General features: G+C 37.3%; 25 protein-coding genes, 3 long non-coding RNA genes, 1 other non-coding gene and 1 pseudogene across 38 annotated transcripts in view; 15 read left to right on the top strand and 15 right to left on the bottom strand.

The window, feature by feature from the left end:
* Positions 1 to 4882: 4882 nt before the first annotated feature.
* LOC114742924 (uncharacterized) lies at positions 4883 to 6284 on the bottom strand. The gene is made up of 2 exons (XR_003739927.1): positions 5520 to 6284; positions 4883 to 5323 (listed from the first exon to the last, which is right to left on the bottom strand). It is a non-coding gene; the product is annotated as an uncharacterized LOC114742924 (long non-coding RNA).
* Positions 6285 to 9246: 2962 nt separating this feature from the next.
* Positions 9247 to 9789, top strand: LOC114742823 (dirigent protein 6). The gene has a single exon (XM_028931038.1). The coding sequence runs from the start codon at positions 9247 to 9249 to the stop codon at positions 9787 to 9789; it is 543 nt and encodes a 180-aa protein (XP_028786871.1).
* Positions 9790 to 10202: 413 nt separating this feature from the next.
* On the top strand, positions 10203 to 10354 carry LOC114742972 (U4 spliceosomal RNA). Its single transcript, XR_003739938.1, has one exon. It is a non-coding gene; the product is annotated as a U4 spliceosomal RNA (small nuclear RNA).
* A 4769-nt stretch (positions 10355 to 15123) lies between these two features.
* LOC114742921 (keratin-associated protein 5-4-like) lies at positions 15124 to 40944 on the bottom strand. 2 transcript variants are annotated; one of them, XM_028931149.1, is made up of 4 exons: positions 40863 to 40944; positions 30753 to 30831; positions 30385 to 30655; positions 15124 to 15798 (listed from the first exon to the last, which is right to left on the bottom strand). In XM_028931149.1, the coding sequence occupies exons 1-4, from the start codon at positions 40866 to 40868 to the stop codon at positions 15231 to 15233; spliced, it is 924 nt and encodes a 307-aa protein (XP_028786982.1). In that variant the 5' UTR covers positions 40869 to 40944; the 3' UTR covers positions 15124 to 15230. The 2 variants fall into 2 exon arrangements, with proteins under 2 accessions (XP_028786982.1, XP_028786981.1); XM_028931148.1 differs by lacking the exon at positions 40863 to 40944 and adding an exon at positions 30931 to 31078.
* LOC114742922 (keratin-associated protein 5-11-like) lies at positions 39792 to 40850 on the bottom strand. The gene is made up of 2 exons (XM_028931150.1): positions 40689 to 40850; positions 39792 to 40590 (listed from the first exon to the last, which is right to left on the bottom strand). Exons 1-2 carry the CDS (start codon positions 40741 to 40743, stop codon positions 40178 to 40180), a joined length of 468 nt encoding a protein of 155 aa, XP_028786983.1. The 5' UTR covers positions 40744 to 40850; the 3' UTR covers positions 39792 to 40177.
* An 11276-nt stretch (positions 40945 to 52220) lies between the features above and the next one.
* On the top strand, positions 52221 to 53880 carry LOC114742824 (uncharacterized). Its single transcript, XM_028931039.1, has 2 exons — positions 52221 to 53170; positions 53355 to 53880. The coding sequence occupies exons 1-2, from the start codon at positions 52221 to 52223 to the stop codon at positions 53878 to 53880; spliced, it is 1476 nt and encodes a 491-aa protein (XP_028786872.1).
* Positions 53881 to 55335: 1455 nt separating this feature from the next.
* On the top strand, positions 55336 to 58126 carry LOC114742825 (UDP-N-acetylglucosamine--N-acetylmuramyl-(pentapeptide) pyrophosphoryl-undecaprenol N-acetylglucosamine transferase). Its single transcript, XM_028931040.1, has 4 exons — positions 55336 to 56270; positions 56399 to 56507; positions 57240 to 57375; positions 57643 to 58126. Exons 1-4 carry the CDS (start codon positions 55336 to 55338, stop codon positions 57759 to 57761), a joined length of 1299 nt encoding a protein of 432 aa, XP_028786873.1. The 3' UTR covers positions 57762 to 58126.
* Positions 58127 to 58693: 567 nt separating this feature from the next.
* LOC114742803 (uncharacterized RING finger protein ECU07_0330) lies at positions 58694 to 61903 on the bottom strand. Of its 2 annotated transcripts, XM_028931015.1 has the most exons (5): positions 60881 to 61899; positions 60067 to 60150; positions 59555 to 59653; positions 59311 to 59457; positions 58694 to 59199 (listed from the first exon to the last, which is right to left on the bottom strand). In XM_028931015.1, exons 1-5 carry the CDS (start codon positions 61421 to 61423, stop codon positions 59050 to 59052), a joined length of 1023 nt encoding a protein of 340 aa, XP_028786848.1. In that variant the 5' UTR covers positions 61424 to 61899; the 3' UTR covers positions 58694 to 59049. The 2 variants fall into 2 exon arrangements, with proteins under 2 accessions (XP_028786848.1, XP_028786849.1); XM_028931016.1 differs by lacking the exon at positions 60067 to 60150 and having other exon boundaries at positions 60881 to 61903.
* Positions 61904 to 63043: 1140 nt separating this feature from the next.
* On the top strand, positions 63044 to 64396 carry LOC114742945 (uncharacterized). Its single transcript, XR_003739933.1, has 2 exons — positions 63044 to 63206; positions 63693 to 64396. It is a non-coding gene; the product is annotated as an uncharacterized LOC114742945 (long non-coding RNA).
* A 2080-nt stretch (positions 64397 to 66476) lies between these two features.
* On the bottom strand, positions 66477 to 67667 carry LOC114742966 (reticulon-like protein B9). Its single transcript, XM_028931196.1, has 5 exons — positions 67563 to 67667; positions 67290 to 67470; positions 67074 to 67215; positions 66915 to 66984; positions 66477 to 66802 (listed from the first exon to the last, which is right to left on the bottom strand). The coding sequence occupies exons 1-5, from the start codon at positions 67663 to 67665 to the stop codon at positions 66633 to 66635; spliced, it is 666 nt and encodes a 221-aa protein (XP_028787029.1). The 5' UTR covers positions 67666 to 67667; the 3' UTR covers positions 66477 to 66632.
* A 5545-nt stretch (positions 67668 to 73212) lies between these two features.
* Positions 73213 to 76656, bottom strand: LOC114742884 (LEAF RUST 10 DISEASE-RESISTANCE LOCUS RECEPTOR-LIKE PROTEIN KINASE-like 1.2). 2 transcript variants are annotated; one of them, XM_028931110.1, is made up of 3 exons: positions 76411 to 76656; positions 75875 to 76241; positions 73213 to 74568 (listed from the first exon to the last, which is right to left on the bottom strand). In XM_028931110.1, the coding sequence occupies exons 2-3, from the start codon at positions 76188 to 76190 to the stop codon at positions 73742 to 73744; spliced, it is 1143 nt and encodes a 380-aa protein (XP_028786943.1). In that variant the 5' UTR covers positions 76191 to 76241; positions 76411 to 76656; the 3' UTR covers positions 73213 to 73741. The 2 variants fall into 2 exon arrangements, with proteins under 2 accessions (XP_028786943.1, XP_028786944.1); XM_028931111.1 differs by having other exon boundaries at positions 75875 to 76257.
* Positions 76657 to 79533: 2877 nt separating this feature from the next.
* LOC114742881 (LEAF RUST 10 DISEASE-RESISTANCE LOCUS RECEPTOR-LIKE PROTEIN KINASE-like 1.2) lies at positions 79534 to 84812 on the top strand. Its single transcript, XM_028931108.1, has 4 exons — positions 79534 to 80519; positions 82869 to 82904; positions 83005 to 83268; positions 83492 to 84812. The coding sequence occupies exons 1-4, from the start codon at positions 79757 to 79759 to the stop codon at positions 84415 to 84417; spliced, it is 1989 nt and encodes a 662-aa protein (XP_028786941.1). The 5' UTR covers positions 79534 to 79756; the 3' UTR covers positions 84418 to 84812.
* An 866-nt stretch (positions 84813 to 85678) lies between these two features.
* LOC114742883 (protein SAR DEFICIENT 1-like) lies at positions 85679 to 88898 on the bottom strand. The gene is made up of 7 exons (XM_028931109.1): positions 88754 to 88898; positions 88576 to 88651; positions 87874 to 88432; positions 86681 to 86841; positions 86366 to 86560; positions 86156 to 86261; positions 85679 to 86053 (listed from the first exon to the last, which is right to left on the bottom strand). The coding sequence occupies exons 1-7, from the start codon at positions 88837 to 88839 to the stop codon at positions 85803 to 85805; spliced, it is 1434 nt and encodes a 477-aa protein (XP_028786942.1). The 5' UTR covers positions 88840 to 88898; the 3' UTR covers positions 85679 to 85802.
* A 2019-nt stretch (positions 88899 to 90917) lies between these two features.
* On the bottom strand, positions 90918 to 93184 carry LOC114742826 (glycosyltransferase BC10-like; annotated as a pseudogene).
* A 1549-nt stretch (positions 93185 to 94733) lies between these two features.
* Positions 94734 to 98159, bottom strand: LOC114742880 (AP-3 complex subunit delta-like). Its single transcript, XM_028931107.1, has one exon. The coding sequence runs from the start codon at positions 97983 to 97985 to the stop codon at positions 95052 to 95054; it is 2934 nt and encodes a 977-aa protein (XP_028786940.1). The 5' UTR covers positions 97986 to 98159; the 3' UTR covers positions 94734 to 95051.
* A 4718-nt stretch (positions 98160 to 102877) lies between these two features.
* Positions 102878 to 111495, top strand: LOC114742879 (zinc finger protein BRUTUS). 3 transcript variants are annotated; one of them, XM_028931106.1, is made up of 15 exons: positions 102880 to 103400; positions 104617 to 104826; positions 105341 to 105535; positions 105720 to 106075; positions 106375 to 106603; positions 106923 to 107091; positions 107189 to 107533; positions 107636 to 108415; positions 108505 to 108676; positions 108806 to 109027; positions 109099 to 109236; positions 109500 to 109734; positions 109871 to 109930; positions 110633 to 110704; positions 110904 to 111495. In XM_028931106.1, exons 1-15 carry the CDS (start codon positions 103086 to 103088, stop codon positions 111033 to 111035), a joined length of 3630 nt encoding a protein of 1209 aa, XP_028786939.1. In that variant the 5' UTR covers positions 102880 to 103085; the 3' UTR covers positions 111036 to 111495. The 3 variants fall into 3 exon arrangements, 2 of the variants coding, with proteins under 2 accessions (XP_028786939.1, XP_028786938.1); XM_028931105.1 differs by having other exon boundaries at positions 102881 to 103400; positions 107189 to 108415; XR_003739917.1 differs by lacking the exons at positions 109871 to 109930; positions 110633 to 110704; positions 110904 to 111495 and having other exon boundaries at positions 102878 to 103400; positions 107189 to 108415; positions 108806 to 109004; positions 109500 to 109635.
* A 2852-nt stretch (positions 111496 to 114347) lies between these two features.
* LOC114742841 (uncharacterized) lies at positions 114348 to 116259 on the top strand. Its single transcript, XM_028931054.1, has 3 exons — positions 114348 to 115297; positions 115606 to 115678; positions 115771 to 116259. Exons 1-2 carry the CDS (start codon positions 114668 to 114670, stop codon positions 115675 to 115677), a joined length of 702 nt encoding a protein of 233 aa, XP_028786887.1. The 5' UTR covers positions 114348 to 114667; the 3' UTR covers position 115678; positions 115771 to 116259.
* A 6007-nt stretch (positions 116260 to 122266) lies between these two features.
* LOC114742840 (putative receptor-like protein kinase At4g00960) lies at positions 122267 to 125609 on the top strand. Of its 2 annotated transcripts, none has more exons than XM_028931052.1 (5): positions 122267 to 122659; positions 123288 to 123498; positions 123607 to 123844; positions 123926 to 124076; positions 124907 to 125609. In XM_028931052.1, the coding sequence occupies exons 1-5, from the start codon at positions 122294 to 122296 to the stop codon at positions 125264 to 125266; spliced, it is 1326 nt and encodes a 441-aa protein (XP_028786885.1). In that variant the 5' UTR covers positions 122267 to 122293; the 3' UTR covers positions 125267 to 125609. The 2 variants fall into 2 exon arrangements, with proteins under 2 accessions (XP_028786885.1, XP_028786886.1); XM_028931053.1 differs by having other exon boundaries at positions 123661 to 123844.
* Positions 125610 to 126313: 704 nt separating this feature from the next.
* On the bottom strand, positions 126314 to 128847 carry LOC114742951 (40S ribosomal protein S7-like). 2 transcript variants are annotated; one of them, XM_028931180.1, is made up of 6 exons: positions 128647 to 128847; positions 128002 to 128086; positions 127838 to 127911; positions 127619 to 127742; positions 126985 to 127167; positions 126314 to 126712 (listed from the first exon to the last, which is right to left on the bottom strand). In XM_028931180.1, the coding sequence occupies exons 2-6, from the start codon at positions 128074 to 128076 to the stop codon at positions 126593 to 126595; spliced, it is 576 nt and encodes a 191-aa protein (XP_028787013.1). In that variant the 5' UTR covers positions 128077 to 128086; positions 128647 to 128847; the 3' UTR covers positions 126314 to 126592. The 2 variants fall into 2 exon arrangements, with proteins under 2 accessions (XP_028787013.1, XP_028787014.1); XM_028931181.1 differs by having other exon boundaries at positions 128737 to 128759.
* A 4030-nt stretch (positions 128848 to 132877) lies between these two features.
* LOC114742926 (transcription factor BEE 1-like) lies at positions 132878 to 135160 on the top strand. The gene is made up of 6 exons (XM_028931153.1): positions 132878 to 133276; positions 133401 to 133520; positions 133689 to 133754; positions 133847 to 133915; positions 134022 to 134099; positions 134884 to 135160. Exons 1-6 carry the CDS (start codon positions 132890 to 132892, stop codon positions 134974 to 134976), a joined length of 813 nt encoding a protein of 270 aa, XP_028786986.1. The 5' UTR covers positions 132878 to 132889; the 3' UTR covers positions 134977 to 135160.
* Positions 135161 to 137720: 2560 nt separating this feature from the next.
* On the top strand, positions 137721 to 143147 carry LOC114742925 (uncharacterized). Of its 2 annotated transcripts, XM_028931151.1 has the most exons (10): positions 137724 to 137998; positions 138068 to 138707; positions 139113 to 139347; positions 139933 to 140102; positions 140250 to 140392; positions 140532 to 140709; positions 140843 to 141422; positions 141586 to 141698; positions 142486 to 142729; positions 142825 to 143147. In XM_028931151.1, the coding sequence occupies exons 2-10, from the start codon at positions 138517 to 138519 to the stop codon at positions 143050 to 143052; spliced, it is 2082 nt and encodes a 693-aa protein (XP_028786984.1). In that variant the 5' UTR covers positions 137724 to 137998; positions 138068 to 138516; the 3' UTR covers positions 143053 to 143147. The 2 variants fall into 2 exon arrangements, with proteins under 2 accessions (XP_028786985.1, XP_028786984.1); XM_028931152.1 differs by lacking the exon at positions 142825 to 143147 and having other exon boundaries at positions 137721 to 138707; positions 142470 to 142643.
* Positions 143148 to 145385: 2238 nt separating this feature from the next.
* Positions 145386 to 151933, top strand: LOC114742827 (extended synaptotagmin-1-like). Its single transcript, XM_028931041.1, has 14 exons — positions 145386 to 145595; positions 145767 to 145841; positions 145922 to 146029; positions 146644 to 146676; positions 146777 to 146866; positions 147969 to 148094; positions 148280 to 148423; positions 148784 to 149191; positions 149374 to 149508; positions 149898 to 150116; positions 150251 to 150520; positions 150733 to 150870; positions 151227 to 151529; positions 151624 to 151933. The coding sequence occupies exons 1-14, from the start codon at positions 145386 to 145388 to the stop codon at positions 151852 to 151854; spliced, it is 2490 nt and encodes an 829-aa protein (XP_028786874.1). The 3' UTR covers positions 151855 to 151933.
* An 813-nt stretch (positions 151934 to 152746) lies between these two features.
* On the top strand, positions 152747 to 158873 carry LOC114742941 (CRM-domain containing factor CFM3, chloroplastic/mitochondrial). 2 transcript variants are annotated; one of them, XM_028931173.1, is made up of 10 exons: positions 152747 to 153698; positions 153897 to 154362; positions 154443 to 154573; positions 155033 to 155368; positions 155668 to 155824; positions 155901 to 156193; positions 156280 to 156339; positions 156813 to 156893; positions 157197 to 157384; positions 158494 to 158873. In XM_028931173.1, the coding sequence occupies exons 1-9, from the start codon at positions 152793 to 152795 to the stop codon at positions 157287 to 157289; spliced, it is 2523 nt and encodes an 840-aa protein (XP_028787006.1). In that variant the 5' UTR covers positions 152747 to 152792; the 3' UTR covers positions 157290 to 157384; positions 158494 to 158873. The 2 variants fall into 2 exon arrangements, with proteins under 2 accessions (XP_028787006.1, XP_028787005.1); XM_028931172.1 differs by having other exon boundaries at positions 152748 to 153698; positions 157197 to 157419.
* A 943-nt stretch (positions 158874 to 159816) lies between these two features.
* On the bottom strand, positions 159817 to 162252 carry LOC114742952 (NAC domain-containing protein 100). Its single transcript, XM_028931183.1, has 3 exons — positions 161942 to 162252; positions 161588 to 161853; positions 159817 to 160613 (listed from the first exon to the last, which is right to left on the bottom strand). Exons 1-3 carry the CDS (start codon positions 162093 to 162095, stop codon positions 160095 to 160097), a joined length of 939 nt encoding a protein of 312 aa, XP_028787016.1. The 5' UTR covers positions 162096 to 162252; the 3' UTR covers positions 159817 to 160094.
* Positions 162253 to 166953: 4701 nt separating this feature from the next.
* LOC114742802 (uncharacterized) lies at positions 166954 to 168240 on the top strand. The gene is made up of 2 exons (XR_003739901.1): positions 166954 to 167031; positions 167403 to 168240. It is a non-coding gene; the product is annotated as an uncharacterized LOC114742802 (long non-coding RNA).
* Positions 168241 to 180551: 12311 nt separating this feature from the next.
* On the top strand, positions 180552 to 184257 carry LOC114742890 (gibberellin 2-beta-dioxygenase 2). The gene is made up of 3 exons (XM_028931116.1): positions 180552 to 181068; positions 183031 to 183385; positions 183730 to 184257. Exons 1-3 carry the CDS (start codon positions 180689 to 180691, stop codon positions 183976 to 183978), a joined length of 984 nt encoding a protein of 327 aa, XP_028786949.1. The 5' UTR covers positions 180552 to 180688; the 3' UTR covers positions 183979 to 184257.
* Positions 184258 to 184474: 217 nt separating this feature from the next.
* Positions 184475 to 189342, bottom strand: LOC114742888 (alkaline/neutral invertase A, mitochondrial). Its single transcript, XM_028931115.1, has 6 exons — positions 188178 to 189342; positions 187337 to 187502; positions 186800 to 187011; positions 185617 to 186110; positions 185410 to 185458; positions 184475 to 185131 (listed from the first exon to the last, which is right to left on the bottom strand). Exons 1-6 carry the CDS (start codon positions 188952 to 188954, stop codon positions 184805 to 184807), a joined length of 2025 nt encoding a protein of 674 aa, XP_028786948.1. The 5' UTR covers positions 188955 to 189342; the 3' UTR covers positions 184475 to 184804.
* Positions 189343 to 198556: 9214 nt separating this feature from the next.
* On the bottom strand, positions 198557 to 200607 carry LOC114742944 (transcription factor MYB108-like). The gene is made up of 3 exons (XM_028931175.1): positions 200321 to 200607; positions 199634 to 199763; positions 198557 to 199473 (listed from the first exon to the last, which is right to left on the bottom strand). The coding sequence occupies exons 1-3, from the start codon at positions 200484 to 200486 to the stop codon at positions 198801 to 198803; spliced, it is 969 nt and encodes a 322-aa protein (XP_028787008.1). The 5' UTR covers positions 200487 to 200607; the 3' UTR covers positions 198557 to 198800.
* A 13622-nt stretch (positions 200608 to 214229) lies between these two features.
* LOC114742953 (E3 ubiquitin-protein ligase ORTHRUS 2-like) lies at positions 214230 to 218248 on the bottom strand. The gene is made up of 9 exons (XM_028931184.1): positions 217723 to 218248; positions 216572 to 217104; positions 216197 to 216322; positions 215765 to 215864; positions 215614 to 215675; positions 215433 to 215535; positions 215152 to 215296; positions 214792 to 215006; positions 214230 to 214676 (listed from the first exon to the last, which is right to left on the bottom strand). The coding sequence occupies exons 1-9, from the start codon at positions 218182 to 218184 to the stop codon at positions 214296 to 214298; spliced, it is 2127 nt and encodes a 708-aa protein (XP_028787017.1). The 5' UTR covers positions 218185 to 218248; the 3' UTR covers positions 214230 to 214295.
* A 2925-nt stretch (positions 218249 to 221173) lies between these two features.
* Positions 221174 to 227204, bottom strand: part of LOC114742846 (E3 ubiquitin-protein ligase UPL6) — a 14134-nt gene continuing 8103 nt past the window's right edge. The window contains exons 15-27 of the mRNA XM_028931059.1: positions 227048 to 227134; positions 226715 to 226855; positions 226468 to 226593; positions 225635 to 225733; positions 225393 to 225460; positions 224809 to 224875; positions 224095 to 224265; positions 223921 to 224010; positions 223166 to 223246; positions 222822 to 222895; positions 222665 to 222736; positions 222430 to 222519; positions 221174 to 221666 (exon numbers count right to left, since the gene is read on the bottom strand). Coding sequence (XP_028786892.1) covers positions 221600 to 221666; positions 222430 to 222519; positions 222665 to 222736; positions 222822 to 222895; positions 223166 to 223246; positions 223921 to 224010; positions 224095 to 224265; positions 224809 to 224875; positions 225393 to 225460; positions 225635 to 225733; positions 226468 to 226593; positions 226715 to 226855; positions 227048 to 227134 — 1233 coding nt within the window. The 3' untranslated portion in view covers positions 221174 to 221599. The remainder of the gene's footprint in view (positions 221667 to 222429; positions 222520 to 222664; positions 222737 to 222821; positions 222896 to 223165; positions 223247 to 223920; positions 224011 to 224094; positions 224266 to 224808; positions 224876 to 225392; positions 225461 to 225634; positions 225734 to 226467; positions 226594 to 226714; positions 226856 to 227047; positions 227135 to 227204) is intronic.

Genomic DNA, 227204 nt, shown 5'->3' on the forward strand with positions numbered 1-227204 from the left:
ATCAACAGTTTTGAGCATCATTAATAGAAAATAGTTTTGATTGCTTTTAAGTGTGATTTTGGCTTCTGGCACTCGCTGGGGATTCGGTTTTATGAGTTCTTCCACTCTTGATCTAACATACATGTTTCTTGTATTTTCTTGCTTTGTCCAAGGAAAAACGCTCATAGCTGCATTTAAGTCAGCGAGGATACTGGGAGTAGCCATAATGATTGGTAGCAAATTTGAATCACCTATTAGTATGTGTTCATGATCATAATTCATTATTTGGCAACCATCTTTGGAAATTTCTGTTTGTTTTGTAGCTTGGTATCATTGGCGAATCAGAAAGTACATATGGTATACATCAGTTCCTCTTTCAATTCTTTTTTTTTGGGAATAAAGTAGAAAGTATTTTCCCTTTCAATGATTATCTGATTGAATCAAGGGCATAATAATGTGCTCATGTAGGAAGCTCAGAAACATAGAAAACATTCAATGAGGTAGGGATACTACTAAGACTCAATTATAGTTACTTATCTTGGAAAAAATAAATTTACTGTTACCTAGGACTATATCCCAACTTATGATATGTTATTTTTATTATTATCTATAAACACCTATTTTCTTAAATTATAAATAGTGTCAGCGTAATTGCCATGCAGTATTTACTTGTTACAATCTGTATCTTCTTGGCATAGAATTGCTTTCGAACTTACATCAAGATCGTCTATCTCATAGGTTATAGTAAAAGAAGTGGATTGATGAGGTTTGTTCATTGCATTACGCGGTTCTTGTTAAATTTCAATAAATCGACTTTCTTTATGCCTCCTGCTAAAGGTTTACTGGTTCTTTGTACCTGCACGTGGGGACTTGAAAAGCCCCTCTACAACCACCCTCGGAGCTTGGGCTTCGAATGTATTAAGATGCCTGCAACAATCTGTTTAGTCATGACTGATGCTGAGGGCCTTGCACTTTTCTTGTTTAAAATGCACAAAAGCATGACTAGTTTTTTTCTGTTTGTCAAATGTATTATGTCGATTGATCTGCATGCTAACTTCCTGCCCAATGTTTCTCGCGTCGGTAAACACTCGAACAACTTTCACTTCCCTTGCTTAAATTTGCTTTTGTTCAATGATAGCATGCCTTGGAATCCGTCATTTCATAAATGTATTCAGTCAAGTATCTCTGTCAATGTCAGTATGCTATTCAAGGGGCAAAGCTAGGGCGTGTCAGAATTAGGTCAGTGTCTTACTGGGCTGCTGGTTGATGAAACCGTGTCTTTTTTTTTTGTTTTGTTTTGTTGTTAGGCAACTATGATTGAAGAAATGTTGTGCTAGCAAAACTATGCATGATGTTGGTTAAGTTGAAGAAGTGATTGTTAGGAGAATTGTCAATTCCAGCCCATATGATTTTAATATATTGCAGTGACCACCAAAGAGTCATTTCTCCGTACAATGGGGTGAGGCATATTTGACAGATTCAACGTTGCGGCCGATTGACAGTGTGAGTTATGTTCGTATGGAGCTTCATTTCTGAGGCCAGAGAATGATGGCTGAGCTTGCTTAATGCGCATATTTGAATAACTCTGTTGTTGGTCGTAATCTGGACGGAGGTTGCTGATGATTTAGATGTCATGTATTGAAGAGTCAATAATTAGGGGAACTGATAATTGAGCCTTGCCATCAGTGTGATGGGGCCATGCGAAGCAGAACCGGTGGAATCTGTGCTCCAGGCAAATTTCACGGCTATGAGAATTAGAATGATGAGGCACCGTTGATATTGGGAATTTTGAGCATAATGCTTGTTGTACCCATCAGCTGCCCTTATCCACTAAATCCAGTAGCGTCAAGCTGATCACCTCTGAGCCGGTGGCGGAGGGAAGGGGGACTGATGGTCGCCATGACTTTCAAGATTTTAACATTTTCTCAGCAGTAAGTATTACTCCTCCCGTCCTAAATATAAGACTCATTTTATAATGTAATTTACATTATAAAATGGTACTATATATATTTAAGATCAGAGGAGTATTATACTAACTTCCTCCTTATTTACTTTTCTCCATAATACCCTTAATAGAAGGAGGTATCAAATAGACAAGCAGAGGCAGTTAAAATTTAAAGTACCGTAACATTGAATGAAGAGCAAACTAAAAAGAAAAACAATAATTCTTACGTGATACGTTGATTTTTTTTTTTTGTAGTCGATGTATTTTTTCTTACAAGAATAAGTAAGTGGAAACGGAATAAAATTTATACAAACTTTATATTACCTTCATTTCTTAATATAAGAGTTAGTTGATTAATTTGAATAGATTAAAAAATTAGATGAGATGGTTATTTGCAATAAACATGTGTTGTCGTCTCTAAAATATTCTTGCTAATTATGTATAGTAGTTAAAACTATAATTAAAATTTAACATTTACAATAACCATAATGACTACTTTAAAAAAATAAATATAAAATAAATAAATTAGATTATTATATTTAGGATTAAATTAAATACTCCTCCGGTCCTTATTATAAGACCCCATTTGACTTTTTATTTGGTCCTAATTATAAGACCCCAATCCATTTTGTCTCTTATATTTATGCATTTTTTCCAAGATAATCCTTCTAATAATGATAGTTTTAGCCAATATACTCAATTAGCAAGGATATTTTAGAAATGATAACACTTATTTATTATAAATAACCAGCTTAACTTACTTCCTTAATCTCCTCAAATAAGTCAATTGGGTCTTATAATTAGGACCGGAGGAGTACCAAATTAGTTTTTATATTACTTAATATTACATATGCTTTTCAATTCTAGCTCTGCGATTGGTTAAACTGGTTTTCACGCACACACCGTGAAAACAGTCGCATGGCAAAACTGCAGCTCTATAAGTGTAATTATCTCGAAATTTTGTAGAAACCCCCCTCCCCAAAAAAAAAAAAATCCTCATAATTTGCTAAAGTGAAGCTTGGAGTGTGCAACCTTTGGAGAATAAGATCCAAGAAGAAAAACTGGGGAAAGAAAGCCTGCAAATGAACGTCAGAAGTCAGAGCTGTGCATAAGCAGAAATCAGCATGACAGCGGCATCATTGGAAACGAAGAAAACGATGTATTTTTATCAACTTGCCCTACACACAAGATAATGGCAGCCAACGAAACGAAAGGTACGAATTCCAGTAATCAGATGCGGCTTCGTCATTGATTTCTGGAACCGTAAATTTCGGCTATGTTTTAGTTCGACGGTGACTGTCTGACTGATATATGCTCTTATTCATTGCTTATCAGGCTCCAACATTTCGTTATTATATGGATATCATTAGAAAGACTCTCTCGCTCAACCCTCTCTCTCCCCCTCCCCCCTCCATCTATCTCTATCTCTGCCCGGAAGGTTGATGGTGAGGGTATTTCTGGAAAACGGTGGGTTCAAGCATGTGGGAGGCATCATTGCTCCCAGTCTTAGCTTGAAGGAACCAGCTCCCAGAAATCAAGGAATCCAACATTTCTATGGAATATTGTGGATGCGGTTGGATGAAAAACAAACTAAAACACGCACGCACAAAATGTTGGTATGAATTAAAGAGCTAATTAATTGTTCTTTTCTGGGTCTCCATGAATTGAACCGAACAAGTCCTTACTTTTTATTAACCATATCTCTCTCTCTCTCTCTCTCACACACACACACGTGTGCAAATATTTCTCAGAATATATTGGTTTGACATGAAATATATTCTTTGTTTCCGAATTGTGCGCTCGTCGCGTGGTTAGTTGAAATTAATCTCCAATATGCATGAAAAGTGGGAATGAATGGGTGGGGACTCCATTCCCTTAGATACGAAAGCACAAAGTACAGTCTCTCGCATTCACATCTTATCCCCCTCCAATCCAAACATACATGCATGTTCCCTGTGCCCCTCCCCTATTTCTTTACGTTACTTTTCTCTCTCTAGTCATGCTCTTGCTCTCTCCCCCTATCTATCTATATTTCTCTCTTTTATCTAGGTTTTTCACTTCTTCAAAAGTCTTTAATCCTCTGTAAACTATAACTATTTTGTCGCAACTATCCTTACATCTTGTTGCAAGATTTCAACTCGTGAAATCGGGGCTAAACTAGCCTAATTAGGTATATATCCCCCGCCCCTTCAATATATGGCTAAATTTGGCATTGGCAAGCAAAAAGAGAGAATAAGTGGGAAAAGAAAGAAATATTCTCGCTGAAGACCAAAATATTCTGCAGCAATCAATTGCATAGTGTTCTCTAATATGACAACAAAATGAAGCAAAGACATGGTGAATATATGGCCATTAAACAGTGAATATATCTGGGTCCGCTACTTAACCTCCCTCCCTCTCTCTCTCTGGGGTCATCCCCAAAAAATATTATATTCTTCATTATATTTTGATTTATAGATATATATACTGACTCATAATGTCGCTCTGCCATTTGATTCCTTCATTGAGTACGAATACACATGAATTGTAAACAAACCCAGATACTCAGTTTTATTTGATTCTCTACAATGCAAGCAAACTACGATACTATTGCCACGCTCAAGCGTTAGTTAATACTGAAGTAAGCAAGCCAAGTTATTTATAATTATTGCGAATTGAAGAGTACATATACGTATATCAAGTGCGCAGACATAGTTGTGCATGATCCTATCTCATGATTTCAACTGATTATTCGAACAATATGACTAGAAGAATGATTAAATTTCCCTTCAAACTCAACTCATTCGAAATAAGCGGGTTTTTTTTTAATAATCAGCAACGCATGTGCCTTGAGACTTTGACTAGATAATGCGACATCCAACTGCAACCTCCTGGGGTTCAGAATATTGAATATGTTGTCCTTTCTGAGATCTGGTTCACCTCTAAGTAGATGGATCTTGAAAATAATGAGAAGTGGAATGATGGGAACATTATACATAGTCAAACGGTTTAGTACGTAGTTCACATTTTCAGATTACAAAATAATTCCTTCATAATTGTCTGGTTGACATGTAGGGAGGCTCCAGCACTGTTTGGGGTTCGTGAAAAGAGAACAAAAAGACGAACGAGGTTGGTCTTGTTGATGAATAGTGGTGGTCGACTTTGGTTGAGAGGAGCGGATAGCATATTGACATCTAGTGTCCACTAAGAAATGTGGCCCTTTACAGACCGTACGCTGATTGACTGCAATAGAAATGAATGAACAATAGAGTGGGGTACTGACTTGGAAAAATTATATGCCCTGCCACTGCAATATGTCACCATCAGTACTTGCGCTTGGACACCCCATTTTTCTGCTTTCCTTCTATCTTCTGCTACACCGTCCTTCCATTCTTCACCACACCAAGTTCTGCTGCTTCCCTGCCAATCATATTTCCATCATCATACTCACCATCTTCCATAGCCCAATACAGATATGATGAAATTACTACTGCCGTTAAGTAACTCATATGCCAAATTCTTCGAATTTTAACTACATGATCATGATAAATTTGCATCAACGGCCTTGAGTAATTAGTAGATTTAGTAGTTCGTTCAACTGAATTTGGTCATATACCATACAAAGTTACAAACCCCTAGCCGACAGATTCGTCATCTCCAAGACTCCAACCAGTCACTGAATACAGGTGCACGCTAACTGCAAAACACACAAGTTAATGGCCACTATATATACATGCCGATCGGGTTGTAATCATCTGATATATTCTACAAGGAACGAAGAAGCTAATGACTAATAACATCCAAGTGGAGTAAAGTTGAATGAAACTGACAAGAGAGCAATAAGCAGGCTAACTAGTGATCATCTCATCATGCCAGTAGGGAATCATCAGAAAGTCTGATGAATATATATGATTGTTATATGAAGGAGAGTTGGAATTAGAAAGAGGGAGATAGCGATCGGAGGCTGAAGGTGATGACAGAAGCATAGAGAGCACAAAGGAGTGCGATGCAATTCCATATATGCATGTCATCATCTGTGCTCTCTATCTTCTGTCAACAACCTCCCACCCAACGCGCCTCCTATCTATCTATCTATCTCTTTCTTAATGTTATTTGCTACAACATCACTACAAGAATAATATAAGACAAGGCTCATGAGAAGAAGAAACAGAAGCAGAAGTGAGTTGGGCTCGGAGCACCGGTGGAGCTTGTGTTATATCTATGATGCAGGCCGAAAGCACCTATTTATAGGAAAAGAGAAAAGGGAAGCCAGCCTGCTCATTGAAAAGATCTATGGGTAAAAGGACCATTCACAAAACCCATCCTTGCACTTACTATCTGTCATGGCATGTTGTAACTGCTTCTTGCCAGATTAAATATTCATTAAAGGACATACACACTCCTTTGCAACTTTCTAACAACCCTTTCACGTACTACATGCATGCAAATTGCCTTGTCCACTTATTTTAATCTGCTCCCACAGGCCTACCCTCCCCTTTTATTTTTGAACCCGTTATAGTACTTAACAGCACACCTACGGAGGAACACTTATTTTTGTGATTTTTCGGACACTGCACTCACAGACAGTATCAACTGTTCAACAATCCAATAGGATCCGTCTTCAGTTGTTTGTGCTACGCATATATATTGTATGCTCCCATTTGCGATAGGATTTCTGCAAATCTTCTGTATCATCATATTTTCTAGTTATGACTTCTATTAGACCGAATGAATACAATGGTTGGCAAAAAAAAAAAAGAATGAATATAATGGTAAAAAAAATTGCTGTAATTCTTCATCTCCTTTTAATCTTTTGTGCGGCCCACAAGGCAATTGATCCACTGAAGCAGGACCTTGCATGGGTCTAGGCCGGTGAATTCGCTGTCAAGTTGGTTCAGAAATGCGGAATATGTTGGTTAATTAATATATGGAGGCAAGCCTCCATCTGTCTTTTTTCCTTTTCCTTTTATTCTAAACTTGGGGGTCTGTGGAGTAGTGAGTTGTGCGAATTGATTTTCCCGATTAAGAGGCATGACTTTTTGAAAGGAGCCGAACCCTTCAAAGCTGGAAGGTTGAAGATGATGCTCTACAAAGGCATGGTTGGAAGTCGCCATCAGCAAGCAGACAAGACCTTTTGAAGCAGAATATGAATACCATTAATTAGTGGGGACTCATGTTTGAATTTTCTTCTCATCTTCAATTAATTTTGATGGGTGTGGATTTGCCATGACTTTAACCATTAGGGGTGGATGACCATTAATGAAGTTTGAGTTTTGTATTGTCTTCTTCTTAAGAATCTTGTTTCATGTCATGATGATGGGTATATGAAGAAAGACTATAGCGTCAGGCTTCAAAAAATGGAAACAAATTAATGTAGTAATGCATTGTGGATAAGGATATTAATTTCCATTACCGTAGTCAAGTTTGCTTGTCCCTTAAAAGCGCTGTCCTTTGTAGATCACTAGGACGGATAAACTGTTTGTTGTTTATTGTGGCTTGAGTTAAAATATATGGGGAGATGTAAATGGGTTGTCAAGGTAAGATTTTTTTTTTTTTTTTCCCCGGCCAGAAGTTGTCGAGGTAAGATGAATGCTGTAAAAACCAAAGAAATCAGATCATGCATGGCATGTCCCCTTTGCCAAGTCATGTTCATGTAAGTTTATCCCCTGAAGTGAGGTGCAGAGGAATGGGATCCACAACTTTTAAACTTGGAGAGAGGATGATATTGGGCGGTCAAGGATGAGGACTTGTCAGAGCAAGTTGCAAGGAAGCATGGAGAAGAAAGAGCAACCTTCAACACACATTCCTTATCTTGTTTGGATTCACTTTTTCCTGTAACAGTTCATGAGAAAAGCAACATTGGGTGCCCCCCCCATACCTTCCTTCCTCATTTGGAATTCCATGTGGTTTTAATGGAATCTGGACTGTTCACACACAGTGGTCTGCCATGGCACCCTATATAACTTGGATTCCTTTGGGCTTTCCCTTTTTGGACTGAGGGGATCATTCTTCATGTGTTCACTCCTTATTGGTTCATGCATCCCTACTAGCATACCCCCCCCCCCCCAAAAATGCGATTCTCTCTGCAAAAAGCAGCTAAATGAATCAAATCCAGCCCAACAGCATCACCATAATGGCCCTGAAATATCCGCAGACCTTTTCATGGCTCTGTGAAAAAGCGGTTAGCATTTAACACCAACTCCTCTTTAAGAAGGCAATTTCAGAACTTTGAGATTTACGAGTTTCCGGCTGGGGCAGTAATAATAGTGGGATTAATTTAATTTGTCTAAAGTGACACAAACAAAATTCACATGAGTAGAAGAAAAGCATAAACATGCATAAACTGAAGGCCCCACAGGCCGAATCTAACCATGTGATGATCAATTCGGATGATTGGTGCACAGAGAGATTCATGGGAATATGGTTCTATTAGATACCGAAACGTATAAAGTATACCGCCGAGTGCCGACAAATGGTAATTCTTGCAAGCACAGGTGTCCATTGGTACAAGTAAATGAACTGTTTAACTTTTTCCGATAGTTCTAGGGAGGGTCCTTCTCTGTTTCAAATCAATCAAGAGTCAAGACATGCACGACCCGTCTGACTATATATTGTAGCACTTGCGTAGTTCATCTAAAAATTTAAGTGGGAGGCCCACCTGTCTCTGATGAAATGAATTAACTAGATACAGTCATGTCCCTTTAACAAGAAGACGCAACTTCAGTGATACGTGTTGAACGACCCAAAAGTAATTATCAGGAGTTGTACTTTCAATCTCTATTCTCTAATAAAGTTTTGACGTGATATAGCATCTCTGTCCTGTGTAGAGGAGAAGATGGTTTACACTCTTATTTCAGCAATTAATTAATATTAAATAAACAACATAAAGTTCTAAGCATCCTTTCCGCACAAGAATTCGTCACATGAAATTACGTTGACCAAACCCTGCAGGATAGCGGTTGGGAAATTGGTCAATACCTGCTCTGTATCGTTCCAATTTCGTCACATTAAATTGGTCATCAGCTGCTAGTTCCGAAAGTGTAGCAAATTAGGACCCATATGCAGATTATACTGGAGTTGGAGAACAATGATTGACTTGCTGACCCCAACAATATTGTAAACAAAACAGAGATTTGAACATGATAAAATGTGGAAAGTTAATGAGTAGGCAACAACAAGAAGACAAACTTGATGGAGTTGCAAAGTGGCTTAGGTATTGTATTAAGTAGCACAAATGGATTAGGTAGTGTAAAGGAACCATGCTGATAATTCGATATCGTCCAGAGGAACACAAATCTGGATTTCTAGGCGAAACTTATGAAAAGATCCATTGATACATGAGAATGCGGTCAAGGATCATATTTTGCACTGCATTTTCTCTAGCAACAATAGTAGTAATTCTATTGGCTTTGCTTTCGCCTGCATCCCACAAGAAGAGCCATCCAAGGCCATGGCTCGATCTTTCCTTGTACATCCAAAAACCTCACACATCAGCCTCAAACACACAACCTCCACTTGGGGACAATGCGGGTGCATTCATCTTCCACCGTGTGCTAACAGAGGGACCCGACAACAATTCCAGGGTAGTGGGCAAAGCACAAGGCTTTATAATTCCCACGCAACAATTTGTACAATCGGCATTCAAATTCATATACCTAACCTTTGAAACTCCAGAGCGTTCAGGTAGCCTGAGTGTGCAGGCCAGGGAGGCAGGCGACAAGGTCACTGAAGAATTTACAGTGGTTGGAGGGACGGGGTCGTTTGCATTTGCTCGTGGTGTTGCAGTTTTTACCCGCACCAATATGGGGTCAAGCGAAGTTGATGCGAGTTCTTTTGTCAAACTTCAGCTTGAATTTCCAAATCAGTCTCCCAAGACGCCAGCGTGATTCAGAATGCTAGTTCTGTTTTGCCGATTCATTCCAAGCAGTCACCCCCGCCAAGGTAGCATCTCGGTGGCCATTCATATGTAAGTAACATATTTTAATACTTAACTACCCTGAATATGGGTAGATGAGTATATAGTTTTGTATTAATTAGTTAGGTCTTTGAAAATACCGGTGAGTTTCTATTGATGAAGCTCAGGCTCATTAGGAAAACAATTTTGAGCGACTACGGCCATGCGTAAGAAAAGGGAAAGTACGATGTTTCTGCATTGATTTTAAATAGGAATTGTGCTCGTTGAAAGAGTGAAGATGTTCGTGTTTTGCTATGGGAGGCTTATATAGTACCACATCGATGAATATGAAAGGTGGAACTGAGCGAAGGGCTATAAAAACGGGGATGACTGAAAAAGCGTCTCATCTTTGCGCTTGGGGCAATGACGCAGCTAGTGAGGTTCTAACCGAGGCGCGTCTATTGCTGGTTGAAAACTATTTCCAAACCCCCTCTTAGGCCTGGGTTTGGCCCTGGCCTTTGAGAATTTCTGGAAGGGCTCCCCCCCGGGGTAAAGCCCTGCAATTCTAGTCCTACGTCTTTTTATTTGGGCTTCATCTGTCTCCTATGGTTGCCCCGATCGTTGGTAGCGGGCTGTTAGCCTCCTCACAACGTGTTCTCTTAAAAGCCTAGACAACTCTTGTACCGAGAATTTTAAAAAATTATATAAAAGAAATTTCTATCCCTTGTAAACAGAATTTTAAAAAAAGTTTCGCATTGGTTAAAAATAGAAAAAGTTGGTTAAATATGACCATATTTACTCAAAACTCTTAATATAAGATCTCCTATGATAATTAATATAAAAGTTAGTTGATTAATTTGAATAGATTAAAAAAATTAATTATATTAGTTATTTGTAATAAATAGGTGTTACTTTTGTGAAATATTATTATTAATCAAGTATATATGTTAGAACTATCATTATTATAAGAATTAAATCAGAAAAAAATATAAATATAAAAGATAAAGTGAATTACAATCTTATATTTAAGATCAAAATAAAAACCAAATAAACTCTTATATCAAGCATATGCAAACATAGATCCTTAGACGGTGAGGCGCCCAGTTCCCTCACATTGCCGGTTGCAATTCGCTCATAATCTTCCTCACATCGCCCGCTCTGTGCTCGTGTGCCAGCATACTTCTTCAATCTATTCGCCGCATAACGCCTCCTCTTCAGCAGGTCTCATCGCTTGCGTCCGCGTGAATATTACATTAAAATCACACCGGCCTGCAGAGAATAAAAAGAAAGTGTTGGCAGGCCTACCTAATTTACCTTTGTTTTCCCCACTTGAGCAAGTTGCCAAGGAAAGGGGGAGGGGAGTGGGGGCGCCTCTATCTGTGATACTGAGGGGACAAAAGTCCCCAAAACGTCTGAAACAAAAAAAAAAAGTACAATTTATTTAGTTCTATTACTTTTTCTTTTTTGGTTCATAATGACTTATGAACCATCTAAAACTTTTCTCCATCCGTTCATTGTGAATCTATTTCTATCCGAGAAGATAAAATTCTTTTTTTTGGGGCCTGAGAGAAGATAAAATTCTTTGATGTTTTAAAATATTCATAAAAGTTTGTTACTTTGTTTTCCACAACTGTCCGTCCAATATAGGATGCTAGTCCATTTAAACTTGTGTATTCTTGGACCTAAACAACCGCCATTCTTAAATACTACTTTCGGTTTTTAATATAAGATTTTGTTTAACTTGAATTTTGATCCTAAATATAAGACTCCTAATCTATTTTGTCTCCCATATTTATGTTTTTTTTTCAAGTTAGTCTTTCTAATAAGAGTAATTCTAGCCAATACACTTAATTAATAAGGATATTTTAAGAAAGAAAACACGTATATATTACAAATAACTAACTTAACTTAGTTCCTTAATCTTCTCAAATTAGTCAACCAGCTCTTATAATTAAGACCAAAGTAGTATCTGATTATTTTGTAGCCGAAAGAATTTTTTGGAAGTCCAACTATCATATTGTGGAGTGTAAAAATATGGAATAAAATGTTTAAATATACCGGAAGTATTCATAAAGGAGTAGCCAATGCTTGAATTTTTTTTTTTTGCTCTTATATACCTTAAAAATTTTATTCCTTAACACTTTTGTCCCAATCTATTATCTATTATTAAGTTAGATCATTAAAGATACTAATTAAACTACATAATTTAACAGTCAAATTTAATGACAGATAACGGTTAGAGTATTTTTACTACAAAAATAAAGTTTCAAAACATACAAGAGCCAAAAAAAATTTAGGTGCTGAATGCTCTTTTATAGATATTGCCGGAATATTTAAACACCTTATCCCGTAGAAATAATTATAAACCATGCTGTATCTCGTACTGCGTCTTAAGTATTTTCCCAGAAAAGATTGAAATCATTAAATTTTCTATATAAATTAATGAAAAAGATATGGCGAGATAAACGTGATAATATATTCTAATAAAAGAACACAACTTTAGTATCATGATAGTTGTCGGTGTGAACAGTCTTTTGTAATTATAAAATTAATATGTATAAAATTAAAAAAATTAATAATTATAAAAGGTATAAAACTTGTCATGTTTTAAGAACGCAATCTAGCTTATCATATAATCGGAAATACAATCATCTAAATGTATTTGTTTAATTAAAGAAATCTTTGGCAGCTTATCAAAAAAAGAAAGAAAAAAGAATATTTTTCACAGAATAACAAAGACAACTTACAGGAAAGTGCATGACTGTCGGGGCGGACAATTCTTTGTTACCGGGGTGATCAAATGTGTTAAAATTAAAACTTCTGATTTACAAAGGGCATTGAATTCAACAGCATTAAATTACTAATAGAAGAAGAGATTCTGCCCGATTTGATTTGGACGTGCACGTGAGATGTGCGCGGGTCATAAAGAAAGGGGGTAATGACTAATGACAGGCTGCTTAGAGGCTTATTAATTCACGTGTTTTTGGGAATAATTAAAGCCTGCACATGCATGTAGCACTACAAATAGGGACAGATTAGCAAACCAAAACCTGTTAAGTCCTTGTCGTCACTATACATCGGCCACCTCCACCGGACTTTGTTTGTTATATTGGTCCCCACTGAATTATTCATTCTTGCTTTTTAAAACAAGTTGAGACTGGTTGCTATGGACCTCGATTTTTTTTTCCTTTGGGAAAAAAACAAAGTTCAACGTCTTGGAGAGGACTCAGCAGTCATGATTAATTAATCATCCGTTGAAGTGAACGTCTCGATCGCTTGTCTCTTATTTTTGCTATTTGAGAGAAGAAATTTAGCACCATGTCCGTACACAAACGTAGTGGTGACAAAGTGACCGGTATTGTATTTGGTGATTAAAAAGAGTGGGCCGGCCGGGCAAGTTGCGTTGTAATAATAGACTGATGAGACTAAGATCTCACAATACACAACTCAGCATACAATAATTTAAAAATCAGTAACAGACTCATGCTGTGTTAGCCATTTATTTTGAGGAAATAAAACAGACACAGAGGGACAGGTAGTTGGTGTGTGGACAATCTTTCGTTGTCAAAACGAGACAATGAAAGCATTGGTTGGCTAATAATGCTGAAAAAACATAATTTTTTTAATTAAAAAAATTTTGACCATAAAACTCGACGGATGGGCTTTCATTTGATCGGATGAAATATGTCATCCCGGAGGCGCATTTACATTGTTGTCCCAAGAGACCCGCCCCTTGACGGATCATTCCAACCACTAACACCCACCCACGTATAAAATCTTATCCTGTTATCTCTTGACTTGACTCAAAAGGGGCCTCAGCCTTTACTTGTTTTCAAGGTTATAGGCCTTTAACTAACTAAGATCCCCCCGCCAACCGAAAAATTAAAACAAAAGTCAAAGGATTTACTTTTCATTTGTAACTCGATTTAAGAAGTTTGGAACCATCCCTATTAGACGAGCAATGATCATGCTCCACGCACCTAAACCTAATCATATATATATATACTCCTCCGATCCTTAATATAAGACCTATTCAACTAATTTAATTAGATTAAAAAAGTTAGGTAAGTTAGTTAATTATAAGAAATATGACATATTTTTTCTAAAACACCATAATTATTTTTCTTAATATCTTCCAATTGTCTTCTACTTGATTATAGTCGAAAGAGTATCCACAGGAGTAAGTTAAAGAAAATTGATAAATATAAGAAATAGGTCTTATAATTAGGACCAAAATCAACTCAATAATTAGGTCATATATCAAGGATAGGAGGAATATACACACACATATATATATATATGCTATTTTACTTTTTCAAACATGTCACATGTTGCTTCCCATTAAACGAATTAAATGCATCGATTTGTACCTATATTGATTATCACAGCTATAGGAAAAGGCTAATTGTTTCAATGTATTTCAATTAACGACGCATATATGATCCACAGAAATGACTTGATGTAAACACATCAAAGTGCGAGCAAGACTGTACATACGAGTCTGCCTTTTTCTATTATTCAACACACAATGTATATATATTTTAAAAAATATAATATGGTCATAAACATGAACACACACATATTTTCATGTGTAAAACATACATGAGAAAACGCATCTAATTTCTTCTGAGCGATCATGCTCCTAACTTTATATGCATGGATGTTTGTTTTTAGTTTACATGTCAATGCCAGGCAGATTAGTTTTGTTTTGCGCGTATTTTCACTTTAATTATCGATCATACCGTTCACGATGCTAAAAATACCCTTTTTATCCTCTGTGGTGATAATTAAACGTTATTTAGAATCGGTATCTTTTTTTCCCCCAGCCAAGAGAAGGAGTATCGATGGATAAGAACTAAATATATTGCAGCCTCAAAAACGAATATTCGAAAACAAATGTGCCTCAGATATTCAAATTAAAAAAACGATTCGAAGTTATCAGAAAGGTTTAAAACTAAGGTTTCAACCACACGCGAACTAAGATATTTTGTGGCTAGTTAATTATCCATATCCACTAGCTAGTGGACTAAGTAATTCCGCTAATATGTATTTTCATGATGATTATATATGTTCCATCTAATACTCCATACATACAAGCGATTCAAATTAACCTCTCCAAGCTCAGGTTCTGACAAGTTTATGAAGCATGAGATTTTGTTGCTGGATATATATGTCACACGCCTCACGAAAGAAGGGAAGATTATTGATTTTCGCTAGAGGCGATGGTGGATGCGGAAGCAGGCGAATACGCAAACTATACGAATAATGCTTTAATTTATTGAAGGAAGCAGAAATTAAAATGAGTAAAACGATCGACAACAATAGAGCCAGAAAGAAGCATACATGCAAGTACAGGAAAGTGAAAGGAACAGAAGTGGTTTCTGAATGTGTGGGAAGAGTGAGAATTGGAATGAAAAAAGATTAACGGTGGAGTCACTGGATGGAGCAAAAATCAGACGGTGGAGGATCATAAACGGCATTGTAACAATGGGAATAGAAAGGCTTAGCGCAGCAAGAGGGACATGAGACCCAAGGAGGGCAGTGACCGTAGCAGATCACCGCAAAGCACTGACCACCGCACCGGTAGCTGCGGCATCCCGGGCACGGCTTGCACTCACCCCCGCATTTGTGGCTCTCGCACTTGCAGCACGGCTTGCACTTACCGTCGCACCTGTGGCTGTTGCACTTGCAGCAAGGCTTGCACTTACCGTCGCACCTGGGGCTCTCGCACTTGCAGCACGGCTTGCACTTACCGTCGCACCTGTGGCTGTTGCACTTGCAGCAAGGCTTGCACTTACCGTCGCACCTGGGGCTCTCGCACTTGCAGCACGGCTTGCACTTACCGTCGCACCTGTGGCTGTTGCACTTGCAGCAAGGCTTGCACTTACCGTCGCACCTGGGGCTCTCGCACTTGCAGCACGGCTTGCACCCACCGTCGCACCTGGGGCTCTGGCACTTGCAGCACGGCTTGCACCCACCGTCGCACTTGGGGCTCTGGCACCTCACGCAGGGAGGAAGCGGCACCACACACACTGTACAACATTTGGGCTTGTCCTTGTCCTTGCCCTTGTCCTTGTCCTTGCCCTTGTCCTTGTCCTTGTCCTTGTCCTTGTCCTTGTCGTCCTCCTTTTTGGGCGGCTTCACCTCTTCCACCGTCAGCACCGTCACACACCGGAACTTCTTCCTCAGCATCCTGCCCAAGCAAATCGCGTCCACATCTTCCCCGGTCACCACCAGTTTGTCCCCTTCTATCGCCACCGAAGTCACACCTGCATATATTTATGTTCCGCTTCCAAGTATATATCTAAGTCTATTCATGCTAGTACGTATATTGATCCACGTGACCACACACACACACACACCCACCTTTTATCATCGAAGCTATTTTCAATGCCTTGTTCCTGCAACACTCGCACTGAATTGCCACCTTCACTGTTATTTTTAGCTGCACCCATCCCAGTTTCAACAATAATGAAGTCGCCTTCTTAATGAAATTGATTTCAAGAAACTGAGCAGCAAGTAGTTATAATTAAATAGACCTCACCTTCATGTTCGGACTCCTTCTTGGGGATACTGAATTGCCAATACCGAGTCGTACGTTCTTATTGTGTCGTGCCACGCTTTCGGAAGCGTCTGAAGTCCTCTATATATATATATAGGGGAATCAGTACTTCTTCCCTGATGCATCATGCACACTAAGAGACAGATGATATACATATACTACCTCCGGTCCTAATTATAAGAGCCAGTTGACTAATTTGAGGAGATTAAGAAAGTAAGTTGAGTTAATTATTTGTTCTAAATAAGTGTTATCTTTCCTAAAATATCCTTGCTAATCAAGTGTATTTACTAGAACTATAATTATTAGAAGGACTATTTTGGAAAAAAATTGACTAAATATGAGAGACAAAGTGGATTGGGGTCTTATATTTAAGACCAAAATAAAAATCAAACAGGATCTTATATTAAGGACCAGAGGTAGTATATTAGTTCAGCTAGGGATTAAACAAGTGACACTTAATCATACTGTCGGTTCTAGGTTATATGCTCTAAAAAATAATATCGTCCGTGAACTCATTTCATATAAATCATCAAAAGTAAAATCGTGCGCGGTGTGGATATTACATAATTGAGGGGTGTGTCGTATTTAGTGCTTTCAATCCTAGGTACTGTTAAATCTCCCAGCACGTTGGGCCGTTGACTCATCCAGCTCAGAGAGTGAGGCATTATCGTCAGCGGTTCATGCCAACCCCAATCACGAGCGTGCTCTTGTAATAGCAGCACTTTTGGAAGATTGGTGCACACGCGTCACTTTACTATTCTGCGATTCATTCTGCTGTTCTCTATCATTCATCACAAATGACTCCTACACGCTGTAAAACTCAAAATAAACAATCGAAAACGAAAATGACTGATATTGAAGGCCGGCATCGTTCCGTTTTGTTGAGAGATGCATGCATGGGCCTACTATGGCATTGACAGCCCTTTTGGATCGTCAACTCAAACAAATATTATTATTCCCTCACCAATTAGCTGTCATTTTGGACCGTGCTAAAATATGCTCATTACATATATAATCGTGCCCACCCCACCCCCCTAATTATTTCATCGGTCCCAACCGTTTTTTTTTCCAAAAGGACCCTATCATTTTAATTATTCATCAAATCAGCGCAAATTAAATTCATGTCACTTTTCTTTCAACTTTAAGTTATATATGGCATGCATATTCTGAGCAAGTATATATTTACCAAGTTTCCTGAGACTTTTTTACAGTATTTTATGTTCTATAAAATCTGAGTGTCATTTTCCCAATTATCAAACATCAGCTGGCTTTGAGTTGGTTTTTCGCAGCCTTATTCTTGTGATTTATTTGCCCTTTTACCCTGTACTTGCTATGAGGGAAATGGAGGGTTGAAAAAATTTTAATGAACTTAATTTCAAAGATGGAAGAAGTGGGATCTTAGAATTCCAATAAAAATAAGATATAAGGTAAAAGAGTAATAAAAATTAATTAAAAGCTTTTAACACTACTTTTTTTTAATTTTTTAAAATGAACCTAATAAAATTTTTCCTCCCCTCCCCTCTCCGATTTCCCTCGTACAAGACGGACTCTATTGCATTGTAATTAATCGAGTCACTGATAGGTTTTGTTTTCTAATTATAACCCCTTATACCAAAATTACCATAAATAAAATTTAGCGCATTCAATTATATTTTGTTAGAAAGTGACAGGAATCAAATGGAAAACGGAGCGCCAGGCGGCCGGAAATTTTTTTTTGGGGGGGGGGGGGTGTGAATTTCCAACTTCAACGATGGAACATGGGGGAGCTGGTCGTTGGGTTCAAAAGATCCACCACGGCAACGCGCATCTTTTTCTGTACGTAGTGATGTGTGAGTGTTGTGTACGGACGCGCGAAGCCACCTAGCCTGTGTCTATGTATAATTGGGAGGTGGGGAGGACGGATTGCCTTTTATTTCAGTGATCTTAATTAAGTAGGAACACCTAATTATGTCCACCGTATTCAATATTCTCCAAAAGAGTAGAGTATTGAGTTACATGTATTCTTATTTGTGGAGACTGGCGGCATAAATATTAAATTGTCATCAAGAATGAGGGCCAGGCCACCGGAGGAACTGTCATGCCGTCGTCGGTTGTCCATGTGATGAATATATACAAAATTTAGGCGTCGCCTCAAAGGCTCATTGATTAGACTGGCCAGGGGAGGAGTGCGTATGGTGACCCACGTACAAGACACCTGTATGTCGTTTCGCCCTCACAGGCATGCATTGATGCATATGTGCTGGACCACTCTTATCCTTCTACTGTGCGTCCTATATTAATCCGTCGCTTTTCGCCAAACGCCAGCATTAGTGGCCATTATGGATGCCACAATCATGACTCACCATACACATTATGCGTGCACATAAAGTAAAGATTACACACACACACACACACTCACACATATCAATAAGTGAATCATCTTGCCGGTTTGGTGTTGATCAATGAATAAAGCAGTGTCAAGTTCTGTTACGAGTGCCACATCCGATCCTCTGTTCGTTGGTGAGTTGGGTGAAGCGAGAACATGACAACACGTCGTCCACAGACTAACTGCCGGCAGGTACGCACGTGTTCGACGTTCACTTGCCCTCCGCCCAAGTAAGGGAGGATCGCCACAAAATGAAGGCAAATCAATTTATAATGGCTATATTACATTTGGGTTTAATTCGCCACAAAGCGTGCACATAAAGTCATGACTCGCCATACACATTATGCGTCCCATTCAAGTCCTAATCTGCCGCAGGTGGCAGATTAGGACTTCAATGGGACGTCACGTCTCGGGCCTCATGGCCACACATCAGTTCTCTTTTATTATTTTGGTGTTAAAACAAAAAAAAAGGGTTCTCTTTTGTGTCAAAAAAAGAAAAAACAGGTTCTCTTTTATTCTATTACGTATTGGCAGCTTCAACCTCACGCAGTCACGAAAGTAACAATCTCTCTCTCTCTCTCTACACGCGCGCACGCACAACCTATTTAATAAAATCGTTAGTACTGTTTTTTTTTTAATTTTCAAGAAAGCAAGCCAATCAGTTATCTTATCCTAACTTAATCCTCAAGTAAAAAAATTATATAAAAATAGGAAAATCTAATAAATAGAAGACAATCTAATAAATATAATTCTACTTCAAATTATTTATTTAAGAGATAATGTAAATCATAAATGAAATTAAGAAAAAAAAATCATACAATTCATCCTAGAAGAATTTCCTCATCTATGATAAATTCAAGATATCTGCTAAAAATATCATATTTCATCGTTGACCCTCAATTATTATCCGGTCATATTGTATCTGAAAACGCTGTGTGCGCTCATTTTATGCATTCAGAGAATAAATTTTGGCGACTATGTCCTCTCAGCTGCTAAAAATTGAAAAGAAAAGGATAAAATTAATGTTTCAATCCTTATATAATTTCTGTTCGTTTCCAAAGAATTCCTATGCCTTAAAAGCTTCTAAAGAAAGGTCCTTATAAAATTGTATTTTCTTAAAAACAAAATCATTATTCTTCCCCCCCCCCAAAGTACAATCATCTAGGTTCTGCGCAAAACATTGCGTTGCTAAATTTTATACGAGTCATTTGATCCAAAGGAAATTTAAAAGAGAGATGGTCAAATCCATAAATTAAAAGAGATGGTTATGAATATAAAATCAGAAACAAATCATTATCGTTGATTAGATTCTCTCTCGCGCCAATTAAGCTGCAACCGTATTTTTTACCATGAAATCAGTGCAATGTTGGATGAACTGAAATGTCGTTCATTAACTCGGGCAGATTATTTTAGGTAGGTATGGGATCTTAAACAAAAAATAGTAAGAAAATAACGGGCAGAATGAACCAAAATTTCAACAATAACTTTGTCTCAGTTTACGTGAAATAGATTTATGGGGAATTTTTATCATTCTGCCAAACGGGGCCCTGATCAACAACTCAAAATCAATTAAACTGTAGTGTACAAATAAACAGGCGGGTCTATTTAAATCCCACCGCTCTCTGTTCGGCCCGGCTACCATCACATTACCATGGGCACAAGGCTTATAATAAGGAGAAACCTGATTCTAACACATCAGTCCTATTATTATTAACTAAAAAATGGGGAGGAAAATCAGATGAAACTGATACTCGTATTTGTCATGGGGGAAGTCAATGTATATGATTGAGAGGCAATAGTAGGTACGATTCCAAATCAGCCTTGTTCAGTTATTCTCGTGATTTATTTACCCTTTTACCCTGTACTTGCCGTGAAATGCAGGGTTGAAGAAATTTTAACGGGTTTAATTTAAAAAACAGAAGAAGTGGGACTTTAGAGACTTCTAATAAAAATAAGAATTAAATAAACTTTGATACTTTAAATTTGTCCTCATTTTAATTATATTAACCTAAAAACATAAGATATAAGGTAAAAGAGTAATAAAAATTAATTAAAAGCTTTTAACTGCTGTTTGACTTTTGTTGGCTAGGAAAGCATCCCTTACACACACACAGAGATTGGGACATTAATCAAATTTATTGTGATTGTTAGAAAATGACCGGAATAAAATGGAAAATGGAGTGCCAGGCAAGGGGGGGAGGGGGATTCCAACTTCTTCAACCGTGGGACATGTGGGAGCTGGTCGTTGGATTCAAAAGATCCACCACGGCTATGCCCATCGTTTTCTGGCTAGGAACCCAGTATTACTATTTGTTGGAGTGTTTGCTTTTTTTTAAGAGTAGTTTTTAAAAGCTTAAGCGCTGACCCAAAATTAGTTTCCCTAAAATCAAATATTCTCGGATCCCCGTATTGATGAGAAATACATGCGTGTGAATATGAATTAATAAAATATAAAATATCTTTAATTTCAACCTTTTGCCCTTAAAAAGTTTAGGACTCAATTAATTCTGATTTAAAATTAAATTATATAATGTTGTCAGTATAAAAGTAAATAAGATCAATGAAAGCTATAGTCCAGTCGATAAGGATGTGTCTCGTTTCACAGGAATATAAAAGCCATGCGTTTCTAAATGCTTTTTTTTTTGGTTGTTGGCCAGATCTGAAAGTTCGAGCCAAACAAACCTAGGAAAGATCAAGAGAGGGGAAGGGAGAACGTACGGAGACTGGAAAGCCCAAAGATGATAGCAGCGGGTCATCTGGAGCTCCGAGAATGGAAGTGGGCAATGATAAGACTCGGTACTGCAAAGAGCTTTCTGACCTATTACTCATTACATGTAAAAGGAATACATACTCATTAAGTCAGAAGATGTGCATACTGTTTGTAATCTATGAGAAATGAAATAAGATATACATAATACCTAGGATACAACTTAATATTGAGTGGGTGTGGGTGAGTAGGAGAGAGCAAAGGAAATGCGGCGGAGCTAGTAGAAGGACGCCGGCGGCAAGAGTAAACAAAAGTACAAGCACTTATGTGAAGGGAGCTAGTAGGCATGGTGGTGGTGGGCGTCACACTCACAGAAGAAGGGAAGTTGAGCGGTGTTGAAATGCAGGAGACGTTGAGCAACGCGAAGCATGGCATCCACATACGCATCTCTGAGCGCTGCCAACAGATTCTTGGAATTCACCATTCCTGATCTCGCGTTGAGCCTCTCATATGCTGCTCTCCTTGCCCGCTTCTTCAATAAACTTCCACATACCACCATCGGAACCATCATCCCCCTTCCTTCCTCGCTTCTTGATCTCTACACCAAATTCAGTACGCACTGATCTGTGAGTGTTGTGTATGGATGCGTGAAGCAACCTAGCCTGTGCCTATATATATAACGATGACGGTGATATTAGCCAGGGCAAAGTTCAGGAGATGGATGGGGGATTGAATAAGAGTGCCAGCAGCTGTAAGGGGAAGGCAGCACGTGCAAGCGTCTCATCACGTCAACTTAATGGCAACACAAAAACAGATGATTGGTGTTTAAATGTCGTGCACACTATGCCAAGGGCTTCTCCCTATACATAACTGGGAGCTGGGGGAGGTTGGATTGCCTTTTATTTCAGTAATCTTAAGTAGGATCACCTAATTATGTCCTCCCTATTCAATATTCTCCAAAAGAGTACAGTATTGAGTTACATGTATTCTTGTTTCTGGAGACTGGCGGCATAAATTGTCATCAAGAATGAGGGCCATCGGAGAAACTCTCATGTCGGTTGTCCATATGATCAGTATATACAAAATTTAGGTGTCGCCTTAAAGGCTTATTAATTAAACTGGTCAGGGGAGGAGTGTGCATGGTAATGCATGCATAGATACACATATACAGGACCAATGTCATCCTTCTACCGTACGTCCAATATCAATCCATCCGTCAAGTTTTGTTACGAGTCCCATATCCAACCCTGTGTTCGTTGGTGAGTTGGGTGAAGCAAGAAGATGGCAACACGGAGCGTTTTGCATTTGGAGATGGAGGCAATGTACTAAAGTGTACTGGTTAAAACTATAATTATTAGAATGAGTATCTTAGAAAAAAAATTATGTAAATATGAGAGATAAAATATATAAAAGTCAAACAAAATTTTATACTCCCTCCGTTCCTTATTATAAGAGACAAATAACCAAATTACGTTCATAAAAAAAACAGTTAAAATTAGTTGAGGACAATTAATATGTAAAAAGTATAATATTTTTTCCAACAATGCCCCCATTAATAAGGAGAGAGAGTATGAGAGAGAACAATTAAATTATTAAAAGAAAGAGAAGTGGGAGGGAGGGAGAGTATGAGTTGGAGACAAAATAAATAAGGGTAAAATAGGAAATCAATATAAAAAAATAGAGATAACTTTTAAGTGTCTCTTATATATGAGAACATGCCATAAGTATCAAATGTCTCTTATAATAAGGAACGGAAGGAGTATTAAGGAGTGGAGGTAGTATAATGTATTAAAGCAAGACCCACGTCGCCCACAGACTGGCTGCCCGCAGGTACGCATGTGTTGGTTCAGTTGCCTTGCGGCCAGGTAAGAGAGGATCGCCACAAAATGAAAGCAAATCAATTTATGCTGGCTATATTACGTTTGGGTTTAATTAGTCGCTTTTCAACGTTTTTAATCAAATCAAAATAAATAAAGAAATTATGACTCTTGTAACTCGAGATCATATTTATTTGGTATAATGATCTATAAAATTTTTTTTTTTAAAAGATAAGGTACGAATCGGGAACATAAAATAGGGAAACTGTAAATGGTTGTGAACAAGGAAGAAGGTACTGGGATTTTGATCTGAGAGTGAGGGGAAGATGAAAAGAGAACATGAAATATGGGGGAACACCGTACGGGTCGGGGAAGAAGGTGCTTCCTTTGTTCGGGTACGATGACGTGGCGACAAAGAAGCCCAACCAACAATGCAAGCACTGGCATTGGGCCTTTCCATTATTGGGGGAAGGCCCATCACAGACAGTCTTCCTCCAAACCAACATGCGCATTCGAGTCTCCTGCTGCAGATTAGGACTTCAATGGGACGCCGCCTATTAGATAATCCAAACACCCCCCTTAATCCTCAAGTGAGAAAAATTATAAAAATAGGAAACTCTAATAAATATAATTCTACTTCAAGTTATTTATTCAAAAGATAATATAAATCATAAATGAAATTTAGGAAAAAAATAATCATACAATTCATTCTTGAATTTCCTAATCTATGATTAATTCAAGATATCCGCTAACAATATCACATTTCATCATTGACCCTCAATTATCATCTGGTCATATTGTATCTGAAAACGCTTTGTGTGCTCATTTTATGCATTCAGAGGATAAATTTTGGAGACTATGTCCTCTCAGCCGCTAAAAATTGAAAAGAAAAAGATAAAATTAATCTTTCAATCCTTATGTAATTTCTATTCGTTTCCAAAGAATTCCTATGCCTTAAATGCTTCTAAAAAAAAAGGTCCTTATATAATTGTATTTTCTTAAAAACAAAATCATGATTCTCTCTTTTTTTTTTTTTAAAGTACAATCATCCATGTTCCGCCTCTGCGCAAAACATTGCATTGGTAAATTTTATACGAGACACTTGATCCAAGGGAAATTTAAAAGAGAGATGGTCAATCCATAAATTAAAAGAGATGGATATGAATATCAAATCAGAAACGAATCATTACCTTAATTTCTCAATAGTCAAATCAATCCTCTAGCAAGAAAAAAAGAAAGGCACATTATCCTTTATCTCCAATAGAAGGATTAACAAATATGATTAGATTCTCTCTCGCACCAATTACTGCAACCGTATTTTTTACCATGAAATCAGTGCAATGTTGAATGAATTGAAATGTCGTTCATTAACATGGGCAGATTATTTTAGGTATATATATGGGATCTTAAACGAAAAAAAGTAAGAAAATAACGGGCAGAATGAACCAAAAATTTCAGCAATAAATTAACAAAGTGAACCTACTAGCATCTTTTTTTCTTTTAACCTGAAATATAAAATACGAGTATAAACTTGCATTATATTGTTTCTTTTTCAGTCTGCTGTCCGTCAATGGATTCACCAACCCCCTCGGTGCGGACTCCTCGTCGTCCCAGCGGTTCCTGGTCTCATTGTTCTCACCAATTACCCAGTCGGCCTCAAGACAAGCTCCGCCTTATGTGCAGTTACGGTGGACGAATCGTCCCCTGCCCACATGACAGGTCCCTCTGCTACGTCGGCGGTGACCCCCGCATCGCAGTGGTCCATCGCCATTCTTCCCTCACAGAAGTCTGTCTTCGGCTCTCTCGTACTCTCCTCCACGGCCGACCTTTCATCCTCAAGTATCTTCTTCCCGCTGAGGACTTTGACGGTCTTATTTCAATAATCCACGACGAAGACCTCCAGCTGATGATCCAAGAGTATGATCGTGTAACTGCGGCCTCGCCTCTCATCAAACCTTTGCGTCTGAGGCTGTTCTTGTTCCGCTTTGAGCCAGAGATCACTGCTATTTCAATCCATTACGCCGATCAAGAGTTCGTGGACGCTAGCCATGACTACTCTAGGATTCTCTCTCGGCTCGGGCCAGATGCTTCCGCCGTTGATTGCTCAGCGAAACCTGACGGGTTTCCCAAGAATGACTCCGGCACTGATTTGGAGGCTTTGGCTGTGAATTACAACAATAGACAGATGAAGAGTTTGGATGACGTTAATACAGTGTCTGACTTACTTGTGGCGGACACATCGCCTTCTGGGTCTCTTTCCTCGTCGCCTTCCATGTTTAGTCTTCCTCCACTTGGAGTCGATGATAGTGGCGGCCGACCGAAGCAAGAAAAGCCCGAGATGGAGGAGCTGTTTGCCCAATTGAACTTTGCTGCGACTGTCATGACGAGGCAAGAAGATGGGTGTGCTGCTTCCTCGGCTGCTTTGGCACCACCAGTGATGGTCCCGTCTCCGTTGCAGCTTGTGCATGCAAGAAACAGTGACGCTTTAAGTTTGCTTTCTCCTTATCCAATTGCGAGGTATATATCAATTTGGGTCTCTTTTATATTGATAGTGGGGCTACTTCTCTTTTTTTAAATCCTCCTTGCGCTTTCTATCACAGTATTTAGGATATTCTTACTTTTCTCTGTCGTATTACGGAAACTGGGGGATAATAACATGAAGGGGTGTATTTGTTTGCATCAACCTGCAGCAGTTATTTGTCAAAGCTGTTCACTTGCAAGAGCAAGTAAAAGCGGGCCATGCAAATATGAGGAGTGAAATATCTGATACTAGCCCTGCAATCCAAAGGGATCAAGTGGAAGAATGCGCATACAGGTTAGGCTCACAAGTGGATCAAAATCATCAAATTGAGCAATTTGTCCATTACGTAGCAATCCCATCCTACTACCCAGTCTATGCAATAACTGTGGCACCTACTCATCCAGATGGGGTATCCTCAGGGCAGCCACGGACAGTAACAGCCCAAAGCGGGCCTCCTTCAACGGTTTACATCAATCCCACTTCAAGTCTTTACACAGCATCAAGTCCTGCAATTCTTCAACCTGCCCAGTTCCGTTGCCCGCTGCGTACAGTCTAATACTGCTTTCGCTTTTGCCAGTCATGGCTTTGAATACGACGGTACTGCCACGTTCCAAAAACAAACTAATACTCATTTGCCCCCTCAACTAGCTCTTATAAGTAAGGTCAAAGGTAGTATCTGATTATTTTACAGCCGAAAGAATTTTTTGGAAGTCCAATTATCATATTGTGGAGTGTAAAAAAAATGAGATAAAATGTTTAAATATACCAGAAGTATTCATAAAGGAGTAACCAATACTTGAATTTTTTTCTTTGCTGTTATATACCTTAAAAATTTTATTCCGTAGCACTTTTGTCTCAATCTATTATCTGTTATTAAGTTACATCATTAAAGATACTAATTAAACTGCATAATTTAACAGTCAAATTTAATGACAGATAACAGTTAGAGTATTTTTACTACAAAAATAAAGTTCCAAAACATACAAGAGCCAAAAAAAATTTAGGTGCTGAATGCTCTTTTATAAATATTGCCGGAATATCTAAACACCTTATCCCGTAGAAATAATTATAAACCATGCTGTATCTCATACTGCGTCTTAAGTATTTTCCTAGAAAAGATTGAAATCATTAAATTTTATGTATAAATTAATGAAAAAAATATGGCGAGATAAACATGATAAAATATTCTAATAAAAGAACACAACTCTAGTATCATGATAGTTGTCGGTGTGAACACTCTTTCGTAATTATAAAATTAATATGTATAAAATTAAAAAATTAATAATTATAAAAGGTATAAAACTTGTCATGTTTTAAGAACGCAATCTAGCTTATCATATAATCGGAAATACAATCATCTAAATGTATTTGTTTAAAGAAATCGTTGGCAGCTTATCAAAAAAAAAAAAAAAAGAAATCTTTGGCAAAATAATCACAACAAAAATATTTTTCACAGAATAACAAAGACAACTTATAGGAAAGTGCATGACTGTCGTGGCGGACAATTCTTTGTTACCGGGGTGATCAAATGTGTTAGAATTAAAACTTTTGATTTACAAAGGGCCTTGAATTCAACAGCATTAAATTACTAATAGAAGAAGAGACTCTACCCGATTTGATTTGGACGTGCACGTGAGATGTGCGCGGGTCATAAAGAAAGGGGGTAATGACTAATGACAGGCTGCTTAGAGGCTTATTAAGAGCTTAATGGTATGAAAGCAAACTAATTAATTCACGTGTTTTTGGGAATAATTAAAGCCTGCACATGCATGTAGCACTACAAATAGGGACAGATTAGCAAACCAAAACTTGTTAAGCTTATCCCTCTCCTCTTTATCTATAAATTAAATCTGAGTCCATCCTCAGTCCTTGTCGTCACTATACATCCGCCACCTCCACCGGACTTTGTTTATTATATTGCTCCGGTCCCCACTGAATTATTCATTCTTGTTTTGCAGCAGCAAAGGTAGAGGACAGAAAAGATTAAAGGGAAGACAACAAGAAGGGGAAGAGAGACTGCAAATTAACGAATATGGTTATCATCCCTTGAAGTGAACGTCTCGATCGCTTGTCTCTTATTTTTGCTATTTGAGAGAAGAAATTTAGCACCATGTCCGTACACAAACGTAGTGGTGACAAAGTGACCGGTATTGTATTTGGTGATTAAAAAGAGTGGGCCGGCCGGGCAAGTTGCGTTGTAATAATACACTGATGAGACTAAGATCTCACAATACACAACTCAGCATACAATAATTTAAAAATCAGTAACAGACTCATACTGTGTTAGCCATTTATTTTGAGGAAATAAAACAGACACAAAGGGACAGGCACGGGAGAAATGATGACAGGTAGTTGGGGTGTGGACAATCTTTCGTTGTCAAAACGAGACAATGAAAGCATTGGTTGGCTAATAATGCTGAAAAAACATAATTTTTTTAATTTAAAAAAAATGATGGAGCTTGACTTTTGACCATAAAACTCGACGGATGGGCTTTCATTTGATTGGATGAAATATGTCATCCCGGAGGCGCATTTACATTGTTGTCCCAACAGACCCGCCCCTTGACGGATCATTCCAACCACTAACACCCACCCACGTATAAAATCTTATCCTGTTATTTCTTGACTTGACTCAAAAGGGGCCTCAGCCTTTATTTATTTTCAAGGTTATAGGCCTTTAACTAACTAAGATCCCCCCGCCGACCGAAAAAACAAAAGTCAAAGGATTTACTTTTCATTTGTAACTCAATTTAAGAAGTTTGGAACCATCCCTATTAGACGAGCAATGATCATTCTCCACGTACCTAAACCTAATCATATATATATATATATATACTCCTCCGGTCCTTAATATAAGACCTATTCAACTAATTTAATTAGATTAAGAAAGTTAGGTAAGTTAGTTAATTATAAGAAATATGACATATTTTTTCTAAAACACCATAATTATTTTTCTTAATATCTTCCATTTCTCTTCTACTTGATTATCGTTGAAAGAGCATCCATAAAAGTAATTTAGAAAAAATTAATAAATATGAGAAATAGATCTATAATTAGAACCAAAATCAACTCAATAATTAGGTTATATATTAAGAATTGGAGGAATATATATATATATATATATATGCAGATACATATATCTGCTATTTTACTTTTTCAAACGTGTCACATGTTGCCTCCCATTAAACGAAGTAAATGCATCGATTTGTACCTAAATTAATTATCACAGCTATAGGAAAAGGCTAATTGTTTCAATGTATTTCAATGGTGCACACACTGTCATGCAAACGACACATCTATGATCCACAGAAATGACTTGATGTAAACACGTCAAAGTGCGAGCAAGACTTTACATACGAGTCTGTCTTTTTCTATTCAACACACAATATATATATATATATATATATATATATTTATATTTAAAAAAATATAATATGGCCATAAACATGAACACACATATTTTCATGTGTAAAACATACATGAGAAAACGCATCTAATTTCTTCTGAGTGATCATGATCCTAACTTTATATGCATGGATGTTTGTTTTTAGTTTACATGTCAATGCCGGGCACATTAATTAGTTTTGTTTTGCGCGTATTTTCACTTTAATTATCGATCATACCGTTCACGATGCTAAAAATACCCTTTTTATCCTCTGTGGTGATAATTAAACGTTATTGAGAATCGGTATCTTTTTTTCCCCCAGCCAAGAGAGAGTATCGATGGATAGAACTAAATATATTGCAACTTCAAAAACGAATATTCGAAGACAGATGTGCCTCGGATATTCAAATTAAAGTAAAAAAACGATTCGAAGTTATCAGAAAGGTTTAAAACTAAGGTTTCAACCACACGTTAACTAAAATATTTTGTGGCTAGTTAATTATCCATATCCACTAGCTAGTGGACTAAGTAATTCCGCTAATATGTATTTTCATGATGATTATATAATGTTCCATCTAATACTCCATACATACAAGCGATTCAAATTAACCTCTCCAAGCTCAGGTTCTGACAAGTTTATGAAGCATGAGATTTTGTTGCTGGATATGTATGTCACACGCCTCACGAAAGAAGGGAAGATTATTGATTTTCGCTAGAGGCGATGGTGGATGCGGAAGCAGGCGAATACGCAAACTATACGAATAATGCTTTAATTTATTGAAGGAAGCAGAAATTAAAATGAGTAAAACGATCGACAACAGTAGAGCCAGAAAGAAGCATACATGCAAGTACAGGAAAGTGAAAGGAACAGAAGTGGTTTCTGAATGTGTGGGAAGAGTGAGAATTGGAATGAAAAAAGATTAACGGTGGAGTCACTGGATGGAGCAAGAATCAGACGGTGGAGGATCATAAACGACATTGTAACAATGGGAAGAGAAAGGCTTAGCGCAGCAAGAGGGACATGAGACCCAAGGAGGGCAGTGACCGTAGCAGATCACCGAAACGCACTGACCACCGCACCGGTAGCTGCGGCATCCCGGGCACGGCTTGCACTCACCCCCGCATTTGTGGCTCTCGCACTTGCAGCACGGCTTGCACTTACCGTCGCACCTGTGGCTGTTGCACTTGCAGCAGGGCTTGCACCCACCGTCGCACCTGGGGCTCTGGCACTTGCAGCACGGCTTGCACCCACCGTCGCACTTGGGGCTGCGGCACCTCACGCAGGGAGGAAGCGGCACCACACACACTGTACAACATTTGGGCTTGCCTTTGTCCTTGTCCTTGTCGTCCTCCTTTTTGGGCTTCACCTCTTCCACCGTCAGCACCGTCACACACCGGAACTTCTTCCTCAGCATCCTGCCCAAGCAAACCGCGTCCACATCTTCCCCGGTCACCACCACTTTATCTTTGCTGTCCCCTTCTATCGCCACCGAAGTCACACCTGCATATATTTATGTTCCGCTTCCAAGTATATATCTAAGTCTATTCATGCTAGTACGTATATTGATCCACGTGACCACACACACACACACACACACCTTTTATCATCGAAGCTATTTTCAAGGCCTTGTTCCTGCAACTCTCGCACTCCATTGCCACCTTCACTGTTATTTTTTGCTGCACCCATCCCAGTTTCAACAATAATGAAGTCGCCTTCTTAATGAAATTAATTTCAAGAAACTGAGCAGCAAGCAGTTATAATTAAATAGACCTCACCTTCATGTTCGGACTCCTTCTTGGGGATACTGAATTGCCAATACCGAGTCGTACGTTCTTATTGTGTCGTGCCACGCTTTCGGAAGCGTCTGAAGTCCTCTATATATATATATATAGGGGAATCAGTACTTCTTCCCTGATGCATCATGCACACAAAGAGACAGATGATATACATATATATTAGTTCAGCTAGGGATTAAACAAGTGACACTTAATCATACTGTCGGTTCTAGGTTATACGCTCTAAAAAATAATTTGGTCCGTGAACTCATTTCATATAAATCATCAAAAGTAAAATCGTGCACGGTATGGATATTACATAATTGAGGGGTGCGTCGTATTTAGTGCTTTCAATCCTAGGTACTGTTAAATCCCCCAGCACGTACAGCCGTTGACTCAGCCAGCTCAGAGTGTGAGGCATTATCGTCAGCGGTTCATGCCAACCCCAATCACCAACGTGCTCTTGTAACAGTGGTACTTTTGGAAGATTGGTGCACACGCGTCACTTTACTATTCTGCGATTCATTCTGCTGTTCTCTATCATTCATCACAAATTACTCCTACACGCTGTAAAACTTAAAATAAACAATCGAAAACGAAAATTACTGATATTGAAGGCCGGCATCGTTCCGCTTTGTTGAGATGCATGCATGGGCCTACTATGACATTGACAGCCCTTTTCGACCGTCAACTTCAACAAATATTATTCCCTATCCAATTAGCTGTCATTTTGGTCAGTGCTAAAATATACTCATTACATATATAAACGTACCTACCCTACGCCCCTAATTATTTCACCGCTCCCATCCGTTTTTTTTTTTTTTAATGGACCCTATCCATTTTAATTATTCATCAAATCAGAGCAAATTCATGTCACGTTTCTTTCAACTTCAAGTTATATGGCATGCATATTCTGAGTGCGTATATATTTACCGAGTTTTCTAGGATCTTTTTACAGTATGTTGTGTTTCATGGGCCTGAGTGTCATTTTCCTAATTATCAAACAGCAACCGGCTTTGAGTTGGTTTTTCGCAGCCTTATTTTCGTGATTTATTTACCCTTTTACCTTGTTCTTGCTATGAGGGAAATGGAGGGTTGAAAATTTTAATGAACTTAATTTCAAAGATCGAAGAAGTGGGATCTTAGAATTTTAATAAAAAAAGATATAAGATAAAAGTGTTGGGGAGGTTGGATTGCCTTTTATTTCAGTGATCTTAATTAAGCAGGATCACCTAATTATGTCCACCGCATTCAATATTCTCCAAAAGAGCACAGTATTGAGTTACATGCATGCATGTGTTCTTATTTCTGGAGACTGGCGGCATAAATTGTCATCAAGAATGAGGGCCACCGGAGAAACTCTCATGTCGGTTGTCCATGTGATGAATATATACAAAATTTAGGTGTCGCCTTAAAGGCTTATTAATTAGACTGGTGAGGAGAGGAGTGTGTACGGTAACCTACACGACACATAAAATAGGGATACTGTAAATGGTTGTGGATAAGGAAGACGGTACTAGGATGTTGATCTGAGAGTTAAGGGGAAGACGAAAAGAGAAAATGTAATGCGGGTCGGGGAGGAAGGTGCTTCCTGTTTTCGGGTACGATGACATGAAGCCGAAGAAGCCCAACCAACAATGCAAGCACTGGCGTTGGGCCTTTCCATTATTGGGGAAGGCCCATCACAGACACTCTTCCTCCAAAACACCATGCGCATTCGAGTCTCCTGCGGCAGACTAGGACTTCAATGGGGCGTCACGTCTCACGTCTCATGGCCGGCTAGCCGCACAACAGTTCTCTGTTGTGTAAATAAAAAAACTTCTGTTCACCAAAAAAAAAAAAAAGTTCTCTTTTATTCTGCAACCCCCGATTTTAATTATAAGATTTTGCTTGTATTATAAGACTTTTGTAGTTTGTAACTTTTTTGTCAAAAAAAAAAGTTCTCTTTTATTCTATTACGTATTGCCAGCTTCAACCTGAGGCATTCACAAGAGTAATACTCTCTCTCTGCACGTGCGCGCGCACGCGACATGTGTAAATAAAATCGTAAGTACTGTTATTTTATTAATTTTCAAGAAAGCAAACCAATCATTTATCCTACTTTACTCTAAACGCCTCGTATCCTAATTTTGGAGGGTTTCGATAAAAATAAAACTATGAATTTAAAAGTGTTTTTGCCTTATATGAAATAAATATACTCCTCTGGTCCTTAATATAAGACCCATTAAACTAATTTGATTAGATTAAGGAAGTTAGGTAAGTTAGTTAATTATAAGAAAAATGACACATTTTTCCTAAAACACCATAATCATCTTTCTTAATACCCTCTCTCTTTCTTCTACTTAATTATGGTTGAGGGAGTATCATAGAGATAATTTAGAGAAAATTGATAAATATGAGAAATTGTTCTTATATTTAGGACCAAAACTAACTCAAGAATTGGGTCTTATATTAAGGACCGGAGGAGTATAAAAAAATTTGTCTCGATTTGTGAAAAAATGTTTTTTTAAAAGCACTTCTTGAATAATTCAAACACCCCCTTAATCCTCAAGTGAAAAAAAATTACAAAAATAGGAAACTCTAATAAATAGAAGATAATCTAATAAATATAATTCTACTTAGAATTATTTATTTAAAAGATAATATAAATCATAAATGAAATTTAAAAAAAAAGATAATCATACAATTCAGTCTAGACTCTAGAATTTCTTAATCTATGATAAATTCAAGATATCTGCTAACAATATCACATTTCATCATTGACCCTCAATTATTATCTGGTCATATTGTATCTGAAAACGCTTTCTGTGCTCATTTTATGCATTCAGAGAATAAATTTTGGCGACTATGTCCTCTCGACCGCTAAAAATTGAAAACAAAAGGATAAAATTATTCTTTCAATCCTTATATAATTTCTATCCGTTTCCAAAGAATTCCTATGCCTTAAAAGCTTCGAAAAAAAGGTCCTCACATAATTGTATTTTCTTAAAAACAAAATAATATGTCTCATTATAATCATTTATGAAAATCTATATTTTCACATAAACGTTCATATATTCTATAGAAACATTATATTCTATGTGTTGGACTGCAGGCCCATTTTCACACATCGACATATATTTTCATCACATCTTTTCCCTTTTACTTTTCTTCTTAGCCAAATTTATGTCTACTTTATATGATAGATTTATGTGTAAGATCCTCTTTTTATCATGTGATCTTTCGATCAAAATCCTTATTGATAACATTTATCTTTTTAGTTTCATTTTTTCTCTGGTGATATAACTTATTGAGATCTTTTTCTTCTTCTTCGGGTACCTGAATCTCTTCTGGAATTTTACAATTAGTTATATCTTAACACTCTTTTAGAGTACAATCCCCCTCAATACAACTTCTAAGTTGTATGCTCCTCTTTACTCAATATAATTATATTAGAACCAATTAACCTCTCATTCTTCCAGCATGTCTCATTTTTATTTATACTAATTAGAGTATTTCAGTTGGAATAAGAGATTTAAAAATTTTCATTCAGGTTAGTAAAATATTTTGTAGCATTTCATGAATGCAATGTTTGATGAACTTCTGATCCATACTGATATACATGAGGATTTATATTTGATAGTAATAATACATTCCATGCGTTCTCTTTTCCCGCTACTCAACTTCTCACCCTCATATTCGGAAGAGTTTGTCAAATAACAGTCAACTAATTATATAATATAAGTCTCCAAAATCTATTTGTTTCTTCTAAGAATATTGTTTTGTTCCATTTAGAGACAAACAAAAGAAGGAAGTTCTTGTTCAGCATATGTCCCAACTTTCTTTAAATATCCATCTATGTGCATTGTGGTGGATTGGTAGGAATAAATATTGCACATTTCAATTTTTAGATGGAAAATATCTAGCTCCTGACCAAAAGCCAATTTTATTGGGAGAATTTTGTTGCCTTGATGTCTATAAGTATTGCAATACATTAAATCAAATATGCCAACACTAAAATAGAAAAATTTATTCTTATAAATGTTGATCAAGCTATTCACGAAGACATAAACAAATAATTTTACTAGATCAGTTTGTTAAACACGCTTTTCAACATTAAAAGCCTGATATATAAATTTGCTTCTAAAATCAAGTGTTTAGGATCACATAGTCCAAAAATATTTATCTAAACAATCTTGCAAACTTCAGATTGCAAACTAATATCAATCACACATGTTACTATTTTATATAGATGCATCTATCAAATGTTGAATACTTATACGGCTTATGTGCTTCTAAATGGACCCATATATATGAGTTTAATATATTTTCAGAAATATAGTGATCTATTTCAAAACAAAACATAATAGTGATATTCTATAATTAGTTTTCTTTGAGAACAAGCAGCACATACGAATTCTTAAAAATATTGGCTATTCGGAAGAATCTTCTGGTTCTTCAATGGATATCAATACGTAATCTTTAATAATTTGTTGCATTATATAGTTCAAGATGATCAAACAAGTCATGCCAATAATAAATCTAATTATATTAGTAAACTTCTGGTTTACTCTACCATGTTTTGTTACCAATAAACTTTTCAATATAATATATGATTGATGATATCCATTTATGAAATTGATATGAAAAATATATCCAATGTCAACTCATACTTTATTCCAACAGTCTTCCCTCAATTATGAGTTATTCAAACATGATTCCTTTATATATTTTATAAACAGTTAATAGCATATGAGAGGCTAAGGCCAATAATCTACTTTTTGTCTCATAGACCAAGTACTTCCTAATTCATATGTAATTATGGATTTTAATCCAATTTTACTATAGCATTTATACTATTTGAAGAACCAAGATTTTGATGTAGATCCATGGATTATATTTTTCACTATCAATACTTTGTCTGCTCATAAAAAAAGCAGCATCAGTTCTTCTGGAACTATAATAATATTATTACCTGTAGGTCTTCAAGAACTACATAATTTAAGAGGAATATGAAAAATAACTTTATTTCAATATATCATTAACATAATAACAAATAACTATAAGTATCATGGATTTAACTTACAATACACATAGAGACAACAAAAAAAAATATAGAAGAAACATTTAAAATGAACTTTTGAAAATAAAGTACAGATCAAAATTAACGTTCAAAACTTTTCAATATTGATCAAGGTACTATAGACATTCAAAATATTTAAAACTAATATTGAATCAGACCGTATTAATAAGATATAAATAAAATATAACTAATAACTTTTGAGTCTATTTGATCTATTTAATTTTATGTTACACACTTATTAATATCACAATATCAAATTCTTATGATAATTTGTTTCTCCCAAATCACAATAAATTGACAAACTGATAAAATTAAACATTATATATATAGCCTTCTAGGTATATGATTGTATCTCTTCTATTTTTATAAATACTTTAGATATCTTTCTTCATAACTTGCTGCCTTTAAACATTAAAATTACTTTTGATATTTTCATAATATCACATGGTCTTTTTGACTTCACAACCATTTTTTTTAACATTACTGTCAACGAATTGATACATATTTGTCTACATGACTTCTAATCATATTATAACATTTGTTCATAATTTTATCATATTAATCACAGAGCTATTACTGATTTTTTTGTTATGATTCAATAGTCAAGCCCAAAGATTATTGCCCTTATCAGTTCTACTGATACAATGTGATCATACTCTTTATCACTCTTATGGATATGTTCCTTACTTCAATAGCACACCATCAATTTTTTTAAATATTAGTCTTTCGGACCATAACAAAATTTTCAGAACTGCGAAGTTCTTTTGTGTCGTTTAATTTTTAAACCATCAATCTTCAGGATTTTGATGTAGATTATCAAATTGTGACAAATTTGCCATACCATCTGTTACAACCACAATATAGTCTTTTATCAAAAATCATTAAAAAGTGATGTAGTTTCTGACCATCTAATCACAAAATCAAAAGTATAATGGCTATTGGCCATTTATTTATGTGTTTAACATTTTACTTTATAAGACAATAATTAACTAATATCAGAGATAATAATCATATATAGTGATGTTATAGATGAAAATAAACCTCATAGTAAATCAAGAAGTATAAGGATAATAGAATCATAAAAATATAAAATATAAGAAAAGTAAGAAATAAAAATAAAATTTTTTATATCTCAATACGATGAAATAAATTGGAGAAATCTTACCAAACTATTCAGATCAAACTATCTTCATTCAACGAACAAAATATTAACATGTATCAACTAGAAGCCATGAACTCAGATGATAGAGCCTCGTGCTGACAACGTGTTATGAAATTAACCAATAAAAAAAGTAGATTAGAAAAGAGATGTAAATAAGAAAATGAGAGAATGATATTGTATTCCTTCACTTGCTTCACTTACATTACAATACAAAGACATGCCCTATTTATAGGCACAGTCTTACATATAAGTTATATTTGTACTTACATGATAGATAGTGGACAATAAACCACATGAATGTGAGTGGGGAGTGAGTTACAAGATTAAAGGCATAGGGGAGAAGTAATGGAGTAATAGAAGATTAATGCCTAGTAGAAGTAATGGAAGTTGATAAAATTGAAGAGAAAGAGGAGATGGACATCTATATTTTATAATATTTATAACGCTCCCCAATTAATTATTGATTCTTGTTTTTTAAAGCAAGTTGAGACTGGTCGCTATGAACCTCGAATTTTTTTTCTTTTTGTTTTTTTTTTAAAAGAAAGTTCAACGATTTCACTGCGCGTCTTGGAGAGGACTTAGCAGTCGTGATTAATACGTTTTGCAGCAGCAAAGGTAGAGGACAGAAAAGATCAAAGGGAAGACAACAAGAAGGTGAAGAGAGACTGCAAATTAATGAATATGGTTATAAGCTAGCCCCACCCTTGTTTCAATGTTATATACATCTATAGCTTCATTCTAATTTTATTATCCGTCGACGCGAACGTCTCGCTTGTCTCTTATTTTTGTTATTTGAGAGAAGAAATTAAGCATCACGTCCGTACACAAACTCATTAATGACAAAGTGACCGGTATTTGGTGATTAAAAACAGTGGGCCGGGTAAGTTGCGTTGTAATAATACCCTGATGAGACTAAGATCTCAATACACAACGCAGCATACAATAATTTTAAAGTCAGCAAGAGATTCATACTGTGTTAGTAATTTATTTTGAGCAAATAAAACAGACACAAAGAGACAAGCATGGGAGAAATGATGACAGTAGTTGGTGTGGACAATCTTTCGTTGTCGAATTTTTTTTTTCTTTTCTACGTTTTGCAGCAGCAAAGGTGGAGGACAGAAAAGAAGAAAAGGAAGACAACAAGAAGGGGAAGAGAGACTGCAAATTAATGAATATGGTTATAAGCGAGCCCCACCCGTGTTTCAATGTTATATACATCTGTCGCTTCATTCTAATTTTATCATCCGTTGAAGTGAACGTCTCGCTTGTCTTCCATTTGTGTTATTTGAGAGAAGAAATTAAGCATCACGTCCGTACACAAACTTATTGGTGACAAAGTGACCAGTGTTCTATTTGGTGATTAAAAACAGTGGGCCGGGTGAGTTGCGTTGTAATAATATACGGATGAGGCTAAGATCTCACAATACACAACTCAGCATACAATAATTTTAAAATCAGTAACCGATTCATACTGTGTTAGTCATTTATTTTGAGCAAATTAATAAAACAGACACGAAGAGACAGGCATGGGAGAAATGATTACGGTAGTTGGTGTGGACAGTCTTTCGTTGTCAAAACGAGACAATTGAAAGCATCGGTTGGCTAATAATGCTGAAAAAACATAATTTTTTTAATTAAAAAAATAATGGAGTTCGACTATTGACCATAAAAGTCGACGGATGGGCTTTCATTTGATTGGGTGAAATGTGTCATTCCGGATGTGCATTTACATTGTTGTCCCAAGAGAGCCGCCCCTTGACGGATCATTCCAACCACTAACCCCCACCCACGCATAAAATCTTATCCTGTTATTTCTTGAATTGACTCTAAATGGTCCTCAGCCTTTGTTTAATATGGTCATAAACATGAACACACGCACGCATATTTTCATGTGTAAAGCAAACATGAGAAAACGTATCTAATTTCTCCTGAGTGATCACACTTCTAACTTAATATACATGGATGTTTGTTTTTAGTTTACATGTCAATGCCAGGCAGATTAGTTTTGTTTTGAGCGTATTTTCACTTTAATTATCGATCATACCGTTCACGATGCTAAAAATACCTTTTTTATCCTATGTGGTGATAATTAAACGTTATTTAGAATGGGTATCTTTTTTTTCCTTCCCCCCAGCCCAGAGAATGCGTATCAATGGATAAGAACTAAATATATTGCAACTTCAGAACCTATACGAATATTCGAAAACAAATATGTCTCAGATATTCAAATTAAAAAAATGATTCGAACTTATCAGAAAGGTTTAAAATTAAGGTTTCAACCACACGTGAACTAAAATATTTTGTGGCTAGTTAATTATCCATATCCACTAGCTAGTGGACTAAGTAATTCCGCTAATATGTATTTTCATGATGATTATATATGTTCCATCTAATACTCCATACATACAAGCGATTCAAATTAACCTCTCCAAGCTCAGGTTCTGACAAGTTTATGAAGCATGAGATTTTGTTGCTGGATATATGTCACACGCCTCACGAAAGAAGGGAAGATTATTGATTTTCGCTAGAGGCGATGGTGGATGCGGAAGCAGGCGAATACGCAAACTATACGAATAATGCTTTAATTTATTGAAGGAAGCAGAAATTAAAATGAGTAAAACGATCGACAACAATAGAGCCAGAAAGAAGCATACATGCAAGTACAGGAAAGTGAAAGGAACAGAAGTGGTTTCTGAATGTGTGGGAAGAGTGAGAATTGGAATGAAAAAAGGTTAACGGTGGAGTCACTGGATGGAGCAAGAATCAGACGGGGGAGGATCATAAACGACGTTGTAACAATTGGAAGAGGGAGGCTTAGCGCAGCAAGTGGGACATGAGACCCAAGGAGGGTAGTGGCCGTAGCAGATCACCGAAACGCACTGACCAAGGCATCGGTAGCTGCGGCATCCCGGGCACGGCTTGCACTCACCGTCGCATTCGTGGCTCTCGCACTTGCAGCACGGCTTGCACTTACCGTCGCACTTGTGGCTGTCGCATTTGCAGCAGGGCTTGCACCCGCCGTCTCACCTGTGGCTCTGGCACTTGCAGCAGGGCTTGCACCCACCGTCGCACCTGTGGCTCTGGCACTTGCAGCAGGGCTTGCACCCACCGTCGCACCTGGGGCTCTGGCACTTGCAGCACGGCTTGCACCCACCGTCGCACCTGGGGCTCTGGCACTTGCAGCACGGCTTGCACCCACCGTCGCACTTGGGGCTGTGGCACCTCACGCAGGGATGAAGCGGCACCACACACAATGTACAACATTTGGGCTTGTCCTTGTCGTCCTCCTTTTTGGGCTTCACCTCTTCCACCGTCAGCACCGTCACACACCGGAACTTCTTCCTCAGCATCCTGCCCAAGCAAACCGTGTCCACATCTTCCCCGGTCACCACCACTTTATCTTTGCTGTCCCCTTCTATCGCCACCGAAGTCACACCTGCATATATTTATGTTCCGCTGCCAAGTATATATCTAAGTCTATTCATGCTGTTATGTATATTGATCCACTTGATGACCACACACACACACACACACCTTTTATCATAGAAGCTATTTTCAACGCCTTGTTCCTGGAACTCTCGCACTCCATTGCCACCTTTATTGTTACTTTTTGCTGCACCCATCCCAGTTTCAACAATAATGAAGTCGCCTTCTTAATGAAATTAATTTCAAGAAACTTATCAGCGAGTAGTTATAAATAGACCTCACCTTCATGTTCGGATTCCTTCTTGGGGATACTGAATTGCCAATACCGAGTCGTACGTTCTTATTATGTCGTGCCACGCTTTCGGAAGCGTATGGTGAAGTCCTATATATATATATAGGGGAATCAGTACTTCTTTCCTGATGCATCATGCACACTAAGAGACAGATGATATGCATATATGTTAGTTCAGCTAAGGATTAAACAAGTGACACTTAATCGTCCATGAACTCATTTCATATAAATCATCAAAAGCAAAATCGTGCTCGGTGTGGATATTACATAATTGAGGGCTGCGTTGTATTTAGTGCTTTCAATCCTAGGTACTGTTAAATCCCCCAGCACGTAGGGCCGTTGACTCAGCCAGCTCAGAGCGTGAGGCATTATCGTCAGCGGCTCATGCCAACCCCAATCACGAACGTGCTTTTGTAACAGTGGTACTTTTGGAAGATTGGTGCACACGCGTCACTTTACTATTCTGCGATTCATTCTGCTGTTCTCTATCATTCATCACAAATCACTCCTACACGCTGTAAAACTCAAAATAAACAATCGAAAACGAAAATTACTGATATTGAAGGCCGGCATCGTTCCGCTTTGTTGAGATGCATGCATGGGCCTACTATGACATTGACAGCCCTTTTGGATCGTCAACTTAAACAAATATTATTCCCTAACCAATTAGCTGTCCTTTTGGTCAGTGCTAAAATATACTCATTACATATATAAACGTACCTACCCCACGCCCCTCATTATTTCACCGCTCCCACCCGTTTTTTTTTTTAATGGACCCTATCCATTTTAATTATTCATCAAATCAGAGCAAATTCATGTCACTTTTCTTTCAACTTCAAGTTATATGGCATAGGACTGTGCAAAAACCCGGTGGTTCAGTATGGTCCGGTCCAACCCGAACAGACCCGGTCCAGAAAAAATTGGCCCGAAACAAGACTGGACCAGACTGGTCTCATCGGGCTGGACTGGACTAGGGACTGACCCCTTAGACCAGTTGGTCCAGTCCAGTCTAGCCCGATTTTTTAAATTATTATTAATATAATTTTAATTTGATTTAATTTTTCTATATAAATTTTTTATCTATTCAAATAATTAAGATTTATCTATTAACTTTCGAAGTAATGAGCATGCATATATATTTTCTACAATTTAAGATCTATATTGAAGAGGATTAATTAATAAAACATAACTTCATTGGGAAATTGAAAAGGAATGATCAAATTTGATAAATTTTGAATTAAAATATGTGCAAAATTTTATATAGTAAGTTACAATTTTGCCTCCTATTGAAGAAAATTTTTTTTTTAAAAAATTAAAATTAGGTCTGGACTGCCTGGACTGGTCCAAGCAGTCCAGAGGACCAAGTCCAGTCCAACCCGACCTCGGGTTGGCACTGGACTGGACCAGACCTCGGGCTGTTTTTTTCAGCCCGAGGTCTTTACTGGACCAGACTTCGGGTTGATAACAAACCCGGTTCAGTCTAGTCCATGCACACCCCTAATATGGCATGCATATTCTGAGTGCAAGTATATATTTACCAAGTTTTCTAGGATCTTTTTACAATATTTTGTGTTTCATGGGCCTGAGTGTCATTTTCCTAATTATCAAACAGCAACCGGCTTTGAGTTGGTTTTTCGCAGCCTTATTTTCGTGATTTATTTACCCTTTTACCCTGTACTTGCTATGAGGGAAATGGAGGGTTGAAAAAAATTTAATGAACTTAATTTCAAAGATCGAAGAAGTGGGATCTTAGAATTTTAATAAAAATAAGATATAAGATAAAAGAATAATAAAAATTAATTAAAAACTTTTAACACTACTTTTTTACTTTTTTAAAATGAACCTAATAAAATTCCCCCCCTTCCCCTCTCCCATTCCCATCGGACAAAACGGACTCTATGGCATTCTAATTAATCAAGTCATTGCTAGGTTTTGTTTTCTAATTATAACCTCTTATACCAAAATTATACCATAAATAAATTTTAGCGCGCATTCAATTATATTTTGTCAGAAAATGACAGGAATAAAATGGAAAATGGAGCGCCAGGGAAAAAAAAATCCCCCCCCCCCGGGAGGTCCACCACGGCAATGCGCATCGTTTTCTGTACGCAGCAGTGATGTGTGAGTGTTGTGTACGGATGCGTGACGCCACCTAGCCCTGTGCCTATGTATAATTGGGAGTTGGGGAGGATGGAATGCCTTTTATTTCAGCGATCTTAAGTAAGTAGGATCACCTAATTATGTCCACCGTCTTCAATATTCTCCAAAAGAGCACAGTATTGATCGGGTTACGTGCATGCATGCATGTATTCTCATTTCTGGAGACTGGCCGCATAAATTGTCAGCAAGAATGAGGGCCACCGGAGAAACTCTCATGTCGTCGTCGGTTGTCCATGTGATGAATATATACAAAATTTAGGTGTCGCCTTCAAGGCTCAATAATTTAGGAGTGTGTATGGTAACCGACGTACACGACACATATATGTCGTCTCGCCCTCACATGCATGCATATATGCTGGACCACTCTTATCCTTCTACTGTGCGTCCTATATTAATCCGTCGCTTTTCGCCAAAGGCGAGCATTAGTATCCATTATAGATGCCACAATCATGACTCACCATATACATTATGCACGCAAATAAAGTCATGTAGTTCTTCGGTCAATAAGGTTCATCAAGGGTTTAATATATCGATGCCAGGGGGTGCCAATTCACAATATAGCGAGAACATGACAACACGGAGCGTTTTGCATTTGGAGTTGGAGGCAGTGTTCAATGCATAATGTTAAAGCAAGGCCCACGTCGTCCACGCATGTGTTGGACGTTCACTTGCCTTGGGCGCAAGTAAGGGAGGATCGCCACAAAACGAAAGCAAATCAATTTATGCTGGCTATATTACGTTTGGGTTTAATTAGTGGATTTTGAACGTTTTTACTCAAATGAAAATAAATTAAGAAATCATGGCTTCTTGTAACTCGAGATCATATTTATTTGGTATAATTATCTGTAAAAAAATTTAAAAAAAAACGATAAGGAACGAATAGGGAAACTGTAAATGGTTGTGAATAAGGAAGACGGTACTAGGATGTTGTCTGAGAGTTGAGGGGGAAGACGAAAAGAGAAAATGTAATACGGGTCGGGGAGCAAGGTGCTTTTTTTTTTTTTTTTTTTTTTTTTTGGTTTTCGGGTACGATGACGTGACGCCGAAGAAGCCCAACCAACAATGCAAGCACTGGCATTGGGTCTTTCCATTATTGGGGAACGGCCCGTCACAGACAGTCTTCCTCCAAAACACCATGCGCATTCGAGTCCCCTGCGGCTGCGGCAGATTAGGACTTCAATGGGACGTCACGCCTCAGGCCTCATGGCCACGCATCAGTTCTCTTTTATTCTATTATGTATTGCCAGCTTCAACATGATGCATTCATGAAAGTAATACTCTCTCTCTCTCTCTCTCTCTACATGCACGCACGCACAAGTCACAACCTATATAAATAAAATCGTTAGTACTGTTATTTTATTAATTTTCAAGGAAGCAAACCAATCGTTTATCTTATCCTAACTCAATCCTCAAGTAAAAAAATTATATAAAAAATAGAATTTCCTAATCCATGATAAATTCAACATATCTGCTAAGAATATCATATTTCATCATTGACCCTCAATTATTATCCGGTCATATTGTATCGGAAAACGCTTTGTGTACTCATTTTATGCATTCAGAGAATAAATTTTGGCGACTATGTCCCCTCGGCCGCTAAAAATTGGAATGAAAAGGATAAAATTAATCTTTCAATCCTTATATAATTGCTATTCGTTTCCAAAGAATTCCTATGCCTTAAAAGCTTCTAAAGAAAGGTACTTATATAATTGTATTTTCTTGAAAACAAAATCATGATTCTTTTTTTTTTTCCTTCCCCAAGGTACAATCATCTAGGTTCTGCGCAAAACATTGCATTGCTAAATTTTATGAGTCATTTGATCCAAAAGAAATTTAAAAGAGAGATGCTCAAATCCATAAATTAAAAGAGATATAATGGATATGAATATAAAATCAGAAACAAATCATCATCGTTGATTAGATTCTCTGTCGCGCCAATTAAGCTGCAACCGTATTTTTGACCATGAAATCAGTGCAATGTTTTGAATGAACTGAAATGTCGTTCATTAACTTGGGCAGATTATTTTAGGTAGATGTGGGATCTTAAACAAAAAATAGTAAGAAAATAACGGGCAGAATGAACCAAAATTTCAACAATAAATTAACAAAGTGAACCTGCGCGTAAAACAAAGCAGCCTATAAATTACTAGTGTCTTTTTTTTTTTTCCGTCAATGGACTCACCATACCCCTCAGTGCGGACTCCTCGTCGTCCCAGCGTTTCCAGGTCTCATGGTTCTCACCAAATACCCCGTCGGCCTCAAGACAAGTTCCACCTTATGTGCAGTTATGGTGGACAAATGGTCCCCCGCCCACATGACAGGTCCCTCTGCTGCGTCGGCGTTAACACCCGCATCGCAGTGGTGCACTTCCCTCCCAGAACTCTCTCTTCGGCTCTCTCGTACTCTCCTCCACGGCCGACCTTTCATCCTCAAGTATCTTCTTCCCGGTGAGGACTTTGACGGTCTCATTCCAATAATCCACGACGAAGACCTCCAGCTGATGATCCAAGAGTATGATCGCGTAACTGCGGCGTCGCCTCTCATCAAACTTTTGCGTCTGAGGCTGTTCCTGTTCCGTTGTGAGCCAGAGATGGCTGCTATTTCAATCCACGACGCCGATCAAGAGACGAGGTTCGTGGACTCTAGCAATGACTACTTAAAGTGATATGGCATGCATATTCTGAGCAAGTACATATTTTCGTTACTTAAAATCAACAACTCAAAATCAATTAAACTGTACTGTACAAATAAACAGGCGGGTCTATTCAAATCCCACCGCTCTCGGTTCGGCCCGGCTACCATCACATTACTACGGGCACAAGGCTTATAATAAAGAGAAACCTGATTCTCACATATCAGTCCTATTATTATTAACTAAAAAATGGGGAGGAAATTCAGATGAAATTGGTACTCGTATTTGTTATGGGGGAAGTCAATGTATATGATTGAAGGGCAATGGTAGGCACGATTCCAAATCAACCTTGTCCTTTTATTTATATATAATAGGAATCCAAGTTAAGTGGTGGGGAAAGTGATGTACTTCAGAAAAGGACGCACCAGCCTCCTGTGCGCTGACTGCTGACTCAATAGCAGACGGTATCAAAATATGCGACTACGCTATGGCACAAATCAATGTCAGGTTATGAGTCCCGGAGGATGTCTGTGAATCAAAAACTGTTTTTTGAAAAACATTTTTTTTAAATTGAAATAAAACTTTTTCATATATTTATTTTATATATCATAAAAACATTTTTAAAATTATAATTTTATTTTTATCCAAACACAAGTTATCAAACATAAGCTGGTTTTGAGTGGGTTTTTCACAGCCTTATTCTCGTGATTTATTTACCCTTTTACCCTGTACTTGCTGTGAGGGAAATGAAGGGAAATGGACTGATGGAGGGTGGTAGAAATTTTAATGAGTTTAATTTAAAAAATAGAAAAAGTGGGATTTTAGAGTTTTAATAAAAATAAGGGTTAATATAAACTTTGGTCCCTTAAGTTTGTTCTTATTTTGATTTTGGTCCCTTAAGTTTCTCTTGATTTAAAATATCAGTCTCTATAATCTAATAAAATTTTTATTATTTTGTCCCTAAAAAGATCAAAACCTATGGTTTAAAACTTGAAAGACCAAAACTAAAATGAAAACAAATCTAAGGGACCAAAGATTATATTAACCCAAAAAATAAGATATAAGGTAAAAAAGCAATAAAAATTAATTAAAAGTTTTTAACCTCATTTCTTCAGTTTTTTAAAATGAACCTATTAAAATTTTTCCTCCCCACCCCTCTCCCATTTCCCTCATACAGAACGGACTCTCTCGCATTGTGATTAATCAAGTCATTGCTTGGTTTTGTTTTCTAACTATAACGTCTTACACCAAAATTATCTTAAAGTATTTTCTAATGCAATTATCTAATATCCTAAATTTTTTTTAAGGCAAGTTGAGCATCCAGAAATATTTTTTGATTCATCCATCGCCCCTGAAATATTTTGTCAAATGCGCTTAGTATCCTAAAATATTTTGTGATTTATCCAACATTTTAAAATATTTTTCAGATACATCTAGTATTTTTACTGAATACACATGAAAAAATATTTCAGAATATTGGATAAAAATTAATCCAAAAATAATTTTAATATATATTACTTTCAGTCTTTAATATAAGACTAGATTAAGAAAACTAGTTAAATTAATTATTTGTAATAAATAAGTGTTGTTTTTTTAAATATTCTTAGTAATTAAATGTATTGTCTAAAACTACCATTATTACAATGACTATTTTCAGAAAAAAAAGATAAATATGGGAGATAAAGTGAATTAGGATCTTATATTTAGGATCAAAATAAAAATCAAATAAATTTTTATATTAAGGACTGGAAATAATATATTTTTTGTGATGAACAAGAGAGAGAAAAAAAAAAAAAACTAACCTCCAACAGTGTGCTGAGCACGGAATGCGGCCCCCAGGGAAGATTTTTTTTTGTTGGGGAGGGGGGATTCCGAGTTTCCAGCTTCAACCGTGGACATGTGGGAGCTGGTCGTTGGATTCAAAAGATCCACCACGGCAATGCGCATCGTTTTCTGGCTAGGAACCCACTGGCCATTATTACTATCTGTTGGAGCGTTTGCGTTTTTTAAGAGTAGTTTTTAAAAGCTTAAGCGCTGAGCCAAAATTAGCTTCCCTAAAATCAAATATTATTGGATCCTCGTATTGATGAGAAATACATTCGTGTGAATATGAATTAATAAAATATAAATTATCTTTAATTTCATCCTTTTGCCCTTAAAAAGTTTGGGACTCAATTAATTCTGATTTAAAATTAAATTATATAATGTTATCAGTATAAAAGTAAATAAGATCAATGAAAGCTATTTTTTTTTTGTCTGTCACAATTCTACACTCACCATCTCTCCTTTGTAAGAACACAATATGAGGAAATGGATAATAGTTACAATATAAATGTGATAATTAGTAAATATGAGATTTAACAATTACAGCATGAACTTGGTAAAAAAAAAAAAAAACAATTACAGCATGAAGAGATGGAGAAGAAACCAAAAAAGCCGCAAACTGAACTTACTCATTGGTCTCATACATTCAAACCGTCGTGCGTGGTATTAACTTAGAGATAAAAAGAAAAACAAAACATGCTCATCCAGGAGGAAAAAATGGGCATTAGGAATTGTGGTAATAATAATAGTGTATGAATTTCCAATGGGTCTTTGGTGCCATTCAGATTCATTAATATCACTTGGGCACAGAGGGAGATACCTGTCAATGGTGCAAATAACAGACAACTACAGTGATAACTAATTGCAGAGCCATTAACGCAAAGAGAAAAAGCAAAAAACAGATCATACTCATCCAACTATGTAGAAACCATCCATTTATTCTTAAAAGTTATCACATTTCCAAAAAGCTTCATATATCTATACATACACAATTCTGGACCCATATCCAAAAATACAAATCATACTCATCCAACTACGTAGAAACCATCCATTCATATCACATTTCTCGGAAGTACTTTGATCCTAGATAGGCCTCCCTTCTCCTGACAACAAAGCTCTCTTCTCAGGCATGACCTCATAGTATATGGATGCGTGAAGCAACCTAGCCTGTGCCTATATATATAACGATGACGGTGATATGAGCCAGGGCAAAGTTAAGGAGATGGATGGGGGATTGAATAAGAGTGCCAGCAGCTGTAAGGGGAAGGCAGCACGTGCAAGCGTCTCATCACGTCAACTTAATGGCAACACAAAAACAGATGATCGGTGTTTAAATGTCGTGCACACTATGCCAAGGGCTTCTCCCTATACATAACTGGGAGCTGGGGGAGGTTGGATTGCCTTTTATTTCAGTAATCTTAAGTAGGATCACCTAATTATGTCCTCCCTATTCAATATTCTCCAAAAGAGTACAGTATTGAGTTACATGTATTCTTGTTTCTGGAGACTGGCGGCATAAATTGTCATCAAGAATGAGGGCCATCGGAGAAACTCTCATGTCGGTTGTCCACATGATGATTATATACAAAGTTTAGGCGTCGCCTTAAAGGCTTATTAATTAAACTGGTCAGGGGAGGAGTGTGCATGGTAATGCATGCATAGACACACATATACAGGACCAATCTCATCCTTCTACTGTACGTCCAATATCAATCCATCCGTCAAGTTTTGTTACGACTCCCATATCCGACCCTGTGTTCGTCGGTGAGTTGGGTGAAGCGAGAACATGACAACACGGAGCGTTTTGCATTTGGAGTTGGAGGCAATGTATAATGTATTCAAGCAAGGCCCACGTCGCCCACAGACTTGCTGCCGGCAGGTACGCATGTGTTGGTTCGGTTGCCTTGCGCCCAGGTAAGGGAGGATCGCCAAAAAATGAAAGCAAATCAATTTATGCTGGCTATATTACGTTTGGGTTTAATTAGTCTCTTTTCAACGTTTTTAATCAAATCAAAATAAATAAGGAAATTATGACTCTTGTAACTCGAGATCACATTTATTTGGTATAATTATCTATAAAAAAAAATTTAGAAAAAAGATAAGGTACGAATCGGGAACATAAACTAGGGAAACTGTAAATGGTTGTGAATTAGGAAGAAGGTACTAGGATTTTGATCTGAGAGTGAGGGGAAGATGAAAAGAGAATATGGAGCATGGGGGGACAACGTACGGGTCGGGGGGGAAGGTGCTTCCTTTGTTCGGGTACGATGACATGGCGCCGAAGAAGCCCAACGAACAATGCAAGCACTAGCATTGGGCCTTTCCATTATTGGGGGTAGGCCCATCACGGACAGCCTTCCTCCAAACCAACATGCGCATTCGAGTCTCCTGCTGCAGATTAGGACTTCAATGAGACGTCACGCTTCATGTCTCATAGCCACATATCAGTTCTCTTTTATTCTTTTCTGCTTGGATGGGAAGAAAAATTGGGAGGTAAAAAAAATAAGAGGAGAAAAAATGGAGAGAAGAAAAAACTAGAGGAAAATGTTATCATCTCTCTTGTTTTGATAGATGAGAAAAAATAGAGAGGAAAAAAAATTAATAAATATCCAAATAACTAAAATGTCCTTATCAAAATATATCATATTTAAAATTAAATTAAATTAAATATTGCAATAGAAAAATTATACTAACATTGGCATAATCAAATAATTAAAATCAGGTTATTTGGTTGATATATATTTTCAGATTATTATATTTTTAGCCAAATTATTTAATAAAAAATATTGTTTTAAGTTAAAAAATAAAAAATGAATAAATTTTTAAATATAATAAAAGAAAATAAATGTGGAGAGCAAGAGATAGTAGGGGTAGTCATGGAAATTAAATCATGTTTTTCTTCCTAAATCTCTCCATATATGGAGCAAAAATTTAGAGAGAAAATGAGACATTGAACTCATCTTATTTTCTCCCCCACTTTTCCTTCCTCCCACATTTTCTTTCCTACCCAAACAAGAGAAAAGTTGTTTCCCTTCATGTTTTCTTCTCTTGTTTTCTCTCTTCCCTAATTTTCTCTCAATTCAAGCAAGAGGTTATTCTACTATCTCTGATTTTAATTATAACACTTTGTTTGTATTATAAGACCTTCGTAGTTTACAACTTTTTTTGTCAAAACAAAAAGTTCTCTTTTATTCTATTACGTATTACCAGCTTCAACCTGAGGTATTCACGAAAGTAATACAAGCTCTCCCCACCCGCGTGCGCGCACAAAACATATATAAATAAAATCGTAAGTACTGTTATTTTATTAATTTTCAAGAAAGCAAAACCAATCATTTATCTTACTTTATTTATCACTAGAACTCTAAGCGCCCTGTATCCTCACTTAAAGGATGTTTGGATAGAAACAAAACCATGATGTTTAAAAGTGTTTTTACATTATATGAAATAAATATGTGAAAAAGTTTACCTCGATTTGTAAAAAAATATTTTTAAAAGCACTTCTTGGATAATCCAAACACCTCTTAATTTTCAAGTGAAAAAAATTATAAAAATAGGAAACTCTAATAAATATAATTCTACTTCAAATTATTTATCTAAGAGATAACATAAATCATAAATGAAATTTAAAAAAAGATAATCATACAATTCATTCTAGAATTTCCTAATCTATGATAAATTCAAGAAATCTGCTAACAATATCACATTTCATCATTGACCCTCAATTATTATCTGGTCATATTGTATCTGAAAACGCTTTGTGTGCTCATTTTATGCATTCAGAGAATAAATTTTGGCGACTATGTCCTCTTAGCCGTTAAAAATTGAAAAGAAAAGGATAAAATTAATCTTTCAATTCTTATATAATTTCTATTCGTTTCCGGAGAATTCCTATACCTTAAAAGCTTCTACAAAAAGGTCCTCATATAATTGTATTTTGGCTAAAGTATATATTTGGTTCTTTAACTTTATACAAGTTTCAATTTGGTCCCTTAATTTTAAAAAAGTATACTTTTAGTTCTTTAATCCTAAATTTTTTTAAAAAATGATGACATTAAGATATTAAATGTTGATAAAACATTTTCAAATGTTAACATATTAAATTTAATTTTCAAAAAATCAATGATTGTTACAAAAAATTATTATTAAAATCTAATGATTTTAGGGTTAAAGGTTCAAAATCATGATTTTTTTTTTTTTTAAGTACAATCATCTATGTTCCGCTTCTGCGCAAAACATTGCATTGCTAAATTTTATGCGAGACACTTGATCCAAGAGAAATTTAAAAGAGAGATGGTCAAATCCATAAATTAAAGAGATGGATATGAATATCAAATCAGAAACGAATCATTACCGTTAATTTCTCAGTAGTCAAATCAATCCTCTAGCAAGAAAAAAAAGCACATTGTCCTTTATCTCCAATAGGAGGATAAAAAAATATGATTAGATTCTCTCTCGCACCAATTACTGCAACCGTATTTTTTACCATGAAATCAGTGCAATGTTGAATGAATTGAAATTTCGTTCATGAACTTGGGCAGATTATTTTAGGTATGCATATGGGATCTTAAACGAAAAATAGTAAGAAAATAACCGGCAGAATGAACCAAAAATTTCAGCAATAAATTAACAAAGTGAACCTACCAGTATCTTTTTTTCTTTTAACCTGAAATATAAAATACGAGTATAAACTTGCATTATATTGTTTTCTTTTTCAGTCTGCTGTCCGTCAATGGATTCACCAACCCCCTCAGTGCGGACTCCCCGTCGTCCCAGCGGTTCCTGGTCTCATGGTTCTCACCAAATACCCAGTCGGCCTCAGGACAAGCTCCGCCTTATGTGCAGTTACGGTGGACGAATCGTCCCCCGCCCACATGACAGGTCCCTCTGCTACGTCGGCGGTGACACCCGTATCGCAGTGGTCCATCGCCATTCTTCCCTCACAGAAGTCTGTCTTCGGCTCTCTCGTACTCTCCTCCACGGCCGACCTTTCATCCTCAAGTATCTTCTTCCCGGTGAGGACTTTGACGGTCTCATTTCAATAATCCACGACGAAGACCTCCAGCTGATGATCCAAGAGTATGATCGTGTAACTGCGGCCTCGCCTCTCATCAAACCTTTGCGTCTGAGGCTGTTCTTGTTCCGTTTTGAGCCAGAGATCACTGCTATTTCAATCCACGACGCCGATCAAGAGTTCATGGACGCTAGCCATGACTACTCTGGGATTCTCTCTCGGCTCGGGTCAGATGCTTCCGCCGTTGATTGCTCAGCGAAACCTGACGGGTTTCCCAAGAATGACTCTGGCACTGATTTGGAGGCTTTGGCTGTGAATCACAACAATAAACAGATGAAGAGTTTGGACGACGTTAATACGGTATCGGACTTACTTGTGGCGGACACATCGCCTTCTGGGTCTCTTTCCTCGTCGCCTTCCATATTCAGTCTGCCTCCACTTGGAGTCGATGATAGTGGCGGCCGACCGAAGCAAGAAAAGCCCGAGATGGAGGAGCTGTTTGTCCAATTGAACTTTGCTACGAATGTCATGACGAAGCAAGAAGATGGGTGTGCTGCTGCTTCCTCGGCTGCGTTGGCACCACCAGTGATGGTCCCTTCTCCGTTGCAGCTTGTGCATGCAAGAACCAGTGACGCTTTAAGTTTGCTTTCTCCTTATCCAATTGCGAGGTGTGTATATATATCAATTTGCGTGTCTCTTTTATATTGATAGTGGGGCTACTTCTCTTTTTTTTAATCCTCCTCGTGCTTTCTATCACAGTGTTTATTAGGATATTCTAACTTTTCTCTGTCGTATTACGGAAACTGGGGGATAATAACATGAAGGGGTGTATTTGTTTGCATCAACCTGCAGTTATTTGTCAAAGGCTGTTCACTTGCAAGAGCAAGTAAAAGCGGGCCATGCAAATATGAGGAGTGAAATATCTGATACTAGCCCTGCAATCCAAATGGATCAAGTTGAAGAATGCGCATACAGGTTAGGCTCACAAGTGGATCGAAATCATCAAATTGAGCAATTTGTCCATTACGTAGCAATCCCATCCTACTACCCAGTCTATGCAATAACTGTGGCACCTACTCATCCAGATGGGGTATCCTCAGGGCAGCCACGGACAGTAACAGCCCAAAGCGGGCCTCCTTCAACGGTTTACATCAATCCCACTTCAAGTCTTTACACAGCATCAAGTCCTGCAATTCTTCAACCTGCCCAGTTCCGTTGCCCCGTACAGTCTAATATTGCTTTTGCTTCTACCAGTCCTGGCTTTGAATACGATGGTACTGCCACTTTCCAAAAACAAACTAACACTCATTTGCCCCCTCACTACCCATCCATGACCCCACCAAGATCGTCGGATGCTTTCAGGCATAACATTCGGTAGCCCGACTTCTTTAGGCAGTGCTATATGCAAATTTGTTTTACAAGAGGGAGATTCCATATTTATGGTCGGACTTGGCTTTCATTTTTAATGATGGATGGACCTGGTTTATTTATTTTAGGAACCCATCGTATCAGAAAGTACTCACTCAACAACTCGTGTTTATAAACTGGGCATTCCACTTGGCCTATTATTCGTTTGAAAATAAATTTGACGTCGTCATTCTTAAATTCAGATGTAGCTAACCCTGTTCTGGTAAAAAATAACGACAACAAATCGGGTATTTGATGATTATCATCTTTTTCTTTCACCAAAAATCTTTTGAATAAAAAAATAGTCCTCCGTTTTCCTAAACATAAGACCTGTATACAGTGTATGAAAGAGCCTTATATTTAAAATCAGAGGAGTATTATGCTGCAGCGCCGGGCCTTCCTTCCCTTGCCCACACGATATCATGTTTTCTTTAGCAATTTTCTCTTTCTTTTCCAAAGTAAATAGTCTTACCCTGAAATTAAATAATATCGGGTTTCAGAAAAACAGTACTTTGTCCTGTTTTGAGCGCAATCTGAAATAAACAAATTAAAGTATGCATGTTCGTTAATTATTTTGCACGCTATTAAAGAAACAAAAGTTTTTCAGGGCCAAAACACAGACTGAAATCTAGAATCTATGATACAATCTTCGCTGGGCCACCTGATGTTTTGCTTTCTTTTTCTTGTTTGAATCCACGAGGCAAGAGGTTCAATGTAAACAGTCTTCTCGGAACCCTAGACCTCCCTGGTGATGTGAACTTGGCAAAAGATAATGCGGCAAATTAGTTGAATACATAAGGAAAGGCTAGTCCTTGAAATCCATCACAACCCCACTGTATTATTATATGTGTGGCATAAAAAGGAATCTAGCAAAATGCATGTATGCATCGCGCCCAATAAGAAGTAGCTGCGATTTAAGATCTGACGATATAATATACGCACGTGCGCATACAATATTTTGTACGCTGGTTAAGTCGAGCTCGGGATAGGTAGCATTTGAGAGGGTTCGAGGGAATCGAGGCTGAGCCAGCTAATTTGCATTTTTCTGAACGACAAACAAGCAACGACTTAAATTGCATCTATAAGTCAAACTATCTTAAGAAATTCTGGTTGCAAGAGAAATGCTGATTCAAGGGACATTTGTACAGAGAGATAAGGGCGAGCGAGGCACCTGGAAAAATTACAAAAACGATAACGCGCATTCAAATTCAATGCACGCGCCACAATCCCCTGGTTTTCATGTGTAGTTCAGTTTGCTGTCAGCCTCAACCGTCTCCCTCACCAAATTCTTAAAAATCCAAATGGCTTTTTCCCCTTTCGTTCATGACACTATGATGGTTGTTGTCTTGAGCGCCTACCCAGTTCTGCAAGTTCGCAACTTTATCAGTCCACTCACATTTCTATGAGCAGTTCAATCTCTGCGTTAATGGCAACCATCATTTCCCACCCCTCACCCTTTCCCAAGTTCTCGACTTCATCACCATTATCTTCTCCGCCATCTACAGTGCTCGCTATGCATCACAGAAACCTTGCGACCTTCTGCTGCTTATCCTTAAAACAACCTCACAACCAAGCTGCAACCGCCCAGAATGACAATCTTCGTGTGGTCTTCGCTGCCGGCGGCACCGGCGGCCACATATATCCCGCAGTGGCCATTGCAGAGGAGCTCAAAATGACGAATCCCTCTTGCGAAATCCTCTTTATCGGTGCCCCTAATAGCATGGAAAGCATTGCAGTTCCATCTGCCGGGTACAGTTTCGCATCTGTTCCTTCCGTCAGATTTGCTCGCCCTTCGATTGGCCCCCAAAACGTCTTTCTCCCTTGTTACTTGGTCAAATCTTTGGTGGAATGCTCTCGAAAGTTGAGAGACTTTAAACCCCACGTAGTTGTTGGGACTGGCGGGTTTGTTTCTTTTCCAGTATGCCTTGCTGCCAAGCTTAAAGGCATAAAGCTTGTTATCCAAGAACAGAATTCGGTTCCGGTTATAGAGAATTCGATTCTTTCTTTACTTGCTGACGTGATATTTGTTGCCTTTAACTCCACAATTGATAGCTTCCCGAGAAACAAATGTGTGGTATGTGGAAACCCGGTGAGATTGTCGTTGAGGAAACATGGTTCCAAGGCAGCCGCGAGGTCACATTTTTTTCCAGGTTCTGAGAACATAGGAGATTCTAAAGCGAAGGTTTTATTAGTTCTCGGTGGGTCTTTTGGTGCCCATGCTATTAATATTGCAATGCTCAACTTGTGCTCTCAGATGCTGAGAGGAAACAATAGCTTGTACGTCATATGGCAAACGGGCATTGAAGCTTATGATGAAATGGACAGCCTAGTTAAAAGTCATCCACGTTTGTACCTCAAACCGTAAGTGATCTTTCTATTCTATGGATTTCTTTATGCTTATGTATCTGCAATTATCATGCCTTGGTTCCGGCGACGAATGGATATCATGTGAAAGACCTTTCTGAGGTATTCTGCCTTTCCTATTGAAGGTTCATGCATCGTATGGATTTGGCATATGCAGCTGCGGACCTTGTTGTTTCTAGAGCAGGTGCATTAACGTGCTATGAAATCTTGGCCACGGGAAAACCATCTATCCTGGTAGCTCTGATAACCTTTTTTTCCTTTTTGCATTTCTTTATTTTTTCCCGTTTATGCTTGCATTTCACAATGGATTATATAAATAGTTTCATTGGTGAATCAATATTTCAGTTAATTTAAGGTGATAGGTTTGATTCCTTAGGACACACCTAGTTCATCTAAAAGTCTCATAGATGGGTTCAGTTATTGTCATTTGCATCCCTGAGTGCAGGAGATTTGCTAGACTTAGATCCAATGCTGAACAAAAACAGTTTGACCAACAATACTTGAAATTGGCCTACTAGTACAAGATATCAGATAATTGTAATTGAATAAAAAAAGAACTCTACTCAATAGACGTGATATTAAATAATGGTACCAAACTATCCAGCTGTTGCCTTTTCCATATTACTTTTAGTTTCAGACATTAAGTTACAATCTATGTGGTGCTGAACTGAACAGGGCTTTTGTGCTCTTTTTCCTTTCTTATTTTTTTGGCCACTTGTTCCTATGCATTTCAATAATGGCATAAAATAATTATAGTGCAGGCACACAAATAACTTTTCGTTTCTTCAGTCCCCCTGTTTCTTTTTTTCTTTTTTTTTTTTTTTTATATATTTTTTTTGGCTGTTTTAGCTAGCCATTGTGCATCTATTTTGATTCTGTAGATGATCCCATTACTTTCTTTTTTGGTTGGATTTGATGTTTGGACAAAAGAAAATACGGACCTTATTTTCTATTATTGTTTTGTAGATACCATCCCCAAATGTTTCTGAGGGGCATCAGTTCAAAAATGCTTCCTTGATGGCAGAACTAGCTGGGGCATCATTTATAACAGAGGATGAACTCGATTCAAGTACACTCGCAATTGCGATTGAACAGATTTTAAGTATGCTGTCTTCACCGCCCAACTCTTATTTTATTATTTTTTTAATCCTTGGTTTTTAAGTCCTAAAAATATCTATGAAGATGCATTGTAATTGGAATGCTATCAGAGTCTGTTTATTATGGCTTTCACAATTTGAAGGAAGAGTGGAAATTGTTACATAGATAGCTGTATAAAAACTTGAGTCTTAAAGAAAGTAAAATGTTCCCCCTTTTCTACTCTTGTACATTATTTTCATGACTGGTGCGTAAATCTGCAATGCTTGGACAGGTGATGAGAGGAGGATGAAAGGAATGTCTGAAAGGGCTCTGAAGGCTGCAAATCCTAATGCCTCCACTGAGATCGCGAAGCACATTCTCTCTCTTGTAAATCTTCCGACAGAAGAATAAGACACGGCACCAAATTTGACTTTGGGCGTGATTTCCTGCCAAGCGATGAACGCAAGTCCCCAGTTTGTGCACGTGGGACAAGATAATCACTGAAACTACCCGCATAACGACAGCCCTGGTGCTGATCTAGAACTAGACGGCTTAAATTGTTTGGAGTGCTATGAGGCTGAAAAAGAAAGCCGTGCTGGCCTTTTATGGAGAAGACGGTGACACCCAGTTTGAATTACAGAGCTAGAAGGTTTACGCAGGCAGCATCTTTCTTTAGACAGGGATAGTAGTTTGAGGTTATGGTTTTCTGTTTACAGTATTCAGGTTTATTAATTTTGTTTAGGCATGAATATGGCATGACTCTTGCATGTTTTTGGCCCCAGCATGCGTATGTACTTGGAGTGATTCGTCTCCTCCCAAAAGAAAATACGGTTTAGTATGGCTTAAGTGAATATTGCTATGCCGTTCCTATTTGTAAAATCATTCATCACATCAGACATCAGATGATGAAGAACTTTTTTTTATACTCCTTCTGTCATAAATATAAAACCTTTATATACACTATATAAGGGTTTTCTATTTAGGACTGAAGGAGTATAATTAAACACATATGCAAGTGTGAAGGGTACCACTATAACGACTTGTGGTTGACACGAACAGCCAATTCACAAAGGAAATCGGAGACCCCTCTGATGCAGCGGTGCGTGCCATTATTGATTGATTTTACTCCTGAGGAAGTTACCTCACACACACGCAATATTAAATTATTAATTCATCGGTTTCGGTTTAAATCTACTTCTGATCCCCTTTTTTTTCTTTTATTGATGACATTCGAGTCCTTTATTACTTCCGAATCTTTCGTGTCTTTCATCCCTTTGCTTGAGTCGCTCACTCTTAGACAGACGATAATAATGTTATCGCACGGAATTGAGACTCTTCGGGAGTGGCCCGTAAAACCATTTATTATGCTTTCTATATGATAACAACCCCATAAGGCCCAACCCAAAACAAATATAGAGGAATACAGCAACCGCTCCCCTTCTAATTGAACGAACTAAGGAATAAGATAGTTCGATTACCAAACACACCACCAAATGAGCAATTCACAGCTCCCTGAACAAAAATCCTATCATCACCTTACAGGAGTGTCCAATTATGGAAAAGTGCGTTTTCCATGCAAAGGATGGAATGAAAATTGACGGGGAAAAAAAGTAATTCTAGCTTATACTGGAGATGAAATGCTATACAGAGGAAGCAGCCGTCCAAAAGCCCAAAAATTTATTTTAAAAACAAGAAAAATTCAGGACTTGGCCACGGAGTGACGACGAGCAACTTCTTGCTTACACACTGGGCAGCAATTCTTCTGTGCGAGCCATTGCTTTAAACACTGAAAGTGATAGTCGTGTTCACAACTTAGCCTTCCCACCTCATCATCGGCTTCGTATTCTTCCTGTGCACGGCAAGCAATATGGATGAAATATCAAGTCCTTGATGCATTCATAAAAGTAGAGCAATGCGACAAACCATTAAATCAGGAACTTAATTCTAATAATAAGCTCACCTGACAAATGCTGCACCTGTTGCCAAGTTGACGTTTTGATGTCTCATTGAACTTGGAAAGCTTATATTTCCTGATGTAACGTCCTACCTCATCTTCTTTAAGTCCAGTGTTTACATAACCAATTCTTTCACCAAGCTCCAGCAATTGCTGTCGCCCAAAAAAAAACAGATTTTGACATAAGTGGACGGCATATAAATTGCTCAGAGGAAATATCTGACAGATTTAACAGGAAAAGGAAATTCACCTCATAAGACATGTTATCAACATCAAGTCTCCAGTCTCTATAGTGGTCGCGAGAATTCAATCTTCCCCCCATTAGCAGATTTCCTTGTAGCAGCATCATCTTCATTGGCCAGCAGCAACCAAATAATCAAAGACACACAACTCAAGGTTTGATAAGTTATGAACTCAAAAGTATTATGAACAAAATATGACGCAACTATTTATATGTTTCTATCGTAATATCTAATTCATGAATTCCCCTAAACCACCCCTCTTTTCCGGTGCATATTGATCTGCAACGAGGACAGGAAAAGACGCAAAATAATAAGCCTAGACACTTAGTATTAGATCTCCTAATTGTTGGTATTGTTGTCTAAATTTACGAGAAATAGCCCTCAGTCATGGCACAATCTACCCCGCCCTTACGGAGAATCATATTGGATTAAAATCAAAAAACCATTATGTGATGGAAAAGCAGAGTGATCAATGTCCACAGCAATTAAAAAGGAAAAGAATGGAGGAGAGGGAACCAACCCCAGCAAAGTTATGGGAGGGAGGAAGTGGAACATGGCGATAGGATCCAGCAGTCCCAGAAGACCGAGGGCGACCCGTGAATGGCTGACAATATTATGATGACGAAGCTCCGTTAGGCTCCAATACAAGGCAAAATGATAGTATATCAAACAAAATGATTAGGTATATAATGACTGATACGAGAGTGGCTTTATCCACTCCAACTACTAGATTAATTGCACTAATAATCCAGAACCAGTTCTTCCGTATGCGCCTTGATTATGAAATGCGTGCACGCATTAGGTTTCAAGGAGAGGCATGTCTATATATGATCATACAGCCCCAGTAAAAATGAAAAGTCGGTTTTTTAATCATTAGGTGTCTTCTTATAACTAATCAGACGTTCGCACACTTCATAGAAGTTTTAATTAGTCAACTTAATTATAAAATTATGTATATATATATTTTTTAAAAAAAAAACTGACTTTGAAATTGAAAGATCAGGTGTGTGGCCCATACGGAATGATTTTCAATTTTGTCGTCTTTGGGCCTCGGGTGAAAAGCAAAATTAAATAAAAAAGATCAGTCCCTCTCTGTTAGCAAACATCCAAAATCAAGAAAGAGAATCATAGCCGAGTCGAGTGTGAGTGTGATGACTACGTGGGATGAAATTTACCGGTTACAAGCTCAAACAAACAAGATAAAGATAAAAATGAAATCTATACATGAGCAACATATTGAACGAAGGAGAATTACACAATCGGATCGAAAGGAGATTTACTGCTGACTTAATCAAAGATTAAAAAGGAGGAAGATAGGGGAATACGCAGAATACCTCCCTGTGGCTCCCTCTGGTAGGGCCATTCTTCCTGGCGACAACACAATCCGCAGGGGACGCAACATCCGCCGAAAACCCAATTCCAGGGCCACACCAAGCATCTTGAAGATCAGCACAACTAATGGAACCAGGATTTGAACCATCAAGAACGCCTTGACCGCTCATACTGTTGTTGGCACCATTCCTCTTGTGCTTCTTTTTTCTGGCTTTGGTTTGTTGCCAATCAGCCGATGTCCGAATGACCGCCGGCAGCGATACCTGCCGCGAGGCTCCCGCAGTGCATCCGAATCCTCTCAAGGCTGCCGCGGAGAAATTGGTCTTCTTCTTATTGGCGTTAAGGCTGGGTGGTGCGGTTTCACCGGAAGTGTCGTGGGAGGAGGCAGAGAGGATAGAGGAAATGGTGGGTTTGCAGCGAGTGGATTGGCGCAGGGAAGGGGTTTGTTGGTTGGGATCTGTCAGGGAAATGAGATGTGCGAATTGGGTCCTGGGCCTTGGGCATTTGATGTGCTGTGATTCTGAAGCCGCTGTTGCATCAGGCATGGCTTAGAGAATGGGGGTAGAGAGAGAAGTTGAAGACGAAAGGAGGGAACGAATGAGAGTGGTTTAAGTTTTGCAGATAACGCGGGAACACGAGAGATGCGGCATGAAAATACTACGAGTAGTGTGGAATAGGTTGAGTTTGAAATGAATGGGGATGTTGCTTTATCTTTTGGGGTTGTTAGGTGGGGCTCAGCCCTGGCTTGTTGCCGGAATGGTACTCCGTCTCTGTGCAGAAATTGTCAGCTGCACTGAGAGAGAAGTTGTCGAAGAAAAGAAAAGACGGAAATGTATTCGGATCGGACGTAGCAGCGTGAGGCCTGAATGGGGAACAAGAAGCAAACAAGGGCGTCATATTAAAGTAACAGTGAGCGATGTCAGATTTTGGGCCTGGGGGTCCCACCACCACAAAATCATACGGTCAAAGATCATAAGAGCATCGGGATCATACCATGCTTCCCCCAACGGACAGCATAATTTTGCCTCAGGAATGTCTTCCCATTTAATAAAAGCATACAAACACAAAAGCTCCACTCATTCCCGGACCCCTGCTTCCTCTCTTCTCTTGCAACCACCCTTCAGCTTTACCGTTGTGAGGATAAAGAGACGTAAAGACCATGAAAATACGGAAATTATAATATTGACGTTTAAAATGATTTGATTCTCATCAAAATTTTAAAAACTAATTTAGAAGTTACCTAGAGGATGCCAATAGGAGATGTGCGAGCCGTGACAGAGAAGATGCATAGATTTGCAGATACAGTTGCAAGCTTACTACACTCTCCTATGTTATCGCAGAATTAATTGAGATCGTGTAAGGTCTTAATTTTCATCCCAGTCGTTCCTAAATTATCAAAAGACGCCAAAGAGATAACACATCATAATCTAACTCTGGGCTGTGGGCGCCATGTAGTTAGATTTATATTGTATTTCCCCCCCTTTATTTTGATCGGTTAACCACCTTTCTCCTCAGCCGAGCCCTTTTCTCACCTCGTGATTAATCTTGGAGCCTCATTGTACTATTCCATTGCATGATGATTATTTTTGTTCCATGCGTTATCTATCACCCTAGTTGGCACGCGATATCTTATAAAGTGAATTTCCCATTGATTGTTTAAAGCCAAAGACCTTTAGGGGTTAATAACAATAATAATGAAAGCGACATAAGCAGTGGCTGAATGGTAGGAAAGAGGGCTAGCTGGCCAAGATTGTCTGCATACTCAAACATATTATCCGAGCTTTTATCTCGACGCTTAAAAATCTTGGGAGTCAGCAGTAGGGAATTACTAAGATTTGAGTTGATTAACATTATTATAGTGAATTCGGCATGGTTGGGCCACTCCTTCAATCCAGCATCCATCACATTTCACAGGTTCGGTCTATTAATTTCCGTCCACTGTCTTGCCTCAATCCCGGTAAAAAAAAGAAAAAGACGTAGACTTTGCCTCTTTCACCAGACAAAGCATTTTTTTTCCAATACCAATCATACCTCAACAATTAATTAATACTTTTAGGTGTTTCTTAAATACTGTGCAAAGCCAATCTACCAAGCGAACTAAGTAAATATTAAATTCTGGTCTTGTACTCGAATTAGTTTCGTTGCTCATCATCTTTGGGGAACGATTATGTTAAAAACAGCTCGACTCAGCGCGCTATATGATCTTATTATATGGGAATACTATGAATCAGCGCATAGATACGAAGCACGCCCAAGTCGCGGTCCTCAAGTAGTCTAATTTCGGCTCTTCACCGCAGAAACCAGAGAGGCCTTAACAAGAACAATACGGTGACAAAGCATTCCTAACCTGTTCCGGATTTGTTAATTTGGGTTCATAATTCTGTCACTCCAAAGTTTCCTCATAAAATCCTGCCTCCAGTCTCTGCTTTTGCTCTCTTGGTCGTGTGGGAGAAAGAGATACATGTGGAGCTTTGCTTCGCGTTCTGTCAATTCCCAACTTGATTTATCTTTTGCAAATTTTGGAACGCGGAAAGCATATTTGCCTTGTTATGCTGTTATAGATAAGATTCCTTTATGATAAAATAAAGGAAAAGAAGAAACCCCTTTTTTTTTCCCTTGGTAAGAAAAGAAGAAGCTTTAAACTATAATGTTCTTCGCTAAAATTTTGTTATCCAATGAACTGAAAGTAAACTTGCATAAAAAGCTCTCCTAGAAAGATTCCTTTGCAAACTTTCACAGCCACACCACAGAAGCAAAGGTTGCACGTTGTCGTCATCCTCAACAGATATTTCAAGTGCTTCATCCTGTCTGCAGGAATCAACTCCTTGGATGTATCCCATATTGAAAAATGGGAAGCAGACTGGTGCTTGGGGACAAAGAATGTGCAAAATCCTACAATAGAAGGCATGATTGCGGGAACGCAAGGGCCTACAATTTGCTCTCTCCTCAGCAGGAAGGACCCAAATGCAAAGAAAAAATGATTGAATTCCTGTGTAGTTGTTGTTTGCTGTGCGTATGCTGCCCTCTATCTGTTGTATGTTGCATCAAGCTTCCTTGCAAAATCTGTCATCAAGCGTTGCGGCGAGCGTGGTACTGGGTTTGCAGTGGATCAAGACATAGGAGTTCTGCAGACTACTCTTCGTTTTCTGACATTGATTCTGATGTTGCATATGGAAAGGTTAAGTCTGGTGTTTGCGGAGATTGAACAGGCATATCCATTTTCGTATTACTAGTGAGCTGCAGCTCGGTCAAGCTCGATCTGAACCCCGAACAACCCTATTCTTCATGTTTTTGTTTTTCTACATTATTTTGTTAGCAGTCAATTTTTTTTTTTTTTGGGGGGCCTGAATCAGCTGTAAATTCAGAACCACCTTTTTCACAAGGCATGTTAATTAATGCTATGGAATATCGGATATCATATCAGAAATATGCAACCTGCTCATGTAATATGAAAAAGTTCTGGTCTTGGCCTCGGATGATCGTTTGAAAGAAGGCATTTTATTTTTAAGTATAAAAAACTTTTAGACAAAGCCACCTATTGCTCGGTAATCAGATGCAGGTGCAAGTGAGAAATTGAGATTCTTGGCTTTTTAGATGGTTTGTTCGTTTTTCAATTGTAAACTGATTAAGCGCAGTGCTCAAAATTTTATTATATGGGGAAACATAGGCAATAGTTCCGTCACTCGGCATCTTCCTGAGCATGAGAAGCTTACAGCAGAAATATGACCGATCTCTTGCAGGATTTCCACCCAGTCATTTGAAGATGTTAAATCAAAAGGCACGAATATCTCTGCAATTCGTATAAAAAAGGATGCATTCAAGTAAATTTTGTTTTACAAACCCAAAAGAAGAAACGAGGATTTGCGTGTGAGATTTGTGGCAGAACGGAAGAAAGGTCACGGAATCTCATGCCGTGAACTGAACATTATTTTGGCTGTTCAAGCTTGGTTACCAAAAAACGGAAAAGAAGTCTTGCTGAATAATAAAGTCTACACGATAGGACAAGCCAGAGTGACGTGAAGGGGCGGCAAAAGGAAGCTTACTTGAGATCAGAATGTTCAATTACAAGTCTCCAACAATAATTGACTGCAAAACTACATGGTTACAGGGAGAAGAAGGAAAGTAGTCAGCTGTAAAGGGCGCCTTTTTTTTGGGGGGGGGGGGGAGATGTTCATGCACCACATGCAGCGCCGCAGCCGGCGGTACATCCGGCTGCATAAGTTTCTGAATCTGCTGCAGAAGTTTTCTCTTTGGAGGCACCATCTGCACAAGACCAGATTATAGCTGACAACGTGGACAAAGTGACCAAATCTATCAATAGTGTTTTAGTTGCATTGCCAAGAAAACCAAGATTTTTCGCATCCAAATCGGTCACCCCTCTCCATTCCCTAACCATCTCTCCCTCCTTTCTTCCTTTCTTTGTTTTTTCCCCCCTTTTCTGTAGAGATCTCTCCCTCCTTACTTCTTTTCCCTCTAGCCTCGCTCCTTCTGGGGTGAGCAGCCCACATCCCACAGCTATAACTTTATAGACCTCAAGTCAATATTTTTCAACAAAAACATTCTCTCTGCTGTTGAATACCTTTTGGCTTTGATTTTTACTTCTTAATTCCGAGAGAGTTCAGGCTCTTTGAATCATTTGAATTATAATATATTAAAAACGAGTACGTACAGATTATATAGAAATATTCAAGAGGTTAAATAGCAAAAATTCAATCTTTTAGAAGGTTAAACTCCATGTGTTATTATCTTTTCGCTAATGGTAAAAGGAAGAGTTTTGACAACCAAAATCATCGGAGAAAAGATGTGTATGATACTCATGTAAGTAGAGTCTTACTCCATATCTCTCTTCCTGGGCTCCTGTTCCAGAATTGGTGGGAGTATACGGATAATATCTATAAAAGCGCAAGCAATGACTATTGGGAGCTAACGTGACCTGCGGTGTGTCAATTTTTGGTGACAGTGGAATCTCTGGTTCCGTGGACGAATGTGGTGAGACCAGTGAACCATTCTATTGGCATTCATGTTTCAATTGAACCAAAGAAACTAACCCAATTTTGGCAGTTATGGGGAGCCTCCAAGGCTGCTTCTTCCCAACAAAAGATCAAAAGCAGAACAAAACACCGCTGCTGGGGCGGTTCCACTTGCTTTGCAGAAAGCTTGATCACTTGTCGGTCCTTTCTGAAAAATTCTTAAGAATTACTACTTTCGGTCTTAATTATAAGACCTTGTTTGTAAATTATAAATGAGTTTTATAATTAAGACCGGAAGTAGTATCATACTAGAAGACTCTTGTACTCTTGTCGTTCTTGATTAATAAAATGGATTATTTTGTTTTTACTCCATACATGACTTCGATTCCTTTCCTGTTCAGCATCACAGACACAAAGCACGCCTCTAGTTTCCATATCCATATGGATTTTCTTAGTGATCCCCCATTATTGGCTCAGACAGACATGAAGAGCTTTTCTTCTGATCTGAAATCAAATATCTTTCTCATGTCAGGCGTGACGTGTCCACGTCATTCGTCATCAATTACGTGTTATTTATAGTCAATGCAGGTTTACTCATCTTTTCCTCAAAGAAAATATCCAAATCAAATCTACACCTCAGAATTGCATTGGACATTAAAATTGATATTCTGAACATATGCGGGTATATACATAGCAGTGCAGTTGTAGTGTACATTGATCACCGTATTATTCATATTATAACTCCGACACACCGCGGAAGTGACTCAACATTGTGTAGCTAAGTTTATCTGTTTTTCTTCTCCTTCACTGGCCCTCTGGGAATTTTGCTGAGATATTTCTTCTCAAACTTTCTATATTTTCTCCTCAGGTCTAGCATGACATCGCCAACAAGATTGTCAATCTCTTGCTCATATCGTTCATACACAAAAGGCAGCGTTTGCACGCATAGACAACCTTGTATTCATCCAGCGCCAAAGAAAACGAAGAAAAGTTATCGCGTAGTACATTTACTTTTTCAGTATAAAATCATGCACACAGAGAAACCAAACAGGGGACAGGTTGGTACCGATGCAAAGCAGATTGACAAATTTGAAGTAGGTTCCAATCACCGACAAGATATAGAGGGAAACAATGATCTGAAAAATGAAAATTATATGACAAATAAAATCTGGGATTCACTTACTGGTGGAGTTTAAAGAAGGAAAATCGTAGGTAATGGTGATACCAGGAAAAAACGTGGTAGGTCTTTTCCATAAGAAATGTAAAGGAATGTTTGAATAAACTGATTTAATCTTCTGTGGCTGATGGAAGCGAGGTTCTGGAAGAAAGAATCCTGTAAAATAATATCTGGGATCTGGGGACCACTCCTGAAGATGAAATAAATATTAGGCAAAATGGGGCTATAGGAAGAGTTCATTTACATGTAAAGTAAAACAGGTACCATTTTAAGATATCTGCAAGTGTGGACCAAATAAAGAGCAGAAGCATCGTGGTTATGGAAATGTGACAGAGGAGGGTCACAAAATTGTATTCAACAGCCTCAAATAGAAACCATATTGCTGTCACCCCAAGCAAAAGAACACCCGACACATTTTTGTTCCTCCATAATAACACGTCAGCCACTGCAAGTGGAGCTGCCCTTTTATCAGAATACTCAAAACTCCAACGATGATTAATGTGAATGTTTCAAGACTTGTAAACATAAAAATGGTACCTTTTCCTCCTCCAAGAACTTCATGTATAGGCCTCTCATGTTGAAACAGTTTTGCCCGTAATGTGGTACTCTCATTGTCAGAATCATTTGCATTGTGCTCCATGATTTCTCTTGAACCGATGTTGTGGTCTTTTGGTTCTGTCCATATTTATACTATGTACTCTTTCGAAAGAAGAGCGGATTCTTATCCTCTGCTGAATACTAAAGTAAGGAATGACTTGGAGGTTAGCCTGAAGATCGCTTAGCACACCCGCCACCACTCGAGAGCATAATCTTTCTCTGGATTAGTCTTCATTCTTCTGCTATGTGCCAACCATGAAAGTGAACAAAGAACACATTTTTTTCACCCCACGTCCACTAGTGATGGAGCATTTCACTGGTTCTCACACTAGTGATTCTACAAATCCATACATTTGGATTTGGACAGATATTTACTTTATTCATTATTTAAGTACAACCAAACAATATTTTATGAATATATTTTAATTTTAATATCTTAGATAAAATATTTTTTTTTATTTTGTCCATCAAAGAATAAGAATTGACTTCTTCTTTAAGCATCAGCGTATATTTTTTTATTTAATTCTTTATAAATGTAAAAGTTATTAATAACTAGCTTGCTGTCTGTGCAAAACATTGCGTGGGTTTCAAAAATTAAAAATAATTACGTACTCATGAAACTAAATATTTCAAATCATAATACTACTAACAAGTCAAATTAATCAAATTGTCTTCTTACTAAAACTATTTAGCAGGAGAAATAGATGACCCTTCAAGTATAACTTTCAATTTGATAAAAGAAGGTGATTAATTATTGTTTTGCCGATGGAAGAGCTAAAGCAAAAAAAAAAAAAAAGGTGTTTTTTGGCGAGGGATTGAATTAAAAGCATGTAAGCTATTTAACTAGTGCTGGAGCTTTGGGCTTAATTTGAAAGCACAACGATTCCCATCCCGGGACAAGATTAACACAGAAACCCAACTTGACATATTCCCCACTTTGAGAACAGGCCCAGGGAGAATCATCAACCATTGCAACGCATCGTAGGCCTTTCATGACGGACTAATTTCCGTAATCATCTGTGGAAGCGTCGAAGGTTAGAATTTCAACTATTTCCATCAATTCTTGAGCCAAGAAAAGCATAAATGAGAATGAAAGTTGGGTGGAGAGATAACAGACTTAATGCCCTCAAGCAAGGTTTTGGATTTAAGCATCGTAGCTTTAAAATAATATGTCAGAAGAATTCTCTCTCAATTAAGGCCTAACTCAGCCAATACTATCGGATACTGAATGATTTTCCACCTTTAAGAAAGTGTAAAGTGTGAAGGGAATGGTTCATGAGCCCTCTATAGAAGAACTTTGCAGCAAATGAACGGATGGACAGATGCCCAAATAAGAAAGGTGTGCATTGTGCAGTTTTGAGGTTTTGTTGGACAGTCATAATTGCCAAAAGGAAAAAAGAAAGGACCAAAAGTCAACATTTCTCTGACGATTGCTGCAAATTGCAAGTACTTGTAGAATCTTCATTCTTCCCCATTTTTCTGAAAGACAAGAGAACCCTCTGTAGCATCAATTACTAACTATTTACATTAATTCACTTTTTGCAGACTGACTGAGAACTTAGAGCCATGCTCTCTTGATTATTACTTTGCTCTCTCTAGTCTCTGCACACCTTCTGCACATTTCATCAACATCAGAAACAAGATGCCATTACTATCTCCGAAACTAACAATAAAGAGAAAACTGGACAAATAAAAAATGAAAAGAGAAAAGAGATGAATGCTGTGAAAAAGAAAAGTTGAGGCGCTTGACTGGGCTAATGCAGATTGATATGTGAGCTGATGATTGTGCAGCACGGTCCAGGACAAAATGGACTAATGTGAGCAATGATAAGTCATCAATGATCAAGTGAGCATGAAGATTCAAAAGTAGGAGGTACCATTATATCAAGGTCCCACAGCTGCAGCTGCATGCATGATGACGACCACTTTAAATTTGACTCAGAATAAGACCAATTTAATGCAGTAAAAAAGAATGATGATGCATGTGAATTCACGCTGATTCTATCTCTCTTTTACTTTTATCAAATCAATTATTGTACAAGTGGATGATCGTCGTTGCTGTTTGACGGGCTTAAAGCATAGTACCCTCTGTTTTCAACTAAATTATGATATGTCCTAGCTACGCGTTTCTAGATATCAAAATTAAGAAAATTGAGAACTAAACAAAATTGGATTGCATACAGCATAGCTATGCTCAAGCATGTTCTTGCTTTTCCATCATCAGAGGAAGAAAGGAAAATAAAAGAAAAAAGGAAGAGAAAACTTTTCCTCTGTTAAGTGGTGTTGGATTTGCCTTGTCTTCCTCTGAGACAAGAGGTCAATTGATAAATGCTGCAAATCTGAACAAAAATTAAACTTTCAAAGATGAGGCGCCGCATTGGATGCGAGAAAGTCGCCACTTTTGTAGTTCTCCTTTAGATAAAAATTTCAGATTCGGAATTTCAAATCTATGCGTCCTTCTTTTTTCTGAAGGAATCTTGAAGTGATAAAATGAAAGCATTTTTACCACACTACTGTGTTGGAGCTCTGAAACATGCCTTGATACGAAAAATCGGTCTTAATTAGTTTTCTTCTTAGAAATAATTTGACATGGCTAATCACACAATGTTCTCCATTTACCTAAGCCTCAAATTTTATAGTGCTGCATCATGACGATTGATGATTATAAGATGGATCTCACAGATCACAAGTTTCTTAGTGCCTGTTGTCTTGATCATTAAGAGAGCATGTGGTGTTATAATAAGAACCATAATTGGAGGAAGTGAACATATATATCACATCAAAATCGCCGAAAGGCACCACCATAGTCCAAAGAGTGGTGGGTGGGTCATCATCCTTGGATGCACAGGAACAGAGAAAACAATAGGGAAAATAAATGGGAAAAGTTTTCTTTATCTCTTGTGCTTGATTATTCATGTCATCACGCTGTTGATAAAGATGGGAGAAACGGGCCCATTAGCAAGACCAGCAAATGATTTTTTTTTTTTCCTGTTTCAAATCATCTCTTTAGCTCCTTAATTCAGAATATACCTTAGTTCCAAGACCACAAGATTCAGAATCCTGTGCTAGAAATAAGTTCTGATGGTTAAATATGCCTTCAAACATTGCTAGCTGGAGAAGATCCAAACAAAGTCGGAGAAGAACGACTACATTATTATTTTGCGCTTCTTGCTACTGATATCTCGTTTTCTGATTCGGTTGGAAAGTTGATTTTCCTTTGTTTTCCCCGCCTTTTGAAAAAACTACGGGGAAAGAATTGAAATCATTGCAGCAAATGAGACATATTAGGCTTCGGCAATTCTAACTGATCTCTTACAATTGGTTTGACCTTCAGGCTCCACCGAAAGGTGAGATATCATGCACTTAGATACTGGCTTTTGAGGCACTAATACTTCTGAAAATCTCTAAAAATAAAAATTAGATCTCATAAAACTCAAGACTCAAGGCCACATTGCTCACAACTCTATCAACAGGGAGGTTTCTAGTAGATCTTACACACTTAAATATATTGGTCGTGACACCTTTTTAAATCCCTCACACCTCTAAACTTGAAACTGAGTTATAATCAATGTAGTAGAAGGACAAAGAAAAAACTCAGAACTTTTGGACATCACATCTAAACAATTTTCTGTTCATTGGTTCAATAAAATGTAGCTTTAAGCGCTAAACTTCTGGACTCAGGTAATTTCGCCCCTTTTTTAAGAAGTGGGCCAAATCTCTATTTGTTTCCCTTCTGATGCTTCCATCCCACGTTTTCAAATCATTTCTATATATTAATTTCCTTATAAATGACATCAGATAGAATTGCTTTACTTTCACCCCTTCTTCACCTTTATTTAATGTTGCGTGTGAAAAAACATTATTTTCACGCAAGTTGGCACTATAAATAGAGGAGGCTGAATCTAAAATACATCAGCAAAGAAGCAGCTCATCATCCCCCTCATTATCACGCTCAAATCTTAAAAGTCTTAGAGATCCTTGGCTGAAAATGAAAGCATCAAGCATTGCTCTGTGCACTTTGGTGCTGCTTCTTGTGGCTGAAGTCCAAGTGTCAATGGCAGTGACATGCAGCCCAGTACAGCTGAGCGCATGTGTGAGTGCAATAACATCTTCGACTCCTCCATCTCAACTATGCTGCTCCAAGATCAAGGAACAGAAACCTTGCCTCTGCCAATATGTCAAGAACCCTAACCTCAAGAAGTTTGTTGACTCTCCTAATGCAAGGAAAGTTGCTAGCACTTGTGGGACCCCCTTCCCAAGCTGCTAAAACTCATAAAGAGACGAGACTTTCTCTGCCTCCATACATTATACGTCTCGATGATGCATAGTGTTATGGCCAGAGATCTGAAGAAGAAGAAGATAATATCATGTTCTGTTTGGTCTGTCATATATACGTTTCGTTAGAAGTAAAACCACTAGTTGTAACCGATGTGATGCTGTGGTCCTGTGTCGTTGCATTTGGTTCCTTGGCGTGGTCTCATCTTACATTACTTGTTGCAAAGTGCTGTATTGTATTTATAATTTAAAGCAGTGTCACGCTATAACTATTTCCTATCATCCTGTCTCTATCTCTCACTTTTTAAGTTTAACCAGAAGCATTCAGAAGCGTTAAAGTTGAGTCACAGCTTTCCAATTCTCGAACTTACAGAAGCGGCCGTCAAGGTTCTGGATGAATACCTAAAACAGAGAACGAGAAATCTGATTTAGATTATCCCAGAATGCAAGTAGATATTGTCAGAATATACAAAGCCCAGGCCATGAAGTGAATAGTAGTCGTTAGAATAGACATGTTACTGGTAATGTTTAGTGTAGTCCACCATGTCAGTAAAAAACAGGCTGTCGTATGTTTTGTTCGAAACGATTATGCACACGACTTAGTTCTCAGCTGACTGATTGATCTTCGATTGCCAAAGTTTTATTTATTGCCCCCGTTCTTCTCTGCCCATCAATATGCTATCGGAGTCGGAGCATCTCTGTAGCGAGGTTGCTTCGATCCAGAGCCTTGTAAGCATGATTTCGCTGATCTGAAGATGGATCGTAACCGATCTTCAATAATGTCGCAACTCGCAAGCTTCATGAACAGGCCCTACGGATTACGGTTCGAGAAATATAGTCACGCCCTCCACGGTGAGCAATGCAGCGAGCTTCCCAAAGATCTTCTATAAAGTTGCAGACTTGTTATTATGTGAAAGTTTTTCAGCCTTGAGCGTGATTGATAAAAAAATGTGAATGCTGTTCTCCAGGAGCCTTTGCAAGAAAATCACAGTTTTTCATGCTGTCCTTTTATTGCCGCACCCGTATTGTCCTTGTCGATTAGCGTGCTCTGGCAGCTCTGCTGACTAAGAACAACCAAAGAAAAGCTCTATTTGATTCATTTTCAGAAAACGGTAAAAAAGTTGTGATACTTCTGCCCCTTTTTCCTCTTATATTTGAGGCTCATATGCATTCGACTTCTATTCGGCCTCTCTTACTGTACCCATTTTTTCCCTTTAAAGTGATCAAATATCAGATAGCCACGTAAATCGTTTAAGCCTGGAGCATTTGCATACGAGATTATTTGATTAGTACAATAAATACAACACATCGAAAATAATTAGACATCAATACTACACAATTAAAATAGTCTCGGGGATTGGCAGGAGCAAGATGGAACTCCATAAGAAAGAAGCTAATAAAGCGGACCGCATACCAATCCATCGACAACAAGACTGACCCCAAAAAAAAAAATGCTAATCACTAATGTTATGATCTCTCGAGTTCCATAATGTTCTCTCTAAATATCTTCATACTTTTTTATGTCAAATCAAAACATGCAAGAAGAAGACTCTGCAGTGAGAATATTGAGAGAACTAACGTGTAGAGCCCTAAGAGTTGGGCTCTGTAACTGAGATGGAAGGCCCAAATCGAGAGCAGACGCAAGCCCGAGTAAGGCGCAGCCAGCGCGTACGGAAACGAGCAGAGTATGTCATTATAACGAAAAACCAATAATATTCCCAGCAAGTAACGAAACGAGCATAGTATATCAATGTTCACTTTTTTGTGTCTTCACAAGAGAATCATCAGAGCACGTGTTCTGTTGACTTAAATTTTACAAACTATTTGGAACCCAGGACAGAGAACTAGCAGTTTCTCGTACTTTGAATGCCCTTGAGCCTCTCCAAAACTTTAGCCATGGAAGGTCTGCTGTCTCTGTGGCGTTGCAAACAGCTACATGCCAAGTCTGCCACTGCACTAATCGTTTGAGTTATCCAGCCGTCTGATTCAAATCCAAGAGCAGGATCTACAAGGCTCCCAAGTTGCCTACCCCGGATTTTATTGACGGCATAATCAGAAAGGCAGGGACGTTCATCCTCCTCACCAAATGCTGGCAGGGATGATATCAGCTCCATCAGCACAACTCCATAGCTATATACATCACTCTTATCAGAAAGATGGCAATGCTCATAATACTCCGGATCGATATAACCTGGAGTCCCATCAGGATCAGTTGTGATATGGGTAACACCTAGTGGGAAGAGGTGTGACAATCCATAGTCTGCCACCTTAGCATTGAAACTGTGGTCAAGCAGAATATTGCTGGTTTTCACATCACGATGTATTATATTACGAGAATGGAGATAAGCCAATGCACTTGCTGTTTGTATTGCAATATTTAATCGGGTATGCCATGGGAGTACACCGGGTTGCAGCAGGGAATCAAGAAGGCACTTGGTAAGATTTCCTTTCGGCACGTATTCTTGCACTAGAAGTAGTTCACTGCTTTGAGAAGAGACGCAGCCATGCAGTTGGACAAGGTTTTCATGGCTCACAGAAGTTAACAATGAGACTTCACTCATGAAATTTTCAACTTTCTCGCTGTGAAGCTGCTCATCATGTAACCTCAGGGCCTTTAACTTGTCTTCGTGTAACTGCTTTATTGCAACAGAATGCCCGTCTTTAAGAATTCCTGTAAAATTGAGGAAAGAAGATTGAGCTAAGTGTAACCTTGTACAATCCATTTCTCTATTTCGTTAAGTTGCCATAGAGAAGAAGCCAGACTATCAACAGCTTAGAACAGACAAATTGTCACATGACTTTCACAGCATGCATAATGTTTTACTAAAGAGGCATAATTAAGAATTGAAAATATCGAAATATTATCCCCACGATCAGCTCATGACAAAATACGATGTCTCAGGCTTCCTATTTGAAAGTTTTAATTGAATCACTTCTATTGGAACTCGTACACAACCAAACTCCGAAATTCTAGTAACCGAACCCTAAATCTTTCAGTTTTGATGTTTCGTACACTTCGTTAAGCCTGCATAGTCACGAAAAGTATTTCTATAGTATAAATCAAAATCTTTTTTCCCCTGTCATGCACAAAATCCCGTTTTGTGATGTACCGATTCATTTAACTGGACAATTTCTGAAATTATAGAAATCACGAATTAAACTTCCCCTCTATAGTTCGTCTTACCATCACTAAAAGAAACCTTGTCCCAATATAGCTGCTCTTTCATTATCCATTATCCAGACAGTATTTCATTTTATTTCCAGCAATCGGTCCTCCACTAATCTGGTCGCACTTTATAATTAGAGGCACATGGCCTTTCTAAATATCTGTTCTCTAAATTTAAGTTCAACATTTTTCTCATCACTTTACCAGCTCTACGCCCTACAACAAACCTCATGAAGAATTGATAACAATCCAATCTGTGCATTTCACCTAATTAAGGTACCAGAGCTTCATATTCTGCAATTATCCTCCAAATCCAAATCCAAATCCACAATCATTGAAGCTCTTAAGTTCACAAAAAGAAAAGAAGATATTAAAAGAAGGAGGTTTCATGCATTTACCGCAAATAGACTCAACACTGTGAGATGAAGAAAGAAACATGATCGATGATGCTAAAAGGTTAAGAGTATTATTAGGCTGTCCAAGTGTGGGTGATGTTCAATTTCACGTGGAAAATCCCGTATTCCATAAAATTAAGTTTAATAATTAATATATAATGAAGTGAAAGTACTTCGCCTTAAAAACTATGGTGGCACGCTCTCTTCATTGCTCATTTGTAACCTCCCCTGTTTTCGAGGCTCACTCCCACTTTCTCAACAAGTACAATTTTAATTAAACCAGATTTCAATCATTACATCATTCACGAATATATGACTCCAGTCCCAACCCTAGCATGCATGAATATGTGAATCAAGTCCAAACCCTGCGTAAATATCAGAAATATTGAAAATTCAGATCCAGGTGATTTTCTTACCAAGGTATACTGTCCCATGTTTTCCTCTCCCAAGCTCTCTGTCGGAGTCAAAATTGTTGGCTGCTATTTTAAGTTCAGAATACTTTAATATTTTACTTCTGTTGCCGTGCCTGCTCAGTACCTCAGATCGAACATGTCTGATCGGTGCTCCAGAAACCACGGGCACCGATTGGACGGGGCTGCAACGGTCGCTTGTTACCTCGACATTCACACTCACTATTTGACTACCCTCTACATCACTTTTCTTAGGAGTCGAAGCATCGTTTTTACCTACACTGGGGACAAAACACTGAGATATAAAGGGGAAGATCGGCATTGGCACCGCTTATGACCAGCACCCCAGCATTTAGCCCGACAATAAATAGACCTGAAGGGATTGTGTTCTATTTGCTCTCAGTTAGTGGGCAGATGAAGAAATCCATCACAAACTCAAATTCACATAAAAATGTTTTTCCTCGGTCCTTACAAAGAAACCCAAGTCATAAACAGGCAAGAAATAGTTGAATCGATACCGACGTTAAGTTAAAGAGTCCCACCTCAGAAACTAGGCGATGTAAGTATTCAATAACACTCCTGTTCTCGTTCTACGAATCAGAAACTCTGATGATCAAGAAGGAACTCTGCAAGAACAAGCGAGAGGAGTTGCAAATCCGAAGCCCAATAATCTGGCTCTGCGTTTAGCAGAAGTTGATGATATTTCTCTTGTGGTATAGGGAGATGACGATATTTGTAAGAGCATTCTCAACCCTTTTTTTCCCCCTTTTGAAGCTAAACACGCCCTTAATGGTGCCGAAACGCGGGAAGGAAGGAAGGAAGAAGCCGCACTGGAAGTGGGAGGAAAAAGGAGCTGAAACCGAAGTCAATCATTAACTAATATCCGGAAAAAAATGTACGCAATTCTACTTCTCCCATATTTTTATCTATTTTTAAAAATTATTTATGCATCCAGTAGATAATTTCTGCAAATAGTATTTAAAAATTTTCATTGTTGAAAATTAAAAGAATAAACATATATTTCTTACAACATAAAACATAAGAAATTATGGTTCGTAACTTGTAAATACTTTTTTAGCCGGACATAACTTATAAATAATATTATGAATTGTTGTAAGTTTTATAGTTTATAGTATTAATATATGTGATTTACTTGCTAGTATCAGCCTTAAAAATTTATATAAACTGGGCTTCTTTTTTATACATTGTACATGCGTTTTTACGATGGGTTAACGTGCGTCTAGCACCCCGAACTATTTACCCAGGTGGGTCCAGTGGCCTAAAGTAATTTTGGATGCATCCAGTGTCTTAAACTAATTAAAATGGTGCGTTCATATCCCAGGTTAACAAAAATGTTATGTTTAACTGTTACTTTCCTGACTCAGCTTAAAGTTGACCCCAGATATTCTACATGGCAGACACATAGGCACCCGATGTGTATTATTCTTACTCAAAAGTCAATTTATTTAGAAGAAGAGGAAGGAAATAAATTCAATTTTGAGTAAGAATAATACACATCAAATGTCCATATGTCTGCCATTTAGAATATTTGGAGTCAACTTTACGCTGAGTCAGGAAAGTAACAATTAAACATAACATTTCTGTTAGTCTGGAATATGGACGCACCATTTTAATTAGTTTAGGACACTGGATACACCTAAAATTACTTTAGACCACTGAACGCACCTGGGTAAATAGTTCGGGTGCTAGAGACACCTTGACCTTTTTGTAAATAACTCATGTGATAATAGACTTCATAAAGAATTATGGATGGATGATGAAGGTAGCGTTCGTCCACCGTCCCCCTCGCAAAGCCTGACACCCGAGTGAGGCCCAATAAAGACACGAAGTGGTCCAACAAGGCCCAAATTTTTTCCATCCCATTTTCCCTGCCTTTCTTTCCTTTGCCCATATATATACAGACACCGACATCCGGTGGTTAGATTTCAAATGGGCGTCTTTGAACTATTTGAATAGAGCTTTTGACATTCTGAAAATTCATTTGACGTGCCATGAAAATAAAAGTTGTTTCCGTCACCTTTTTAATACTATGGAAGTTCCTTTGAGATCAAGATAAAAGTCGTTTTCGGAGGCAAGAAAAAAGAAAAAAAAGATAAAAGTCATTTTCATAAAAGCCAATCAAATAGCTTTTGCATTCATAGAGAGCGCATTGGATAGTTGATGCAGTAAATTAAGATTCTCAAATTTTTAGGTTGCTCTCTTCTTTCTCATAAAACGACGAAAGAATATGCCCCAGGCCACTTTATTTTGTTCCATACATTATTAATTATTTTGAGCATGATTGGCAATTTATTACTTATTTTAAATAAAAATATATGTCCAATTTTTTTTAGAAAAATAACAAAAAAAGACCGCCAAAATAATAACATTAGTATGGGTTTTAACAACAATTTTATAAACAAGTTCCTGTGTGTAATTTTTTTAGTTTAGAATTTTTTTTTGCAATTTTCCCAATTTTTTATGAATGCGGAAATATATATATACTTTTTTATTTACATATATGTTCAGATATTTTGTTTGTATATAATTATTATTGAATTAAGTTGTAATTTGACCCTGATCTTATTTTTAAGGTGTAATTTTGCTTCTAATCTTATTTTTCATGCACAATTTTGCCTTTCATTTTTTTTAAAAGTGCAACTCTAATCTTTAGGTGTAATTTTGACCCTGAAAAAATAGATTAATGTCAAAATTATACCACTAAAAGGATGAGGTGCAAGATTACACCCTAACCTGTTATTATTCATCATATCAAATTTTATATTATTTATATATTTTTTCAACAAATCAAGTCTTATATAATAAAGATTACAAGTCTTCAAACTCATTTTTTTAAGTAATTACAGGTTTAAAAGTACTTTATATTATATAGGAAAAATCCCACCAAAAGAAGTTTCAATAAGTTTAGTATTATTATCAAACTTGATTTGGAATTTAATAATTTTAAACTTTCTTTTGTGGAATTCTCCCTATTATATACTATTTAAAAAATTTTGTAAAAAAAATCCAAATATAAATGAATTTTTTATAACTGAAATTTTGTTGGTGTGAAAATCACACACTTCTTTTGGGGGGTCAACAAACCCACACTTCGAAGACGTGGAAGCTGATGTGGCTCAAACTTTCTGCTTCATCATGCACTCCACTCTTTTTTTTTTTTTTTCATGATTACATATTTTCTACGTAAGATTTAGCACCACCAGGCCATAAAATATATATATATATATATATATATATATATAAGATTTATCACCATCTATCAACAAATCTCTTCCCTGAACCTCAATAAACGTGTGCCAAAATTTCGTTTCTCTCTCTTGTTATCCTTTTTCAACTAACTTTTTGGGCTAGGGAAGAACCATCAGTCTTTTCCTCCGTTATAGGTATGTTTGTTCGTCTGTTCGCACCCATAGAGGAGAAGCTCCGTGGTCCAACACTTCTACTTTCTTTCACCCAACCGCAATTTCATAATCATGATGCTAATTAATATTCCGCAGAACTCATTCCTACTTCAACTTTATTCTCACACCAAAATATTCCATAAAATAAATGGGACTTTAGTCTTCTATTATAAATTTTGTGGACATGACGTTTAAATTTAAACACATAAAAGTAAAGAAATAAGTAGCAGTGGACGTGAAAAGCAGGAAAGGATGCGGAACCTTCCTGTCCTCTCTCAGATTAATTAGCTTTATAATAATAAACGCAGCGGCATAGTCAACACTTAACAGCTCTATCCATCTCTATCCTCCAATCTCTCCCTTGCTCTGTTTCAATGTGCTCCGATATTATATCATATTTTTCTGCCTTCATTGTATCTTTCCCTTCCTCTGTTCCTCTGCATCACCCCAGCCACCTCTTCCCTCCATGGCCATGGACGTCCAATTGCACTCTTATTATGCTTTCTTCCTTCCCTGCTTAATATTTGCCTGCTTCTTCTTCTCAGCAGAATCACACAGGCACGGCAAAGTTACTGCTTGCTCTGCGTGTAATCAAACTTACAATTGTGGAAATATTAGCAACATCGCTTACCCTTTCTGGGGACAGAATCGACTCCCTTGCTGTGGCGGCAGCAGTCAATTCAAGCTCACTTGCCGACATAAGACCACTTTCATCACAGTAGGCCAACAGAATTTCACGGTGGTTTCCATTAACCCAGAGTTTTACACTATGAAACTGGTCCAGACTGCTCTCTCAGTTGCCTGTCCTTGGCATTTCACCAACACTTCCCTGGATCCTTCTCTCTTCCGCTTCGACAACTTGACGATTCAGAACCTGACCGTATTCTACAAGTGCCCTTCTCATGTTTCAAGCCCAAGCAACATCACTTGCCATCCTGGTGAAAAGGTTGCTTTTTTCGCCAAGCAAGACGAGGCGCAGAAACTGCAAAAATTTTCCGGATGCAAGGCTCGTAATGAAATTCTAGTTCAAGGTGAGATTTCCGACGTTGAAGGCCAGGACGGGCTGAACAAATCTTTAAGGAATGGGTTCGTTGTTCAGTATGTTGCCGACTGGGTTCGCTGCTCGGCATGCAATTCTTCGGGAGGAATATGTGGGACTTACGGCCATGATCCTCCTCGATTTGCCTGTCATTGCCGGAACGGAATTCATCCCTATACCTGTCCAAGAGGTATGACTTCCTGCCTTCCTTTGTGTAATTATTATTTCAACCATTTGTTCCCAATACCAAATGAGAAACTCGGACGTGTTTTTAACGAATAAAATACTATAAGCAGTAGGGTGATGAAGAGGAAGAAGAAGCGGTGATCTTCATTCCGATAGGAAAAGCATAGCAATGAATAAGTCTTAACAAAACAGAACAGAGACCGATACCGGAGTTTGTCAGCCGCAGTATTAGGTGCGGATGTTGAAACCTTGGGGGCCGTTGATAATCCTTGTTGGCCCTCAAGGCCTGTGGGAGTAGTAGTTGAGCGTCTGAGACCCGAGAGGCCTGCCATAAAGTTTAAAACAAATTAGAAAAAGGGACAGCTTGAATGCTTGATTGAAGTAAATAGGATTAAAATGTGTTGTAATTTAATGGCATGAAACTAAGCCCCTTGTAACCTAACCTCAAGTCTGTTCTTTTTTTTTTTTAAAAAGAAGAATTATAATAAAATCTAAAAAAAAATACTAACAAGTTCTAATAACAAGTTAGGAGTTGTCATTTTCTATTCTAACACTTATTATTATAAGCCGTTTAAATTATTATTAAAATTTTCTAATAATTATATTTTTTAAAGACTTGATTTTTCTTAAGAAATAATAATAAGAGTTGAGGGCGCCCGGAAAAATCCGCGGATAGCGTCATCAAATGTGTGCTTAGTACATATTCATTAGACCGCAACTTGTGCCTTTATATCTACCGTTGAAGGCGTCAATGGTCTGACGCCAAAGTCACTCCTACTTCGCATTTTGGTTGTTGAAAACTCCTTCCACCTCTCTCTCTTTCTGTGACGTGACTCCCATTCTGTCGTCTCTCACACCAACCAAAAGTTGGGAATTTTCAACCTTGAGAGATTTCCCTGATTCGACGCCACATGCGTTCTTCAAAATTGTCCTCATGGCCTTATCTACTTCGATGCCCACTATTTTGTGTGAGTTTGCTGAGATTTTTAGTTCCGCTCCCCATTCAAATTCGTTGCCCCTGCCTTTGTGATATCATGTACATCCCATTCTGCAATTGTAGACATGCGTCTTTCTAAGAATATTTAAAATGATCTTCAGAGTATACTGTTTAATTTAAAATCCCAAACTGTGATCTGTGACTGTGACTCCTTTTTTAATTTTTCAAAAACATTAAAAGACTATTATTGTTTTCGGCGACTCTACGTCAACGGAGTAGCCCGATTGCCTGCAAAGTCTTGGACAGTGCCCTTCTTAATGGTCCACCTGCTCTCCATTTCATTTTCCTCCCTCCCTCTCCCTCACACACGGCAGTTTATCCCTTGTCCGCTTTTCCTTCTAACCTCACTCATCAAAGTTACATTCACTTTCTTCCCTGTTGTTTTTTAGTGCCGTTTTCATGCTACTTGCCCAGGCAGCGCAGCCACCTGTCATGTACTGTCTCTTTGACTTTTATATAAGAGCTAGTTAACTAATTTTAATAAATATTAAAAAATTTGTTAAACTAGTTATTTGTAATCAATAGGTGCTGTCCTTTTTAAAATACCCTTACTAATCAAGTACATTAGCTTTAATATTTAATGAAATATTTAATATGTGTAACTATTATAACACTATTTCTGTTCTTAATTATAAAACCTTATTAATAATCTATAAATGAGTTCGAGATAGTACTAGTTAAAAATAAAATAAAATAAATCAAATTAAGATAAAAGTTAATTTAACTGTTATACTTATATCTTATATCAAGTAGTAGCCCTTCTTTAACTCATTCGGTAGGTGCGCCCACAATTCCTGTCGCCTTAACGGTGCAAATGCTCGTCTTCTTGACTGCTGCTTATCTGCATCATGACGTCACCTTTGGTGAGGATGATGGGATCTTCACTCTTGATTGTTACACTGTCAGTTTATTTCTTCTGTGCCACTGCCTGCTTCTCTTTCGAGAAAGTATTACGGGAGCCATTTTACGATACATAGCCATAACCTTTGACTTACCAGAAGACAGTTCCTCAAAAGCTGAGGAAACCAAACTACGATTGGAAGTTAGCCCCCTTGTGATGTTATTTAATCCTTACGCATTGTATTGTCTTCCTCCATTCTTTCCAAATATGGGTTCATACGCATAACGCATACGAAATGATTCAAGTGGAGTGTGGTGGACGGGGGCAACCTTCGAAACATTCTCTCGTTTGTAGCAAGTCATTTCAGGCTGTAGAGCAACGAATCAAGACTCCATAAATTGCTCACATTAGACACACCTATTTTCCTGCCTGGCCTTTGCTCCTCTCTCCTAGCTTATAAGTGCCAATGCTCTAATTACCTTTATTTGCTTAGCTTTTACTGATTACTGTTGCAGGAAGACATTTGAACTGGAAAGGGAAACTCATAGCAGGTGATTTCTCCAATTTCTTGTTAATATTCTTTTCCCCTGTTTTGTTTTGTATGTTCCCTTTCATTGAAGTCTCTTGCTATTTTTCCCGATCGAAACCCAGGTGCTGCTGCTTCTTCGTTCAGCGTGGTAGTTATGAGCATCGTCTTTTATTTCTATCTGCGCCGAAAGAAGAATCGTCATGGCAAATCAGACAAACAATCTCAGAGTCGGACCATATCTTCCGATTCCTCTTTAAAGGGCGCTGAGAAAGGAAGTAAATACTTTGGAGTCCACCTCTTCACATATAGCGAACTTGAAGAGGCCACTAACAACTTTGATTCAGCCAATGAACTTGGAGATGGGGGTTTTGGAACAGTTTATTGTGGTAAGAGTGGACAAACTTTATTCTATACGAGACTTGAGTTCGTACGTAATGTTTCTCAAGTGTTTACTATCATGCTTCTCAATAAACATACACCAACATGCAATAACAATTAGTTGAGGAATTTTTACGAAAAATCATCTAATTGGACAACCTACCTGTTAGTAAAACTGCACATAATCACTGACCAGGAATCATGGTTTGTGGTGTTTCTTGGTTGATCAAGGAAAACTAGGGGATGGTCGTACAGTTGCAGTGAAGAGACTGTATGAAAACAATGACAGGAGAGTTGAGCAGTTCATGAATGAAGTGGAGATCTTAACTCGTCTGCGCCACCAAAACCTCGTCCAACTTTATGGCTGCACTTCTCGCCATAGCCGTGAACTTCTGCTTGTGTATGAATACGTTCCTAATGGAACTGTTGCCGATCATCTTCATGGCGAAAGGGCAAAACCAGCAGACACACTTCCGTGGCATACCAGAATGAACATAGCCATAGAGACTGCAAGCGCATTGGCATATCTTCACGCATCTGACATCATCCATCGTGATATAAAAACCACCAACATCCTTCTCGACAGTCATTTCGTTGTCAAAGTAGCAGATTTTGGACTGTCTCGTCTCTTCCCGAATGATGTTACTCACATTTCAACGGCGCCGCAGGGAACTCCTGGATACGTGGATCCGGAGTACCACCAATGCTACCAGCTTACTGATAAGAGTGATGTGTATAGCTTTGGAGTGGTGCTCATTGAGTTGATATCATCAATGCCTGCTATTGATATCACGAGGCATAGGCATGAGGTCAATTTGGCAATCATGGCTGTTCACAAGATTCAAAACGGGGATTTGCATGAGCTTGTGGACCCAGCTCTTGGGTTTGAAGCAGATCCCAAGGTGAGGAAGATGGTTAATGGAGTGGCAGAGTTGGCTTTCCAGTGCTTGCAGAGTATGAAAGATACGAGGCCTTCCATGGAAGAGGTGGTGGAGAGGTTGAAGGAAATACAGAGTGATGGGGTAGGCAAGACCAAAGAAGAGGCGGCGATGGATATCTCAGCAGATCATGTCATGTTGCTGAGGCATGAAGCGCCTCCACTATCACCTGATTCAAATATGAGGAGCACAGGGACGACTCCAAATGCCAGCGGATAAGTTGAGCTTCCAATGAATCCCCGCCCGTAAAGTAATCAAAGTCATTGCAGAAAAAGCATCAACAGACCGCGAGCTTCGACCCATCATCACTCCAAGATTGAGATGTACATGGAATGATAAAGCGAAAGTGGTGCCTGCCAATGCTCATTTCGAAGCTATGAAGTCCCGTCCTTAAATTTTGTGGAAAACATTGATATTGTATAAACAAATCTTAACGCAGTATCTGTCGCGCTTTCTTGCTTTCGGAGTTTTTCTTTCCCCCGAGGTGGGGTGTTTTTGTATAGGACGCCGAGCGGCCTTGTATAGGTATGGCAACATTGGCGGAAGTGATTAAAGCCAAAAGCGAATGTGCTCATAAAACCTGTATATTAAGAAGAACATAATCATTATTCATACTGGTTCCTCCTTATCTTTCATTCCTTTTCACTACTAGAAACGAAAGAAACAAGATTCATATCAGAACCCGTTTCCCGGCTCCTCGAAGGAGCCATCCTAGTCTTTTTAATTGCTTAAAACCGTGTTGTTGTTATTTAATGCATTTTATTTTAATCAAAAGGCCGTGGGATTGCTTATGAGTATGACGCAGAGATACAATATGGGAGAAAAAGATGCAGAAGGACACGAATATCTTGTGTGGGTGTTATATACTCAGTGGCAGTTGAACATCGGATCGACAAAAATCAGGACTTCAACATCTTTGGTTATCGGCCGCTCTCCGTTCTCGAGCCTGGCGTCCGTTTCTTATGAATACCTCATCTAGTCTTAATGATCACTGGGTCGTTGAAATCAACTGGGCCAGAAAAGGATGAGGCTAGGTCTAGGGTTTGGCTACTATCGCAGCAAGCATACCCATTACTCTGTTCAATCCTGTTAAAGAACGCCCAATTTCTAATGTTTATTTTCGAGAAAAAAAATTTGCAAAGAGGATTGGGTGTTATCCGATGAGTAGGGAAACTCCAAGCCAAAGTTGAAAAATAGGGAAAAATGCATGGACCAGATCGATGAAAGGATGAGATTGCAGCATGCTACAGAACATTGTCTCTGATTGTTGTACATCAAGGGTCTGGTTGGTTAACGGCAAAAAAAAAAAAAAATCAAGGGTCTGGTTGGTTTTTGAGCAATGGGTGTAAACTTTAAAGGGCCTGAAACCGCCCACAAATGAGATTTTGTTAGAGAGGACGCAAGCCCAACCTAGCTAAGTCATACATGAACATTAGTGAATGGAGACAGAGCTCGTTAATGGAATTATGGTGGATCCACTTGTGGCTCATTTATATTGACCGTACAGTAACCGGGGGGGTCTATGATCCTTTCTAAACTAACTCATGTCTTGTACTTGCATGTTTAAAGTAGAAAGGAGTACGCAGCTAATAAATACGATAAGTTTAGGACCACTTGGGAGATCCATGGATGACAGAGCCTGAAGGCGTCATATTATCAACTTCTGATTGTGACTCCGAGAAGCTGAAAGGAAAGGTATTGCCCACTACGGTGGGATATGCTGGGTTCGAATTCAACGTCGACCACTCACTGCCTCCAGCTGCCACTCCTCCATAGCTGGCCTCTTGTGCTGATTTATCTCCAAAGAGATCGCAACTCATTGGAAGGTTCTCTGCAATTTGATCCACTGTTTCCCCTATCCATACAAATAAACATATGTACTCGCCAATCAGTACCTTGGGGTGGTATTAGTTCAAAAACAAAGATTGTTCTTAACTTGTTTGAAGAAACGGCATACCTTGAGCTAACAAGGAAACGTTATCGCTCAAAAGCCCTTCAGGCGCTGCTTCCTCCAAGGTATCCCATCGGGCGTATGCTTCTCTTACCAGCTTCTCAACATAGCTCTGTCGATATTCATTCATCACACAAGCATGCGTGTTTAATACATCTCTGAAACTTAATCATTAATTGGGGGCTGTCGGGATTATTTGTATATAGGCATACATACCCTGTTAATGTTGTTGAGGTCTCTTCCATGGAGGACGTGGCCGTTGATCTCAGCTCTGACCAGTTGGCATATGGGATTCAGAAACACCGCAAAGTGAGGCCCACGGTATATGTAGAGCTTGTTCTCCATCTTACAACTCCTCGCATGCTTCAACGTCGCTTCCCACATCTTCTCTGACATCCCTATCCCTAATATCTGATTTTGCAGGACCATATATATCACATATATGTTGTTCTTATTAATTAATCAGTGATCTCATTTTCCAGGGTATCAATAGAGAATTGAGATGAATAATGCGGATGAATTATATAATACCTCTCTGAGTCTGGCAGGGTCGACCACAGACAGCTTGAGAAACTCCTGAACATTGTTAATACCATTTGCGGACAACTTCCTGTGAAATGCCCCATCCTTCCCAATCTTCTCCAGCCGCCACACTTCGTCTTCCAACACTGGAGGATGGTGTTTTTTATACACTACATATACATCCATGTACATGATCAAAGTAAACATCGTTTAGCTATACTACATATATCTATATATAAATCATGCAGTGTGTAATTTCAGCAATATATATTCTTTTTCAAGCCAACAAAAAACATTTTTAGGGTCTCAAAAGGGTAATTCCAGTAATATATATTCCTTTTCTGGCCAACAAAACATTTTTAGGGGCCTCAAAAGGAGTTGAAGAACCTCAAGTAGTAATGAAAAGAGGAATATCGCAAGGGATGGTTTTTATATGTATTCATTTCAGTCCTAATTAAAGATTCACCAGAGTTTATGATACGCACACTACGCACACACCTGAAAATAGCTCATATTCAACCAGATTTTGCAGCTTCGGAGCAAATTAAATTAAGGGTAGTAATATACTTGGGAAAGGTAGCAGCTTAGAGCATAAAAAAGAGCACACGCAATTATATCAATCATAATTATAATCCATTATAATACAATAAATTATGTAAAAACAGTTTGACCTTATTAATTATGCCCTAGAAACCGTTGCCGGCTGATGAGATATACGTACGTAGGACCGACAATATGTCAAACTGATTTTGGGATTATCATATTTCCACTAGACATTGGTTGCATGATTACTAAACCTCTTAATTAGCTGAAAATTATTTCGACCAAATGATCACTTTCAAGCTAATTTCCCTGTCAAGAATCAAGATACACACACACACACATAAAGGGTCGACATAAACAAAACTAGGGATGATAGCCACAATTATTGCTTGTTCCAAAGGGTGAAAGGGATGTGCAAGTGCTTCAATTATAACTATGTATACTTGAAATTTCGAAGCTAATTTTTTTTTAAAAAATCAATCATAGCAGGTTTTTATACAAAAATACTGTACATAAAGAATGCATGAAATCTTGATGCTTGCGGATAGCAGAGGGGGACATGCTCAAAAAAGAAGTGCATGCAAAAGTCGGACATAGCGTGAATTCTATATGCTTAAAAACAAATAAAATGGCGGCCTGGGTAAGAATTGAAAGCTTACATTCGCCTCGATGATCCTTGACGACAAAAGGTTCAGTGAAGCCTTCAAGAACCCTAGGGCCTGGATTGGTCCCAGGAACAACTCTGACAGCCACTCTGAACTTCCTACTCCTGATCCAGCTAGAGTTATCCGTAAACTCAATATCCCCTCCCAGACATGCAATCCCATTTCTCATGGTCATGTTGAGTTCTCCAGCCAGCAAGGGTCGCTTCCCAGCTCTCTCCTTCACTATGTGGTCGCTGAATTCGTTGCTCGTCCATTCCTGCTTATCAGCAGGTGGGAAATCTCCATCCAGAACCACAACTTCAAGCTTCATGGGATAATGCACGCTCGTGGGAACCCTTCGATTGCCGCTTTTGTCTACAAGAACGACCTGGATTGGGTTCCCATTAATGTCTTGTATCCTGCTTCCCGTGAATATGGGGAGACTCAGCTTTTCCTTAAAGCTCAGTTCTAGGTTTGGTGCTTCTTCTGCTGCTTGTATCCTCAGCGATGCAGACCTGGTCATCATAGATCTCGGATACATGCGTCTCATAACTCCCTCCACCTCCTCACTCACCTGTATGTCCAATATTCATATATATATATATATATATATATATATATCGCCATATTAAAAAAGATTGATTATTTCTTTCTCATGATATATACTGCTTTTATGTTTTGTGTGTGTGTGTGTGAGAGAGAGAGAGAGAGACATACCACCCTTCTGAGCAAAGGTTCCAAGCCCGACAGAAGGTTCTGCAAGTTTTTCACCATGACTACTTCTCCTATCACCCTGTCCATTGGCAACATGCGTGGGAGATGAAGCAAGGCAAATTTATACGAAGTCTGTATATGAATAACGAAAGAGCAAGGAGATGAGTTAAAGCAAACGTACGAAGCAAGAGTGGGCCTGACGCGTTGGTGAGGGGGCTCATCTGGGTCTTGATCATCAGAGTCATCAAAGAACCGCTTGGTCGCCATTATTGTTCCAGCAGCGCAGATTTTGAAAGGTCAGGTGGTTGCACTGACGGAGAGATGAAGAGGCAAGGACGCAGGCAGGCGGGCTTCTCTTCAATTTATAAGTCTAGCGATCGGGGTAAGACTGCGGAGAGCTGGCCTCAGTAGGAAAATAACGAACAGTAGTACGAAAGAACTTTCTTGGAATGTCGGGGGAAATAGGCACGCAACTTCAACGATAACAACGATGTGACCTTGAAATTGAATCCTCGTCATATGCTGCAAAGACTTTGACGTCAACAAACACAGTTTTTTTTTTTTTTAAAAAAAGGGCAATATAAAATTTTCAGATAATTACTTGCTCATCATCCTAAATGTATGGAAAATGTAAGCTATCAGTTATATGTTGAAAAATACGTGCAGATTCGCATAGAAAATATAGCAGAATAATGATAAAATATTCGAACTTTTTAGGAGAATTTCTGCATCAAATATATGGGAAATTCTCTCTGATAATGAATAAATGAGAGCTATATAAGTCATGGTATAAAAATCAAACATGAAACCAGTAGCCGCGTCTCATATATATGCATAGTTGAGAAGGGGGTTGATATATAGATTTTCGTGGTAGTTACATAAATGATATGATATGGTATTTGGTAGGGTTATAGTATTTGCGTGGGGAGAGAGCTGTGTGATAGAAGGGACCTGGAAGAGTAGATTCTGGGGTTTGGTCAAATGAAAGTGTGTTTCTGGAAGCATACGATGCGTGCGGTGGCATTCCTTTGTGGCTGACCCTCTCCATCCCATCTCCACCACGGCCTTCCTTATAAATTACAACTACTGCTGCTTTCTACTCTTTCTTTTTGTGATTTTATCTCTTTTTTGCCCCCTTACTATTTACTTCCTTTTGGGTTACACGCAAAAAGGAGGTTTCACTTTCAGCATCCAATTTTTCTTTAAAAAAAAAACATTTGCCAGTAGTGGGGCCAACTTCCCCTAACGAGTCACGAGCGCCCTCTTTCTTCTTTCTCAGCCCAATGGGCCCTGCTCCTTCTCCTGCGTTGCTTTCCGCCGCATGATGGGCTTTGTATAGTATTGACGTGGCATGTGGATTACATGTTTCAAAAATTTATTAATTATACCAACGGGGTCGAGTCTAGCGGAAGGGGTTAGTCCCTTACAACCTAACGAATCAAGGTTTGAATCTTCACTGGGAGAGGTGCCTACATTTAGTGTCCGACAGTTTCTTGAATAAATTGCCTTCAATAGGAGGATACCTATGCTTTAGCAAAAAAAAATTTATTATTTAGATATTTTTGTAAAAAATCATTTTAAAATATAAATATAATCATCAAAAGCATTTTTCACTTGAAAGTTATTCTTAGAATAATTAGAAGCAACCCACAGGAGCGTTTCGAAATAATTAAAAAAACCCTTACTTTTCAATATTTTAATTATTTTTAAAAGTTTAAACAAGCATTCTTTTTTTTAAAAAAAAAAGGGGTATTTTTCACAAAATTGAAAAAAATCCCTAATTCACCAACAAAAACCTATTGGATATTAGGTTTTATTTTATTTTGGTTTACGTTACTTTTCCCTCGGCTCCCTTGGGAAATTGCCCTTAACTATCATGCTTCTTTGTCTTTTAACAGTGTATCCTGCGGAAACAATATTCAAAAGAAGCCGGACAGCTAGAAATATGATCTTAATATATAGAAATATGATCTTAATATATGACTGTAATAAAAAATCTAATAGCAGGAGACGGATATTCTGAATAGGCACACATGAAAGATATCAAATGTACGTGCTAAATCACAGAGGGGGCTAAATATATAGATGAAATTTGTTTTTCAGGGCTCTATGTTTATGAGTGTTTAGACAATTAAATCAATGCACATATATCTGGTAAAAAAATCAATGCATACATAATAAAAAAACTGGATGTATATTTTAAACCCAAAAAAAAAAAATGGATGTGCGTAGATACACACAGGTCAAATTTGTTGTTCCCGGTCCTATATATATTAGTGTTTAGAATACAATTGAATGAATAGATACAGCCCAAAAAGAAAAACTGGGAATTGAGAGGAACATATTCAATTGAAATGCATCAAGTCAGGAGCAAAACGGAGGAGTCTGGTGAGAGCATGAGGAGTGAACTTTCTGGCAAACAAGTGACAAACATTGGTAGTGTGGCCATTATACTCACACCTCCTCCCTCCATGTCTCAGCCTCTTCAAGAACTCCACAGTCACGTCTGTTCTGATGAACCTGGAAGGATGCGCACCGCCCTTTGACCAGTCCACCCAGGTCAATGTCCTGTTGGAGTTTCTCCTCCAAAACTTGATGCTCACCATTGTCGGCAAGTAGTGCTCGTCACTGTAACACGGCTGCCGGCAGTACTTCTTGAACACCGGAAAGTACTGGCGATCGGAGACGATGCTGAGGGCGAGAGCACGGTCTATTTGGAACCACTGGACCCTTTTCTCCACTGAGACAGCCGAACCAGAGGCCTCATTCTGGGGCTGTATCTGCCACGACCCACAACCCCTGGGTCATCATAGGCTTCCACGAAGGTTTTGGTGGAGTGATGAGGTAGTTGTATATTGTGGAGAAATTAAACAGGGAATGCATGACTCTGACAGCAGAACAAAACGCTGATTCCGGAAATCTAGCAGTGCGTTGGCTAACAGACGTCTCTCTGCTTCTACCATGCTGAACCCGCCCCACTTTACCTCCTGTATACGTTATTTATTAACAAACAGTCTCATCAGCTATTAATTGGTATAAAGAACATATGAATGTGCAAGTCTGGATATACATGCAAATGTTGCATGTGATGATGTGGGCCACGAAGGAATGCAGAAAGTTGAACGAGAGGGGTGTGTGGAAAAAGTAGGATCTGGAAACGTAGAGGAGTAGAATTTTCGTTGGGAGCTGGGAAAGGAGTGGAATCAAAGAAAAGGATGGAATTGCTTCCTCAGCTCAACAAAAGAAAAGGGAAAAAAATTCTCAACCTTCACATTCATTGCACCTCGTAGACGTTTTTTGTTTTCTTTTTTTTTTTTTTTCCCCACCACATTGTATATATGATCACTATGGCTATATGCCTACATTGGTTCTCAGCATCCATCCTGAGTTAACCTTCTTCCCTATTGAGAACCATAAAATGTCTCATTAATTTAATGACTTCAGCATGAACCCAAAAAAAAATTTGCACCTTTAAGCTGACAGCAGGCTGCCTCAATTATGTCAGTATTATCTATTTTTCTTTGAAGAGAACGTGTGAAGTATAGTAGAAACCATGACATGATATTGCAAGACAATTCGCCTCGATTCCTGGACGAATAAGTGTACAAATATATTGTCAAAACAAAAGTTTTTTTTTTTTTTGGGGTGAAGGGTGGGGAGTGCATTTGTAAAATCCATTAGGTTAGGCGTGCAAGGAGGCACACCATGTGTTTGACATCATAAAGTAAGAATTAAAACCATAGAACACGAAAAACAAAACGTAAATGGAGTTGAATGAAAACTACAGTACTTAGTCCCTCCATGATACGGTGCCAATTCCTTGCTTGCTGGGGCAAAATCAAATCGCCCTTGCCCTTTCCTTACATTTGCAGAAAATGAATCCTACTATCGTGTCATCTGTACGTTTATGCAACCTTTGAGTGTGGAGACCCACACACCCCCCCCCCTAAAAGCTTCTTTGTTATTGAATTTTAATTATTTTTAAAAAAAAAAATCGAACAGATTTACTCAGTGAAACAGAAGAAAGAATCATGTACTGACCTTACTGGGAATTCTGCGGCCATTAAACACAGAGCTTTGAGGCAGAGTTTCGTTGAAAGAAGGATGGGAATGGACATAAATAGAGTAGAGGCCCTCGTTCCCTTTGAAGAATCTCTCCCACAGAGGAGCCAAGCACTGGCCCTTTTGTCAAAAACATGAATGCAACCTTGGGTTTGTGTTTGAAGGGCACTTCCTTAATCTTTGGAACTAGTGAGGCTCTCCATAACAACTCTTGCTCAGTCATGTCGTGCATGGCATTCTGATCATCGGCTCTCAACAAATCTCTCAACCCATGTCGGGTGACCAAGGTGGTCGTCGTCACGTTTGTTTGATTTGATGAGACAGGACGAGGTGAAAGGGCGAATAAGGAGCAAGTTGTTGTTGGATTCGAAAGCTGAGTGGGCGACAAGTCTGGAAGACACAAAGCAAGGGTGATTCCAACGAGTAAACCAGAGCCAAAGAGTAAGATATGCAAAGAAGTTAACAAGATGGAGTTGGGGATTGAAGGAGAGCCCGAGCTTGAGATATGAGACTGAGGACGCAGGTGAAGCTTCTTCTGGTTAGGCTTCATTGCCACGACGATGACAATAAAGAATGGAGGGTTTGCACAGAAATACGAGGGTCGACGAGATCAGAGAGAGGCTGAGAAGAGATTATGCTGGTTGATATATATATATATATATAGAGAGAGAGAGAGAGAGAGGGAGAGCGCGCGTGTGTGTATGGACTTATAGAATGTAGTAGCCGTTTCATGGCTAGAGAGAGAGAGAAAAAGGTTACCATACAGAAGCCTGACTCTGGACTGAACAGATTCTTGAATTCGTCACCAAACAATACCTTATTCGGTATTTAATGTAAAGTTGGCATTGTAAAATAATACTTAGCTATGACAGATGAACACAAATTTGTGACTAAACCATCCAAGCATGTATATATATTTGGAAATCACACTTCTCGTGGACAAATGCAGCAATGCACTTTCAAGATCTAAATTTATCAATGCCAAAGTTACATGATACTGTCTTCGTTCAAAAGTGATCTCTGAACAACTGAAAATTACAATATACATAAAAATATATTAAAAAACGAGTCAATTTGGATTTAGTCTGCTCGTATTTATTTTTAAAAATTTAAAAGGAAAAAAAAGAAGAAAAACACGTGTTCCGATTGTCCATATTTTTCTTTTTATACACTTAAAATTCGAAAGTGTGTATAATGCTACCCTTCACTCGAAAAGGTCGATTTAATAATTAAAAAAAAGTCGATTTATTTAGATTAATTCGGATTTCAACTTGGAGAGAATCACATTAATAAATTTGGTATAAAGAGAGGCAAATTGAAGAAACCAATAAAAGGCGGAGAAAGGGCAAAAAATTTAAAAGGAAAAAAATATCAACGCGATTCTATCGAATTACACAAATTGAAAGGACTGGTTATGCTCCATTTTGATCACAGAAAATGAATTGAATAGGCGAGGCAACCATTTGTTCATTAATCATGTTGGTCGCTGGAATTCTGGAGAATCGACAAAACGGATGATCCCTACACTCAAACGATCAATCAATATTCCATGAAGATACCAAGATGTGCTGAGTAGTCGAATGCGCACGTAAGAATCCAAATATAACCTGAACGGTATTTTTTTGAAGGTGCAAAACGATGGCCTGATAAAACCCCTAGTAGCCAAGCCCTTCCCTGTGGAGAGGTTCAAGGCTTGAGATAATGCAGGAAGGCAGACAAGCCGAGCAAAGTATGACCGTTAAATTCAAAAAAAATAAACCTTGCTTGCAGACTACATTGTGCTAGGAATAAAACAAGCGAAGACGGAGTTGCATGTCCAGACCACCCACGAAATGATGAAATTCTTCTTATCTCTGATGGACGACTCAAAGGGGCCTGGCTTCATAAACCAAATTTACTCGATTTCAAACTTCTATTTAGGAATTGTTTAGGTAGAAACCAAACTATGATTTTAAAAATAATTTTATAGTATGTGAGAAGAGTTTCGTGAAAATACTTTTTAAAAGTGCTTTTTGGGATAACCAAGCAAGAATGAATATCATTCAGCTCTAATACAAATCCAGAGTCAAGGGAACTTCCAAAGAGAGTCTCTTAGCATATAATAAATATCAGCTACTATGGTTTAGGTGCCGACCTCGTTCACAGTCAAGATGTCATGGTACAATTTCAATATTTTATTGTAGAAAAAGAAAGCCAGAATAAATCCAACAAGAACATTTACTTCTCATATATGCTTCCTGTGAATGAAGGGTCAAAAACAAACATGAGGAAAAGAAATTATAGACAATGACCAAAAGAAATGTAACCAAAAATCTACAGAACTGACCTAAGAACTGAGGGTAAAGAATACAGGTAAACAGCCTCAACCAATGAGAGCGGGTAACCATAAACAAAATCAAAAACAAAATTTCTGGACACTACAAAAGAAAGTCTGGAATTACTGGGTTTTGTGGAGCCACATTCAAAGGCGAACTGGATCCTTGACTAGATTTATGCTTATTATGGCGATGACTACTCTTTTTCTTTCCCCTTTGATCATGTTCTTCCCCTTCAATAGTCTCCCTTGGACTTCTCCTTCTCTCTTTATGACGACTATGGTGTTTGCTCTTTAGATTTGGATTTGCCAGGCCAGGCATTTCAGCACCAACCAAGTTTTCTTTGATCTCAGATGGATGATGCGTGCTTAGATTCTTTTTCTCCTTCTTCATGCCTAATGGCTTGTCAGAAGGATTACTTCGAGATGAACTAGGTTTGGCTTCACTGCACAAAAGAATATCTCTCACAGCACCAGAAAGTGAATCATCTCTTGGCACAGGCTTCTTTGCTGAAAGTGGTACCACATCTCCATCATCCAGTTTCACCACCACAGGCCTGGGCTTCGTCTGGTTTGGCCTTTTCTTCAAATTAAGAGATTGTCCTGCTAACTTGGCTAGATCTTCAGATTCATTGTTTAAGTTAGTCTTTTTCTGAGGGTCATTAGCCGGAGGATAGTGATCAGAAATAATCTCATCCTTCTCTGAAGGAAGGTAATATAATCCATGCCGCTTCCGATGTTCCAGCAAAGATGTAGATTCATTCAATGGCTCCGCCTCCTCCTCTTTCTTTGGAAGATTAAATAGAGAAGCATCAGAAGCACTGCCAAAATGAGGGCCTCCTATGGAAAATGAACTAGAAGAAGGCGGTTCAATTTCACCACATATTGCTTTTAAGTCGTCAAGATTCTCATTCAGAACTAATCCCTCTGGCACAGCAACTCTTCCTTGAGCACTTAATGAGACTGGACCAAGCTCGTTGGAAAAAGCATCACACATCAATTTAACAATACCTGAGACTTGAGCATCTTTCTTGTCCAAGATGCCCACATTCGGATTGGAATTATCAGATATTTCAGCCTTAATTAATTGAACAAAAGAAAGTACATTCCGTGCTCTCTCTAGTACTTCAACATCCTGATTTGCTGCAAGGGGACCTAAAACTAAATCAATTAGATTTAAGAGACCAACAATAGATTCAGGTGTGAAATTGTTCTTCTCCAGAGAAGTAACAAATGATGTCTGATCCTGAGAAACAATTCCCTCTGCACTGTTTTGAACAGCAAGCTCTTCAGAAGAGTCCATTTTACTTCGCGGGCTAAAGCCCTCATTCCGAGCATCATGTATTGGATCATCACATGATGCCAAATTAGGAGTCTCTGTGTGCTTTTTCCCAGGAACCAATCCAGAATTCTCCACAGCCGAATTGCTGGAATCCAATGACGGCGCATGCCCGTCATTTTGCATGAGATAACAATCCAGACAAAAAACTAATATTTTAAAAGAAGAATGAATATAGACTGCCCTCACTGATGGTGGCAAGAGATTTGTACGAGGTTGAAGTAGAGCATCCATCAGTTCGAACGGGTTACTTGCAACCTCAACATATTCCCCAACAACCCAAGCAGCAGCACATAATATCCTATGCAAATGCACATTACCAAGTAACGCAGGGTCTATCAGCAGATCACGACCAACCCGAACAAGCTCCAATCTAGCATCCTTAACTCTCATACCAATATCAATAAGCTGGCTCTCAATTTCATCACCCTTTTGGCAATTTGGAATCCTTGACATTTCTCCAAGGAGTGAAACATACCAATCAAAGTCAATAATGATCTCATATACATTTCTACTACATGTTGTTAAAATGGAACCCAAAATCTCATTGCAAAATTCTGGGTCAGACTTCAATGCATAATTGACCAATACCTTTGATATCTCTGCCACGTTGCTCTCTGACACCATAGCCATAACCAGGCGCAGACACTCAAGTTTAATATTAGGATCTTCATCACTCAATGATTTGATCACAACTTCCTGGTTTTCCAAGACCGCCCACAGGTGGGTTGGTGCAACGTCTGAAAGGGCATGAAGTCCAAGAAATCTGAGATTTGGATCCGGATCAACCAGCAACTCCCCAATCTTTGAGACAGCCACTTTGACTGCAGACTCATAATTACTCAAGCTGGTGACCACGGTCCTGACGCACTCAAACATTAAGGACTTCGCCCCAGTTCTCCTCATAAGTTCACAAACAGGTTCAACTATCCTTTTAGCCAACCTCGGTTCAAGTGGAGCCAACTTGGCAAATATTTTTAGTGTCTTTATTAAAACCCAGTTGTTCCTAGAATCGATCAAAATCCTGAAAAACTCAGGCGCCAATGGAAGATATGATCGGGGATCTTTTGAAGAGAGCTCACAAAAGACCCCCACCACCGCAGTCACAATCTGTGAATCCGAATTCTCTAAATTCTCAACTAAGCGCTTAAAGCACACCCTAACGGCATCAGGGTATTTCTCAAAAACCCTTAAGATCACCCCAATCGCTTTCTTTCTAACAAAAACCTTGCTGCTGGACAGCAATGTGAACACGTCTGGGGTTAAATCTCTAGCAAGATCAATCGTGGCAATCCTCGATAAGCATTCAAGAGCAAGACTTACCTCAAACTCATTAGGGCTCGAGAGATCTTTGCGAAGCTGGTTGGTAATAAGAAGTAGAACAGAGGTACCCTCGTGAAAGGACTGGGAAGCAGCAAGGTACCCGATCTTTTTATGGGCAAACCGTGAAGATGACATAACCTCGACGACGTGAAAAGCAGCCCAAGACATGTCGACGCCGTAAATTGCACTGAGGTAAGATAACTTCTGAAGAGCAATGGACTTGGTGTCGAGATCGGTTGCCTTGATCTCACGGCGAATCTCCTCCACGGCCTTTGAAATGAGGGCAGACTCGCCGACGAGCTGGAGGCGGAAACTTTTGATCAAATCCTCCAAAGTGCGCTGGAAAAGGTTGTCCATGATCGAAGAACCCGCCATCAAAGGAAGACAAGGTGAACAAATTTGATTCACGGTAAGCACAGCTGGAAGATGAAAAACCAATAGGGGACCTAGAAATTCATGGCCGCAAACAGCAGAATTGAGCGGAGATTCGGATTGGAAAGGGGTCGGAGTCGGCGATGCGCCAACGCCCCATTTGATTTGATTCGGGGAGCAAAGGGGTGAGAGTTTTGCTTCTTCCCTTTTTAATTTTTTTTAATTTTCAATTCGAATAATTAAGCGTTGATGCTGCTGATTGCTGAAGCTGGAGCTGTCAGCTTGGAGCTCGGCATGGGCGCTGGCATGAGATGATCAATACAGGGTGAGGCCTGGTTTGGATAACAAAATTTCTTTTTTGGGTTTTTGGGAAGATGTGATAGACAGATGGACTGAAGGCCCAAAACAAATTCTTAATCCAAGTTTTGCTCGGAACATGATTTTTTAAAGTACGTAACAGCAAAAGAAAAGGGGAATAAAAAAAAAAAAACTACCTAGACGTAAACAGTCATTCAAAAGTAAAATATTACGTGGTATTTAAAAAAGAACAATATTATGACTAATTTGCTAACGAAGTAACCTGATCAGGCTTCGATCCAATGTGGCTCGAAATGGGTGTTTGGAAGCACCGAAAAAAAATATTTTTCCGCAAAACGAGACAAACTCCTCTACATATTTATCTCGTATACCATAAAAATACTTTTAAAATTATGATTTGATTTCTATCCAAACATTCCCGAATGTGATTAGGCTATGCGTGTGTGTGTGTGTGTAAAACTCGTTGAAATTAGTTGAAACTTGAAACCTCATGGACACTGGCTGATCTGCTGGGGAAAAATATGCGCCCAAGATTTTGTCATAAATTTTGGCGGAGAATTGGCACTTTTGACAACCATTGATTTTCTATGTTCTGTAAATCTATTAGGCGTAGATAGCGATTTGACATGAGCCATTGAGCCATGTGCTATCTATGGAAGAAAACTTGCTTATTCAAGCTTATCTATATGTTGACAATTTAAGCTCATACATTCAGTATACTTAGTTTCAATAAATCTAAGAATAATTTGGAAGCATAAATCTAATGATCCTGTAAGCATACTAGCTTGTAAATAGTCGCGTGCGCGCGAGTCATGCGAATGAAAATTAACGGTGTGTTTGAACTTTGAAGCCAGCAGATCTCTCGTCAAAATACTCATGTTATTTGCCCCAGTATTAATTCGACGGTTTTATCTGATGATAAGGATGAGCACACTGACTCGAGAGCCCAACCGAAGCCACATAAAAGGGATGGGCGTGTGAGCATGAAACAGATTGTGGGGTGAAAAGCTGAGTGGGTGAGGTTGGTCATCTTGTCCATAATGGACTGGCTAGCTAGCTTTACACTCACACGTGGAGACAAATATTAAAAGGCGTCAAAAGAAAGCTCACACCAAGTGTAAAGCGGAATCATCTTCCATAATCGATGGCAGGTCGATATATCATATCTCATTTTTATCCACAGTCAGTTTGATTTGACAATTCATCGTCTTCCGTTTGGGATTGCAACTTTGAGTTCCAAAATTAGTGTATTCCACCGCTTACTTTTGCTTTTCATCAACTTGGCATGTAGACCCCCGAACAGAGGGTTTTCCTCTGAGTAAAGTGAATTAATGAGGCAACTGGCATGAACAGTGATTTGAGCGCCATTAACTTCACAGATTTTACTGGCGAAGGGAATGGGGAAGCAGTGAGCTTGCTTTTTCCCTCCCTTCACTTTCCAGGCTCCGTCTGTGCTAAAGCTTCTGTCGATCAATCTTTCCGAGTATTTTGTTTGAGTTTAGCTGGCGAAGCAGCACCTTTATCTAATTAACATACATCCAGTGGGGTCAAATCGCAGTCTCGCTCCCATTCAAAAATGTTAAATTTTAATAAATTTCAGTCACATTGGCTAGATTGTTGCGAGCAATAACGAGGGAACTTTCTTTGTTTTCTTTTCTTCTTTTTTTTTTCCTTCCAATATTGTCAATTTTCCGCTCAAAATGCTCATGTGTGTGTGTCTCTCTCTCTCTATATATATATTAAAAATGGTTCAAATGGACAAAGTATTCGGAATAACACATTAATTAAAAAATAAAGTACGTTTAATGTAAGAGTACGTTCAAGTTACTTAATACTCTCAAAAAGCATAATTTAAAGGCAAAAATCCACTAAAACGGGCAAAGTGGCGGAACCACCCTTGAAGTGTTTTTTCCTCTCGTTCTTTTTTTTTTTTGGTTGAAAAAATGATAAAAAAATATTTATTGAATTTTAAAATGATAGATAAGTGATTTTGATAGATTATGACCTATCAAAACCTCAAAATCATTATAAGAATAATTAACATAATCTATCTATTTTTTTTAAATTTAATAGATATTTTTCTTTTTCCTTTTGTGCAATGAGAAGTTAAATATCACTATTTGGGTACTCAACACTTTTTTTAAATATTGGTCTTTTAACGTAAACAAAATGGTTAATATAATTTTTTTATTCTTTAGGTTTGTTTTTATTTTGATTTTGATTTTTTAAATTTTAAATCATATGTTTTGGTTCCTCAAAAGACAAAATACTCAATATTTTTGTTGAATTATAAGGATTAATATTTTAAACGAAAAAATTAAAGGATCAAAATCTATTATTTAAAATTTGAGGGACTAAAATATTAATAAGAAAAAATTTGAAGGATTAAGAATTATATTAATCCTAAACAAAACATCCAAGCAGTCGAATTTAGATTTAAAAAGCCAAAGTGCATCATTTAACAAGTTATTTTCTCTACTAATAAATATGTTTTTTCTAAAATTCAAAATCGCATTATGGATCCCATACCACTTGCCGTCACTCTCAATCAGTACCGCGGTGCTTCTTTCTACCGCTTTTTATTTGTCTTTGGTGTCGTTTCCCATACGCTTACAATTCATATTTCCCTCTCCAGTTCTATTTGTGATTTTAATACTAGATTTTGTTATCAATATAAAAACTAGTTAACTAATTTAAAAAAATTAAAAAAATTTATTAAATTAGTTATCTGTAATAATTAGGTATTATTTTTTTAAAAATACTTTTACTAATCATGTACTACCTCCGATCCTAATTATAAGAGTCAATTGACTAATTTAAGGAGATTAAGAAAATAAGTTGAGTTAGTTATTTGTTCCAAATAGATGTTGTCTTTCCTAAAATATCCTTGTTAATCAAGCGTATTAACTAGAACTATAATTATTAGAATGACTATCTTGGAAAAAATTGAGTAAATATGAGAGACAAAGTGGATTAAGATCTTATATTTAAGACCAAAATAAAAGTCAAACAGGATCTTATATTAAGGACCGGAGGTAGTATTAGATAAAAGTACGATTTGAGTGAACTTTTGATATGTGCAACTATTACAATAATTACTTTAAAAATAAATAAATATAAGAGACAAAATAAATTGTGATCTTATATTTAAAATTAAAATTAAAACTAAACTAACTTTAAAACTAAACTAACTTTTATATTAAAAACTGGAGATAGTATTTAAAAATCCAGCCCTTTGAACTAACGCCAGCTATTTATCACCCAAATATGACGACGCAAAAGCTCTCTTTTTATCTGGCCTCTATCATCAACAAGAGGTTGCGTTTCGTTATGATTTATGAACTTGGCCTCTATTTCGCCCTCTTCCCATCCCTTCATTCTCAGTAGATTCAAAAATCCTCGCAATCAAAGAATATACACCTTGCGATTCTAAATATAAAAATCATTTTATAATATAATTTTACATTATAAATAAGTATTATATTAAAATTAAAAAATGCAATAACAAAGAATACTAATAATTTATCAACTTGTTAAACCAACGGAATTTTCGAAAGCATCCCGTGGGGGGTTGGTAACCTTTAAAAACTGTTAATAAATATTTTTATATAAATTAAGATAATTTTTTTCCATGTTTTTAGTTTATATATTCGTAAAATTACTTGTAAAAGGCTAATCCAAACACTCTAGGAACTGTGATGGGCATTAATTTGCAAGTATTTTAAGGGAATCAGATAGCATAAAAAAGGAGAAAAACTTTGAGCATCCGCTTGGTGTGAAGAAAAATGAGGAGAGAGGAGGAGAAGGAGAATTTTAATAAACTCAATTTGAAAAATAAAAAATGGGATTAAAAGTTTTTAATTAATTTTTATTACTCTTTTATATTACTTATTTTTTTATTTAAATTCAAAATCCCAAATTTTTTTTTTCCCATTTCCCTTGTATCGAACAGTATTCAAAAGTCAGGTGCCCAAGTAACGGCGCCCACCTCCATGGGCACACGGCATGATCTCCCGACGTGGCACGTCTGGCCACGTGGACTAACCCAGTTCATAACTGGGCGCTCGCTTTCTGAAACCCGGTTCTCTTGTTAATTTCGCTATCGGCCTAACGAAAACGCCAACCCACTCATTCAAGTCACGCATTGTATATAGATTTTCCCGCAATTTTTTTTCCGCCATCATATTTTCCCGCGGTTCCGCCAACGGACAAAATGACGATAATAACATGTAGTAATGGCATAATAATAATAATAATAATAATATCCCCACGCTTTTTCATTAACAGACAATTTTATTATAATCAAATAAAACGATGCATAACAAATAAATAATTTAAATAACCAATTCAAAAATAATAAACAATTAGTTAAAAATGATAAATCGGTTAAAAATTTATTTTTATTTTTAAATATATCTTTATAATAAATAAAAAATAAAAAAATTATAATGAGAGAAAATATAATAAATAAGAAAAAATAAATAATTAAGATCAAAATTTAAAAACAGGCATTATGAACTATACACATTCAACTATGGAGGCACGAAGACGCAGGGAAAAGTGAGGCGATCTCTCGATATCTTTTCCACGCTTGACATCGTGCACAGCAGCCAGCGCCAAGGTATCATAAAATATAAATATTTAGAGAGAGAGAAACAGAAAACAGAAGTCCAAAACTAAAAGGAAGTTCGGCGACGCCGACAAAGGAAGCTGGATGTAGAAATTTCCCGGAAAATAAACGGCACGAGAAGGTCCAAGAAAGGATCCCCAGAGACGAAAAAGAGCATGGCGACACCGATGGCGGGGCTGCAGCATTTGGAAGGAGGAGGAGGAGTGGCCGTGCTTTCCAATTCTGCCAACAAGGTCGATTCCTCCTCGCCGTCTACTGCGGCCTCCAATGGTGTCTTGGTCTATTCTGAATTGGAGTCCCCAATCTTGATTTTCTTATTCTTTCATAAGGCCATTCGAAATGAGCTTGATGCTCTTCACCGGTTAGCTATGGCATTTGCAACGGGCAACTGCTCCGATATTCAGCCCCTCTTCGAGCGCTATCATTTCGTTAGATCCATTTATAGACACCACTCCAATGCTGAAGATGAGGTGTAGTTTTCGGATTCCTGGTTCATTATATATATGTTGAAATTAATTTATTCAAGTCTATTTCTCAAGCTACTGCATTATCAGATTTTGTCAAGTGTTGGCACTATTCTAGAAACGGAAATTTCTCAGCCGCATGTTCACTAACTACATCTTTCGACGACGAAATGGCGTTCTTTTCCTTTTTGCGTATTTTAGGTCCGCGTCTGATTCTTGTTCACTTTAGCGTGGCTCTACTTTTGTGATCAGCATAAACATATACTCTCCTCTTTCTCCATCTGGAGAACACACGGGAATAAATTCGTGATTACTTTTCCCTCTATTTTTAAGTTCTTCTTTCGCAAATTGTGGTCGACTAACAGCTTATGCTTCTTTCTGGTAAACTCCTTTCATCAGGGGTTTTGGCTTTTAGCTTCTGCTACTCCTTATCGAAAGCTATGAAACAGATACTTGATAGCCAAAGCCCTATCGTTGAAATGGATATCCCGTTGTCTTCATCTATTGGTTTTTGGAAGAACTTAAGTTGAAATACAAAAGTAATTGGCAATTGAAACATCGGATATGTGTTTCTTACCAGAAGCAGGATTTTCTATTTGCTTCGACTGTACTATCATTTTCATTATCCTTTTGAGAATAAGAATTAACGAAAATATCCTAATATGGTTCCTTTCCTGATTTGCTCCTGATAAAAATTACAAGCGCTTTTAATATCCTTGGAGCTATCGTGGTTGGCCCAAGTATTTCATGGGAAAGACTTATTGGTATTTTCTGTCACCAAATAAAAATATCAATTGCTGGCCCTACCCTGAAACTGATTGAACATTGACTCATGACTACGTTGAGGTTATAAGAAGGTAATTAATCTATTTGATAAACAGCTGGGGGAATGACCAACAATTTTTGGTGGTATGTCTTACTGCTAGTCCTTCCATGCATGGGAAACTTAAGTCTTTCTGCTAGTCCTTCAATGCACGGGAAACTTATTGTCAACTTCAACTATAAATTATCAAAGATTCCCCTTGGGTTTGATTTGTGCATCGTAGAGATATTACAAATTTCTTGATAGAGTCCACTCACTGCTTGTGTATGATGCTAGTCCTATATACTTACCTTGTGGAACCTGCCTACTTTCCTGAAGTGTCTTTTATTTTATTTGGCATTACTGCTGCTTTTCAGCTGCGCTCCAAATTTCTTAGGAAAATATATTTTGGACATGTAGGTGATTTTTCCTGCTCTCGATATACGTGTGAAGAATGTGGCCCAGACATATTCTCTTGAACACAAGGGTGAAAGCAATCTCTTTGATCATCTATTTGAGCTGCTAAATTCTAATATCCAAAATGATGAAAGTTTTTCAAAGGAGTTAGCGTCTTGCACGGGAGCTTTGCAGACATCAGTTAATCAACACATGGCTAAGGAAGAGGAGCAGGTATATATGTTTGAAAATTCTGGTGTATACGAGCATGTTATGTACAACATGCGGAAGTAACAAGTTAAAGAAAAATGGTTTTAGTCTTTAGGGGAAATCAGATATGAGTTATTTAGACTTCAGACACTTATTGGATGGCTTAAAAAGGATTAAAAAAAAAAAAAAACAAAGTGATGTAACTGAAAATGGATCCCGCCTATCTGATATTTAGAATTGAGATCTCACCATGATCTTTGTTGAAAAATATCATATGCTGTTGGTATTAGTTTGGCCTTTTTTAACTTGAGGTCCGCACAATTCTGTCAGTTGACATTGATTGTTTAAACTCTTGCATGATTCTGATGTATAAAGTCTCTGTCTTTACATGTTTTTCCTCATCTGGAATATTGAATAAACATTTGAATAATGACCTGCTTATGGTGTTTCTATTTATGCTTGTCCTTGTGACTTCTTGATATCAAATTAATGCTCAATTGCTTAAGGTGTAACTGATTTTCTTTTTGGATTATATCAGGTATTTCCATTGCTTATTGAGAAATTCTCAATAGACGAACAGGCATCTCTAGTTTGGCAGTTTCTTTGCAGTATTCCTGTCAATACAATGACAGAATTTCTTCCTTGGCTCTCAACATCTATATCATCGGATGAATCTATTGATCTGCAGAAGTGCTTAAGCAAGATAGTACCAGGAGAAAAGCTTCTTCAAAAGGTATAGTTTTCAATGTTGCTTCAGAGTATGCTGTTTCCAATTATTCGATAATGCTGCCTTTTCCTCCCTTCCCCATGAAGTTCTTCTCCTTTTGAAGTGTATTGGTTGAGGTCAAGGATTTACTCTCTATGAGAATTTGTTATGTCGTGGTTTTGCATCTGACTGCCATTCTTCCATATCGAAGGTTATTTTCACTTGGATGGAAGGTAGAAGTGGTGTTAACACAGTTGAAAGTTGTGCACATCATTCTCATGTTCGCTGCAGTCCTAGCCCATTAACCCATCTGATAGGGACGGCAAGCTGTGCTTGTGAGCCTGCAACAACTGGGAAAAGGAAACATCCTGAATCTATTCTAGATGGTTCTGATGCCACTGGAACACATCCTATTGATGAAATTTTGCTATGGCATAATGCGATAAAAAGAGAGTTGAGTGAGATAGTGGTGGAGACCAGAAAGATACAACTTTCTGGAAATTTTACTAATTTGTCAGCTTTTAACGAGAGATTACAGTTTATTGCTGAAGTTTGCATATTTCATAGGTATGATCTTAATTTTAATATATCAACCTCGTGGAATTATGTTATATTTCTTGTAAGATTTTTTTTCCCTTCTTGTAAGCCCTCTTTCTTTTTCAATGTATTTTGCTTGTTACAACTCATCTGTTCAGTTTTACCCTCTCTTGGGTCCATATGCATGATGTTGTTGTCCTCTCTTCTTTGTGCTTTATTCTTTTTATAGTATTAGACATGTGCAACAAGAAATGCTGACGGAATGTGTTGCTTGAATGATAAACAGCTACCTTGTTTGTCTGAAGAATCAATAATTTCTGTGGATGCAGTATTGCTGAGGACAAGGTTATATTTCCTGCTGTAGATGGCGAACTTTCTTTCTTTCAGGAGCATGCTGAAGAAGAAAGCCAATTTAATGAGTTCCGGCGTTTGATTGAAGGCATTCAGAGTGAAGGAGCAACATCCAATTCAGAAGCTGAATTTTATCCCAAGTTATGCTCATATGCTGATCATATAGTGGAAACCATACAGAGGCATTTCCGCAATGAAGAAGTTCAGGTGGCCATTGTTCAAGCAGTAATATTTCAAGATTGCTTACTGTGAGATATACACAAGTATAATGTTAATCTGCAAGAAGAAACTTAAGTCAGTCTTGGGATCTGTGGGGGACTTGTGCTTAGTTACCTTGTAGCTTGTCAAAGGTTCATGTATATGGTTAAATTTTGTATTTCTTTGTCAAAGAGTGTAGCATGGGAAGTTGTCTTGCTTCTTCAGTCCCGGAGTGAATATTTACAGCATGTGTCTTGGCAAAAATATTTTGATTTAAAGCTAAAATTATTATATTTTGGAGTATGTGGTCAATTCCTCCTTTTTGCAGGTTCTTCCACTGGCTCGGAAGCACTTCAGCTTCAAAAAACAACGTGAACTTTTGTACCAAAGCTTGTGTATGATGCCTCTGAAATTGATTGAAGGTGTCCTGCCTTGGTTGGTAGGATCATTAACCGAAGATGAAACAAAGATGTTTCTTAAAAACATGCAACTGGCAGGTTCTGTATCTCTTTTAGATGTTCCCTTGCTAGAAAAATTGATTATATTCATTTTCTTTTCTGTTTTTTTATCTGACATTCTGTCAACCTTTTCCAGCTCCTCCAACAGATTCTGCTTTAGTCACACTCTTCTGTGGTTGGGTTTGCAAGGCTCGTAAGGAGGGTCTGTGCTTGTTCTCAAGTGTACCAAGTTTCTTTCCTGCTAGAAATCTTGGTGGTACTGAAAACAACAGATTCCAGTCATCTTGTGCTTGTGCTTCTGCGCTTTCTTCTAATGGTTGCCCAGTATCAGCTGAATCAGATGAGAACAAAAAACTGGTCAAGCAAAACATGTTGGAGTTCTGCAAGAATGGGGATGTCCCTCAAACTTCGGAAACTGAAAGTATCCAAAAGCAATGTTGTAGTGCTCAGTCTTGTTGTGTGCCAGGTTTAGGAGTAAGCGGTAATAATTTGGGGCTCAGTTCTCATTCCTCTACCAAGTCGTTACGCTCCTTGTCTTTCAGCTCTTCTCCCCCATCTCTTAATTCCAGTCTTTTCATAACAGATAACCCCTCTTGTGATGCTAGTTCTGCAGAGAGACCGATTGATACTATATTTAAATTCCATAAAGCTATACGTAAAGACTTGGAGTATTTAGATGTTGAATCTGGAAAGCTTAGTGATGGTGATGAGACAATTCTTCGTCAATTTACTGGAAGATTTCGCCTTTTATGGGGTTTACATAGAGCTCACAGTAATGCTGAAGATGACATAGTCTTTCCAGCACTGGAATCCAAAGAGGCACTTCATAATGTGAGTCATTCATACACGCTGGATCATAGGCAGGAGGAAAAATTATTCGAAGATATATCCTGTGTTCTTTCTGAGCTTTCTGTTCTTCGTGAAAGTCCGCAGAGATTCAATATGTCAGAGGACACTAGCCATTTTGAAACTTCTGATGCCACTGTGAGTGATAATATAGTAAACTATAATGAGTTAGCAACTAAACTTCAAGGGATGTGCAAATCCATAAGAGTCACCTTGCATCAGCATATTTTCAGAGAAGAGCGTGAGCTTTGGCCATTGTTTGGGAGACATTTCACTGTGGAAGAACAAGACAAGATAGTTGGCCGGATAATTGGAACTACTGGTGCTGAAGTACTCCAGTCGATGTTACCATGGGTAACTTCTGCACTGACTCAGGATGAACAGAACAAAATGATGGACACATGGAAGCAGGCTACTAAGAACACCATGTTCAATGAATGGCTTAATGAATGCTGGAAAGAGAGTCCATTGCCTATCCCACTGACGGAAGCATCAGAGCATAGCACGTCCCAAAGAGGTTTCTGCTGTGTTATTAGTTTCTTTTATGTCTTGCCGGCTTTGTGAGATAGATAGGTAAATGCAAAATGTCTTATGGCTCTTTCACAGGTACTGAATATCAAGAAAGCGTGGACCTGAATGATCAGATCTTTAAGCCAGGTTGGAAAGACATATTCCGGATGAATCAAAGTGAGCTTGAGGCAGAGATACGGAAGGTTTATCGGGATTCTTCTCTGGACCCAAGGAGAAAGGCATATCTTGTGCAAAATCTAATGACGAGGTTGGTTCCAGTGAATACTAATTTCATTGGTTTATATAATAGTGCGGCATAACCAACTGCTTTGTTATATCATTGTACGTACTATACTCTTAAACATCCAATTGTTGATCAGTACTTTGTACATTGTAGTCGCTGGATTGCTTCCCAGCAGAAGTTACCCAAAGGTGTTCCTGGAGAATCTTCTAATGGTGAAGAAATAGAAGGAAGATCACCATCATTTCGGGAGCCGGAGAAAAAAGAATTTGGATGTGAGCATTATAATAGAAACTGCAAACTTCGAGCTGCATGTTGTGGCAAGTTATTTACATGCAGATTTTGCCATGACAATGTGAGCGATCACTCAATGGATAGGTAGATTTCTGATGATATCTTTTATATTTTATTATACTTTATATCTCTAATAATCAGTTTGTCCATTGCAGAAAGGTAACATCAGAAATGATGTGTATGCGCTGCTTGAATATACAAGCAGTTGGCCCCATATGCATGACCCCTTCGTGTGATGGACTTTCAATGGCAAAATATTATTGCAACATCTGCAAATTTTTCGATGATGAAAGGTGTTTTTCAGTTCCTCTTCTTTCATGAATGTATAATAATACAAGTTTCAGTTTATATTCTCACCATCTTTAAATTCGTATGTCAGTATGGGAAGTAGTTGAAATCTTTTTTTTTTTTTTTTGGGGGGGGGGGGCATTTGATAGTCTCGTTTGGACTTGTGAATCACAGATCTCCCTCTAGACACTTAATTTGTTTAACTCTTACTTCAGAATTTCTTCCTCTTGTAGCTTTTGTTCATTAACCATGCATCATTCGTTTTCAGGAATGTATATCATTGCCCATTTTGCAATGTATGCCGTGTTGGGAAAGGGCTTGGAATTGATTATTTTCATTGTATGAAATGCAATTGTTGTCTGGGGATTAAATCAGCATCTCACAAATGCTTGGAAAAAAGCTTGGAAATGAACTGTCCAATTTGTTGCGACTTCTTATTCACATCCAGTGCTACAGTCAGAGCTCTGCCTTGTGGCCATTATATGCATTCAACTTGCTTTCAGGTCTATTTCACACCCTTCTCAGATTGCAAGTTGCTACCTCCCCTCTCTTCTCAGTGAGGAAATAAATATGCAGTTTATGCAGTTCCTTCTGCTATTCTTAGAATTGACTTGATATATATTTTTTTTAATATCTTAGGCATACACTTGTAGTCACTACACATGTCCGATTTGCAGCAAGTCATTGGGAGATATGGCGGTAAGAAAACAATATATTAACTGCCAGTGCATCTCTTAAATTGTGTTGTCAATATGCATTTAATGCTTTGGAATTTTTCTGAAAATTAAAATCATGGTTATAGAGGGTTTTCGTTTTTTATCTCAATAGAGAGTTGTTTCATCCTTGGCACTTCAAATTTGGACTCTTTTACTCCTTTCTATTGGCAAGGATTGATGGGAACATGAAGAAACTTATCTTATTGCTTGCATATGGTAATAGGTATTTGTATTTTAGTTTTTTCCCCATATAAATTATCAAAATGGAAATCGCCTTCCCCCCCCCCCCCCAATTAACTTAAATACTAGTTTGCATTTTCTGACCTTCAGCAAATCTATTCGTGCGTTGACCCATACTATAATTACGAATTTGAGATCAGTATATAGTATATGTGGAAATACGACCTTTGTGACATCTAATTATTTAATGGATTAAGAATTAGAATGCATGTTTCCGTTTTTTGAATGTTGTTTACCATTTTTGAGTGAAGAACTTTTATCTGTTAAGTTGAATACTCTTAGTTCAACAGGGAAAAAAGGTTGAATACACGTAGGATAATTGGGCTATAAATTATTATAGCACAAGCCACAGCCTTTTGAGCTTTCTATTGCGTCTTTGAAGTGGAAATTGAAATATGTAGGAGCAGTAGCCATAAAATATGTATTTGGTTCTCTGCAAAACCAGGTTTACTTTGGTATGCTCGACGCTTTGTTGGCTGCTGAGGCGCTTCCTGGAGAGTACAAGGACCGACATCAGGTATGCCATGTCTGTCCTCAATATTTTTCAGTGGTTGTAAATGAGTAAATGCTATATTACTCCTTTGTTTCTTCTTTGCTGAAGTTTGGATTTTTTTATAGAGGATTCCTGCTTCATATTTGTTCGATGTTTATGCAAACACCTTTAGTTGTTGTGATTTGTCTCATTTCTGTTGGTCTTTTTTGTAATGGGAATGCAGGATATACTGTGCAATGATTGTGATCGAAAGGGCTCTTCACGCTTCCACTGGTTATATCACAAATGTGGTTGTTGTGGCTCATACAATACCCGTGTGATCAAGTCCGAGGCAATAAATTCCATCTGCGACTAGTGTGCTTCTTAGGAGCGAGGGGTATAGATTTTGTAAATACTTGTATAGGCAATTCAAAATTTTCCCCTGAACCAGCAGCCTGGTTCTTTTTTAATCTTCTCGTCTTATACATAGTGAAGTGAGTCACTTCCAATAGAGGCCTCTATTGAGTTCGTTTTCTCATGAGCCGGATGTTCATTATATAGCTTTTATGTATAGAATATGAACCTACTTTCTTCCCCTTCCCCCCTTTTTTTGGGCAATGGATGTTTTCGCCGTTTCTCCTCTACAATGACGACTTGAGGAATCTTCAAGGAGTGTTTTGGTTTCAATTCTTTTGCAGCTTGGATCCATATTTCTGTTCTTCACAATGTAACGTACAAAAGCTGAAAGCCCTCTAGAGAGTAATGTCTGTATCGTCCATGGCTACTAATACTCTTGGGAGGCCTCAATAAAGTCATTTAATAAGTTCTTGGTTTTTTAATGGAGGGGCGGAAATATTTTATTTTGTCGGTTGGTTAGGCACCTTTTCTTTTTCTCTTGCTAGTATGCTCATGCTATTTTGATTCTTTATGAAGAAACCTAAAGTAGATAAGGCAATATACGTGTATAAAAGAATTACAAGATCCTTACAGAGATGCAAGACCTTTTACCTTTCTTTTCTCTTGCCGGAGAAGACCTTTTCCCTGTCAGAACTTTAGAACGGCATCTGTCCATTTGGTTTTCCTTTTGCTTTGTAGCTTGGTAGCATTAAAACTCTCTTATTAGTTACTAGTAGGAGATTCTGAGTTCAGTTTCTTAAATTGTTGGTGTTTCTTCTTTTAAGACCCATTTTGCGTAGTCTCACTTTTAAAACTGGAGGAGTGAAAAAAATTTACACCCGTGCAAATTTAGATGCTTCTTGACAACATAATAGCCCGAATAAATGTCTACGTAGAAAGTACACGTAATACGTAAATGTTCACAACGGAAAAATTGCTTATAAATCCCATACTTTTACATTGTGAGAATAATGCTTGAGAGTTAAACAATTAAATTGCCTTTGGAGTAACCAAGGGCACTCCTCTCCCTCTCTCCTCCCTAGTTCCTGGGCGATTTTTGGCGGGCAACAATTATGGTGAGCGGATAACCATCTTAGAAATCAACTTTGTGGCTGCTTTGGAAGTGGGCCGGTTTTTGGAATGCCCGAACCCATTCGTTTTAATACGGGCATAACAGCTCTGGAAAACCATTCGAGCCCTAACCGTAACTAGACATAACCGGCAATAAAGTCGGAGTTTGGGGCCGTTTTCGTCATGTGCTACCACTTACCACTCATTTGATTGTTAATTATATCTTCCCTTAAGATTTAGGTCCTCGAAAGGATTTGAGGGACTTTAAGCCAATATTTTTTTAAAAAAAATGTTAATATAATTTTTTGTCTATCAAGTTTGCTCTTGTTTTTGTTTTGATTTTTTAAATTTAAAACCATAGGTTTTAGCCTTTCAAAGGACAAAATGAATTAAATTTTTATTAGATTGTAAAGGTCAATATTTTAAACAAAAAGAACTTAAAAAACCAAAACTTATAATTTAAAATTTGACGAATCAAAATCAAAATGGAAACAAATTTGAAGAACTAAAGTTTATATTAATTCTTTGGGAAAATTAATGTTTTGGTCCTTCAAGCTTTGATTCACTTATAACTCAGTCCTTCAATTATAACTCGGTGCAACTCAGTCCGTAAACTTTTGACTTGCTTATAACTTAGTCTCTAATCTTTTCAAATTTAATAATTTAATCCTTATCATATATAATTTATTTTTTGTCATCAAATAATTATCTTACATGGCAAAAAAATATTATTTTATGGCACTAAAAATTGCTAGCATGTCATCCAACACAAGTTAACGTATTTAATATTTTTTTTAGGAGAAAACAATAGAGTTGGTCGTCTTCCCTGTCCAGTAGAAGTGAAAGAAGCAACTTAGCTTCTATCCATGGTGTCTTGAAGGAAATACCAATCATGGCCAGGAATGAAACGAGCCCAGAACAAGTGCCTTAAAGGAGCCCATGAAGAGGTGAAGTTGTAAGCTGTGAAGTTTGGTGCCTGTAGTGAGTTGTGATTAGCCCAGCGTTCATAAAAGGAGACGAAACAGAGGGCTGTAGAATTTTTACTAAGGGTACTCAATTTGATGTGCATTTTCTCTTCTGCTTGCTTAAATAAGAAAACTCAATATAATAGATACTTCTAAGATCTGCCAATTGGGAAACTTCATCGAGCACTGCAATTCTAATCCTTCAAATCCTTAGCCATCCTTCTCTTCCTTTTTTCCGTGATTAACTTGAGATGTAAAGGAATTTCTTCTGATTCGTTTCTATTTGATCATAATATTCCTGGTAAGAATGTTGCTTTTAAGCCTGTGTTTTGATGTTCGTTTTAGTCTGGGCACAAAGGTCCCTCCTCCTTTCATTTCTACTAGACGGGAAAGACGACGAACTATTTTCTTTTTCTCCCTAAAAAAAAAAAATTAAATACATATAAGTTGAGTTGGATGACATGTCAACAATTTTTAGTTATATTAAATAGTATTTTTTGCCATGTAAGATAATTATTTGATGACTAAAAATAAATTTTATATGATAAGGATTAAATTATTAAATTTGAAAAGATTATGAACTGAATTATAAGCGAGTCAAAAGTTCAGAGACTGAGTTATATTAAGTCATAGTTGAGGAAGTAAGTTATAAATAAACTAAAATTTGGAGGACCAAAAGATTAATTTTTCCTAATTCTTTAAAAAATTTTGGGCAAATTTTTATCTTCAATTATCGCAGGAGGATAGAGATTTGAATTTACTGAGAAAATAAAGTTGGCCCCCAGCAATTCCTTAAATATCGGTTAAAAGATTGCTCCGGGTATGACGCATTCAAAGATAAAAAGGCCATGAGATTGTTATCAAGGGCGCCCCTACTAAATAAACATCTCGTGTCCTCCCAGAAAATATAGAACAGATGCTGATAATTTGTAGCGGACAGCGAACGATTAATGGAAAATATTTTTTAAAAAGTAATTTTGGTAAAATTAAAAAAATCACAAAAAAAATCGTTAAAATAAAAAAATTACAAATAGGAATCTATTATAATATTAGTACGTGTTTTTGATAATAATAATATAGATTTTGACAATAATTTTTATAAATGAGTCCTCATATATAATTTTTTAATTTCAGCGGTAATTTTTTATGATTTTTTCAAATTAAAATTGCATAAAAATTATTAATTAAGGAGAATAAGAACATAAGAACAGGAGTCTCTGGAAATAGCAAGCCATATGCTTTATGACAGCTACCGGAATTCCCACCGAACGTTAAACCGCTCTCTGCTTCTCTCTCTCATCCTTTCATATCATTCTTTTATGTGTGTGAATCCTCCCAATGATTTTCAGACCCAAACAGGAAATATCGTTCTCTGCAATCTCTTGAAATCAATATATTGCTCGATTGCCGGCAAAATATACATTCAACGAGGAGCGCAGGGAACAAAACACGAAGAACAGACTCCGCTCGAACTTTAAAAACGAGAACTTTACACAGATTAACTGAGGTCAGCTCCAGAAAGAGAAGGAAATATCATCTCTTCGATTGTGTTGAGCAAGACTAGTTGGAAGCTCTCATGGCTACGAGGCCTGTAAGATCGTCAAAGCCACTGCACAACTTCTCATTTCCGTGCTTGAAATGGGGCAACCAAAGATTCCTCAGGTGTGTCAAAGCCTCCCCCAACTCTGTCGAACCTTCCTCTTTCGATCGCGGATCTTCGCGATTCCTACCGAATTTGGGTAATCCCCATTTCCAACACAAACAAAATAACCGTCGACCTTCCAATCCGAAACGTAAATCCAATCCAGAGGAAGATTCTGAGATTAATATCGAGGCGGTTCGCGAGAAGCTCATGATCGATCTCAGAGTGGCGGCTAAGAAGCTCAAAGTTTCGATTCTTGAAGAAGGAGCCGTCGAGGAGGAGATGGCAGCCAATGCTAGGCCTTGGAATTTGAGGACAAGAAGAGCTGCTTGTAAGGCTCCCCATGAAGAAGAGCGCAAGTACAATTCGTCTTCTTTGCCGATGAAGGTCGTAGAAGCAGCGGTGACCAAGGAGAACCCAGTCAGCGAGGCGAAGAATGAGAAAACCAAACTTTCGGTTTCTTTGTCGAAGGAAGAGATTGAAGAAGATTTCTTGGCTATGGTCGGGACAAGGCCTCCGAGAAGGCCTAAGAAAAGGCCTAGGATTGTACAGAGGCAATTAGACGTAAGTCTCTGCAAGGGTTCTCAACTTTCCATGATGCTGATTATGTTTCCATGACTATAAGATGTGGGTGGAAATGGAAGATATGAAAATCTGCCCAAAATATGCTGAAAGGATTGGTTTTTTTGCTCGAACAATGAAAAATTCTTTGGTTTTTATTTTCAATGTTCCTCTCTCGGTCTTCCTATAAAGCAAAAAAAGACCGTTGTTTTCTCCATTTATCTTTGGCTGGTCGTGTCACAAGCTTATATTTATGTCTTACATTACCTACATATCTGCTTATCACTGTTTTTGGTGTTCAACATTGGCAGACACTTTTTCCTGGATCGTGGTTGACAGAGATCACCGCAGAATCATACAAAGTGCCTGATGGCCCCGAATGAGGTACAAATAAGTAGTTGTATGTTTGTCGCTGTTTGTATTTACAAAAGTGGATTGGATCACTAACTATAATTTCTGATTTAATTGGCATGCAGGGGCTGCAATGATAGTTAAACTGGTTCCTGCCTTCTGGAAGTATCAGATATTTTGCTCGGTGACTACTTCCCACGTTGAGATAAATAAAGGCAATGACCAAATCATCCATGCAAATCAAAAGTTTACCTCAACAAACATGAATATCTGGGCCTCTTGCATTCTACGTTCGGGTATTTGAATGTATTTGCTTGCACGTGCTTTTTCTTTCTTTGCGCTTCTGTGAAAATCTCAAGTTTACCGCCAAATTGGTAGACTCCCGCTGTAATAAATTTAGCAGTTTTTTACTTGTATGTTTAATTTTTTATTACTTCCTATCTTCAAAAATCGTTCAAGAAAGTGAACAACCCTTTGTATATATTGTATAGCTTCTGGTTTCTACAAAATCAGGAAGCGTTGGGGTTATTAAGCATCTTTCTCGGAACAGTATTGTTCTTTGCAGAATTACCAATAATATTTTAATGACGAAGTTCACTGAGTTTATTCTTTTTGGAGGCATCGTGTGTATCTGACTTGTGAAGCCGATTAAAGTGATCTTTTTTTATCTAAATCTTCAAGGTTAGAATTGATTTGAAAACAAGTGATCATGTTTGTAGGAACTTAATATACGGTGTAGTTCTACCTCTTATTCAGTGGAAGAGTAATTAGCTTGGCATGCATAAATGTATTTAACTTGTACAAGTAACCTCGAAACCTTAATGGAATGGTGTATCTTTTTGTTTGCAAGGTGAGGGTTGTTCATTTTTATTTTGTATTTGGAAAAATAAAGAAAAGGGTGGTTCAGGTTCACTTCATGAGAGGGAATAAATCCCTTTTGATATATAGAGTAATCCATGAAATTCATCCAATCAATCTTCTAATAGACCGTTTTACCTGAATAATCTAGCAGAGAAGTTTAGTCATACTTACTTCCTGTCTGTATTGCAACCAATTGCACCCAAGGACAAAATATAGAAGCTGGAAAAAGGTTGTCGGTAGCAGCTTCATTGGTTTGTGTTTGCAGATAGGGAAGATAAATGCCCTGTTTTAAGTGAAGTTGGGGCGTGCCTTACACAAATTTAGTCATTTGCCCCAGAAAAGAAGAGGAAAAGTCTGCACCAGGCTGTTTGGCTGGTAAGTAGTTGAAGGTTCATTCAGAAAATTTGTGTTTGTTTTTATGGCTGTGTTTCCAAGAGAGGCGTGGGGATGTCTGATTCTCTAGTCAATGGGACATTCATCGACACTGGACAGAAGCTCAACAGCTTTTAGAAGCAATGGTTGCTGCAAAGAGGATTTGGCATGCGGGATGATGGTCATCTGCAAATTATATATATCTCTTGACTTTTAGGCGTTCTGCCTGAAAAATTTAAGCCTGAATTAGCAAGCGCATCCGAATACAACAGCTTAGCAGTATGTTTGTAGTTGGCGCTAGCTGGTATTATGTCCCTGTCTGAGCTATTTTGGCATTTGGTCAGCCATGCATGCACTAGAAGAAATAGTGTTGAATGTGTGGGTAAGAATCGATTATGTTTTAATTATATATCAGTTGAATTGTTGAGTATAACTCCTAATTCATTATACATAATTACCATATTCATTTCATAATTAGCATCGTCAATTCTACTTCTATACACTGAAGTTATAGTTTTCCTCTGAGAAACGCCACTTGCCTAATCCTCCTGTTCTCTCTATCTCCTCTTCCTATTTATTTGAGTTGCCAACACTGATTCTATGAAGGCAGGTTGCTGATCCCACAATCCACAAAACACACGGATGATGGCAGTCTAGAGATAGGAATAGGGACATGAAATAGAATATGTGGTGTTGTAGAAGTAGTAGGAGAAGCTGTTGTAGGCGTCATGATGAAGACAAATGAAAGGGACCTGCTGTTCTTATTCCCCGCTAGCTTCTGCCGATGCCCGATAGTAAAGTTACGACTTCAGGTGCTCACCGACAAATTTCATCAACGGCGACGATGCTTGACAGCAAGCAGCCCATTACAATCACGATTATCGGCGACGGCATTCACCAGACGGATTTATGATTCGCGATTCCGACAGCGTTCACCATTTGCGACCATGGCGAGAGATTGAGGAAGACAGCGTTCACCTCCATCTTCGACTGTCACGATCTCTGCAATCTTCCTCCTCCTCCTCCGCCGCTCAGTCTTTGAACTTCGATCTTTGATGTCCACTTCATCTTCTTCGCTGTGTCTTATCCTCCGACCACTACGTAGTCCGCTTGCTCCAACCCACCAATACTGGGGACCACATTGGCTTCGATTTCTTCCTCTGTCCATTGGAAAGCACACGCAGATTGCGATTAGTGCTTCGACGTCGCTGTCTTTCACAACTTCAGATCGCCGGTTCCTAGAGTGACGGGTTTCCAATGAGTTCTTCGCTCAAAGGTTGAAACTTGAGAAAAGGCTGCCGATCAGTGGACAAATCAATGACACCATAGTAACTCTTCCCGCTGCAGCCAATCAACCATGGGGCTTATTTGGGGGTGTTTGGATAGAAACAAGACCATGGTTTCAGAAGTGCTTTTACGGATTACGAAGTAAGGGCCTGTTTGGGTATTCCAAAACCGTGGTTTCAGAAGCACTTTTTCACAAAACGAGATAATCTTCTCCACATATTTATTTCGTAATCCGTAAAAGCACTTCTGAAACCATGGTTTGATTTCTATCCAAACACATCCTAAATATGTGGAGGAGATTATCTCGTTTTACGGAAAAGTGCTTCTGAAACCATGGTTTTAAGTTTCCCAAACACCCTTTAATTTATCTAAATTCTCACGCACTGCCTCGTTGAAACTAGGATCCGCATTTTTTTTTCATTATAAAAAAATATGTATTAGAATTATTTTTAGTTAAAGTTTATAAATATTTTTTTAGATATAGTCAATATTTTAAAATATTTTTATCATATCTTGAAATATTTTCTAATATGTATTCACTATTTTAAAATATTTTCTGACAATGCATTTGAAAAAATATTTAAGAATCCAGTATTTTAAAGTATTTTGCGACATATTTGGTACTTAAAATATTTTTTTATATGTATTTATTATTCTAAAATACTTTGTGACTGAGCTTACTTAAAAACATATTTCAGGGTCTAGTATTCTAAAATTTTTTATCATTTATCTAGTATTCTAAAATATTTTTTATTATTTTAAAATACTTTGTGGTACAATATCAGGAAATAAAATTTTTTTAAAACATTAAATGCACGTGAAAAAATATTTTAAAGTACTAAATAGATCATAAATACTTTAAGATATTGAAAACATCTAAAATTTTTTTTTTGAATACTAGATAAATGTTAACCAAAAATAATTTTAATACATATTTTTTCTAATTTTTAATATAAAAATTAGTTTAACTAATTCAAATATATTAAAAAAAGACGAAACTTAGCTCCAGTAACATAGGTCCATTAGGTCCAGTCATCCAACCAAATGCTGCCACTTCAATTATTTTTACACACCAGCATTTAACCCCATTAGATCATCGTTAGTGCACTAACATTTCTTCTTCTCCTTTGCGTCATCGTTTTAACCTAAAGACTTCACAGAAAAGTCCCCTTTCCTCCTCTTTTGCTTTCACCGGTAATGGCATTACCCACTGCCAAAGAGAAATTGAGTTCATCCATGGCACGGTAGCTCTTCCTCACCATTGGAACACGGTCCCCCTCTTCTTCTCTGCATTATTCACTAACTTTCTCCCCTCCAGATTGGACACTCTCTCAAAACTCATGGTTGTCGGTGGTGTCACAGTAATCGCAGGCTTTAAATTGTCCTTCCGTAATGTTGTTGCTGAGAAATCTGGCATAGATTGACAAAGGAGTCACTGGCTCTAGGTTGGGTTCTAGATAATCAACCTCTTATTGTTGCTAAGTAATGAACTTGAATCCAAGGTTTGATTCTGTAAATCAAGCCTCATGGGAAGAGGGGAGTCGGAGTTATAGAGAAGTCAAGGGCATGGAAGAAAGATTGAAGGGTGAGTTGGAGACATAGACGTTGCTGGTCTTTCGTTACAATTTTGACCGGAAGGGGAGAAGAAAGTTTTGGTAGGATAATGGTGGTTTAGCAACATTAAGTGCCAATGTGTGAAAATAATTGAGGTGGCAGCATTTGGTTGGCTAACTGGACCTAATGGACCTAAGGAACTGGATCTAAGTATTGTTCATTAAAAAATTAGTTAAATTAGCCATTTGTAATAAATAAGTATTATTTTCTCTAAAATACCTTTGACTAATCATATTTATTAACTAGAACCACCAATTAATTAAATCTCTAACACGTGCAATTGTTATAAAGACTATATTAAAAAAAATAAATATATATAGGAGATAAAATATATTAGAATTTTATATTTAAAACTAAATTAAATATCAAACTAATTTTTATATTAATAATTTGAGATGGTATACATTTTTTTGTAACAAAAAAAATAAAGTTAAAAAAAAAAAGCTCAGCGTTTTGAGTGCTAAGTACTTTCTGATGAGCACGGGATGTGAAGGCTTGAAACTAATTTTATATGTCTCACTTAACTAATGGCCTTGCTCTTCTTTGAATTTTCAATTTTCAAATCCCCTACTCTCAGCAGTGTTTTGAGTGCTAAGTACTTTCTGATGAGCACGGATGTGAACGCTTGAAACTAATTTTATATGTCTCACTTAACTAATGGCCTTGCTCTTCTTTGAATTTTCAATTTTCAAATCCCCTACTCTCATCTCAACTTTTTTTAACTTCCCGTGTGAATGGTCCCCGTTCACACGCATGTCCACGTCATCATCACCATTGCAATGATGGAATGTTTAGATAAAAATTAAATTATGATTTCAAAAATAATTTTATAAAATTTGAGATAAATATATAAAATAAATTTTATTTTATAAAGTACTTCTAGTAATCTTGTACACCCTCAAAGATACAATTTAACCTTTTATTTGTTTTACCTTTTTTTATGCTTATAATATTTGTTTTACTATGTGTCCTTTGTCATTCTAATATTGACACGTACCGTACTTTTCAGCTTAATAATTATAAACAATATTTAAAACGATCCTATTACTATTATAAATAGGTAGAATTTGTTATCATAATAAATACTCCTCTAACTCTTAATATAAAAATTAATTAATTAATTTGAGTAAATTAAGAATATTAATTAAATAAGTTAATATGATATTTTTTTAAATACTTTAAACATATTTCTTAATTTTTTCCCTCCCTCTCTTACTTAATTATTGTTGAGAAATATTAATAGAGTTAATTTAAAAAAAATTGATAAACACACGAAATATGTCTCAATTTAACTTAAGTATCCCTTATCCCTGATTCAAAAATGAATAGATTACACGCCCATTCAAAAGTAAACACTGTGTAAGAAAATTTACAAATATAACAACGACATTCATCAATATACTCATTAAAATTGTACGGTGAAGAATTACTACTTCGAATTTTAAATAAAAGAGCTAGTTGACTAATTTGAAAAGATTCAGAAAATAAGTTAAGTTAGTTATTTATAATAAATAGATGTTATCTTTCTTAAAATATCCTTACTAATCAAGTGTACTGATTATAGTTACTATTATTAGAAGGACTGTCATAAAAAAAATGTCCAAGATAAAGTGAATTAAATCTTATATTTAAAATTAAAATAAAAATCAAATGATTAAAAACTAGGGGTGGTATAAATTAGAGTAAAGAACAAGCCTATGCATTTTCGACCCCCCAAAAAAAAAAAAAGACCCATGGCCGGGGCGGCCGTACATTTTCGGAAGCGAACAAGTGAACAACTTTTATTCTTGTTTGAAAAAAAAGGGCCGTGAGAATTCCGGTGACGCGTGTGGTCGTTCCGTTGACTATTACCCAGTCAGTCTTTCCTACAATTTTTTTTTGACCAGCAGTCTTTCCTACCATTGATTAGTTCATCAATCACATAAGACTGTCGTAAATAAATAAATAAAAAGCCGTTCATAAGCTTCTTTTTGTTTTTTTTTTCCCAACTTATATTTCTAAGCCCTGAACATTGCTAGAACCTAGAAGTGGCTTATTTCAAACACCCACCATCATCGAGCTCGCAATAGCATTTATGGCAGACTTTTCATCTGAACTTCTTTCAGTAATCACCGCCCAAAGAAGCTGATCCTCATCCTCAGCCAACACCACCACTTCGACGGCCTTACCACTTTATCGTGCTGTGGTCTTCATATTCTTAGCTCAATGCCCTGGCAACCATCACCACCAAGAACCATCACACTCTTGATGATCAGCTTCGTGGCTCTGACTTCTGACGGAGGAAGAAAAGGTTTTTAGTGTGAAAAATTAGATTAAAAAATAATGTAAATGATGAGAAAGGAAAATGATACGGAAGCGAGAGGTAATTAATGAGTTTGAAAATTTTAAAAAACTGAGACAGCAGCGGGCCCCACGGTGTGACTTGTCCTTTTTATATTGGTCAGACCATATACTACGGGGCACACCTGGTTCATGCAAGAGTGAATTTCTCCAAAGAGAGATGCATAAAAGTAAATGCAGGAGAGTAGTACGGAGCTGCAAGCTATCAGTCAGGCGCTTACATTTTCGAAGAAGCTAATTCAGATTTTGGATTTTCATGTATACGAGGAGAATCAACTTAATATTAAGGTCGCTGTTGGCGGAAGCGCCGTGGAATTCGTGCTCTCACGACAATCCATGAGTTTTGTGTTTAGATTATGCCCCTGCTGCAGCAAGAGGTTCAAGGACAACGCAGCCTCTGATTCCCTTGATCCTCAAGCAGCCAACGATGGTGCCGACACCTGGGACCTCTTTTTCGACCTCCACACTCTGCAGCTAGCTACCAACTTCTTCTCCGAGTTGAACCAATTAGGTCATGGAGGGTTTGGTCCTGTTTACAAGGTTTCTCTGTCTTCCGCATCCTTCTATGATTACTCTTGAAATAGTCAACCTGGCTGTTTTTTACTAGCTCCGAGTTAGTTTTAATTTTAGTTTTAGTTTTAGTTTTAGTTTTTTTTACTTGTTCCAATTTCCTGTTTTAAGTGCCCTTTTAGATGCTGGGTTCTCTGCTCCCTTGAAGAATCATCCTTGAATAAATGCAGCTACTATTCCTCTGTTCATTCAATGACGGGGGCAGCTCGGGAGGGGGAGCTGTATTATGGTGTCCGCTTAGTCGAGATTCTTTTCTATTCGAATTTGCCTTTCCATTAGCTTAGTCTCTTCCCTGATGTTATATATGTGAAGAACAGAAAGAATGATCTATAATTGAACATTCGAACATCTAGTTTTTCAAGTACTCAAAATTTTCTTTATGAAGAATTTGGACATGGTTGATAATTCCTTGTTTAAACAACATATAAATGTTGAATCTTCCAAATATTGTATGCGCCGATTTTCTAGCGCCTGAGAAATTAAATTTCGGCATCAGCTATCAACCTACCTGAGGGAATTCTCAGAGTCTTGGTTGTTGGTGGATTTGTTTCCTTGCCCTCGAGCAAGAATTTGGTTAACTTGTGCGTGATTTCTGCAGGGATTGATGCCAAATGGTCAAGAAATAGCTGTGAAGAAGCTGTCTCTGGAATCAAGACAAGGAATTAGAGAATTTACCAATGAGGTCAAACTACTACTGAGAATTCAGCACAAGAACTTGGTTACTTTATATGGATGTTGTGCTGAAGGACCTGAAAAGATGCTTGTTTATGAATATCTCCCGAACAAGAGTCTTGATCACTTTCTCTTCGGTAAGGCAGCACTTTCTACTGAACATACAAGAAGAAACGCCCCTTTCCATTTTCTATTTTCTGTCCTGGCTGTTTGTTGGAAGTAATGATACGCCTATAAACTTTCAGATAAAAGAAAATCACCATCTCTGGACTGGCCAACGCGATTTAAAATAGTTACAGGTGTGGCAAGAGGGCTTCTGTACCTGCATGAAGAGGCCCCAATAAGAATAATTCATAGAGACATCAAAGCCAGTAACATTTTGCTGGATGAGAAATTAAACGCAAAAATTTCGGACTTTGGCTTGGCGAGGTTATTTCCTGGGGATGACACCCATGTGCAGACATTTAAGATTTCTGGTACACAGTGAGTAACTTGTTCACTTCACTTTGTCATTGTGATACAAGCATCGGTATTCCTTACTATTTTTACCTTTTACAAATGTAGTGGTTACATGGCTCCTGAGTATGCATTGCGTGGATACTTGTCTGTAAAGACTGATGTTTTTAGTTATGGAGTCTTGGTATTAGAAATTGTCAGTGGGAGGAAAAACCATGACCGGCTACTTGGTGAAGAGCAGGCAGATCTGTTGAACCATGTAAGTTTGTTGCCAATGCAGACCTAGTATATAAATTCAATATGCACATGAACCGTGATTCTTGCTATAAGTTGTGATCAGATGCTGTGATCTGCGTACTTTCTGTGTATGCGCAAGGATAAAATGGAAAAGCGGTCCCGTGGCATGATTCATTGTTTTGGACATTCAAATTATCTGTTGATGTTGGTGCCCAAGTTATTGAGTTAATGCTTTTAACAATACTCCTCCTCCAGCAAGCATTTCTCCCAGCTCCCATGTTCATCTCTTTGACTTGTTAAAATTTACTACCTCCGGTCTTTAATATAAGAAGACCCTGTTTGATTTTTATTTTGCTCCTAAATATAAGACTCTAATCCAATTTGTCTCTCATATTTATATTTTTTTTCCAAAGTAACCCTTCTAACAATGATAGTTCTAGTCAATACATTTGATTAGCAAAGATATTTTAGGAAAGACAATACCTATTTAGGACAAATAATTAACTGAACTTACTTCCTTAATCTCCTCAAATTAGTCAACTGGTTTTTATAATTAGGAGCGGAGGTAGTATTTCTTAAAATATTCTGGAAACAGAAGTCAGCGGTCCATAAGATGTTGATATGGACAACTCGTGCTCGTGATAGTAACCACGCATCGTGCCTGTGAAATGGTTGCGTAGCGTTCTTAATTCATATCAAGCATTTGATGTTTGATTATCGAGACTTCTGTAAGGCTCTCTCGGAGCATGTAGAGATATATAACCTTGGCCACTTTGCAATAATGAAATGTTATGCCATTGCTTGAACGAAGACATTTCGTTGAAAACTCAACTGTTTCTTGTGCATATGCAGGCATGGAAGCTTTATCAGGCGGGGAAGATAATGGATTTGATTGACACAAGCCTAGGCAAATACAATGGTGACGAGGCAGCGATGTGCATTCAGCTGGGCTTGTTGTGCTGCCAAGCAAGCATATCAGAGAGACCTGATATGAATGCTGTTCATCTGATGCTCTCAAGTGACTCGTTCACTTTGCCAAGACCCAGTAAACCTGGAATTCAAGGCCGCATAGGACGTTGGACTACCACCTCATCCTCTGCTTTCACCAATACTAATGCTACTACTGCGACGAAGGCTTCTGGGGGAAGTAGCATAGTTGAGGACTATTCTAGAAATTCTATCTCCATTTCTTCGTTTGATGAAGGAAGATGATCTCCATTCTTATTCTGTAAAGCCCGATCAATTTATCAAGTACGAAGGTTGTGAGGAGATCAAACAGTCTAATTGATGTTGGCGACCATAGCAGAAAAGAGGTAATTGGTGCTGTCGTTTGCTTAAAGGAGGGAAAGGAAAAAAGAACAAATCCAAAATTGTTATTAGTGAATTGAGGTGGAAGACTGGAAGTTGAAACTTGAGAGATTTGTTCCCTCGCTAAAAAGACGTCGTATGTTTTACAATTTGTTAATGTTAATAATATAGGCTATTGAAATTTTTAAATGTTATACTGACAACAATAATAAATGCATGACCCATCCGTGTTAAAATTCTAAATAAACTCGATCAAACTACGATTACGGAGCCAGTCGAATTCTTGCGACTTCTGCGCTGCCAAAATATGATAACGCGATTCCCGTTATTTATCACACTGTATTTTGATAACTTAGGATATATTTGGACTGGTATTGGGCAAAACTAACTTCTAACCTAACAGATTTTTATAACTAAAATTAGAGTAAAATTCAGTTAGAATATATCTGGATAGGTATTTTTAAAAAGTCAATTGAAAAAATTAAAAATTATTTAAATGATTAATAAAAAAAATTAGTCTAGTTATAAAATACTGAAAACAATAGTAGTGTTTGAAATTTTATATTTTTAATATGATAATAATTTAAAAATATATATATAATTATTATGATAAAATATAAATAGTTTACTGATGAAATTATAAAATAAAAATATTTGTTACAGAGAAAAATTTAAAAACACATTATAGATAATTAATTAAATATATATAATGAACAAACATGAAATCATTCAATAATGATCACCGTTTAAAACTCCAATTTAAAAAGTCAGATTTTCCTCCATTGAGTCCAACTGAGATTGAAAACCACAAATTGGTTAAAAAAGTTGGCCAAGCCAAACAACATTTTTTGTCCACCTCAATTTACACCCTCAGTTTTATCATTTCTAAGATACTTTTGCCCTTACGAACGGCAATCCAAACATGCACTTAATCAACGGCCGTCGCTGCAATTTCCCCATCAAAATGACAGAAGTGGTATACATGCAGATCATGAAGGCCGGAAACGAGGCATTGTAATTTTAAGAAACCTTCCCCGCAGGTTTTCATTAAAAACAAGCCAATCGATCACAAGTTGAAAAGAAACTAAACTAATTTCCATTTTGGGGGGGGGGGGGATCCTACATCCATTAAACCGACAGTAGCAAAATCTTCAACTAGCGGACAAAATTGCCAGTAGCATCCACCATAGGGAATTCTTGAACAGGTTCAGGCTGACGATGGAGACGATCTCAAGCTTCCGTAATAGGATACTCAAACACAACATCTCTGCCTGACAGCTTCCTATATACTGCAGCAAAAGCATCCAGCTTGTACTCTGTGTTGTTTCGCTCCTTTGGGTCCAAGAAAACCTGGAGCATCCACACAAACAAATGCTTAATTAACGAACGCAGGCCTTGAGAATAAATTTTACCCTATATTTTAGAAATTATACCCCGTACACTTAGCTAGATATAAATAAGTATTAACATTTTTTTCCCAAGTGTGCCCGGAATATTCAGCACCCCCTCTAATTATAGACATCAATATTTTCTATAAAACAATGTATGTATAAAGGCAAGTTGCATTATTGAGTGCTATTAAAACCAAGAAAGTTTTTTCAAAATTTCATGAGCAAGCTTACCTTCATAATTTTAGATCCATCAACTCGATACCGAATGCGCTTCCCAACAATCTCAGCAGGCAATACAATATCCTCCAGCATAGCTTCATGCACAGCAGTAAGTGTACGGCTTCGAGGACGCTGTACAGCAGATCCTTTCTTTGGTGGCCTGGATATCCTCCGGGTTGCAATCAGAATTACATCCTACAAGTTCAATGAGCATTCCAATCAGAAGCCCAATACGTGTTAGGTGATAGAAAAGGACAAGGTATGTTGAGATTCATCAGGGCAGAAAAATACTGTCAGTAATCATAGTTATGCTCATCGATGACAAATTACAAATTTACATCTTATTTTTGCAGTGACGTCCGTTAATACAATTTCCTAATAATAAAACTTGGAGACAACACCGAATAAGTGAATAGTAGATTTCTCAAATAACATAGTTCAGTTAAAATGATTTCCCCATGTAGAAAAGATCATCGGAATGACTATGCCAAGGATCATGAACCATACAAAGAATAAGTCGAAGGAAGTTACCATATCAAACTGCCAAAAAATGGACAAAATAGCGAGAATTTGATAATGATTGCCAAGATAAAGAGAATAACTGTGTTCTATCTAGACATAATCAAAAAGTTAAGACTTTGCTTACCTTTCCACTGAATTTCTTCTCAAGCTCTCTGACAAGTCTAACATGAATCTTTCGGAAAGGTTTCCTCAATCTGTAGGGAACATGAATAACCACAGCCTTGCGGTTCCCAGAAACATCAACTTGGCTGCAGATTGTGAAAATGTCAGTTATAAAGTAGGCCAAACAACTAATGCATCTTCAAGTGCACAGGTATGTGATATATATGATAAACATGCTCACACTGCTGAATTTATGTATAGATCTTTAAGATCACTTTTCAGCTCCTGGTTGGTATTTTCCAGATAAAAAAAAGCCTGCCAAAAAAGTTACACATGAAAATAAGATCACATTTAGCAACAAGCATACACAGCAACAGAAATATTTTATAATGTGCAGAAGAAAACCTGTCCAACAGACTCTTCAAACTCAGTTGGTTCAGCATCATTATCTTTGTGGATTTTCTTCCTTGATGTGTACATCTTCCCAACTCTAGGCAAATAAAAGAGGGAAAGAATATCACATACAGTACCAACAAATTCATAGTAGACAACAGAAGTAGACGACGTTTGTGATTTGTGATTACATAAATTTGCTGTTATATCTGAGAATCTAACAAGCACAGCATATCCCATAACGTGAAGGTACAAATAAAAACAATACCGCGCAGTGCCATATGCCCTGATGTTTTCAGGTACAAGTTCTTCCTCAGAACCTCATTGAGTTAACATAAACCATCAACAAAAATGAAAGGATGAGCCTCAAGTTGATGACTCGATAACAAATTGACACCCCCCCCCCGGGGGGAGGGGGGGAGGACGGCATTCAATGCAGAAGGATCTTATAACATATTTTCGTAACCCCAGACTGTCATTGAGCAATCAATGTATGTCAACAAGCAGAGCCACTGATCAGATTTTTCACAACAGAGCTTTTACAGGACAAGCGAACAAGCTTGGTTGCTAAAAAAGAGATTTCTTTTAATATCGTATATTGATTTTGCTCATTAATGCGCAGAATTCCCTCATGGAGAAGGGGGTTTATTGACAGACCTCAAGCCCCAGAGAAATCCGCTGCCTTTGCGCACGAGTCCCTAGTGTGATGCTAGAAGTGGAGTGAAAACCCTAAAATCTGCTGTTTACCTGGGATTATAGAGATTGAATGAACGACAAAGATTAATTTTTCCGTTGACATGGACGGTGGAGATTCAACAAGAGATCCTGTGATCCTTGTATCTTCCCCGTTGGTTTTTCCAATGGAGGGCCTGAACCGTACCTTCGGCTTTCAGTAACCAGCTGGACGGCGGGGTGTTTGGATCGCTTAATAATTATTTTTAAAAAGTATATTTTAACAAAACAAAATAAATTTTTTCACTTATTGATTTTGTATATTTTAAAAATATTTTTAAAATTAAGGTTTCATACCGAGGTCTTCAGAGAAAATTTTAAATTCAAACAGATTAAATTGAAAAAAAGAAATCACGTAAGCCTTTAAAGATTATTTTGCGCTTTTAATAAAGCAAAATTAATCACATTATTTAACACTAATGAAATAGTGCGGGCTTAAAAATTTATATTATATGTAAGCATTTTTCTGCCAGATATTAGATACAAATATTTTTTGCCAGTGTATTATACACAAATATATAGATAGATGAATCCTTCAAAATATTTAAATCATCCTTATATCATCATATTATATATTAATCCACAACATAAAATTTATGGAGAGTAACACTACTTATAATTTATAAATCATAAAATATGGCTACCTTTTTTAGAATCGTGAGACGCGGGGAGACCTACATCTAATTTTATGAAAATTTATAGGTATCACTAAATTCGTACGAGCAGAATCATTATTTACTAAACTGTTTCTGCCACTTGTGAATCACCAACCATGCATTCCACGGCCACAGCAGCCCTCACAGCTTTCCTTACAGAGTAGTCATTGTATGCGAAGGTGCTCAACTCACTGTTATCAAAGGCATATTTGCTGATCCTGAAGAGAAATTATATGAACTATTGTTGTGCTGAGAGTCTGAATTCTGCTCACTTCGATGCCAACAGTTGAGAAATGCCTCATTCATGCGAGTTAATTCCCCTGTTAAATCAATTGGCGTTTGTGCTATTTCAACGGCTGAATCCTGAGAATTATTAAGGTCCAGGGGCAAGGGGAACGATTGGTGTTGGGGGAACACGGGTGAAGAAGACGATTCTTTTGCTTTCTGAAGCATCTTATTGTTCGTTTCCTCTGGTTCTTGATTGAGCTTGAACACAGACAGATGGTTGTAAACCTTGTTTACTATTAAATTTTACTCCTTGGCAAGGATTCAATACCACAAAAGATACATCTCTTAGGCTAAGAAACCTCATTAGCCTTATATCTATGTGTTGCGGTTTAAAGATTTTATTTTGCACTCACTCTATTGGCGATTATGACAACAGGGTCACATATTGATGATTAAAGAAGATCAAGCGTGTGAAGTTGTCAGGGGTAAAGGCATGATCCCTTGCTCAAGCAGCTTGTTTGCAAAAGTCAGAGCAAGAATTATGCAGAGATCACAGGATGAAAATCCTGATGACCACATGTATTAACAAAGATGAGGATGACAGGGGAATTAACTTGGCAGAGTTAGATGAACACTACAGGATGTTTTGTCGTTTTGTCAAAATCTATAGAGTGGACCTAGCTGGATTAATATGGTTCTGAACCGGTCTAGTTCTTGGCCCAGCAAAAGTTGGCTTAGGTTCGTATACGAAGCACAAGCTATAAGCTCAAATCAAATCCATTTTTAACTGATATGCCAAAAACGTATCATATGCCTTTTGGGATCCATTGGCCATAGCTAAAAAACTAATCTTGAGGTTGGTGCATGGAGGTTTATCAGGAAAAAGATAGCACCTAAAAGGAAATCTGTGCCACTAGAACAAAATTATTTGCAGTTCAGCGAATCATAATTGGGATCTCGACATTTTTTAATGATCCACATCTTTCCGTTTGGTTTCGTGTAAAAGAACCCTCTTGAAGTTTTCAAGATACTAATACACTAATGCTTGAAAAGATGTGGAGAATGAACGTGGAGATATTATAAATGACGAGAGGCATCATATCGAATCATGTCGGGTCAAAAGTTGCTACATTCTTGTCATTCCTTCTTTTGATCTTCAAAGGTTGTTCACATAATGCGTGCATGAGTGGATTTTAGTGTGAAGCAGAAAGTATACGTACCCTGACTTATTAATGATATGAACTACTCAATCCCATGGACTCAACTAGTTAAGTTGGAGAGATCATTTTTGGATTAGATCGGTGATCCCAATCAATCCGCGTAATGCTTCCTATGTAGATATATGATGGTACTGTTTGATGAAAGGCAAATAACGAAAAAGAAACAATGATTTGTTTTCCTTAAAGGGAAAAAGAACCACATTTCTGTCGGCAAAAAAAAAGAAAAAAGGAGCCGAGTTTCATCTTGTTACCAAAGAAGAAAAGTTTGCACCCTTCATTTACCGTATAATTTGTGATTTGTGATATATCCTATTCTTTTATTTCCTTATTCTGTCACTCAAAGATAAGGAAACTGAAGGGACATGCAATATCCAAACTGTAATAAGCAGTTTAGAGTGTGTAACCCTGTAAGTATTAACATTCGCGGTGGTAGAGCCACATGTATTAAGGGCTTCAAATAATCTTTACTTTTTAGGTTATTTTAAGAACGCGTTGGTCATCCTTCTATATCAAATGTTTTCTTTTTTTTTGGGGGGGGGGGGGTTTGTAGATAAGCAAATGCACGTTAAATAAGTTTCCAAAGACAAGGCTTTATAAGTATGCATTTATCAGTCATATGTCCATGTGATATCAGAAATTCTCTTCAAGCTGTGAACCTTGTTTTTTATAAAGATCAAATGCAGTTTTTAGAACGCTTAATATGAGAAATTTTGGTGACAAGGTCTTACTGTTAGTTTGTCAAACTAGGCAATTTCTCTAAAGCTGTAAAGAGTGATGCCTATTACTGCTATATTAGGAAGCATATTATAAAGTTAACTATATATTTGTCTTTGTATATGATTAGAGAAGTTTCATGGTAATATCCTCATGTTTTGAAATAATATATTTGAAACATTACTCTTCTTCTACATCTGAAGAGTAAAATTTCACTACCAAAACTAGTGGACCATGGAATGACTTTAATTTGTGTGATCCCTTCAAAAACTTCAAAGTATGTCCAATTTCGGCAAGGACTATGCAGTTGGTAAGGTACGTCCTGTTTTTGATTGGCCACTACTTTCTTAAGAGGGTGATAAGTTTGGTTCATTCACTTCTCAGGTATCAATCCAAGTCATAGGCAAACAAATTGCAAGTAGTAATCAGAGTGCATGGACAAACAGTAGTAATTGAAAGGTTCCACGGCCACCCCCTCTTCTTAACATAACTTGATGGCCAAGTAATCCTGCTCCATCTTACTTTCTCTTTACATGCTCAATTATGAAACTATGCTTTCAAAAACATTGCGACTTTATAAAAGCAGTGGAGGAAGGATGTAAGGTTCATCGCATCGAAAGCAATAGACCACTCTGGACAAACTATATTCAAAATATTCAAGAAACCATCACATAGTAATATGGTTGTAGTTGGCCAAGGGAAGATACTTTTGATATGGGGACCACTAGAAATTATTCTATCTACGCTTTCCTGTGGGATTGTATAATTTTGAGGTTGACTATTACTACTTCTAATTTTAGTAGTGCATTGAAGTAGTTAAAGAAACATGAAAATGAATTTGCCTGCAATAATAGGGGGCATTTACTATCTGTAATGAAAACTACGTTCCATTGTATTGCTCACAGATTTCACAATATAAAGGAAGAAAAAAAGGTTTCCGCAAAAAAAGACAAAAAATTAAAGAGGAAGAGATAAACGCATAATATTCATGTTTTTGGTAGAGTTTGCACTTAGACTGTGCTTTCCCATCACTAGGCACACGTCTTTTCCCCACTGAAAAGTTACAATAAGAATCAGATAATAGATATCAAAGGAAGGGAAGGGATCCCCTATTAAAAAGGTCCAAAAGCTCCAAAATGCAGGCAGTGCTTTTCTCCCAAAACATGGGGCCCATATTGTTATTTTGAAAATTTCTCTATGCGTGGGACCAACTAGAGGGACATTGCTACCAGAGCTTGAGCTTCCTCATTTCCTCAATGTAGCTGCAATTCCTCAATATAAATAGCAGTCACTCCCACATCATCCAGATACCAACAACCTCAGCCTCTTAACTCAGTTTTTTGGATTCACATGGCTGAGTTTACAACAGATTTGCAAGCCTTTAGGTCACCTTTTCATTTCTTTGATTTTGATCCAAGCATGGAACTGATAAACCAATTCACAGGGATGAGCCCACGTGTCTTGGACAGCTCAAATCTTAATTTTCAGAGCTTGATGCCTTTTTCCTGTGACACCTCCTTAGGCTTCCCTGAGCCTCAACTTGAAAGAAAATTTGAGGAAAATTTTCCTAGCTTTGTCCATCATGTCAATCACAATGCTGTACCAGTTTCTTTGCCCAGTTTACCTGAGGAAAGTGAAATCCACGAAAGTAAAAAGAGGAAACCAACAGATGTGCTAGAGACGAGTTCTACAAATTCAACGTCTGCAGTTTTTGAGAGTGGAAGCAAAATAAAAACTGTAAGTTCTAAGATTATTTCTCCTTTTACTCTACAATCATACACTGATAATATGATATGTTTTGAACTGGTTTTTCAACTTATATGTGGGACAGAGTTTCATTATTTTTCCTCCACGTTTTCAGAGTTCCGGAAGAAGTAAGAGAGTAAAAGGCAATGAAACAGATGTGGACAATTCAAAGGAAGTGGTTCATGTCAGAGCCAAAAGAGGTCAAGCTACTGATAGTCACAGTTTAGCAGAAAGGGTATAACTCTCAAAACCCCGTTTTTCAGACCAACAGAGAACTTCCAATAAATTTAACATTGTTTTAGTCATCATATATAGACAGATTCAATGGACTGGGCCTTTTTTCTTCTTTCTCTGTTCAAGATGAACACGGAGTAATCCAGATTTACCATTTGTTTGGATTCAGGTTAGAAGAGGGAAAATCAATGAGAAGTTAAGGTGCTTACAGAATATTGTACCAGGATGCAGCAAGGTAAAATAAAATTTCTTCTCAAAAGCTCGCTTTGTGTAAAAATACACATGACAGTCGCACTAATTTTATCATTATCATAAATGGATTTGCAGACTATGGGTATGGCAGTAATGTTGGATGAGATCATAAATTATGTTCAATCCTTGCAGCATCAAGTGGAGGTAAGTGATCAAAGTTCAAGAAAATTCATTCATTGCTGACTCAAAAAAAAAGAAATCATAATGAAACATATCCTTAGTTTCAATTTACACGTGGTTTTACTTGCAGTTCCTCTCCATGAAGCTTACTGCAGCAAGCAACTTCTATGACTTCAATTCAGAGACAGATGCTTTGGAAACAATGCAGGTGTCAACTCTAAAAAATTGATCTAGAACAAATGGGCCTCATCTTATAAGTATATATGTATAATCTAAATTCTCTTCCATTGTGTATTTACCGTATTGGATTTTCCATGTGGATCGTCAAAAACTGTGTTTAGCCCTTTTTTTGGGGAAAAAAAGGATTTAATAATGGTTAGTTATGAGTTTTAAGCCCAAATTATGGGATCCCCATTGTGTTGGGTTATATAGATGAGTTTAAATAGATGTTATGTTTACTGAGCCTTGTATGGGTTAGCTAATAATGAATAAGTCAGCCCATTAAGTTTACACAGAGATCTTTGCTCTTTGTCAATACATATGGCGTTGCTACATTGTTGACATAACACGCCAGATAAACATGACGGGAAAAGAGATTTTTCAATAACATCAGATGGAATTTTCAATGACATTAGATATTTATATATTCTCTACTGTATATGTACATGCTATGGACTGATTAGAGCGGTTATCTATAGTTCCTTCATAGCATGATAGGAGCAATTTTTCAAATATTTCTAGGAATCTGTGTCCTTTTTTTGGGCAGGGGATGGTAATCTATTTAGAAGGAAAATTTAGATGTCGGTTCCGATGATTCTTCATCATGTGGTAAATTAGTAGAAAATATGAGCGTGCTGTGCGATGATTTTCGAACTTGTGTATAATATATGCAGACAGTTGTGATGGACAAGAGTAATAAATATAGAAACGTGTCTGATATATAAATATTTGTCCACTTTAGCAAACTTCTTTATCAATTTGATTTGTGGCAGCGAGCAATGGCAGCTGAGGCAAAAGAGTTATCCAAACATGGGAGAGAAGGCTGCGTGGGAATTTCTTGTTTTCAAGCAACCTGGCCCTTCTGACGTCAATTTTGGATGTTACTTCTCATAAGCCAGTAGCCACACAATATATGGGGAAGCCTTGTCATTGTAAAAGATCAGTTTGTTTTCACTCAGTGATATAAGCTCAAGTGCCCATTCTTGTATAATCCTATAAACATGTGAAGAAATTATATGAAAGTTAATAAAAGCTCAGAGTTCAGATGCATTTCCTTTTCCTTTTAACAGTGTGGTTCATAGCTTTAACTTCCATTTCAAACAGTAACTGGCATGATTTAGATGAATGTTATTCTATTACTCCCATATCAAAAAGTTACAGATGTGTTTTTGACCAAAACAAATGTTATAAATGTGACGATTAAGTTCCAATTGTTTGCTTGGTCCATGACGTGGGCAGAGCTTTAGTGAAAGAACAAATAACAAAGAATCGCAAGAAAGGGTAAACAAGTTTGGGTTTTCAGAGTGATGTTTCAACTCAATTATCTGATTTAAAAGCAGCTTATATTTTTATTTGTTGGGATTGTTGGGAAGTGATAGATGCAGAAGCTATGATAATAATATACTTATTTAGTTGTGTCTGTTCCATCAAGTTCGACACGTGGAGCCAGGCTAAAATGTTGGGCATCATGGTCCAACCGGGAAGTCCATGTCTTGTAGGACCAAGGACAGCAACTGTGTTGCGATAAAATAAGCGGTTTAATTAGATATGGCACCAACTTTTAGTAACATGACAAACCTCAAGCCAAATCCAAACGAGGGAACAAGTTAGTGGGACCCCATTCAAGCAGAAGAATTCATAAAATCTTAAGGACGTTGCCAATTCACGAAGTGAATGATTGAGGAGGGGAGAAAATGTTTATAGGAATTTCTAAGATTGCAACATATTTGATGCCATTTTATAATCAAAGGGAGGAGGGGTCAGATGCATTGTATGAATGTAATGGAGAGAGGAGAGGACAGAATGAATGGGCCAGAGCATGTTGAAAGGAGGATAGAGCAATTGTGGAAAAATGACAATAGGCATTAACTTCGCCTCAAAGGCTCTGTTTGACCCAGGGTCTTGGGCTGCATGCATGAATGGGGGGACTACAAGGGTCCCAAATCATGTGTTATCAAAAGGGATAATCAGAATAAGGAGTATTAGTTGGGGAGAGAGGAATTAATTAAGGAATAAAAGATGGGCAAGTTCAAGGAAGAGGAAGTGGAAGGTGTTAGCTGGCGAGAAACCTGATACCACTAACAAAAGAAGAAAACCCACTAAAGATAAAAAGCCAAAATGGATGCAGAATCATGAGCAAGTGAAAGTGGGTGTATTTGGATAGAGGTCAAAAACAGAGGGAAAGACTTTAAAGTTGAGAACAAACAGGATCACCCCATTCTGTTTGATATGTTGCCAAAAGCGAGGGGACATGTTGAGTGGGAAGGGGTCAAGTTGCCTGAATTTACATTCGATGCGCTTTCAGCCTCACATGTCCACCCCAATCTCTACACCCCTCTTCTTTATGCACTTCCACTTCCTGCGCACCCCAGGCTTTCAATTTCTATATTTCTTTCACAGTCACAAGTCCTAAATGATTTTGCTCTTACTATTAATATAGCACCAATATTCAACACAATTCAATATCATCTATATAAAATGTAAAATTTTATAATAAAATGTGACGCAGACATAACATAGTATGAGTCATTTCCCATATTCCGTGCAATGTTCCTAGAATATAACACCTTTAACATCAAATTATATTACTAGTACTTCAGCTACAATTCATTCCTCAGACTCCATAGACTGCACAAAAAAATGTGCCCAGTTCAATAAAAATTATGCTCTCCATCAGGCTAATCCCTTGAAATTAGTTGCTCTTCGGGCATTCAAATTCAAGGGGGAGGTTTTAACAGCACGGGCTGCCCCACTCTAGCCCGCTTTGTTCGGGAAAGCTGTACGCAATGGATTGAAGTCCACATGCTTGTAAGGCCTCATCATTGGGCTTGTTTGAGCTTACACAAGACCATTCCAAATTCTTACGGAGACCAAAAGAAATACATTCTATCTTTTAAAAACAAAAAATTCCTGCTTGATACCAGGTTTTTAATACTCATCAGACCCAGAGCACAGAAATATCACACCACTTGGATAACGTTTGCGAAAATACCTTCTTTTTTTTTTTTGGCCAACGTTTGTGAAAAATACTTAAATACTGCCTTATATTTTTTATATAAGAGTTAGTTTAATATTTAATTTAATTCTAAATATTTATCTCTTTTTTAATTAGCAGTTACATATATTAAACATTTTATTAAATAATAATTCTAATTCATATATATATATATGATTAACAAATATATTTTATAAAAAACCATATTTATTTTTTATAAATAATTAATTTAACTAATTTTTTAATATTACTGTTATTTAACTTGTCACATTTCGAAATTCGAACTCATATTGTCATGAATTAGTCAAATCATCGCCGCCGAAAACCGCAATTTTTTTCTTCGAAGGACTAAACAGCACTGAAATCTTTTGATGGCAGTAAACGGCAATTAAATTAACGCCAGAGAATAAAAAGAAAAAAAAAAGCGCGAATCACCGAATCAGAATGAGAAACCCGCGCACCTCATGTCTTATTTATTTATTTAGATCGTCGCTTAAGCACTGTGGCATTCTGCCGGGTGTCGGGTCCTCTTGCATGCTTGTTCATTAATAAACCCATCATTTTCACACCAAAAAATAAAATAAAAATAAAAACCCACAATTCAAGACACAATCTTCAATCTTGCATGTGTCTTCTGTAGCATTGCCCACCGTCGGCTTCCCTCCAATAATTTATCAGTCACTGTGATTCTATGAATGTTGCAACTTTCCCATAAGGGTTGCTTCGCAATTCTTTTCGTCTGAGATCGACGGTCTGATTCGTGAAAATTGGCAGGCGTTGGAGGTGTTATCTCCTTTGCTTAAAAGTCGAGACATTCCTTTGCTCTGTGACTCAGCATTTTTTTGGCGGGTTATGTCGGTAGTGCTCAGTACAAATTTTTGGGCAAACGAATGGTGTGGTTTCGATTTTAATTCTTCTCCGTGGATTTGGAATTTTGATGAGTAATTGGTGGGTTTATTCAGGTCGCAGCACTCTTTTATTTTCTGTATGGGTCTCAAAGGATCTTGATTGCCCTGGCGTGTACCCCAAGTATGCTTATTCTTTGTTGGTTAATACTTAATGCATCGTCACTGCCTACCTAACGGACTATATCGTATCTGTTGAGCCCTATTTTTGTGACTCCCGAGAAGTTCCAGAGGTTGTAAGAACTGATGCAGTTTATTTTGCTTCTATATCTATTGACAAATTGTTCTTGCTTTTCTGTCCTTGGTTCTCTGGAAGTCCGTTCCACCTGAATTATCATAAAGATGGATTTTGATGGGTTGAATCTTTGATGGATCGATTTGAGGATTCGTCTTGATGCAACTTCTTGTTGGAAAGATTTATGTGCGAATGGATGCAATAACTACAACAGAAATCCCATTAGTCGATATCTTTTTTACCACTTGAACAAATAGTGAGGAGAAAAGAGATGGCTTTTTCAGGAAGAACTAGAAACCTGCTTGAGGGCCTGGTCAGAGAAGGATCATTTAAATGGTTGCTTGGCAAGAGGAGTTATTTTGATGACGAATTCGAGGAGATGAGGGATTCTCCATCTGCTGGGAGGAATTGGATACAGGAGCTCTCTCCAGTCGCTAATATAGTTGTGCGTAGATGCTCCAAGTAAGCATGCTTCTGGGCATCTTATCTCATGTGCTTATTGATACCTATCAAGGGATTAGAAGGTTATTGTGTTTAGAATTATTTTTAGTAACTAATTTAATAATGGTAGATTGGTAGTGTCGTATAAATAGTAAATGTGATAGGGTATGTGGACAAAACTGAATGAAAAATGCTTTGGGAGGAAATTTTCTGTCCTTCTTGTAGACACGAGTGCGCTGGTTTATGAGAGCTGAATTTTAAGAGTTGAATCAATGTGGATGAAAAAACGAGTAATGACTTTTCATGTTTAGGAGAGTTCAAATATAAGCTATTAGGTAATCTATTATTCTTCACATTTGTTTCTTTAGCACAGTGGCCTTTGATTATGATTGGAAATTTGACTGTAATCTAAAACAAATAATGCAGAATCCTTGAAATCTCTTCAAGTGAGCTTCAAGAGGGTTTCAATCAAGAGGCTTCTGATTCTCTAAAGCATCCATCACGATATGCAAGGAACTTTTTGGAATATTGCTGTTTTAGGGCACTTGCTCTGTCTACGCAAGCGATTGGTCATCTGTCTGATAAAATATTCCGGCGCTTAACATATGACATGATGATAGCCTGGGAGACGCCAGATGCTGGCAGCCAACCTTTACTTAATGTATGTTTTCCTGAAGAACAAGTGTGATTTTTCTTCAAGTCTTGCAAATATGACACCGTAAGCTGGAGAAGTTTTGGAACTACATGTAGAATCTTGTCTTATCTAATGCTTATATGCATGTGTGCAGGCATTGTGGTGTCCGGTATGCATCACTGGAATTTTTTAATGTTTCTTTCGTCCATCCCAGTTATTGCTCTTGATATCAATTGTTGAATGTTAATCATAATAGAAAATAATCTTTATTATTCTCTGAACATGGTTTGGGTTAACCTACTTTATTTTAGCCTAAGGAAGACCATAATTTTTTGCTGCTTTTTTGTATTGGCTTCTTGCACTGCACACTAATCTCTGTATCCCCATTTCATTCCCAAAAATATTTTTGGCCAAAATTTTTGTTAGTTCCAAAACATGACACTTCATATATGAGCATCATAGGGTTAGGCCATTTGTCAAATACGTACAACTTATCTTAAAGTCATTCCTTCCTGATTTGTATAAACCATGTATGACATATGTTCTAGCTTTTTGTGGTGTCTTTAATATTCTGGTCTTGTTGATAATGTTGAGCCTCAAATTTTCTTGAAGGTGGATGAGGACTTATCAGTTGGTTTAGAAGCTTTCTGTCGAATAGCTCCTGCAGTTCCAATCATTGCTAATGTCGTCATAAGTGAAAATATTTTTGAGGTGCTTAGTGCATCTACTGGTGGACGCCTTAAGTTCTCCGTCTATGACAAGTACTTAAGTTGTCTAGAAAGGTTAAAACTTGGGACCGTTGCCTTATCTTACTTTTGTATTTCTTTTATGCGGCAACAATCTGTGCATTTTCCACAAGTTAGAGGATTCTAGTTTTTCTCTTTTTACTGCATCTTAGAATTCTTTTAATAAGGGTACTATCTTTACAGAGCAATAAGAAAAATGAGGAGCAATTCAGACTCATCTCTTCTCTCTGCTCTTCGATCATCTAGAGGTGAGAAGATTCTGGAGGTAGATGGAACGGTCACCACGCAACCAGTCCTTGAACATGTAGGATTATCAGCATGGCCTGGTGAGTTGCTTTGACAAATATTTTCTGATGCCGTATGTCCTATGAATATGCTCTTCCAGACTCTATTTGTGTAGATGAATTCGGAGCATGCATGCTGTTGTTAAAGTTTTAGTGATTGTTTGTCTTCATGTGCATGCAGGCCGGCTAATCCTGACAGACCATGCGCTTTATTTTGAAGCGCTTCATGTTGTAAAATATGACAAACCAAAGAAATATGATTTAGCAGATGATCTGAGACAGGTCATTAAACCTGAGATGACTGGGCCATTGGGTACTCGACTTTTTGATAAGGCAGTCTTCTATAACTCAGCATCATTGTGAGTAAAAGTACAATTATTTGTGGAGCTAACATGTCATATGTTATTGCTTACTTCACATCAGGATATCTGTGTTTTTATCTCTTTTTGTTGATTGTGGTGGTATTAACTTTCAAAAATGTTTCTCTTGTAGATCAGAACCAGTTGTTATGGAATTTCCAGAGTTTAAAGGTCATGCTCGTCGTGATTATTGGCTAGCTATCATACAGGAGATTCTGTTTGTTCATAAATTTATAAACAAATATAAAATCAAAGGAGTTGCTCGTGATGAAGTACTTTTGAAGGCTGTTTTAGGAGTTTTGCGTGTACAAGCCATTCAAGATATTAGTTCTGTAATCACTAAAGAGTTCAAGGCTCTTCTGATGTTCAATCTTTGTGATCAACTTCCAGGCGGAGACCTGATACTAGAATCCCTTGCAAATATGTCAAACTTAAGGGATATAGATTGCGCCAATGATTCTAGGGCTGGAAGTGGAATGAATTCCATCTCAGCCTTAGACATGGTTCCTAACTTGGGATTTGTTTTTGGTACAAGCGCAAATACATCCGAAGAAAGCAGGCTTGCTGTGGGCGAGATATCTGTTGGAGAAATGACTTCATTGGAAAGAGAAGTTAAAGAATCAAAGAACAACTACAAAAAGGTAGAATCTGCCAAGGCAACAGTCGATGGAGTTAAAGTTGATGGTATTGACACTAACTTGGCTGTCTTGAAGGTAGTATTTATCTTACTCCTTATACATACATTGCTTCTCATTTCTAAACAACACGTCTTTGATAAAACTAGATTTAACTGGTGTGAGGCACGGAACTAAAGATTAGGGCACAGTTCCCTGAAATCATCTTTTTTGACCCCCGCTAGTTATTCACTACTTGCAGGAGTTACTTTTTCCCATAAATGAACTCGGGAAGTTTCTTAAATCTTTAGCATATTGGGATGATCCATGGAAGTCTCTAGGATTCTGTCTAGTCTTCATTTATATCATCTGCAGGTAAAACTTCCAAAGTGATTACTTTGCTGCTAACCTATTATCTTTCAAGACATGTGAGAGTTTATATATATATATAGTTAGATTTGTTGTTTTGTGTGTGTGTGTGTGTGTGTGTGTAGCAGTGATTGGAAAAATGATTTCTGGGGAGTGTGACTTTACATGTATAAACTAAAATCTTTATAATCTGAGCTATGGGTGCTATTGCGATGGGAAAAGGATTCAGTAGAACTCAATAAGCATGGGGCGTCTGAGAATGTTTATCCGGAATGCAGCTTAAGATATAAAGGTTCAGTGGTTTCATTTGGGCTCGTCTTGAGAGGCATATTTTTAATCCAAATTGTTAAGATGAGAAAACGATAGTCTATTGTTGATCAATTAAAAATTACCTAATAATTTAATCTTGAATCTTATTGTGTTATCTCAGTACACAGTTCCTTTATAAACCATCCCTGCCTTGTTGATATTCCTTTTGCCCTTAAAATTGTCTTTTGCAATTGGAGTACAAGTCACCAATTTGGGCTTTTTCCATCGTTAAGCAAGTGGATGTGGCTTAGGAGATGACCAGGTTCAAAGATAGCTTGTTATTGTGGATAGTGTTCTCTCAATCTATTTTGAAATCCGTTAATATGATTATTAGGATTGTACTGTATTATCAGCAGGTACTAATCTGTTTGGATGCCCATAAAACTGACAAATTCGAGAAAAGGGTTCACTGGAAAGAATGACGAATATGAATTCATTGGCTATCCTTCATTTGATAATAAATATTAGATGGCCTGAATTGCAGGGGATGGCTTCGGTATGCAGTGGCACTGGTGCTCCTGTTCCTTTCAGCTTTTATGATAATGACACGATATTTTAGCCAAGGCAGGCCTGTGGAAGAAGTTAAAGTAGTAGCTCCTCCGCCGATGAATACAATGGAGCAGCTTCTGGCTGTTCAGAATGCTGTCACTCATGCCGAACAGTTCATACAGGATGGTAACATCATTTTGCTCAAGTTACGTGGCTTGTTTCTCTCCATTTTCCCTCAGGTTCTTTTCTCATGTCCTCTTGTTGGCAATTTGCATTTAAGGTAGTTGTAGTAAATGTGAAATGTAATTCATGGTCTCTCTTATTTGATCATCAGGCGACGCAGAAGTTTGCCCTTGCTCTTGTAGCAACATCCTTGGTTTTGGCTGTATTACCCAGTAAATACTTAGTCCTAATTGTGTTTTTGGAGATATTCACAAGGTACTCACCTCCGAGAAAAGCCACCACGGAGAGATTGTCCAGGAGACTCAGAGAATGGTGGTTCAGTATACCCGCGGCTCCCTTTGTGCTTGAAAGAGATAAAGACGACAAGAAGAGGAAGTAATGTCCATGTGCTTGAAATTCTGTCAAATTCTGTACATACATACGTATGGTTGTGTAGCGTTGCCCCATGCGCCGATGGTGAAGCTATGACTATACTCCTCCGGTCCTTATTATAAGACCCAATTTGACTTTTTATTTGGTCCTAATTATAAGACCCAATCCATTTTTTCTCTTATATTTATACATTTTTTTCCAAGATAATCCTTCTAATAATGATAGTTTTAGCCAATATACTTAATTAGCAAGGATATTTTAGGAATGACAACACTTATTTATTATAAATAACCAACTTAACTTACTTCCTTAATCTCCTCAAATAAGTCAATTGGGTCTTATAATTAAGACCGGAGGAGTATAAAATTGCCCTTCGCGCAGAAAAAATGACAACTAAATCTCAAAGGAGTAATAGAAGTGGTCAACTATAAAAATGTCTTTTTAGTTCAGGGAGTGTTTGGATGGAAACCAAATCACGTGTTTTAAAAGTGCTTTTACAATTTATGAAGTAAATATGTGAAAGAGTTTGTCTCGTTTTGTATAAAAGTGCTTCGAGAGTTGCCAAACACTTTCTAAATATGATCACTGTTGAGATCTCTTGTAAAATGTTTAAATTGAATACCATAACTTAATTATGTAGTTTACTTTGTCATTTAGGGAGTGTTTGGATAAAAATAAAACCATGGTTTCAGAAGTGCTTTTACGGATTACGAAGTAAATATGTGGAAGAGGTTATCTCGTTTTGCGGAAAAGTGCTTCTGAAACCACGGTTTTGGAGCATCCAAACAGAGCCTTAATGGGATCCAAGCCATTAACCAAAGTATTGAATACAATTTTAACATTAATAATTCCACCTGTCAATCGTCATTAATTTGCCATGTCATCACCACGGAAGTGACAAAAATTAATACTACCTCCGGTCTTTAATATAAGGTCTCGTTTGACTTTTATTTTTGTCCTAATTATAAGACTCTAATCTATTTTGTTTCTCATATTTATGCATTTTTTTCAAGATAGTTTCTCTAATAATAATAGTTCTAGCCAATAAATTTGATTAGTAAGGATATTTTAGGAAAGACAATACCTATTTATTATAAATAACTAACATAACTTATTTCTTTAATATCTCCAAATTAGTCAATTAGCTCTTATAATTAAGATCGGAGGTAGTACAAGAATTTTATATAATACTCCCTCTGTTCCTTATTATAAGAGACAAATAACCGAATTACGTTGATAAAAAAAACAGTTAAAATTAGTTAAGAACAATTAATGTGTAAAAGATATAGTTTTTTTTTCTAAAAAGGCCCTCATTAATAAGGAGAAAAAGCATGAGAGAGAACAATAGTAAATTATTCAAAGAAAGAGAAGTGAGAAGGAGAGAGAGTGTGAGTTGGAGACAATAAATATGAGTAAAATAGGAAATCAACACAACAAAATAGAAACAACTTTTAAGTGTCTCTTATATATAGGAATATGCCATAAGCATCAAATGTCTCTTATAATAAGGAACCGAGGGAGTATATATATATGCGTGTAGCTTGTAGGATAAGAATAAAAGGGGTCTGAATTGACGCTTTTTTTTAAAAAAAAATACCCCGGAGCAATTTAAAGCCGCTTTCCTCCTGTTGATTTGTCATTCGTTTTTTTTTTTTTTGGTTTTGTGATGATTTGTAAATTTGTTTCTAGCATCCGTGAGTGGCCTTGTCAGGTCATTGTTCAGACAAAAGTAGTTGAGATTCAGCACATTCCTCGTATTGGTCTAGGTCGCAGGTATGTGGGTCCCAGTTATGTTAGTACGTCTATTCCTATCACAACAATCGTAAGTATGCTCATGCCATGTAATCAGAACCCTCGACTTCATCAGGAGGAGGTGGGACCTCAAATCGAAACGTAAAAAGCCCCGCGTTTTTTTATAATTCGGTTGTCCTCTCAGTCTCTGAAGATTGTCCGTACAGCGCCACGCGGGAATTTGCATCCTGATGTGATCGTTAATGCCAATGCAAATTTATGACGTCGTTTAGCGCTGACAGTTTTTTTCCATTTCCATCTCTCTTCTTCAGTTCTTCCTTCAACCCAAGATGCGATGTTCCCCGTTTTCTCACCTCCTTCTAGGTTCTGGCTCGCCCTTCCAAGGTTTCTCGCCCGAGGAATATCCATTCTTTTGATTATAATTTCACTTGGCAGCCCCTTTTCCCGTAATTTTCATAGGGTTTTTGTTTGCTTCGCTCCCGGTATCATGAATGGCAAATGCTGACAATGGGAACAACCCAGAGAAAGAGGACAAGGAGACGAAAAAGATCTTTTATTTCCTTCATGCTTTCAGAGTAGTTTCCTGTCATGAGTAGAAAGAAAAGGCAGAGTAGGAGAAAAAGGTTCCTTCTCAGTCTTGAGAGGGCGGCTGAAGACTTCCTGAAACATATCGTGGAGGAGAAGCCCCGGGTTCTATTGTTTATTCCTCTGATTTTGATTGTTTGGGCCATTGAGAGGTGGCTTTTCTCTTTAGCCAGCTGGATTCCGCTAGCTCTTGCTGTATGGGCGACCAGACAGGTGTTGTTCCTCTCATTTCACATTTCCACTCCCTCTTCTCTCTTTTCCTGTTTTGAAGGTTATAAATATTTGTTCACATGTGAAAGGATGGACCTTGGGCCTTGTTTCCCTTTATTTTGTGTTCTGTTCCTCATTTCTCATCAGGGGAGGTACTGATCTCTTTGTTTGCAGTATGGGATTTACCAATGCAAACTACTTGTGGAGGAACTGAATAGTAAATGGAAGCGAGTTGCGCTGAATACATTGGTAACTTCTCCCTTCTCTTGTCTTTATTTTAAACTGCCAGAGAGCATTGTCAAGATGAATTCAACTTCCTGCACTTATAGCCCATCACGCCATTGGAGCCCTGTGAGTGGTTGAATAAGCTGTTGACTGAAGTTTGGTTCAACTATTACAACCCAAAGCTTTCGAGAAGGTTATCAGCTATATTCGAGGTGATATTTCCCTGTTGTTTCTCTCTTTTTTATCGTATTGCTAGTAAGCTTTCTTCATGTTCTCGGTGAATCACAATTTTTTCTTCTATCCATGGGCAAATCAGACCACTTTAGAAGTGGCGGTTTTATGTTTGAGCTGTTTCTGCTGTGTATGAGCAAATGTCTGGAGAGTTTCATTAGATCTGCTTATAGTCGCATATCATATTCTGTTTGCCCTGAAACTCTGAGGTTAGATTGCTTCTGCATATTCCTTAACTTGACTGGGCTTTGCATGAATAGCCTTTACACTATTTTTCTTTTTCTTTTTTTAATGGGAAATGGGTTCTAAATTAGAAAAAGGTAAGTGCAGGAACAGGATTTTACTATTGGCCTCGCAGATGAGAACAAAAAGATTTAGAATGATATGCTAGGCTGCATGCCTCCTCAAAAGCACAGTTTCTGCGTGTTTTCCCTATGGTTTTTAGGTAGTAAAATTAATGAAGTTGAAACCTGAAAGAGTGGATGGAATGCTTAATCTTGACTCTTATTTACGTTATACTTATATGACGAGAATCTCCTATCATGTTCTATGCACTTGGACGATGAACTAACCTTTCCTCTCTTTTTGAGTCTAGAAACGCTTAAAGCTCCGAAAACCAGGACTTATAGTGAGTATGCTCAGTATTTGGAAGAATTCATCAAGTTTTTATCGAAATGATTGAAAATTTTAATGAATTGTACTGAACAAAAAGCACTCTTATCTTGTAGGAAAGATTTGAGCTACAGGAGTTTTCACTTGGTACATGCCCTCCTAGCTTGGGTCTTCAGGGGATCCGATGGTCAACTTCTGGAGACCAGGTTCTCTTTTGTCTCACATTCAGATTTACTTGAATATAATAACGTCTTAATCAGTTTTTTATATGTCGTTTTAACACACACACACACCAACTCGTTGCTTCCGTATCTCGTGATTATTCTTTTCTTCTTCTTTTTTCGGGGTTCTTTCCGTCGATTATTTCTAAACATGGGAGTGGGAAAAAGAATTCGGTCCAAATCTCCAATATTTAATGTTGTTTTTATGTGACATTCACGGTTTGAATTTCCTTCGACCACCGCCACGACCACAATCGACTAGTATCTCTCCAAGGTTTTGTGTGGCCTCTATGTTGCCGTCAACTCTGTAAAGGTTTCTGTTTTACGTTCATATTTAGTTCCCACGATGATAGTTTAAAAACAAGGGTGCCGCTGGAGGACAACTAAAATATGATTTTTTTTGGGCCAAAAGTTACAGATGAAATATTAAAATATGATGATTTCAGGTATCTCATTCAAGATATCATGTTTAAACACATTTGAGCTGCCCTTTTGGCCCATTAGACAATTTGAAAAGACGACGCTACTGCTTATCAATGCATCTCTGATACAGCCGTTAATGCCACTTTACCAGGGGTGTTTGGATTTTAACAGCTTTTACATAAGTCGAGACAAAAGTTTCCTTTAAATACTTACTTTGTATATTGTAAAATCATTTTTAAAACTATGATTTGGTTTTTACCTAAACACCCCTTTAATATAGGATCTAATTTAAGGGTTGATATTAGTTCTATATATAAGACCTATTTTACATGTTTATGAGTTTATCAGTTTTTTTTTAAATTAACCCTATGAATATTCTCTCAACAATAATCAAGTAAGAGAGGGAGAAGAAATTAAGGAAGATGATTAGGGTGTTTTAGAAAAAACATATCATCTTAAGTAATGTAACTAACATTGTTAATTTATTCAAATTAGTTAATTTATTCAAATTAGTTAATTAGGTCAACTAAAAGACTACATCTATCACATTTCTTTGCTGCCCTATCTTTTTTCTATGTGATTAAGTTTTCTTTCAAGTATAAAATCTAATGATATATGACCAGATATATGAGGTTTCAATAAGCGTTCCGTTGGTATGTGGCAGCGAGTAATGCAAATGGGTCTTGATTGGGACACAAATGAAATGAGTATTTTGATGCTGGTCAAGCTTGCAAAGCCATTAATGGGAACTACCCGGATTGTGATTAACAGTCTTCATATTAAGGGTGATGTATGTTACCGGCATCGTTTTCGTTCTCTTAAAAATGTTATGCTTTAGCTTTACTGACAAAACAAAAACATATAAATGCTGTCAAAAAAATACTGAGCAATTTATATTGATTTCTGAAGCAGATGAAAACTAGCCGCTTTGGCGTTTTTGTTGGTCTTAATCTGTTTTCTATGTTGATCTGTCAGCTTCTTTTTATACCAATTCTAGATGGTAAAGCACTTTTATATTCATTTGCGTCAACTCCTGAGGTGAGAATAGGAGTTGCCTTTGGAAGCGGTGGAAGCCAATCACTTCCTGCCACTGTGTTGCCTGGTGTTTCTTCTTGGCTGGTGTGTTCCTTTACTACTTATTTTTCTTACGTTCATGGGATTTAACAAAATTGCGTTTGTTTATCTCGAGTGCCTAGACCATCTTATATTTATGCTGCAACTTGGAGGGGAAAAATTTACATTATAGACATCAAAGCTGATTCTGGATGTCAATTGATTTCAGACTGATGCCTAAGTTCGTCGACATATTTCCTTTTATACATGTGACAATGCAGTGGAAGTTTATTATGAACCTATTGCTGAAAACGTGAAGACAAAAAATTTGAATATCGATATATCAGGATTGTGTATGATATATGGTTATTGTGGTATGAATCTAATGTTTCAAGCTAATATTATTACTACTTCTTCAAAATACAGGTGAAACTTTTTACTGAAACCATATTCAAAACAATGGTAGAACCTCGCCGCCGATGTTTGTATTTGCCTGTTGTAGATTTTAGGAGAAAGGCAGTTGGAGGCATTGTACATGTTACAGTGATTTCGGCAAATAAACTTTCCAGGAGTTGCTTCAAGGGAAGGCAACAAGATGGTTCAAGCAATGGCCCTTTGGATGCCAAGTCGGATGAAAAAGACCTACAAACATTTGTGGAGGTAGAACTTGAGGAACTAACGAGGAGAACAGATGTCAGACTGGGTTCAACTCCTAGATGGGACGCAGCATTTAATATGGTTTTACATGATAGTACAGGAACTCTTCGTTTTAATCTTTACGAGTGTCCTCCTAACAGTGTCAAGTATGACTATTTGGGCACTTGTGAAATCAAGGTACTGTCTTTAATGTTCTCCTTTCTGAACTAGCAGCAGGATGATGACTTATAAGCAATATAAGGCATCAGTTACTGATTAATAATATTATTATTCATGTCATACGAGCAGTTTCTTTTTCCCTAGCCTTTTCTCTCGGTAGAAAATGCTTTGGCTAACTTTATGTTTGGATCTTTGAGAAGATGAGGCATGTCGAAGATGATTCAACGGTAATTTGGGCAATAGGACCTGACTCTGGTATCATAGCAAAGCATGCAGAGTGTTCTGGAGAAGAAGTTGAAGTGGCCGTTCCATTCGAGGGGGTCAACTCCGGAGAGGTACAATGTTTATGCTCATCTTGTTATAATTAAATTTCCCTAACTTAAAAGGGAGGCACAATATTTAAGGTCATGTATGAATCAGAGGCCCCCTGCCCCACCAGGACAACAATTTTTACTTTATGGTTGAGAGATGATTATCTTCAATTATTGGCAGCAATTGTTACTAGTTACAAGCTAGAATCAGATTGCGTACACTAGGCAAAAGAAACATGATTTCAACCTCAAGCGCATTGGTTATCTTCAAGCCAAAACAGTTTATATGGCATTAAATTTAAATCAATTGAACCCGGGGGAGTTTCATATTGAGTCTCTTGGGATCAATGCTAGCGACTGCATTGGCCTTGCGCAGAAATTTATGAATTTTACCTCTTCATTTCATTTTGTAGTTGAAGGTGAGAATTGTAGTGAAAGAGTGGCAATTCTCTGATGGTTCACATAGCTTGAACAACTTCCGTCTTAACTCTCAGCATTCACTTAATGGGTCATCACCACTTCTGCCAAGAACTGGAAGGAAACTTAACATAACAGTCGTAGAAGGAAAGAATCTTTCTGCGAAAGACAAATCTGGAAAGTTTGAACCCTACATTAAATTGCAGTATGGAAAGGTGGGTCACACTAATTCTATTTGAGGTTCTGACTGCATGGTGCCATTAATTGTTGAACTGAGGTCTCTATATCAGTGCTAAATGTCCGCGCGTAATTATGCTTTATCTGATTCTGCTGTAAAACATTTTTACAGAATGTCCAAAGAACAAGGACTTCTCACACCTCAAGTCCTTTCTGGAATCATAAGTTCGAGTTTGATGAGATTAGCGGGGGCGAACACCTGAGATTAAAGTGCTTCAGTGATGAAATTTTTGGAGATGAAAACATTGGCAGTGCTATTGTCAGTTTGGAAGGATTGGTGGAACGGAAGATTAGGGATGTGTGGATCCCTCTTGAAAGAGTGAATTCTGGGGAAATAAGACTTCAATTATCGGTTATGGTGGATGATAATAAAGGCACAAAGGTATGTGTTTCCAATGGGAAATTTTCTAATTCTTCGTTCACTGATGAAAATGTATAAAAGATTAAGCAAGACAGGGCTGTTTCATTCTTTTCCTCTCTCCCTCCCACCCTCCCTCTATATACATATATATTATTGGTCCGGTTATTTAACTAAGCTTGATTTTCACCTCTGCATATCCATTCTGTCATGCTTAGCTCCTTTGAAATGGCTAGGGTTCAGACCTGGATTCAGAGAATGGTTGGATTGAACTTGATTTGTTGGAAGCAAGGGATCTAATTGGTGCCGATCTCAGAGGGACGAGTGACCCATATGTGAGGGTGAACTACGGACAGTTGAAGAAAAAGACCAAGGTTATAATACTTCATGTCTTCTTTCCAGGTTTCACTTATGTTTTCCGGGGACTTGCATGTCGGAATTTTAGTGGTATTTTAGTTTTATATAAACTGATATTTGTGAGTTAAGTACTGACAACGGTTGAAGTCACCAGTGATAAGAGGCTTCCCCCGCAAGGTTGCAATCTCGCATCTGTAAAGAAGTGAAGTTGACTGCAATTTTGTAAATTCGAGTTAGTATGAAAACAAGGAAAACATAAGTAATATGTTTGCAGTTGACAAGTGTTGTTACTATGTTTTCTTGTCCATGTGTCACGATGCTCCTGATTGGCTCAGAATTTCATGTGTGGTGTGCATTGCATGTTGTTTGGTAGGTTATACACAAAACCCTGAATCCTCAATGGAACCAGACGTTAGAGTTCCCGGATGACGGGAGTCGGCTGGTACTGTATGTGAAGGACCATAATTCCTTGCTTCCGACACAGAGTCTGGGTGAATGTGTGGTGGACTATCAGAGATTGCCTCCAAACCAGATGGCCGACAAATGGATACCTCTGCAAGGCGTTAAAAGGGGTGAGATCCACATTCGAATCACCAGAAAAGTGCCAGAATTGCACAAGAGACCTTCTTTGGACTCTGCCCCTTCCTTGAGTAAACTACACCAAATTCCTGCTCAGGTGAGATTGTTTCTGTTGTCTTGGAAGAAGAAAATATGTCACCATTATTCTCATTTCCTTTTCATGCCATTATTTTGAATTGGGATTATGTCAGATAAAACAGATGATAATCAAGTTTCGAGATTTGATAGAGGATGGGAATCTCCAAGAACTGTCGACATGTTTGAGTGAGCTTGAAAGTCTGGAGGATATACAGAAAGGGTATATAGTGCAGCTGGAGACAGAACAAATGGTTCTTCTGAGCAAAATAAAGGAGCTGGGTGTGGAGATCAGTAATAGTAGTTCTTCCTCCACCTTCAGCAAAAGATCCTCTAGTCTTAGATAATTCTTGGCTGGATCAACTGAGACATTTTTTTTTTCCATGCTTCTCAGGCTAGCAAGCAAGTCTTATGCTTGCATCTCATATAGCAGTTAATTGTACATGGTTATTTCATCTGTTTTTCAAGAAATAAATGAAAATGAATTGATTTTAGTATCATTATCAATGGAATGACCTGGTCTCTGTCGCTCTCTGCCCTTTTGAGATTCTATTTTACTTCCCCAAGCTGTTTTGTATTTTGTTCGCAAGCCATGAAAACGCTTCTTACAACATTGCCGGCATAACAACGTGTTGCTGTACCGGGTTGCCGCATCATTGGATTGAACTGCTACTCTTCACAATTAGCATAAACATATTTATTAGTTTTTTTTTTTACCAGACTTTACAACTAAATTAAAAAGAGACCAAGTTTTGAAATTGAAGATTAAATTTTTACTTTCAATTTAATTTGAATCGGTAAAATTGTCTAACTAAATATTAAAAAGAGACCAAGTTTTGTATTTGAAGATTAAATTTTCACTTTAAATTTGATTTGAATCAGTATAATTGTCTAACTAAATATTTAAAAAACTTTAAAAAAATTTCAAGGCAGAAAAATAATACTATAAAATTTATGCAATATTATACGTCATAGATGCAAATTTTATTGCTATTTAATTTTGGACTATTAATAGATATACATCAATAAAAATTATATTAGGTTACATTACACATACTTTCATCTCAACCAAAAAAAAAAATCTAAGCAAGCTATACTTTTCAAAGCTGATAATAATAAAGTGAAGGTTTTTAGAATTTTTTTTTAAAAATAAGAAAGGAGCCAGTTTTAAAGGGATAGAGTATCCTAAAAAGGAAAAATAAAAACATCTTATCGTCTTCGTCCCGCTGCTGCGGCCTGCGGCCCTGTAACTTGCTCGGCATCCAAATAATGGGCGAAGATATTCATGGAGCAAATTCTACACAAATTTAACTCTTTTCAATTGAAAATGGCGCTCACTGGTACTAAACTCTCAGAATTTCCTCTCAAGACATCACTCCCACTCACATATCGCTCCTCCGCTCACAGCTGCGCTTCCTTCTGTCATTCCAAATTATCATTTCGCATTCTCAGGCCTTCCTCCTCCCTCCGAACTACAGAGCACAGTGGCGGAAGCTATTCTTCGTCTCGAGACGCACGTGACCCCAAACACTCCCCAAAATCAAAGTCCCCAGCTGCCCCATGGATCACCAAATGGCCCTCATCTAAGCCTCCAACCGAATTACCGAACCGAAAAGACAACAGAAAAGTTGCTGAACTTAATGCTGAAGAGACGGTTGATCAAGTTGAGACTCGCTTTTTTGACAAGGATAAAGGGCAGAATGCGATTGAGAGAATCGTTCTTCGACTGCGGAATTTAGGAATAGGATCAGATGAGGAGGAGGAGGAAGAGCAAATGGCAGCCGGAGGCAGGGATGAATTGCCACTCACTGGAGAGGAGAGACTGAGTGACTTGTTGAGGCGAGAGTGGGTTCGACCAGATGCTATATTGGCTGAGGATCAACATGATGAGACGGTCTTGCCGTGGGAGAGAGGTGAGGAGAAGGATACAGCAGAAGACGGAGAGGGGGGGCTGAAGAAAAGGAGGATAAAGGCACCAACTTTGGCGGAGCTAACTCTTGAGGACGAGGAGCTGAGGCGACTGAGAAGAATAGGAATGAACATTAGAGAGAGAATCAGCGTGCCAAAAGCTGGGATTACGCAGGCTGTGCTGGAGAAGATTCATGAGAAGTGGAGGAAGGAGGAGTTAGTGAGGCTCAAGTTTCATGAGGTACTTGCTCGGGATATGAAGACGGCTCATGAGATTGTTGAGGTTTGTTGGTTTACTTGAACTTATTTCTTCAGTTGATATGAAATTATTAATACTTCGCCCTGCTCTACGTTTTCATCAGTTTAGTTAGCTGCATTGTAAATTTTCGTTCCAGTGACTTTGTGCGGTAGTCCACCTGTACAATAATTACCTTTGGTGTGTTGTAGAACGTATGAACTAACTTTTAATAGTATCGACCAGCGTCGAACGGGAGGATTAGTCATCTGGAGGTCTGGAAGTGTCATGATGGTGTATCGTGGTAGTCATTATGAGGGACCTACATCTAGGAGCCAACCTAATGGAAGGGATGTTGAAGACCTTTTTGTGCCAAATATTTCCACAGGCAATCTGTCACCAACAAAGGACAGCAATGCAACATCGTCCGAGGAAAAGAGTGAGCCAGTTGTGAGGAATCATAAACAAGCGGAAAACATGACAGAGGAGGAAGCAGAATATAACGGCCTGCTTGATGGTTTAGGTCCTCGTTTTGTTGAATGGTGGGGCACAGGAATACTTCCCGTTGATGCTGATTTACTACCTCCTACAGTTCCTGGTTATAAAACACCCTTTAGGCTTCTTCCTACTGGAATGCGTTCTCGACTAACCAATGCAGAGATGACCAATTTAAGGAAAGTTGCCAAATCACTTCCTTGTCATTTTGCCTTAGGTAAGTCTCATCTCCTGCATTATCTTGTTTCGTTTATTTCTCTGTTCCTGATGCAAATCTATTGTTGTCCTTCTTAAAAGGGAGAAATAGAAATCATCAAGGTTTGGCATGTGCTATTCTTAAGCTTTGGGAAAAAAGCTTAGTTGCAAAGATTGCTGTCAAACGAGGTATACAGAATACCAACAATAAGCTGATGGCTGATGAGCTAAAGGTTTGTTCTATGCAATCTCCTGTTGAATCAAGCCAGAGGCATTGCATTTTGGGCAAAGTACAAAGTGTTGACTTGATGTGCATTATAGGAAAAATGTGTCAATGCAGCAACTTAAAACGATTCAATTGTTGTTCCATTAATCTTGTTGACTGGAAAATGATCAAAGGAAAGAAAAAGGCTGCTGTGATTTGAAAAATTAATCTGTCTTCTCCATGTTCCAATCACCACATACGCCAGCAAAATGGATCATCATTTTTGTAATTTTGATGATGAACCACTATTATATCGAAGATATTGCTACTCACTATATAATGATATCATCTTCATAATGTGACACAAACAATTTTGTTTACGTGAACCAATGGGGCGCCTTTTCTGTGTATGCATGATATACTAAGAACGGAAAAGAATCATTAGTTCTAATATAAGAAAGATGTTTTTTCCCCTTTCGTGGTCCAGAAATTAACAGGAGGTACTCTGCTGCTAAGGAATAAATATTACATAGTAATGTATCGGGGGAAGGACTTTGTTCCAACAAGTGTTGCTGCCGTTTTGGCTGAAAGAGCAGAATTAGCAAAACAGGTACAAGATGTTGAAGAGAAAATGCGTTCTGAAGCTGTTGATACAACTCCTTCAACATCAACAGCACAAGCAGGATCATTGGCTGAGTTTTACGAAGCTCAGGCACGCTGGGGAAGGGAAATATCTACTGAAGAACGTGAGAAGATGATGGAAGAAGCCGCAAAAGCCAAGAGTGTTAGGCTTGTCAAACAAATTGAACATAAACTAAATATTGTACGTATCTATCTGAACATCGAGATTAACATATGTCTAATTACTTATTACAGTGTTTGTTTATGTATCTGAACTTTGAAGATTGAGGTTAACATAAGAAATTTTTTATGATTTCTTAGGACCTATTGCCTTGATTAATCGGTTTAGGTGTGAACTTGATTTTTGTACATAAATCTTTTAAAATTTTGCAATATAGTGATCACTTGATTGATGCAGATGTAGCATTATTTTGTGTCTTTTGCACGAGTTTTTATTTGCTCTCTTGATATATATATCCACCACTCTAAATGTTTGAACAGGCTCAGGTGAAAAAGGTTAGAGCAGAAAGGCTGTTAGCTAAGATTGAAGCATCCATGGTTCCAGCTGGTCCTGATTATGACCAGGAAACAATCACAGATGAAGAGTGTGTGATGTTTCGCCGGGTTGGTCTAAGAATGAAACCGTACTTGCCACTTGGTGGGTAATTTTAGCCAGATGAAAGTTGCTATATCGCATCAATTCAGTACTAACATTCTATTACAAACATCTCCAGGTATACGTGGTGTCTTTGATGGTGTCATTGAGAATATGCACTTGCATTGGAAGCATCGAGAACTTGTAAAATTGATTACCAAACAAAAGACCCTTGCTTTTGTTGAAGACACAGCTAGGTTGCTGGAATATGAAAGTGGTGGAATACTTGTAGCAATAGAAAGAGTTCCCAAAGGATATGCCATTATCTACTATCGTGGAAAGAATTATAGGCGGCCGATCAGTTTGAGGCCTAGAAACCTCCTAACAAAAGCAAAGGCATTGAAACGTTCTGTAGCCATGCAACGCCATGAGGTTTCAGCTTTTTTACTTTCAAATATTGTTCTACTTATCTCTTTGATATCTGTGATGTCAGATTTGATTATTTTTTATCTGCGCAGGCTCTGAGTCAGCATATAACTGAACTGGAGAAAACTATAGGGCAAATGAAAAAAGAACTTGTGAGTTATCAACTTCTCATAACTTATGTCATTGCATGGACTCTAAATGAAATAATTGATTGCATTTACCCTTAACCATTTGAAAAGAATGTGAAACTCCCCATCTTAAGTGTCTTTCGTTTTGCATATTTCTTTCTGGGTGTCATGTAAAATAAGTTAAATCAAACACCCCTGCGTGAAAACCTTTTTGCCTCCAATATTGAGACTCGTTTTTCACATCCAGAGGTTGTGAAGGTTAATTAAAATGCCTTTATTTCTTAATGTCTATATTGTCAACCTCCCTTGCCCTGCCCCCGAAAAAAAATAAAAAGGAACATTGACATTTAAATCTTTCTTGAATCTCTATCTATCCATGTAAATGTGATGGTGATGTAAATTATTGGGATTGCGTAGCTCATCATCTTGGCTTTTTTTTTTTTTTTTGGGTAAGGTCTCTGTATAAATTAGTATTAATTTTATCTTTTCACTATTAGGGCATGTCTCAAGATCAGCTTGAAGATAGTTGGGGTATAGAGGATCATAATCAAATGAACCCTATCTCAGAATTTAGCCAAGTAAGATACCTCTCATGCCTTCTCGGGTTATCAATTAATTCATCCATCTGTTTTCATTTTTTTCCTTAATGGTATCACCAGCATATACAACCTGCTCAGACTAGCTAGTAGTTCAGTTTTCCATGGTATTCTTTGGTGGTAAGTTCTGGTAGCTGATAGAAAAGTGCCTATTGTTGAGTATGAGAGGAGGAGGTGGAGGGATGGGTGGAGGCATGATGAAAGAAATAACTATTTATTATGATTACGGTCAATTCTGCTAAATTGTATTTTTGGCTAACGATTTTGTTAAATTATTATTTCCAGAGTGATGATGAAGATTCTGATGGCTATAATGATGTTGATTATGATGATGAGGAAGACAATGATTGGGAAGATGATGAAAATTCTGATTCTTGAAGCTTTTAAGGCGATATGCATACCTATGAAGAAAGGTTATTGTGCATCGATTGAAGCTTCCCTAGTGGCATCTCTTGTCTACTGCAACCAACTAGGTATAGGCACTTCTATATGATCATTTGATTTGTAGGTCAGTAACAAATATTTTCTTATGCTGCAATTTAGGAGAGATTGGCCCACTTAGCTCTGTTAATTACGTATTACTGATGCCACACTTGAGCTTCTTCTTCGTCTTCTTTTTTTTTTTTTTTTTTTTTGGGAGTGAAAATGGGGGCTAAGTCCAATTTAGAGGGTCACAAGGGTAGGTACAAGGTCCAATGGAATCTTCAGTTACAGAAGCTCCCACACTTCCAGTAGCGTCATCAAAGTAAAGAATACAGTATTGGCCCCAGTCAAACGAGCTGAAGCACCTGTAGTTCTGTTCTCTCCCCTAGGGGTATGGGTAACCCTAACTTGCCAACTTTCCATACAGAAGCGAACAGCATAGACTATGTTGTTGAGGCTTTAACGAGTATTGAAGTGCGATACTAACATCTCAATGATAGCCATCCCGTCAGTTTAAACTTTAAACCTCTATCATCTTGTGGAATCATCCCGTCAGTTTAAACTTTAAACCTCCGTCATCATGTGGAATCCCATGTTCTGTGCAAGGTTTAAACCTCCAGGTACGCCAAAGGCCTCTGCCTCCGTAATTGAGCCAGGTTCCCAGATTGCAGGTAAATCTTCCAAGCCACAGTCTTTGGTCATCAGTCATCAAGGATTACTCATCCATAACCCGCTCAGGGATCCATCACTGTTAGCCTTAACCCAACGTGCCACGGGTTTCTTGGAGATAATTAACTGATTTCGTACCTTCTGGTCGAGTCTTCTGCGGTTGCCACATGAGCAAATAAGAAGCAATCTTTGATCCTCAATATAGCTGATATAGTGCCCTGTGGTCTAGCGAAATTCTTGTTAAAGATGCTGAATTTTGCCATTTCTAGAACTGATAAAACCGGCTGTTCGCATTTTTGACTTATTGTTAAGCAGGTTTTTAAGATCAACCGGTCCAGTTAAAAAAAAAAAAAAAAACAGTAAAAAAATTCTTCCGGGAGATGAGCCTTCTTTTCCTTTTAAAATCTGTAGTACTTCTGGCAATTATGATCCAGTGTTTTTTATGCAGTCAGATTGTGTTATCTATATCAATCATTTTTCCTATGTGTAGGGAAATTGGGAGGCGGATTTACAGCAATGAACTGATCATCCCCGGTTTGCACATCGCTGTGACCTAAGCAAAATTCCATCATCGTCATATGCGGGTCCCCGGATATTCCATATCCAATGGCGCTCGATCTTCTGCGGCTCTCTCTTTTTAGCTTTGAGTATGCTGGTTGGCTTATGAGTAACTGTAGACTATAAATGTAAAAGTAAAATCTCTGGTCAATGGTAAGAGTTCACACCGCTGTAAGGAAATCCAATAAATGATGTTTCCTTGTGTTCTTTGTTTTATTCAATCGAATGGTTTTGGCCCTAAATGTGCTTCGATTAAGATTGTAATGGTAATGGAATACGTTCCATTAAAGAGTTAAATTTGGTAGCCGCAAATGTGTAAACTGTCCATCTCTCCAAAATGAAATACCAGGAGGGGAAAGGGGGGAAGACGCGGAGAGAAGTAGCGAGGGAGGAAAGAGATGAAGAAGAAACTGACTATATATTTAATTTCTAAAATTGATTCGCAATTTCAGAATTGGAAAGCTGGACCGGAATTTCGGAGAATAAAGCTGAGCCGGGAAGCTGAATGATGAAGCAAAGCACGACGTCTAAGATTATGCTGAACCGGAAAAATAAAGGAAAGCAGGCCGAAAATGAAAATAAAAGATGATCAAGAATTTCTAAAAGAGTGTTTGGATGAAAACTAAATCATAGTTTTAAAAGTACTTTTACGGTTTACGAAGTAAATATGTAAAGGAGTTTGTCTCATTTTGCGTACTTTTGAGAAGCATTTTTCGGGATTGCCAAACACCTCCTAAGTTACCTTGTTCCTATGTTTGGCATGAGGTAATCCATTCTAAGCCAATAGCCACCGACCCCTATCTCGTTCCTCTCCCACCTTCCAAATTTCGGATCAATGCCCCATTTCACTAAAACATGGCAAGACGACACTAAAATTTTCTTGTTTGGCTTGAGAGGATGGTTGAAGTGCGCATCTACTTATAACTGGTGTATTCTCCCCTGGGAACAACTTAATTTGGAATGGTTTTCAGTTTATCTATTTCCTTGGATCTGCTCCCCTTGTAATGTTCGTTAACCGATTCCATTTACCGTTTAACTTGCCATTTTCCTTTCAGCACAGCTCTGGGAAAAAAGCAGTTCGATATCCACAATTATTACGCAACATTGTTGGATTTAACTGTTACCCAGTATACATAGTGATTAATTATATTAGGTAGAACGCAAGCGAAGGAACAAAACTCTAAATCATAATTTCACATGACCGTACGTGCGTGTTGCATGACTGGAAGAGGAGAAAAAGAGATCACATATTCAGTGAGATCCAACAGAAGGCTTGCATTTATTGTACAGACAGGTTAAGTGATATTTTTCTTGAGATTTTTTTCAAAGTCGTCACTGAAACATATAAAAGCATCTGAATGAGGGAGGAGATTTTACTCCCTAACAGTGGACTACCGCATGTACCCTATTTTCGCTGGAACTATACGTACAACAACTGGGGCTGAGTCATTTAAGTGGACATTAACAAGGAGGGAGGTTTACGTACACATTAATGTTAGCTTCATCCTTTAAGCAATTAGGCACCTTAAAATTTCACCAAATGGAGTCCAGATTGAACGGTTGCTCCTGCTGATGCTGCTGTTGCTGCGGCATCTCCAAAACCTTTGACGAGGAAGAAGCATCGAGTGTGAAATTTGGAGGGAGATGATCAGTCCCCATTAGTTGATGATGAGAAACTCCGTGAGGCGGCATGTAAGAAGCAATTTCTCTTTGTTGACAAGTGCGAAGCTGTAGTGCCTTGAGAAGCAAGGAATTCACAGAAAGGTTTGGATTGAGCAAGCCAGAAGGCCAGGGGAGGGATGGAAGAGATGCGGGAGGCCAGTTCATGGTTAAGTTCATATTGGTATTGACATCATCGGAGGACATGGTGGTGAAGGCAGTTGATGAATTTGGAGCGATGGTGTTTAAATTTGGGAGGTCAACGTCAGGGAAGTCATTGAGCAAAGAGGTATTATCAGGAGGAGAGTCCAGAGATAGTTGTGAGGATGACGTCTGTTGTATTTTCTTTGCCGCTGAGCTTTTCTGGAACACCCTGCACACCACCCATTCTTCCTACGAACACCACAAACAAATTAATTCATCAGTCGAACAAAACATACTTAGCTTATTATTATATATCCTATCATCCTCAAGTAATTATATATTCATGCATAGAACATAAGCAATAGTCAAGTTTATACACTACAAAAGTTCCTCATACTTGAGAATAGTAAGTGACTTACATTTTGAATTAATGCGGTAGATATAAATAGTTGGCACGTTATCCTATATACTAAAATTTAGGGGGGGAAAATAAACCAGATGGTGATTGATATGAATAATTGAATATAGTTAACAATCCCTCATAATTAAATCGTATCTGATACATTAACCTTTACGTATGTATTCATATAATCCAAATTAATATTAAATGATGTAAAATTAATTGTATGACTCCGATGTATCTATTATGAAAAGCTATAATCCAACAATAAATTTTGTAAAAAAAAATGCACATATCTTATAAAACGTCGTCTTGCAATAATCTAAGATTGATTATACACACACACACACACCAAGGGGATCCCACCCAATAGCCAAGGCTTTGATCACTTAAGGCTGATGGTAGTCCATGATCCACACACACGTATATACAAACTCCAGTTTGAAAGACCTTGATCAGCTATAAAATAAAATCCAGCTAGACATATCTTATCCCAAAAGCTATATTCTCTTTGCGTGTGTGTGTGTCTGTGTCTTCGCGTTTAATTTAGAAAAGACTGAAGTATAATTAAAAAATTATTGGGGTGCATTTCCGCGGTATTATTCAATGTAAACCAGGCGACCAAATTGATATGACTGGAATGTGAGATAGCGATGTATATCATATAGTATGAATACAGCGAAGATGAAGGGGAGAAAACAAGCACAGGAGAGAATGTGAGAAAGTAGATATAGTAGTATACATATATATATGTAGAGAGAGAGAGAGAGAGGAAATTAAATAAGGAATGAATTAAGAATGATGGAGATGGATAGATAGAAACCTTGGAAGCCCTAAAGGAGTGCTTATTGTGGAGGCGGTATTCATGCATAACCCAATTGCTTTTCTCACCCCTGGGAGCTCTACCCTTGTAGAACACCAGTGTCTTCTTCATCCCAACCAGCGCCCCTTCCCTCATTATCTCTTTGTCTTTGCCTGTTGTTTTCCAGTACCCTGATTCCGTCGCCCTGTTCGTTCTCAGCCCCGTCGGGTACTTCCTATCTCTCACGCTGAAGAAATACCATTCCTTCTCTCCCATCGATGCTTTTCCTGTTTCATATATAATATCCATATGAAGCGGATCTGGGATGATGAGTAATTATGATAAAAAGGCATCTAAAACTACATATATGTATACCTGGAAGATCCCAAGGTTCATTCTTGTTGAGATCAACAACTGCTATGGCTTTGGATGTGAAGCCTGTATCACACACCTTCCTTGTCAGATAGTATGTGATGAGCTCTTCATCTGTCGGATGGAATCTGAACCCAGGAGGTAGGCTTTCCTCCATTACGCAAGGCGGAGAGAAAATGGAGCAACTGTGAGTAAGATCAATAAATTGTGCTACTTTATGGTTTTATAACGCATCCTTCAACGCGAAAGCATTCGTGGATATTCCGCTTATATTGTACAGCTAACCCTTTGACAAAGATGATATCTATTCATGAAAACATCGCATTCATCTTCTCTTACTCGTTCCAAGTAACTATATATAATAGCCTCAATAATTCACTGTTGTAATTATGGGGTGGATTTCCAAAGTTGCCATTAGGGTTTTGAGATATTTACCAAGGACAAGATAGAAAACCAGCGACCTTGACTTCCTATATCTAATGCTGTGTTATACTGGGTCGCAATCAATATTGATTGGGACGTGAATATCATGATTAAATTTCTTTTTTTATATTAGGAAGGCTAAGGTGGGGGGAATTATTTATTGTTGTGCACGAGCGAGTTGAGTCTGTGTTTAACACTAAGTTGCCAATTTTCTTTGGTCCTGTCCAACCACCTTCACCCATTTCTAACAACCAAAACCTCTACGATAACCTCACGCCAGTCCAATCAATGGGAACATGAACTGTCTACTCTTTTATTCGTTGTTCATGGTCAACACCCACCGTCATCTCTCTCTCTCTCTCTCTCTCACAATTTTGAACTAAACATATATATGTTTACCATGCTCGGCAGTTATATATATCAATCTTATTAGTTAAACGCGCAAGATTATCTTCACACATGTACGTATACATCAGTAAATTTCCTGGTTAATTATATAAGTTTAACACACTCACAGATATACGTGAAAGTAGATAAATTGAATGTGTCAGTAAAAGACGCGGAAGACTAAAATGTCGGTTGACGCTGGCTGGCGGATGGAATTGAAATGTGTCCATGACTGATAGTTATTGAATTTTGATGGTCTAGTTAATATAATATTTCTGGGTTGTAACGGCGACGCCTACGAATAACATTACTACGAGTGGTTAAAATGGTGACCAACCCCCAAGACTGTATGTATGTGAGGTAAGCATGTGTGTTGGACCTTTTCTTGTTCGTTCATTCTGCCTATCCTCTTCTTAAGCGTCGCAAAATGTCAATCCTAACAAGAACTTTTTGTGCACACCTGTGTATCCATATATCTTCTTCATGTTTCCTGCTCATTAGGGTTTCTAGAAGGCGCGTCTTCATGAGTCTCTCTCCCTCCACACTGGCCATCAGAGCTAACTCCAACAACACCTTAATTAAATTTATAGCCATTTTAGCCAAATTAAATAGGGCTATTAAATAACACCGTAAAGTTCAATCAGTTAAGTATCATCCGTAGTCATGAAGTCGGCTGTCTTATTCATCCCTCCGTCTAGCTCTTGTTTTCCTGAAATAGCGGCTCGTCTCATATATGTGTCTCCTCCTCCTTCTCCCACCTACAAGTTTGTTTCTCTATCTTATTACACCAGAACCTTTTTCCTATGACACTCTAATCCAACTTCTGCAACTTTTCCTCTAATCTAGCGTTTTTCTTAAATCGAAACTGTTCGATCTCCTGAGTCTTCATATAAAAATATACTCATCGATTTTCAAGTAAATTATTATAAAATTGATGGTGAGTATATTGATTCTATTGTACAATTAATGCTTAGACTAATCTCTAAGCAAAAACATATCTTTAAGTAAGCAGAGAGAACTAACATTATTTTTATATTCCTAGTTTTTAGGGGCATCTGAGAGAGAATTTTTGTATTAGAAAGTAAAATATAGATTTATCATTTAATATATTATTATTGATGTTGACCATGTTTATATGAGATAATACAAATACCATTCAATGCGAATAAAGTTGAAATCACAAGAATTTGTTTAATATTTAAAAGAGAGGTAAACAAGTAATAATTTAGGGTCTGCCTTGGTCTGTGTGGAAGGGAGCGAAATGGGAGAGGACGACTGTTATAGAAGGGGAATCGTATAATAAGGGGACAGAAGGGACCAGAGTATTCAGAGGGGATTGAGAGAGGTAACCCATACATGAAACATTTCTTGGGTTCGGAGCACAATCAATATTGATTTGGTTTGACCCCATGTGGCTCCATTCTATTCCTTTAACAATCAAATTACTAATTGCTAGTTGTGACTACATTAGTAGATTAAACAAAACTGGGTTATGTACTATTTTTATAATAAGACATTAGGTTAAAGATGGTGTTTTTTTTAAAATATCTTTGCTAATCAAGTATATAAGATACTATAACTCATATATACAATTAACATAGAGGTGCATGATAAAAAAGAAATATACAATAATAAGGAGAAAACTGTAGATTAGAATCTTATATTTAGATAAAAAAATAAAAGTTACAAGCAAGTTTTATATAAAAAAATAGGATGATAAATAATACATTTTCTTTCCATTAATTTGAGCGGAAGAAGGTCATCGCATTTCCAATCCATCACTGGGGAGGGGAGGGGAATCATGAGGCGGAAGATGGATGTACATAATTATGAGATGTGAGCCCATAGACAAGATAGATCAACGGAGGTATGCAAGACTACGCGTTTCCAGGATCCGATCCCCAGGACACAAGACACTGGGCTATCAGTATTGGCCCCGTGGCTCAATTGTAGTCAATAAGGATGGACTGGTAAGTCGTTTGAGAGGCCCAGGGCCCACCAATGAAATAGACTCTATACATGGGATGAAGATGTTACCGGGTTTGGTCCAAAAAATAAAAAAGGGACGGTATTGCCGGGCCGGGTTGAAGGAGGAAGTGAAAATATGAAGGGAGGGGGAGCGCGTGGGAGCGAGTGGGGATAGGGTGCGTAAAATAGGGAGCGGGGAGGGAGGAGGTTGAGTAATAATTGCGCTGCCGTATTTGAAGAGTGCAAAGGGGAGAGAGGAGGGAATGGCAGTGGGGGTGTGTTTTTTTACCCGGAATTGATGTTGACGACGTGGGCCCCACCCAACGCCCATGTTCAAAAGTTGCATGCATCCACTCCACTCCCTCTCCTCCTCCTCCTGACATCCTCCCCCCCCTTCTCCTTTCTTTTGTTCCCTTCCTCTTGTGCCTCCTGCTCCCGCACTGCGTTTTTAATTTAGGGCCCTCTCCCTCCCACCCTTTTGCAGTGTATATTCTCTGCTCCCCTCCGTAAATCTCATCCTCACTGGACCCTTCCTTCCTGTGCATCTGACTTTGGTATTTGACCCCTTCATTACGCAGCTTTGACTTTTGTATTCATCCACTCATCCATGCCCGTGTACGCTTACAGCACAGCATTCCCTGGACCATCCTCTAAATCCCGACAAATATGCCACCTCCCCCCCCCCTCCTACCTTATAATTATTGCCAGATTTCCACCCCCTACTACGTATCTACAGACGTACGTGTGTGTGCCTGACTGCCATTCCCAAGTGCGCCTCTTTATTTTGACCCTTCGCCCGCCAGCTCCTCCCTCACACATTTTCTTGTACAATGATGTTATCATATCATATATATATATATATATATATATATCGGCCTCCTCAGGGTGTTTTGTGGTATACTCTTACTCATCATCATGCACCATACTGGGGGACGCTCGCCCAAGCACGGATAACAGGGAGTTCTCAACTTCTCTTGCCCCTATATCTCATGGTTAAAACACCACTCTTTAATGACAATCAGACAACCAAAACTATCAGAATATGATACATTATTAAAACTGCGGGCCCAGCCGTGACTTATAGGAACTTGGTTTGACCATCTTAACTTGCGAGACTGCCATGTTATCGCAGCCTTCAACACATCCGCTGCTTGCCAAATCCTTAATTTATTCACCCTCTCGGTTACCTAAATTCTTTGTCCTCCCTCCTCACACAATTTTGCGCCGTGCCTGCCTGCGCTTGCTCCTTTTTAAATCTGTTCCCTCTCTTTCGGGGTGCCGTTCCCCTTCCCCCACACTACTACAACGAATACATCTCTCGTCACCTTCAAAGCAACGTCGTGTTTTTAAATTTGATCATTGCTACATCTGACACGTATTTCTCCCCAAACCCGTTCTATGCATTAAATTTAAAGCCCATTGATCATTATATTCTCCCACTTGCGATGCCCATTCATCCCATCACATGCCTCATCATTCTCAAAATCAGTCACCACTACTTCTTTCTTTTACTTACTGTCTGTTACTACCACTTTACAAGCTTCGTCTTTGAGGATGGCCCCACGGAAACAACTCTCTGCTTTACTCACCTGTTCAGCCATGGCGCCCTCTATTAATGTAAGCATAGCTCGGTTTTATTTTCCATAGCTTATTTTTCGGTCAAAATTTTGACGTCCGCTTTGATGTATATATTCCCTCTCATCTTTAATACAAGATCTTATTAATTTTTTTTTATATTAAATATAATATTTCAATCTATTTTTTCTTTTATATTTATATTTGTAATTTTTTTAAGTAATCATTCTAATAATGATAGTTCTAGTCAATACACTTGATTAGTAGATATATTTAAGAAAGACAACATTATTTCTCACAAATAACTAATTTAACTTATTTTCTTATCTTTTCTTTTCAAATTAGTCAATTAAATCTTATATTTAAGACCGGAGATAGTATTACTGTACAAATAGTACATTATATACCGGGCCAGCCACACAGCGAGGCAGAGGCCGGCGCCATCGATTTCATCATTTACTTTATTGATTTACCCCAGGGTTGGTGGGCCCATATGGCCGGGCAGCACGGTCTCAGCTCCTCACGGTCCGCTCGGAGCTAACAATGGGGCCCGGCCATGTCACTATCAAAAGAGGCCCATTAAGAAAGCCCACTTCCCTCTCCTCCAATTTATAAGTCCCTGCATTTTCACCCTTGCCTCCTGCACGCCATGTCAAGAAAGCAAAAGCTCTTCGCGGTGCCTCCTAAACGCCGAGTGCAGAGGGTCTCAAGCATGAGAGCGAAGGACGGATTTCATGAAGGTATAACTAATCCAAGCTCCAGAAAGAATCTCATACCCTCTGTCACAGTCTCTTTTTACTTTTCTTATAATTAAATTGTGTAATTGTATGGATCTGCGATTCATTTTGAAACAAGTGTATATTTTATTAGGCTTTTTGCCATGAGACTTGACCAGTAGTTTATATGCTACTCCTCCTGTTCTAAATACACGACCCATTTTATAATACAAATTGCACTACAAAATAGGTCTTATATTTAGGACCGGAAGAGTGTATGAGATGGTTTATCTTTCTGCATTCTTTAACAGTGCTGTGGATATGATTAATACTATGCGTGTGTGTGTATGCTTGGGTGGCCTAAGAGAAAAGCATGATGGGTGCATGTTATGCAGGTGGGTACAAGTGCAGAATAATGAGAAAGTGGCAAGCTTTAAGAATCGGGAAGCGTATCCAAAAGGAAGCAGGCAACAGTGACAGTGGTGGCTGTGAAACAGGAATATATATGTTTGCTGCATCTTCATTATTCTAAACATGGGCGCTATCCTACCTGAGCTTTCTCTTCTTGATGTGATTTCTACTACGTGCATGTTCTTCTTGACCTTGTAAGACCTTTTCTTGACCTTGTAAGACCCAGTCCTCTCTCCCCTCCATCTGCGCTTGCTGCTCCCGAGGACCCTATCTCACAATCTGATGATATGGAGTTCCATCTCTGCCTCCCCCCCTCGCCCCTCAATTCTCCTTCTCCTTCTCTGTCTATCCCTCCTGAGCTGTACTTACTTACCTATATATGAGCCTAGCCAGCTACTCCTCCACCGTAAGCATGGGCATGCCACGCCCAGGCGTTCCTTTCTTTCCGTTGTTTCTCTTGCAAATCTGCGGGCCTGGCTAGCTACAGAGTTCAAGTAAGAGCAGAGATGAAAAAATGAAGGCCTGCAGCTTGACTGAAACTAGAAATACTGATGGATATATGATGATGATATTGGAAGGGGTGTTTGGATTGCATAGGGAGTTCAAATAAGGACCATTTGTGTGAATGTGAATATCAAGGCAGTGAATTTTGGCATTGTATGAGAATAGAGAGATGAGAGTGCAGAATATTGAAGAGATCTTTCTTTGCAGGCACGCAGGCAGGCTGCCTTCAGTTTGATTTCCTTGTCTGTATTATGTGTATTTGTGTTGGGCGGTCGAGACAGTGAGTGCGCAATGCAACATCCATCCATCCATCCATCACACTTATTCTTCTCTTTACTTCTCAGTCTCAGGCTCTCAGCACCTTTGGGTCTCCCTCGTGACCCCCCTCTCTTTTCTTGGCCCCATCTCCCCCCTCTCTTTCTCTCTCTCCAGCTTACTGCTCCTGAACTTCATAATTTAAAATTTTATCTGCCTACTAGTACATATCTTTTGACAAATTTTTTTTTTTACGATATCATGTTAAAATTTTGAGGAGTCAATTATCCATTCGCTGTAATTATAACATAATTAAAGAAAATTAGAACCATAATTAATTTATAATTTTCGTAAATTAAATACACCTTTTGTACGTGTGATACATAATAATTTATTATAAGAGCACGCTTAGCGTAAAAATAAATCAAGATGATGACGTGTGATTTATATAGTTATTCAGTCATCGTTATTGTTGTATGTGTTGTTGGTTGTCCATACGCATGGGAGAATTGTTTCATGGGGAGTGTGTAATTTATTAATTGCATTTTTCAACTTCCAAGTAACAAGACTTTGCTCTGCTCGTGATGAATCCATTCTTGTACTATATGACCAAAGTTATGCTGGCTGTCCCTACCTTTAAATATACCGTTGTCCACATCACACACGACACAATCATACAATATAATATAGCTATGTAACATTTTTCCACTTAAATAAAACGACAATACACACTTGTTAGTATATGTTAGGAAAAATTAATATTTTGATCCTTCAAGTTTTAATTCATTTATGATTCAATCTCTTCATTATGACTTAGTGTAACTCAATCTCTGAACTTTTGATTTGGTTAAAACTCAATCCATGATTTTTTTTTCTATTTAATAAATTTATCTTGACTCACGCCAAAGTAACTTCCAGTCTTGCATGGTTGGCTTCGTTCATATCTTCCATGGCCACCAAATACACCAGCCGACAAGTGCATATATGCTCTACTCAAAGCGGCTTCCCCCCTCCAATGTAACTATTCCTTCTTATTTCTTATTTCTAATTCCTGCTTGCATGTGCTTATTCTTACAAATTCAAAATCAAATAGACGCTGATTCTTATTTTTGATAGAAAAACAAGGGGAAGAAAAGAATGAGAAAGAAATTAAATGAGAGGAAGCGGGAAGTAATTTCTTTATAGAACTCAGAAGCTCGTCTCCTTGAACACAGCAGCACCACAGATGGTCAATTACACCATTCGGAGCGTCCATTTGTTGGGTCAATCAGTATATATATGACCTGCTTGCTTGGGAGTTCAAAAAGAAAACTGCATATGACGGAAGCCCCGCTAATAATGGTGATCTTGGTGGCTGCGTCTCCACTTCGTTGCATTTCACCGGTGAGTCAATAAAGCGGGAATAGAAAAAAGAAAGGAGCTAAAAACAAGAAAGAAGAATAGTTACACCCGAAAAGGGAAGTGCTTGGGCAGAATACGTGCGCTTGCCCGCCAGTGCCGATGAGTATTTAATCCAAGATATGAAGAAAGCCAGTCATGAATTCTTTCTTGAAAAAAATGACCAAAAAAAAACTGAAAATTACTAAATTTTAAATTAAGTTTGGTGACAATATTTTTTTTCTCATTGATAACAATAAATTTATAAATAACAACAAATTTTTATTGACATTCTTTATTTGGTATTTAGTAATTTTCATTTTTTTTGGTCATTTTTCTTTCGTCTTTCTTTTTTCTATTTTCTATTTAATCTATGTGGAACTTACTTGGAAGCCACTTGAGATGAGTTAAGATGAGTCACACGGAAAAAAAGATTATGAACGAATTATAACCAAATTAAAAGTTCAAAAACTAAGTTATATTGAGTCATGGTAGAACAATTGAGTCATAGCTAGTTAAAACTTGATGACCAAAAAATTTAATTTTCCCTATATACTTTCATAAACTTTTATATCTTTCTTTTTTTTTAAAAAAAAAAATGATGGTATCACCTGCTCTAGCATGCATAAAATAAATAAACCGTGCTATTTGCTTGTCGGAGTCTTTATTTATGCTGGAGTAGAAGTCGATCGATCAGCACCATGTACATAAAACAAGTATTATAACATTCCTTTTTGGTCCTATACATACATAACTTGTACATAGTCCGAGATATTGAAGGGGTAAAGCATTATTACCAGTGAAATATTGAACAGATATATTTGTTTGAAACCGCGAAACAAATAGTGATCGGCCAGAAATATAATAATTGCATTACTATGCCTATACAATCAGTGGCTGTTTGATATTTTGATAGAGATAAATTTGGGTGGGTTGCGAAGGTTGGAGGCCTTCAAAATTGGGCCTGTGATATTCTCCGCTTTTCCCGGTGGGTCGTCCAATGTCAAGACTGGCCCATTATAGTTTTTATATGTAGGCCCACATGCCTCCTGGGCATTGTTCTTTTTTTTTTTTTTTTTTACTAAAGCATACATATCCTTTAGGTATTATTCCCTTCTTCTTTTTTTTGAAAAGGAGGCATTATTCCATTTTAATACTCCTCCGGTCTTTAATATATGACCCAATTCTTAAGTTAGTTTTGGTCTTAAATATAAGACCCATTTATCATATTTATCAATTTTCTCTAAATTACCCCTATGGATACCCCATTAACCATAATCAAGTAGAAGAGGGAGAGGGGGTATTAAGAAAGATCATTATGGTGTTTTAGGAAAAATGTGTCAATTTTTTTATAATTAACTAACTTACCTAACTTCCTTAATCTAATCAAATTAGTTAAATGGGTCTTATATTAAGGACTGGAGGAGTACCAAATTCGAAGATTCCATCCGGCCGCGAGCTCCGACTACAGCCACCGTATCACGAGAAATGGCATCGGACAGACAAGTGCATGATTAATTCGCTCATTCTCCTCATGACTGCAACCATTATTAGTCCATGTCCTTTTAGTATCGCTGCCTCCACTCATGATTAACATAAGAGGCAATTAAAGATTAAATTTGATTATCAGTATAAGATCCTGATATGTTCTTTAAAATAACCTTATCAATAATAATTTTAATGCATATGAATAAAAAAGTAACAGTGGTTTAAGAAAATCAACACGTGTTTGTTACAGTTAACTAATTTGATTATTTTTTAATTTTTCTAAATTAGTTATGTATCTCTTATGTTATCATGAAAATAGAAAATAGTATTATACACTTGCTGTTGCTTTTCATTGGAATCAGTAAATTTCCCATTCTCAAAAAGAGAAGAAGAAAAGGGAAAAGGCCCCACTCCTGAATCAAAAGCATGTGTGAATTTGAAAACAACCTTGGTACCTAAATGTGACCCACACGCCAATACATGCATTAGTATAACATCAATTCTTATTTTTCCCCAAAGGAAAAAGGAAAAAATAATTGGTAATTCAATGTGCTGTCTCAATCTTCGTTGCCTTTATGATCATATTCTACGAGCGATGTTGACCCCCACGAACGATGTGCAGCCCTTCTCTCATATCTTCTCGCCTAGAAAGAGAGGAAGAAAATCAACATATATATTATATATATATATATTACACGCACATAGATTAATTAATATTGAAATGTAATCTGTTTCACCTAAAACTCAACCCTGCTGATATTTTAATCAATCTGAAAACAACGTGTGTTGATTAGGACGTACGTGAAAAGAAAGGTATGGTCTTTAATTTCTTCATTTCAACCTTGCGTCTAATTATTTTATTTATGGGCCCTTTCCAGCTCGCTGCTGACACTAGAAAAAGAAGCACAAAGTAGATCATGTACTAGCTAGCATTTAATTTAATTTGCTTCGGTATTTTTAATTTTCTGAGCTCATCAGAATTAGTGTCTCAGATGCATGCATGCTGGGATATTTATTTGCATGCGTAATTTTCATTCCACTGTACAAATTTCAAGAGGGCAAACACACGAGCGTTGCTGTATGACCAGACACACGCACGCACGCACGCACACGCACGCACCCACCATCTCTTTCAACGTCTATATATATATATATATATATATATATATATATTTATACTCCATCGATCCTTAATATAAGACCCATTTAACTAATTTGATTAGATTAAGGAAGTTAGGTAAGTTAGTTAATTATAAGAAATGTGACACGTTTTTTCTAAAACACCATAATCATCTTTCTTAATACCCTCTCTCCTCCTTCTACTTGATTATAGTTGAGGGAGTATTCATAGGGGTAATTTAGAGAACATTGATAAATATGAGAAATGGGTCTTATATTTAGGATCAAAACCAACTCAATAATTAGGTCCTCTATTAAGAACCGGAGAGTAATATATTGTGTGCGTGGGCATGCCCAATATTTCCTTTCATTTCACTTCTTTTTAGTGCAGATCTATGACACAACAGTGTATCATAAACACAAGGAAAAATGACACTAAGGTCCCACAGAAGAAAAAATACTGCAAAAAAGTCCTTTCAAATCTGATAACTACTTAGAAGTCCCAAAGGGACTTGATTGCAATAAGACAAATCATAAAAAGACTATGTTGTCCCTGTTGAAATGAAATATGATTTTGAACCCTATTTCTATTTACACATTGCTATCTCACTCTCCTCTCAAAAACTAACGCTAAATCAACCCTCATTAGAAGCAATGAACCTCAAATCTGTTTACATTTGCTATAATCATTGAAGATCGTCCAGGTATAGGGCATCATTAAAGTTGTTTATGGTCGAAACAAAGCTGTTGTTGTCAGCATCTCTGTGTTCATCTGTGTTCTTCATTTATAGCAATGTATTCCTTTTGTTTCTCTGCAAATTTTTTGAGTTTAAAATAGTACACTAAGACATTTAGATTGGTGATTTAAGTTGGGATTTCATTATGGGTGGGTAGGATGATGATGAGTGCTCTATTTTTGATGACATTGTGGGTGGTTTTGCTCTGTTTTAGCATGAAAAGCTGAAGAAGATGAAAGTTGGTGTGGATAGAAGCCTTTTCTGCGAAATGGGATATTGTGTTGTCAATATAGGTTGCGAAAGTTGTTAATGAATGCCGCGATAGTTGTTAGTAAGGCTGCTTCACTTGTCAATAACAACTGGATGATTGTTGATGCAGATTTACATTACTGATAGCCAGTACGTCTAGGAAGTATTTATTTTGCTTTGTTCATTACTGATAGCCAGTACGTCTGGGAAGCATTTATTTTACTTTGTTCATATAGGGGTAAGTTTATAAATGATGGAGAAGATGATATGAGATATATTGGAGGTGGTGTAAGAATAAAATTATACAAGTACAACATATTACATAAGTTTTTGTACAAAATTATCAAGAATAATCAATAAAAGATCATTGTGAAGTGTAAGGTTGATAGTTGTCCATGGCATATAAGTGCATGCTCGATGGGAGCACATCAAGATATCGTGTTTTTAAACATCAGAGCATATAGAAGTGAACATATTCATTATGCACAGGACAACTTGCTTGTTTCTCACTCAAGAAGGTCAAATTTAGCTTCTTCAATTGTGATTGATGACTTGAAGTGCAATATTAACAAGAGTCCAAATATCAGCAGAGAACATATTGAAGTCGGCTATTTTTTATATATGGACGTGAAAGAAATATTTTGTAAATAGGTGTGAATGGATTTTTTTTTTTGTAAATGGATACATACCAACAGTTCATTTAGTAATTACATGCAACCCATATGGTTTTTTAGATGAGTTGTGAAATAGGTGTAGTTTCATGTATATGAAAGTTGGCTATAAATCGATGTGTTAGACTCTGCTGTCATTTGAGTTGTAATTATTGTACCCTACATTGTCAATAGACCTGTTTTGACTTGTCACTGCTTGTATTATGACTTGTTAATTAATCTACTGATGTAAGTTATCTAAAATGTGAATTCAAGTTATATAATGGATTTTATCATCATGAAATATTTTCAATTACTCTGACATATTACATTTTGGTTATAATATTGTATATAATCATTATTAAAAGTATATCATTACTGATATAAAATTATAAAATGAATTGTCAATAACTACACAATTGCTTATTAATGGTGATAATGTCACTTGTCATTCGCTACACTATCACTTGTCAATATAACTGCAGATATAAATTTTAAAAAAATGTGATTTTAAGTTATATAGTGTCATTTAATATTGACATATCCTCTGGATTAATGTGACATTTGTTAACTTAAAAAAAATCAATAAATCGTAATTACCATTTGATTTGTCAACAGTAGCAATATGAGTTGTCAATGTGGCACTGTGACTTGTTAACTATAAAATCAATGGTATAGAATTTCATCCAGGTGCAGAGGTGCTGTGGCGGATTCATCCAAGCGCCACAGTGCCTATTACAGAATGTCTCTCTCTTTTTCTGCTTCAGAGGCTGTAGCGGATTGCTTCGAGCATTACGACGAATTGAGCGTTATCAAGCTTGTCAACAAATGCACTATGACTTGTCAACGGTAGCAATATGACTTGTTAATGGTGACACTGTCACTTGTCAAATTTTGAAAAATTATTATCCAATTAACATAAATTTTGGTTATACCTTTCGGCTAATATTTTTATTTTAAGTTACATATAACTTAATTGAGCATTTTAAATAAATGACACCTTCTATTTGAAAGTTTTTAATATCAGTTGTTAATATCCACGTGTTGACTTGTTCATAAGGCCATTGTAACTTGTTAAATTTTATGCTGTTTAATGTCATTTTTAGAGTTACTTTGTTAAATATAATTTAATTGAAAATTTCAAATAAATAACACCTTCACATAAAGTAATAGGCTGTATAGAATTAGATTATCTATGAATTTAATACAAAACAATAATACTACTTGTTCACTAGTCCATATATATTAACTTCATAGTTTACTTGTCAATACAGCCACATTAGATTGTCAAAAGTGGCAGCGTAAATTGTAAGCACTGTCTCATCAACTATTTTTATCATAGCATTTAATGACTTCAATACAAAATACCATTTTACAAGCACAATCGACATAACCAGTTTCGGTTACACTCTTCATTACTTGTCCCTTCTTTTATACTTGCTGTTCTTGCACTGCCTCCAATATATCTTATATCATCTTCTTCATTATTTATAAATTTGTCCCCTATATGAGCAAAGCAAAATAAATGCTTCCCAAACGTACTGGTTATCAGTAATGTAAATATGTATTAACAATCGTCCAGTTGCTATTGACAAGTGAAACAGCCCTATAACAACTATCGCGGCATCCATTGACAACTTTCACAACCTACATTGACACACAATATCCCATTTCGCAGAAAAGGCTTATACCCACACCAACTTTCATCTTCTTTAGCTTTTCATGCTAAACCATCCATGCTAAAACAGAGCAAAACCACCCACAATGTCATCAAAAATAGAGCACCCATCATCATCCTACCCACCCACAATGAAACCCCAACTCAAATCACCAACCTAAAGGTCTTAGTGTAATATTTTGAACTCAAAAAAATTTGCAAAGAAACGAAAAGAATACATTGCCATAAATGAAGAACACGGATGAACACAGAGATGCTGACAACAACAGCTTTGTTTCGACCATAAACAGCTTCAATAATGCCCTATACCTGGATGATCTTCAATGATTATGGCGAAGGTAAACAGATTTGAGGTTCATTGCTTCTAATGAGGGTTGATTTAGCGTTAGTTTTTGAGAGGAAAGTAAGATAGCAATGTGTAAATAGAAATAGGGTTCAAAATCAGATTCCATTTCAGCAGGGACAGCATAGTCTTTTTATGATTTGTCTTATTGCAACCAAGTCCCTTTGGGACTCCTAAGTAGTTATTAGATTTGAAGGGACTTTTTTGCAGTATTTTCTCTTCTGTGGGACCTTAATGTCATTTTTCCTAAACACAACGTTGCTTCGTATTGACTTTTTAAAGATCATCGTGTACTTTAATTACTATCTATGCCGCACAAATCAACATAATTAGCAGTTCAAAAATGGTTGGTGTAATTGTTTTAATATATGTATCATCCATCTCTCTCTCTCTCTACATATATATATGTCACATTTCAAGTAAAAGAGAAGAAGGTGCACTTGAATATTAATGATAATTTTCATACAAAAATAATAAATTTATCAGGCAAAATCCCCCATATTCCAACGACTATTTTCAATAAATTATATATTTTATTCTTTTATTTTTGTTTGAAACGTGGCGCGCGTATTTGATGTCACACACACACACACATATGTATATATTGAGAGAGAGGGGTGGGGGAAGAAGAATGAAAACAGAGGAAATAATGGAACTTTAAGGAATATTGATTGGTGAGGCCACGACCAACTCAGAAAGACAGAATTATGAGCTAACCAAAGCCACATGAAGAACATAAAGGAAGAGAAAAGGCATAAAATGGGCCCTAAAAAGCATAAGTGATAAAGAAACATGATTGATCCGAGTAGTCTCTTGAAGAGCAGAAATAAAGTGGCGGGTACCTAAACCGACCAATCCTGGGGCATCTTCTGGCGAAGAATGGGGATTAAGGCAGAATAAGAATTAGAACAAAAAGAGACAGACACTGCCTGCTTTTCCCTTGTTTAATTTATATACTCCCCGATCTTTAATAAGACCCATTTAACTAATTTGATTAGATTAAGGAAGTTAGGTAAGTTAGTTAGTTATAAAAAAAGTGACACATTTTTCCTAAAATACCATAATCATCTTCTTAATACCCCCTCTCCCTCTTCTACTTGATTATGATTGAGGGAGTATCTATATAGGGTAATTTAGAGAAAATTGATAAATATGAGAAATGAGTCTTATATTTAGGATCAAACCAATTCAAAAATTAGGTCCTATATTAAGGACCGGAGGAGTATCTAATTTCATCATTCTTTTCTTGTTCTAATAATATTTCTTGCCTTTTTGTAATTTTGGAGTGACATGCACAGCTAGGGCATTTATTTGGTTAAAAAAAAGAAAGACCCCAACAAATATAGAATTCTTGAATAAAAATAAAAATCTAATGTGGTTAGTAAATTAAAATTGACACTAGCTGGCCAAAAAATCACACTCGACGCCACATTTATATATGTCAAAAGCTATTCTTGAATTCTTCAACATGTCGATGTGATCGCGCATGCGCGTGTATGTTTTTTTGGTAAAAAAGCTTTCTTTAATTTAGTGAAGGAAACTTAATTGCTGACTGGCTTGTCAAAACTACTCTTAATGAGATGTGCCCTTCTAATTGAGTCTTTTTACGCATCACCTCATCTTTTGAAATTGTTGAACACGGCTGCTGATGACAGAGTCTTATCTGTACGAGTGGGCTAATTTATATTTTCGTCATTTTGATTTCATTGTGGTTGAATTTATGTCTGTTACCACCAGATTTCATCGTAGCGGTCTAGTTATTGTTTAATTTAATGATAGTTGTTTTTATCCAGGAAAAAAAATATTCGCCCTCAAAAAGATTAACTCAAGCACCAATTTTTTTTTTTTTTTCACCGAACATATGCACTAACTTGTAATCTTCTCAGACATAGTAAAATAATCCGGTCAGCGAAGATGAGGTGCTAACTTATATGAGATGAAATTAAAAGTTTTATTTCAAATATGATATATACTATTAGTCAAATAATTTTATTGTGTGATAATAATTATTATTATACATAATGGAAAAAAGAGAAGGTTTATTTTATTAATAACAATAAAATCTGAGAAAAGTCCAATCTAGTCCTAATAGGATATGACATAAACTGAATTTATAACATCTCAGGGAGGGGAAAAAAAATAACAAAAGTGGAGGTGGGGCTCAATATACATGTACAAAAGGCGATTATATGTGGTAATAATTCAGGGGGAGGGAGATAGGGCAGTGTGTATTATTGATGGGGAATCTGGATCCTCACCTGTTACTCAAACAAATATAACATCATAATTCACACCATCCCTGCTGCCGTTGACCTTCGAATGCCAACCCTACTCTTTGAATCAAGTACTCATACTATATACTATATCTTCTTTCTCATTAATTTATATAAATACAGATTATACTGCTGATCCATAGATTTAATTTGCAGGGATTAGTGCTGTATGTGATTAATGAATCCAATGAACAACGTGACTTTAAATAATGAATGAACATCCATGCAAGTGACACTATTTAGTGACAGATTTGCAGGTATCAGTCGTGTTATTTTTGGGTATTCGATCCCACAGCATTAAATAATGAATGAACATCCATGCAAGTCAAGCTAGATATGCACTCATACTTTATCAATCTTCTAAGAACAATTAATGTCAATGGAACAATAGTATACGCTGTCCTCATAAAATAAATAGTAACAGATAGAAACAGGCGGCCGGGTGTCGATTGGGAGCACGTTGGACCCACTAACCACTAAGATCAAATGGAAGTCTCCTTTCATAAGGGCTAGGAAGCTAGGGACGAAGTTTCTCTCCGGTCTGAACTATCCACCACTGCTGATGCAACAATTAATAGCTTTCGGCATTAAAAAAAACACGGACTCAGGAAACAGCAAACTGCATGGGAAAATGCAAACCTACTTCTCTATTAATAGTCAAAAAAAATTAAAAAGGGAGGTGACTATATGTCTAATGTAGTACTTGCCTCGTAGGAACAAGTTAGGTGTTCCTAGCTAGTTAATAATGTTAATCACTTAATGGATATTTATATTACACACACACACACGGGGGGCAATCCTGCAGTGGCAGAGTATTTTAAATCCAAAGTGGTCAATAATTGCTGCCTTCAAGAAACCTAACTGTGATCCAACTAATATAGCAAAATTAAATAGTACGGAAAAGAAACGCTAGGGAAGCAAACCTACATTCTAACCTCTTTGTCAAAAAAAATTAAAAAGGGAGGTGACTATATGTCTAATGTAGTACTTGCCTCGTAGGAACAAGTTAGGTGTTCCTAGCTAGTTAATAATGTTAATCACTTAATGGATATTTATATTACACACACACACACGGGGGGCAATCCTGCAGTGGCAGAGTATTTTAAATCCAAAAGTGGTCAATAATTGCTGCCTTCAAGAAACCTAACTGTGCACCAAACTACATATACGAAATACTAGTAAATAGTACATGGTGAATAAGAACGCTAGCGTGAAGCTTCCGTATCATTGTGTTTGTTTGGGCTAACCTCAGAAAGTGTTGAGATTCATATCAGAAGCCACTTCGTCAATTAACTAATGGCTTTGACAGTCTTGCACACACCAAATGGGGCCTAACTCCTCATCATATTTCACTATCACTTTGTTTCATTGCACTCCTTCACATGCATTTGCCGATTTCGCCCACTGTAAAGGCAGGAGCTTCTAAATTAATGCGAACGTCTGGATATTACCAACATCCCAAGTAATTAATTGTGGCACACTTGTACATATCAACCTCCTGCAATTTTGAGAAACCCAGAAAATGAGGTGTAGACCAGTCTTTTATGAGACTGGGGAAGGTGATATTGGATTCAAGGAAAGCAGCACTAAACGTCGTCATTGATAAGATAAAACCTCTTTTATGAAAATATACAAACTATATACGCTCGGTGCTTCCGATAATCAGGTTGCTAATTTAATTTGTACAAGATACTATAAACGAATCGCTAATTGCTGTCATATGGCCTTGACCCCTTGAGTTCAATTGATACGTGTGGGATTGGAACGCTGGCCTGGGGATATGGGTGACCATAACCAGCAAAGCTTGGACCTCAGATGTCAGTTTTGTGGGAACAAGGAAGCCGCCCGCATAAAGGAAAATGTTCAAATATAAAAGGCTGAATTTTCAAAGGTACGTACAGAGATCAAATCAAATATGAACTACAACAAAGGGGTTAGGGCTATAAATAGAAACCATATTAGATTGGTGCATAAGCAAGAGAGTATGTCTTCGGTGTTTAAGTTCAAAAGCACCTGTATTACGCGAATATCTTTTTGGTATTTAATTTGCCACCTTTAATTCCCAGCACGTGAAAGCAGGCGGAAGACGTTGAAGTCAAAATAATGGTTGTAAAGGTAATCAAAAGGAAGATTTATGTCAAAACAGTCGCAGACAGGTAATTAAAGTGGAAAGCTATGAGTCAACAAAGAGTGGAGAAGGTCAACGTTGTAGCACGAAAATTTTGCTAGTTGTACTTCATTTTAAAGTACGTTGCTCCTCAATCCCCATAAAACAAGGGAAAATAAATTCAATATAATAGTATCTCTTTTTTGGCCCCCGGAAAGTATTTTATTTTATGAGTTTAATCTTTCACGCTCCATGGTTTCTCTCTTTCGCGCTGCATAAATATCCCATTACTGGTGCACAACTCCCTATCAGCCGTTCTGTGCTGAGGAGCACTGGCCTTCTCTCTTCTCAGCCATGCTACTAACCCCACATACTACTCTCCTTAGCAAGTTTGAGAAGTGAGATTCCACCTGAATTTTCCCGTTTCTTTTCATTCTGCAGGCTACATATATATTGCAAATTCAATATATACACACACACACATATAGATATGGTGGTAGCTTCTCCGCACTCTATTCGGAATGAGAAGATTGTGAGCATTGATCTTCCAATGGTGGACCTTTCGGCTGAAAGGTCAGTGGCGTCACAGCTCATAGTGAAAGCCTGTGAGGAGTTTGGTTTCTTCAAGGTGATAAACCATGGCGTCCCTCCAGAAACTATAGCCAAACTGGAACAATTAGGACTTGGCTTCTTTGCGAAACCGGTGGCTCAAAAGAAGCAAGCTACGCCAGCTAGTCCTTTCGGTTATGGCTGCAAGAACATAGGCCTCAATGGAGACATGGGAGAGGTGGAGTACCTTCTTCTTAATGCCAGCCCTCCTTCCATTTCTCAAATGTCCCTCCACATCTCCAATGACCCTTCCGACTTCAGGTACGTACGTATCCTCTCTTTGCTATCAATCTGCTTCTCCGAGATGGGGGGAAAAAACAGCATGTGATCCTATAATATCATGTTCTAAAAGCTCATAATTATATACTATCTCTGGTCCTAATTATAAGATCTCATTTATAGTACTGTCAACTGATGTATGAATTCTATAATTCAGATGCTACTTAGCCGTAGCTATCTGTCATTTTCCTAAACTTTCGCATTCATTTCATGGTTAGCCTAACCTCCTGTGTTTAAGTTGAAGAAGAATTCTTAGCCCCACAGGGGGGGGATGAGATGAACAACCTGGCTCTGGCAATTTATATGCTGGATATATTATTTTCTGAGAATATATATGGCGTAGGCAAACAATGGGCGAGAGATGGTGTATATGGCAGAAGAAGAGAAAGTGACAGTTGGGGAGTGACAAGGGCGTCATGAAAACACTAATATAATGGGTGTGTTTTTGACATGGACCATGCTACCTAGTAAGTTCTTGCCAGCTTACCCGGCGAGTATATATCTGAGTTCAATGAATAATTATGACTTGCTGTTTGGAACTTGCTTCCAATATAATGAGTTGTATCCGACCAACAGAGAACGGAGAGAGAAAATTACGAGCGTTCTTATTATCTTGCCAACTGTTCTTTAAAAGACTCTTTGCTAGTACTTACGTGGTCCATTTGCGCTTTCCCCATTAGATGTTTCTTATTCCAGCTACAACTTTCTGTCATATTAGGGCTATTGAACAGTAAGAGAGACTCGCAAATTAGGTTTCATGTTTATGTCTCTCCTGATGAGCTCCTGCTTCCTGTTCTTCCATCCTTTCTTTTTCCATACCATGTTTCTAGTGCTGGGGAAAAAAAAAAACTAAAAAACTCGCTAATTAGAGGGCATTCTTCTTTGAAGGCCACATTTTCGCCCCCTACGAAGATAAATAATTAAAAATTACCTGATGAGCACGAAGTAAGGCAAACCTGTGAAAGGTTGAGAGCTGTCATAACTTTTTTATGTGCAAGTTGTTAGCTAGATATATATATTTTTTTTTAGAGAAACGTACGTTAATGTTTGGATAACAATTTAGGATGGTTTAGAATCTAGTCTAGAGCCTAAAAGAAAAGTGATCCTGAAAACATGTCATTTTTAATACACTATACATAACTTTAATTTATACGAAATGTATGTGAAGATCAATGCGAAGTATGGCGTGGGAAGCTTCCCCCACATATCAAAAGCACTGAGGTCGTATTCGCACATATGGGAATGGGAGAGTATGGGAAGGAGGAGGATGTCGAAGGAGATAAGATGGTACATGTCAGGCGCACACACTTGGGCGGTTACCTCTCCTCTTTTGCTGCTCCGTGAGTCCTTGAATGACGTTCCCGTCATGTCAATTACTCACAATGCCTCTGCTTTTAATTAAGAGAGAACTGCAAGAAAAGATTGCCAAAATAAAAAAAAAATTAGACATCATAAAAATTATTGTCAAAATTATTAAAAATTATACTAATGTTATCATAGATCCCTGATCTGTAATTTTTCTATTTCAGCAGTTTTTTTTTAAATTTTCTCTTTAATTAATTTAGGAAAATAAAGAACACATAATTATATACAGAGGAAACCTGAGATGAATGTCAGTACTCAGCAGCAATACTCTATGGAATGAAGTTTGGCGTGTCAGAATGACATCTCAGAGTGAGAGACGCATCAAAAACGTCCAATCATATCAAATTTTTACCCACATATGCATCCCAATTAAGGAAAGAAGGAAGAGCAGCTCATGAGCTGCTCTTCTGGCACACACTCTTTCACCAAAACTAGACGATGAGTAAAGTGTTTTCTTCGGTTATGAATGAATGGAAAGCTGTTTTCTTCCCCCCCCCCCCGGGTCCCTGTGTGTTTATGATGATGAGAAATATGGATGCGACGGAAGCAGAGTGACAAGTGTGGATGGGAACATGACAGGTCAACAGTGAGGGAATACACAGAGGCAGTGAAGAAGCTGGCATGTGAAATATTGGAAGTGATGGCAGAGGGATTGGGGACCGCGGATGCAAGGGTGTTCAGCAGAATGATCAGGGACGATGATAGCGACTCAGTGCTGAGGCTCAATCACTACCCTCCCTGCAAGGAAAGGGACATGTCATCCCAATCTCCTTCTTGCAAGGTTGGCTTTGGAGAGCATTCTGACCCTCAGATCCTCACTATCCTCACATCCAACGATGTTGGCGGCCTCCAGATCTCTCCTCAAGATGGCGTGTGGGTCCCCGTCCCCCCAGACCCCTCTGCCTTCTGTGTTAATGTAGGTGATGCATTGCAGGTATGTCCCTGTTCCTTCTTCCTCCTGTGATGTCTCTTTTTTTCACTTTTATTTCTCATCCATGCTGGTGGGGCTCTATATCTGTTCCCGCGCATCCCAGAATCTCTCGTATCATAACTGCACTTGTGAAATAACCTGAGAATCTCCCACTGTTACTTCAGCTTTTTGACTGAATTCTGTAAGCTCATCATCAACATCGATTAGACAAAGCACTGACCCAAAAAAAAAAAAAAAAAAAGCAAAAATGGTTAACTGCGTGTTGATGGGCTATAACAAGTTATGGTTGGAGTATATAGTGTAAGAGATATGGATACAAGCGTGACTTGTGATTGTGATTTGTGCAGGTAATGACGAATGGAAGATTTCAGAGCGTGAGGCACAGGGCAATGACAAACTCGCACAAGTCAAGACTGTCAATGGCATATTTTGCGGCTCCGTCCTTGAATGCCTGGATCGTTGCTCCGCCAGTTATGGTTCCGCCTAACACGCCATCTCTTTACCGGCCATTCACTTGGGCCGAGTACAAGAGAGCCACCTACTCTCTCAGGCTTGGAGACAGTCGTATTCGCCTTTTCAAGCAGAACAGCGTCTGAGAGTTCACAGTGCTAATACTAATCGCCCTTTTGTACTGTAGTAATGGCGTCATGTGAAAAAAAAAAAAAATGCTTGTTTCCTTCATAGATAGTATCTATCCAGCTCAAGTGTTTCTTAGGCTTTTTTCTTTCCTTTTTCACTTTTATTCCTAGGATGTGGGTCAGTCCACCTTGTGGTCAGAATGATTGTGTCCATGGCTCATTGGCTTGTAGCCTGTTAGCAGTAGACAGTTATGTTGTTTAAAGTTCCATTCACAAATGAAAATCCCGAGCAATCCACTCCACTTACACATCATCACATTTCAAACTCATTTCTCTCGGCGTCTTCTCACATATGAGAAGAATTTTGTCTGCTTTTTTTTTTTTTTTTCTTTTTAACTGATTCTAATTCTAGGGTATTCAAACTCCCCCTTAATGGTAATACATGGTTTTTCAGATCGAGATATTCCGACAACAAAAAAATTAGTAGGCACATAAAAAAACTACACGGATTATCATCGCATCTGACACGACCAAGGCCGTGATGGAAGATAACGTTTAACAAGTCAACTATAATCAACCAGTCATGAGCGTCTGGGCGGAATTTTGTCTGCATAACTAATGATACAACGTGACTACATAAAAGCTAGCCGTTGTCATCAAATAACAAGACAAACGGCTTAGATTAATTGTATGATCGTCATAATAAATGGAGAAGTTTTGGCGTTAAGTTGTGAACTCTAACCTAAATAAATGAATTATTTTAATCAGAGGGTTGGCCATTGGTGCCACCAGACAGCCCGAAGAAAGAGGTAAATATGCAGGGTAGAGCAGGTGCTGCTTCCCCTTAGACAGCAGACTGAGACCTTGAAGCAAAACGGGAACACTTCCTTCTCCCACTCTTTTTGAGCATGCAGACACAGGACTGAAGGATCTCAAAATCCTCCTCCCAGAACAGTAAGGATGCCTTCTCTGGATTCTCCAAAAGCATCTTCGAGGTCAGCAAACCAGCAACAGTCCAGGTTTGCATGAGCCGGGACTGCTTCCCTATAAACTTTCCATTTCGAGTATCATAATACTCTGGCCACCCATCCACAGGAAGTCTTTTCTCTGCCACATCAACGGCCTTCTGTGCCAAATCAGGACGTCCCATCTTGATGCAGGCCAAAGTGAACTGATTGATAATTGATAATCGGTTAGGTCATGGCTTACTAATGTCGGGAAGATTCATAAAGTTTCAATTCACCAAAAAATTCATCCAATGAACAGTTAAAGAACAGGAAATCTATTAGAAAAGGGGCATCCTAGGTTGCCTCATTTTTCAGGCTCCAGCAAAGGAAGTACTGAAAGTAATAGGCTCCCAATTGCTCTTCTCAGTAATTGGAGTGCTCGAGACTTGAGAGTACTTGCCATAAAATAAATCTCAAAGATAGGATTAAATATCAAACTTACCAGCCAGAGAAGTGTTGGCCATGATCCTCCATTGTGATATGACCACGGGCTGCAAACAGTAACTGAAAGTTAACATAGCGGAACTAACGCCAGGGAGGGCACTTGCCAAACACAAAATTATGGCAAAATGACAAGTTGTGGGTGGGGGGTGTGTGTTGGGTTTTTTTTTTTTTTTGGGGGGGGGGGGGTTTTATAAAAGAACCTTACGTGTTCTTGGGGTCACTGCCAGTGATTATGCGCCATTCATCACTCTCCAGGGCAGGATAGCATATCTTAAGAGGCATTTGAGCAACAAGATCATCCCATTTTGCCTCTATTAAATTCAAAACGCCCCTATTCTGTTTGGTTGTGCCTAGAGAAGAAATGATGGTCCAAAGATTTCCAAGTGTAAAAAACCTGAAGTCCATGTGAGCGGGTTGTAAATTGCCAATGAAGTATCCACCTTCCTCAGAGATCCAGTCAACCAGCCAAGGAGGAATTTGCTCCGGATAGATGTTAAACTTGTTAACAGCATCGTCAGAATACTCTTCTGTCTTGTAACGATATATTTCATTAATCTTCTTTATATCAACCCAATAATATTCTCTCATGTGAAAAGAGAGAGCACTTAGGCGATTATTAATGGCAGCTACCAGACTCTTGGTTGCATCACTGACAATCAGCATCTCGCGTGAGCAGCGCAAGGCTGAATAAAATAATGCCTGCAAGATTGAATTCAAGACCAAACAAGGACAAAGTTATAAACAATAGGCATGCATATGGACAAACAGGATCAAATATGCAAAAAAGGGAAACACGGGATAAAGTGAGGTTCCAGTCAAAGATGACAGATGTTGAGCAATAAGAATCCCATGATATGTAAGGTCACTCAACTGAGTTATTATTCTCAATCTGTTCCAGAGAAATATTGCAAAAAACTATGAAAATCCCATGACAAGGGACATGCCTACTCAACATACCTTGATCAATTTTCCGACTCATATACCTTCTAAAGCAGATAAGAGAATTCAGACAGCAAAAACAGAAGTTCAACAATTAGACATGTGAGAGGGTTCAGGAAGACAATCAAACGTGCCAGGACTAACCCAGATCAAATTAAATACTGGTTCTATGAATAGGATGCCATGCACAGCCATTGAAATCCCAGGGAAGACCATTTCAACAGAGGTAGAAAAGTTAAACGATAATTTATCATTTTAGTGTTTCATGCAATAGCAGAAAATACATTTTGCTACAGTTGCAGGATTGAAACTTGTTCAAGGAAATCCACAAAGGAAAAAGAACGAATGATATTCCGAGAATACCACATTTAGTACCAATCTACTAATGAACATAATAAATGCCAATCCCTACTTCTATAATGCTGTGCATCACAGCTTGATTAGCTTACTTGGATCTCAAGAGGATGACCATGAATACCCATCCGTCTATCAATCATGCAGGAACCATCGGTGACTAATAAAGTAGGAAACATGTCAAATCCATCGGTCAGACACTGCTTAAGAATCAGTTTCATGCCAGTTTGGATATCCACTCTTTCTTGCAATGCATAATCGCCAGTGAGTTTCCCATAAGCTCTTAACAAAATGATCCACCATAATCCTGTCAGAAAAGTGTTAAATATAAGCCTAAAATTTTGAATCTATGATGGAATGTGATACGAATAAGTGACATGCAGGTGAAATCTTGACAGATGAGAGGATAATATTGTTAAACTTGAAAAAAGGACAACCAATACATCAACGTATCCATATACAATCCAAAGTTTTTAGGAAACCGCACCAGCCATAAGTCATGAATAGTGTTTACTTCAAACTGTCAACAAAGCACAAGACCCATAGTCTTGTTGTTTTTGTTTTAAATGATATCACAGCGACTTTTCACTAACAAAATCTTGATGTCTTTCTTTCACAAATAAACAACTCACCAGAATCAACAGGTGCTACACGGCCAATAGCTGATTCACCAAAATCAGGATCCAAAACCTCCTCAAATGCTTCATTGCTTCCATCAAGAGACACAGTTCCAACTTTAAAGCTTGCTGGCATCAGCCCTTGCCCTGGGCTGTAACAGTCAACAGTCTTCTCCCAACTCTAGTGAATGTAAACGTCTCAATTGAATTAAATGTTAAAAGAGGAGAAATATCAAGAACCATGTATAAAAGTATAATGGAGGCTTATTCAACATTCTTCCTTGAGAACACTCCAAATAGTATCAAGAACAATTTACTATTCACCTATTCCTCTTTGGACAAGATTCTTATGCGAGGGAAGCAACAAATCTCAGTCAAGCGGACATTTAATCTAAATATTGAAATACGATGAAATGATGTATAAATGAACACTCAGTGAGAAAAGCGTAGAAAGCTCAGGTACAGATTAATGATTCAGGACAAATTAGAATGATAAAAGAACCAAAAAAAAAAAAAGTCATGTAAAGTTATCAAGTATTACCATTCTTCCACCCACACAGGATCTACAATACCCATTAAACCACCCAAATTCTAAATGGGAAAGATTGTAAGTTATTTATTATGTGGAAACAAATGTAATGCATCATCTACAAGAAGTCTTCAAAACTACAAAGTCAGACAAGGTTATAATGAGCAGTAACCACCAAAGCACATTTTCTTAACAGGTCTGAGGAGGAATGTTAATTTTCAAGTGTGCGATAAAAGAATTTACACATTCAACAAGCAAAACCATTTTGTAATCGCAAATAAAGCAAAGAATGACAAACTAACAAAAGCCATGAAGACCATTATTTACCTGCAATTGCAGTGTGTGAAGTAGAAAATTCTTGACAATCTCTCCTTCGCCATTGAGCAAAAAGGCAAGTGCTGATGGAACAAAATCACGGATAAAGATTTGATCATAATTCAATGGCTGTTTGTCCGTAGGATCATTAGCTGCAACAGTCCCAACTGGATTCCCACAATAAGTGACAACAGCACCTCGAAGCAGCTTCCAAGCTTCCTTTTCAATCTCAGACACCTCCCTCTCAACCTTACCCTCATTCAAACCCTTCAAATTATCTATATTCACATTTGACTCATTAGTTCTATCTTCGGGGACTTCTTCCAATATACTTTGACCAGTTTCAATTCTTTCAAACACCAAGGGCTTCACATTTAATCCTCTTTGAATATAAATCTTCTCAAAGCTTGGGTCACTAACCTGAGAATCAACCGATGTAGAATGGTTTCTAAAATCCGAGACTGCATTCGGTATCAATGAAATGCCCCTACAACTGCCTATATTAACACAACTATTACTAAAAATTCTAGAGTGACCCCAATTTGAACCGGAAATGCTAAAATCTCTCCGATTCAGATTGATTAAATGAATACACCTTACAATTTGAGTATTACAGGTATGGTATCTGTGCCGATGCACGGATTTGGGATATGATTTGGACAAGATGTCCATGATTGAGTCATTAAACTTGGTTGGAGAAAACCCAAAAAGAGACGAACTTTTACAGCTACTTAGGATTTTACAACAAGGCTTCATGGTAGAGATCCCAATATGGCTACCAGTAGTCATTTGCCCAACCAAATAACCACAGCCCAGATAAAGAAATCACTTGACTTTTAAAAAAAAAAAAAACAGTATTTATTTTGTACGACTCTGTTGATCTTCACAGAGCTAGAAAAGATTAGGGTGTATGAAAGAAAATTGGGTAATAATATATAGGGAGAATAAATTAATAAAGCTAGAAGATCCAAAGTCTAAACTGATCACTAAGCCAATATAATGGAAAAAATATGGCAAATTCGTTTACTTACAGTTTGAGGAGAATCAGATCGAGCGGTTTGAATGAGAGAGCAGAGGTGTCCGAGAATAGAATGGAGCAAGAAAGATCAAAACGCGGATTTATAAGCTGAGGAAGGGAAAGTTCGCAGGAGGGAGACAGTTGCTTCCGGAGGTGATGAAATCTTGAATACGAAACAACTGTAATTACGTCAGTGTCCCTGCACGTGATACATCGAACTCTTGGGTGTGTCAGAATTACTCCAATGCCCTCCTAATTCTTCCACGTAGGGGCGTAGGGGTTCGAACATCAGAGGTGAGGAAGGGTAAGAACAGGGATAAAACGGTCCCGCCGTTCTGAGCACGTTTTAAAAAATAACAGAAACCCATAGAAAGGGTCAAGGGGTCATTTCGTGTCCATTTTCGATTCTGCACAAAAATACCCCAAAATCAAATTTGCACGCCGCGTAACAGTCCACGTGTTGTCTTGGTATTCGCCGCCATGCTGGCTCTAACATTGAAAACGTCTTTTATTATTACGATTTACGACCACCTAAAATGGATGGTCCAAAAACAAAAAAGAACTCACGTAAAGTATCTTATCTCCAAAACCCCCGATGTCTCTTGTATCGGGACTCGTGAGATTTTCCCTTCGCTTCTTCCACGTCAGCACGTGGAAGTGAGGGTTTCATCTTGATTGTTTTTCTTTGTATTATAGTGTCTATTTTGCCAAAATATTGGTTGTATTTATTTGCGGGGAGCAGAAGCAAAATTCTTCACGTTACTGATATTCTTTATTCTCCACGAAACTGGGTCTCTTCACGGAAAATACTTTGAATTATCATAACTATAATATAATTTTATTATAAATTCAGATCTATTTTTCTATTCTATTTGAGCTGATTTAATAAGTAGTCTATTATGGTTATATAGTTTTAATTAATTTAAAATGTAATAAACTTACATTTTTTATTTATTTTTCGTAAAAATAACGTCCTTGCTGGGTTGTTATTGAATAGCTACAAAGGCTTACCTATTGTTTGAAAACCCTTTTTTTATAAATTATAAGTTCCTAAATAATGAGTATCAAATTAAAATTCAATGAGATTTTTAATGAACAAAAGTGCACTTTGCTCTCATTGAAAACATAAAAGGCTTACAAACAAGTTGTTAGTTTAGTTGAAGTGGTAAGCAACATCATCTTTATAAGAAGAGAAACATAAGTTTGAATCTCAATAAATATATTTGTTGAGAGAGACAAAAACCACCTGCACTTTAAGATTTGAAAGGAAAAACCCTGATCAAATAAAAAAAACATAAAAGGCTTTTTATGACTTTATGGAAATCTTACTTAGTCCTTCATATATTTTCAATCGAAATTTTTATGAGAAATTTCATGAAATAAATAAATAATATTATTGTTTATCTAATATTTTCTTTAATAAATATCCAACTCTAATCCTCTAAAAGCCTATTGGGGGTTGTCCACGTTTTCTTTTTTTTTTTATTTGGGGGATAGAGATTTGCTGGGGACTGTTGATCCAAAATTCATATATGGTCCCTTAACTGGGCCTATTCTGCAGAAGCAGGTGAGTTAAGTGAATCCATAGTGTCATGGACTTGAATCAAGTTTTGGGCCCAATTGGTTCATTTTTTGCCTTCCGGTCGAATGGGTTCGTTATTGTCAAGAAGATTAAAGTTGTCACTGTTGAGGCCGCTAAGTTTGCAGTCCGGAGAATGTTTTTGTGCATGTAATTGGGTCTAAATAAAACAAAAGGCGTCCAAGAATAATGTCCATTTGCTTATGTAGACTTGCATAGGCCCAAATATCAACACACAAAAAAGTAATGCCCCGAAACAACCCAAATGAAAAAGCTGACGACGACACGGCCAACAAAAATAGCAGTTTCTCCGACAGGATTGGCCCTTATGAGAAAATATCTGTGTTTTTTTTTTTTTAAGAAAAAGGTGGCTTCTCCTGTCTTCTTCCTTTTATTATGGATTTATGGGGTGTTTGGATAGAAACCAAACCATGGTTTCAGAAGTGCTTTTACGGTTTACGAAGTAAATATGTGGAAGAATTTGCCTCGTTTTGCTGAAAAGTGCTTCTAAAACCATATTTTGGAGATTGCCAAACACCCCCTTAGACCATCAGGTTCACCGCGAGCAGGTCAGCTTCGATTTATTATTACGAGTATATAACTATCAAATTTATCAATATGCAAGAAAAGAATGATTGGATCTGAAATATTTGCTAACCACCTAATACTGCTACAGAGGTAAAAGGTTCTAAACATTTTATTTTTTATTTTTTTTTAGAAAGGTCTAACAAAAATGACAGGGGGCCATGAACAGACAAAGGAAAAGTTGAATTGGCGCACTGCCCTCGTAACAATATAAAGACATTAAAGCCAGCAACTTCGTTGAATGACGTAAGCCGTGATATAATTTGACACTAACATGTAGTTAAAGACACACACACACACACACACATACCCCTATATATATTAGCCTCCTGCACCTCCGATATTTTATGTATCAACTAGGTTGCCACTCATTTCTCATGATTGGTTCCCCAAACTTAATGTCCTAAATACTTAAATCACCAGTAAAATAAATTAATACGAACACAATATATGTTATATGGGGTTTGAAAGACGAGCCCTGTCATAATTGATTAATAATATGCCTTCTCCTAGACTATTTATTATTGCAGCGTTAGGCAACCAAAAATTAAAAATTGGGTATAATGACTCAATTCAAACCCCACACAGACCAAAAAAAAAAAAAGGCTGTATTTCAACATGAACGCTATTGCAGTCATATCATTCCTGCATAATTATCTTCCTCAGTTTGTTTGTGTTATGAACAATTTCCCGATAAGCAGGACCCATACCTGATCATATCAATTCAATTTCAGGTCTGAAGCGCCAAGGAATCAAGGTTGGCCAATTTGTTGGTTCGAAAACAACGGAAATTGTGATAGCTAATAATAACATGGAAAATAATAAGATGTGTGTTAAGGTTGGTAACTAGTGACAAATACCAGTGTCTAAGCGGGGACCACAAATTCATGTGCCAAGTGGTGAACTTGCGTGGTTTAATTTCATAATAATTAATGATTAATGATAAGAGAGTATGATGATATATGGGAGAAATTAAGAGTTGCATAGAAGAAACGCAAACCCTTAATTGGCAACAAAAGTAGGGTTTGCATCAAAGTGAAGATTAGTAAAGGGATAAGATTGAACCTTAAAAAAATATTAAATATGAAGAAATGCAAAAAGAATTGGTTTGTGCTAAAAGTGGGAGGACAACCTAGGAATCCACTTTGTTTGTTGCGGCTAGGAAACATATTCCCGGCATTTGTAGGCGCATTATAATTAAGGTGCGCTCTTCAAAACTCTGCTTCGTTCACTTCGTTGCAAGTTGCAACTATTAATTTGATTTAATATTATAACTACGTGAGCTTCAAATATTCCATTAGGTTATGTGAGAATCTTAATGATGATAAATAATCTATAACTAGCTTCTTCTTCTCTCTCTCTTTTTTTTTTTTTTTTGAGTTTTGAAGCTTGTCTATCATTTTAGAAGCTCCTAAAGCCTAACTAACATAAACATTTTTCTGATCACTATTTTTTTTTGGAAAAATAAAAGGTTTGAAAATGATGTCCTTTATTTTTTTTATTAGTAATGAAAAGATTTATTGGATGCTGGTCTACAATTTGTCTATATATTTGTTTTCTTTCTCCGGCCGCGGCCAACATGTTTTATCATGGTAATCTCCAATTGACAACTCAACCAAAAGGAAAAGAAAAGAAAGTGACCCGTATGGTTCAGGTGCTGGAGAAAATAAAATGGAGTTTGCCGCCGGCCAAAACAATAAATACGAAAATAAAAATGAAACAAATGCATTTCATGTATGATTTCTTTTTAGTTTCGTTTATTAGTATTACACAATAAATAATTATATGAATCACGTTATTTCATCGCTGGTCAGAAGAATCACACTACACAAAATTTGAAAACGTGTATTTTCAGGATCAAAATTTGATAATATAATATTTTATCAATATCTCTGTCTCTAATCCATTTATAATTAGCATAACACTACCTCCACGGTCCTAATTATAAGACTTTAGTTGTAGTCTATAAACAAGATCTTATAATTAGAATCAGAGGTAACATGTGCGAACAATATCATTTACTCAACGGACATCGTATCACCATTGAGAGTTAGAGATTTTTTCACTGTTTTAACAATTGATAAATAAAACTATTACGCCATACTAATTAAATCTATAATGGGAACGGCGGCTCTTCGTACAATGTCTTAATGAGTATTTTTACAGCCTACCCAAACACATATTCATACTCTATGTCTAAAACTGGCTCTCGTAAAATGTATGGTATTCCCATATCTGACTTGGAAAAATGTAGTCAATTTTATGATATAAAAGCTAAAGAGTAGATTTTAAGTTTTGAAAGATGACGAGCAGGAAGGAGCTTTCGAACAGTGATGAGATGATACGTAACAACACCAGCCCATCACAACACATCAGTGGTCCCATCCCAACCATGCCACTTGGAATTCCCACGTGGGTTTCTCACTCCTCAAAAGTTCTTTCACATTCTTTCATTTTAGCACGCAATTGTGGATCCATAATTGTTCGGATATATATCTTGATGAATGCTGCATTTGGTTCATTGGAAAGAAGAACTTTGTACTTTTTCTTATTGTTATACATACCGTGGCTCTGATGAGCAAGTCAGTCGTTATAATTATTAGTTGGATTCAAATGCATTTAATATCTTAAAATATTTTTTCAGATTAAAATATTTTGTGATGCATATAACATTTTTAATTATTTTTTGGTATATCTGACACCCCAAAATATTTTTTAGGTGCGTCAGTACCCTGAAATTTTTTTTTGGGTATTGGATACACATGAGAAAATACTTCGGGTGCTGAATGCACCTTAACTCTTATTAGTTTTTTATTCAACATAGATATTCTTTTATTAAAAACAATTCTACTACCTCCAGTCCTAATTATAAAAGCCAGTTGACTAATTTGAAGAGATTAAAAAATTAAGTTGAGTTAGTTATTTGTTCTAAACAGGTGTTATCTTTTCTAAAATATCGTTACTAATCAAGTATATTGAATAGAACTATCATTGTTAAAAGAGCTACTTTGAAAAAAATGTATAAATATAAGAGACAAAATGGATTAGGATCTTATATTTAGGACCAAAATAAAAGTCAAACAGAGTCTTATATTAAGAATCGAAGAGAGTATTCAATTATTCATAATAAAATCTCAAACTTCTCTAATCAAACTAGTATGTGGGCTATCCATAGAGCATTTACCACTATGAGCCTCGATGCTTTAAATTGTGAGTTCTTTGTAACATGATTCTAATTAAGCTTTAGACCCTCGAGGATTATGAGTTATGCCTGCGTCATTTATAGTATTAAATGACATATGATTTCTCATATTCTTATTATCCACGGCTCAAGTGGAACATGTGCATGGACACGAACTATGAAAAGTTAAACATGACTTTTTATCTTTCTTCTGAATTACTCGTAATTTAATTGGGTACCGTTTCTATCCGTAGATTATAATGTTCGGCCTGAAAAAAGGATTGTGTTTTTGTCTTAACGTTCACTACCATATAACCACATAATATCCGTAACGCATTAAAATTTCTCTCTTTAATTTCCACCACCCCTTCCTTTAATTTGCTGTATTCATGAGAAGTCTCCCGCTCCTCTGTTGTGGAGTCCAGCCATGCATCCCTTTGTTTGATAGCCACGTGTAAGCCTATCCTAATTAATCATCACTATGCTTTATCTGGGTGATTCTCCGTGCACTACTTCCCGGTTCCCATTATGACCTTTAAATAATTAATTTACTATCTTTAATTAAAATTAGTTTTAAATAATAATTAAGTTAGAAATATGTTTTATTTTTAAATATGTTATTGCAATAAATGAGAAAAATAGATGAAAGAGAGTGTGTGAAAAAATGTGATAAGTGAGGGTGCAACAAAAGAGAGAGAATAAATAATTGAGAGTAAAATTGGAAAAAAATATATTAAATGTTAAGATAAATACAAAGTAAAACTTATCAAATAAACGATTTTCTTTATAAATTTAAAGCTTATAAATAGAACGGAAGCAAATACCATTTTGTGATTTGTTTTCCTTGTTTCCTCTCAATTTATTCCTATCATACGTAACATTTGCGGGCACGCGCGTTTGGAAGAAATTAGTAATGTTTTAAAAGCCGGACCGAACATCTCACCAAAAAAGCTAGCAAATCATGGTTCAAATGGTTGAATCAGTCGAACTGTCTGGTCAAACCAGTAATAGAAAAACTGAATTAAAAATAATATTATGTATATATAATAAATGTATAAAATTAAAATATCAAATTTTTAAATAGCATAAAAATAAATTTAAATAGTTTAACTTGACAATAATTTTGAGTTATTTCATTCTACTTCCATTTGATTTTTCTGCCAAACATCGATTTTGGGCCTTGACTACAAATTTTCACAAGTTAAATTATATGCACACAACTAGGATGAGCAGTACACTACACATGGATTATGCTGGACTAATTATAAGAAGAAAAGTTTAGAAAACATAAAATAAGTCTTCACAGACAAGGACCAGAGTAGGGAGAAGAATCTAAGATGGAAAACGAGACCTTTTGGGCAAGAGGAGATAGGAAGTCGCAACAGAGGGAAGAAGTGAAGCTTGCTCACTTGCTTAAGGATGAAGATTAACTAACAAATAACAACGACGGAGGAAAGGAAGCACAGAGAACTAAAGAAGATGTGGTATTTTAGCAAAAGTGTAAAATCATACTAGAGGAATGACAAAATATATCATATCTGAAGGTTTTTTTTTTGTCAGAAAAGGTAAGCTCAAAACTGCCCGGTTTACTCAAATCCGCTCTGGTTCTTGGCTCAAATCCGGATTCCGGCTCAAAAGGAGGTTCAAAGTGGCTGAATCCGACTGAAGGCAGAAGACGGTCTAAAGCATATGAACTAACCGCTTGTATCACTGGGTGATGGCCAGACCAGTTGGACCGTCTGGTCTAGTTTGGGTTTAATAACATTGGAAATTAGTCAATAAAATAAACAAGGAAATCGCGTAAATGGAGTAAACTTGATTTCTAGGAATCAATAAAATCCCTCTTAGGAGAACCTCATGTTCCACATAGCAATGATGCTGAAATAAAAATTGCACCATGTTAAAAAGGTTTCGATACCGTGGCAATATATAGTATTCTATCTACGAGGTAGCTATTCCACATATAATTGTTTTCTTTTAAATAATGTATATAACTTACTTCTCCAGTCTTTAATATGAGACCCATTTAACTAATTTGATTAGATTAAGAAAGTTAGATAAGTTAGTTAATTATAAAAAATATGACACGTTTTTCCTAAAATACTATAATCATCTTTCTTAATACCCCTTCTTCTTCTTCTACTTAATTATGATTGAGGAAATATCCATAAGGGTAATTTAGAGAAAATTGATAAATATGAGAAATTGATCTTATATTTAAGACAAAAACTAAATCAACAATTGGGTCCTATATTAAAAACCGGAGGAGTATTTTTTATCAAAAATTTTAAATTTGTTAAAAAAAACAGCGCCATGTTGACAGGTTACAAAACGTGCTAACCCAGGATAGGTGTGTCTATATTCTAAGTGGTGGGTTATACTAGTTATGATAAAATATACTAATCCCAATCTTTAATATAAGAACTAGTTAACTAATTTAAGTAGATTAAGAAAGTTAGTTAAATTAATTATTTGTGGTAAAAATATATTACTTTCTCTAAAATATCTTTTTTAGTCATGTTATTTGATGGAACATTTAACATGTATACTACTATAAGAATTATTTTTTTTAAAAAAAGATAAATATAAGAGATAAAGTAAATTAAAATATTATATTTATAACTAGATCAAAAGTCGAATCAGCTCTTATATTAAAGATCGGAGTTAGTATTATATATATTTATATATAAGACATGAGAGAGCAAATGTGGATGGTCTCATGAGCATAAGAGTCACTGAATATCTAAATGGTCGAATCTTTTTTTTTTTTTAATAACGCCGCTTGTAAGTACTCTTTTGTATGCTACCCACCATGTAGCCATCCCAAATATATATATATGGGGGGTGCATTTAAAGAATATTATAAATTTGTGACCAATTTAATGAGTTTAAATATATTAATACGAGTACTTTTTTTTTTTGCAGCTGAGGTGATTTAGAGGTGTGCCCTATTTGAGACCGGGGGGGTATAATCTTGTTAGAGAACATCAGAAAGATGTGTAAGAGAAGAAGGGGAAAGGAAAGGAAGAAAAAGAAGCACCGGAGGGGGCGCCGTGAGGAGTAGAGGTGGACTAATGAATAGGGAGGCAGTTTCAACGGTTGCGGCCGTCAGTGCTTCACTCTAGGAAGCCTAACCCCTCATCTCATCTCCATTCTCCAATCCCATTTTCCACACTTCCACGCGGCATCGTTTCAACCCTTCACTCTCCTGGACCACCTCCCCCCCCCTCTCTTATAGGCACGCGCCCTACTCCAAGATTCCACCGCCGCCATACCCTCTCTCTCTCTCTAAACTATTCTATCACGTGTTGCTTTTACCTTCTCCCTCCAGCTTGGCACGTGCCCACCTCCCCAAAAAAAAATGAAATTACCTAATCACCCCTGTTGGCATGAATCATGTATCCCATTTTGGTCCTTCCCGTTCTTTTTTCTGCGCGCGTGTTGTGTGCATCAGCTCATGGGTGAGATCAGAAGCAGGTAATTTTGGATTTCTCATCAAATTTGTTTGTCCGTACTATATCCAACAAAGCGTGAGCGAAATTAGGGTCCTCGGAATCGTACTTTGGTGACAAGGCTTTTCTCCATCATTAACCATTAATATAATATCACTAATACTAATAAACATGTCTTTTCGCTTTTGAAAATGTTGTCCTTAATGGCCAGCTTGAACTCTGGAGCAAGCCCTCAGCCCCCAATCGCATCATCCCACGTCTATAAATATACTTTTTTTTTTATTAGCAATCTAGAAACACTTGGGTCCCTTTTCACCCTTGGTTCATGTCCCGTGGACAATATTTTAAAAAGCTTGCATATATTATATAATATCAGTTTTAATAGGAACTGAGTGGAACCAATTATGCACACCCTTATATTATAATTATTATTTCTCGAAATTATATGTGTACGATCATGCACTCGTGTTCTCATTGGATGTATGTGCCTAAGGGATTGGGAAAAAAAACAACAACAGAAGAATCGATCAAATCATCAGAGAAAAAAAAGAAGACAAAACAAAGTTAGATAATTTCAATGAATGAAATATCAAATTACAAATGTGCCCCCTCCCCATCTAAAACAAGGAAAATTAAACGCCAAGCTAAAACCGAAGATTAATCCACAGTTGCTATCATACCTATAAGTTGGCCACAAAATTAAACTATAAGTATCCTACATATAATTTTATTCCATTTCATGTTTTCAATTTGCCTCCCCCACCCGAATAATTTTCGGTGTTTGGATTTCTCCCCTCTGATCTCCTATAATTGCGAGTTTTTACATGCTGTCACTGTTGAGCTGCTGCTGTAAAAACATCATATTCTCAACATTCCACAAATTGTCTAACGTGTCCCCGCCCTGAATCCACGGGTTGCTCGGCTCCATCACCTGGGTATAATCCAATCCTTGAGGGTATAACCCGGATGGGCTGGTGATGCAATCAGAGTAGCTGATCTGAGAGGGTTGGTAGTAATCCTGATTAGGGACGGTACTGTAAATATCAGTCAACTCCGACACAGGCGAAACCTGTGTTCCGAACGAGTCCGATGAAGCACCTGTGCTGCTGTTTTCCGGCGTGTAGCTCTGAGTGACCTGTGAGCCTCCAAAGTCATTATTATTCATGATGGGGGCCGGGTTCATGAGCATGTTCCCATTCTCAACTTCCATGTTGTTATTATAATAAGGATTGTATGTGGAGTTTGTGGTGCCGGTTGTGGCGGCAGATAACGTCTGAGAACTTGCCGTTGTCGTGGCGGTGGCAGCCGTGGCGGCAGCTGCTTGAATGCGCTCAACCAGCCTTGGCATCCAAAGGTAGCGCATAGTGTCCTTGAATTGCTTGCTATTCACGTCACATTTGAGTTGTTTGGCATGCTTTTGGACGCGGGTTCTCCAGTAATTCTTGATCTCGTTGTCGGTTCTTCCCGGCAAAAACTGGGCTATCTTGGACCACCTAATCAAATCCATATAAACAATTCTCATCAATTAAATATTTTATAACTGATTAAGAGAACAACAAAAAGGAAATAGAAATGATATATGTGTATCTGGGTGTATGTTGTTGAATGCATGCAGATATATGTATGAACTAATATATCTGGGTTGACAAATACCTGTTTCCCCAGCGAGAATGAAGTTCGAGAATCAGAAGCTGTTCTTCCAGTGTGATATTTCCACGTCGAACATCGGGGCGGAGATAGTTGAGCCACCTCAATCTGCAGCTCTTGCCAGTACGTTTGAGGCCTGTACCAAAATTAGATTGCTTGAATTGGTAAAGTTCTGTGAGAGAATATAGAGGAAAAGAAAGAGCATTATTGGCTCTATACTCTATAGAGAGGACTTTCTCTTTCCCTCAAACATATCTGATGATTTCAACTGCGGCGTATATCATAACTATCATTTCCTTTTCAATAAGTGGGCTGCGTCTAAACAACTATCATCTATCACTAACCTACATGTCATCCTGATCCACAAATATATAAGTGTGCATATACAGCACGACGCAAGTGTACATATCTTTTAATCCATCTGAACGTACGCTATTATATATATCAAGAAAAATCCGAAAACTTTGGCTTTTAGAACTTGATTTGATCCTTGATAGTTCTGTCCCCAAATGAGATTGATTGGTTGTGAGGAAAAGAAGACAAGTGGAGATTATTGAACGCGACAATTGATTAAAGTGTTTGAATCAAACGAAAAGCACAAGAGCCAAGGAAATTTAGAAGTGGGGCGGGGGTATGATTCAGATTGTTGAAAAGACATAGACAATAAAAGAACGTCAGTGGAAGTATATATACCAGCGGAGCGGGCAAGAGAGTTCCAGCGACCTTCGCCGTGAGTGGTGATGTAATTGATGAGGGTGAGGTCCTCATCGACCGTCCAAGGGCCTCGCCTGAGGTCGAGGTCGTCGACGACGTCGGCTTGGAGAGTGGGGGAGGCGCTTCCTCTTCCTTTGACGTCCATTGCCGGAAGGATCACAGAATCCAGAAACACACAAGGGGCTTAATCGATTTCCAAGTTCGAATTTGAACCGGGTATAGCTGTTGTGCTTTTGCTGTTGCCTTCGTTTCTGAGAAGGAGAAAGAGAGAGAGGGTTGGATGGATGTATTACAGATGAGGACAGGGGAGGGAGGGTTTATATAGACCATAAAGATACAATAGGATAGAGAAGGGAGGGAAATTAATGATTTAATTAATAAGAATTCAATTATCTAAGCGGAGGGGTATATTAAATTAAAATATCTTATTAAACAATAGACATAAATAAATTACTACTGGGAGCTTTTTCCTCTTTTTTCATAAGTAAAAGAGGCTACGAAGTTTGACGCTTTGGTACTTTGACTTTTCCACCTATGTTGTGTGCGCGTGCCTCCCCACCCAACTCAGTTCCTCGGTTAGCGTTTCTTACTGTTGACTCTTTGAGGTTGCGAATGAGACGGCAGAGGCTCTCCCATAAGGCCCTGATTTACCTTTTTTTAAAAAAAAAAAAATCGAGAATAAATATTCAGAACTCAATGCGCCGCTTATTCCTCTTGGTTTTTTGGCCGTCTCTAGACCCGGCTTCTTTCACCGTCTATCTGTAAATATTTAGTAGTCCTCCAGTTCTAAATATAAGGTCTTTATACACTAGAGTGTATAAAGATTTATATTTAAGACGGAAAAGTATAATAAAACAAACAAACGGGTTTGTTGAACACTGGTTTTCTTCATATGCACCAGGCTGAATTTTTGTTTTAGGAAAATGCCGATTAACTTTACCGTTAATTACTGAGTACGTGCAATTCATAACAGTCACTTAATGCTGTTGACAAGTTGTCTAAAGTTAGCTGAAAAAACAAGTTGTTTAGAGTTGTTCATGACAAAAATTAGGGGGAGAAAAAGAGAATCACGTTGAAGTCCCACATAAACAATTTCATGGTAGCAAAGAGCTTCAAGAGGATCTGAACGATCAAAGGGACTAATTGAGGATTAAATGTTGTATAAATATAGTTCACCTTTTAATAAGTTAGACTTTCGTACATTCAGGCATGCTAACAAGTTTATTTTAGACATAATATTTGAATTTGCACCATCTAACAGTGGTGGGTTCTGTTTTCATAAAATGAAAGGTGTTTTAATAATTGGATTGCAAAATCTAATTTTTAATTAGTCCCTTGATAATTTTAGATTTTATTATGATCGCTTCTGTGTTATAAAATTGCTTTTTGTGGGGGCTATAATGTGATTCTGCGAAAAAAAAGGGCTGCCTGAATAAGTTAAAACCACTAAATCGAATCGCTAAACTCATTAATTTTGTGGGTTGAAAGTATACAAACTTGCAAAATTGTAGTATCAGTCAGTTTATTTAAGTGTTAGCACCGTATTTGATCAGTTCATCTTGCCAATTCTAATTAAGGCGACGAGGGTGATATAAAAGAAAATAACATATTGAATAAAAGGAGTAATTAAAGCAGTAGTTGCTGAGCAGCCCTTGCACAATACAGTAATTTCCTACGGGCTGAAAAAAGTTGATTGTCCCATCCTCCTCCAGAGAGCATATTTGTGCTACCACCTGTCCTGTCTCCTTGCGTCCATGTCCTCTATATGTCAAGTAAGGCACTGGTTTTCAGAAAATTTGGTAAAATTTTTCTATTTAAAAATTTAATTAGATAATATCTAAATTTGAATACGTACAGTTATAATTTGTAAGTATAATTTTTTTTCTTTATAGATGCATATAAATGACTTTTATATTGATAATTGTTACACATCACTGATGATACATTACACATAACAAAAGAAAAATTGTAATAACTAATTATAGTTACACTTACTCAAATTTAAATCCTTTTTAATTAATTAAGTTTTCAGACAGAAACTTTTTAACCAAATTTCCCTTGGTTCTTTGTATTTATTCAGAAGATATATATGATGTCAAAGTTATTATGTGGTATAAATATGTATTACCTTCGATCTAATTATAAGATCTCGTTTATAACTATAAAAAATATCTCATAATTAAGATCGAAAATACTGTGTATGAATCCATGGCACCAAATAATTTTGATGGAGCCTCATTAGATGCAAGGGCAGTATAATAATCCGGTGTGAAAATTAGTCACAGGCACTCAGAGCCTTGCAAGTACTTAGTTGTGGCCCCTAATTACTAATTAGGACGGCTTTAGCAATCAATTTTTCCATTTATAATTAATTAGTATTAATTTCCAACTTTATACTATTACTGTTGTTAATATTTTTCCTGTTAATTTAATCAATAAGAATATATGTACACAAAAACGTCATGGCATCTACTAATTAAAGTTTAAAAGTCATAATTAATTAAATTCTATGAAAAATATTCACCATCACAATCCGTATATATAGAGACTATAATATAATAGGAATGGGACCATCCCGGATAACGGAGATAGCGTGGTCCTCAGGGATAAAAGGCTACAGTTATGTAGGCACATAACATCCACACACACATATATATCTTCATATTATATGAGCGAATATTACATATTACTATTACCAAAATCCAAATAATGCACAAAATTGAAGGAAATTAAACTGGCATTTTCGTGATCATGCATGTGCCCATGAAACGGCGCGATCTCATTAAAACTTGTAAGCCTGAAAGTGAAGTTCTTAGAAGACCATATGATCCTCGTGGAATGCACCGACCTATAATCTCTGCATTTAATAAATGCTGCGGCTATTCCCCAGTCGTCGTAAACACGAGGGAATTATCATTATCATTATTATTAAATTCCTGCAAAGCTTTTTATCAGTTAAAAATAAAAATTCGATTATATTATCTCTTTTCATAAGGTACTAACATTATGAGTCTTTTTTACTTATATACTTTTTTTTAACAGTTCAGTATTATCTTATCTAAATTTTTTCTATACTTCCTCACATCAAATCAAATCTGCTCAAATTTTAACTCAATATACGTAAACAATGCGGCTATATATTTTTTTTCAACCTCGATGCAACAATGCGCCCATATATAATTTTTCAACCTCGATGCAAAAATGGAAACCGTTGTGATTGTTTGAAAGGTCGGAGTTAAGATTAAAAGATAGCTAATAACAACAATATTTCCCCAACATAGATATGATTCAATTCATGAAATATGCCTGTTTGTTTATTTTGTTATCTATATGTTGAGTAAGCATACATATAATAACATAACTTTTTTTTTTAACTAAAATCGGCACTCTTGCCTTTTTCGGTATGTTGTCTAATTTTTTATAGCATGTAAATGAGATGCATAATTAAGACGGCAATTTATGGTAGATAGATCGTATATTGGGCACCTAGCATTGCAGATCTGGGTAATATTAAATAAGTCGGAGGGCATCTTCATCAATTATTGTCACTAGTGAGCTTCGATGGACCATACCCTATGATTATTTATTCTCCAATGAAATTTTATATTTGGCCGAGGGATTAATATTATGGATCTCCATGATTCGACGATGCTTTTTCTAAAACAACATGTCGTTATTTGAAAAAGCATTTTGCTTCTTCCTTTCTGGATAAGACTGCAAATGGAGGCTAAAGCTTGAATCAGCATATGCTTATTAACTAATTGTTTCATATATAGACTAGTCAATAAAACAAATTTGTAAATATTCATATCCTTAGTAATATAGCTGGTATACGACGTGATAATCACGTTTCATTCTTTTTGGTGTGCACAGGAATTTGGTAGTTTGTTAATATGCAAGGTTTCTGCAAAAACAGTGGACAGTGTCATATTACTTCAAGTTATCTCGTTTTAATTAGGATTAGATGTAGTACATCTTTAACTTTAAGTAGGAAGACATAATCTGAGCCTTAAAAAAAAAAAAAACTCACGATCTTTTGTTTAGTTGATCATGTCATCTGTGGTCGGGACAGTGTCTGGCTACTTAATTTATTAGGACGGTGCAGAATGTTACAAATCTACGCCCACTATTATAACAATAAGGCTGCTTCTTACAAATAAATGACCAGAAGAAAAGGCCAGAAATATATAATTAACATGCGCAACGAAGATAGATATAGTTAATGAGCTTATATATGCATTAATTAAAATTAACCGGACATTCCCACTGTGCCCACCTCCATCCATCCACGCCTTTCATGTGGGATGGGTATAGAAGAATCAAATCAAAAGATTAAGCAAAGCTAAGGAGAAAATTAATTAATTAATTAAAGCAGTGTGCACTATTTTAATGAAGATATAGAATGGGAGGAAGATTCAAGTTTCTTCTAGTTTCGTGGATTAAGGCTTTATTCGCTCATGAATTCTCAGAGTCATGATTAAGCCTATAACATATAATAAAAAAGGAGCGCAATAGGCAGATAGGTTAGGGGTTTTGTTCAATTCCCATTTGTTGTGTGATTAGAAAATGGGATTCTGTAAAAGTATGAAGTTGATTGATGGAGGCAACATTCTGCAACAAACTAATCACGATCCTATCTAACGACGTTGATTGTGGGAAGCTTGCTTCATTATTTCCTTCGTCGGAATATTGTCGTTTGCGTGTCTTTCAATTATCTCCATCCCTCGCCAATAACATTTGTTGATGGAATCAATCAATCAATCAAAAGACTTATACGTTACATTACGTTATTTTATGGTGTTCTTTAATTTCTCCGGCGCGGCGTGCCATGTCCAGGACCATTCAAGAAATTAAACACAATATTTACCAATGAAATTTCAACATTATTTATTGCTCACAACTCAATACATATATATACATGTATGCTTGACGATCGATCCGGATCACCTAATTATCTGCAGTATCTAGTTACATCATTTGAACAAAAATTAGTGAATTGATTTTTGTCTTGTTCATCCAGGTTGTACTGTACTTTATTCACACTTGTACAATTTTTTCGCTTCCTTTTATTCAAGGGAAGTAAGCAAAAGAAGGAGCAGAGAACTGGCTTAATTGTCTGTGATGAGCTATGTATTAAATGCGAATACGTGGATCGATGGTGGTTGAGTTTGAGGGCAATAATTAGATAAACACTTTTAAGAAAAGAAAATGGTGGAGAATTAAGCATGCAGGTTTTTGCAGAGATGCAGTGTGAAAAGGGATTTTTGGTGCCAAATTAAAATAGGGGGAGAGAGATTCTGGAAGCATCAGTTCCTACTCCCCATTAGGAAGCGGGAAGCCCAAAAGCATAGCAACGTCAATCCCGCCATTCCAATATTTTATTTTATTTTGACACTTGGCACTCTCTCGTGTTATAAATTACTCGTTGTATTTTACGCTTTTGTTCAGCATTAAGTTTTGATGAGAAAATCACGTATTTAACTCTCCTGGGTTTAAATTTAGATCTACATATATACACGTGGAAATTATTTTAGTGAAGAATTTAAATATACATTGAATTTTTTTTGGTCTGTTTTAAAAATCCAGAAAAAGCTAGTCTAATTAATAAATCCTCATGCGGGTCAGAAATTTAGCGTACCAGCTTTCGTCAAGCCCCACCACAACTTACTATAATTATAGGTTAATTAGCATATTGTCGTATCAATTATTTTCACATCGGGTTTTGATTAACTTGTTCCTTTTCATAACAATAATATTCTACTGGGTGTTTTAGATCCCCTCGCCATCAGGAACTCAGAATCTAATCTCATTGGCCGTTCAGTCTTAATAATACGAAAAATTTAGCGGATTGTTAATTAACAACAAGGGAAGAATATGTGGAAGGAAGTGGAGTGAAAACAGAAACGAAGTGTTGACATTTCAGACGCAGCGTTTGGAGAAAAGTCATAAGGAGTTTCAAGTTTCAAGCTTCAATTTATTACCGCATTACTAATTTACTAATTGCCCTGCCTTATCTTTTCTTCAATTGATCCTCATAATTTATCCTTCTAAGCTGTCAGAAGAGATTTATGCATCTAGTCCCACGTTAATTTTAATGAGATATATATATATTTATATCCTCATTCGAGGGTAATTAGGGGAGAATAAAAGCTAACAATATTGATAATGCAACTTGGGAAAGAGCCCTCCGGTTTGGAAGGAATTGAAACCCGTTCATCAGTGAAGAATTAACAGAGTGGAAATCAGCGGAAGGAAAACTATGAGGCATATTCAAATCAGATCAAAGTAGTAAGTTGATGAGGAAATTGAAATGGCTTTGATTATACCATTAAAAAGGCATCTAGACCTACCCCCGCCAGTTAAATGGTTTGAAGTTTAGCTGATCGAACTGATATTCTAGTTAAGTAATAATTACAAAATAAATAAATAAGTCTAGTTAAATTCATAAATAAGAGTGAAGCACGTTATTGGGATCCATGTCATCAGGAATATCTTGGGTTCAATGAGAGTGACCGCATCCATAGTTTCGATGTGCTTTTGTCAAAAAGATGGCCGGGTTTTCAGGACTTATGGCGTTGACGTTTCCGTTTTGGACGGTGTCTTCCCCTTGCAAATTCCATCATCATATTCCAAGTTACCATGTCTCTGTCTGTCACATACTCTATATATCTGCAGAGAGAAGGAAAATGAGTGCATGTATATATATCTCTTGTCATAATTAAATATTACTTCTTTGTTTGATGTAATATTTACTATCTCCGTATTTAATATAACATCTAGTTGACCAATTTGAATAGATCAAGAAAATTAGTTAAATTAGTTATTTATAAGAAATATGTTTTGTCTTTTCTAAAATATCTTTATCAATTAAGTATATTAATTAGAATTATTATTATTAAAAGAGTTACTTTAGAACAAATAAATAAATATGAGAGATAAAATAAATTCAGATCTTATATCTAGGATCAGAATAAATATCAAACGAGTTTTGGCCACTCTATTTTGGCGATCTCTGATGCGTCTTTGACCCAAATTGTCCACATGTACATGGGCTCGTGAGTCACTCTTTCTTCTTCTGACCTCCTTTGAATTGAGGCAAGCGTGTATTTTCTCTCCTCTGTAGAAGTATAGTCCGGTTAGGTATAATGAGTTGAGAAAAGTGTTCGTGTCGATCATTATAATCGAACCAATCCATTGTATTCACTGTTTACTGCTCACTTTAGCACTTTATTTTTTATTTTTTTCAATTAAATGGAGGATATGTCATTATACAAATGTGTGGTCTTGTCTTAAAGCTAATATGACCAGACGTTCCGACGCAATTAATTTAATAAATGAGCACTATCGGCTCGTTTCAAATATATATCCTGAACTCTCTTTGGGGGGGGGGGATCTGCATCTATACAGATGAAAATTTAAATACGCATAATTTCTTAAGTATTTGTTCCAAATTGAGTTATATATTAAACAGACTTATCATTCATCCACTTAGTGTGACTTGTCTTGTCATTCAACTACAGTATGAATAAACAATTCGCAACCTCTGCGTACGAATGAAAGTGAGCAGGAGGGCTAATTCCTTGTCCTATCTTATTTTTGTGTGGTCTTTGAACTCGAAACATAAATAATAGATCACATTCACTATATTCGGGAACTAAAATATCAGCACAAGAGCAATTAATGATTAATGTTCAACGCTTGCTGCAGAAGTAGGCTCATTCTCACTTTCCATATATACATATACACACACGTATTAACGAAACTAGCAAACTTAAACACTTAAACTATTAAAATATTAGGTCAATGTCCAATAAAATAGTTTTTAATTCAATTATAACACCTACAATTTTGATTCCACCGCGTTGATCTATGATGTGCTTGATATTTTTGTGACCATCCACTAACCATGGACAACAGATCAGAGGCGAGGGCCGTTAATTACTGGTGTCGGGTGTGAACTCAGTTAGCCAATTTCAAGTTGAAATTGGACTTTCTTACCCTAATACACATTATTATATTCACATTAAGATCAAGTACCATGCGTATGTGTGTGTATATTACACACACACACACACACACACAGAGTATACGACGATTTGAATGCGCCAACGAAAAAGAGACAAATATACTATCGAGCTGCATTGGATGGCACGAGAAGGTTGACCTGATTTGCACTTAAACTAACAATACCGAAACCGAAGCAGCTTACTCTTCCCATTATTCTATTTCATGTTCATTGTGTAATTGCAAACAAAGACAACGTGCTTTTCTAGATTGTCATAATAATTAAATTCATAATAAAATTATTTGCCTACTTCTTTTTTCCCCATGGCTTGTTTCATACACACACATATAGGCTTGCTTTTTTAATCCGCATACCCCTCGACCTTCGTCTTATTCATTTATTTTGGCTAATATATAGCAGTTTGGGGCTCATGTTTAGTGATACAATTAGCTGGGTTCTCGTGATCTATCCGAGGAAAATAAAAGCAAAGTGCGCTTGTGGTAGTGTTCAGACGTTTTATTCATCATGGGAAATATATCCTGAAACGTGGATAAAACAAATCCAATTTACGCAAACGTGACTTAAAAAGAAATTAGCAGAACAAGTAAAAGAAGAAGCCAAAGCATGTGATGAGAAAAGGACGACCACCACGGTGTCTTGTGTCTTTGGGCGCACGCCTGATTGTTTGCAAGTAAATTAAATTAGAAGGTTCAAAAGCAATATTATAAGGCTAAGCCAGAATCTGTGCTCCCTACAGTGTCTTTGCCATTTTTAATAAAACATGCGTAACGTAACTATGTTGGTTTCTAACTCTGCATATTCGCAGCAATCGCTTATTATATTAATTATTAAATTATTAAATATGCATATAATGACGATCAACCCCCTCGTGTGGTCTACCATTGCTTTTGCTTCTCGTTTCATTGCACGCACCCACTAAAACAAGAAAGGTCAACCATACGGCCACACCACAATATTAATAATTATTAATAATGATAACACCTTGCCTTGGCTGATTCATTTAATATATTGATTTGATAGTTCTCATGCCTCAAATTGGAGGGGCTGCCATTATCCACTTACCTTTTCCCCGTCACAGTTCACACCGAGAGGGTGGTGACCAGGGGATGATCGGATTCGGTGATGACGTGGCCATCCGTATTTGCGGTGGCTCCGCCCTCTGCCGACACGTATACTGGTGTGATATATCCATATATATACATGGAGACCGTTCAACGCGGATGGTTCTAGTGACACCCCACTTTTCGGGTTGGTGACTTTTCAAGGGTGGTGGGGTTATGATTAAAACTGAGATATCTCTTTTTTGAGGATACATAGATTTGGTTTGAATCAAAGCTTATAGTTTAACCAGCTACAATTTAACACGAAGATTATTAAATAACTGATATTCGCATTGATCATCGGCGCGGGGGCTGGATGCCATGATGTTAACTTGTGATTGGTGCACGCGGCCGGGCATGAAGCAAATTATGGAGCTGTCTTTGTGAGTGAGATTGATACTTGGATTCTTAGGTTCAAAGATGAGGACAGGAAAAAAGTGAGATACGATTAGCATTAGTATTAGTATTAGTTGATCCGCAAACCATTCGAGGTTACGTTAGTGTGTGGAAAATTGACCGTCAATAACGATCAGATTGGTCATTCTACTTTAATCCAATACAATGCCACGTCACCAAATCCCACAATATTCCCCATTTGACTAATATTTCTATCCAAGCGCATGCAGATTTCAGAATCTGGTTCCGTGAAAATGATCGAATGGAATTAATGCAAGCGATCGACTACCAGCTAGAATTGTAATTTTCTCGTGTGTGTGTGTCTATATATATATATATATATTCCTATCGCGCGTGAGAGAAAACAAATGAATACATTGGGATTAAGAAATACTCGCTGGTGGGAAATGACATGAAAGATGACGATAAAACGGATGAAAACGATGACGAACTGGAAATGTAACTACAGTGTTAGTGATAAGAGAAAGCGCTGGATGAGATAGTGATGTATGAGAGATTTAAATTATTTTATGGTGAGACGTGTGACTAAGATTTGAATAAAGTTAAGTCACTTCACTTGTCCAGATTCAATGGCAGCTATCAAATTTGGTCCACGTAGTAAAAACGACATGCCTTTAATTTGAAACTCTGTCCCATTTTCCGCTCATGGATTTACTCAATTCACTAGTTTTACTTTCTCAATTATAATATTAAGCCATACCCCCGTTATATTTTGCCATGATTAGCTCTTCTTTCTTTGCTCTAGCTCTACCGAAATGCGCCTTAATTAAGAATATAGTATTTTTCCAAACAAATAAGCTTTTCTTTCTCAACTAATATGGTTGGATTTGGCGGAAGGGATTAGTCCCTTTTAAGGCAAACCAATATTTAAATTTTGACCTAAAAAAAGTGTCTACATATAGTATTTAATGATATTTCAGATATGATTATCTCTAATAAAAAGATATATTCGTGTTTATTTTTTTGAGAAATATAATTCTAAAAAAAGGAAACTTAGCTGCAATTAATCACACATTCACAGTGAATGTCTCATACTTAGCTTGCTCCGTAGATTCAAAAGCAGTAAAGATTCCGCAGGATAAAAGAACTAAGCCCGCTCTAATCACTTGCTCAACAACAGTTAGCATGCAAGAGATAGCTGGATAATCATTTTCATGGAAGCTTATTTAAATTATATGTAGGATTGCAGATCGATTGCAATGCATGCACTCTCACACCTTTCTGGGCCTTTTGGCTAAGATCGAGAATGCATGCATGCACCCTCATAATGATGCATTATTATTTTTGATGATCATGATGAATTCTCGTGCAGGTGCAGATATCCTTTTTGTTCGACATGATCGATCACGTTTGCCTTTTTGTATAAGCGATGCATGGTTAATAAATTTACCTCTTCTGGGCCTATATGCTTTGAAAAGCACCGACACAAAACGCGTAATCTGGGCCACAACTTGTCTTTATGCTCTCTAATACTACTGATGAATGGCCTCTGATCTGTATGCAATAATAATGCAGTGTGTTTGATATGAGAAGGCGGCTTATTAGGGATTGATGCCGACAAAGTAGTAAACAGGCTGACTTCGGAGTTAGAGCTGAACTGATGAGCAGCAAAGCATTGCCCCCAAAGTGGAAGCCAAAGGCGAGAAAGGCACTTGATTAACTATAGTGTTAGGATTAATATACTAATTAACCCTTTCATTTGTGTTGCCGCTCTCTTGGCAAAGTAGTGGACGGCACACTTGATCACTCTAAGCACACTTTCTTCCATCCGCGTTCAGCCGAAGCAGACATGTGGTTCGGTTAAAGCCCAACACCATTATTCATCCGGTCTAATCAAACTTGCTTAGGGACTTCGCTCTAGGGACACAACTAATAATAATAGACAATAATATGGCATTCGACGTTCTAACAAGTAATAGATTATAGTTTTAGTATGTGTCGATAGAAATTTTAGGGGAACCAATAATATTATATTATATTGTACACATATATAATATTGATAGATTTTTTTTTCTTTTCTTTTTTTGGCAGCCATCCTTGAACCTTTATATAAAGTTTGTCCGAGCCTTGTCTCCACATCAATATATTATATTGGAATTAGTGTTCATAATTGCTGTAGTTTTACTTTTTATGCATCCAAATTATTTCTAAATTGTAGGCTTTTGTCAAGTTTTAGTTTCATATACAATTTGCCGATTTACATTGTCTTCTCTTGGAAGTTTCTGTCTTTCATTCAAATTTTCCACATGGTATTTGAATTTTGAATAAGCTATGTATAGATAAAATAATTATTATTATATGATAGCACATCTGATGAATTTTTCAAAAAAAAATGTGCATAAAAGATTTCGCATCTTGAAATTAATCTCTTTCCATGTTTAAGTGACAACAGGTATATATCCTTTATATATTCTTGTTGTACGTACAAACTATGAAAATCGTATTCACGAAACTTATTCACAAGACAACATTTTTTTATCAATCGCACTAACTTAAGTTGATTCAAAAGTCGTGAGAGTCTCAGAAGCCATTATCATGTTTAGCTAGAAACGTGCTTCATTTGTTGGGCTTTTTTGTTATTGACCAATGTAAAAGGCATTTAGATGCCACCACTGTGCTCTGCATTTCAAGGAAATACTACCTCCGTCTTAATTATAAGAGCTAGTTGACTAATTTGAGGAGATTAAGACAAGAAATTAAGTTAGTTATTTATAATAAATAGGTGTTTTTTTTCTAAAATATTCTTACTAATTAAGTGTATTGATTAGAACTATCACTATTATAAGGACTACCTTAGAAAAAAAAATATAGATATAAGAGATAAAGCGAATTAGGGTCTTATATTTAGGATCAAAATAAAAGTTAAACAAGGTTTTATATTAAGGAGTGGAGGTAGTACAAAAGACCATTCTTTAATTTCTTCTCCCTTTAGTTGATTGTTTAGCACGCGAGTATGTTTGTCTGATTTGGGTTATTTAAACGCCAAGTGGGGAAATGTAAATACATCAAACCAATTAATAAGCCACATCTTGCTGTTTCCACATCCACGGATAAAAATCTATAAATCCTTGCACCATTCGTGCGGTTCTTTAATGCGCTCGTCAAAAAAAAAGGGAAGCTTCTTACATTAAAATATTGCATCCCAACGAAAGATCTCAGTCCAACCACGATGGTAATTAAGTATCATTCTTCTGGATAATATAAACTAAAATGCTACTGGAAAAATTAACATATATTAATTACGTACGTTGGAAGAAAAATTGGGTGACCTTGATCTTACGAGCAAGTTATGAACAATGATTACATTTTATAGTTCATACTCGGAAAGGCATCTTGAGGCTGCCACTTGATTCACATTCGCATATGCCAAAACTCCCCCAGCAACTCAGCAACACAAGATTAGAAGGTCAAAAACGAAGTTATACCGACCAATAAATAAAATAGATAAAGGTCAACTACCGAAATATCTTCTCGAATTGTTTCTCCGAAGTGGGGTGAGTTAGTGTGTCAGCTGAGGGAGCATTGTTCATAAACTAATCTTTTTGGTTAATGACGTATTGCTCATTGAATTAGAACGAAGCACTCAGACCTTAATTAATTTGTAACTCTTATTTTGCTGCAACACCTAATGCCCTTTGACATTGAACCGTTGAGCTTTGACCTATATTTAATAGTTTTTGCATCATTGGGTTGCTGGTCAACTGCATTCACCTGCATTTGAGGTCGGCTGACTCATCTCAGGTTCAACTCATTGTTTGGTTTGGGTCAAAGGTGAAATTGACAACTGTTCATTGAATTGGGATGGTCTTTGATATCCTCCATCGTGGGTTTGGTGTGCTTGAAAGGCCCAAGTACCTGCCTATCATAGGATTGGACTCTTGTACTGTTGAGTCTAATAGCAATTCCCTGAGGCCCGAATGGGAAGTCTCGAACTAAAGTTAATCAAGTTTGGGGCTCTGCAATGATAGCCAGACTGCATTCAAAGTCTGATCCATGACACTGAGAGGAAGTTCAATTAAACGCTACTCGCTCTGCCACAATGGATTAGAGATAAATTCTCGCATCCGCCGATGGACACTAAACAAATCTTCGGAAGTTGTATTTTCTGTTCAAACACAATATATAGCTTCAAAAAATTAGAAAAATAAAGTTGGCCCATCTGTAGCAACTGAATTTTTCTTGCTTTATATTTATTTCCTTTTTAAATAAAAACAATTATCATAGTGAACATGGAGTTCCTGATTTGAGGATGATATATGCAGCTATGGAACATTTGCCACTATGATGAAGAGTAACATCATCCCCATAAGGTGTAGGGATATTTTGATTGTCAATATGACTTTTTATGACCTTGTATTCCCAAAAAACGGAAACCATATAATCCAGATGCCCGTCAAATCTGACTCCATAATTAATAGTCTGACGGCAAATGCAGAGGACTTGACGGCGAACCATTTCTTTCAACCTCAGCATTGCAGCTTCTTCTATTCCTTTTCATGGAAACTTCTTCAGCGTCGTCTCTCTTCCTTTTACCACTGCCATTGCCTCCAGCATCTGCCTTCTCATTCACTTCAAGTTCTTTGGACTGTATTTGCTGGGCATCGGATCCCCCAACCAAATCCTTATGCTTCTCAACTGACGTTTCCTCTTCCTCATCCCCAGCTGAAGCAGAACCCGTATCATCACAGGCTTCCTCTGCTCCATCTGCATCCTCACTGGGCTCCACCGAATCTCCATTTTCTTCAGCTTCAGCTTTCAGCGATTCAATTACACCCTTCAACTCCGTATTAACCTATCACGCGAGCAAGCCACCAGAGGAACTTAGCAACCAGTTTGTAAGGAATTTCACAATTGGAGAAGCATAAAAATATCAACCAGATGTTAAGTTCAAATTATGCCATAACCACCTGGAGGTTCTGAAGAAAATCAGCGATGTCAGTGGGGCAAGAAGGACATTTCATCACATTTTTTCGAGACCGAAGTGATCTTCCACCCCGGCTTCTGTCTGTCACAAAAGACTGACCCGCGAATGCCCCCTCCAAGCACGACTTGCAGAAATTATGAGCACAGGGTGTCGTAACTGGAGAAACCATAACTTGGTTGCAAATAGGGCAACCAAATTCTGCATGTAGAAGCAGAAGAGAGTAAAAATACAGCATTTACTGAAAGCTTACGGAAGGAACAAATAAGGCATTTCACTAGAAGGGGCAAATCGAAGCCGCGAAAGAACAAGTTGACTGATATGGCAAAAGCCAGTCATATCATACCTTTCAGCAATCTTTCCCCGATTGACATATTTTGGGTTTTTCTTGTCTCTCTCCTCGACCTTTTTCCCTCCCCGGGATTCATATTTTTTACGGGCCTTTGACTGCGTGGTGGTGGTTTCTTCCACTTCCAGCAAGATTCTTCCTCCTAAAGAAACCATTAATTTATCACCAAAAAAAAAAAAAACTAATTTTAATAATCCAATTAATATCAATTAATAGGCAATTTTAGGAAACAAACAAGCTGTTTTAAAAAGTCAACAAAATCCTAAAATCTTACTCACGTCAAAATCCCATGATGGATTCTCCTTTCGTTCAATTATGCCGATAGCCTTTTCCATCTCGGAAATTTCTGGCAAGTGTCTCGGGCGATCACCATGACAATCACTATGTTTCATTTAAAATCATTTAGTATAAGGAATTCCAATCAGCACAAGCAAATTAAGGGAGCTACATAACACATGCCTCGTCCATGGAGCAGGTTCATTATCACATCTAACAAATAAATATCGGCAAACTTTGAATCCCTGAACAATATCTTATCAGAGAAGTCGCATGAAATATAATCAAGAGCCGAGGAAGTCCATAAAAGAATAGCAAGATATCGTATATTTACCTGCAATCCCAATTTTTGCCAGCACTTCTCGATTCTATACACACCGTCATACCGTAACCCTTTCTCGGGGGCATAGGAAGAGTGTTTATCTTTGTGAGATCTAGCCGTCGAAATTTAATAGGTTGCACCAAAAAAAAAAAAAAAAAAAGAGGTTCAATAATTTATATCATTGAAACTCCCAAGGTGAAGGACAATTTAGTCATGCAAGTCAATCATACACCGAATTTAACAACACAATCCAATCAAAAGTTCACGTAGAGAAAAATCAAATCGCATCATCCACCACTCAAAAGTTTAATTTGCTAAAGATGAAGAACGGCGATGTTGAGAACAAGCAAACCAAAAGATACACACCAGGTCGAGAGAACCTAGTCCAGTATAATATTTTAAAAAATCATAAATAAAAGTGCCATTTTGGATGCAGATGCTTACCTCACCACTCGAACCGGATAACCTTTTAAACAGCTGACTTCGAGAGCTAAATTAGACTTATCAAACTTTTGATCAAACGATTGCACTCTGTTCGTTCTTCTATTACCGCTCAGGTCTCTACCGCCACTGCAATGATGATATATCAGTGAATCAACTACCCAACAGAAAATGAGGAAATATGAATCAAAACAGCCAGGGAAAAAAAAAGGGAGAAGCAAGACAGAAGAATATAACACTAATCCAAAGAGAACGAAAATGAAAATTAGAAGAAAAAAAGCAGAATTAGGAAAAAAAATACAGAAGCGCAATGGCTCGTCCAGATAGCCACGTCAAGATGAAAATAACAACACAACAATTCAAGAACATTTCACAAACCTTCCTGTGTAAAGAAAGTATTCCCCATGATCCTCATCATCAACATAACCGCCAGAAAGAACTACTGACTGCGCACCATAGTTTGACTGTCCAGCGATACCACTAACATGAGGGAAGTGGACACCCCATTGTCGGCATTCAAGCCTATCTTCCCAACATGCGCCAACCAGCACACCTTGATTCCTCACTGGATCATTCTCAGCGGGGATTGGACCAAAATGATCCTGAGGCACAGTTACAAAAATCTTTCCACTTGCTGCATTTGCTTTTCCATTCCTCCGGGCCCGCTCTGTTGTATATGCCTTCTCTGGTCTATCTTGGTTATGCACAAAATGGTAAGCCTTAGAAATTTCTCCAGAACCAATGTTATTGGATACTTTTGCCATACGAATAGCAATAACTAATGCAGAATTTATACGAGGCTGGCTTGCCATTTTGGAGGGGATATTGCTACGGCACTTTGCACATGTTAGTTTTCCTTGCCCAATCCATTTCTGGAAGCATTTTAGACAGAAATTGTGCCCGCAAGGTGTCTGAAGAAGGGGAATTAGATTAGATCCCTAGTTGTATTGAAATATTATTATATGCCACCATTCGTTCCCAGAATGGTACAAGATGACACAAAGTAAATGAATTCGGAGAAACTAGCAGATCACAAGAGCTTCAAGAAAATTTGCTTTCCTTACTGAAAGATGCTGAAGACTAGTAATCAGATGAAATGACAAATACGCACACAAAAGAAGCCTACATCGACAGTGCAGGCGTTGGTAGAATAATAAAATAAATTTGCATCCATGTAAGTAATTTCTCAAATAAAATTAGAGTACGTGCTCAGAGACCAGAATCTGCTGGCAAGAAAGTCACACGAAACATTATCATGTTAAAGTTGAAAACATGTGGCAACGAAGGAAAGAATAGAAGGGTTGTTATGAATTGGAATGCTCAGTATATATTCACATTTCACAATCATATCGTTCAAATCAAGAAGGGGGAAAAAGAAAACGAAAACGCCCCACGCTCCAAATATAAACTTTTGGTTCATGTCGAATGGGACAAGTGAGAAAGAATTGACGAATACAAAGAGTTAGCAGTGGCAATGTTGTTAGCGAAGAACATAAAAGAGAATGCAAAATTATCTGAATCACAGTTACCGTGACGGGCCTCTCGGGTAGCAGCATACAGAAGGAACAGTTTAAAGTCCCGCTGAGAATATCCAACACATCATTCCCTTGGCCTTCTGCCTTCTCCAAGCCACCTTCGTCGTCTTCCGACGCGGCCTTTCCACTCAAGAGTTTCTGACGCTTCTTGGCCTTCTCCCGCTCCATTAGAGAAGCGTCAGCCTCGATCGCCCGTATCGCAGCCATCAAGTCGCCAGAGCCGTCGACTACGGCTTTGCCAATAGTCATAGGAGGAATATCGGAGGGCGGAGTAGAACAATCGGGGCATTCCCACTGAACCGCCTCCGCCATGGTGGCCAGAGGATTGGAGAGACAGCTAACATGCCATTGGGTCAAGCAGGTTTTGCACGTCAACTTCTCTTCGTCCGCCGGCATCGCCTTGCAGATCATACAGACACCATCACAGTCGCAGGGAAGTTGAGTAACGTGCGCCATTGTTATAAGCAGACGAGCTGGACAGAGAAATGAAGAGTGAACAGAGCGTTGAGCGAAGAAGACACAGAAATTGCGGTTGTCTAATAGTTCTTATACTGAGGGAGTGTGAGTTAAAGGAAGGGAAAACGGCGGGTTTTGACTTTTGAGAAGTGTGGAGAAAAAGCATTGAGCGGTTTTGAATTTCCATGATCATCAGTTCTCCTGTCCTCGGCTTCATGCCAATGTCTATGTTCCCAATTCGCTGTGTGGGGATAATAGCATTCCTGTGATTATTATAAGCTATTTTTGACACATTTTTACAAACTAAGAATGATAATTAAATCATTAAATATATTTTGATAAAAATTTGTCAAATTTGTTCTTATAAAAAAAAATCTGAACTGTCAAGATAATTTGGATGGTGCCTGATTTCGATTCTCTTAATAATCACCGAAACCCTTCCTCTAAATGAAACATGTTTAATCCACTGTCCCCTGCAGAAAAATATACTTTTTTTTCCCAAAAAAAAGTTGGATTGAGACTTGCTTGCAAAGTGAATCTAAACTACTCCTCCGCTTTTAAATATCAAACTTATTTTATAATATAATTTATATAATAAAATAAGTCTTGTATTTAATACTTTCAGATACTTTGTAAACTGCTGAGGGAGGGGTACGTAGATTGGACATACGAGTTGCATAAAGATATGGTATGGCCTATCTTTGATACTGTTGCATATTTTGGCGTCTCGTGAAATGTGGTTGATCTTGAATGGATTCTACACACATTAGCTAATTATGTGAAATCTAAGAAATAAGCTGCGTCACTCTTTTTCCAAAAAACAAAAGTAATTCTCACCCATTATCTTATATAGGATCAGATAGGAGATGTTATACGCTATATTAAGTATTTCTTGCACATATTTTTTTACACACTCATTCACTCTCTGTAAAATACTCCTCACATCTTACATGTAAAATCCATTTTATAGTATAATAAAATATGCCTTATATTTAAGATTGGAATAGTAGGATTTTTTTTAAGAATAAAATACATTTTTAATTTTTTACTCATTTATTACCTTTAGCTAACTTTTAATCAATTTTTTAATCTACATAATTTATATATATATATATATATATATATATATATATAGATTAGAGGCAGTACAAACTTACTTTGTCTTTGATGCAAGAGTGGAATACTAACGTTACATTGGTCAACTTTCTCTAGTCTTAAATTCTAATCAAAGGCTTTCATATTGGTATTTATTTCCAATACACTCCTTTGATCTTATATATAGGGTAGAGAAATAAGTTTTTTATTATTTATTTATAAGTTACTTCATTAAATTGTTAGTGTAAATGTACTATTTCATTTTTCATTTACTATAATGTACATAGTTACTTTTTTTGAAAGATGCATATATATTAAATAAAGAAAAATTTGAAAATTTGTAATATTTTAATTGAGAGTTAATACGTTTTAAAATTTGTTTGATCTGTGTACAATATATTGAAAGTGCCTTATAAATAGAATTAGAGGAGTACATTCTTGGCTAGTCCCTTTTATCCTTGTCATATGATCCATTTTCAATAAAAAATTCTTGTTCCTTTTTATAATGGGAAAATCCAAAAAAAAAGATTATTGAATTTTAAAATTCTAAATCAGTATTGGTTACTACACTTATAAAAAAAATGATTACATTCGAAAGCCAAATGACAACACATATTTGTAGTTATTCCTAATTTAAAAATTTGAAATCGAATAGTCATTTTTTTGGGATTTTCCTTTTAATAATATCGTTGATAGTTTTTTCTTTAATGGAAACTAGATATCATTAATTAGAAACGGAAAAATATATATATAAAAAATCTTAAGACCCTGATAGTTTCAAATGAGTATTAAATACTTTTTTTTTTTTTTACATATGCCCACATTTAATGAGGATAGTGAGATAATAAAAATTAATATGATATTGAAATTTCGTATAATTAATAAGGATAATATTTAAATTTAAAAATTATTTAAATTTTATGATAAATTGAATGATTTTAACTAATTTTTTTTAGTACATGTGAATTAATTAGGTACTTCTTATAATAAAGGTAAAAGGAAGTAGTTGAAAATATGGCACTTTAAAGTTTAAACCACCCATCTCTTATCAATTTGGAGACAAAGTTTAAGCATACATACTCCCTCCGTATAAAACATTTTTCACAAATATTACATGATTTTATTAAATAATCTGGTTTTTGTAAAATCAATTATTATCAGTATTTTTCTAAAATGTCTTCAACGTCCTTTAAATAAGTACTCCTTTTAACATATAAATATCATAGGAGTGTTTGGATGGAAACTAGATTAGGACTTTAAAAATGATTTTACGAAAAGTAAATATATAGAGAAAATTATTTTAATTTATAAAATATTATTTTTTTAAAAATATTTTTGTCTAATACCAAACATCCCTAAGTCTTTGAATGAGCTTGGCTGCTTGTTTTTTTTTTTTTTTGGGAGCTGAATAGTATGATATTTTTATAAGCTATTTTTTTGACCATGATTTTTTTCTCGTAAGCCGCAGTTTAGAGTTAGACTTGCTTGATTATTTAATACATTTTTTTAAGTTTTGTCCTTAATTAATTATATGTTTCTCTCCTATTTTTTCTTCTCATTCTCTCTCACCCTTTTTTCTTGCCATTCTCCTGCTTATTCTCTCCATAAATAAATGTATTTTTAGAAAATAAGTTGCATCCTTTACAAATTTATTGTTTTTAACAAACTGTAACCAACATTTTAAATTGTGCGATTTAATTATTTGATGCTATATTTTGAACACCAAGGAATACCATATAACTTGCATTAATTATATAAAATAAAAGGTATTATATAACTTACAGGAAAAAAAATATTTAATGCCTTTAAAAATGACATTTATATTAAACACTTGTACTTGACATTCAATCATTTTTACAAATGTCAAAGTTCGTGACAGTCAAATCAGCTAGAATTGCAGCCAACATCTGAATTCAATCAATTTATAGGGAATGAATATGTATGTTGCATATCCATACAGTTGAGTATTGACACATTATTTTTACACTCTGGCAACGCAGATGTAAATTTTTTACTCTAGCCAAAAAAATCCAAACGTATATCTGATTCAATTATAATAGTACAAAACGTCAGAAAAATTCCTGTCGAAGAAGCGTTACTTCTTCAAAAATCAATTTATAATATAGAGATATGTACATTTAAACAGAAACTAAGGAATTTGCATATATACACAAGGCGTTGCTATTCTCACTATGGCATTTGACATTTTGTAGTCTCCTGCAGCTTCCTATGAGGCTGACGGCATGCCCACCGGTGAGCTGTCGTCTGGCAGTACCGAACCTAAATAAAGTACTAATAAACTGAAGAAAGGAGGCTCCCTTTAGCTTAAATCGAACCCAGCGTCAGCACTTATGGCATATAGTAATTTTGTTTCCAGCTGCTCCTTGCTGCACCGCCAACACACAATTGAGAGTTAAGCGTACTTGTCAGGGAAAATAACTAATAAATGCATATCCGAAGAAAATAACTAATAAACCAGGATCAAAGATGGCAGCCAAAAGGAGATGAGATAAGCAGAATCTACAGTCCTGAAGAACAGGTCACTCAAAAGGAAAAAACGTGTAAAAGACTGGCTAAAAGAAAACTGTTTTCGATGAGCCTTCAAGGAGTAAATATCATCACCAAATATTCAAACATAATAACCGTCCTTCCTTTTGCGGTAAATATGAAGGGAACTACAATGGGCAATGGCCTTGACAATGTACGAGATATAATCAATGTGAATTAAAAAAAAAAAAAAAAAAACCGAACAAGACGCCACACAACCTACAGTAACCATATATTCAGGTACCAGTATGTCAGTATACGTCCGTTGATAAAGCACATGCATAAAATATAATCTTTTTTCATAAATCACCACAAAAAGATATGAAGCAATGAACGTTGATTCAGATGCTAAAAATGTTAGTCCTGCCAAGATAAGACAGCTTCTCTTCAGCACAACTGCCATCGTTTAATTTCAATATGATATTTAATATGCTACGCATAAATTTTACTCCCACCTCACCTATGTCACTGTCGCCAACTTGCTCAAATAATTCTAGTTTCAGAAGGAATCTGTAGTGTCCGTCCCTAAATCATCTTAACTAATAGCTTTAAAAACAAAAAAAAATCCATTTCTACATTGCAAAGATAAGTGCTAAGACGAACCTTTTGTAAGGAGGAAGCTTGAGCAGATTCATACAAGTAGCTGACGTAGGCAACCTATCAAGAGATTCCTCAGAAGCATTACCGGCCGCCCTACAAGAAAGGACATCAGACCAGGTCATTTTTTGTAATCCAAACAACAAAGAAAAGATGCAGGAAAATAGTGATGTTTGAGCGGTCCATTCTGTGAAATCGTTACTATTAGATACCAGCGCATAAATGCTACAGCAGAATTTACCTTTGTATGCAAAACAAGGGTTCAAGATATCGGAATCCAAGCAATGGTCCACGAGAACAACCTGTCACAAACCTGAGAGTAAAATACATTAATAATTCATACTGATATTTGCCAAATCAAAAAGGACAACAAAGTCCCAGATCTATGCACATCTTACTTCAAAAACTTCTTTTTGTTTTCCAATGAAAAGCCTTTGAGAACTTCCCAAAACATCTCAATCACATAGTGTTCCTATCAGAAGAAATCAAACATTAGAAAATCAGTAGGCAATGATGACATATTGTTTAAGGCAGATAAGGTGCAATGCTGTTGTCATCATGAGATGAAAGTAAGAGCTCGCCAATATTTAGAATGGATGACAAAATAAAATATACATTCCTAAAAGATCCGCAAATACTCATATAGTCCAGGTTAAATTGATCTTAAATGAAGCAAGCAGCATGCTTAATTTGTCCTGAAATTCTTTGCTCTCATTCATAAATTGAAAGCCAGGGCACTTACGCTGTGATAGCCTCCCACATAGTTGGTGTGTAGCCGCAGATCATCAACATCCAAGCTGTCAAGTGAACCTGATATCAGAAGCTGTGGAAAGCAATTATGTCAAGTGGGATATAAGATCACAATACCATATAGTTATACATGTAAAAGAAATTCTGGTCGCGAGGGGAGGAATGAGTACAAAGGAAAACTATAAGAAAGTTCCAGCGAAATATAATGCTGATATAAGAAAATCAAGCATTTCTGCAGAAAGGAATCAGGTCTTCCACATCTTCATGCAGGGGAACAAATCATACTGCACGTCATGCCTATAATTTAAAGTTTCAAAGGTGCAATGATGTAATGCTACAATAGTTGGAAAACAGAGACACTATATTAGTAGGCTTATTACCAACGCCATCATCACAAAGGAACCAAAGAAATGGACAGCAACTGCCAGGGCTTTTGATCTTAAAGCAGATTAAAAGAAGAGAAGCTGAAGTGGATGCTAAAAACAAAGGTCACAAAAAGAGTGCAGCAGCAATGATAGCAAGGGCAAATTGAAGTTCTTAGTCAATGCATAATGAGAATCACTAGAAACATAGTTCACAGCCCAAGACAATTCTATATCCTTTTAACAATGAGGGTATAAGACGTGGGAGAAAATGACAAACATCCCTGTTGTTATAAGGATCCTCAACAAAATCATGGAATAGCAATTATTGTGAAGTATGGTGCAGAAAAAACTCGACCTCTATATGACCCAATGGTGAAATTACCTGAAGTTCATGCTCATTAAACATATCAATCCAATCCTTCTGTATAAGTTGTTGAAAACCCCGCAAGAAATGGGAACTTTGTTGACGTATCTGAAATCATTATTCTCGTAATTCAATTATAACATTAACTCGTTGGCTATCCAAGCATGATATGAATTAGGACTACCACTTCACCTGAGAATTTAAGCGGTGATTGGCTACAAGATGGATAAATGTGATGACATTCTCATTAGTGACACGCAGGTTCCTTCCTCCAGGAAGCAACTCCTCTTCTGTCTGCTCTCCATATTCATTATTTACAATGACAAAGTATAGTTCCAAACCCGAAATGTCACCATCATAATGCTGTGAGCCAAATGTCAAATCACACCCCCAAGGAAAAAAAGTCAGCTTCAGGTCAAAAGTTAAAAGTTCGAGTCATTTAGAAAATAAAGGAAGCCCTAGAAGTTAATTGAACCCCTTCCTGTTCCCCCAACACCCATGTTTCCGCATCTCGCCCTAGCCAAAACCTGAAGTCTATACACACATGGGATGCTGATTTACAACGCAAAGACACTATTCATTTTAAATGCATCAAAATGTTCAACATGGGGTAATAGCATCTATGCTAACCAGAAAGTAAAAATAAACAGCAGAAAACAAAGTAGAAATTTTCTGAACGTTCCATTTTGATCTAGAACTCTCCACATGAAACGAAGTCATATATTTCTCATGTCATTTAGTGGCTACACCATACAGTTCATTTCTTGCCAAGAAAGTAGCAGGAGTAAATTGATCCCTAGTTATTCGGCCTAGTTTAAAACTCAGTTTCTTCCTTTCATTATATCTTTGACACTAAAAAGAATAAGAAAGGAAGATGCAAGGAAGATATAACCAAAGTGACATTACCTTTAAAAAGATAAGGTGGCGATATAACTCTGGGTCCAAGGAAGGCAAGTCATTTAAATAGTTGTACCTGGTACAAGGGGGAAGTTTGAGAAAGCAAGAAAAATATAATCCAGCTATTCAACGGCATGATAGGGTAATTAATTGACCAGAGTAAACATCACATGATATGGTTAAAGCCAATCAATGTTTATAGCTTTTCTATTGTCTCATTGACTTTTTGGCCTTTTCATTTCTACACTTCAAGGATTCTTAGTCTATTTATTTTCCTTTTGTCATCTACTTTGGTGTAGTAAAGCTCACACCCATATATGCAGCAATTCACTTTCAGACTTTTCTCCTTTTATATTTTCTCAGCATTTGTGTTCACTCCTTTGCCCGTTCATAAATAAACTTACCATCTAGTATGTTTTCTGACTAGTTTTTCATGCAAAAAATAATCTGGAGTTATATTAACTGTCTCCCCTTCCCTTTTCTTTTGATTCATGTAAATCAATGCATTGCAATAGAAGCATTGAGCATTGGACAACTTTAATTGTCAGCTAAGAAACTACTAAATACAGATTAAAAGACTCCTTAAATCTTACTTTTGTTTCAATTTGCTCAAGAAGAAGGTGGCAAATGGAATATCAACAAGAATCCCTTCAAACATAGCCTGCGAATTTAACCACCAAATAAAGTCACAACCACACACTTAAAACATGGTACAAGGATGTAACCCCCCCCCCCCCAAAAAAAAAAAAAGAGGAAAAGCTTGTAGTATGCATTCAATTATAGGACGCAATGTTTTACTTCATAAAATAAAATAAATAATGAAATGAAGCTATACCTTTGCAAGGAGAGTTCCAAGAAAGTGGAAAAATTGGAGATGTTGTTCATGAATCATTCCTGATCCAGGGTTTGGGTAAAGCAAGTGATCTGCTGTTTCCTGGATACATCGGTAATCAGTAAGCCATAGATCCAAAAACCATAAGACGCAGATACAAGTAAGGCAAAAGCAGGAGTATATGCTGAATTAGCTTCTGGGTAGACATTTTCAAATGCTTATTTATTTTACAATACAATTACCTCCATGAGATAGCATAATATTATAAAACTAACTTAACAATTTGTTGTGTAATCATAATATCGTAAATGAAGAAGTAAGGCATTATAAGTCAGTCAGTTAGAAAAACAGAAATATGAACATTAGAGCTAGCAGGGTACATTAATTATATACATGAGTTGCCTGTCCTGTATTTCAGGTTATGATAAGCAATAACAGCAAACTATTCAGTTGCATGCCTCTGCTTTCTTTATTCTCCCTGTTCTGCTCTTCTCTCAATACTCTCTGAATTCCCTCTCTCTTTTTCCTTTCCTTCGCTCTCTTGTCTGAATTACAGTCTACCATCACAATCACTTTAAATGGTTGTCCACAGATGTTCTTAACTACAGACTAGAATAATCATAGAGAACTTTTTTCTCACTTCAAACGGCCAAATGGTAACCACATTTCCCCTGATGCTTCAATAAACTTTGAATTCATGCAGCAAGCCAATATAAATAAACCTCTTTCAACCATAAGTGTGTTAATAAATTAGCTTATTATTCTATAGTGCTTGTCTAAAGTAACGACATGACTCTTTATACGAGGCATAAATGATATCAAAATATTCACAGAACCTTAAACAACCCATACTGCACATCAAAGGCAGCTCGTGTGATGTTCTCCATGAAATCTTTGAAAATTCCACCACCATCAATTCCAGCCTCCTCCACCCCAAACTCATTGACAAAAGTCACACGAATCTGCAAAACAGCTAAATCAATCACTTTGTGTGAAAGAAGTAATCTTTAGTTGCCCATGAAGACCAGAAAACTAGAAATGACTAATAAATGTAATGATAAGCCTTAGAAACAGAGACATTACTGGTCCTCGAAGGTCGTCTTCTGACAACTGACTCATTTGATTATAAGCATCTTCCAAAATACGATCTCGTCTTATTCTGAACCGGTTTCTTGTAAATACAGCCTGCGACCCATGTCTTTGCCTGACCGCAGCTAGTTGAGACTATTGTTTTGGGGGGGAAAAAAGAGGAGAGGAGGATGATAAGTCACCATGAACTTTAATGCATCAAATCACCAGTCACTCAAAATAAATTGCAGAAAATCAACTCTGTTATTAATGCCACTATCAATTGAAGACCTGTAATACGAAGATTATTCAGATATAAAGCCAAGGCAAGCAGAGTGATATACTTACAGTGAATATTTTGACCCTGCTTGTAAATGGTATCAAAAAAGGGGCCTGCTTCAATATTTCATTAGCTCGTGTAGTCTCTATTACAGCCTGTTGATAAAGGATTGTCCGTTTAGATTAAGCCTTCAAATATGTAGTGTCAAAAAATAACATATGCAGG

This window comes from Neltuma alba, unplaced genomic scaffold (genome assembly GCF_004799145.2).
Source record: "Neltuma alba isolate B1F8T4 unplaced genomic scaffold, ASM479914v2 tig00003893_pilon, whole genome shotgun sequence".
Lineage (NCBI taxonomy): Eukaryota > Viridiplantae > Streptophyta > Magnoliopsida > Fabales > Fabaceae > Neltuma > Neltuma alba.

Excerpts from the sequence above, each read along its gene's own strand:
- LOC114742879 (XM_028931105.1), top strand. The coding sequence starts at position 103,086 with ATGGCGACACCGATGGCGGGGCTGCAGCATTTGGAAGGAGGAGGAGGA. Across the intron at positions 106,604-106,922 it reads TCCGCAATGAAGAAGTTCAG|GTTCTTCCACTGGCTCGGAA; the intron begins GTGGCCATTGTT and ends TCCTTTTTGCAG. Across the intron at positions 109,931-110,632 it reads AGTCATTGGGAGATATGGCG|GTTTACTTTGGTATGCTCGA; the intron begins GTAAGAAAACAA and ends CTGCAAAACCAG.
- LOC114742841 (XM_028931054.1), top strand. The coding sequence starts at position 114,668 with ATGGCTACGAGGCCTGTAAGATCGTCAAAGCCACTGCACAACTTCTCA. Across the intron at positions 115,298-115,605 it reads TTGTACAGAGGCAATTAGAC|ACACTTTTTCCTGGATCGTG; the intron begins GTAAGTCTCTGC and ends CAACATTGGCAG.
- LOC114742840 (XM_028931052.1), top strand. The coding sequence starts at position 122,294 with ATGCAGGAGAGTAGTACGGAGCTGCAAGCTATCAGTCAGGCGCTTACA. Across the intron at positions 122,660-123,287 it reads GGTTTGGTCCTGTTTACAAG|GGATTGATGCCAAATGGTCA; the intron begins GTTTCTCTGTCT and ends TGATTTCTGCAG. Across the intron at positions 123,499-123,606 it reads TCTTGATCACTTTCTCTTCG|ATAAAAGAAAATCACCATCT; the intron begins GTAAGGCAGCAC and ends ATAAACTTTCAG.
- LOC114742925 (XM_028931151.1), top strand. The coding sequence starts at position 138,517 with ATGGCTTTTTCAGGAAGAACTAGAAACCTGCTTGAGGGCCTGGTCAGA. Across the intron at positions 140,710-140,842 it reads TTCTATAACTCAGCATCATT|ATCAGAACCAGTTGTTATGG; the intron begins GTGAGTAAAAGT and ends TTTCTCTTGTAG. Across the intron at positions 142,730-142,824 it reads TTCTCTCCATTTTCCCTCAG|GCGACGCAGAAGTTTGCCCT; the intron begins GTTCTTTTCTCA and ends TTTGATCATCAG.
- LOC114742803 (XM_028931015.1), bottom strand. The coding sequence starts at position 61,423 with ATGCCTGATGCAACAGCGGCTTCAGAATCACAGCACATCAAATGCCCA. Across the intron at positions 59,654-60,066 it reads CCTCCCATAACTTTGCTGGG|ATGATGCTGCTACAAGGAAA; the intron begins GTTGGTTCCCTC and ends TGGCCAATGAAG. Across the intron at positions 59,458-59,554 it reads TTGATAACATGTCTTATGAG|CAATTGCTGGAGCTTGGTGA; the intron begins GTGAATTTCCTT and ends TTTGGGCGACAG.
- LOC114742952 (XM_028931183.1), bottom strand. The coding sequence starts at position 162,095 with ATGGAGGAAAGCCTACCTCCTGGGTTCAGATTCCATCCGACAGATGAA. Across the intron at positions 161,854-161,941 it reads TGAACCTTGGGATCTTCCAG|GAAAAGCATCGATGGGAGAG; the intron begins GTATACATATAT and ends TATATGAAACAG. Across the intron at positions 160,614-161,587 it reads ACTCCTTTAGGGCTTCCAAG|GAAGAATGGGTGGTGTGCAG; the intron begins GTTTCTATCTAT and ends TGGTGTTCGTAG.
- LOC114742884 (XM_028931110.1), bottom strand. The coding sequence starts at position 76,190 with ATGCCGATCTTCCCCTTTATATCTCAGTGTTTTGTCCCCAGTGTAGGT. Across the intron at positions 74,569-75,874 it reads ACATGGGACAGTATACCTTG|GAATTCTTAAAGACGGGCAT; the intron begins GTAAGAAAATCA and ends TCAATTTTACAG.
- LOC114742922 (XM_028931150.1), bottom strand. The coding sequence starts at position 40,743 with ATGGAGTGCGAGAGTTCCAGGAACAAGGCGTTGAAAATAGCTTCTATG. Across the intron at positions 40,591-40,688 it reads AATAGCTTCTATGATAAAAG|GTGTGACTTCGGTGGCGATA; the intron begins GTGTGTGTGTGT and ends AAATATATGCAG.
- LOC114742825 (XM_028931040.1), top strand. The coding sequence starts at position 55,336 with ATGGCAACCATCATTTCCCACCCCTCACCCTTTCCCAAGTTCTCGACT. Across the intron at positions 56,508-57,239 it reads CGGGAAAACCATCTATCCTG|ATACCATCCCCAAATGTTTC; the intron begins GTAGCTCTGATA and ends ATTGTTTTGTAG. Across the intron at positions 57,376-57,642 it reads TGCGATTGAACAGATTTTAA|GTGATGAGAGGAGGATGAAA; the intron begins GTATGCTGTCTT and ends ATGCTTGGACAG.
- LOC114742953 (XM_028931184.1), bottom strand. The coding sequence starts at position 218,184 with ATGGCGCACGTTACTCAACTTCCCTGCGACTGTGATGGTGTCTGTATG. Across the intron at positions 215,865-216,196 it reads TATCCGGTTCGAGTGGTGAG|ATCTCACAAAGATAAACACT; the intron begins GTAAGCATCTGC and ends TTCGACGGCTAG. Across the intron at positions 215,676-215,764 it reads GGCAAAAATTGGGATTGCAG|GGATTCAAAGTTTGCCGATA; the intron begins GTAAATATACGA and ends GATATTGTTCAG.
- LOC114742944 (XM_028931175.1), bottom strand. The coding sequence starts at position 200,486 with ATGGACGTCAAAGGAAGAGGAAGCGCCTCCCCCACTCTCCAAGCCGAC. Across the intron at positions 199,764-200,320 it reads CTCTCTTGCCCGCTCCGCTG|GCCTCAAACGTACTGGCAAG; the intron begins GTATATATACTT and ends ATTTTGGTACAG. Across the intron at positions 199,474-199,633 it reads CATTCTCGCTGGGGAAACAG|GTGGTCCAAGATAGCCCAGT; the intron begins GTATTTGTCAAC and ends GGATTTGATTAG.
- LOC114742921 (XM_028931149.1), bottom strand. Across the intron at positions 30,656-30,752 it reads AATAGCTTCGATGATAAAAG|GTGTGACTTCGGTGGCGATA; the intron begins GTGTGTGTGTGT and ends AAATATATGCAG. Across the intron at positions 15,799-30,384 it reads GGGTGCAAGCCGTGCTGCAA|GTGCCAGAGCCCCAAGTGCG; the intron begins GTGCCAGAGCCC and ends TCCCTGCGTGAG.
- LOC114742890 (XM_028931116.1), top strand. The coding sequence starts at position 180,689 with ATGGTGGTAGCTTCTCCGCACTCTATTCGGAATGAGAAGATTGTGAGC. Across the intron at positions 181,069-183,030 it reads AATGACCCTTCCGACTTCAG|GTCAACAGTGAGGGAATACA; the intron begins GTACGTACGTAT and ends GGAACATGACAG. Across the intron at positions 183,386-183,729 it reads ATGTAGGTGATGCATTGCAG|GTAATGACGAATGGAAGATT; the intron begins GTATGTCCCTGT and ends TGATTTGTGCAG.
- LOC114742880 (XM_028931107.1), bottom strand. The coding sequence starts at position 97,985 with ATGGCGGGTTCTTCGATCATGGACAACCTTTTCCAGCGCACTTTGGAG.
- LOC114742966 (XM_028931196.1), bottom strand. The coding sequence starts at position 67,665 with ATGGAGCACAATGCAAATGATTCTGACAATGAGAGTACCACATTACGG. Across the intron at positions 67,471-67,562 it reads AGTTCTTGGAGGAGGAAAAG|TGGCTGACGTGTTATTATGG; the intron begins GTACCATTTTTA and ends CTCCACTTGCAG. Across the intron at positions 67,216-67,289 it reads CTTGCAGATATCTTAAAATG|GAGTGGTCCCCAGATCCCAG; the intron begins GTACCTGTTTTA and ends TTTCATCTTCAG.
- LOC114742827 (XM_028931041.1), top strand. The coding sequence starts at position 145,386 with ATGAGTAGAAAGAAAAGGCAGAGTAGGAGAAAAAGGTTCCTTCTCAGT. Across the intron at positions 145,596-145,766 it reads CTGTATGGGCGACCAGACAG|TATGGGATTTACCAATGCAA; the intron begins GTGTTGTTCCTC and ends CTTTGTTTGCAG. Across the intron at positions 148,424-148,783 it reads CTGGTGTTTCTTCTTGGCTG|GTGAAACTTTTTACTGAAAC; the intron begins GTGTGTTCCTTT and ends TTCAAAATACAG.
- LOC114742823 (XM_028931038.1), top strand. The coding sequence starts at position 9,247 with ATGCGGTCAAGGATCATATTTTGCACTGCATTTTCTCTAGCAACAATA.
- LOC114742888 (XM_028931115.1), bottom strand. The coding sequence starts at position 188,954 with ATGACTACTGGTAGCCATATTGGGATCTCTACCATGAAGCCTTGTTGT. Across the intron at positions 187,503-188,177 it reads TTCACACACTGCAATTGCAG|AGTTGGGAGAAGACTGTTGA; the intron begins GTAAATAATGGT and ends TACATTCACTAG. Across the intron at positions 187,012-187,336 it reads TGTAGCACCTGTTGATTCTG|GATTATGGTGGATCATTTTG; the intron begins GTGAGTTGTTTA and ends CTTTTCTGACAG.
- LOC114742951 (XM_028931180.1), bottom strand. The coding sequence starts at position 128,076 with ATGTACACATCAAGGAAGAAAATCCACAAAGATAATGATGCTGAACCA. Across the intron at positions 127,168-127,618 it reads AGAAGAAATTCAGTGGAAAG|GATGTAATTCTGATTGCAAC; the intron begins GTAAGCAAAGTC and ends TTGAACTTGTAG. Across the intron at positions 126,713-126,984 it reads ATGGATCTAAAATTATGAAG|GTTTTCTTGGACCCAAAGGA; the intron begins GTAAGCTTGCTC and ends TGGATGCTCCAG.
- LOC114742941 (XM_028931173.1), top strand. The coding sequence starts at position 152,793 with ATGGAGCAAATTCTACACAAATTTAACTCTTTTCAATTGAAAATGGCG. Across the intron at positions 153,699-153,896 it reads CGGCTCATGAGATTGTTGAG|CGTCGAACGGGAGGATTAGT; the intron begins GTTTGTTGGTTT and ends AGTATCGACCAG. Across the intron at positions 156,894-157,196 it reads CTATCTCAGAATTTAGCCAA|AGTGATGATGAAGATTCTGA; the intron begins GTAAGATACCTC and ends TATTATTTCCAG.
- LOC114742926 (XM_028931153.1), top strand. The coding sequence starts at position 132,890 with ATGGCTGAGTTTACAACAGATTTGCAAGCCTTTAGGTCACCTTTTCAT. Across the intron at positions 133,755-133,846 it reads TTGTACCAGGATGCAGCAAG|ACTATGGGTATGGCAGTAAT; the intron begins GTAAAATAAAAT and ends ATGGATTTGCAG. Across the intron at positions 133,916-134,021 it reads CCTTGCAGCATCAAGTGGAG|TTCCTCTCCATGAAGCTTAC; the intron begins GTAAGTGATCAA and ends TTTTACTTGCAG.
- LOC114742883 (XM_028931109.1), bottom strand. The coding sequence starts at position 88,839 with ATGGCGACCAAGCGGTTCTTTGATGACTCTGATGATCAAGACCCAGAT. Across the intron at positions 86,842-87,873 it reads CAAGGATCATCGAGGCGAAT|TGTATAAAAAACACCATCCT; the intron begins GTAAGCTTTCAA and ends ATGTATATGTAG. Across the intron at positions 86,054-86,155 it reads CGTTTCCTTGTTAGCTCAAG|GGGAAACAGTGGATCAAATT; the intron begins GTATGCCGTTTC and ends TTGTATGGATAG.
- LOC114742824 (XM_028931039.1), top strand. The coding sequence starts at position 52,221 with ATGGATTCACCAACCCCCTCAGTGCGGACTCCCCGTCGTCCCAGCGGT. Across the intron at positions 53,171-53,354 it reads TCTCCTTATCCAATTGCGAG|TTATTTGTCAAAGGCTGTTC; the intron begins GTGTGTATATAT and ends ATCAACCTGCAG.
- LOC114742881 (XM_028931108.1), top strand. The coding sequence starts at position 79,757 with ATGGCCATGGACGTCCAATTGCACTCTTATTATGCTTTCTTCCTTCCC. Across the intron at positions 80,520-82,868 it reads TCCCTATACCTGTCCAAGAG|GAAGACATTTGAACTGGAAA; the intron begins GTATGACTTCCT and ends TTACTGTTGCAG. Across the intron at positions 82,905-83,004 it reads GAAAGGGAAACTCATAGCAG|GTGCTGCTGCTTCTTCGTTC; the intron begins GTGATTTCTCCA and ends ATCGAAACCCAG.